General features: G+C 40.4%; 1 protein-coding gene across 1 annotated transcript; it reads right to left on the bottom strand.

Moving 5' to 3' along the window:
* Positions 1-10,482: 10,482 nt before the first annotated feature.
* LOC124774919 (transient receptor potential cation channel subfamily A member 1) lies at positions 10,483-218,487 on the bottom strand. The gene is made up of 22 exons (XM_047249599.1): positions 218,446-218,487; positions 215,259-215,445; positions 209,181-209,271; positions 204,885-205,080; positions 201,165-201,374; positions 199,148-199,384; positions 181,207-181,407; positions 164,144-164,322; positions 151,138-151,250; positions 118,796-118,962; positions 118,544-118,713; positions 118,246-118,390; positions 94,562-94,672; positions 93,723-93,830; positions 78,195-78,419; positions 70,784-71,052; positions 62,487-62,613; positions 62,116-62,385; positions 45,587-45,746; positions 18,617-18,744; positions 18,006-18,224; positions 10,483-10,576 (listed from the first exon to the last, which is right to left on the bottom strand). The coding sequence occupies exons 1-21, from the start codon at positions 218,485-218,487 to the stop codon at positions 18,069-18,071; spliced, it is 3,492 nt and encodes a 1,163-aa protein (XP_047105555.1). The 3' UTR covers positions 10,483-10,576; positions 18,006-18,068.
* Between the last annotated feature and the right edge of the window lie 32,398 nt (positions 218,488-250,885).

Here is a 250,885-nt window from a genome sequence, read left to right as displayed (position 1 = left end):
CAATAACTATGAAAATGAAATAGCACAATGGTTAGAAAGTAAAGCTATTTATACTGTGATGGAATTTTGAGTTTTGATATGGGAATATACAAAATTATAAACTCTAATATTTTATAAAGTTACCAGTGTGATATGTTGATTCATTGTGGCATTTTGTGTTGGGCTGTACAGAGATAAAGTTTGTGCTGACACAACAGAATTAATGTGATAAGCTGATTCATATTGGCACACTGTGTTGGATTTGCAAACAATGGTCAGTTTGTATAAAAATGTGCTTTCCTAAATTAGTAACTTTCTTAAAGGCCTTCTTGTAATATAAGTAGGCATCCATGTAATAATACCATAATATAGTAATTTTATATGTATATAATCTTTATATGGTGACATTGGCTGCACGTAAAGATGTTTAAAAGCGAATAAATATCTTATTCTATTTTACTGTTCATGATATGAAAGAATTACACACTAACTGTAATAGCTGCTGAGCGTCTCAACTTATTTTTACATTTCAAAGAATTGCATATAGCTAATGGCGGTGGCAGTGGTAATGATAAAGAAAACATAGTCTTTCACAAAATATTTTATTGTGATGGTTTTCGTACAAATATAAACAGCTTCTGACAGTGCATAAAAGTTAAACAGCAGCTCAACAACAACATTCTACACAATGAAAAATCATTCATAAAACGTATTTGTTTGTCATGTACATAAAACCTTCAATATAGTGGCTTCTGATTGCATTCAAAATGTCCATCTGTGTAGGTAGGAGAGTGACTTAATTGTTAATGCAAATATTTCACATAAGAGGAAGTATTCCACAGAGAACCTATATATACAACAGTTTTGTGACAAGAGCAAGGGGCAGCCCTAGAAAGGCACAACATCAGAGACAACATCCTAAAGAAATGATTAGCTTTTACTTTCAGTAACAGCAATGTACACTTATGTGAATGCAGCAATGTATAAAAGTAACATCGGTGTTTAGACTACAGTAATTAAGAAACTGAGGGACAGCAACTTACCAGAATTAAAGTTCTTACATTATGATGTAATTCTGAGATAGACTGCTCCTTTACTATTGTAAATTTATATCTAAATAATGAAAATGTTGGCTTATTTTGATTTAACACTTGTGCTAGACTTTCACTACAAGTATCAGTATCAGTATTATGCAACATGTTTACTTCTCTGACGACTTGTGGTCAAGTCAGTCTATGTCTCATTTCTGAATACTTGCCTGGGATTGTGTCGAGTGTCATCAGGTATATGGTACACCTATGAAAGTCAGTGGTTTTATGAAATTATGTGCTTCTATCCTCTCCTTCGTAGTTCCTCCTATGGTCAAAGACCATTTATGATTGGTGTAATTTCTTCTCTGGCCCCACATTTATAACTCTATAGCTCAACAGTCTTTCAATTCACACACTGCAGAATCTACGTATTAGATATAGTTCCATGTTGGCATTTCCACTGAAATAATTTTATGTTTATGTATTCCCCTTGTGTCATGATATAAACAGGGTTAGTTATGTGATGTGGAGCTAAGTGCAGAGGCTTTCTTAAAACTCTGAAACACAAAAATCTTTGCTTATACAATAAACTTACCCACATGGAAGTGTCAATAAGTGATCACATCAACAAACTCACTATGGACTATGGTAAACAGAAAAGTCAGCAGTAGGAGAGTGACTCTTGAAGGAAGGAAAATCATTTCATTTAAAGAAAATATTATATTCCAAACCACAGTCATCAAAAATTCATGCTTGCATCACAAATAAATAGAGGTATATATATCGGAGCTGCAAAAAAATCTAATACCTGGATTAATATTTTCATTTTCGTTGTGACATAGCACAAATAGAAAATCAGAAATGAACTTATAAATTCAGCCTTTGGCAAGGAGATAAAGCACGTATAAGATGGGACAAACATGCACCACAGTGACACACTTCTATTGACCAGTGGGAAAATACCACTTTTTAAGATGTTTGACACAGTTACATGTGAATTATCAGAGAATAAACAGAAACCTGATGGACTGCTGTCTGTTTTAGTATGATTTTTGTGAAGAACTGAGGAATGCGTTATAAAGTTCAGTGTGGCGTATAAACTAAAACAATTCTAATATAATATGAAACATGATGAGTAAAATAAAGCAAACTTTAAAAATAGTTTATTGTCGTAAGAAAACTAACACCCACAATTTTTTTTTTTAGAGAAAAGCTAACCTAGTTTGTTGAATAACTCTTCTAGTGTCATATAAAAATATAAACAATAAATAAAAGAAACTGTCTGTTTCAAAATAAAGTGAATATTATAGTTCTCTATCTCTACTGGATGAATCAGAAGTAATTTATTTTAGCATTTATTGCTGTAAGTATTACTAGAGTGCCATTCATCATAAAACAAATATTTAAGTGGTAACTTAACACACAATTTGAATTCAAGCATCTAAATTCACTTCATTTCAACTCAGTACTGTTGTTTCTTTAATTGTGGTTTTATTTTTAAGCTATTAGTGATCTGTCATTTGTGCAACTATACATTTGTCTCTTAATTATTAAAGCAAATAAAATATAAAAGGATTTTCAACAGAACAGAACAGCTGGGTTATGGGTAAGCTAGTTAAGTGCTGTACAACATGCCTTTTATTAATAAGAAGCACAGAATAATATTAATGATAATTGTTAGTGCAGTATACATAACATATTTAAAGTAACTGTTTTTTTTTCACTCATCTCTGAATATTCTCTGTCATGATATTTGTAGAATATAATGAGTGACTTAATGGGCAGAATCATGTTCTTCAAGAAACAACAAATATTTGAACCTGCAATGATATGATACAAACCAATTAAAGAAGCATAAAAACTTTTAAAATTAAAGGAGCCTGATCTGCAACTCATTGCCATGAAAACAGCAGCAAGTCTGCTATTTAACTTAAAATACATTCTAGTATCCATTTTATAGTTGTTTTATGATTGTAAAATATATTGCAATCTAGTTTTTAATTTTAATACCTTTTATAGTGTTGCTTTTAGTATCACAGTTTGAATAACAATATTGTATTCATTTTACTGGAAACTTGATGCAGTGGTGATGAACAACACAGAACTAGTAATAAAACTAGTACACCAGTGCTAAACAGTGGAACAATTTTTTGATTCTCATGTACCTGTCAATAAATCTGCTGATGTACAGTTGTGTACAATCCAAGCAAATTTGATGCAAGTCACACTGTGTTGATGACTATGATATTTATTTGGCATATTAATAACATTTTTGGGTAGTTAAAATTTCTGATAATTTGCAATACCATAAAACAGTTGTATTAAAGTGGCTTGGTGCAAGTAAATTTGAATCGTTTACATTCACATTTGGCCCCTTGCTCTAGTCAAAAACACTACAAAAATATACAACCATTCATCTAAAAAATATATTGTTTGTTTAAATACAACAGTCATTTTAACATTAGCCTACAATTACCACCAGCCACTTACTGTATAGTCCTAATTTCCAAGAAGTGCACATGATCTTATCACAGTCATACATTATCATTTGACATCACATTTAATATATATGTCAGGAAGAAGTTAACACTTTGAGTGCCGTGTCCACAGTATTACATTGCCTTCAATGTGGGGAAGAATCCTACACCCATAATGTTTCAGGCACAACATCTTATTCAGGATAGCCACACCTGTAATATTATGGGTGTTGCACTCACTAAGTTGCTGTGCCTGAAATATTACAGACATGGTATTCTTTCCAACATTGAAGGAGGCAGTATTATAGGCATGGAACTCAAAGTGTTAAAAATAAGCAAAATACACAATAATGAATGTGAAGTGCAGTTATTGTAGTGCATTCTTTTCTATAATTTAATTCTCATAATTTTGAATGCTGCGCAGTTACAGACTTGAATGCACTTGAGATCAATTATACTACTATCTCACTAAGAAATCTAAGTATTAAGACATGAATTCCATTACAAATAATTATGATGAATTAAAGATTAAAGATGACAAATTCATTTATGAAAGCCTTACTTTTAGGCACTATTATGATAGAAAACTGTATCAAAGCATAAGTGCAGTATGGCAATAATATCTATTCACCCTGGGACTAAAAATAGTAACAACAACAATTATAATAATAACAAGATTAATAAACGCTGGGAATATAACTGAAACTTTTGAGTTATGACTATGATTCAAATAATTTCTAATATGCGTTTACTGCTAAAAGCTGATATATGTAAAAAATAAGCAGTATATCAAGTAGCTCCACGGAATAGTTGAGAGAGAATGATAATAACACAATGTACAGACAATACTGTAGAATAGAAACTTGGAGCAAGGGAAGAAGGTGGTGCAGTTATGCCAATGGCTCCAACTACTAACAATCATACATCCAAAAATTATCATACTGAATTACAATGTTCACTGTGATTGCTACTACACTATTTTTCATCTGTATAAATATTGTAACTGTAATGCCACAACTTAACATGAAATTTCAGTCCACAGTATATTGTAAGTCATATAAGGAAGTAATTCACTAATGAAAAGAATCACAAGTTATATTAAGATATTTTTCCTGGGAGAATGGTAACACAATTACAATTAACTGCAGTTATGAAGTTTCACAGGGAAAGTTTACTGTTTACAAGTGCACAATATTTATCATCCCCAATAGTAAGTTGAGAGCACTGTCATCCAAGGCTGCTTGCAGCCAATAATAGCTATGCTCATTGTAGACAAGTTCATAAGTACAACAAGTGATTTTGTCTTCAATAATAAGTGGTAAACAGCCATGTTCCTAGAAATGCTTTGTTTTTGTATAGCTAAAATGATGACAATGGGAAAGAGGCCAAAAATAATTGATTCCTCATGTTTGGATACTAGTGATGACTCTGTTGCTGATCCAGATTTTGTTGTCACAACAGCTGATGGCCTATCAAGCATCGTTGATGAGAAGGAGCAAAAGAGCATACTGCTGAAAAGGAAATGAATGAAAGGCATGGGTGCAAAATTGCTTATAAATTGTATGACGGTGAAAATAATCAGTTTTTGACAATATAATGTAATTGGATAGATAAAAGATCTACTCACCAAGCAGCGGCAGGAGAACACACATATAAGAAAAGGTTTTATATATGCAAGCTTTCTTCTGGGAGAGGAGTTGAAGGGAAGGAAGAGGGATGAAGGAAAAGGTGAGATTTAGGAAATTGGTTAGAGTCCAGGAAAGTCACCCACAACTCTGGATGATGGGAGACTTAACTGGATGGTAATTCTCCCCTGACTTGGTATTTTGGGTGTCTTTTCCTAAACATCTCCAGTCCTTTTCCTTCACCCTTCTTCCTTCACCTTCAGCTCATCTGCTGGAAGAAGCAGCCACTGGCTCCAAAAGCTTGCATACATAAAACCCTTTTTTAATGTGTGTTTATAAATTTTGCAATATAACATATTAATTCAATTATTATGCTAATTATGATTATATTATTATTATTATCATCATTATTTAATTCTTCATATTATTGTTGTTGTGGAGAGTATTGCCCTAAATAATTATTAAGTGAATGATCAGATATGTCAAAGTAAAGTGTGCTTGTGTTCCTCTTGTGTCTTAGGACCATTAAAGTTAAAATGTTACTCAGTTAAGTGGATAAAAGAAAATTCCCTGCATTAAAGAAGCAATTAATAGGTTTTTGCAGCACACATATTTCGGGAAGAAGTATAATTTAAACATTTCATTTTAACACTAGGTATTTTTATTGCAAAAGAGAACTCCTTACAAACCAATGGGCAACCCTTAACTATTTCTTCATCCAGTTCCACAGTTACAAGTAATGCAACATGTTCCTCACCAGGCACTGCTGGAAAATGGTGACACTCACATGATGAAAGGAAGGCCTGTAATAAGATTAGAATTCTGTCCTCATGGACAGTAAATAGAGCAAAGAAATCCCTCAACAGAGGTTTCACACACAAAGGACAAAGTAGTCCTGAAATCCATGTTAGATTAATGAAGACCAGATTTGATCCCAACTTATGCTGACTCAAATGTCATAATACGTAAATGGAAGAAAAGAGGCAGGATATTTTTGAACGGTTTTGATAGACAGGAGATCACAGCAAAGGAATTCATCTGCTGATATGTGAAAAATGTTAACATTAACAGATCTGAAATGTGACTAAATCAATCACTAATAGTTGATGAGAACAATATTAAAGCACACCAGAAAAAATATTTTTGCATACATTCTCTATTACAGAGATTTGCATGAGGACTGCCATGAAAAACTGGGAGCAGATGCAATTTTGTTGCCTGATATGAGAGGAAAATAGTCCAAAAGAGAGAATACAATACAACCTGAAATAAAGAAGCCATTGTGAGAACATATAAACAGCTTTCTTTACACTGAGTCACTTTACACAAGGAAAGAATCAAGCAAAAATACCTTGATGCCAAACTGAGCATTGCAAAATGCACAGAACACACCAGGTATGGGTCAAAAAGACTAAATATGTCCCCTTGAATCCTGCCACATTAAGGTGATACATGGATATATTCAACACTAAGAATATAATCTGTCATTCTTTCAGGCTAAAAATGATGAGTGTGTACTATAGGAACTTCACACTAGTTCTTCCGGAGAGGAAAACACAAAAGTGGCAGACATATATGAATGTACTGCAAATAAAGGTACTGTCATGGAACCGAAAGAATAAGACAAATACTTCAGTCTCAGACAAGTCCATTATCAGTGCAAGTTTCAACTGGCAGGAAGTGTTGGCTACTCCTCATTCTCATGTGAGCCTTCATTACTATGGACGGTGATATTCCACCTTCAGTTTCGCAGTATATGGCATGGTTAAAAAAAAAAAAAAAGGATGGGCAGTGTTATGTTTGCATAAGGCTATTGCACACCATGGTTCGAATGAAACAGCCAGCTGTATTTAACATTTATTATAGATACAAGCTAGTAAAGATGGCAAAATATTCAAATTGTACTTGGATACCTGAGGAGGGCAAAACAGGAACAGATTCCTATTGTCTTTGTTTATCATCTATTAAGTTTGGAATAGCAATCATACAACACTTTCTAGAAAGTGGGCACTCCCAGAATGAACTGATCAAATAAACAACCAAGTTGTGTACATTCCGGATTAGTGGATCACCTTAGTTAGAATGAGAAATGCCGCCGGCAAGCTATACACAGATAATGAAATGAGTCAGGGCTGAATATACAACTTCCAGAAAGTACTGCAGAAGCAACAGTTGATATATACCACCAATAAAAATAAGGTGATGTGGAGTAAAGTATGTGAAATTGCTGTCTTACAAGGAGGACCATATGAATTGTGTCTCAAGTACGCTTACCAGGAAGAAGAAAAGTATATCTTTCTCTAGAAGCAATCAAAGAAAGGCACCTAACATCCTGTAACATCCTTGAATACGCAAATCATGGGTTCCTACCAGACAGTGAATAAGAAGTTAAAGGACCTTTTGTTGTTACATGGCAGCAAGTGCATCCCAACTGTTTATCATTAGTTTTATCAAAGCCTGGTTTCAAAGCAACCGATACACAAGAACATACTGATGGTAATGTATAAAGTCCTAATAAATGAGGATATCTTGTGAAAATAATAATAGCTTATTTTGTCAATTTTTGTTTTCACAAAGCTGTTGTAGCACACTTACGATACAAATATGCTGTATGTTTTTTCATAAAAAAAAGAGTGTAAGTCCACAAAGTCCAATTTTCAAAACAGATGGTGCAAATTAGTGTAGGCTGTTTAAATTCCTTCATTTGTCACTGTTTATCTGTGAAGTTTCAATAAAATTTGACAATTTGGAGTTACAATATTAATACGTGGAGCCATCGATATGACAGCTACTTTTCAAGATGCACCTGCATTTCAAGCAGTATGGAGAATTTGAGGAAAGGAAATGTTGGTAAACAATAGCAAAACAATAAGAGCCACTAATGGTCTGGAAGAACAAAAAGTAATAAAGTATACACAAATGGAGCAAAGTCATGATAACATGAACAAAACAAAGTAGTATGTGAAAGAAGATAATTGGCACACATGCAAAGATGAGAACAACTGCTGAAGAAGATGAAGGGAATACTAAATATATATGCTGGACTGATGGATTGTAGGATATATTGTAGAATGAACTGATTTCAGAACTTGTATGCATAATGAGAAGCTCCAATTTTTTTCACTTGATACACAGTTCAATATGTGGCTTACAATAGTTAAACACTTTTCTGTTCCCCTCCAAACCCCCTTTCCTTTCACCCTTATTTCTGATTCCTCCCCACTCATTTGAAAGTTCATTTCATTGTTTTATTTGTTTCCTTTGTGCTTTTCTTTCAATTGACACTTTTGTTGTTAACTTAGCTGCTCCCTATGTTTGAAATGAAATGCCCTATGTTTCTTAACTTCATCTATACAGGCTTATGAATACTTCATGTCATGCATTTCATGTCTTGTAATTTCCTGTTGAAAATTTGATTTCATGTTCTGTTGATAATGTTTCTTCTTGCAGCTGGCAACTGGGACTTCTTTTGTAGTACACAACTGAATAGTCTTCTTCCACTCAACACCAAATTTACACCTCATTGAGCTTAGAAAAACATTTCTGAGTGCTATACATCTGTTTACATCAAGATAAAAACTAAATTAGAAGTGCATAATTATTTATACTTTAGCACTCAACATCATAAATAATTTGAAAAATTACTAATCAATAGTGACACTCCATCTAGTGGAAAACATAAGCATGACTACTGCATATACAAAGCAGACCCTCTAAAAGAAAAATACTTCCATTTTCTTATTTTTTGACACAAACAAATGAGTATTTCACAACGCTGTTTTTCAGTTTGTTGTGTATGCAACAAAAACTGCTTCCAGAGGTGCCTTTAGTCTGAAGATCACCACTGGCTGGTCAAAACTGCTAACATGCTCATGTGTTTGTGCTAAAAAATAATAATAAAATAACTTGAATCAGTCACTGTATCTCCATGACATGTCATTTCTTCCAAATGAAAAATTATTAGATTCAATGTCAAATGTATGATTTTGCAAATGTAATGGTCAGAGTAATGTATTTTGTAAAGCATTAAATCATAAATTATGTTGGAAAAGTATTTTTAATAGGTTAGTGATAATAAAAAAAAAAAAAAATTTCATGGAGACGGACAAATGTGTCATAAAAACATAAAGGAACTTACTTCGCTTAGAAATGGAACCTGCGTTTAGCATAAGAGTGCTGAAAGCTAATACACAAAATGTTTCAGTAAATGCTTATAGTCACAGAATTCAGCTTAAATAATGAGCAATAAAGAACTTGGCAAACTGCTAAACTTTTAGAAGCTAGTCACAAAATCTTAAGATAAAAGTTTCCAAAATAAAATCTATGAAATGTTGAATTGAAACAACATAGTGAAAACAATCATACTTGATCTCAGTGATATTTATTCTTAACTTTAATGACCCTTTGCATACTGGAACTTACAGGATTTTGTCCACAATTTTTGCCTCCAGACACCATGTATATGCCCCACTCTGATGAAACATTCATTTGTGATGAGACATTTTAAGCCAATTCCAAAAACAGTTACATATTTAAAGCAGTTCAGTTTTCTTCAGACAAAAATAAATATTTCCAAAATATAAATCAGTAATAATATGTCCTCACACTCTTATGCATATTTTAATTGAATTTGCTGATGATGTATATGGATTTCATTGCATATTTTTAGTAATTCTGAAAATTTACTAAGAATATCCAAATGAAACTCCCATACATCTTAAAAAACAATACAAATAAAATCACCCCCCACTCTATGATATACTTTTGAAAACTGACGTAAAAATTCCATGTCCATCCCAAACAATTGTAACTTAGATAATTCATCTTTTCCCAAAAATATTTATAATTTCCTGCATCACAGCAAGTTGGTTATTTAAAAACTTTTTCATTTATCTATTCATACAATAATTTTAACACGTTCATCACAGAAGTAGTATGCATAGGTTGCATCATAACACTTGTTTAAAATAAAAAATTAGTACTAATGGTCACTAATTCTTTGAAAGATTGGCAGTAATAAAAATAAAAAAAGTCATCAATCTCTAAAGAATCTTTGTTTCTTTTCATTCACACTGTTCTTTCAATCTAGCAAAAATCCACAACATAAGATCCTATCACATATGGTGGTGAAAACCAATGCTTTTTGCAGTTCATAAAGATAAAACTAATTTGTAGTACTGCCATTACATATGAAACTTCTCTGCATACATGTGTCACAAACATAACAAATGAAAGTGAAGCTTATGACTGTTTCTTCACAGTTCACAGATTACATGACACTAGAGTATTCAGAAAAATGTCATGGGACTAATTAGGCCTACATTGTCAAAATGTAATCCCAGTTAAAGTAAGGAACAAAATTTATAGGAAGTCCACAACAGTGCTACTTGTCTTCACTCAGAGCTGTACCTACAAAATTTGAGGAAATAGTAGTTTTGTTGCCTGCTGCTTTATTGGATGTTACCTGAAAGAAAATGGAACCCAATTTAAGATACTGTTTCACTATTCATATCTGTGTGTGATGACATATGAGCAAAAGTATTAAAAGATAGCAGACATACTTCCTCAGAATTTGCATATGCTCCCTGAAGTATTAGATTTAGATTAACAAGAATTATATGTGACTTTTCTATGCTCCAACAGAGCACAGAATATATATTAAAAAACAGATTACATTACTACAACAGATAAAATATTGTGATTATTCAAGATTTGTACAACATATAATATATTATGAATATTCAGTTACTACTTATATGGCAGCCAGGTTATTCAGGAGTATAACTGATGTTATGGCACTGACTTAGGTCTGATATTTATCTCACTCATACAGTAATTTTCATGAAAGGTAGGGAAACTAGTTACAAGAGCTTCATATGTATGCTCCACATAAAACCACAACTGATAGATTGTAAAAATAACTGTAATGCGAGTAAAGACCACTGACAGTGTGCAGTGGGACAAGTGATGAATGTCTTAAAGAGGAAGGCAAGACTGAATGCAAATCTGTACTAGAATTATAAGGCAAGGATATGAAAAGGAAATGAGACCTCAGAACTCAGCAACATTGGGAGAGGTGTCAGACAGGACTTTGTCCCTCACCAACCCTATTTAACATTTGTTTGAAGCAAATAGTGAAAAATTGTATGGATGGGAAAAGATGCATCAAGATAATTGGATGGAAAATAGAATGCATAAGATCCACTGAGGAGATGGTGGTTTCACAGAAAATGAAGAGACACTGATTCAAGTGCTGAATTACCTGAATGAAGTCTGTGTAGCATATGGTATGAAAGACACAAAAAGAAAATAAAAGGCATGTTACAGACCTTAAGAAAAGAAGAGCAGCATATAAGTTACAGCTAGAAATCATAGAACAGGTGATAGCATTCAATTATTTGGGAAATTAAGATAAGGGAAGACACGCACTGTGAACAGGACATAAATGTCAGACTGATGCTGGTGAAATAGGCATTTCAAAATCTTAAAAATACTCTCAGCTAGTGGTTGGAATATAGAATTAAGGAAGCCACTGGTGAAGTGCCAGATATGGAGTGTGGTCTTGTATGGAGAAGAAACATTAACACTGGGAAGTAGGATGAGAGGAGAATTTGAAGTTTGTAAAATGTAGATGTAGCACAGAATGGAGAACGTCAGCTGGACTGATGAAGTCGAGATTGACGAGATACTGAGAAGAGTTGGAGAAGATAGGAGGATGTTGCTGACAGTGAAGAATAGAGAGCTAATGTGGATAGGACTTAATCTGAGGTGGGACTGCCTTCTAGTTGAGGCAATTGAAGATTTTATTCTGGGAAGAGAATGAAAGGCAGAAGAAGATACCAGATGTTGGCTGATGTTAGCAGATCACAAGGATGGTACAAAAGAATGAAGAGAAAAGCAGATGACGGAGATGGATGGAGTGCTATGAAGTCTAAGCCTGCCACAAGGCAAATAAGCAACTGATGATGTATTATTTAGTTGAAACTCCTTGTACAATTTAATAACATTTTTTTAGATAGGGTACCTGTGAATAACATGTGAACAGAAACACATTGTCCACCATAATTCATTTATTTTCAACAAAGATAAGTGTCACACACTGATCACAGATGGAATCACAATGTTTCAGCTATATTTCAATGTCACTCTGAGTTTCATTATTATAATTATTTTCATGAGGAATAAGAGCATTCAAAACTTACTTTGTTTTAGATACATATTTACTGGATGAATTAACCATTACCGGTGCTCTTTTTCTTTTCCAGTCATAAATGAAAACAGAAATTGAAACTAATGAGTAATAGAAGGAAGTGGGTAGTGTAGTTTACTTTCATTTGATGGGATAGTCAGAACTAGTAAAGTGCAATCTGTAACAAATCTTTTCATGTATATTTGTAGTTTACTTAATAATCAATCATCAATATAAGCATCTTCTTTCTGATACATGAAAGTAGAATCAGTTTGGACACAACAGCTATATAATAAATTTGGATTCCAACTCTAACCCTGTGAAACTAAGCATCACAAGCACGTAAGCATCACAAGCAAGTAAACCTTAAGTGAGACAAAAATGATGGTTATGTAAATTAAAAGAAATGCAACCACTCATGTATATTAGATTGTGCAGAAATATATAACAGAAAATAGTAACAAGTGTGGTTTGAAAAGTTCTCAGAACGGAATATAAAAGAAGTACTGAATCTCTGAGACTTTGTTTATTTTTCAATGTAGTCTCCTTGTAGATTAATGCACTTGGTCCAATGATGTTCCAGTGCCTTGATCCCATCTCAAAAATGAGTTTCCTCCATGCCTGCAAAATAGTTGTCAACTCTGGCTATCAGTTCTATGTTTGAAGTGAATCTTCATCCACCAAGAAAAATTTTTGGTTTTGGAAAGAGATGGAAATCTGACAGAGCCATATGAGGTGAATAACGCTGATGTGGCAACAAATCATACCTTAGTTCATGTAATTTTGCCCTGGCGATGTCACATGTGTGGGCACGCATTGTCCTGTCGTAGCACCCATCATGCAGATAATTTTTTCATTTCTAATTCTTCAGTTAAAATGTGATATACCCTTTCAAATGACATCTAGCGAGCATGAGCAATTTCACACACTTTCAATCGGCAATCCTCCATGACCATTTTGTGTACTTTTGCAATGATTTCTAGAGTAGTGACACATCTTGGCCAACCACTGCATAGATCATCATCTAAGCTCTCCCGACCAAATTTAAATTCATTTTTCCACTTGGCAACAGTAGCATATGAAGGAGCAGAGTCCCCCAGTGTATTCTGGAAATTGGCATGAAAGTTCAAAATGGCTCTGAACACTATGGGACTTAACTTCTGAGGTCATCAGTCCCCTAGAACTTAGAACTACTTAAACCTAACTAACCTAAGGACCTCACACACATCCATGCTTGAGGCAGGATTCGAACCTGTGACCGTAGCGGTCGCGCGGTTCCAGACTGTAGCGCCTAGAACCACTCGGCCACTCTGTCCAGCGCTGGCATGAAAGTCCTCTGCTTTCATATCATTCTTTACGAAGTACTTAATCACTGCTTTTTTTCCATCTTCGCAAATCACTATGCAGGAACAACAACAAAGCCACAACACCGCCACAGCTTTCTTCCAAGAGCACTGATGTGGCATATCTTTACAGGCAAAATTCCAATGAATATCACGTGAACAACTCATTGCGAAAGTGCTGACCTCTCATGGTGATTCAGAGAACTTTTCAAACCATCCTTGTACACTCCTGCAGTCACAACACAATTGGTTATTGATTATTGACTATTTACAACAGTTGCCTGAGTAGATTTGGGTGGTCAGAATAGTGTGTGGCAGGTCTTTTGACAGACAACTCAGTAGTTACACAAAAAAATGAAAGGAGTTCAGAGGGTATAGTGTATAAAAGGCAGAGACAAGGTGGACATGAAGAGGGATACAGGGAGGGGAGAGAGAAAGGGAGAGAGTGGAAAAGAAAGGGGAGCAGAGAGAGAGACACAGAGAGAGAGAGAGAGAGAGAGAGAGAGAGAGGGGGGGGGGGAGGGAGAGAGACTGACTTAATGGGGAGGTGGAGGAAGAGTGGTGGGAGAAGGCACTACATGATCTGGACGGGGAAGGAGTGGTTTGGACAGAAAAGAGAAGGGAAAAGATAATGTGAGGCAGTGTGCAACAGATGTTTAGGCCAGGGGGATTGTAAGAAAACAGGATATGCTAGAGGCTAGAGAGACAATTCCCAGCTGCCTAGTTCAGAGAATATTTTGCTGGAAGGCACTACCCAAATGATACATACAGTGAAATTTGAAGTAATTTTGCTGTGGTGCACAGCCTGTTAAGCAACAGGATGGTCAAGTTATTGGTTTCCCACAGTTTGGAAGTGGGCATTCGTGTGAGTAGACAGTTGGATACTTGTCATGTCCACATAAAAAGCTTTGCAGTAATTTCAGCAGAGCTAATATGTATATAACATGGCTGCTTTCATATGTGGCCCTGGCTTATATTGGGTAGGAGATGCCTGTGACTGCACTGCAGTAAGAGGTGGTGGGTGAGATGTATAGGACACGTTTTGCACCTGAGTAAACCACAAGAGAATGACCAATGTGCCGCATGATTGGGGACAGGGTTGAGAGCAGGGTTGTACTAGGGATGTACAAGGATGTTCTGTGGGTTGGTGGGCAGTGGAACTCCACTTTGAGTGATGTGGGTACAATTTAGGGTAGGATATCCGTCTACTCAGGGTACAACATGAGATAGTCAAAGCCCTGGTGAAGGATGTGTTTGAGCTTTACAAGGCCAGGGTGACACTGTGTGATCAGAGGAGTGTTGGTCAGTGGCTGGTTAACAGGTTTACTGGCGTTGGAGGAGGAGATAGCACAAGATATCTGTTTACAGATGAACTGGGTAGGATGTTTCCTTTCAATAAAGGCTCTGGTAAGATTATCAGTATGCTTTGACAACTCCTGCTTTCCATGCACATGCAGTGTCAACAGGTGGTGAGGCTGTAAAGGTAGGGACTGCTTGACATGCAACAGGGGACAACAATCAAAGTGTAGGTACTGTTGGTGGTTGGTGAGCTTTATATGAACAGACATATCTATGTAGCTGTCTTAGCTGTCTGAGAGATGGAGATCAAGATCTGGGACTGTGGCTCATTGGGTTAAGGAGCAGGTGAAACAGATTTGTGAGTAGGTGTTGAGATTATGAGGGAAAGAGCAAAGGTTGTTCCTGCCATGTGTCTATGCCATGAAAATGTCACCAGTGAATCTGAAACAGACAAGAAATTTTAGATGCTAACTCGATGAGAAGTTTCCTCCAGCTGGCCCATAAATAAGTTGGCATTGAATATGCCATGCAAGTATCCATGGAAATACCATGAATTTGCTTATGGTGTTGGTCATTGGAACTGAAAAAAATTGTGAGCCAGGATGTCTTTGGTTATGGGAAAGACGTGGTTGGTTTGGTATCAGGACATTGGGAAACGTAGTTTTCCATGGTAAGGCCATTGGCATGGAGGATGTTAGTGTACAAGGACATCACATCCACAGTGACAAACAAGGAGTCTGGTGGTAATGGCACATGAACAGGGGAAAGTTGGTGAAAGGTGGCGAAGAAAGTGAGCAGTGTCTTGAATGTAAGTTGGCAGATTACGGATAATAGTTTGGAGGTGTTGGTCAACAAAGAAAGAACATTACATCCAGCCAGAATGGGACAAACTGTGGAGAGATTTGTGTGGTTGGGATTGTATAGTTGGAGGACTAGGCCACAGGTAGGAATCTGGGGGGTGCTGTTGTGATTCTTACATGCACAGACATTTACAGTATTACGCCAAGGGTAGTTGAACTCACCATATAGCAGAGATACTGAGTCACATATAGGCACAACAAAAAGCCTGTCACACAATAAGCTTTCAGCCAACAAGGCCTTTGCCAAAAATAAACAACACACACACACAGACACAAATGCAACTCAAACACACGTGGCCACAGTCCCTGGCAGCTGAAGCCAGACTTTGGACAGCACACATGATGGAAGAGGCAACCAGATGGGGGTAAGGAAGAGACTGGGGCAGGGAGGGGGACAGATAGCAGGGTAAGGGTGGGGGAGGTAAAGTGCTGCTGCAGGAACATGCAGGGATGAGGTGGAGAGTGTGTAGGGCAGCTAGTTGCAGTTGGAGGTTAGACCCAGGGCATAGGAGAGGGGGGGGGGGCGGTTTACTGGAAAAGAAGAGAAGTAAGAAGACAGGGTGTGTTGGTGGAATAGAAGAGGGCTGCATAGTACTGAAATGGGAACAGGGAAGGGGCCAGATGGGTACGGGCAATGAATAATGAAGATTGAAGCCAGAGGGGATACAGGAATGTAGTATATATTGCTGGGAGAGTTCCCAGCAGTTCAATTCAGAAAAGCTGGTGTTGGTGGGAAGGATCCAGATGGCACAGGCTGAGAAACAGTCATTGAAATGAAAGATGTAATGTTGGGCAGCATGCTTAGCACCAGGGTGGACCAGTTGTTTCTGGCCACAGTTTGTCCATGGTCATTCATGTGGACAGACAGCTCGTTTGTTGTCATACCCAAGTAGAATGCAGCAGACTGGTTGCAGCACAGCTTGTAGATCACATGACTGGTGCAAAGGTAGGCCTGCCTGAGATGGGGTGCTGATGTTTGTGACCAGACTGGAGTAGGTGGTGGTGGGAGCATGTATGAGACAGGTCTTGCATCTAGGTCTTTTGTAGGGATATGGACCATGAGGCAATGGGTTGTGAGCAGGGGTTGTGTAGAAATGGACAAGGATATTGTGTAAGTTTGGTGGGAGGCGAAATACCACTGGGGGGCAGGGGGGGGGGGGGGTTGTATGGATAATGGGTAGGACATTTCTCATTTCAGGACATGATAAGAGGTAGCTGAAACCCTGGTGGAGAATGCAATTAGGTTGCTCCGGTCCTGGGTGGTACTAAGTCACAAGGAGAATGCTCCTCTGTGGCTGGATGGTGGGACCTTGGGAGGTGGTGGGCAACTGGAAATATAAGGCACAGGACATATGTTTTTTATAGAAGATTGGGGGATAATTAAGGTTGTAAAGGCCTCAGTGAGACCCTGGGTGTATTTTGAGTGGGACCACTCATCATTGCAGATGTGACAGCCATGGGTGGCTAGGTTGCATGGAAGGGACTTCTTTGTATGGAACAGGCGGCAGGTGTGGAAGTGGAGGTATTGCTGGTGGTTGGTAGCTTTGGTATGTGCAGAGGTACTGATGTAAACATTTTTGAGGTGGAGGTCAATATTGAGGAAGGTGGTTTGTTGTGTGGAGTAGGACCAGATGAAGCAAATGGAGGAGAAAGTGTTGAGGTTCTGGAGGAATGTGGATAGGGTGTCCTCACCCCAGATCAGCCATTGTCCTTACCCATCTAGCCCCTTCCCTGTTCCCATTCCAGTACTACATAGCCCCCTATTCCACCAACACACCCTGTCTTTTTACTTCTCTCCTTTTCCTTTACCCTGCTATCCCTCCTCCTCCCCACTCCAGCCTTTTCCTTACCCCCACCCAGTTGCCTCTCCCAATGTGCTGCTGTTTGTAGTCTGCCCTCAGCTGCCAGAGACTGTGGTCGTGTGTGTGTGTGTGTGTGTGTGTGTGTGTGTGTGTGTGTGTGTGTGTTTAGTCTGATTTTGACAAAAGCATTGTTGGCCAAAAGCTTATTGTGTGACAGTCTTTTTGTTTTGCCTATCTACAACTCTGTATCTCTGCTATATGGTGTGTAGCAACTATCCTTTTCATAACTTTGTTGCATTCCATCTCGGATTTTACACTGTTTGAATATGCACAGACATTACTTAGTTATAAAGGGTATATCTGTAAGGTTCTATCAAGACAATTTTAATTTTAAATTTACCTGTAATGAACATCAAGTATTCTATTTGATGACAGATCCAAGCATAATAAACCACTGTGTCCTTCAGGTGGAGTTGGTTTTAGAGAAGCTAAGCGCACTTCTAAGTTTCTTGCGTACTCTAGGTGACGTCCATTTGCTGGCGACACCTAACAATGGCCTTAGCTCATTTGGTGAAACGCCTTCATCTACATCATCTGCTTCAGTTTTAATTTCCATTTTCTGGAAAATATGACAGCAATAGGTCATAACTGCAACAGTAGGCTCTTTTTTTCTTATATCTTTTATAAAGTCATTCTCGTTTCTATTGTGTTCTCATTGAGACACGGATGACATATTCTGACATTATAATGAAGCAAACTGATTCTGTTACTTATGTCTTCTGTTAGGAGCATTCTGCTTAATTCTCTAATAGTATCACCCACTGATTCATTTACTACCTTCAGCTCAGTCTTCACACATGCTTAAAACAGTAATTCTGCTATGTTGCTGTTACGTACCACATTTTAAATGCAGGTTATATGTAACTACAAATTGTGGTTCTGTTACTATGCTCTCACATCAATAATGTAAATATTCATGCCAATGCATAGGTATATATTTCAAGTACATACCTGCACAATTAATCTCAGCAGAAGATGTTGTGTTTCAAGTGCTGCTGCTATTTCTTTCAGTCTCTTTTTTTGTTTATTTAATTCCTCTGTCATATAATCTTCGCTGTTTTCCAACACCATTTCAACTCCTGTGGAAGGAAATTATGAAGGAAAGTTAATTCAACTAAAATATAGCAGTGCTGTTTGATATCTTTAGAAAACAATCAGCAAGAGATGTGCAGATGATAACTCAACATCTGAGCAAAAGAACAATTAAAGTATTTCTGAGATATATAAGTTTCTACAGAGAAAATGCATACATATTAAATAAGATTATGACAAATGATAGAACGGTGACATGTAAATTAACATAACATATCTATGATAAGTATCCAAATGCTACTTTTTGTCACTTAGCTTTTGTTACATTATTTTGTCTTAATGTCATGGTGATCAACTAATATTAGTGGAAAACACATCAGGAAAATCTGCAATCCAGGAAAACAGTTGTAGCCAGCATTCTACAAAGAGAACATATTATGTGAAGGATAGGTTGCTACTTACCGTACAGTGGAGATATTCACTCACAGATAGGCACAACCAAAAAATGCGCAAAAAAGTAAGCTTTCAGCCAGAAAGTCTTTCATTTGAATTAGACACATAGACCATATAACGGAGATGCTGAGTCACATAAAGGCACAACAAAAAACTCTCACAATTAATGCTTTTGGACACTACGGCCTTTTTCAACAATAGGCATAGACAAAGCAAAACACTAACTGCAGTCTCAGGGAACTGAAACCACACTGTGAGCAGCAGCACCACTGCATGATAGGAGTGATGACTGGGTAGGTAAGGAGGAGGCTGGAGCAGGGAGGGGGCAGGATAGTGTGGTAGGGGTGGCAGACAGTGGAGTGCTGCAGGTTAGTCAGAGGGCAGGGGAGAGGTGAGGAGTATGTGGGGCAGATGGGGGTGGAGTTGCAGAAAAGGAAAGAAGTAAAAAGACTGGGTGTGAAGGTGGAATGATGGCTGTGTAGTGCTGGAATGGGAACATTGAAGAGGCCAGATGGGTGAGGACAGTGATTAACAAAGGTTGAGGCCAGGAGGGTTACAGGAACGTAGGATGTATTGCAGAGAAAGTTCCCAGCTGTGCAATTCAGAAAAGCTGGTGTTGGTGGGAAGGATCCATATGGCACAGGCTGTGAAGCAGTCACTGAAATGAAGGATGTCATGTATGGCAGCGTGCTCAGCAACAGGGTGTCCACTTGTTTCTTGGCCACAATTCGTCGATGGCCAGTCATGTGAACAGACAGCTTGTTGGTTGTCATGTCCACATAGAATGCAGGACAGTGGCTGCAGCTTAGCTTGTAGATCGTATGATTGGTTTCACAGGTAGCCCTGCCCTTGATTGGATAGGTGATGTTTGTGACCAGACTGGAGTAGGGGTGGTGTGAGGATGTATGGGACAGATCTTGCATCTAGGTCTATTTCAGGGGTATGAGCTGTGAGGCAAGGGGTTGGGAGCAGGGGTTGTGTAAGGATGGACGAGTATATTCTGTAGATTCCGTGGACAGTAGAATACCACTGTGGAGGGTAGGGGAGGTGGGAAGGATAGTAGGCAGGATATTTCTCATTTCAGAACATGACCAGAGGTAGTCGAAACACCAGTGGAGAATCAAATTCAGTTGCTCCAGTCCCGGGTGGTACTGAGTTACAAGTGGAATGCTCCTCTGTGGCCGGATGGTGGGAATTTGGGAGGTGGTGGGAGACTGGAAAGATAAGGCATGGTATATTTGTTTTGGAGGAGAATCTTGGCAAGGAGCAGGGAAAAGGAGTAAGACAAAGATGCTGTTTATCACCTACTCTTTTCAACCTCTACTTGGAAAATACGATTGACCAATGCTCATTAGATGACAAAGGAGTAGAAATTGGAGGAAGAAGAGTAGGGTGTTTGAGATTTGCTGATGACGTGGTCCTTCTAGCCATGGGGGAAAAAGAATTACGGGATTTGGTGGACGCCATTGCAACTAATGGAAAAAAAATATGGAATGAAAATTAACACAAATAAAACAAAAGTATTGGCACTAGGAGGAAATAAGGATAAAAATTATGCTGAATGGAGAAATACTAGAACAGGTGCAAAATTTTAAGTATCTTGGAAGCAGGATAGACACCGACTGGAAGTGCACCACAGAAATTAAAACAAACATAGCAATGGCAAAAGAGGCATTTTATAAGAAAAGGAGAATATTCTGCAACGGTCTGGACAGAGAACTCAGAAAGAGACTCACAAATTGTCTTGTATGGAGTGTTCTTCTATATGGCACTGAAATGTGGACTATGAGGAAAAAAGACAGAGAAAGGCTGGAGGCTTTTGAGATCTGGACATGTCGGAAGATGGAAAGAATAAGTTGGATGGACAGAGTAAAAAATGAAGAGGTACTGAGGAGAGTGGGAGAGAAAAGACAGTTACTAGATGTAATAAACAAAAGAAAAAGAAATTGGATTGGGCATATATTAATAAAGAATGACGGACTGATAAAAACAGTTTTAGAAGGTTATGTAGAAGGGAAAAGGAAGTGAGGAAGGAAGAGATTCCAGATACTGGATGACATGATGGATGGTACAACATACAGCAGCCTTAAGAAGGAAGCAATGGATCACAGAAAATGGAGAGGCAAAAGACCTGCTAATATAGCAGATTACTGATGATGATGATATTTGTTTTTGTAAAAAATTGTGAGGATAATTACAGTTTGTGAAAGCTTCAGTGAAACCCTCGGTATATTTCAAGAGGAACTGCTTGTCACTACAGCTGGAACCAAAACTGCAACTGGTAGCAGCTGTCGAACTAGAGGTACTGCTAGTGGTTATTTAGTTTGATATGGACAGAGGTACTGATGTAGCCATCTCTGAGGTGGAAGTCAACATCTAGAAGGTGGCCTGTTGGGATGAGTAGGACCAGGTGAAGCAAATGGGGGAGAAGTTGTTGAGGATCCGGAGGAACGTGGATAGGGTGTTCTCACCTTCGATCCAGATAGCAAAGATGTTATCAGTGAATCTGACCCAGGTAAGGTAATTAGGATTTTGGGTTTTTAGGAAGGATTCCTCTAGATGGCTCTTGAATAGGTTGGCATAGATGGTGCCATGGGGGTGCCAATAGCTGTACCCTGGATTTGTTTGTAGGTAATGCCTTCAAAGGGGAAGTAATTGTAGGTGAGGATATAGTTGGTCATGGCAACAAGGAAGGAGGTTGTTGGTTTGGAATCCGTTGGGCGTTGGGAAAGGAAGTGTTCAATAGCGGTAAGGCTATGGGTATTAGGAATGTTAGTGTAAAGGGAAGCGGCATCAACTGTGATGAGCAGGGCATCGTGTCATAAAGGGACAGGAACTGTGGAGAGTTGCTGGAGGAAATGTTTGGTATCTTTCATATAGGAGAGTAGGTTCCGGGTAATAGGTTAAAGGTCTTGGGCTACGAGAGCAGAGATTCTCTCAGTGGGGGCACAGTAACCCACCATAATGGGGTGTCCTGTGTGGTTAGGTTTATGGACTTTAGGAAGCATGTAGACGCCAGGAGTGCAGGGAGTGGTAGGAGTGAGTAGAGAGATGGACTCGGGAGAGGTTGTGGGATGGGCCTAATGATTTGAGAAGTGACTGGAGATCCTGCTGGATTTCTGGAATGGGGTCAATGTGGCAAGGTTTGTAGGTAGAGGTATCTGACAGAGTCCTTCTGTCAGGTAATCCTTGTGGTTCAATACAAAGTGGTGGAGCCTTTGTCCACAGGTAGGATTATAAGGTAGGGATCAGTTTTTAGATGGTGGTCTGCAGTTCTTTCTGCAGATGTAAGGTTAGTTTGCATGTTGAGGAAATTGGGGAATGATGGCGAGGCAAGGTTCGAGGTTAAGAAATTCTGGAAAGTTAACAGGAGGTGATTCGGGGGCAGTGAGGGTGGATCACGGTTAGATGGAAGAGTGAACTAAGTTAGACAGGGTTCAGTATTGGTCTTTGGTTGAGTCTGATGAGTAGGGTTGGTGGCAAAATAGTGTTTCCACTGTAGGAACTGGGAGAAGGAGAGAAGGTCTTTAACAAGTTCTGGATGACTGAATTTAATAGTGGGGCAAAAGGCGAGGACTTCGGAAAGGACTGCTATTTCTGTGGTCTTAAGGCTTCTGGAGGAAAGGTTCATGACTGTGTTATGGGTCTGTTTAGGTTCTGGATTGTATGGTGGTGGGAGTGAGTTTGGAGGGTGGGGTAAGTGTAATAGGTCTGCGAGACAGCGTTTGTCTGCTATGAGGGGACATGGGGGAGGTTTGGAGGTTGTTGTAGAGGTGGTAGACAGGAGTAGGAAGTGAGCAGGGTGGATATCTTTTTGAGTTATCATTGTGCAGGTTGCTCAGGTTCCTGAAAGTTTCAATGTGTGTTATGGGTTCCAGGAATTTGGGACTGCATAGCAGAAGAACTTTGCAGATGGAGAGAAGGTACTGCAAGGAGGTTTGGGCTTGGCCGATATGGTTTTGCAGCACTATGTTGGTGAGGGCTTAGCATTGGCGGAATCTGAACAGGTGGAGGTCATTTTGGAAGTAGGGATGGCAGCAAGAGATGGGTAATTTGATGGTAAGGCCATTTGGTGGGGATTCCAAGAGCCAAGCAACAACTTTTCTGTATTGACACACATGAAACGAGCAAGTATCCATGGTGGTTGGAAAAATGCAAAAAATTACATAAACAATACAGAATTACATCCAAAAAATTTTGCAAAAATACATCCAAATATGAGTGAAAATTCACGAAAAGGATGAAAAGAATGCAAAAGGGGAAAACAAGATGAAATCTGAGGGAGCATACAGTAGTGAATGGCGAAAACTCACTAAAATTGGCTTGAAGCCATAAGGATCAAAGTAAGGTACAAACTGTTACTTTTACTTGTTTTAGGTTAAAAAGAATTTGTTTACTTCACTGAACATTACATTTGTTTCAGATTGTACAACCACACAAAGACACACATCGACAAAGACATAGTTTCTAGTACTTGTCTCTCCAAAGACTCTACAGCAGAAGTGCTGCCAACTTTGTTTGCCACTTAATTAAATACAAACACATATAACTGTAACACTTTCCCTTAGTTAATTAAGAAAAAAAAGGACATCAACATGAAAGACTCATCTTATGACATAAATCTAACAGTCTTGGTTTTGCCAGGGGCTTCGTCAATATATCTCCTAACTGGTCCTCAGCTGAAATATATTGAATGCCTAACTCTCCTTCCAATACCTTTTCTCGGATGAAGAAGTACTTTATTTTTATATGCTTAGTGTGATGATGGAACTCAGGGTTTTGTGTGAGTTTCACTGTTGCCTGATTATCAACCTTAAGGACTGGAACTTCTCTCAGCTTTCTCATTCCTCTAGAAAGTCTACACAGATAAATTATCTCCTTCACAGCTTCTGTTGCAGCTATCAGCTCTGCTTCTGTTGTAGATGTTGCAGTCACTGCCTGTCTTTGGCTGAGCCGGTTGCACGTGTAACAAGTACACCAGATGTTGACCATCCAGTTTTGTTGCACCCTCCAAAGTCTGCATCACTGTAGCAATCTAATAAGTTACACTTCTCTGCATTCTTTCCTTCTACCTGAAATCTATCTGGTTCCTTTACAATTGGTATTGAGACAGGTTTGCACTCTTGAAAACTGAAATGCTCCAAAATCTTCTTTGCATAGGCTTGTTGACTTATCTTGATTGCACCATCATCAAAGCATTTTATATCAAGTCCAAGGAAATATGATGCTGGTTTCACAGTGATCTTAAATTCAGCCTTCAACTCATAAAAAAACTTTCTGCCATCCAGCTGATCACTTGCCGTAACTACCTCATTGTCTACATAAAGAGCAATTAACAGTTTCTTGCTACCTTCTTCTCTGATATGTAAACAAGGATTTGCATTGCTTGCCTTGAAACCTGCTGACATGATAAATGCTCCAAACCGTTTACTCCAACATCTTGGGGATTGCTTAAGTCCATACAAACTTTGCCTTAATTTGCAAACCCTCTCTGTGCCACCATTATACCTTTCCGGCTGTTGCAAGAATATTACTTCTTCTTGTTCTCCATACAAGAATGCTGTAGACACATCAAACTGTATTAGATGCATCTTTTCAGCTGCAGCAACACTTAACATTGAACGAATTGTGCTCAACTTAGCTACTGGACTGAAGGTCTCACTGTAGTCTACACCTTAGTGTTGATTAAACCCCTTGATGAGAAGTCTTGCTTTGTATTTCTCAACACTTCCATCAGGATTAGTCTTTACACAAAAAAAACCACTTACATGGTAGAGCTCTTGCTCCTTTTGGTAGAGTACTCAGCTCCCATGTCTGATTCTCTTGTAGTGACTTCATTTCATTTTTCATAGCTTGCCTCCAGTTATCTATCACTTTGTGTACTATTCACAGCTTCTTCATATGATTCTGGTTCTTCAGATGGTTCAAATGGCTCTGAGCACTATGGGACTTAACTTCTGAGGCCATCAGTCCCATAGAACTTAGGACTACTTAAACCTAACCAACCTAAGGACATCACACACATCCATTCCCGAGGCAGGATTCAAACCTGCAACCATAGTGGTCGCGCGGTTCCAGACTGTAGCGCCTAGAAGCGCTCCGCCACTCCGGCCAACTCTGGATCTTCATTTGTTTCATAAATCATCTCTTCAGTGAACATTACAAAGTCATTTAGCCACGAAGGTTTCATTAATGTTGAACGATTTCGCAGTTGTTGAAGAGGCTTCAACAACTCCTTGCTGGAGTATGCTTCATCTTCTTCTTCAGCTGCATGCTTTCCCTGATTACTTTGCTCACCATCCTGCAATGGTAATTTGACTTGTTCTTCACAACTTGCAGGCTTTTCATTGAAGATTACACCTCTGCTGAGAATGACTTTGTTTTCTTCTTTCACCCAAATTCTATAATGCTCATCTCCACCATACCCCACGATATAACCCTTGACAGCTTTTTTATCCATTTTCTGTCTTCTTTGAACTGGAAAGTGGGCATAGCATGTAGAGCCTATTACACGTAAATGTTTTATTCTTGGCTTCTTACTAAACCACAGCTGAAATGGACTAATTCCTTAGACAGATGATTTTGCAGTCTGATTCAGAATGTACACTGATGCTCCAACCAATTCCGGCCCTATGGCTGCTGTGAAATTAGCTTCTTTATTTGAATACTTGAAGGTTCTTGCCATTTTAACTATAGTTCACATGTCCCGCTCACTTCCACCTTTTTGTTGTGGTGTGTAGGGTGCTGTCAGCCTCTGAGTAACACCTTCTGCATGCAGTATGTTCTTAACTTCCTTACTGATGAATTCTCCACCATTTTCACTCAGCAGCTCTTTGACTGTATGACCCAGCTTTTTCGAATGTTGAAGAACATATTTCAATGCATGTTTAACTTCAGATTTTTGCCTTATGATGTAGCAATACCAAAATTTTGTGTAGCTGTCTTTGAACACAACCATATATCTCTTCTACTGAAAAGATTCATTGAAAGATCCACAGATATCAGCTAACATTAGTTCACCTGGCAGGTTAACTTCTCCCTGTGACCAAATGGTAAGCACTGTGCTTTGCCACAAATGCATGGCTTACAAAATGACTTCTCCAAGGAAATATCTACATACATACTCCACAATCCACCATACGGTGCGTGGCGGAGGGTACCTCGTACAACAACTAGCATCTTCTCTCCCTGTTACACTCCCAAACAGAACGAGGGAAAAATGACTGCCTATATGCCTCTGTACGAGCCCTAATCTCTCTTATCTTATCTTTGGGGTCTTTCTGCGAAATGTAAGTTGGAACTGAGAAAATGTTTGAGAATCCTGCAACAAACCGATGTTAAGGATATTGGTCTGTAATTTTGAGGATCCGTCTTTCTACCCTTCTTATATACAGGCATCACCTGCGCTTTTTTCCAGTCGCTTGGGGCTTTATGTTGGGCAAGAGATTTGTGATAAATGTAAGCTAAGTAAGGAGCCAATGCAGTAGAGTACTCTCTGTAAAACCAAATTGGATCCCATCAGGACCTGGTGATTTATTTATTTTCAACCCATTCAGCTGCTTCACAACCCCAGGGATGTCTATCACAATGTTCTCCAGACGGGAATCTGTACGAGACTCAAACGGCGGTATGTTTGTATGATCCTCCTGCATGAAAGATTTCTCAAATGTTAAATTTAAAATTTCAGCTTCCGTTTTGCTGTCTTCTGTTGCCAGGCCAGACTGATCAGTGAGTGACTGGATGGAATCCTTCGACCCACTTACTGATTTTACGTAAGACCAGAATTTCCTTGGGTTTTCAGTAAGATCTTTTCCTAAGGTATGACGGTGGTAGTGGTTGAATGCTTCGTGCATCGCTCTTTTTACAGCAGCACGAGTCTCTACTAACTTTTGCCTGTCCTCACTCTCCCAATCTTTCTTGTACTGCGAGTGCAACTGCCTTTGCTTCCTGAGCATTCTCTGAATTGCGCTGTTAAACCACGGTGGGTCTTTTCTGTCCATAACCCACTTTTTCGGCACATACTTGTCCAATGTGTGATTTACAATGTGTTTAAAATTTGCCCATAATTCTTCCACGTCCATCGTATTGGAAGTAAATAAAGTCGATTCATTTACTAAGTGGGATGCTAACAACTGCTTATCTGCTCTTTCTAATAAGAATACTCTCCTAGCCTTCTTGACCAACTTTTTAACTTTCGTAACCATAGTCGTGATGACAACATCATGATCACTAATCCCTGTCTCCACACTGACATAGTCGATGAGTTCTAGTCTGTTTGTGGCTACCATTACATGTTGGCTGTCGATTTAGCGGCTCAAGACAGTTTTCGGATAATGTGTTCAAAAGTAATTCACACGATGGCTTGTCTGTACCACCTGTAATGAATCCATAGACATTCCAGTCTATACTAGGTAGGTTGAAGTCGCCTCCAACTAATATAGCATGATCCGCGTACTTCGGTGATACAGAATGTAGACTCCCTTTGAATGATTCTAGAACTGTCACGGTGGAACCTGGTGGCCGGTAATAACACCCCACAATTAACTTTATTTCCCCTAGCCCTGTTAAACTTGTATACTTCATTCCCTTTCTAACATTCCTTTGACATGGTGTTTATCCTGATGTCCCCATCTCTCATGATACAGCTGCAATAATGAGGTTTCTTGAATGGCATTTACTTCAGCAATTTCTTTAGGCAAATTTGGTTGAATGTCTGCCTTGTACTAGGTACCAAAGGGCTCCTGGGTTCCATGCAGCACTATCTTGTCATCAGTTTTAAGCAAACACTCTCTTGTTGATGACTTAAATTCACTGTAAGGATTCCGGTCCTGTGTAGCCAACACTGAAAACAAATTTCTAGATAATTGTGGAACATACTACACATCCAACAACATAACATCTTGCCCATCAATCAGAGATGATAACTGAATATTGCCTTTTCCCACTGCCATTAGAATTTCCCTTCCAGCTGCCTTTACACCACATGGAGTGTCAAATTTTAGAAAGTCTGTAAAATACTGTGTTACATGCCTTGTAGCTCCATTATCAACACATCACGATGCTGAATCTGCCTCAACTGTATAGGCCTCTTCACAGACAGACATCAGCACAGCACTAGCAGCAGCACAACTTTCTTGACTTCTGTTTCAATTTTTATTTGGTCTTCCATCAGAGATCCATTTTTTGCAGTCCTTTACCCAGTGGCCCTTACGCTTACTATAATTGCAAATGTCACCTTTCCTTGGCTCATTCTTGATGAACTTGCCTTTGCCATCTGTTTTTTGTTTACTTATATTTACCATGAATGCTTCCTTTGGTGTTTTGTCACTGTTTGGATTCTTCAAGAAATTCCTTTCAAACATACATAACTGTACTGTTAACTGATCAAATGTTCTTTTTTCGTCCTGTGTTAACAGCATCCAACTTGACAGAATATGCAATGTTTTGCAGACTAACATAAGGTCTGGTAAAACACTTTCATTTTTAGCTTTGAGTCCACTGTTTAACTCATTCCACAAACTTTTCAATTTTGCTATGTGGGTAGAAACATCATCACCTGGTATCCAGCAGAAGGAGAAAAAGTCTGTGCAGATTTTGAACAACTGATCCTTGGATGAAGCTTCAAACTGCTGCTTTAAGGCATCCCACATATTGCTAGCTGTTTCCTTGTCCATTACCTTTTTGTGTACTTCAACACTGATTACACTAGTTATCATACACGTTGCATAACTGTTTGCCTTTTGATACAAATCAAACTGTCCCTTGTGTTTCTTTGCTTGTGCATCTGCTGTACTGTCTTCCAGTGGCTTGGGCTTAACTAGCCTCTTGTCACTAACATCCAATGCACCTTCATGGTAATCCATCAAGTCTCTTATTTTTTGTTTCCAAATTGGCCAGTCCATTTGTCCATTTAGTGGTTTTATATTTTTTGACATATCCATTTCTGCTGAACTGTGCTTCAAAATACAATATGTGACCGAAAGTTACTTACAAAAACAAATCTTAAGACCTAAAACTCATCTGTCGATGTTTCTAACCTCAAATATCAGCTGGCTGTACTCCACTCAAGACTCAGTTGACGACACTTAAACCTCAAATTCTGGGCTGACACAGTTCAGCAAAGGTTTTACAACAACAGTTTTCACTCTCAAGCACATGTTACAAGTTTTGTTAACTTTTCGTCACTATTTTGAGTCTTTAAAATTCACTTACGACACTTAAGCAAAACTAGGCCCATAACCTGTTACTTGTTTTAAGTTTAAAAAGAATTTCTTTACATCACTGAACATTACGTTCATTTCACATTGTACAACCACACAAAGACACACATTGACAAAGGCATAGTTTCTAGTACTTGTCTCTCCAAAGACTCTAGAGCACAAGTGCTGCCAACTTTGTTGGCCATTTAATTAAATACAAACACATATAACTGTAACACAAATAATAAAACAAGATATTACTGTGGGTAGCCGGTCTGAGTGTGGATAAGTTTGAAGAAGGGGGATGGCAGATGTGACTGGATGAGGTGGAATTACTGGGTGCAAACTAGGATAGGATGGAGAAAGAGTGGGTGGCGGGGAGGGGTTTGTAGTATGAGATACAAGATCATATGGCACTGCAAAGGTGTGAGAAATAACACGCAAAAATACAGGAGAGTGATGCAGGGAGAATGATCAACTTGAAAGTATAGGATTATATCTAAAAACAAAGATGATGTGACTTGCCAAACGAAAGCGCTGGCAGGTCGATAGACACACAAACAAACACAAACATACACACAAAATTCAAGCTTTTGCAACAAACTGCTGCCTCATCAGGAAAGAGGGAAGGAGAGGGAAAGACGAAAGGATGTGGGTTTTAAGGGAGAGGGTAAGGAGTCATTCCAATCCCGGGAGTGGAAAGACTTACCTTAGGGGGAAAAAAGGACGGGTATACACTCGCACACACACACATATCCATCCACACATATACAGACACAAGCAGACATATTTAAAGACTTTAAATCAATCCTTTGAATGGTTATGGTTTTATACATGGGCATAGAATTTCCCGGCGCCTTAGAAAATGAAACTCAGGGAAAAAGACACGTTTTGGAAATATCTTTGATGTGCAGCAACATGCACGCTGTGTATTTTTGTATTACTCAAGTATACATTGGAATTCCACCAAACACCGCATGTTCCTTTCCGAATCATTGAAATCCAGATTGTGATGCACTTTTATAAGCCAGTCATAGCTCATGTCACATGATCTCACCAGCTGATGACAGCGGATATTCAGAGCATATGACAGGTGATGTAGTCAGCCAACAGGAACATTACTGTTAAGTACCAGGAACACACAAACAGGGAAAGTTAATAGAAAGCAAGAAAAGCAAAGCTTTCACATATAATATTGGACTCTAAGGTTAATAAGCTGCAAGAGAATCCAAGCTTTCATATGTAATGTTGACCTTTTTTGGGCATTACACTTTAAGATATATCAAACAAATGTGCCAGTAAAATTTTTAATAATAACATAAATGTCTGAGCTTCAGGGTTAGAAATTATTCTAAATGGCTCATCATCAAAGAGTTGATTTTTAAATGATAGTCAAACGCTCTGTGATTTAAGAAATTCATGATACATTCTCGCACATAGTTCAACATACGTAAAAGGTTATTTACTTTGAAAATAACACTTTTCAAACCACTATTTGCAATATTTTCTCGTGACATGTTAGAAATAGGTTTGTTTCAGCAGTTGCCAGAGAGCGCAGATAACAGGCAACACCGCGACTGCGCAGCCACGACATAGGAAACCCGTATGTTCAGTTGAAGCTAGTCACTAGTGTGGGATGCTTCATTTCTAACACATTAACTGCCTCTGCAGAAAAGGTTAGTAAAAGTCAAATTTCTTTAAAAAACAGATAAAAATAATTTCCTTGTTCTGCAAGGCGATTAATGCTTGGCTGTCAGAAAGGTGGAAATAAAATAAAATATGAAATTAATAACATATTTTAGCCTTCCATAAATATGTGAATGTATTTTAATTCACTTGATAGCTCTCGGCCACAGATATCCAAGAGGAAACAGCAAAATCACTAAATGTAAACACGGGTCTTGTGGAGCCTACCCACTATAACTCAGACTGCTCTGCGTATCAGCCCTGGATCTACGATATTTGTGGTTCAAAAAATGGCTCTGAGCATTATGGGACTTAACATCGGAGGTCATCAGTCCCCTAGAACTTAGAATTATTTAAACCTAACTAACCTAAGGGCATCACACACATCCATGCCCAAGGCAGGATTCGAACCTGCGACCGTAGCGATCGCGCGATTCAAGATTGAAGTGCCTAGAACTGTTTGGCCACACCAGCTGGCATGTGGCACGATTTTTGTGAACCAGGTCAATACAAAAAAAATCAGATTTTAGAAAATATGTTCATCTTGTAGTGCATATCTTTCTGAAAAGTCTGAAACATAAAACGTGTGTTCAAGGACGAAGAAATGTTAAGACATGTTATTTGGACTTAAGTGTGCCAAAGTGTGGTGCCACACTTCTTCATACAGGATTCTTCTATCATACATCTACATCTACATCCATACTCCGCAAGCCACCTGACGGTGCGTGGCGGAGGGTACCTTGAGTACCTCCATCGGTTCTCCCTTCTATTCCAGTCTCGTATTGTTCGTGGAAAGAAGGATCGTCAGTATGCTTCTGTGTAGGCTCTAATCTCTCTGATTTTATCCTCATGGTCTCTTCAATAGGGAGCAATATACTGCTTGACTCTTCGGTGAAGGTATGTTCTCGAAACTTCAACAAAAGCCCGTACCGAGCTACCAAGCGTCTCTCCTGCAGAGTCTTCCACTGGAGTTTATCTATCATCTCCGTAACGCTTTCGCGATTACTAAATGATCCTGTAATGAAGCGCGCTGCTCTCCGTTGGATCTTCTCTATCTCTTCTATCAACCCTATCTGGTACGGATCCCACACTGCTGAGCAGTATTCAAGCAGTGGGCGAACAAGCGTACTGTAACCTACTTCCTTTGTGTTCGGATTGCATTTCCTTAGGATTCTTCGAATGAATCTCAGTCTGGCATCTGCTTTACCGACGATCAACTTTATATGATCATTCCATTTTAAATCACTCCTAATGCGTACTCCCAGATAATTTATGGAATTAACTGCTTCCAGTTGCTGACCTGCTATTTTGTAGCTAAATGATAAGGGATCTAACTTTCTATGTATTCGCAGCACATTACACTTGTCTACATTGAGATTCAATTGCCATTCCCTGCACCATGCGTCAATTTGCTGCAGATCCTCCTGCATTTCAGTACAATTTTCCATTGTTACAACCTCTCGACACACCACAGCATCATCTGCAAAAAGCCTCAGTGAACTTCCGATGTCATCCGCAAGGTCATTTATGTATATTGTGAATAGCAACGGTCCTACGACACTCCCCTGCGGCACACCTGAAATCACTCTTACTTCGGAAGACTTCTCTCCATTGAGAATGACATGCTGCGTTCTGTTATGTAGGAACTCTTCAATCCAATCACACAATTGGTCTGATAGTCCATATGCTCTTACTTTGTTCATTAAATGACTGTGGGGAACTGTATCGAATGCCTTGCGGAAGTCAAGAAACACGGCATCTACCTGTGAACCCGTGTCTATGGTCCTCTGAGTCTCGTGGACGAATAGCGTGAGCTGGGTTTCGCACGACCGTCTTTTTCAAAACCCATGCTGATCCCTACACAGTAGATTTCTAGTCTCCAGAAAAGTCATTATACTCGAACATAATACGTGTTCCAAAATTCTACAACTGATCGACGTTAGAGATATAGATCTATAGTTCTGCACATCTGTTCAATGTCCCTTCTTGAAAACGGGGTGACCTGTGCCCTTTTCTGATCCTGTATTTCGCTCTGTGGAATTGAAACACGTATATTTTGTAATGGATGCCATCAAACTATATTTAGGACAGTGGAAATTGAAATGTCCTGTGGTGCCTCTCCTGCTCCCAGTCAGCTGGTTTGACAGCCTGCCTCTCTTAAAGAAAAAAAAATCTTGCAATTAGTAGCGGATGGGATTATTTGTAATCGGAAGAACAAGAACTCTTCAGAAAATTTGCACTCTTTATTGCTTATAAGCTAATAACTTGCTGTTTTGTGTGACATAAAACTAAATATAGGATACATAAAACCAATAAAGACAAGTCACAAACAAGAAAGTACACATTTCTTCAATCCTTAGCTCCTAGCATTTTTTTATCTCTAATCTTGCTACAGCTTTAAATGGCATGTTTTTCTTTCTGCAAAAGAATTTATTACCTCATCAAAGTTCATCAAATGTTTTGCTACATGAAAAATCAAAATGTCATTATCTAATACTGAAAAAGCTGTTTATACAAATAATACCCCAAGACTGGTGTGGTTTCTCGATCTGATTACGTCTATTTTGTCACTGTCTGCTAGATAAAACAAAATAGGCCTTTCCAATATTGCAGCAATTTTGTAACACACACCGAATAAATGAGACTGTTTTGGCAAAAATGGTCATTCTTATAATACAAAAGAATATAATTCACAAAGTACCAATATTAGGCCTACTACAAGCAAAAAGCCTTATGTTAGGAAATAGTTTCACATTTCATTCATACACACCAGTTTCTCAAGCATGAGATCGAAAAGTAGTATTACAAAATTTTTATATAAATTTGGAATCATCTTATTCTTCCATAATTTGTGTGATTTCCCCATTCCTTCTCCTTCCTCATTCTAACAAACAATCTTGTCATCACCTATTCTGTAGCTATTCCTGCCATCGTCAAAATTTGTTCGCCGATTAACTTCACTAACCCTGCCAGAATCACCGGTTTAGTTATCCCACAATTACTCTCCAGTTACGCATTGTTACGTGTTCATACAACATGTTTTCCGCGTTACTTCCAGAACAGAACGTAAATGGCTGATAGCCGGGGACTGTACAACTGGTCCTTACTAGTGTAGCGATCTGGCCAAAAATATTCTGTCAAAATTTCATTTTCTTGGGTACACCAAGAAGATAATACGTAATCTTTCTAACCTGTTATTCTTGTTAGTCATTTATTTCCATTCTGGTAGCTCATAATTATAACAACACTGATCATTCGCAAATGCAATCAACCACATAATCAGACAGCGACTGGCATTCATCCGTTCAGCTTTACTCCACTCGCTCGTATAGCCCCGTACCCTTCTGTCTGCGGAAAGTTTATTTCTAGATGCAATGAGGATTCTCCTGACAGAGACATCACGTACACTATGCATCCATTTAAAAATCAACTTATGATTCATTCAAAAATCAATTTAAAATGGGTTCAAAACCCAACAGGAATGTGCTTCAAAATCATGTGAATAATCGATACACCAATGTGCGCTGGATGCTAGGTGCTTTGTGAAACAAGTTTTTTTTTTTTTTTTTCCTCAAGAATATGAATTTGATGCCCCCTTTTCCCAGTAGCATCTAGCTGTTTGCTGTGACTGCTTGCACAGCTAACAGCCACATTCTAATAGCCAGAAGCAGGAGAATCTACTACTCAAATGTGACTCAACTGCACATGCGCATGAGCCCACTCGTAACTGCTAAAACAAATCTAGTGCACACAGTTGTGACTTCAAGCTCATCGGAGGCAATTTGTTGTTATGAAGCAGGGCATAGTCTTCCTAAAGCCTTTGACACATTTTGCTGTTGGTAGATATTTGCATGAGCACTGTGTATCATTGTTCTATATGGCGCATTTCCTTTCCAATTTAAGTTATTTTCATTTTTTTCTCTTGTTTATGTTTCATTTTTGAAGTATTATTCTGCAGTAGTGGGATACAATAATATCCTTTGTTAGAGTAACGGTTCTTACCAATCAAAATTACTAACTGGAAACTAGAACAATGAAAAATTGCCGGAATTCTAAAAAATTCCTGTTTTTTTTTCCCGGATGAAAAAATTCCCGGCTTTTTCCCGGATCTCCCGGTTGTCCTGGGTCATATACATCCTGTGGTTGGTATCTTTTATATAAGTGAGTAGGTTCCTGGTAATAGGTTGAAGGTGTCCTACGAGAGCAGAAATTCTCTCAGTGGGGTCACAATAACCGGCCACAATGGAGTGCCCTGGGTGATTAGTTTTATGGATGTTAGGAAGCATGTAGAAGGTAGGAGTGCAGGGAGAGGTTCTGGGAAGGGCCTAAGGATTTGAGTAGCGACTGGAGATCCTGCTGGATTTCTGGAATGGGGACCCTGTGGCAAGGTTTGTAGGTGGAAGTATCTGACAACTGGCAGACTCCTTCTGCCAGGTAATCCTTGCGGTTCAAAACAATGGTGGTGGAGCCTTTGTCCACAGGTAGGAGTAAAAGGTCAGGATAAGTTTTTAGATGGTGTACTGTAGTTCTTTCAGTAGATGTAAGGTTAGTTTGCATGTTGAGGGATTTGGGGAATGATGGCAAGGCAAGGTTTGAGGTTAAGAAATTGTGGAAAGTTAACTGGGGGTGATTTGGGGACAGTGGGGGTGGATCATGGTTGAATGGAGGAGTGAACTGAGTTAGGCCGGGTTCAGTATTGGTCTTTGCTTGAGTCTGATTGGTAGGGTTGGTGATGAAAAAGTGTTTCCACTTTACGGACTAGGAGGAAGAGAGCAATTCTTTAACAAGTCCTGCATGACTGAATTTGAGAATGGGGCAAAATGTGAGCCTTTCGAAATGACTGACCCTCCTGGCCTCAACCTTAATTAGTCACTGTTCTCACTAATCCAGACCCTCCCCTGATCCCTTTCCAGCACTACACAGCCATCATCCACCATCATACCCAATCTTTTTACTTCGCTCCTTTCCGGCTACTTCCCTGACCACCCCCCCCCCCCCCTCACCACCCAATCCCCACCTCTCCCCTGCTCACCAGCTAACCTGCTGCACTTCACTGTCCACCACCCATATTGTACTATCCCTCCCGCCCTAGCCTCCTACTTACCCCCACCCAGTTGCCACTCCCATCATGCACTGGTGCTGACAGCACACAGTGTGGTTTCAGTTGCCTGAGACTGCAGTTTTTGTGTGTGTGTGTGTGTGTGTGTGTGTGTGTGTGTGTGTGTGTGTGTGTGTCCTCTATTGTTTATGAAGGCCTTACTGGTGACTCAGCATCTCTGCTGTATGGTGAGTAGCAACTTTCCTTTTCATAATATTGTTACATTCGATCCTGGATTTTCCATTGTCTGAGAAAACATGCAAAATTTAATGAATGAAAAAGTGGCCTAAAGCACAAAAAGTAATAGAAAACTTTATTCACATTTTAAAGCAAGAAATTGGGTAAAGTAATAAATCAGAGACACTAAATAATACACACCCATAGTAACAGTGATGACAACATGAAGAGTATACAACAAAGGTGTAACACCAAGAAAACATCACAAAACATATTCAGTAACAAAATTATAAAAAATAAAAATATATCATAAAAATCTTAACCACAACTAAAACAAATTCCATACAAAGACATAATTAGAATCAAATCTATAAAAATAATAAAAACACAACCAAATTTTCACATATCACTTACTCATAATGCTAACTATGTAAACATGTAATATCAATGGTCCACTGTCAACCATGCTGCCATGAGAAAAACAGCACACATAAAAACCAATTAAAGTCAGGTATACATCTCCAGCATACAAAGGAATAATTCTAAAAAAAAGAAAAGATATGGCAGCAATGATATTACATTTAAGGTAAAGAACACCACATAAACGTATTATAACTTTTCTGATGATAGTTACAGACCATTATATTAAGAACATCACTTACTTATGTATTTACAGAGCACCTGATAATGGCAATATGCCAAAATGGGCTGACTGTGAGTGATTTACAGAATTAAAGCCATTTAAATAGTGGTGTAGCTGGCTGATATTCATAACAATTATGTCATTACAGGACATATTTTGCACAATGGGCCCCAAAGAAGAAAGGACCAAGGAGAGAGAATTTCCCATGACAAAGCTCAAACACTTGCTGCAGAATTTGAGGCATGTGCTGCATGGTCAGCTATAGCTACAACAATTTCATCAATAACTGCCATGGGAATGGGCCCACTGCCCTCTTCCTTCTGAATTACCTAATTCAACTGTATCTTCAGATTTGTTGATCATGCTGACTTGGGGCCTGGCCTCTTCACAGCTGTTTCTGTTGGTGATATTACCACAATTCAGTGCTGCTGCTGATGTCCTGCTGTTAAAACAACTTCATCAGCTATGCATGGTCTTTCTTCTCAACAGCCATTGCATTTCATATGAAAACTTCAACTTTCTTATCCCTTTATACCAACAGTTACTTGACAAAAGAAATCAACAAGTGTTATCAAGTGCCAAATAATATACTGACATCAAAACAGGAAACATTTCACATTCTGATTGCTTACTGTGCCATATTTTCACCTGGTGGCAGAATGTGGAACTATTATTTTTTTCAGCATACTCCATGAGCGCCCTGTTAATGAACATACCTACCATGTTTCAGCATCCCATGATGTATACAGTCCGCACTGCAGCACTTGGAACATTGTGAGTCTAATTAAAACCACCCAGCACATGATCTCTGACAATGAGAATTCATTAGAATGTGATGATCCCAACTTCTGCAATCAAACAACTACCAGTATCATCACACACAGTCCGGATAAGTGCCTGCGGAAATTTCCTCCATGCAGCTTGTACCACAATCAGAATCAGAATCCACCATATGTCAACATTTCTTTCTGGAGATCACTACCAACCATCTACATTTAAGACATGTTTGGAGGGTAACATATCAAGAAAATCTGCAATACAGGGAAACAGTTATGGCCAGCGTTCTTCAAAGTAGGCTGCAAATTTCTTGTCATATTTGACTGGACATTGTTATGTTGAAATGTTGCATGTGAAGTTGCCTGCGTAAGGGGATTATTCTCAGATTCTCATATCTCTTTAAGGTAGTTGTTGCTGTTCAAAATGACCTCAATAAGTAAAACTGAGATCCCATGTTGTGTCCAATTGGACCCTAGACACACACATCTACATCAGCAGGCTACTGTCATGCATATACTGGTAGATAATGTACAAGAAACATTTTCCTCTTCATGTTTCATTTAAAGATGATAAGTAGGGGGATGAACTGACTGTAATCTTCTGTATTCACACAATTCTGTTTGTTAGTTTCTTGTTCCACAGAACACATTTGTGTAATTTTACTGCAGTGGCCATTATTTGGGATAGACACTGTCTTGAATTTTGAATCTTCCTTCCCATAATTTTGAAAGGCTCTCCTCATTACACAATGCCTTCCTTGTAGCATCTCCTATTACAGATTTTCTGGTCTTTTGTGTGATGTTCTCATACCTGTTGTGCAGCTCTTCTTCAAATCTTCTCTATCTCTTACATTAATCAGATGTTCAAATATGTGTGAAATCTTATGGGACTTAACTGTTAAGGTCATCAGTCCATAAGCTTACATACTACTTACCCTAAATCATCTTAAGGACAAACACACACACACCCATGCCCAAGGGAGGACTCGAACCTCCGCCGGGACCAGCCGCACAGTCCATGACTGCAGTGCCTTACACCGCTCGGCTAATCCCACACAGTTTACATTAATCCACCTTGGTAATTGCCCCAGAATGACAAGCTTATAAACAAGAATGGTCGAACAAGGATTTTGTTTAAGTGGTCTGTAATATGGTTGAATTTCTTAGGATTACTCTGATAAATATCGGTTTGGCACCTGCTTTTCATGTGGCTCGTAAAAGTATAGTAATGTGAGTGAGCTGAAGTAACCAGGGAAGTTGATACTGAGGGGAATGATTCAGGTAGCATGGGTTGTAAAGCTGCTACTGAGATCAAGCATGTTGTGCCTAGCAGCTGTTCAGCATGTTGTGCTTAGCAGCACATACTGCCATTGGGGTTCAACTCGGCTATTCTCTATAGTTTTGCTTTGATCATTCAAATGAGTGGACAGTAGGCTGGTGGTCATGTCCACATAAAACACATGCAGAAATTACAGCAAAGATGGTATATGACATGACTGCTTCATAGGCGATGCTGCTTCTGATAAAACTTATCCTATCACATCAAAAATTGGTTTTTATTATTGGTCAGAAAGATTATGAAGATGTGAATTTACAGGGGAGAGAGTATAAGCAAAAATAACACATTTTTGGATATGGTAGTTGCAGATACCCCTTCAAACTATTCTTGCTGCTCACTTTGACAGATAAATGTTTCTTTAGCTACATTGTCTGAGTACTGAATTTCCGAAGAAAACACTAAGTGCGAGTAAACAAAATTAGCCTAACATCCTAGTTTCCAAGTCAATTCAATGACAGTTAATTGTAAGAACAAAACACACCACAGTGGACACCTTGATTAATTTGTTTGTTTACCAATTGCATTTTTGTTTGTTATTCAGATGAGCCACAAAGAAACTCCGCCACTGCCGGTCCCAAGCCTGGGGCCCCATCTCATAAGTAATGGGGAAGGAGGAGGGGGAGGAGTAACAACCCCATAAAAAAAAACCTGTGCTCTGGATGGCAGCACCCAGTTAGGGCTCCTATCTAGGGTTACAGGCAAAGCCCGGCCAATGGTCTGGAAGGTGGAAGAGGGACGTCACTTCCCAATGGCAGAGACAGCGGAAGAGCCACTGAAACATGGCAGGTAGTGGTTGTACTCCATGTTAGGGGCAGCTACCAAAGGCATCTGTATCCCCATGTCAGGGGTGGCCTGAACTCATCTTCTGTGGCTGACAACTTCAGTCGTACAACTGGACGGACACGAGCCGTCCCAACAAAAAAAGTTTTTTAGCTCATGGAATGGATCGCACTACTGAATCGAGATTACCCAGGGGGGCAATCCCCTACTGACCAAGGTCGACATAAGCAAGCATTCCCATTCTGGGGGACCTACCAAAAAGTGCTTAAGGGAAGAGTCGGAGCTCCCAAGAACCTCAAAGGAAGATTAAAACTAAAAAGACTTTCCAAATTGGAACCATAAATGTACAGACAATGATTAAGACCGGTAAACTTAAACAGGTAATAGATGAGATGAAAGAGAGAAGCATTAGAATACTAGTGATGCAAGAAACAAGATACACTGACAAAGATACAGTGGAGTCAGAAGTCTTCATAATACTGAAAGGGAAACCAGGAGTTAGAGTGGGAAAGGAAAGACATGCACCTAGCTGCTTTGGTACAGGGTTCATAGTAGACAATAGATACAAGGATGGCGTAACTGAAATGAAGAGCAGGTTAGAAAGGATATCAACACTGACATTTCAAGCATGGAACAAAAAGTATACAACAGTAAATGGACATTCACCTACAAATGACAAGAACAGGGAAGACAAGAAAGTTGCAGACAGTTTCTGGGAGGAGCTAGATGATATACTGAAAAACACACCATATAGACATGTAAAGATACTCATAGGAGATTATAATGCACAGATTGGCAGAGAGAAACAACATAAAGGAGTAGTGGGCGAGTACCTTGCACACCAGTGGACAAACAAAAATGGAGAAAGACTAATTGAACTGTGTCGAGAACATAAAATCAGACTGATGACAACACACTTCAGAGCCAAACCAAGTAAGAAAAAGACATGGGCAAGCCCATGCCCCTGCCTTGGGCAATTCCAAATTGACCACATAGCAATCAGCTGGACAAACACTAAAGAGATCATGAACACAAAGATCAGGAAGAACACAAGAATAGAATCAGATCATTATCTCAGAGAAATTAAGTGTCTTTGGATTCCAAAGAGGGACAGATTGCCACAGACGAATAGAAGAACCACAAACATGAAGATGGACAGAGACAAATTAAGGCACTAAAAGCAATAAAGCTAAATGATGATGCTGTGAGTGATAATTCACAAGTTGCAAGTATTTTTAACAATCACTTTCTGAATGTAGCAGCAAAAATAGGGTTAAAGGGTCCAGTAGAATAAGCAAAAAAATATGTTAAAAATGTCATTCCCCAGGACTTTAGGCCTTTAGAAATGGCACCATCATCCCCACTGAAATTAAAGGAATTATAAATATACTGAAAAACAAGAGCTCATGTGGTGTTGATGGAGTCTGTAATGGAATTTTGAAGTGTTGTTCTAATTTAATAAGTGGAGTCTTTAGTGATATATGTAATGCTTCGCTGGCACAGGGAATTTTTCCACACAGATTGAAATATGCAATTATCAGACCTCTTCACAATTGGAGGCTATACACACAGCTGGTTTGAATCATACTTAAAAGAATGGAAAGCAAAAAGTTGTGCTGAATAACACAAATAATGTTTGGAGGATGGTAAATTCTAGTGAATGGGGAGTTATCACAAAGGGAGTCCCACAGGGTTCAATTTTGGGTCCTCTGCTGTTCCTTATTCATGTGAATGACCTCTCACTTAACGTTCAGCAAGCAGAACCAGTACTTTTTGCAGATGACATGAGTGTTATAATAATCCGGTTCCAGAAAAAGCACTTGAGGATATGGTTAAGGATGTCTTTCAAAGAATTATTAAGTGCTTCTCAGCAAATTGACTCTCCCTTAATTTTGAAAAAACTCACTACATCCAGTTCTGTACATTGAATAGAGTCATACTGACAATTGATGTTGCATATGAACAGGGATCAGTTAGCAGGTAGATTTCTCCAAATTTTTGAGTGTTCACATTAATGACAACTTGAACTGGAAGAAGCATATTACTGAGCTTCTCAAACAATTAAGTTCAGCTTCTTTCGCTCTTCATATAATCGCTAGTCTTGGTAATAAACAGATCAGCCTCCTAATGTACTTTTCATATTTCCACACAATAATGTTTTATGGAAACGTTTTCTCAGGTAAGTCACCACTAAGACATAAATTATTGATTGTACAAAAGAGAGCAGTGAGAATAATTAGTGGTGTTCAGCCAAGGACATCATGTAGGCACCTCTTCAAGGAGTTTGGTATTTTAACTGCACCATCAGAGTACATATATTTGCTAATGAAGTTCGTTATAAATAATCAATTTTGATTCGCGAAGAACTGTAATGTTCATACGTCCAACACTAGTGGAAAAAATGACCTTTCCTATCTGTTATTGAAGCTGTCAGTTGCTCAAAAAGGAGTACATTATTGAGCAACAAAAATCTTTAATCATTTGCCCAACAACATAAAGCATCTGGCAGGTAGCAGATAAAGTTTTAAATCTAGCTGAAAATCATTTCTTTTGGACACCTCCTTCTATTCCATGGATGAGTTTCTGTTTCAGAACTGGTAAAAAAAAAGGGTACCTCTAAATGTCAAAAGATAGAATTTTATAAAAGAATACATTGCCTGTTGTAGGTTGTATTGTGCTTTATTAAAATTGTGCTATTACCTAATTTTGCTCATGAGTAATTATCAAGCTCATTTGCTATGACATATATTACGTTATCATGCTCATCACATTCTTTTATGTCGCATGTATAAAAAAAGAAGTCATGCAATGTGCTTGACAATGGCTTGTGGCCAAAATTAGCTAATAGCACAATTTTAATAAACCACAATACAGCCTACAATGGATAATGTATTCATTTATTAGATAATTAAGAGGCTGTGGGTCCCCATGGAAAAAACAGTGTTTTATTCAAAGTGACATGGCTTGTAAGCCAAGAATTTTTTTTTTTAAATGTAGCACTGGAACTACAGTCAGCAATGACCTGTACTTTCACATTGTATTGGCATTGGTTTCATAAGTTTTCTGGTACTGCACATTTTCTAACATACATACACTATATGATCAAAACTATCCGGACACCTGGCTGAAAATAACTCACAAGTTCATGGTGCCCTCCATCAGTAATGCTAGAATTCAATATGGTGTTGGCCCTCCCTTAGCCTTGATGACAGCTTCTACTCTCACAAGCATAGGTTCAATCAGGTGCTGGAAGATTTCTTGCAGAATGGCAGCCCATTCGTCACGGAGTGCTGCACTGAGGAGAGGTATCGATGTTGGTCGGTGAGGTCTGGCATGAAGTCGGTGTTCCAAAACATCCCAAAGGTGTTCTATAGGATTCAGCTCAGATCTCTGCGCAGGCCAGACCATTACAGGGATGTTATTGTCATGTAACCACTCTGTCACAGGCCGTGCATTATGAACCGGTGCTCAATCGTGTTGAAAGACGCAGTTGCCATCCCCAAAGTGCTCTTCAACAGCTGGAAGCACGAAGGTACTTAAGACATCAATGTACGCCTGTGCTGTGATAGTGCCACACAAAACAACAAGGGGTGCAAGCCACTCCATGAAAAACATGACCACATCGTAACACAACCACCTCCAAATTTTACTGTTGGCTCTACACACGCTAGCAGATGACGTTCACCAGGTATTCGCCTTACCGACCCCCTGCCATTGGATCACCACACTGTGTACTGTGATTTGTCACCCCACACAACGTTTTTCCACTGTTCAGTCATCCAATGTTTACACTCTTTACACCAAGCGAGGCGTCATTTGGCATTTACCAGCATGATGTGTGGCTTATGAGCAGCCACTCGACCATGAAATTCAAGTTTTCTCACCTCCCACATAACTGTCATAGTACTTGCAGTGGCTCCTGATGCAGTTTGGAATTCCTGTGTGATGGTCTGGATAGATGTCTGCCTATTACATAATACAACCCTCTTCAACTGTCGGCGACCTCTGTCAGTCAACAGACGAGGTTGGCCTGTACGCTTTTGTGCTGTATGTGTCCCTTCACGTTTCCACTTCACTATCACTTTGGAAACAGTGGACCTAGGGGTGTTTGGGAGTGTGGAAAGCTCATGTACAGACATATGACACAAGTGACACTCAATAACCTGACCATGTTAGAAGTCCATGAGTTCTGCAGAGTGCTCCATTCTGATCTCTCATGATGTCTAATGACTACTGAGCTCATTGATATGGAGTACCTGGCAGTAGCTGGCAGCACAATGCACCTAATATGGAAAACATATGTTTTTTGGGGTGTCCAGATACTTTTGATCACATAGTGTAGTATTCACTTTGAACGTGTTCTAAAATTTTCGTGAATCACACCAGTATTTTTTAAATTTTAGTATTTTAATCGTATTTAGTCCCAGAACAATGCATTTTTCTGTTAACATAGATTTTTCTTTAATGAAATCTAAGCTAATGGCTGAGGAGTTTAAAAAACATGGAAAAAAAGAACTAATATGAGTTCCCTATGAGACAAAATGCCATTTCAGGGACTTCAGATATACAGATACAGATTTGGTGTTACTGACAGTACACCAAAAGTGATTGGCTTGTTTGCTTAATGGCAGAGTGTAACAGTAATTCTGAAAAATCTCAACTACCTGACAATGTTAGTACTTATGGTATCTACTAGAAACCTACATGAAAATTTCAAGAATTTGTTTGTATTGAGGAACGTACAAGCATTTTTCAGTTCCCATGCACTTGTAATGACAATGAAGTTAAGGATGAAAGACAGGATGCACAGAGACATGTAATGAATCTTTCAATCCACAGTCCACATGAATGGAATGGAAAGTAATCTTAATATATGACACAGTAAAATATACCCTCTTCCATATACTATATAATGATTTGCACAGCATACATATGCTGACTTTGGTTTCATACCAGTTTTCACTGCTGTGCATCATATAGCAGAATACATTTATGATATATTAGTGTTCAAACAATGGAAAATCCAGGATGGAATGTAACAATATTTTGAAAAGGAAAATTGCTACTCACTATATAGCGGAGATGATGAGTCGCAGATATGCACAACAAAAAGTCTATCACAAATAAAGCTTTCAGCCAGTAAGGCCTTCATCAAAAATAGATCTCTCTCTCTCTCTCTCTCTCTCACACACACACACACACACACACACACACACACACACACACACACGCACACACACACACACACATGACTGTAGTCTCATTTTTGACGAAGGCCTTACTGGCTGAAAGTTTTATTTGTGACAGTCTTTTTGTTGTGCCTATCTGCGATTCAGCATCTCCGCTACATGGTGAGTAGCAACTTTCTTTTTCATAATATTGATATTTTAGTGTTCACTAGTTGTAAGGCAATAATCAAAGTTGTATGTAAACTACACATCTATTGCTATTATTCTGGGATAACCTACCTTTTGTACTTCACTATCGTATACGAAAACTAGCACAGTCATTTTGTTAAATGTTTTGTCTTCGCTTATCCAAAATGTGCCTCATAAAACAAGATTATATTTATGATTACTAACATACAGTGAAGTCTATATAATATGCAGTAACATTTTGTTAACTTTTAGGATTGATTACCAGCCACAGTTAGTAATTTTTCTGGCTCTTGCAATAGTTAAGGTTACTGAACAAAGTCTGTCAGTGTTGATGACATAATGAAAAGTTGCATAACTTACCATCTTGTGAAAATGGACTACAGAACCATTTCCTAAGGACTGAGTCAAGAAATCCTATTTTGCATTTGCTTTCATTTGGATACTCTATTATTTCTGATTTATCAACTTTATCAAGCAGAATATGAGGCAATTTTCGTTCTAGTTCTGTGTGGAGGACAACCTGAAACACAGAAAAGGATTATTCATAAAGATTCTTATATTATCAGCTTGCTAGACAGCAAATTGTTGTGTAGAACATTGCACCAGTCACAGTGCATCCAACTGTGAACACAGTTTTCAGGAATGAGATAGTTAATTGCTGTCTCTAAGGAGCTGGGTATTGTCATGACCTCTGTCCATGATCATTAGCTGTTGCAAATGGATGTGTTGGGAGGGCTACTGAAATACATTGACCAGAGATACCAAAGTACCTCAAGTACTATCTCCTCCACTGGATACTGTCTCCTCTACAGAAAATACAAGACCTATCTCCACTTGTCCACTTGACTGTGAGTGGCATGAGAGTGGTAGGTCAAAGGACTCTTTTTACAGGGAAGGCAGAGATTAAGAACAGATTTAGGTGATGCCCCCAATGAAACTAAAACTGAGGCAATGAGACACACTTCAGCTGTTGGGAAATTGCTGTATCGACTATCAGGGGGAAGCAACTGCAAAATGGCAGAGGTTCAATAATTATCAACAGTTTGAATGTAGAGTAAATATATGGTACCCATTACGGAATCGGTAGTAAGGAATGGGAAGAATTACCTTATACACACTGTATATATACCTAGAGGCCTCATTCAACAGGTTGAAGAGGTTGTTCGAAAGCCACTGAGGGAACAGGATGGAATCAACTACAGATTGTCAGGCACATTGAAATGCATTATGTCTGCTGTCTGAGCTCCAAAGTCAGACTTCGATCATTTCAGTGATTGCCACAGAAGGTTCAGGCACCAGCCTTCCCCATGGAATTGAACAAACCTTATAATCAGCAGCATTGTCCCAGATCTGTTCAAGGGCCTCTATTTATGAACTGAGAAGGTTTGAACCTGAGACTTTCAGAGTTGCTGAGTCGCACATAGGCACAACAAAAAGACTGTCACAAAATGAGCTTTCAGCCAACAAGGTCTTTGTCAAAAGTAGAAGTAGACAATAGACACACACACACACACACACACACACACACACACACACACACACACACACACACACACACACACACACACACACAGAGAGAGAGAGAGAGAGAGAGAGAGAGAGAGAGAGAGAGAGAGAGAGAGAAGAGTCACACAAACACAACTCACTCACACATGACCACAGTCTGTGGCAGCTGAAGCCAGACTATGAGCAGCAGGGCGTGATGGAAGAGGCAACCGGGTGGTGCTAAGGAGGAGGCTGGGGTGGGGAGGGGGTAAGATAGCAGAGTAGGGGAGGCAGATGGTACAATGGTTCTGATGGGAGTGTGCAGAAATGAAGAGGAGAGAGGGTAGGGCAGCTATGTGGGATATTAGATGGATGGCAATGGAGAGAATGGGGGTAGTGGAAAAGGAGAGAAGTGGAAAGACTGGGTGCATTGGTGGAATAGAGGGCTGTGTAGTGCTGGAATGGGAACAGGGAAGGGGCTAGATGGGTAAGGACAATGACTAATGAAACACAGTAGATGAATTCGCAATTGCGAATAATGACTACCATCAGCTATAATATGGAATGACAACAGGGACAATGAAAATTTGTGCCAGACCGGGACATGAACCCAGAATTCCCGCTTATCACAAGCGGTCGCCTTTCCATTTGGCTTTCTGTGCATGACTCACGACCAGACCCAAACTTCCAAATGTCGTCAACCATACGTCTGATGTGTTTCGTAACAGCTGTGGTCGCTGCGGTGCCTTGTCATCAGACTAACACAGGCACTGCAATATGGTATGACAAATGAAGGTTGAGACCAGGAGGGTTACGGGAACATAGGATATATTGCAGGGAGAGTTCCCACCTGCGCAATCCAGAAAAGCTGGTGTTGGTGGGAAGGATCCAAATGGCACAGTCTGCAAAGCAGTCGAAATGAAGAAAGTAATGGTGTGTGGTGTGCTCAGCAACAAGGGGGGGCGGTCTAGTTGTTTCTTGGCTACAGTTTGTTGGTGGCCACTCGCATGGACAGACACCATGTTGGTTTTCTTGCACATGTAAAATGCAGCACAGTGGTTGCAACTCATTTTGTAGATCACATGACTGGTTTCACAGGTAGCCCTGCTTTTGATGGCATAGCTGATGCTTCTCACTGGAATGGAGTAGGTGGTTGTGGTGGTGGTGGTGGTGGTGGAAGGATGTGGAAAAAGAGGTTCTTTCTATAGTCTATGCTCTCAACATCCCTTTCCCCCCTCCCCCCCCCCCCCCCTCCAAGTCTCATCTTATTACCGACCATAAATCCTTGGTTTCCTTGTTTAACCATCACACTTCCTTGTCTGACAAGACAGCACACTGGCTACTATGCTGGGCACTGTTCTTGTCTTGCTACAGCTATGAGATCCATTTCTGAGCTGTGTCTAAACATGCCAATGCGGATACCGTGTCCCACCTTCCTGTGGGTCCTGACCGCAGCTTTGATTGTGAGGAATTGTTTTGCTTCTATCTTGATACTGAAATGCAGGGCTTGGTCAAGGATTTCCCAATAATGAGCTCGTGCATAGCAGCTGTTGCTGCCACCGACCTGGCTCTCCGTCAGGTGGTTCGGTTTCTTCAACAGGGCTTGACAGATAAACCATCAGGTCAGGCTTCAGACCACCCTGTGCAATTATTTTTTCTTATGGTATCACCTCTCTGTTTTTGACATTGTTTTGCTGGTGTCCATGGAAGATCTCTCTACCAGAGTAGTCATTCCTGTTGCATTAGTTATGGGATGAGATTCTATGCCTTCTCCACCAAGGCCATTGGGTGTGTTTCAAGCATTGAACTGTTAACTAGGAGCCATGTTTTTGGCCAGGGATTTGTGAAAAAAAATTGTCCATTTTATCACAGCTTGTGAGCAGTGTACTGACAACAGGGAGCTACTGGGGCATCTCTGTTGCCCTGGTCCACTCCACACCTGCCATGGGAATTTATTCATGTAGGCTATGCGAGTCCCTTTTTGCATTCCTTCCAGCTCTTGGCTGTGGATGCATTTTCTTGGTTTCCTTACATTCTCCTGTGTGCATCAATTGGCTCAGGTCACAATTCATAAGCTTTAGAGGGTTTTTTTCTACTGGGAGGTTGCCTTATACCTTATTTTCCAATAATGGGCTCCAGTTTGTTTCTCACACCTTTCAATTTTTTGCTCTCATCCTGGCACTCTCATGTTATACCATTCCATCCTCAATCACATAGTTAAGTGGAATGACTGGTTCATACATTCAAGTCACAAATGAAAAAGTCTGTTGTGGATTCTCACCGGATGATGCCCTTCTCCATTTTCTCATCACCTATTGCTTCAGACATATGGGGCAGCAATGTCCAGGTGAGTTACATCACAGCTGGCAGCCACACACAATCCTCCACTTCCTGCAGCCTGTGCCACACCTACCACTGTTGGGTTTATCTGGCCACTCCGCACCGGAATCACTGGTGTGAGGGCGAGGGTTTGGTCACTGGTCCAGTGGATACTGGTCACTGATGTCTGGCACCAGAGACGCCTTTTTTGTGACATAAATATTGCTAATAAGCTGGTAGCTCTCCATCTTGATCAGTTGTAGCGCCTTTGCAGCTGAAAGCAACTGGTGTGCAAGTGTGGCCCCCGTTGCCACTGCCAGCCCCACTGCCCTCTGCCTAAAGCCCATCTTCACTGCAGTGGAGCAGCCCCCTTCTCGTTTTGACCCTACGCTCCAGTGCCCACCTCACACTTCATCTCGCCTTCTCCATTGGCACGGGCTGCCGCCACTCTGGATTTGATGGATGTGTCTCTTGTTGGACCACCGGTGTCTCCCCCATTGACAGAGCACCAACTTTGTATGAGGGAGAGGTGTGCTGTGAGTGTGCTGAGTGTGAGTCATCGTGTGTTTGCATTCAAATTACTAGCCAACTCTATCAGCGTGGGCTGGCCACCAGTAGGAAGTATATACAATGGCACTGTCTCTGCTGCACACACAGCACCGTCTCCACACAAGGCTGTAAATGCATGGAGCAGCATTGACTGAATCCCTTATATTTCTAGTTTGTGTTGTGCACATTAGTGTTCTGCATCTTGTGGAGTTCAAAGAGGCTTAATATTTAGAGGTTGTGAATAAAGCCACATTTGTGTGACTTGGATTGGTTTTTTTGTGTATTACTTGGTTACTACAGGAACTGTGACTGAAGTTTACAAGAATAGTTGACCAAACACTAGACTAATATGTATCCAGTAGACCAGTGTGTGATGCGAGGGACCATCCACGGTATACTGTCTCTGTACATTAAGTTATAAAGAAACAGTGACCACTGAACATTACATGTAAAACGAAGCATAGAAGTACAGGTATATACACACTCAAAGATAAGTATTTGGCTGTCAAAAGAGCAATACATGAGGCCTTCAATAACTACCACAGCAGAATATTATCAACAGATCCCTCAGAACATGTAAAAATAATCTGTTCATATGTTAAAGCTACCACTACTACCAACATTTGTGTTCAAACACTTATTGATGACACAGGAACTGAAAATGAGGATAACAAAGTAAAAAGAGAAACTCCGCTTTCATATTTGCCTTCACAAAACAAACATCCATGCATAAGGCCCGTAAAGATGAGTGCTATAGATCTTAGTGTCCGTATATATAAGAAACAGCTAAAAGCACCAACATTTCACAAATCTTCAGCCTCAGTGCAATCCCTATAAGGTTCTACATGAATACCTTGACAAAAAACTATGCCCAATCATTGAAAGAAAGCATGGGTCTCTTCCATGTACATAAAGAGTAGGGCAGATGATTCACAAAACAAACTTCCAATATCACTGGTATCCGATGTTTTCTAGAATCTTAGGGAACCATTAAGTATGGTGCTCCCCAAGGCTGAGCCCATGGACCACTGATCCTCTAGTGAACATTAATAACCTACCAGCATCAGTAAATAACAAGGCAAATATAGTAACATTTGCTGATGTTACTAGTTTCTTGATCAAAGGCATGAAATCCTCAATGTAGATTACAGCTGAAACAATAATACAGCAAGTATGAAATGATTTACAGCAAGTAGTATATCATTAAACCTTTCAAAAACAGATCTAATGCACTTTCAGACAGAAAATAACAAGCTACAAGCTTCTGAAATAGATATCAATGGTTAGAAAATAATTGAAACTTCACATACAAGATTTCTAGGCATAGGAATAAATTAAGATGGAGTGAACATACTGATCACCTGCTCAAGAGGCTAAGCTCAGTTTCACCATATGTTCACAAGGAAATAATAATATTGTCATATTTCACATATTTCCACCCTCTAATCTCATGTGGTATAATATTCTGGGGTAATGTGGAAATCAGATTTTAAACTACAGAAATGAGCTGTGAGGCTAAACTTCAGTGGAGATCCTGTACACACTTATTAAAGACCCTTGGGACACTGACACCCACAAGTCAGTATATCTAGTATATCTACTCATTGATGATACTTGTAATAAATAACAAAAAATCTTTTCCAAACTAACTGGTACATGCACAGTCATGATACAAGGCAGAAGCAAAGCCTTCACAAAGACCCAATAACTCTCAAATATAGCACAAAAAGGAGTTATCCAATCTGGAATAACAATTTATGATAAGTTTCCAATGAATTGACAATCCCCATATATTCAAGGGGAAACTGAAACAGTTTCTCATAAACCACACTGAAACTAATTTACTTGAGTTTCTAGAGCTATAAGTTACATAAAAGTTCTATCACATCATAAATGATACTGTAATAGTGTATGCTGTAATGAATCTTGCCTCCTTGGAACTTTCATGCATCAACTGAAATGTTTGATTCCTTATAAATTTTGGCCACACCTGGTTTAATTTTCATACTTAAATATTATATTCCACACCTGAAGACATTTTTGAACATATCTGATTTTAAAAGACTGTTTTCATGACAATATATTTTTTATTATTCATGTGGATCCATTTTGTAATAATGATCTTGAACCATGAAAATTAGTAACCACAAATGTCAACTTACATGATCTAAAAATTAATTTACAGTCAAGACAATATTATTATGCTTGAGTTTTTTACATAAACAAAATTTCTGTCTTCATTTATAATTTCTCTAATTTTAATACTGGTAATTAAATTGATCATATAAAATTACAGGATGCTACTATTTTTCAATTTTTCATATTGTCAGGATTTGCAATCTTTGTTAGTAAATATTAGGTGTATTAAATCTTCATATAGATAATTGTTTCAAGAAAACAGTATTGAAAAACAATTTCAATTTACATAGATCTGTTAATACCAACTTACACAGCATCTTGTTCTAAAAGGTAATTAAAGCTGGGTCACGAAGCATGCCATGGGTTTAGCAACTACTGAATTTGGCATGTTACTCTCTGATCGACTATGTTCTTTGTCTAGCACATGAATGTTGCTCACTGTAATTTTAAGAAGTGCTGTTGTAAAAAGTGTGTTTAGAACATGGCAATATATGAAGACTGTGTTTAAATGTAACATAATATTCCAGCTGCTTGTTATATGGGAAACACTGAACCAAATATTCTAAAGGTTTATACTGGAACAAAGATGTCAATCCAGACACTGAGACTGACTTAGCGAGATAAGTAATATTTATCTGCTCTTATTTAATTATTGAATCACTATAAATAGTCAGTTCAACACAGTAAATTTTACTTTTTATTTATTTATTTATTTGTCCTTTGAATCATTTTTGCACAAGACATGCACATGGCGATGCACAAACATACAACTGATATTGGACAATTTGTAGTATGATATGATGGTTTGATGACATGAGGTGATGTGATAGAAATGTACAAGAATGATTTTACATAGTTATTAATTATTTTACTTCCATTTATCTCTCTCATAACCACAAAACGCATGCCTAGTTGGCATAATTAAAGTAGAGAACACAATCTGCTTATTTTAGTTCGTATAAACACAAAGCTATTTTACATTTATTTTACGGTAATGTGTACTTCTTGTACGAAGTTCATTCCAGCAATTAACTTCACATTTCTCTTCACACACGTGGGCCAAAAATTCAGCCACTGTGTAAAAGCAATGATCAAGCAGGAAGGTTTTCTGTGCTTTATTGAACAAAGGCAGAGACTTTCTGTCCCTTATTTCTGGTGGCAGACTGTTGTGTAGTTGGATTCCTTGGTTAAATGGTGAGTTTTGAAGGTGGAGATATGAATATTTTGAACACAGAGTTTAATTTTTTGTCTTGTACTATGATCACGGACATTCACATTTTTGTTGAATTTAGTGATATTACTTTTAACAAACTTACATGTTTCAAATAGGTAGAGACTACCAAGAGGAAGAATGAGTGCACTTTGGAAGAGAGGTCTGCAGCTGCCAGTTGGCTTTAATGGGTGGGGAGAATGTCTTTGTTATGTGTGGAGTCTCCCCAGAAGTGATACCATACAGCAGTACACTATGAAACTGCACATTTTAAGATGTGCAGACAGTCTCTGCGCTTTTGCAATTTGTGAGAATACGTAAGGCATAGCACACTTGATTCACCTTACGATTCATTTTGCTGATGTGTGTGTCCCACTTCAGGTTGTCCTGGACCTACAGGCCTAAAAATCTTGTTTCTGATGTGTGGAATAATACAGAGCAATGTAGTTCCATCAGGAATAAATTTTGTGGTTCTCAGATGGAAGTTTAGGGAGATGGTTTTCTTTGTATTAACTATCAGATTACTTCTGTCAAACCAATGACCCAGTTCATCTGCACTTTCAGTTATGACCTCATGCAGCTCATGGTCATTTCTACTGGTAAGGAGAATACTGATGTCATCTGCAAAGAGTGTACTGGTAGTGCCACTGATGTTATGTAGTAAGTCATTAATGTAAAGAAGGAAGAGAGTTGGTCCAAGTATTGAACCTTGGGGCACAGCTTGTGTCAGAGTAATAAGTTACAATATGTCCATGACCACTGTGTGTTACTGCTACTATTTGTTTCCTGTTTGAGATCTATGCTCTGAACCAGTTCAGAGGGATGCCTCTGATGCCACATGAATGCAGTTTGTCAAGTAGAATATTGAGGTCTATGATGTCAAATGCCTTTGAAAAATCTAGGAAGATCCCAATTGCTTTTTGCTTTTTATATAGAGCATATGCAAGACAGACATGTGGTTCCTGAAGAGGGGCAGCAGCCTTTTCAGTAGTTGCAGGGGCAATAGTCTAGATGATTGACTGAGCTGGCCTTGTAACACTACCCAAAACGGCCTTGCTGTGTTGGTACTGCGAACGGCTGAAAGCAAGGGGAAACTACAGCCGTAATTTTTCCCAAGGGCATGCAGCTTTACTATATGGTTAAATGATGATGGTGTCCTCTTGGTAAAATATTCCAGAGGTAAAATAGTCCCCCATTCGGACTTCCAGGCGGGGACTACTCAGGAGGACATTGTTATCAGGAGAAAGAAAACTGGCGTTCTACAGATCGGAGCATGGAATGTCAGATCCCTTAATCGGGCAGGTAGGTTAGAAAATTTGAAAAGGGAAATGGATAGGTCAAAGTTAGATAGTGTGGGAATTAGTGAAGTTCGGTGGCAGGAGGAACAAGACTTTTGGTTAGGTGAATACAGGGTTATAAATACAAAATCAAATAGGGATAATGCAGGAGTAGGTTTAATAATGAATAGGAAAATAGGAATGCAGGTAAGCTACTACAAACAGCATAGTGAATGCATTATTGTAGCCAAGATAGATACGAAGCCCTTGCCTACCACAGTAGTACAAGTTTATATGCCAACTAGCTCCACAGATGATGAAGAGATTGATGAAAAGTGCGATGAAATAAAAGAAACTATTCGGATAGTGAAGGGAGACAAAAATTTAATAGTCATGGGTTACTGGAACTCAATAGTAGGAAAAGGAAGAGAAGGAAACGTAGTAGGTGAATATGGAATGGGAGTAAGGAATGAAAGAGGAAGCCACCGGGTAGAATTTTGCACAGAGCATAACTTAATCATAGCTAACACTCGGTTCAAGAATCATTAAAAAAAATTGTATGCATGGAAGAAGCCTGGAGATACTGGAAGGTCTCAGATAGATTATATAATGGTAACAGAGATTCAGGAACAAGGTATTAAATTGTAAGACATTTCCAGGGGCAGATGTGGACTCTGACCACAGTCTATTGGTTATGAACTGTAGATTAAAAGTGAAGAAACTGCAAAAAGGTGGGAATTTGAGAAGATGGGACCTAGATAAACTTAAAGAACCAGAGGTTGTAGAGAGCCTCAAGGAGAGCATTAGGGAACGATTGACAAGAATGAGGAAAGAAATACAGTAGAAGAAGAATGAGTAGCTTTGAGAGATGAAATAGTGAAGGTAGCAGAGGATCAAGTAGGTAAAAAGACAAGGGCTAGTAGAAATCCTTGGGTAACAGAAGAGATATTGAATTTAATTGATGAAAGGAGAAAATATAAAAATGCAGTAAATGAAGCAGTCAAAAAGGAATACAAACGTCTCAAAAATGAGATCGACAGGAAGTGCAAAATGGCTAAGCAGGGATGACTAGGACAAATAAAAGGATGTAGAGATGCATATCACTAGGGTTAAGATAGATACTGCCTACAGGAATTAAAGAGACCTTTGGAGAAAAGAGAACCACTTGCATGAATATCAAGAGCTCAGATGGAAACCCAGTTCTAAGCAAATAAGGGAAAGCAGAAAGGTGGAAGGAGTATATAAAGGGTCTATACAAGGGCAATGTTCTTGAGAACAATATTATAGAAATGGAACAGAATGTAGATGAAGATGAAATAATAGATATGATACTGCGTGAAGAGTTTGACAGAGCAATGAAAGATCTAAGTCGAAACAAGGCCCCATGAGTAGACAACATTCAATTAGAGCTACTGACAGCCTTGGGAGAGCCAGACCTAACAAAACTCCACTATCTAGTGAGCAATATGTATGAGACAGGCAAAATACCCTCAGACTTCAAAAAGAATATGATAATTCCAATCCCAAAAAAAGCAGGTGTTGACAAATGTGAAAATTACCGAATTATCAGTTTAATAAGCCACGACTGCAAAATACTAACACGAATTCTTTACAGATGAATGGAAAAACTGGTAGAAGCTGACCTTAGGGAAGATCAGTTTGGATTCCATAGAAATGCTGGAACATGTGAGGCAATACTGACCCTACGATTTATCTTAGAAAATAGACTAAGGAAAGGCAAACCTACGTTTCTAGCATTTGTAGACTTAGAGAAAGCTTTTGACAATGTTGATTGGAATACTCTCTTTCAAATTCTGAAGGTGGCAGGGGTAAAATAAAGGGAGCGAAAGGCTATTTAAATTTGTACAGAAACCAGATGGCAGTTAGATGAGTCAAGGGGCATGAAAGGGAAGCAGTGGTTGGGAAGGGAGTGAGACAGGGTTGTAGCCTATCCTTGATGTTATTCAATCTGTATATTGAGCAAGCGGTAAAGGAAACAAAAGAAAAATTCGCAGTAGGAATTAAACTCCATGGAGAAGAAATAAAAACTTTGAGATTTGCTGATGATATTGTAATTCTGTGAGAGACTGCAAAGGACCTGGAAGAGCAGTTGAATGGAATGGACAGTGTCTTGAAAGGAAGATATAAGATGAACATCAACAAAAGCAAAACGAGGATATTGGAATGTAGTTGAATTAAATCTGGTGATGCTGCCAGAATTAGTTTAGGAAATGAGACGCTTAAAGTAGTAAATGAGTTTTGCTATTTGGGGAGCAAAATAACCGATGATGGTCGAAGTAGAGAGAACATAAAATGTAGACTGGCAATGGAAAGGAAAGCGTTTCTGAAGAAGAGAAATTTGTTAACATTGAATATAAATTTAAGTGTCAGGAAGTTGTTTCTGAAAGTATTTGTATGGAGTGTAGCCATGTATGGAAGTGAAACATGGATGATAAATAGTTTATACAAGAAGAGAATAGAGGCTTTTGAAATGTGGTGTTACAGAATAATGCTGAAGATTAGATGGGTAGATCACATAACTAATGAGGAGGTATTGAATAGAATTGGAGAGAAGAGAAATTTGTGGCACAACTCGACTAGAAGAAGGGATCGGTTGGTAGGGCATATTCTGAGACATCAAGGGGTCACCAATTTAGTATTGGAGGGCAGCATGAAGGCTAGAAATCGTAGAGGAAGACCAAGAGATGAATACACTAAACACATTGAGAAGGATGTAGGTTGTAGCAGGTACTGGGAGATGAAGAAGCTTGCACAGGATAGAGTAGCATGGAGAGCTGCATCAAACCAGACTCTGGACTGAAGAGCACAACAACATAGAGCATATACCTGTTGTGGATTTATTTTTCCTGAAACCACACTGAGTTTCTGAGAGGGTTCTTTTCTAGAAAGTTTATTAATCTTTGATAGAATAGTCTCTCCAGAAGCTTAGCAAACACATGTGACAAGGATATAGGTTTGGAGTTTTCCACATTATTTTTCTCACCTTTATTAAAGACTGGAATAACTTTTGCTACTTTCATACAGTCAGGAAATGTACCTGTCATCAGGGATGTGTTGTACACATTAGTGAGGGGACAGTTATTTTATTGATGCAATTCTTTAAGGTGAAACCTGGAATGTCATTGATTCCAGATGATAATTTGTTTCTAAGGCTCCTTGTGCTTAATATAATTTTGTCAAAAGTAGTTTCCCAGAAGAATATGGAGTCTACAGAAGATTTTTGTATTTTGTTTTATCTACTGTATGTAGATGTGGGCCTTTCCCTACTTTGTAGTAGTAGCTTTACAGTACTGCCATGGTAATTGTTGAAAGTATTTACAAGTTCTTGTGGATTAGTAAATTGGAATAGTTGTGGGTCAGTGTTGTATTTTCACATTCACAGGGCAGTTGATTTGTTTAATTTATTATGATATTCCACACTGCCTTGTCTTTGTTTGAGGATGCTGCAACATTGTTGTCATTTGCCATTTGTCTGGCTTGTACTATGACTTTTTTTTTTTTTTTTTTAAAGGATTCTGACATGTTACTTAATATATCTCTCTTGGGAGGGTGCAAGATTGTCATTTTTTAAGTATTTCAACAGGTTTCCCTTCCTTCAGCAGGAAATGTCTATGAAACATAAGTAGAACGGAGTGCTACTGTAATATATAGCATTGTATACTTTCTACATATATTGTTGTTTTTTCTTGAAACCTTTAGAGTAATGTCATATACTTTGTATGTATATTGCTTGTAATATTGTCAATTTTCTTCTCTTTCTCTCCATGTAATATTGTATTCTTCAACTCGTTCCACTTAAGAGAACAGTCTTTGTATAGCGTTAATTTAAGATCAAGGTGGAATATATCCAAGAAGGAGGATTTTTTCTACCCCCCTCTGAGAAAAGAAATAACTTAGCATCACCAAACAAGTTAAAGATAGCATCATCAAACAAGTTAAAGATACACCATAAAACTTGCAAAGGACTCCATCAGCAAATTGTAGTAAATAAGGTAAAGTCTGAACCTCCTCACCAATGTATAAAAAAATTAAACAAAAAATTCTTGATCTAAAAGAATACATCCCGATACATCATAAAACTTGCAAAGGACTCCATCAGCAAATTGTAGTAAATAAGGTAAAGTCTGAACCTCCTCTCCAATGTATAAAAAAATTAAACAAAAAATTCTTGATCTAAAAGTATACATCCATAATGTACAAGGGCTCAAAACCAATCTTAATGAATTAGAAATTTTGATATCAAGTGCAAGTGAACTGTCATATACACAGATATTATGTATTAATGAACATTTCATGAGATCTTTTGAAATAAAAAGTGTTGTGATACCGAATTTTAAACTCGTAGGTCACTTCTCAAGAACATCTTACAAAGGTGGAGGTAGTTGCATATTTGTAAAAGACAACATTACTGCTACACCTCTTGATATTTGCAATTTGTATAGTATTGAAAAAGATATAGAACTGTCAGGTGCAGAGCTTGCAGATCTAAATGTTTATATAATAGCACTTTACAGGTCACCCTTTGGTAACATAGGGACTTTCTACAAAAATCTAGCACCAGTAATAGAAACCCTAAGTAAAAGAAAATCATATAGTGTTCTAATATTTGGTGACTATAATATAGATTTTCTCTCAGAAAACTCTAGCCATCTAAGCTCCAACCAGGATAACAAATCACAGTACCACTTGTCTGGATTAAGTAGCAAGCAATATAAATTGTACTGTATCCTCCGTCAAACTAGGATTTTCAGACCACAATGCATTAATTATGCAGGTCTGGTTGCAAAATAACAGTCACGAACACAATAAAATCACAGTACAGAGGAGAAACTTCAATAAAACCCACATGCATACTTTCCTCTTTGATATACAAAATGAAAACTGGCAAAATGTATATGAGGCTCAAACAGTAGACAGCAAATATGAAGCATTCTTGGATATTTTCTGTTATTATTTTAATTGCCACTTTCCCTTATAAACAAAATGTATCAACAAAGATAGAAAACTCTCCAGCTGGATCACCCCAGGAATCATTAGATCATCACAAAGAAAAAGAGAACTTTTTTACATTAGCAAATCCAAACTAGGCAGTAGTGAAGCATTTAAATCATACTTTACTCTATATAAAAAGATATTAAGGAACGTAGTAAATGCAGCCAAAAAGCTACACAATGATAACTCCCTCAAATTGTCATAAAATAAGAGCAAAAGCATGTGGCAACTTATTAATATGAATACTAATAGAGGAAAACAACTACAAAGTGATATCACCTTAAAAATAAATGGAAAATTAGTCTCCAGTGGGAAAGAAACAGCAGAGGAATTCAATAACTATTTACAGAAACAGTAGAAAACCTGGCTAACCATCTTAAAAATAGCTGTCCCTTACAACTAGAACCAAACTTATGCTCTGAGACTCTATTTTTAAGGCCTACATCTGAAACTGAAATAGAAAAGACACTTCATAGGAAAATTTAAAAAAAAATCATCTTCTGGACAAGATCAAATTCCACGCTTCCTCCTTCATATTTGCAAGAACTTTATCAGTAAACCCCTAGCCCACATAATAAACTTCTCATTCCTGAATGGTGCATTTCCTGGTATGCTCAAAATTGCAAAAATTATACCTGTCCACAAAAAAGGAAGCAAAGAGGATCCCAGTAATTATCGACCCATTGCACTGCTTTCAACTTTTAGTAAAGTATTTGAATATATAATGGCCACCAGAATCATGTCCTTTCTAGACAAAGAAAATATCCTGTCACCTGCTCAGTTCGGCTTCCAAAGTAAGAAAGCTACAGCCTTCGACATGGTTAATCATAGTATACTTTTGCAAAAGATGAATTCCTATGGAATAAGAGGAAATGCCTATGACTGGTTTAAAAGCTATCTGGAAGATCGACAGCAGTATGTCAGATTAAATGAAACTAAGCTCTCAGGTACAGCTAGCACTGTACATTCCTCCATACATACCATAAAGCAAGGCATTCCCCAAGGCTCCATCCTGGGCCCCTTGCTGTTCTTACTTTACATAAATGACCTTCCTCACAGCCTACCAGACACAAAAACCCTTTTGTTTGCTGATGACACCTCTGTACTCATATCTGCACCCGAACAAATTCTCCAATCTAATATAGATAGGACCACAGATCAAATAAGTCGATGGCTTCGAAGTAACAGGCTGCTTCTTAATGCAAAAAAGACAATTGGAATAACCTTCCTCACTGCCCAAAACAGAAATCCATTACTACCAACTATATCACTGGAAAAAAATAACGTTAAACTTGAAAATGAAATAAAATTTTTGGGGGTCACTATTACTGATACACTCACATGGAAAAGGCACATTGACGTTAGCAGCACAAAACTTAGTAAAGTATGCTTCATGATTAGATCAATAAGGAACGTCACTAACACAAGTACCCTAACCACAATGTACCATGCACTCTTTCACTCTGTACTTAACTATGGAATCATCTTCTGGGGCCAAAATTCTGAATCAATTAAGATATTCAAACTGCAAAAGAAGATAGTCAGAACAATTATGTTCAAAAAACAAAGAGACACTTGTAAACCATTATTTAAGAAACTAAACATTTTGCCCCTCCCATGCCAATACATACTAGAATTATTATTCTTTATCAAAAAAAGTATCAACAAAATTAGCAAAAATATGGATTACCACGATTATGACACAAGAACAAAAACCTCTCTAAGAATACTTCCCCACTCAACAAAACTGTACAGTGATGGTGTTAATTGCATGGGAATAAAATTATATAACCATCTTCCAACTTTTATACAAGAAATCCAAGAAATAAACAAATTCAAACAGACGGTGAAACCTCTTTTAATAAAAGACTGCTTTTATACCATCCAGGAATATTTGGAATCAAAAGTGTCTTGGTACAATATAATGTATCAAAGCTGAATGTTATTAAGTCAATTTTGTCACATCATGTAACAATTCTCTGTAAAGCTGTAATTTTAAGTAACATAATTTGTAGGTAATGTAAAATAATCATTCTTCTGCGTCCTTGTTTACTGTTTTAGACTCCGGTAAACTGTATATTTGTATTGACTTATCCCATATCAGTTGTACGAGCCATTGTACTGATTTGATATACGGGACAAATAAATAATAAATTAATTAATTAATTAAAAACTAAACCAGTCAAAACATATTCTGAGCTGAAATATAATGAGATATCTCAAACAGAATGACCTCCTCCATACCATCAGTACTAAAAATATAATCGTGTCAACCACGGCCGGAGGCAGTGTAACCACCAATAGTTCAACTGTATATTGAAAAGCTGCATTGTGCGTAAAAATATATTCGATTTTAATATCTATCATGCCATTTTCATGTAATAGAACACTTGCTGACCAAATACAATCTCACAGTTGAATAAATAGCACAAAATATGCAAGAGTCAGGGAACTAAACTAGGTATCCTCAGTGGAGAATGTGTAGGATCAGAAGTTCTTCTGGTCTTTAACTTCAATTATAATAACACATAACTGCGTTGTTTATTTTATGATATTGTGTCTTACAATTTTGTTCCTTAAATCACTAGAACCCTTACTACCACAATGATTATCTGCACTAATTGTAATATGTAACTGGGTTTCTATTTGTTCCAGTTAGCTTCTGAAACATTATGCTTTCTCATATATCATGATATCATAAATTAACCAACTATCATGCAAGACATTACGATTCTTTAAATTCAAAGGAGAGGGTAATCAGAATTAGCTGAAACTGTTTTTTTGGCAGAGCCATTGGAGTTCTTATAATACACATCTGGACAGATCCATGTACAGTTGTGTGTACAACATTTGTGGTAACTAAGAGTAAAACATTTTGGCACTGTAGATTAACACACCTGCATTGCAAGTCTCTTCAGCTGTGCATTTCTTCTAACAGATTCAATGTCACCAACAGCCAAACCAATGAGTAAGTTCATCAGCAGAATTGGCATCAGTACCATAAACAGCCCCAAGATGATAAATGTTGGAAGTGGATATGGCAAGAAAGTTTCCTCATTGAGATAGTATGGTCGAACATATGTTCCAAGAAAATCAATTTCCCCTAACATCATGGAAAATGTTCTAATTAAAGACATTGGAACATTTCTGAATGATAGATGTGCTCCCTGTAATTAGATGATGAAAGTGGTATTAATAATTTAATAGTTCTGATACATTTAATGTGCTAGGGTATTATTTCAATAACATTATCAGCTTGGAAACTTACCTCTGAAAGTAGTATATAAAATGCAAGACCAAATGCAATTATCAGTATTGAGAAGACAATAAGTACTTTAATGAGTGTCTGAAGTATTTCCAGAAACATAACAACATATATCCCCACTTGATCAAATCTGTTGGTAAAAAAAAAAAAAAAAAAAAAAAAGTTATTATTTAAGACTAACAACTCTTACTAACTAGCATAACATTTACTCTGAAAAACAGTTTTACAAATATGTACAAACTGAGTCTATAAATTTAACATCTGTGTAAAATCAAACCACTAACTTCTGTCAGTAACTCGGAAATTCAGCACTATCATCCACAATGATCTGTAAGAAGACATGTGGTAGTGTTGCTTTCCAGCAACCTGTATGTTACGTGTCACATGCATAAGGAGTGCATGTTGAATTCAAGTTTCAAGTGGGATGAACTAAAGATACAGATTTCTTGCATCACATACTACCAAAAAAAAGAATAGGAAAATAATGTGTTAATGTATAAGGATGTTGCAATGAATGAGACACTGTAGAAACAACTTTCACTGAGGATTGCATTGCAATAGGTGGAATGTGAACAAAAAACCCTTCTGGTCGTGATCTTTGTGTGAAATTTGCACTTTGTGTGGAATGGATGTACAGATGCAGAGCACAGATTTATTTCCAAGAGCATAATAGGAAGATACAGCATAATAAAGAAGAGAGAGAAATCATGTTTAAAGTACAGGTTGTGAAATAGACTAACAGTGATGAAGATGCACATTTAAGAGTTCTCTTTAAAAATGCAGGTTTTATGGTAAGGGGAATGGGAGAAGTTTTGGTATCATTGGGAGAACCTAAAGCAGGCTTGAGCAAATGGTCAACTGGAGGAGAAATTAATTAGAACATCAGATTATCCTGCAAGTATGATGGAGTTCCACATTCAGTAATTTGAGAAGTATTTCCCTATTGTAATAAGGAATCTGTATTAAAAAAGTATATAATGTGAACAAAGAGAATGAATAATTTTGTATCAGATAATATCCCATTCTTTGGCCCAGCCAGCTGACATTAACTGAAACATCAAAAGAATGCAGGACACTGGACTGATCTGACACTCCTTACTAGAACCTACTACATGTTGTGAGTAATGAGTTGACAATGCCTCATCACCGACTCCCATACTACCAAGGGGATGAATTACAAGGTGCAGTAGAAGAAAATGAAGATGCAAAATAGGAGGAGGAGGAGGAGGAGGAGGAGGAGGAGGAGAAGAAGAAGAAGAAGAAGAAGAAGGACAACAACAGAAAACAGAGAGCAAAAGCAGAAGGGAAGAACTGTCTGAGGAAAGAGAAGCATGGTGCAAAAGAAAAGAAAGCATAAACAGAAGAGGAGGAAAGAAAATGGGAGAGGGACACTGCAGAAGATAATAAGAACGCAGAAAAAGTAAAAAAGAAGAAAAAACTATATCTGCTTAACAAATTGGTGCAGAAAGAGGAAGAAAGAAAATAGAAGAAGGCATGGGCAGGGGAAAACAAAGTGATGGAAATAGAATATAAGAAAGAAGAAAGATATATCAACTGAACAAATTAGGTGTGCCAAAATGTACTTTACTTCATCCACATTTTTTGGGGAACCATTAGGCATGCATCAATTGAAGAATATCAATAAATATTACCATTATGACTTTACAATCATAAAATGGACATCTCACAGTTTGGTGGCAATTTGAATGAAGAAAAGATGATTTCATGTTATCAGTAAATTGAAACGAGGATTCCAGTGATGTGAAGATTTTGAAATGTACTTATAGGAAATAATTTTTGCTAGCAAGTAACAGTGGCAGAGAAAATAAATCATTGGGTTTATAATATTTTGTCTATTGTTATAGAGATAGATCTGAAACAATGACTTCATGTTATACTGGATAGTGATGGTCATATTGTAAATATGAGTGAATAAACTTATAAAGTTTTCAGAACAGAGTACATTGCAATTAATATAGAAGCTGGTTGTACTTAAAAATGTAGAATGTACAAATATAGACATATTTTCAAACATTCCACACATTAAGCATAGCACATCAGTTGTTATTCCATATGACCATCTTCTTTCCTGTACCAATATTACAGTTCCTTCCTTTAGATTCAAGTGCTCATTGCATTTTGATGGAACATTACAATGAGGTTTCTGGTCAAGTTCCAGCAATTTTTGCCAGTAATAATTCTATTTACTATGCTGTCTTTCCTTTAAGATAGGTCTCTCATCTCCCTTACTCATTCCCATGAGAACAAACTTAGTAAAAATGTTGGAAATCAGTAGCACAGCATTGATTCCAACTTGATATACCTGAATGATTCTAACAATCAGCCTTGCAAGTCTTTCTGGATATTTGTTGCCTTAATAAAAAAAAAAAGGCAGCAGATGAATCATTCTCCCAGATATGTACATGTGAGCATCCAAACCTCAGTCCATTAAATGAAAACCCACAATTCTTTGACAGCTGTAGATTCCAGTTCATTACACATGTAAAAGTAGCAGTTTGTAATGCAATGTAAACACTACTTCTTTGCACCAAAAAACTGAGCTATATTCTTCAGGATCTTTACAGCATTTGCCTCAGCTTGTAGAGTCATCTCACTTGATGAATGCAACTAAATCTTTCCGTCATAACTGTGACTTGTATTGCCTTAGCCTTTGGCATCAAGGAAGACATGTATCTTGTGGTGTCACCGCCAGACACCACACTTGCTATGTGGTAGCCTTTAAATCGGCCGTGGTCCGTTAGTATACGTCGGACCCGCGTGTCGCCACTATCAGTGATTGCAGACCGAGCGCCGCCACACGGTAGGTCTAGAGAGACTTCCTAGCACTCGCCCCAGTTGTACAGCCAACTTTGCTAGCGATGGTTCACTGACAAATTACGCTCTCATTTGCCGAGACGATAGTTAGCATAGCCTTCAGCTACGTCATTTGCTACGACCTAGCAAGGCGCCATTACCAGTTACTATTGATGCTGTAAAACATGTTCCGTCAAGAGCGATGTTCACCATTTATGGATTAAAGTTAAGTATTCCAACAGCTATGTCCTTGTTTGCTTAAGTCTAACTTCCTTGTCCTGTTCCAGACCTCACGCCAGCCTGCGTGAGCTAAAACGTGTGCCTTTCGGCTTCCTCTCATAGTGGGTTGGCTCTCTTGCCAATCCTCAACACATCTAGTGTTACATCAAGGAAGACATGCATCTAATGTAGTGTATGGCAAAGTCTTTCTTCTATGTACACTCAATGTTTATTGATCCTTGTAGACTGCTTACATAGTCTACTGGTTACTGTCAGTGTGTAGTGATGCACAGGTCCCAGGTCTGATCCTTGGCGACTGCTTTGCATTTTTAAGGGGTAGGGAGGTGTGGAATGGATGTATTATGACTTCTCTGGAAAAATGAAAGTACTTGAGTAAATAAGTGGTGAACTCAACATGGAAGCTGCTGGGTGTCAAATCTAAAGGGTTCTACTGTGTTGGCAATCACATATATTTAATTTATAATGTGTGCCTATAGTGTGAATTTAAGAGGGAAGTGAGGATCAAACTAAATTTTGTGTAAATGTTTGCAAAGATCTTCAACAAAGCCAATTATGGTTTAGTGGCCAGTTGACAATGAGATCATTGGAGATGGAGTATAAGCTCAGAGAGGATAAAAATGGGGAAAAGAAATTGGTTATTTCCTTTTCAGTGGAGCTACCATTATTCACCACAACTGATTTAGAAAACCTAAATACAGATGGCCAGGCAAGGCGAATCAATGCTGTGATTTTCCTGAGATCCATTTACGAATGTCGTTACGCTTGCCATACTGCAAATCAGAACATGTAATTCCTATTCAAGGTTAAATAATAAGTTCTACAGATTTTTGTTTATTTCATATTAGTTTTAGGCTTATCAGGCCATCTCCAGGAAATAACAGACTAGCATCTGAAAGGAACACTAGTTCTTAGGCAACCAATCACTATAAGCAAAGATACAATAAATTGCCCAGTGTTGTGCATCAGACTTGTTCCTAATGCTGAAGTTATAGTTTCACAATGGACAATGTTAAACATGATAAATAATTAAACTGCACAATATTGCAGGTTAAAAATGTTATAATAATAAATTTTGTGAGGTCCTGACATTGACTGAGAAATTGTTGAGCTGAGCACTCTTCATTTATGTAATTATTATTTTATGCGTAGTCTCATAGCACTTGAAACAAGAAAAGATAATACTACCAGTCATAAACTGTAAGCTTTAGTTTATTATGTATTTGGATAGCACTTTAAACAAGAAAAAATTCTATAAACAGCAGAAGCCTCTAGTTTTAATACTACATTTTCTGTGTATTTATAACATTGTAAACTAATTCTACTGATGTGTACAAAATTCAGTTAAATAACTGATCATATGAATAACCTACTTAGAACCACTTTGCGGATTTTCACAATTCTTACAAATGATGGAACTATTTTCACCATGCAGTTCAGGTTAACTTCAACACATGGAACTGAAATCTAAAAAGGAAACTGATGTTTGTCAAATACATTCTGCATATTGCCCACCCTGTAAAACGCTGACATGCAGCTCAGAGAATGGTCTCCTGGAGATGGTCACAGTTACCTTCACCACCATATTCACGTCTTCTAAACTTAAACTCTGCCTAAAATGTTTCCTTCTATGCCATCTTCCTCATCTTCCTCTCCTGAGTAAGCAGAGTTCAGTTCTGGAACCCAATCTTCTACCACAGACATTTAGCTTTTTAAAAAAATTCTGGGAACTTGGGTTATGACACATAGCCTTCAGGCAGTACTTTATATAAAATATGACACACATATGTAAGTTTTCTAACAGTGAAATTTCAAATAAGTTTTCTCTATTCATGTCACAATTTTACCTGTTATTATTATTTATATCAATAATTGAGGTAAACACCCAGCTATATCAGATCAATGTGTGGAACAAAGTAACACATAATAGAAAACAGCTGTTGAGCACAATCTCTTTTTCCAGCAATAATATCCACATTCAGACACACAACCACACAGACATAAACACACACACTCCTGTAGCCTCAGCAAATACCAATTATTTTGTTAAGGAGAGATGGGTAAAGACGAAGAGGGAGAGAGAGAAGTGAGAGGGGTTAAAAGTTGTTACTTGTCATGCCCCCATAGAATGCGGTACACCATTGCTGATACATAACATGGCTGCTTCCACACGTGGCAAGCACTGCCTTTTATGGCGTAGGAAGTGCGTTTGACTGGACTGTGTTATGAGGTTGTGGGTGGGTGGTGGGTCTTGCACCTGGGTTGATCACAAGAAAACAACCCATCAGGTGTGGGACTGGGAGTAAGACTGAAATAGGGATGGACAAGAATATTCTGTAGGTTGTGTTGGCAGCAGGAAACTACTGTGGGTGATGTGGGTAGGACTTTTGATTAGAATATCCCTCAGCTCAGGGCATGACATGAGAGAGTCAAAGCCATGGTGGAGGATGTGGTTGAGGTTTTCAATGCCAGGGGGATACTGGCTTTTCAGAGAAGAGTTGGTCGATGGCTGGCTAATAGGTTTACAGGTGTCAAGAGGAGCAGATGGCATGGGAGATTTGTTGATGGATGAACTTGATAGGATAGTATGTGTCAGTAAAGACATTGGTAAGGTTATTGGTATATTTTGACAGCTCCTGCTTTCCACTGCAGATGCGGCATCCAAGGATGGCAGGGCTTTAAGGAAGGGAGTTTCTAGCATGGAATGTGTGACAGCTATCAAGCTGTCATAGTGGAGGTGACTGATGACATTTTCATGATCTGGGCTCACAGCAAGAGTAATCTTTGCTCTTCCTTCCATAACCTTAACACCCCTTACCAAATCCCCTTCATTTAGTCCTTCTCATCTGATCAAGCCATCTTCCTCATGTCAGTCTCCACCTCTCAGATGGTTCCATAAATACATCTGTCCATATCAAGTGCACCAACCACCAACTGCACCTCAATTTTGGTAGCTGTCACCCATTCCATGCCATAAAGTCTCTTCTTTACAGCCTTAACATCCATGGACACTGCATCTGCAGTGCAAAGCAGGAGTTTTCAAAATATACTGATAACCTTACCAGAGCTTTATTGATAGACAATATCCAATCCAGCTCACATACAAACAACTCTCCTACACCATCCGCTCCTCCAACACTAGAAAACCTGTTAACCAGCCAATGACCAGCTTTTCTCCAATCATCCAGTATCACCCGGGCCTTGAAAATCTCAACCACATCCACCACCAGGGCTTTGATTACCTCATGTCATGGCGTGAGATGAGGAATATCCTACCCAGAATCCTACCCCATCCCCAAAAGTAGTGTTCCACTGCCCACCCAACCTAAAGAACCTGCTTTCTCCCACTACTCTCCCTCCCCCTCCGCGTGGGTATTCTCCAAACCCTCCCCCCTCCATCTTCACCCCCCCCCCTTTTCCAACTCCTCTCACTTCTCCCTCACTTCCCTTTCCTTCTCTTCATCTTCACCTTTATCTCCTTTTCCACCCTGAGTTCCTCCCATCCCTGTTCCAATACTAATCCTAAACCCCATGGCTCATTCCCTTGAGATCAGCCTAGGTGCAAGACCTGTCCCATACATCCATCCCCCACCTACTACCACAGTCCAGTCACAGGTGTTTCCTATCCAATGAAAGGAGAGGACACATGTGAAAGCAGCCCTGTTATATACCAGGTTTGCTGCAATTAATCTACAGTATTCTATGTGGGCATGACAAGTAACCAACTGCCTACTTGGATGAATGGCACTGCCAAACTGTGTCAAATCAAAAACATCCAGTTGCTGAACAACTGCACATGACAACACAAATGATGTAGGCCATTTGGAGACACTCTTCCAGCAAAAGTTTCTCCAAACTATGCGGATGGGAATGGTCTCTTCAGCATATCCTGTGTTCTTGCAAACCCCTTGACCTAATCCTTTGCTAAGCTGCCCCCAATGTCTCACCTTGTCTTTTCCTTTATATCTTCTGTCCATATCACACCTTACCCACCCAGATCACGCACTGCTTTCTCCCACTGCTCAACCTTTCCAAGGCCTTCCCCCCCCGCCCCCCCCCCGCCCCCCCCCCCCCAGTTCTGCCCTCTCCCTCTTTCTGAATCTCTTTTTGTTGTATCCCTGGTACTTTTTTCATCTTGTTGTGCACTGTGAAGTCATTTGTCCAAAGAACTACATCCTTCCAGCCCAGCTATCCCCTGTTTATGTCCTGCCCTATCCCTTCGCGCCCCTCCATTTACCTCATGCAACTACTTTCAATAACCAAGTAATAGCCATGGCCATGCGAGTGTGTGTTTGAGTGTGTGTGTGGTTGTGTGTGTGATTATGTGTACTATTGCTGGAAAACAGTTAGTGTTTGAAAGTTAGTGTGGATGCTGTTTTCTGTACCGTCTCACTGTGCTCCATGCATCGATCCATAAAATGTGATGGTTGCTTTTCCCTAATTTTGTATGTTGTTTCTCTTTATTTACTATTTATTTATTTAGTTCCAAATTTATCACATCACAGGGCTTGTCAAAACACAAGACAATATAAAATCTTACATCTAGCTTTTTAATCAACACATTTTGATTGAGTATAATAAAATAAACAATATTCTACTTAATTAAGAATGAGAAAACAGAATTTTATATACACAAGAGTAGTAAACAAAAGTGAAGTCCACATATACCACCAGAAAAGATATGTAACTATAGTAAAGTTGGTGAAAGATCACTGATGACAGTTGCAATGAGCTTGGCACAGCAGCATTATGCACTCATCTCAATCTATCATGTAGTGCAATCTTGTATATCTCTCTATGACAAAATTTTAGTGTTAGTGCAGCTCTATTGAAGACTACTGTTTCATTTGCAGCCATTTATGTTTCACACTTGGAAGCTTGCAACAGTGTCACCAGCTATTAGGGGTGTTCTTTCACCAACTGTACTATACATACATTAATTACCAAGCTCTTCAGTTTTATTTAGAAATATTTCAAAAATTATAAATTTCTGAGGAGAGATTATAAATCAGAACCTATAGTGTTGAGCAATATTACAAATATTCATTAAGGCTGTAGAAGCTGTGAATTATTAATAGAGGTTTTAATTTCTTTTAGGTGCATTAGTGTATGGTGTTCTTTGTGTGCATCCCTATGAAAGTCATCCCTATCCATTGCTTCATAATGAAATACAGTCAGTAAACAAAACCACAGCATGAAATGTTCACTGCAATAAGATAAAATTCAAACAGTAACAACAATTAATTTACCTTTGCAAATACAGCAGGAGATTGAACCAACTGAGGAATACAGTTACAGATGCACATGACAGCTGAAGATCATCAAAATTGCCAGAAAAAACAGGAATGACCATCATGGTTGCAGATACATATAATAACCATGATACAAAGTTGCTTGGATCTAGCAAATATCGCCAGCGTTGCTGATATAGTTGAAATACTTCCCTCATTGTGCTAAGACCAATATATGTCAATATGGATACTGCACATATGTACATTGCTGCTTTTGGTTCTTTGACCTAAAACATTAAGTATTACTTGTACTCAAAGTACATATGATAACACGTAAACTTGTAATTATTGTTTCAAACAATGGAAAATCGAGCATGGACTGTAACAATATAATGAAAAGGAAAGTTGCTACTTACCATATAGTGAAGATACTGAGTTGGAGATAGGTACAACAAAAAGACTGTCACAAATATAGCTTTCGGCCAGTAAGGTCTTCATCAAAATTAGATGACAGACATAAACATAGACGCTCATTAAAATGCAAGTTTGTGTTAGTGTGCATGTGTGTGTCTGTCATCTAATTTTGATGAAGGCCTTACTGGCCGAAAGCTATATTTGTGAGTCTTTTTGTTGTGCTTACCTGCGACTCAGCATCTCCACTATATAGTGAGTAGTAACTTTCCTTTTCATAATATTGGTATAATTATTGTTTGATGCATGAAAACATGGGACATGAGACTATTGCCTTTAAAATGGATATGAACATAATCACTGCTAGACCTAACCTAAAATATTCACATTCAAAGCCAGTGTCATTATTAAATTTACAGAACTGTATGAATCTCCACTCAGCTAAGCTTTAGATAAGTACTGTCTTATTGTTATGTTCTTTATGATACAATGAGAGTCCTTTATGGACTCCACTGCTTCTTACAGGTGGCTTAACTTGTTTATATTCAGTATAAGAATCTTTGTTCCAGCTGCTCACAAATTCTCCTAGTTTACTCACTCAAAGTTGTGAATCAGTTATGAAACAGTCTATAAAAATAATTGAAAACAAGAACAGACAAGAGAGAACTGATAAGTCTGGTAAATTCCTTTGAAATAACAGAAATTTTGTTAAGTGACACAGATGTTGGTACTTGTGAACCTTGAGACAGTTCCATTCAAACTATCAAAGCAACGAAACACTGATTTGTTTCTCTCTGCCACACATCATAAGATGGCTTGTGGAACATAGTTGTAGCTGTACATATCAGGCCTGTCTGACTAAAAGTGGTTATGTTCCTATTGTACTGCTCACTAAATGCACTTCGAATTATTTCAAAACAAGCAGTTCCTACAGTTTTACAAAATTTTAATATAATTATGTTGACTAGCTCAAATGGTTCGTCCCTATCTGCAACTGCTAGAACATAGTGAACAGCTACTTTAATTGTTGTAATCTCCCATGGGATGTCAGTAACTCTATTTTTCTTAATACAACTTCATGTTGCATTATACTTTTCAGTGTGAAAGAGTAGCTGATAATGAAGCTGGGATAACTTTATGATGGGTTCTGGTGTTGTACTGAATTTTTAGAGATTAAGCAGGAACACAGAACTGACAGTGTTCTCACAGGGAAATTCTAATATCAAATAAAAGAAAATCTTGAGTTACGGTAACATAATCATACCACCTAAACAAAAAAAATAGTTAAAATTGAATTTCAAGTGGAACTACGTGGTTCCAGACACCTTTTCAAATCTCCAACATTGATGCAGACTGCATTGCCATCTGCATATATACACCACAGATGTTTAGGGGGAATACCCATTCAGTTGAGGTGTGAATGGGAATTTGGGTTGAGGAGGGAGACATGCTAGGGTGGTGCATGCCCTTGCCCAAAGTCAGTGTGATAGGGTGACATAGTGATTAGAGCATCTGTCTAGTGAACAGAAGACTCAGGTTCATTTTATTTATTTTTCATAATTTATTTACTTCTTGTTCTGGGGATCCATGTTGCGACAATATCACAGGATATGGAATGTGTCAGAAATCTATGGTAGCACATAAAAACAAAACAAAATGATTTTATATTACAGTAAACAGTAACTTAGGTTCCATTACAGAAAATCAATTTTGAAAGATAAATAAATATTACAAAATAATAGGTTTCACAGCAAATAAATATTGCAAAATACTTTTTTACAATAAAGAATAGTCAGGATTACAAATGTAGATTTGGGCATGTATTTGCATTTAACAATACAAGAAATGCTAAACACTGTAGTTCAGGAACTCTTCTATTGTATAAAATGCTCCTTGCAATAGGAACAGCCTTAATGTTTTTTTTTTTTTTTTTTTTTTTTTTAAGAAAAAAGAGCTCATCTTCTATCAAATACTTAATTCTTGAATGGAGGGCATTAAAAATCTTACAGCCAAGAAAGTGGACTCCTTTATGTACAATACATAGATTTGCCTGTTCATAGTGAATATCATGCTTTCTTCTCATCTCATGACTATGATACCCACTAATCACTTTCAAAATGGATTTTTCTTTCCTTATGAAGCACATCAAAGAGACTATATATTGTTCAGTGGATGTAAGGATTCCAAGTTTCTTAAACAGATTCCTGCATATAGATCTAGGATGGACTCTACACATGATCCTTATGGCTCTTTTTTTGTGCACACAGTACTTTTTAGCCAGTGACTGACTACCCCAAAATATAATTCCATATGCCATAATGGCATGAAAATAACCATAATATGCTGCCTTCGTGGTTTCCATACTTCTATAAGAAGAAACAGTGCATAATACGTAAGTTGCTGAACTCAATCTTTTGCCAAGATCCACAATATTGTTTGATCAGTTCAGTTTGCTGTCAATATGCATGTCTAGGTGTTTTGGGGTATCCACCCTGGTTATCACCTGCTCACCTATTTTTACTATCTATGATTGTTGTCTGGAACTGAACATAGTTTATTTCAGTGTAAATGTTAACCAGTTCACTGTTTCATTTAAAACCTTATTTGTCATTTCCACAAGTTTACCTAGTGAATTATCAATAATTAGTGTAGTGTCATCAGCAAAAATGGTAAATCTACAATATTCTGTACAGAGAGGCAGATCATTTATAAAGATAATAAAAAGTAGGGGGCCCAGAACTGAGACTTGGGGCACTCCACATGTTATGGTACCTCATTATTAAGATAATGGGATTCCATTTTGACTATCCACTCCAACTTTCTGTTTCCTGTTTGACAGGTATGAGTCAAGCCAATTCCCTGATGAACCACTTATTCCAAGATGTGCAGCTTTTTGTAAAAGAATCTGGTGACTGACGCAAACACTTTTGTTAGGTCACAAAAAATCCCAACCATCTCCAGTTTTTTGTTGATAGATTCCAAAACTTTGCCAGCAACTGCAAATATTGCATCTTCTGTTGACAAACCTTTCTGAAATTCAAACTGACTTTCACTGAGGATATTTTGATCCCTGAGATGCTTCTGCATTAGTTTCTCTAAAACCTTTGAAAAACTTGTCAGTAGTGATATTGGCCAATAGTTAGCAGCAACCATCTTATCTCCTTTCTTATACAATGGTTTTACAAGTGCATACTTAAGCCTCTCAGGAACTATTGCTTGCCTCAGTGAAGCATCAAAAATGTGGCAAAGTACTTTACTTACATGGCTGGAGCAGTATTTTAACAATTTGTTAGAAATATTGTCAATCCCAGTAGAGTTTTTACTTTTCAGAGATTTAATAATTCTTTCAATGTCTTGACCAGTGACTGTTGTTACCTTCATGTGTTGTACTAAGCTAGGTACTCTGCCTTCAAAAGAGTGATGGCTTGGTTTATGGAGTCCTGTAAACCTATTTTTTCTGTTACTGTTAAGAAATGCTTGTCTAATGTGTCTGCAACTAGTTTTGGATTGCTAACAAGATGACCCTCAACTTTTATTTGGATATTTTCACTACACACTGCATTTTTCCTTGTTTCCTTCTTTACAAAATTCCGAATAGTTTTTACTTTATTGCTCGAGTAATCAATTTCTGTCTTTAGGCTCATGTTCTTTGCTGTTTGTATGGTCTTATTCAGAACTTTATTGTAGAGTTTATAGTGCATCTCCTACTGAGATCATTTGATCTCTTGGCTGCTGCATATATTTCTCTTCTTGTTTTACAAGAAATTTTGATGCCTTTAGTAATCCAAGGCTTGTTTCCTGATTTTAACAGATTTTCTCTCACTGACTTTTTGGAAAGGTTTCTTCAAAAAGACTTTTAACTTCATTGATAAATATATTAAATTTCGAGTTAACATCAATTGCAGCATACACAGGAGACCAGTCTACTAGCTGTAATTGCTGATTAAAGCTTTCAGTGGTGTGTTAGTTTAAATCCTAAAAATTTTCCAAATGAAATTTTCTTTCCTTTGCACATTTACTAGGTTTAGAGTGAGGAATTGCCCTTCATGATCAGAGAGACCATTTATAATGTTTTTCACAGTTAAATTATTGTAAATATCCCTATTTACAATTACATTACCTATTAAAGTGCTAGAACCAGCTCTTACTCTAGTTGGAGTGTCCACCACTGGTACTAAATTGTAACAGTACATTAGGTGTTCAAGGTCCATTTTGTTTCTATTTTCCATTAAGAAGTCCACATCGAAGACACACATTACAATGGTTGATTTAGTTTTCCTACATAGGTGGGACAGAACTGATTCTATTTGTCCCAGAAATACTTACAGGTTTTCATCAGGCAACCAAGAAATAGCCAGTACAATAACTGTTGCACTGTCTGCTGCTAACTCAATGTCACACACCTCAAAACCCAGGGAATGGGTCTCACGGGCGAGCACAGTGACTAATGGAGGTTGAGGCCAGGAGGCTTATGGGAACATAGGATGTATTACAGGGAAACTCCCACCTGCAGAAGTCAGAAAAGCTGGTGTTGGTGGGAAGGATCCATATGGCACAGGCAGTGAAGCAGTCTTTGAAATGAAGGATATCATGTTTGGCAGCATGTTCAGCAACAGGGTGGTTCACTTGTTTCTTGGCCACAGTTTGTTGGTGGCCATCCATGCGGACAGATAGCATGTTGGTTGTCATGCCTACATAGAATGCAGCACAGTGGTTGCAGCTTAGCTTGTAGGCCACACGACTGGTTCCACAGGTAGCCCTGCCTTTGATGGGCTACGTGTTATTAATGACCGGACTGGAATAGGAGGTGGTGGGAGGATGTATGGCACAGGACTTGCATCTATGTCTATTACAGGGGTATGAGCCATGAGGTAAGGGATTGGGAGCATGGGTTGTGTATGGATGGATGAGTATATTGTGTAGGTTCGGTGCACAGCAGAATATCACTGTGGGAAGGATGGGAAGGATAGTGGGCAGGACACTTCTCATTTCAGGACAAGAGGTAATAGAAACCCTGGCAGAGAATATAATTCAGTTACTCCAGTCCTGGGTGGTACTGAGTTACAAGTGAATGTTCCTGTGTGGCCAGATGGTGGGACTTTGGGAGGTGGTGGGAGACTGGAAAGATAAGGCAGGAGAGATTTGTCTTTGTACGAGGTTGGGAGGACAATTACAGTACCTCCATCCATATCAAAACTACTAACCACCAGCAACACCTCCACTTTGACAGCTGCCATCCATTCCATACCAAAAAGTCGCTTCTGTTCAGCCTAGCCACCCATAGACATTGCATCTGCAAAGACAAGCAGTCCCTCTCAAAATAAATGGAAGATCTCACTGAAGCCTCCCAACCTCATACAAAAACAAAAATATCCCATGCCTAGTCTCCCATCACCTCCCAAAGTCTCACGGTGTGGCTACAGAGGAGCATTCCCCTTATAACTCAGTACCACCCAGCCCTGGAGTAACTGAATTACATTCTCTGCCAGGGTTTCAATTACCTCTCGTCTTGCCCTGAAATGATAAATGTCCTGCCCACTATCCTTCCCACAGTGGTATTCGACCAGCCACCAAAACTACACAATATACTTGCCCATCCTTACACAACCCCTGCTTCCAATCCCTTACCTCATGCCTCATAATACCCCTGAAATGTTAAAAGTCTGTCAAATACCACATATTTCCACTTACATAACCAAGAATTCACCAAATCTAGCACATCTACCATGTTTATGAATAAACGATTAGATTCACCTACTACATATGAATAAAAATGGACAAAAATGAATTTTTGTACATTAAATGTGATGCTAAGGCTTTCACCTTTCCTGAGGGTTTCACCATCTCTTTCAGACTTTTTCAGTTCTGAACAAGTATCAATTACGTACTTTGTAGGCTGAAGAGAATGGTGTGTTGTAACTGTAAGGTGTGTTGTATCTGCAATTCACGACTGTTACTTTGAGATTCTGTGGAAGAGTCATCACAATTTTTGGTACTGAAAAATCACCCTCACTGTCACTGCTACTGCCACTATCTCTAGTAGTTCTTCCTCTCTAAAACTAAGATGATATGTCATTTTCTTAGCAGAACTTAAAATGTTTTTCATCTGACGAACAGAACATTACTGTAATGTCAATACTGAAGTGGAGCCAGAAACATTACTGTAATGTCAATACTGAAGTGGAGCCAGAAACATTAAGAGGACAGGAGACACTCACAGAAAATGTCCACAGATATTCTAACCAGCAACCCAAAATTGGAAACAGTACTGGCTTAACACAACAGAAATTTGAGTATGTATTTAAGATGTACATCGGCACCCGAATGACATCACATATATATGCAACCATACGTCACAGGGCCCAAACAGGTAGCACATGTACAGAAATCTTCATAACTTGTGAAATGGCAGCCTGGCACAGGTTAGTACATCCACAGCGTTTTGAGGAAGATATGATGCTATGTCTTAACACTACTAACCCCCTTTAAAAGCATTAATAAGATGTTCTCGGATTTATGGCTCAAACAGCCATTTCGAGATGCTTTCAAATAAGCTTTCCTAGACCATTTTTGAAATGGTAACTGGGTGCCAAAAGTCAATGGTCCATTATTATTGCCGCACAAAAATATTTCCTTATTAGGTGTGGACTGAGAACCACTGACAACAAAGACATTGACAATGCAGATTGCAGTTTAGCTATATAAGGACCACATCATTTGATTTACAGTAGTCCATTGTTGTTTTTCAGTGGCTGAATAGAGTATCAAAAGCTTATGAAAATTTTAGCATTTGACATGTCTGGAAGCTCAGGAAGATCTTTGTTAATAATCTTTCTCATTTTAAGAACAATAAAAATAATTAAACCATAAAGGGAGAAACAAACCAATGTTTCATAATAAAGTTAATACAGTCTCATGGAAAATTAGTTTCATGCTTAATTACAAAGACTTTCCATGCAAATTAGAGTCATCAAACTCTAAGACTGATAGAAGAAAAAATATTTTGTAATTACTGTACCTGAATTGTGAAGTCTGGTCTTGTTGAATTAGTTGTAAAATTCCGACGTATCCATGTCTTTTCCATGAGCTGTGCTGAGAAAGAGGTGACCAAGGCAAGAAAAACTGTGTAAAGAAGTAAGTTCAACAGATGAAAGTATTTCCCATAAGAGTTCCACTTCATCTGGAGATACTTTTGACTTAGAGGATGAGCTAGCAATTCCACTCTTCCATGTGCAACCATTGCCTATAATGAGCACACAACATTTTAAACAAGGAAGATATACTATAAAAAATTAAACAGTCTCCTTTAGGAAGATTGACACAAACTTACTTTTCCATCATGGTTCCTACTCTGTGAATGACTTCATAGACACCAGATTACATTAACATGCCACTTTTAATCTGCTTTCCCACATATAATCCCTATTAATTCTTATGATAACATGGTGAAAGTCAATATACATTCATTTGTTTTCATATGCTATAATACAGTGAAAATAAAAACCTACAGAGTATTTCAAAAATACTTTTACAAGCTTTGGGGACATGATCCTTACACCAAAACATGAAAAAATTTCTTATAAGCATTTCTGAAAATCCTTTGTTTTTGAGTTATGAATGAAAGTTTAAAATTTAGGTGATTGCAAGTCATCAACACATAAACTCATAATAAATCATTTAATCGAATCAACTGTGGGTTCTTGGCAAAACATTATAAATTAACTAAACAAACACTGTTTTTTGCCTTGTTTCACAATTTTATAATTAATGTTACTGAACGACTTAGGTTTTGGCTTATAAGCCCATTTTCAAGTACCTTACTGGTTCCCAAAGGTGATACACACACAACATTAATCCAGAAAAGCAGCTGAGCATTGTTAGTACAGTGGAATGTTGTTTAAATCAAAATTATTTCTTTTTTCAAGGGAGCTATTATCAGCAGGCAGACAGTCTGGCAGTGGGCTCACTTTTATCCCCCTTACTAGGAGAAATGTCCATGGACAAGTGGGAGACTGATTTTCTTAGGAGAGAACCACTGGCAAAACATGTTGTGTATGGTACAGATATGTAGATAATATTCTTTTTATGTGGAAAGTTTCCAATACACAACTCCACAAATTTGTGGAAAATATGAACCAGTGGCACACTAACATAAATGTCAGCATGGAGTTGGGAGGGAAGCATAAATTTCCTAGACATTAGCTTAAAGATAGAAGACAGTAACCATAAATTTAAAATTTACTGAAAAGACTCCTTCACTGACACATTCACCCCAGCTTCCTCTCAACATCCTACAACCTACAAACATGCAGCATTCCACCACATGATCCACCACCTCCATTCTATCCCTATGTCCCAAGAAGACTTCAACCAGGGGCTTGACACAATAAAAACAATAGCCACAAATAATTAATTTACACCCAACATCATTGATAAAATTTTAGGTAAAAAAATGAAGAAGTAAGCCATTTCCCTACTGTCCCCAATGAAAAATGCATACAAACTGGAAAAGAAATGGTGTAGATTACTTTTTATAGGGAAAACATCAAGTAACATACGTAACATTTTGAAGGCAAAGGGTTTCTCTGTGTTTTTCTATGTCCCTCAGACAATATGTACTTGCTTCTTCAATGCAAAAGACAAACAACTAGCCTTCATAAAAAGTGGGGTTTATAAAATTACATGCCATGAGTGTCACTCTTACTACATTGTACAGACAAGGAGGTCCATCTGCAACAGGCTTAAAGAACACCACAGAAGCTGGAGATTGAGGAGGCCTGATTCAGCCTTTGCAGAACATTGCCGAACAATAACCACAATTACATAACAGATGTACAAGTCTTACACACAGAGGAAAAGGGGGCTAAACTCAAACAAATAGAAATTTTAGAAATTAAAAGACTTATGTGTACATCCCCACACCTATTATTAAATGAACAAACCCAATTCAATTATGCACCTCTTTTAGATGAGATCACAGCCCCAGGATACAAGCAAAACTTCGGGCTCCAGTCCATCGTAGTTAAAAAGTTCTTGGCTGATGCATAACTTTAGTCCTGTCATGTTAGTGTAATAACATATGTAATTTGTTAAAAAATGGTCACTGACACAATTTTACATTAAGCTATGGACTGACACCTTAAGAAGTTGAGATGATTATCTTTGCCTGGTCATCATGTATATCTGTGCATTATCATCTTCGGGAACCAGTAAGGTACTTAAAAATGGGCTTATAAACTAGGCTGTACACTAACATTAATAATAAAATTGTGAAACAAGGCAAAAAATAGTGTTTGTTTAGTCATAATAAATCCTTGAAATGTCCTCCTCTTGCTTCTAAACGTGCATGCACCTTGTTGAATCATGAGCTGTCACACACTTTCACATACTCCCGGACAGTTTTGAATGGTTTTCCAGGCTTCCAAGACACATCGATAAAGAGTTTGTGCATCCAGACAATCCGCTGCATAGACTAGTTATTTAAGGTGCCCCTGAGATAATGATCCAAAGGACTGAGGTTGCAGGAATGTGCAGGCCACGGAACTGGTCCTCCTCTACATATCCATCTGTCAAGGTAGATACCAGTCACTGCATCTTGAGTGCTCAGACTGAAATGTGTTGGAGCTCCATCATCTATAAGCTAATTGTTTCTTCTTACTTGCAAGGGCACATTTTCTACTGGGTCTTGGAGGAGTAGACAGCACCTGCAAGACATGCGGTGAGAATGTATGGCTTTATCAGATATCTAGCTCACACTGTAACATGATGATTGTGATTGAAGCATTTGTGTTGGCTGTGGAAATTTGTTATTCCATCTTTTCCTAATGTTGCCTCATCTGTAAACAAAACTGAAGAGACAAACAACAGATTGACAATTTGTGCAACTAACTATCAGCATACGTTCTCCCACTGTGCATGACTGGCAGGTAAAAGGCCTTCATGCTGGACTTGCAGATGTACCATGAATCAGGCCCACTTGCCTTGCACTGAACCCAGCTCCTCTTCGACATCCCATAGAATGTACCCTTACTGGTCAGGCATATGAGCAAAATGTGGTCTTCCTTGATCAATAGTATATGGTCCTATAGACCCTGTTTCAGCAATGCAACACAACACATAAAGTTGGATGATTCAGATGTCTTTGCTCTGCAAATGCTGTCTGATACAGTCATGCAACCTTGTGTCTGTTACTACTCACACAGCCAAACATAAAAATATGTCTGCTTGCCCACAAAATGAATATCCTGCCATGTTCAATGGAGTGTTTTGAGTTGACTCACTACCTATATTACATGTACACAATGGACATGTTGAAGACAGGTGAATGAAAAATGTACACAAGTCTCACCAGCGACAATTCTCCCTAGCCACACAATGCCAAGTAGAGTTGTTGGATTGTACCTAGAAAGCTGCTGAATCTCAACTTTCATTAATAACTCAAAAATGAAGGATATTCAGACATACATTTATATGGACCTTTTTCTTGTTTTGGTGTAAGGAACCTATCCCCGAAGTCTGTAAAAGTATTTTTGAAACCCCTGTAATATTCAATAGTTTTGAATGTGACCCATTGCATGTATGTATTGACAAGGGAGGTCCAAGTCAAAACAGATGTTATGATCCTATTACATGTAATTACTTCATAATGCACTACACTGTAATGCATTTGAAATATTAATAATATTTACTGGTCTAACAATAAAATTTTTTAAAAATGTCATGTTACATAAAAGAAAATGGAAGCTACAACAAATGAATGCAACTTTAAAATGATATCTGCATTTTTTGACACATAACATAAGGAATGAACACACTGTTTCTATCACAAAAAACTTTATTTTAAATACTGAACAGTAACAACTGTAGTTAGACAAAAAAGATAATGTTAGACTGGCAGTACATTTTTGATTAACAGGCAAGTTGATGATTCCATTTTTGCACATATTTTTTGACGGATGATATAGTCATTTTCTTCAGGTGAGGTAAAAACAGGTCTCTTGTGTGCACTATTTGAGATTGAATATATTTGTTTGTGGTTCTCACAAATCACATGAGGCTAATTCCAGGAAGGAAAGAATTTTGGGTGTCATACTGAACAGGACAGTCAAAACAGAATATTTCCATGCCAAATTAATAATGCCATTATCAGTGATCTGATGAACACGTGTGCTATTACATTGTTCATTCTGTACATACTTGTTAGCAACATTCCTGATTCACCATCACAGATGGCAGTGATAAAAAGATGAGCACACACAGGAAGAACCATCCACAATCACCTTTCTTCTTTACATTGGCTCCACATCCATCAGAAGTGGTGCATTTTAGGAAAGAATAATATCAAGTGCACTTTCTCTCATCCATCCAAATATACATGCTCCCCAGCACAGTTAAAAATCACCTAAAATTCTAAAAATTGCAGGGAGAAATACTTCAGACATAAATAAAAATGGTACATGAGAGTCAGGATGAACAAACGTGCCATACCAGGCGCCTCAAGCCCCAAATCTGCCCTGTACCATACGTAAACACAATATACAGAGAACAGAAACAAAAATTGTAGCATCCTATTGGGAAGGTGCTGTCAAGCAGGCTGTGGAAAGTGCCTTTTGTGAATCCTCATTAATCAGTAGCTCAGCTCCACCACCATCAAAGCACGGAACCTCATATTAAAGTTTTCACATACCTAGTGCAACCTTGCTTCTAGTCAGAAGCAGCTGTGGCTGGAGGCATCTACAGATACACACTAGTGGTAAAGGGTGAACAATTCCCAAAGATATGGACAAGAACTAGGGATACATATGACGACCTAATTTAATGTATAAATATTATGCCAAATTTCTTCAGGTCATCCAGAAGGAAAGACTACAGTCTCACAAATACCGAAAACCGAATCTTAGTCAAAAATATTTCTATTTCACATTATACAAAAACATATTCTGGACTGATTGACTGTTCCATCAGTTCTTGGTAGAATATTTTATACATTATGGATGAAATACACACAATATTCTTAGAATATTACACCAGTGTTTTGCGTGTTTCATTCATAGTAACTTAGATCCTTAGAATAGGCTACTATGCCCAGTGTTTGTAAGAACGCACAGACCACATCCATCTAGAATAAGTGTAGCACAAGTGATCCAATAAAGTGCTATCGAATATTATTGACAATTTTTATAATCACAGAACACATTTTAAACCCTAATGTAATGAGGTTCCTCAACCAGAACAACCTTCTAATAACACTGGTCATGCAAAATCCAACATGTGTTTTCTAACATGACATTATGAAAGCCATGGATAAAGGCAATTGGGCAGAAGCAAGACTTCTTGATTTTTGAAAAGCCTATGACTCTCAGTACAAAAAAAATGTTTTTCAGCAAAAGGGCAATGTGTGAAGCCTTTAATGATTACTATAGCAGAGAGTGATAGAAAGATCTCTCACAAAACCCAAAGAAATGTGGCCGTATGTAGGAGCTCATAGTAGTTCAAAAGTGACTGGACACTCATGAATAACTTAGGACTGTGAAATTGAGAGTAGCAAAGTAAAAGTAATCATATGGAGTATCAAACAAACCAAACAGCAGGACCACTGAGTCAATAGGCACATGAAAAAGAATAACTTTGCTAGCATTTGGAAGAATAATTGGAGTGGTCTCCTTAACAACAAAATTATGTACATTCTGCCAGATCTTTCCTTGTTATATTTGAACAATTCTGTAATTCATTTGTGACTATGAAGACAAAGAGGGCTAATGAACTGAAAGTGTATAAATAGAATATCTGAATCAAAGTCAACACAGAAATGGGAAGAAAGTGCATACTTTAAGTATTTCAGCATATCAAGAGAGGTTGTCTTCAGAAAACAGAGGACGAAAATGCACAAAATCAAAGCCAAAATATGGTCTCTGTTATCACCAGGAATAATGTTACTCTACATTTGGAATTGGTGACACAAAAATGACAATAAATATTATGATTGAGTTTGTGTTTGTGATTATTATAAACAAAATAACTGATGAAAAGTGAACACTTTATCTTTATATTCTTTATTAACACTGAAAACATCACAATATTAACACAGTACTGCCCATGAAAATGCTGCACTCATAACAAATGTATTCAACTTTCTGAAGGGATGGTATGTTGTTTCAAGCATCATACTGGATTCTTAAACAGTGTGGACATACTACAATGATAACAAATATCAGAATTTGTGCATTTGTCTAAATTTCAGTATGATCTTAATTGAACAGCTACAGGGTGGCCCCTTCAGAGAATTACTCACTAAGCTGGTGTGAGATACTAGCTGCATACAAATGTTGGTGACTCAAGGAAATTGCACAGGAATGTAGACTCACAAACTGACATTCAAATTGTACAAGCAGTCATTCTGAAGTGTTTGCTGAAAACTGGGTTACAAGCAAGGATGCTGCTTGTCAGCACTCATCTCTCATCTCATTAACATGCATCCCATTTGAAATGGTGTAATAAAAGTGCAATTAAAGGAATGAATGGCATGGAATCATATTCTGTCATGAGAGGTAATTCTGTCTTGGTATCTGTGGTACTGATGTGCAGCATCAAACAAGAGAGCACCAACTAGCCAGGTACATGAGGCAGCAACATGCTCAGAATGGATTCCCAATTGGATGAACTAGCTATCATGTATGAATACAGAGAGTTGAAAAAAAAATAGAAAACTGTTTAAAAAGACCTGTGTATGTCACAGTATGATTGTGATTAGTGGAAGCCACATTTAAACTCTGCAAACGATCTTGGTGTGACAGATACATGGGTTATCAACTCATAAAGTATCCTAGGCAAAATCTGAACACAACATCTGGAAGAGCTAAACCAGAGAAATGACCAACATGATCAAACTTGGACAGTAATTCTGGTACCATAAGTACATCACCAAGACTATAGTGCAGTCAAGTATTATGTTCCTGCCACAAAATATAGCAAACGAGTTTTGAGGTAGCTGTGTTGTTTAAGAAGACTACAGGAACTGTAAAATTATACTGAAATCAGCAACAAATGAAAAGCCCATTACCTGATTTGTGTTAATTACAGTATCATCTTGTACACAATGCTGTATGTAATCAATAGGCTAAATACACTGAAGAGCCAAAGAAACTGGTAAATGTGCCTTATATCATGTAGGGCCCCTGTGAATACGGAGAAGCCACAACACAGAGTGGCATAGGTTCGATTAATTTCAGAAGTTGTGCTGGAGGGAACTGACACCATGAATTTGCAGGGCTGTCCATAAATCTGTAAGAGTATGAGAGGGTGGAGATCTCTTCTGAACAGCACATTTTAAGGCATTCCAGATATGCTCAATAACGTTCATGTCTGGGGACTTTGCTGGCCAGCAGAAGTGTTTAAACTCAGAAGTGCACTCTTGTAGCCACTTTGTAGCAATTCTGGATGTTCGGGGTGTCGCATTGTCCCGCTAGAATTGCCAAAGTCCGTCAGAATGCACAATGGACATGAACGAATGCAGGTGATCATACAGGTTGCTTATGTACGTGTCACCTGTAAGAGTCCTGTCTGGACATATCAGGGGGTGCAAATCACTCTAATTGCACATGCCCCTCACCATTACAGAACCTCTTTCGGCCTGAACTGTCCCCCGATGACATTCAGGGTCCATTAATTCATGAGGCTGTCTCCATAACTGTACACGTTCATCCACCTGATACAATTTGAAACAAGACTCGCCCAATCATGCAACATGTTTCCAGTCATCAACAGTTCAATGTCAGTGTTGACAGGCCAGGGATGAGGCATAAGGCTTTGTGTCATGCAGTCATCAAGGGTACATGAGTGGGCCTTCGGCTCCGAAAGCCCATATTGATGATGTTTCGTAGAATGGTTCACCCGCTGACACTTGTTGATGGCCCAGCACTGAAATCTGCAGCAATTTATGGAAGGGTTGCACTTCTGTCTTGTTGAACAATTCTCTTCAGTCATTGTTGGTCCTGTTCTTGCAGGATCTTTTTCCGCCTGCAGCGATGTTGGAGATTTGATGTTTTACTGGATTCATGATATTCACAGTACACCTGTGAAATGGTTGTATGGGAAAATCCTCACTTCATCACTACTTCAGAGATGCTGTGTCCCATTGCTCGTGCACCAACTATAACGCCACATTCAAACTCACTTAAATCTTGATAACCTGCCATTGTAGTAGCAGTAACTGATCTAACAACTGTGCTGGGCACTTGTTGCCTTATATAGGTGTTCCCGACCACAGTGCCATATACTGCCTCTTTACATATTTCTGTATTTGAATACACATGCCTATACCAGTTTCTTTGGCACTTCAGTGTAAATAAATACATAAATAACTTCTGGTTTGAGCCCTATAGTGTGTATCTCCTTGTAAACCATTATGTGAGGAAAAGATAAATAAATGTAATAATGTGTATGATGAAGGAGTACTGAAGAAAAGGAGGATGTATGATCAAACAATGTGAAATCCAGGATGGAATGTAACAATATTATGTAAAAGATAGTTGCTACACACCATATAGCAGAGATGCTGAGTTGCAGGTAGGCACAACAAATGACTGTTACAAAATGAGCTTTCACCCAGAAAGGCCTTTGTTGAAACGAGACAACAAAAACACACGAGCACACACACACTCATGCAAACACAACTCTCACACACACATGACCACAGTCTCTACCGAGCGAGGTGGTGCAGTGGCTAGCACACTGGACTCGCATTCGGGAGGACGACGGTTCAATCCCGCGTCCGGCCATCCTGATTTAGGTTTTCCGTGATTTCCCTAAATCACTCCAGGCAAATGCCGGGACGGTTCCTTTGAAAGGGCACGGCCGTCTTCCTTCTCCGTCCTTCCCTAATCTGATGAGACCGATGACCTCGCTGTTTGGCCTCTTCCCCCAAACCAACCAACCACAGTCTCTGGCAGCACACACACTCACACAAATGCAACTCACACACACACGACTACAGTCTCTGGCACCTGAAGGCAGACTACGAGCAGAAATGAATGATGGGACAGGCAACTGGATGGCGGTGAGGAGACTGGGCTGGAGAGGGACTGGGATAGCAAGGTAGGGGTGGGGGATGGTAAAGTGGGGAGCATGCAGAGATGAGGTGGAGAGAGGGTACGGCAGCTAGGTGCAGTAGGGAGTATAGAAGGAGGGCTGTGGAGAGAGTGGGGGTAGCAGAAAAGCAGAGGAACTGAAAAGTCTGGGTGCATTGGAGGGAATAGAGAGTTGTGTACTGCTGGAAATGGGAACAGGGAAGGGGTTATATAGCTAAGGAAAATGACTAATGAAGATTGAGGCCAGAAGGGTTATGGGAACGTAGGATATATTGCTGCAGTGGGAATTCCCATCAGCACAATTCAGAAAAGCTGGTGTTGGTGGGAAGGATCCAGATGGCAGAGGCTGTGAGGCAGTCACTGAAATGAAGAACTTTGTATTGGTTTGCATGCTCAGCAAAAGGCTGGTATAGTTGTTTCTTGCCCACAGTTGATCGGTGGCCATTCATGAAGACAGGCAGCTTGTTGGTTGTCGTGTCCATGTAGTAATTACCCTCCCAATCTTGTACAAAAACAGATCTCCTGTGCTTTATCTTTCCAGTCACCCAACAGCTCCCCACTGAAACTTCCTGGCAGATTAAAACTGTGTGCCCGACCGAGACTCGAACTCGGGACCCTTGCCTTTCGCGGGCAAGTGCTCTACCACCGAAGCACGACTCACACCCGGTACTCACAGCTTTACTTCTGCCAGTACCTCGTCTCCTACCTTCCAAACTTTACAGAAGCTCTCCTGCGAACCATGCAGAACTAGCACTCCTGAAAGAAAGGATATTGCGGAGACATGGCTTAGCCACAGCCTGGGGGATGTTTCCAGAATGAGATTTTCACTCTGCAGCGGAGTGTGCGCTGATATGAAACTTCCTGGCAGATTAAAACTGTGTGCCCGACCGAGACTCGAACTCGGGACCCTTGCCTTTCGCGGGCAAGTGCTCTACCAACTGAGCCACCGAAGCACGACTCACGCCCGGTACTCACAGCTTTACTTCTGCCAGTACCTCGTCTCCTACCTTCCAAACTTTACAGAAGCTCTCCTGCGAACCATGCAGAACTAGCACTCCTGAAAGAAAGGATATTGCGGAGACATGGCTTAGCCACAGCCTGGGGGATGTTTCCAGAATGAGATTTTCACTCTGCAGCGGAGTGTGCGCTGATATGAAACTTCCTGGCAGATTAAAACTGTGTGCCCGACCGAGACTCGAACTCGGGACCCTTGCCTTTCGCGGGCAAGTGCTCTACCACTGAGCCACCGAAGCACGACTCACGCCCGGTACTCACAGCTTTACTTCTGCCAGTACCTCGTCTCCTACCTTCCAAACTTTACAGAAGCTCTCCTGCGAACCATGCAGAACTAGCACTCCTGAAAGAAAGGATATTGCGGAGACATGGCTTAGCCACAGCCTGGGGGATGTTTCCAGAATGAGATTTTCACTCTGCAGCGGAGTGTGCGCTGATATGAAACTTCCTGGCAGATTAAAACTGTGTGCCCGACCGAGACTCGAACTCGGGACCCTTGCCTTTCGCGGGCAAGTGCTCTACCAACTGAGCCACCGAAGCACGACTCACGCCCGGTACTCACAGCTTTACTTCTGCCAGTACCTCGTCTCCTACCTTCCAAACTTTACAGAAGCTCTCCTGCGAACCATGCAGAACTAGCACTCCTGAAAGAAAGGATATTGCGGAGACATGGCTTAGCCACAGCCTGGGGGATGTTTCCAGAATGAGATTTTCACTCTGCAGCGGAGTGTGCGCTGATATGAAACTTGCCCGCGAAAGGCAAGGGTCCCGAGTTCGAGTCTCGGTCGGGCACACAGTTTTAATCTGCCAGGAAGTTTCATATCAGCGCACACTCCGCTGCAGAGTGAAAATCTCATTCTGGAAACATCCCCCAGGCTGTGGCTAAGCCATGTCTCCGCAATATCCTTTCTTTCAGGAGTGCTAGTTCTGCATGGTTCGCAGGAGAGCTTCTGTAAAGTTTGGAAGGTAGGAGACGAGGTACTGGCAGAAGTAAAGCTGTGAGTACCGGGCGTGAGTCGTGCTTCGGTGGCTCAGTTGGTAGAGCACTTGCCCGCGAAAGGCAAGGGTCCCGAGTTCGAGTCTCGGTCGGGCACACAGTTTTAATCTGCCAGGAAGTTTCATATCAGCGCACACTCCGCTGCAGAGTGAAAATCTCATTCTGGAAACATCCCCCAGGCTGTGGCTAAGCCATGTCTCCGCAATATCCTTTCTTTCAGGAGTGCTAGTTCTGCATGGTTCGCAGGAGAGCTTCTGTAAAGTTTGGAAGGTAGGAGACGAGGTACTGGCAGAAGTAAAGCTGTGAGTACCGGGCGTGAGTCGTGCTTCGGTGGCTCAGTTGGTAGAGCACTTGCCCGCGAAAGGCAAGGGTCCCGAGTTCGAGTCTCGGTCGGGCACACAGTTTTAATCTGCCAGGAAGTTTCATATCAGCGCACACTCCGCTGCAGAGTGAAAATCTCATTCTAGCTCCCCACTGTCTGGCCAAAGAGGAGCAGTCCCCTCGTGACTCAGTACCACCCAGGACTGGAGCAACAATTACATGCTCCACCATGGTTTCGCCTACCTCTCATCGTGCCCTGAAATGAGAAATGCCCTACCCACTATCCTTTCCACACCTCCCACAATGGTAATCCACTGCCCACAGAACCTACACAACATTTTCATCCATCTCTAGACAACCCCCACTCCCAACCCCTTGCCTCATGGCTCATATCCCTGTAACAAATCTAGATGCAAGACCTGTCCCATACATCCTCCCACCACCAGCTACTCCAGTCTGGTCACAAACATCACCTATTCAATCAAAGACAGGGCTACCTGTGAAACCAGTCATGTGATCTACAAGCCAAGCCACAAACACAGTCCTGCATTCTATGTGGGCATGAAAACCAACATGCCATCTGCCTGTATGAATGGCCACAACACAATCCCTGCTCCCAGTCCCTTACCTCATGGCTCATATCCCTGTAACAGACCTAGACTGTCTCATACATCCTCCTAATACCAACTACTCCAGTCCAGTCACTAACATCACCTATCCCATCAAAGGTAGGCCACCTGTGGAACCAGTCGTGTGGTCTACAAGCTAAGCTGCAACCACTGTGCTGCATTCTATGTAGGCATGACAACCAACAAGCTGTCTGCCCACATGAATGGCCACTGACAAACTGTGGCCAAGAAACAACTGGACCACCCTGTTGCTGAGCATGCCGTCCAACATGACATTCTTCATTTCGATGGTTGCTTCACTGCCTGTGCCATCTGGATCCTTCCCACTAACATCAGCTTTTCTGAACTGCACAGGTGGGAACTCTTCCTGCAATATAGCCTATGTTCCCAAAGCCCTCCCAGCCTCAACCTTCATTAGTCATTGTCCTTACCCATATAGCCCCTTCCCCATTCCCATTCCAGCATTAGACAGTCCTCTATTCCACCAATGCACACAGTCTCCTTCTCCGTTACCCCTGCTCTCTCCCTTGCCCTCCGCCTAACCTCCCAACTGCACCTAGCTGTCATACCCTCTCTCCACATCATCCCTGTATCACTCCCACTAGCACTACTTTACAGTACCCCTCACCTATCCTGCTACCCCTCCCTGTCCCAGCCTGCTCCTAATCCCTACCCGATTGCCTCTCCCATGACGTGCTGCTGCTCATAGTCTGGCTTCAGCTGCCAGACTGTGGTCATGTGTGTGAGCTGCATTTGAGTGTGCTCGCATGTGCCTGTGTGTGTGTGTGTGTGTGTGTGTGTGTGTGTGTGTGTGTGTGTGTGTGTGTGTATCTGTGTCTGTTTGTTGTCTACTTTTGACAAAGGCCTCGTTGGCAGAAAGCTCATTTTGTGAGTCTTTTTGTTGTGCCTATCTGCAACTCAGCATCTCCATTATATAGAATGTATGATCAGTATTATGATTGATATAGCAGTACAGATTGTTACGTCATAAAGAAAAGTTAAGAAATGAAAAGAAAAGATTTAATCAGACCTAAAAAAATAAGATCCTAAAAAAGAAGTTGCAATAATACTTGCATCTGTAAATAGAATTTGAGCCAAAATGTGAAGAAAATTAACAATGAGTTTAGAACAAAAGGGGTAAGCAGACAGAATACAGCAATCTGAGTGATATGTATTTTAATATTTTCATTGATATGGTACAGGAAATAATAGAGACATGAACACGTAAAACACAGCCATCTGGCCACATGAATTTTTTTTTTTTTTTGGTAAATACTGCAGCAAGTTAGTTTTAGATCAATTGATGAACAAGATCTCTCCGATGTGTTGAAAAAGACAGCATCAGTAGTAATATTTACTGATTAAGTACAGCAATGTTATAATGTGTATCATTTCACCTAGCAGAAGTACTGAAACATGTAGCGAATGCACACATTCTGGAAGATCAGTACCCATGTAAACTGAAATATGTAGAAGTTACCCCATTTCATAACAAAAATCTCCTCTCAATTTGTGACAATTACAGACCTGTGTCAATAGTTCCACTGATACCAAAAGTAATTGAAGATGTACCAAATAAACAAATTGTAATCACTTTGAAGATAAAAAGATGTTCATTAATAGTCAGTTTGGGTCAGATTATGAATGTGTATAGTTAATGTCATTTTTGACACAGTGCATCCAAGCAAATAGATAGCAGAACATGGGTTTAGGACAGATTTTTGACTTTTCAAAAGTTTCTGACACTATGTACCACAAGATGTTATTAAATAAACAGCAGTTTAGCCTTACAGAAAATGCTGTTGTATTAGAAAAATATTTAAATAGTAGAATGCAGAGATTGTTGTAAATGGTACAGAGTCTGGGTATTTGTCAGTGCATGCAACTATCCCTCAAGGTTCAGGACTAGTACCAGTCTTATTATTATCATCATCATTTAAATTGATGACTTGTCATACACCATAACGGGACCATATACATGAAGTTATTTGTCACTGATCTAGCTGTCTGCATAACATAAAAAATAATAGAGATATTGAAATATGAGATGGATGGATTGGTGATACTGAGAAAGGTTTGTGTAATGCAAATTCCCTCTGTCTCAATCAAGATACAGCACAACACATACCACAATCCACAACTCCTCTTGCCACCCTGCGGCACACAAAATGGCAGCATTCTGGTACATGATTAATAGAGCTATCCAACTACCACTCTCAGAAGATAAATGTGATCAAGAAATTGAAATAATAAAACAAACAGCTATTGAAAATGGCTGTAACAGCTCCCTAGTAGAGACCCTAAAACAATTTGAACAGGAATTAAGTGCTGTAAATTTCTTTTGGACAACAATTGATTCCAAACTGCCTTGAGATAATCACACAAATAAAGTAGTATATAAAATTAGTAAAGGTATATTTGCTCTATTTTTAGCATGGCATCCATATCTCTTTGAAGACCTAGCTAGTGTAAGAAAACTAAAGATTATGACTCTCACATCATTATCTAGCTTGCTGTGTGTAATGTAAATCAAGGAGAACTGTCGTAAACACCAGAAGTATGATATGTGTTGTAAGTACAATATCATAAACAAACATGACCTAGAATCATTCCACTGTAAATAAATTTTAAAAAAGAGGCATTTTACAAACAAATCAACTAACTTTTTCAATGTCTTAGCCTAGTTTATAAATGAGCTACTAGATCAATAAAGATTTTCTATTAAACTGGGTCCTTATGAAGTTGCTGAGTTTCTAATTGAGGCCAAGAAAATGGTGTGATTGTAAGAAGTGTTTGTTATTGAACTAGTAGCATTAGGATGTGATTCATAAGTGAGAAGTAACGTAAGTCATACTTTACTTTTGCGTTGTAAATGCCTTGTAAATATTTATATCTGTAATATACTGATATAGGTAATGCCTCAACAATTAATAACTTGTTGTGCATGTGTATACCCTAACTTTATTTTTGAGTAGTAAATGCCTTGTAAATATTTATTCTGATATATATTGGTATATGTAATGCTACAACAATTAATAATTTGTTGTGTATGTGTGTATCCTAACTGTACTCACCCTTACAGTGCCTCAAATGATCTCTCAGATATGTAAAATGATAATAAAATTTGGTTCAATATGATGCCTCAGATGACCTCTAGGATCTGTATAATTCAATATGCAATAGTTATGCATCAACAAATGTGATTCCTGCTGATCCTCTTTCTCAATAAACTGATTGAATATGTAGAGAAAATAAAATCATGTCACAATACATCTTACAATCATTTTTAGTGCTACTAATATTCTAGTTTCCTTACTTTGGAGTAAGTATAAATGTTACGAATACATTCCTTACGAAATATAATAACAGCAAAATGTCCATGCAGTTTCATGTTTAATATCATCAAGCAGCTCTATATCTACAAGACATTTTATGAGAGATCAAAGCACTTACAGATTCATATGATGTATTCTCCAGCAAAAGAAAAAAGGCATACTTACATTGACAGTACTTAAGGGAGGAGGAGTCCATTTTTCATCTTTCAACAGCTCCCTCTGTTTAGCGATCTTCTCACGTGAGTATTGGTAGTATTCGAAGTTATACTTTATCTGCACACAATACATAACATGTTTTTTTCTTCTAACTAACATTCAGCTAAAATTCTACTTAGAGGACAGGATTGGCATTCCAGTTAATGAGGGTAACACAGATACAGATGCAGCATTTGGCAGCTCTACTGCATTGGTTACTGTACAACTAAGAAGCAGACAGGCTAAAGCAGACATATAATGATGCTGCAAGTAATAGTGTATTGTCAGTTGTGTTATTCATAATTCAGCATTTAATAACCTTTTCATGTAAACATTAATGCTGCAGTGGAGCCCAAAAATTTTATTTATTTGCTTTTAATTATAAATGACCTATCCATAACTATACACTGCATTTAATGTTTTTGCACAGCCACCTACACCACTAACAAATCAGATACTGGTTCATTTACATAAGAGTTAGTTAAAGATACATGTATACTGTTTGTATTCCTACACTTCCACAGTAAAGCAGATAACACAACACATATCAAAGGCTCTGTGTGGCATACCATTTCTAAAATACCACCAACAAACAGGTCTTACTGTGTTACCCCTCTTTACAATTTTGTTGATCAGAGAAAATGTATTTTATTGATGAGAAGTTTTAATTAAATACACATGACCAGCATTACACTATTACTTGCAAACTGGAAAACCATACTCTGACAGAGATGAGTATCTAGGCAACCTGAAGAAACGGCTTTTGTTGCATCTTTCCATGCAGAGGAGGAACCCTATGAAGAACTTACATTAAGTGCCGACAGAGGAATTGGCTTTGAAATGAGAAGTGCATCACCAGTTTTTTCATCCACCTGTGCATACACTGAAGGACACTTCAGGCACGAGAAGTTGTATTTGATCTGTAGACGTTAGTAAATCATGAGGAAAAGATAGTGACAACTTGAGAATCTACACTTCACATCTTTGTCATCAATATTTGTGTATGTTACATCTTTTACACTTGCAGGTTTTATATACAACAAAGCAGGGGAGAAAAGAGAGAACTATGAATTACATCAATATTGTGTATCATAATCACTTGAATCATAACTTTGGTGCTGCAATGCCTGTGACAGATTTACATTATTCAGCCTTCATCTAAATTTGAAAATAATTTGTTAATCACACAACATCAAAAACACAAAACTTTCAGTAAAAAATGCAACAAAAATATGAATTTAAAAACAGAGCACATTTCTGATTATATTTCTGTGTTTGAAGTAAAAGATTGCAGTTTCCCACTCTTTTCCAGTAATTACAGGTCAATTCTTTTCTGCAGCATGAGTCACTGATCTAGAGAGCTAAATATCTCATTGTTTCATCGTATGTTCTCCCAAGATACATTATGTATTTAAATGGAGCAACATAAATGTAGAGAAATGATGGGTTGGTAAGTGTAACAAAATAGAAATTGAGCTATACAGTACACAAAGACTGTAAAGCCTGGTTCAACTGTGTAGTATGTAACTACTGAAGCATGATGCTTTTTGCACAAAACGCTATAGTCATTATAAGGACAAAACAGCCTAGTTACAAAAATTATGTTTTTGACTGTTCACTTGCAAACAATTATCCTCAGGCTGTAAGGTACATAATCATGAGTGACATGTCACATGAATATGGCATAGCCAATGTGGTAGACTGGGTTACTACATATTAATTGATGTTCTTCATATTCATACAAAAATATAAAGTATTTCCACTAATAACAATTTACGGGAAAGATTTACATGTTACAGGTGAATAGTGAATGCAGAACATGAAACATTATAGCCTATATTGTTCATTATTCACCCATTACTTTTTACATTACGCGATGGAAATTAAAATCTGAAATGAATGAAAATCAGGACTGGAAAAAAGTAGTGAAAATGTCTATGGAAATATTAAGGTAATCAATGTTTCATGACTTTATTATTCAATATTTGAACATATAAAGTATAACTGTAATTAAGAATTTTAATGGACTAGTTATAAACCTGATGATTTAAAAGGAAAAAGATGAAAGAAAATGGAAGGAAAACATAAAAGCTGTAAGAAACAAACACTAAATGTTTTTTCTCTCCCTCTGGCACTGAAGATCTGAGACAACAAATAAAATAAACTAAGAAACAAAATCAACTGGAAAAAATAGGTTGCTTCTCAGCAGATAGAGGCGGCACTGAGCTGCAGACAGGCACAACGAAGAAGCATGCTGTTTGCATGTAGCTATTGGACTAAGTCTTTTTGTTACTATTCTCTGTTAGTTTCCTTTGTTACTATTCTCTCTTCTGATAAAGAATATAGTCCAATACCTGAATAAATAAAACATTTTTTTTTTTTCGTTGTGCCTGCTGTGACTCAACGTTTCCTCTATGTAGTGAGTAGCAATCTATCATTTCCAATTGTTGTTATTCCATCCAGGATTTTCCATTGTTTAAACTAAGAAATGAGCTCTTTACTATATGCATTAGAATGTTCATATACTAAAAACTGATGTTTCCCTTGTCTTTCATTCAAAAAATTGGTTTCAAGTGAGATTTCTGGAGTTCTCGATTTAAAAAAGATAAGTTTAGAGACCACCTTAATTTCCAAACAGCAGATTTTGTTGTGGATGAGCAGGTTTTCAGGACTATTTGCAGTGAACCTATACTCACACAGCAGTTCTTTTCTATCATCTATGAAGGAGAGAGAGAGAGAGAGAGAGAGAGAGAGAGAGAGAGAGAGAGAGAGGGAGGGAGAGAGAGAGAGTGTGTGTCCTCATAAGGACATATATGATGATCCGATATTAATGAGCTAAAAATTCTAAGTAAGGCAATGAAACCTCAAACTGAGAATGAGTGGACCAAGGAAGAAGGCAGAAGTAAACTACATAGCTCGGTAAAGGAAGTATTCAAATGGAAAATATTCAACAATTAAGCCCTGTTTTATGTTTTGAGAATATGATTCTGTATTTGAGTGTAACTATATTTTTACAATAACTGTAATTAGTACCAATATCTTATTAAATCAAATGCAATTATAACACACAAGTGTTGGACAAAAATATGAAAGCACCACGAGAAACACATTGCAGAGACTAGCCAAATCTGCAGGTTGTGCTATTGTTTCTTATAACAAATGAAACTCTGCAATGTCCTCAGTACATTAGAAGTGACAGTCATGGTTAGAACAGTGTTCTGTGTAGCTGTGGGTGCGTTATGCCAGAGCTAGGTGATTTTGAATAAGGACAAATTGTTGGTGCTCATACGGTGCCTGCTTCTGTAACCAAGATAGCCAAAGTGTTTGGTTTCTCAAGAGGCACTGTACTAAAGGTCAATACTGCATACAGGGAAAGTGGATAAACATCATCTGCTAAGTCACAACACAGGTGGTAGTTTATGTTACATGATTGTGACAAATGGTCATTGAAGAGGACTGTGACAAAAAATAATAGGATGACAGCTGCAAAAGTCACTGCAGAACTGAATGTCATACTCATGAATCCTGTCAGCATCAAAACAACACAACAGGAGCTCTATAAGCAAGGAATAGGAAGGTGAACTGTAATTCCAAAACCACTCACCAGGGATTCAAATATCTGCAACAGGGAGACATAGTCCTGAAACCATAAAACCTGGACTATGGAATAATCGAAGATTGTTGTTTGGTCATATGAGTCTTGTTTCGCACTGTTTTCAATGTCTGGCTGAGCTTACATCTCAAGAACAAAACATGGTGGGGATTTGGTGATGATTTGAGCAACCATATCACAGTATTCCATAGGCCCTGTGGCTACTCTGCAAGGTCACATAACTGCTGAAAATTATGTGACAATTTTGGTTGATCAAGTCCTTTCGTTCACACAGCTCACATCAGCCAGGACTGGTTTTGTGAGGATGAGGATGTCCCATCTCCCCTGGGCACCACAGTCACCCTACCTCACTACTGTTGAGTATTTATGGTCAACTTTGGAGAGAAGGATGCATGGTCACTATCTACCTCTATTATTGTGAACTGAACTTCCTACTGCTTTGAAGGAAGAATGGTATAAGATTCCCTTGAAAACTATATAACCCTGTATTCATCCATTCTCAGATGACTGGAAGGCATTTTGAACGCCAGTGGGCTTTCTACGCCATTTTAGGCACGATAATGTGATCTGTTTTTGGCACTTCTGTATTTTTGACCAGCTTCTGTACATATTACAGTATGCTGTAAAACCTGTTTGTATATAAAACTGTATGATATGTACAATGCTCTCAGCTAGAAAATACCAGGTAGAGTACATGGACAATAAGTAAACAAATAAATAACAATGTGTCCAAGGGCTACTTTGTTAGGGGTACTTTGCACAGCACAATGTGTTTAATTTCAGTGGCTGCTTCGTAAATTATGCCATATAAATCCTCCTTACAATAAAAAACTTCTCTGGATTGTGAAATTGTGAAACATTTCCCTTTCACATTCTTTGGTTCTGGCAACCTCTTCCTCATTAGAAACTCTTCAAAACTCCATCACATTTTTTTCTGTATCACCCCTCAACCCGTTGCCCTTCCTCACATTAGGAATGGAGAATATCTGACTACTCACTTGAACAGAAATGTATATTAACAATGGTGAGAGTAATGGTAACGATTCACCATATAGCTCCAATAGTGGTAAAAATAATTGGGTCATTAAATCCTTGTTGTTGTTGTTGTGGTCTTCAGTCCTGAGACTGGTTTGATGCAGCTCTCCATGCTACTCTATCATGTGCAAGCTGCTTCATCTCCCAGTACCTACTGCAACCTACATCCTTCCGTATCTGCTTAGTGTATTCATCTCTTGGTCTCCCTCTACGATTTTTACCCTCCATACTGCCCTCCAATACTAAATTGGTGATCCCTTGATGCCTCAACAAATGTCCTACCAACTGATCCCTTCTTCTAGTCAATTTGTGCCACAAACTTCTCTTCTCCCCAATCCTATTCAGTACTTCCTCATTAGTTACGTGATCTACCCATCTAATCTTCAGCATTCTTCTGTAGCACCACATTTTGAAAGCTTCTATTCTCTTCTTGTCCAAACTAGTTATCGTCCATGTTTCACTTCCATACATGGCTACACTCCATACAAATACTTTCAGAAATGACTTCCTGACACTTAAATCTATACTCGATGTTAACAAATTTCTCTTCTTCAGAAATGCTTTCCTTGCCATTGCCAGTGTACATTTGATATCCTCTCTACTTCTACCATCATCAGTTATTTTGCTCCCCAAATAGCAAAACTCCTTTACTACTTTATGTGTCTCATTTTCTAATCTAATTCCCTCAGCATCACCTGACTTAATTCGACTACATTCCATTATCCTCATTTTGCTTTTGTTGATGTTCATCTTATATCCTCCTTTCAAGACACTGTACATTCCATTCAACTGCTCTTCCAAGTCCTTTGCTGTCTCTGACAGAAATACAATGTCATCGGTGAACCTCAAAGTTTTTATTTCTTCTCCATGAATTTTAATACCTACTCCGAATTTTTCTTTTGTTTACTTCACTGCTTGCTCAATATACAGATTGAATAACATCGGGGAGAGGCTACAACCCTGTCTTACTCCCTTCCCAACCACTGCTTCCCTTTCATGTCCATCACCTCTTACAACTGCCATCTGGTTTCCGTACGAATTGTAAATAGCCTTTCGCTCACTGTATTTTACCCCTGACACCTTTAGAATTTGAAAGAGCGTATTCCAGTCAACATTTTCAAAAGCTTTCTCTAAGTCAACAAATTCTAGAAACGTAGGTTTGCCTTTCCTTAATCTAGCTTCTAAGATAAGTCGTAAGGTCAGTATTGCCTCACGTGTCCCAACATTTCTACGGAATCCAAACTGATCTTCCCCGAGGTCAGCTTCTACTAGTTTTTCCATTCGTCTGTAAAGAATCCGCATTAGTATTTTGCAGCCGTGACTTATTAAACTGATAGTTCGGTAATTTTCACATTTGTTAACACCTGCTTTCTTTGGGATTGGAATTATTATATTCTTCTTGAAGTCTGAGGGTATTTCACCTGTTTCATACATCTTGCTCACCAGATGGTAGAGTTTCATCAGGACTGGCTCTCCCAAGGCTGTCAGTAGTTCTAATGGAATGTTGTCTACTCCGGGGGCCTTGTTTTGACTCAGGTCTTTCAGTGCTCTGTCAAACTCTTCACACAGTATCATATCTCCCATTTTATCTTCATCTACATCCTCTTCCATTTCCATAATATCATCCTCAAGTACATCGCCCTTGTATAGACCCTCTATTTACTCCTTCCACCTTCCTGCTTTCCCTTCTTTGCTTAGAACTGGGTTTCCATCTGAGCTCTTGATATTCATACAAGTGGTTCTCTTCTCTGCAAAGGTCTCTTTAATTTTCCTGTAGCCAGTATCTATCTTACCCCTAGTGAGATAAGCCTCTACATCCTTACATTTGTCCTCTAGCCATGCCTGCTTAGCCATTTTGCACTTCCTGTCAATCTCATTTTTGAGACGTTTGTATTCCTTTCTGACTGCTTCATTTACTGCATTTTTATATTTTCTCCTTTCATCAATTAAATTCAGTATTTCTTCTGTCACCCAAGGATTTCTACTAGCCCTTGTCTTTTTACCTACTTGATCCACTGCTGCCTTCACTACTTCATCCCTCAAAGCTACCCATTCTTCTTCTACTGTATTTCTTTCCCCCATTCCTGTCACTTGTTCCCTTATGCTCTCCCTGAAACTCTGTACAACCTCTGGCTCAGTCAGTTTATTCAGGTTCCATCTCCTTAAATTCCCACCTTTTTGCAGTTTCTTCAGTTTTAATCTACAGGTCATAACCAAGAGATTGTGGTCAGAATCCACATTTGCCCCTGGAAATGTCTACAGTTTAAAACCTGGTTCCTAAATCTCTGTCTTACCATTATATAATCTATCTGAAACCTGTCAGAATCTCCAGGCTTCTTCCATGTATACAACCTTCTTTCATGATTCTCGAACCAAGTGTCAGTTATGATTAAGTTGTGCTCTGTGCAAAATTCTACCAGGCGGCTTACTCTTTCTTTTCTTACCCCCAATCCATATTCACCTACTATGTTTCCTTCTCTCCCTTTTCCTACTGCCGAATTCCAGTCACCCATGACTATTAAATTTTCGTCTCACTTCACAATCTGAATAATTTCTTTTATTTCATCATACATTTCTTCAATTTCTTCATCATCTGCAGAGCTAGTTGGCATATAAACTTGTACTGCTGTAGTAGGCATGGGCTTCATATTTATCTTGGCCACAATAATGCGTTCACTATGCTGTTTGTAGTAGCTTACCCGCATTCCTATTTTCCTATTCATTATTAAACCTACTCCTGCATTACCCCTGTTTGATTTTGTGTTTATAACCCTATAGTCACCTGACAAGAAGTCTTGTTCCTCCTTCCACCGAATTTCACTAATTCCCACTACATCTAACTTTAACCTATCCATTTCCCTTTTTAAATTTTCTAATCTACCTGCCCGATTAAGGGATCTGACATTCCACGCTCCGATCCGTAGAACGCCAGTTTTCTTTCTCCTGATAACGACATCCTCTTGAGTAGTCCCCGCCCGGAGATCCGAATGGGAGACTATTTTACCTCCGGAATATTTTACCCAAGAGGACGTCATCATCATTTAACCATACACTAAAGCTGCATGCCCTCGGGAAAAATTACGGCTGTAGTTTCCCCTTGCTTTCAGCCGTTCGCAGTACCAGCACAGCAAGGCCGTTTTGGTTAGTGTTACAAGGCCAGATCAGTCAATCATCCAGACTGTTGCCCTTGCAACTACTGAAAAGGCTGCTGCCCCTCTTCAGGAACCACATGTTTGTCTGGCCTCTCAACAGATACCCCTCCATTGTGGTTGCACCTACGGTACGGCTATCTGTATCGCTGAGGCACACAAGCCTCCCCACCAACGGCAAGGTCCATGGTTCATGAGGGGAAATTGCCCAGCAGTGTATCCTCTACTTCCACCAAGCATAAGTCCAACTTAGATTAATCATCTCTCTTCTCAATTTTTTTTTTCAGCTTGAGCAACTAAAATAGAATAAGAATGATTTTTAAATACAGAGTTTACCCGTCAAGGTAATTTATCTGTTAAACTCTGCATTTGTGTACAATCAATGTTTGAATGTTAACAATTCTAATAAATATAGAAGCATAAGTCACCGAAAAAGCAACACATTGTAACAGACAATTATGACTAGTAGATTTACAAGTCATAAATGAGGTATTATTTGTCAGAAAGCTAAACATATGCTTGAAACAACACATGCAGTGTTTACTGAGTCACATAACCCAAAATAGAAATTATTGAGTTGGTGTATGTTCTTCCCTTATTTGTCATCGAAGTACAAATGTGGAGTTTGAATAAAGTGTTTAAAATGTAGAGTATGAAGCAGTATGTGCACTTGACAAGGGTAACATGTGAACATGCTATATCATTTTTAGTGTATCTGCACTGCACAAGTCACAGTGATTGCATTAGCCAGATCTTTGCCATGAGCTGTTCCATTCCTTCATTTTGCTGCATTTCAGTCACTCCATTGAAACTCCACAATTGCATTTTCATGAGGAATATGTAACGAACATTTCATAAAACAACTCATGTTTTGGGAAATTAATTCTCTAAGTACTCTGGGTGATAAAATATATAGTTTCAAGCATTTTTTTTAGCTTTATGCAACATAATATCTCATTTATGGTCTGTGATTCTTCTGTTAATAATTGTCTGTTACACTGTATTGATGCTTCAGTGACTTTTTCTTCTGTAGGTTTTAGAATTGTTAACCTTTAAATATTGATTATAAACATCAGTGGAGTTTAATAGATATGTGACCTTTATTGACAATAGAACAGATAAATCTCTTTATTTTAAAATCAGTGCTATTCAGTTTTAAATGAGATACTTTCCTTTCTGAATCACATATCCATTTCTCGTGCTTCCCCTTTTCCTTTTTATGTCCCACTTTGTGTCGTCATCATCCCATCTCAACACATTTACTTAGTTCCTCATTTTGTGTCACACTTTTTACATTGTCTTTTTCTTTGGCTGCTTCTTCTCTGTCACAAATCTCTTCTTTCCTTCTGTTGTTGATCTCTAGTTTTTATCTGACCTATGTTTCTAGTTTCAGTCCCTCAATGTCTTCCCTCTATTTGGTGACTATTTTCTCACCACTTATTATTCAACAGGTACTCACTCCTCAACAATTATGAGCATGTAATTTTCTTTATTATTAACAATATTATGGAAACAAAAGTTGCCACTCATCATTTAGTGGAGATTCTGAGTCGCAAATAGGCACAACAAAAAGACTGTCACAAATGTAGCTTTTGGCCAGTAAGGTCTTCATCAAAACTAGATGACTTGCATTTACATGAGTGTGCATGTCTGTGTCCGTAATCTATTTTTGACGAAGGCCTTATGAGCCAAAAGCTCTATTTGTGACAGTATTTTTGTCATGCCTATGAGCGACTCAGCATCTGTGCTGTATGGTTAGTGGCAACTTTTCTTTTCATAATATTGTTACATTCTATCCTGGATTTTCCACTGTTTGATTTCTTTAGTTTTATTTTCTTCTTGTATTGTCTGCCCCTTGGTATGAGATCCTTAGATGCTTTCCGGCATAATACTTCCCCGCCATTTTGTAAGTAAAAATTGGAAACTCTCAACAAATGTGCCACAGTGTACTTTATAATACACTCAGTCATTTTCATTAAAAGAAGACAGTAAGAAATTTGGAAGTATTCTTGACAGGCAGACAGCAGTAAAAAAGAATTTATAAGAATTGGAACAGAAATTTACATTCACTCCCAACAACAAAATGATTCAAGAAAGTACAAGAGAAATTATAAAGCACTTCCATGAACTACATGGGGATCGCATCTATAACAGAACAAAAGAAAAGAAATTAGGATTGTGGTTCGGAAGTAAGAGAAGGCAAGTGAAACAAATGCTACACAGATAAGTGCGAAGTTAACAGTTTACAAGGATCACAATCACATTTTTAGTTGCACTACTTTGAAGTTAAAAGATAAATTAATTAAAACTGACACTATCCAAAGAGTATATACAACAAAGTAAATTAAATTATGCTATAATGCTTGTTTATAAATAGACAACTGGAAATATCTCTTCAGATTTACGTTTTGCATATTTTTATATAAACTTGAGCATTCCACTGATCTGTAATTACCACAGTAGAAACGTCACAACAGCAGATGTACAAGAACACAATAATTCTCCATATTTATTTTTCCACAGGGTTGGACAAAATAATATGAACATCCTCGCTATATGGCCTCATTTTTGGAGGTTATTTTCTGACTTATCTCTAGCATGATGACTTTGTCTTCTGTTTATATTAAATATCTTTTGAAGCATTCTAGTCTATCAGTACAGCTGTCACTGTCTTGGGGTCATGTTGACCTATGTACTGTGTTAGTTGGTGCAGTTATTATCTCAGCCATATATCTGCTTGGGGTATCTAGATCTATTGTTTACTGATTACATGAAGTTCAGTGATTGCACACAGTTCAGTGATTAGATGAAAATATATAGGGAAAATTATATGTACAAAGCACAGAAAAAGATGACAAAATAAACCTTATGGCACTAGGGTGTAGAAAGAAGATGGCCTACCACAAATATGACAGTGAAACTTTATATTTACTAGAAAACTGTCTCATGGAAAATACATAAATAAAATAAATGTGACATATACAAAGAAGGTGCTTCAGTGATGTTAGGAAGGAGTACAAAATCTGGGCTACCAATCAACAAAACATTTAATGTGACCAGACATATCTATCTTCTTCACACTACTGCTTTAGAAAGTCGTTTTCACACTATTGCTTTAGTAAGCTTACCAAATGTACAAATGATTGATCAATATATGTAACATCACATACATCTAGTGAGGCTGCCTACAATGCCACTGTGACTGACCTTAGTCACATAACCATGTGAAGTAGGCAGAATAAAAGTTCAACCACTAGTGGTCTCTGTCTCATTTAACTGATATTCAACTGTCTCTACAACTGGGCTACACAGTGCCAGTAGTGTACTGTGTGTTTAATGCAGTAACTCTTGAACTTGTGGTTAGCAGCAGCTCTTGCCTACATAGAATTTTGCTTACAAAATACATGTTAACCAGCTGTTCATGCTGCAATTTAACCTTCTACTTTGAAGTAACCTCCAAATAGTTTCTATTGTGACCCTGATGAAGATTCTTTCATGAACAGTTTCTGCTTCATTCATGGACTAATTAGTTATTTGCTTATTTATGTTAATTAAGGTTGTGGCTTAAAATGAGTGTTACAAGATTGGCAATGAGAAGGTTGCAATTTTCCTTCAACATGTGTTACCATGGGCACCACAGTTCTTAAGCTGTAGCAAGAGCAGCACCACAACTTGATCAAGTACTTAACATAAGCACAGGAACAATAGCAGCAACAGCTAAACCAAAAACAACAGCATCGGGACTTACTCAAATGCTTAACTAGTTCGAAGAAACAATGGCTAAAAGTGCACTGCGAGTAGCAGCAGCATCAACAAGTGCTGCCAACCACCCTGGTATTTCAGCCATTTAATGAGGATCATGAAGACAAATAAGTATGTCAAAAAATATTTCACACTGCATTTTCAAGCAATTGATGTCAAATGTCCAGATTATCAATGGACCTGTTGCTGTCTACAAAAGCGCAGTAATATTTCTTGGTCAAACTTAGCTCCATTGTTTGACCTGCTGGAGTTACCACAGTCTGATGTATTAGCTTTTTTGTTGGAGTACATTTCCAACAAAATGCGTGAGGTAGCAGCAAGGCTAGAATTTTTACATCACAAGTCAGATGCTTTAAATTATGCAGTTAGGATTGAGGAATTGCTGGGGTGAGTAAAAAATATAAATTCACATGTGCATTTGGTAAATAATACATGTAACATTTAATTTGTGATGTAGTGAGTCGCTTAGCCCGGACAACAAGGAATGCATAACAAGCTTGAAGACAATATGAGCCTTTCCTGGCTGATGTGCTGTGAAACGTATGCATATTTGAAATACAAGTGGAGCAACAATTTTTTTTTATTGTCTTCGACATTTCCAAAACTGCTCAGAGCCATGGTGATTCAGAGCACCACATTTCTGTAAAGAGACTTTAAAATGGTAAAGAGGTTCCATTTCATGGTGGCCATCCAGTAATGTTCTCTACAATTATGGACTAGTGATAGGTATCTTTCCTGACACAAACACATGGTTTTCCGGTTGGGTGGACTGTTCTTCCTTGCCTTCTACATGATAAGTATTACAAGGGTTTATGTAAAGGTCACATTGTGGAAATATGCTGAAGTGTGGTGAACACAAAGCAGTTGCCCCAACTGATGAAAATTAATAACATTTCCAGCAGTGGTTAGGTATTAACACTGCACAAAATTTTGTTACATGCAACAGTATAAAACATTCCAGTGACCTTTCTTTTCAGTACTGGCACATCAATCCCAGTCATTAACCAGTCTGTGTACTTTAGTTTGGTCACTCACTTGCTCGGTACAGAGTAACCAAACTTGTGGGCATACATCCACCATGAAGTGCCTCTTTGGAGTTGTGTGCAAATAATGGTCAGTTTTAATCAGGTATATGAATCATTGTCTTTCTTTGTTTTGGCAGATTCGTTCGTCGAGACTATATTTGGTGTCATTGCATATTCTGCTTTTAGACTTTCTTTACATCATACATCATATGTGCCTCAGCTTTTCAGTATCTTGTGCCAACACTGATACATTTCACATGCAATATGTGCCTTTTTTTAACCTGGTCTGGGGGAAGCAGTTGACTTCCAGTCTCATGTTGTCTTAAAACCAACAGCAAATTCAAGATTTTTGCAAAGCCTCCCCTATTCCATTGGCTGTTAAGAATCAGATTAAGATTGAAGTCAATAAATTTGAATAACAACAAGTTTTGTCTCCCACCTGCTACAGTCAGTGGGATTCATCATTAATAGAGCTCAGGACAGCTGGGACTTTCCAGTTGCTTGGAGCCTTCAAGCAAACCATTAATTCTCAGGTGGTCATGAATTCTTATCCGTTACTTGGTTTGGGTCAGCTGTTTACTAAACTTTCAGGAGATAAGCTATTCTCCAAAATTGACTTTGCAAAAATGTATTTTTAATTGCCTTCTAGCTAGGACTCACAGAAGCTTTCGGTTTCTCTGTTCAGACTGATCAATGTAACAGGTGCCCCCCCCCCCCCCGCCCCTCCACCCCATGGCTAGTGCACCCACAGTTTTGCAGAGGTGTGTGTGAGTCACTTTGATGATGTTCTGATAATGGATCACACAATAGAGAAATGTTTTCGCAATCTGTATTTGGTTTTTGTAGGCCATATGCTATGTACAGGCTATTTGGAATATGCCTGCACCTCAGTCTGTTAAGGATCTTCAAGTATTTCTGGGAGGAGTGTACTACTATGACCAATTTATTCTCCAGGCAGCCTCCATGACCCACCTGCATAACTGCCTCCATAAAAAAGAAGTTCTCTAATGGTCTGAAAAGTACAATCAGGATTTTCTTACGTTAGAATCTGCCCTCCAATTAACACCCTGCCTTATGACTTAACAGCCCCACTTGCCACTGATGATGGCCACAGATGGCTCCCCACACAGTGTCAGAGTGGTTCTGTCTCACATACGAGTATCAGATGATGGAATGGAGAGGTCAATCATGATAACTTACTTCAGCTCAAGAGCATTACTCTCAGACTATAAAAGGACTATTGGCAAACATTTCTAGCAACAGTAAATTTTGCATTTTTTTATATGGTCTCAAATTTCATTTTGTCACTGACCACAAACTGTCTGTGTAACTTTTTGGACCCAAAGTTAAACTTCCAGAGTATTTTGTGCATTTTATTCTTTGTTGGGCTCTTTATTTGGCAAATTTACAATATTCCATGTGGTACTGCACATCTGCTCAGCTCTGTAGTGCAGATGTGCTATCTTGCTTTCCAGGTATGAGTTCTGAATTTAACTGGCAAGAAATAGTTTACCTTCAGTTATACAACCAGCTGGAGCAATTGTTGATGAGTTCTCTATGTGTTCCTGGGATGTTGCTACAGCATCTTGATGAGACCCACTTCTCCAATGAACCCTCCAATACATCCAGTTAGGATGGTCTCCCAAGCTCTGCAATGCGGATGCACCTGGCCTTTGCTCTCTTGCTCTCTCTCTCTCTCTCTCTCTCTCTCTCTCTCTTTTATATATAAAAAAATCAGTGGTACCAGCTTCATGTTTGGCAAGGAGGTATGGTGCTGCTTACAGAATATGACAAGCAGTGTTGTGCAGTGTACCATTGTCTCTGCAATTTTCTAGGTGCTTCAGCTCATGCATCGATCCAAATGGGGTATTTCTAGTGGTAAGCAACTAGCATGGCCTTGTGTGGAAGATGATTTTGCAACCAGATCCACCTCACTCATTCTCCCCATGGTCAATATCACAATGGTTGTGGGACTGAGTTCATGCCAACTTTTTAGGCCACTTACAGGGTCCACATGGTTAATTATTGTCAACCCCTCCCACTTCATTTATGTCGGCTGCCTCCAGCTGACAACAACAGCCATAATGGGAGTCTTGCAGTGGATCTTTGCAATAAACGGTGCACCCTGCTTGCTAGTGACTGACAACAATCCCCAAGTCACAGTGGCTGAATTCTGACAGTTTTACACTCTCAATGGTATTCATCTTTTGACCACACCTCCTTTCCATAAATCCTCAAATGAGCTGGCAGAATGGTTTATTTGCACCTATAAGGTGCAACTGCAGAATTGTCTTCAGCACTAAACACTTTTGTAGCTTCTTAGAGGTCTACACCCTTTGATGCTTGAAGCAAGGCAGAGTTTCTTCATGATGTCCTCACAGGATACTTATGAACCAGGATTTCTCTGGATCTCCTCTGTCCATCTTTGAAGCATATGTGGCCATTTTGTTCTACATGGGTGCCCAGTGTGGGTCCTGTGGGTTCACTTTTTCTGCCATTGCAGTCACATTGTAGACTTTTCAACTCCTGGGTCCTGAACAATGGCTACCTGGTCATTCCTTCCATCCTGTGTTGCGGGATGTGCCAATGTGCATCAATGTGGCTCTACCGGCAACTGAATCACCACACCCGCTGCATCCTGCAGGGATACCTCCACACCCAAAAGTGTCCAGATCTATCTAAGAAGCTCTAGCTCCAGCACCATTCCCACTGATGGCCTCAGATGTCTTCCAGGAGCCTTCTGTCATATCACTGCCCAACTCCCAGCTACGTCTGCCCTGGACTACCCTGCACTGGTCACATAGATACTAGCTCTACACACCAATTTAGTAACCTTGCCAGATACGTAAATGAATGATCAATATATGAATGTCGGAAGCATCTGGCACTACAGCAGGAATGGAGCCACTATTGCAGGCCAGTTACCTGAGAACCCCTAGCAGGTCAAATAAAAGATAAAAACTCAGTCATCAGCTACACAGGAAAAACTTTATTTGGTTAACGTTACCAGTTTTGACAGTTTAAACTGTCATCTTCAGAAGAGAAATAGGCTTATATCATTGGTAAACCAATGTCAAAATAAGAATTTAGATGGTAGTGTCTTCCATAGGGCTGGCAAATTAAAAACAAATGTACAAAGACCAAACAGCAGAAGTAAAATAGGTTTGTTAAAACAATTGTAAAATAGTTAAGCTTATGATCCACAATATATCTTTGCCACAGAATCAATAAAACGGAGTGACATCATTAAAAATATATGGTATGTGCGATGAGTGGAAAACAATTAACTGCCAAATTTTTGTAATCCAAAAAAAACACCTGCAGCTTAGAATCGAGTGCAAAGTAAGCGGAAGTTCTGAAAAATGTTGGTAGGTGCCGCCACAACTATCTTCTGCCGTCGAATATATGTAGCACTACACAGGCAAAAATAGGTGTAAGACGAGCTTTTTTCTCTGCCCCGAGTTTCGACCACTGCATTTTCATACATTATCCAACGAAGTAAATAGAAATTCCGTGTTGTTCATCTTCGAATGTAGCAGCATTTCAATGTACTACAAAAATCCGACTGGCATGACTATTTGTGATGTTTGTCAATACGGCCAACTCTGGGTTCTGAATTTTTTCCTACCTGTGAGAAGAGATGGTTGCTAATTGGATCTTTTATGAATTGTGAATCACATGCAGCATTCTCTTCAACGTAAGAATAATATGAATATAAACATTTTGCCATGTATTCTTTCGTGTTTGCTGCTATCTCATTTAAATCCTGTCTGTGTAATAACCTAAGAAACTAGTGTGAGACAGCAGCAAATGCAGAAGAATATACAATCATGTCATGTTTATATTCGTATTATTCTTATGCCTAATAGTGATACAATCAGAAATGAAGCACGGCAATTGACTACATTTTTAAATCTAAGATGACTCTAATTTCCATGCAGAATGTAATGTACAAAAGAGGCGTCTGCAAAGATTTTCAAACGGAGAAAATTTTTAGCTAAACTCTCATTCAGCACATCTATCATATGCAGTCTATCATTTGGTTCTTGTTGATCATTATCAAAGAAAGCAGCAGTGTAAGTAACAACAAATAGCAGTCTCTTGTTATTGTTTCACTAATGAGACAATTCCTCTCTTTTTATTTTATTGTAAGCGGCGGTAGCGCGCACAAAAGCAAGCCATGCCGCGAGCAGCGACAGGTTGTAAACACTTATCAGAATGCGGCAAACAATGCATGACACAGTACAGTAATGCGTTTTCAGCCTAGAGTGACATAAACACCTATAACAAAGAGAACGGCACGTATCAGATCAAAGAAAAATAAGCAACCGATTCAAACCAGACGAAGCACGCCTGACGCATAGCAATGGCTACCTGGTAAAGCTTAGCTGCTAAGCTTGCGACCCGAACCAAACTACTGTAGCTGTATCGTCATTTATTCTACCTAAATTGTGTCTCATATTACAGTAGACCAACTGTGTTTCAATCTGGAGGTGCGGCCTAAAACTTTTCTCTCCCCTTGAATTTAGAGTCTCAAATTTCATGTGCGGCTTAGATTCGGGACAATTTTTTTCCTTGATTTCGAGTCTCATTTTTCAGGTGCGGCTTAGATTAGATTCGAGTGTGTGTGTGTGTGTGTGTGTGTGTGTGTGTGTGTGTGTGTGTGTGTGTGTGTGTGTGTGTGTGTGTGTGTGTGTAAAAACAGATTTATTGATGATGACATCTTCATGATCTGGACTCACAGTGAAGAAGAACTCCAGAATTTGCTCTCCAACCTCAACTCCTTTGGTTCCATCAGATTCACCTGGTCCTACTCCAAATCCCATGCTACTTTCTTTGACGTTGACCTCCATCTGTCCAAAAGCCAGCTTCACACGTCCGTCCACATCAAACCCACCAACAAGCAACAGTACCTCAATTATGACAGCTGCCACCCATTCCACATCAAACGGTCCCTTCCCTACAGCCTAGGTCTTCGTGGCAAACGAATCTGCTCCAGTCTGGAATCCCTGCACCATTACGCCAACAACCTGACAACAGCTTTCGCATCCCGCAACTACCCTCCCGACCTGGTACAGAAGCAAATAACCAGAGCCACTTCCTCATCCCCTCAAACCCAGAACCTCCCACAGAAGAACCACAAAAGTGCCCCACTTGTGACAGGATACTTTCTGGGACTGGACCAGACTCTGAATGTGGCTCTCCAGCAGGGATACGACTTCTTCAAATCCTGCCCTGAAATGAGATCCATCCTTCATGAAATCCTCCCCACTCCACCAAGAGTGTCTTTCCGCCGTCCACCTAACCTTCATAACCTGTTAGTTCATCCCTATGAAATCCCCAAACCACCTTCCCTACCCTCTGGCTCCTACCCTTGTAACCACCCCCGGTGTAAAACCTGTCCCATGCACCCTCCCACCACCACCTACTCCAGTCCTGTAACCCAGAAGGTGTACACAATCGAAGGCAGAGCCACGTGTGAAAGCACCCACGTGATTTACCAACTGACTTGCCTACACTGTGATGCATTCTATGTGGGAATGACCAGCAACAAACTGTCCATTCGCATGAATGGACACAGGCAGACAGTGTTTGTTGGTAATGAAGACCACCCTGTCGCTAAACATGCCTTGGTGCACGGCCAGCACATCTTGGCACAGTGTTACACCGTCCGGGTTATCTGGATACTTCCCACTAACACCAACCTATCTGAACTCCGGAGATGGGAACTTGCTCTTCAATATATCCTCTCTTCCCGTTAGCCACCAGGCCTCAATCTCCGCTAATTTCAAGTTGCCGCCACTCATACCTCACCTGTCATTCAACAACATCTTTGCCTCTGCACTTCCGCCTCGACTGACATCTCTGCCCAAACTCTGTGTCTTTGAATATGTCTGCTTGTGTCTGTATATGTGTGGATGGATTTGTGTGTGTGTGCGAGTGTATACCGGTCCTTTTGTCCCCCTAAGGTAAGTCTTTCCGCTCCCGGGATTGGGATGACTCCTTACCCTCTCCCTTAAAACCCACATCCTTTCGTCTTTCCCACTCCTTCCCTCTTTCCTGACGAAGCAACCATTTGTTGCGAAAGCTTGAATTTTGTGTGTATGTTTGTGTGTCTATCGACCTACCAGCGCTTTCGTTTGGTAAGTCACATCATCACATCATCTTTGTTTTTATATAAAGTGGGAACACTAGTGTGCATACAAACTGTAGTAAATAACACGACAGTTGAAGTGCAAGTATGTATTAAACGTTATAAATCAATATAAAATGATTTAAAAAAGGCAATAAACTGTGAACCAAGTGTTAAGCAAACAGACATATAAAAATAACATCATTACCGTGTAGAAGAATAAATAAAGGAAGGTAAACTATTCATATTTTATTATCATTTTATGGTGGCACCATGAGCCACTGGAATATTGGTGATACATGGAACTGTTCAGTATACTAGAGACAAGGTCAGCCGCTGGATGCATGTTAGCAGGAAACACAAGTAAGTGAGCTGCGGTCTGGCTTTGATGGAAGGAAGTGGACACCGCCAAGTCAAATGCTTGTGACAGACCACAGTGTGGTTTACAAGTTGAATTGCTGAGTGGAAACATGCATGTAGCATATCTAGATGCTAAGTAAAACTTGATATATGGGGAGCTAATAAACCTCAGTAAGTGTTAGAAAGTCAGCTAGTGACAATTACACATTAAAAATAATTAGTAGTTCATGGTTATACCAAGAAGACATCGTCAGGGAGTAAAAGGTCTATGTTACATAAACAGCATCAGAACATTTTGTATAGACAATTACTTTAAAATCTGTGAACAAGGCTGCTTTGACTGCATAATATATTACATATTTTTAGCAATGTCACTCTGTTTTATTGATTCTGTAGCAAATGTATGTTGTAGCTCTTAAGCTTAACTCTTTTACACCTGTTTTAAAAAACCTGTGTTAGTTCTACTGTTCAATCTTTGCACATTTGTTTTTCACACACACACACACACACACACACACACACACACACACACACACACACACACAGAAAGAGAGGGAGGGAGAGAGAGAATATCATCCAATTCTTACTTTGACATTGGCTTACCAATGGTTTGAACCTATTTACTTCTGAAGATGACAGTTTAAACAGTTGAAACTGATAAAGTGAACCAAGTAAAGCTTTTCTTGTGCAGCTGACAACTGACTTTTATCCTTTCTGAATTATTCTGCAGCTGCTGAACACCATAGTCACACTGACCTCAGGCCATTTGACATCTATCTTTCTGTGCACAGGAGGGAGACCTCTGGCAACATGCTTCCACACTTTCATTCTTTCTGTTGAGTTGTTAAAATGTCATGTTGCTTTACCTATTCTGTCTGTAAGTTTTGCAGAACACTGTATTTACATATGAAGAATAGTGTAAACATACAGTTCAGAATGTCATTTATTAACTGTGAGCATGGTCGATCTTCTATAATGGTTTGAATGGTCATACTGCAGTTTACAGCAGATTTTGTTATCATATTGAAAGAATAGCTAACTGATAATATCTTGAAAAACCACTGCAACACTCAAGGTGATAAGGTCCATACTCACTTCTCTGTAAATGTCAAACTGTATGAAACAAGCAGCAGAAAAGAATTACAGTTACTTCAAGTTGTGCAGTGAACACAATACCTGGACTACCAACTGGCAAGTATTGGAAAAACATTTACAGGTCTACTACCTTCCTCCAAAATCTTTCAAAGTATTGTATTATCAACATAAATGATTTATACTCATGGATCCCCACAATGAATCAGACTCTTTTGGATATCAAAAGTAGACCTGGACCATATTAGGTTGGCGTTCATATTATTTTATCTAACTCATGAATGCATTCATATTTTATTCTGTTAAACCAATATTACACTACAATAATTTCTGTGCATTACTACCACATTAGATACAGACTTAAGAATTATTAGAAGTGAGCTCTTCTAATTCTCTTCTCCATATATGAAACCATATTTAGTCACATCGTCAATTTTAGAATGAACATGTCAGTCACTATAGGGTGTGCACTATCCCATATGGAGGTCAATGTTTGTCTTTTGAAAGTCAAAGATCTGGATCCACAACCTTATGGAGAAGATAAGAAAACTTCACGATGAAATTGAGTGCATTCCATTTGTATGTAGAAGCCAGTGATGAGTGACAAAATTAGTATGAAGAATGTGGCCAAAAGCTTTAAACTCTTAAGATAATGCACTCTGTGTCATATTAGTTGATGCATAAGTGCAGCCATCTTACATTAACATCATAGATGATTTTGTTAGAATAAATCACAGGAAGAAAGAGTTCACGTAAGTTGTACATGCTAGGTCCACTGTTAACAATGTTATTGTGGAAATGAAGGTTGTGGGAACCATTAAGTGCTCTCTACCAAATTAACTCAGAGGGATTTAAACTTTCTGTTCTGTAGAAGCTGATCATCAGACATTCTTGTCAACTGTTGAAGAGGACATATGTTATAGCTCAGTTACCAAGGTCATTGGTCCTCTGGAACGACACACTGAGAGGCAATAAGACTCAAGTTTCATTGTCTTGTTGCTGCCCAGAACCAACTGATTGCTGCAATATCTGTTTAGTATTGATTTGGTTGTTGTAAACAACACTGTACTTGTCTGTGGACAAATGGAAGAAGAGTTTTTCGGAATTTTTATCGAGTTACATGAAGTAGCACTCAGATGAGTGTTTGTGGACCTGACAGTTTTTAACTGAGTCTGTATTGACAACAGTGAAATTTGATAGAGATGGTGTGATGACATGAAGCTGTTTTCCTCTGATTTCAGCTAGGACCCATAGTTTTGGCCAATGGATAAATGAACAAAGGTGTTTCTGGGTTGCCACAAGTTACCCAAAGTGAAATTCCCTGATTTCCAATCACAGTTTTATCATTTTTCCCTGACAAATTTTGCGATATGAAGGGTAAGTAAACATGTAAGTTGATAAAAAATATAGACTTTGGTATTCCTGAACATGTTTTTAACTCTAATTTTCAATGAACAGCAAAATTATTTAATTGGATAGATAAAAAATCTACTCAGCAAGCAGTGGCAGAACACACACAAAAAAGACTGTTGTGACTGGCGAGCTTTTGGTGCCAGTGGCTCCTTCAGGCAGAAGGTTTGAAGGGGAAGGAAGAAGGGTGAAGGAAAAGGACTGGAGAGGTCTGGGAAAAGGGGTAGATTTTGGGAAAGTCACCCAGAACCACGGGTCAGGGGAGACCTACTGTATGAGATGAGGAGAAAAGAACACAGCAGTCATTTATGTATGTGGTCTGCCAACACTTGGTGAGTAGATATTTTATATAAACAATTAAATAATTTTATCAATAATTGATTGTTTTCAGTGAATAGTAAGTTATGTCTCCTTTACAGGATTTATGATCTTGAGGGTAAATAAACAGGTAAACTGTATAAATAAAAGCTGTTTTTAGTTAAAAGACTTCTGTGTCAACTAATGAGTTAAATCGAATTTTGAATTAACAGCAAGTATTTGCTCTTTCTCCCATATAGGATTTGTGAACTTTCCATGTGAGCTAATGTATCAGATTGGCAAGAAATATAAAAGGAATATGTTGTATAACATAGCATTAAAGTTTCAAAAATAAGAATGACAATACTAGAGTATGTATAATGACGTTTCCTGTGCCAAATAATACTCAGCATTTTGTAAAACAATAAAAAGTCAAGTAAACAATTAAAATCAATCAATCAAAACCAGTCAAAACTTCTTTCTGAGAGAAGTGCTCTCTTCATCAATTCCACTCAGTTCAGTGGCCCTCTTGGCCAGTATCCATGAGTTTTTGACCTTAAGTTCATCAACATGCTGGACAATGAACCTCTTCCATCTAGCTCTCTCAAATTATTCATCTTCTAGACATTGCTTCTGCTTCAAAGCCTCACCATACCAATCTTGAGCATTGCAATATTCTATCGCTCTCAAATTCTTCATCTTCTAGTCATTGCTTCTCCTTTAAAGCCTCACCATACCAATCTTGAGCATTGCGATAATCCAGAATCATTCTCTTGTTAACGTCACTCTTAAATACATCATCAGCCATTTTTAGGCCATTATATACTTAATGTATGGCTACCAATGACTTGGTTTCTTGGTTGACTATCACACATTTTCTGTTAATGGAAAAACCTTCATCTACGAAGGCTTGGCCTGGCTCATTATGAGAACTTTTTGAAGAAAGCTATACAAATGCGACATTGTGGTATCACCACGCTCTCCAAAAGTGATAAATTCCTATCTCATTTATGTTGCAGCTTGTAAAGAGCTCCAAAAATCCTTCTGACGAAGAAGTTGCATGAATTCTTTTTCAACTGTACCACAGTCCTTAGCTCTCAATGAAATTCTGTGAAGAGAATTTGTGCAAGGTATTTGAGATTCTATGCAAACTTTTTCTTAGGCTGCTATTTATCACAACTGAATCTCACAAGATTATATATCTACAAACACTATACTTCAGAGGTAACTTTAGAAGGAGCTTTGAGCACAATTGGGTCAGAAAGTCCCTGCACTGAATCCTGAATGTTAAAATATATTTGGCAGGCAATTTTACATTCCTCAGTTCAGATTGTACAGCATAACCTAAATTAGTTTCTTTGGCAGGAATAAGACTAGCTTCATTATGAAGTTTTATATCACACACTGATTTTGCAGCAGGCATTACTATTATGAATATCACATCAGTAAGAACAGAAAACAAAGCAATGTACAGGAAAGGTGCCATGGGGACCTAACATTGGAATTCCCTCAAAAAGAGCATCACCTAACCCAAAACAACAGTCAAAAAAGATATTTTATCTGGCAGTAGAGGATCTTTTGGGTACTTCAACATCTTCATGAGTTTTATATAGTGTTTCGATGAACTGAGACCACGATGATCAACCTGTGCAACAGTTAACTTGTGCAAATACTCTGAAATCCAAACAGACCACTTGCCATGCTTCCCTGTTGCTCTCATCAGCAGCTACTTGGCATCGTGGCACTGACTGCAAGATGAGGGAAGTGGAGAAACAGTAGGAAGGATGAACTAGGGAGTGGGTGCATGACATCCAGCAGCTACTCAACTGTGCCCAGCCAGCAATGAAGCAGTGTGTCTTCATAAACAACTATCTCATCCACTGAGCCAAAAACAAGATTTTCCAATGCTTTTTTTTAAATTTCCCTGATTTCTCTAACTTGTATGAAATCTCCTGATATTCCCTGATTTCCAGAACTTGTGGCAACCCTGTGTTTATCAAAATATAATGCTTACAGTAACGCCTTCCTCATTGTGAGAACAGAATGGAAACAGACATATCCTGTACTGCCATGATAATGCTTCTCTCCAGAAAACAAGGAGAATGCTTCACAGTTCAAAGAAAATCATATGGATTTACTGGAATAGCCTGTTACAAGCTCTGAACAATGCTGAGATCAAGTAAAATATGAATCAGATGCTGGAATAATTCACTCAAAAACCTGATAACAAGAATTAAGTTTTCCTCAGACTGAATGGAGAAATCTGCCATTAGCATATCAGTAGTTTGCAGAAAGCCTTTGCTGAAGATAAAATATGTACAAGATAAAAACAGTACTAATAACACACTGGAATTTTTGAAGGACAGCATTGGCTTTGTAGACTTTGGTCTGACATCAGAGTTAAATGTGAAAGAATAATTTCACCATGGCTGCAGAACATTAACTGATAACCATCAAAATGAAGATGGAACTGCATAGGGCTACATTAAATTTTTAACCTTGTTAGTAAAATCTATGCTATATTAACAAACTCATATGCTAAATTATTGTACAAAGTTTCTTTGGAATTTTTATATTTTCTACAATTTATGATAATTAGGAATGTTTTTATACTTACATAAAATGATTTTGAGTCTTTCTTGCAATTAGCTTTTGTAATGCACTTATCTTGTACTGCCTCAAAGACTTTTGGCATTGAAGCAATTAGAGCAAGTATGACACATGGATGTTTGTCAGATTTGAGAGCCATTACTTCGCTAGCACTGTAACAAAATGTGATAAACCTAATAATAAAATGAAATGAAAGTTTTCAGTAATTAAAATACATTATGAAAAATATCTGGCCTTTAATTTTTAATTCATGTCCAAATAACTGTATGGCACTAAAGTTATTTTCAGGCTATTATGATAATTACCGTTCTTCGTGTGTTACCATAGCCAATGCTGCCTCAGGGAATTTGTAGTATATGGCATAATCTATGGCACTCATGTCCATTGAGTTATACAGTAGCTTGCATCCCATTGACAACAGAAGTGCAATGGCATTGGGTTTATTTTCCATTGTGGCTAGATGAAGAGCAGTGTTCTAGAGACAATAAAACAATTTACTATTATTTGTAAGCCAGGAATAAACTGAATATGCACTCAATTTATAACTGTGGACGTACCCCATCTTTATCTGGCTGATCTAAGAGGTGAGAGTGTACAGAATGGAGTAACTCCATAGTCTGTGTGTATCCACTCATTGACGCAAGGTGAAGTGGACTGCGGCCATTGTGGTCCCTCTGAAGCAGAGCTCCTCTGTTCAAAAGGAGCTGCACAACTCTAGTGTGTCCTGAAACAGGCACATACTAGGTTGGTAAAAACAAACAGCATTGGAAATTGTAGTAACTAAATGCAGAATCAGATAAATGAAACCAATATTTGAGACAATATATTAGACTTAAAGAACAACTCAGCAAATAGTAGAGGCACTGAGTCATTGGCAGGCACACAAAGAAGACTGAAGCTTCTCTAGGTTTCAGATAAATCATGTTTGAGCTACATATGTGTACTCGGGTTCAAAAAATGAGAACTTTGAAAGCTATCGAAGTTTTCAGTCTTGTCTGTCGGCCTGTTGATAACTCAACACCTTTACTTTTGGTCAGTTGTCACCTTTACTCCTAGATTCAGCATTCCTCCATAACTTTCCATGGAACACTCAGAACTAAAGAAAAGTAACAAATTAGCCTCAAACACTTCTAGAAACACAGCTGCGTATTAAGTTATAACAGGTTTACAAGTGTTGAAAAATTCCAAAGACTTTAACTTTCAGTTTGTTTCAATTTTATCTAAAGAAATGGGAAAACATACAGTATTATATTTCTTGTTTTTAAACCACTTTTTGGTTTCTTTCTAGATAGCTTAAGCATAAGATTATGGTGCTACACGTAGTGTGATCATGAATAACTGTGAATACATATCAAAGCAGTGACACATATTAGTATAAAATTCAAAAATCACAAAAATGAAGGGCACAGAAAAGTAACTTTCAGAGATCCAGTAAGCATTTTAGTACATATTTGCTTCATTCTACAGTGTCTGAAGTCATAGCAATTGCTGGCCGATAAAGCTCTTAATTTTGTTTACTCATAAGCAGAGGTGAGTGCAGTCCTGTATTTATCAGAACAAGATGAAATACTTCAGCACTGCCTTCCACTATAATTGAAAAAAAAATGTTTAAAGATATTTCCCTTAATTTGAGATTTAACAGAATACAAAAACTGAAAGCGATATGGTATCCCCTTGCTCCAAGATGTTCTATAATCTGTTCATAGTGTCTTAAATTTTCATATACAGCAAAGTATGTTATCAATCTCTTGTGAACACTACTGATACTGATCTAAATGTAATATCATACAAAAATGCAAAAACATTGGTATAAACACTATACTGTCTTAAATTTTCATATACAGCAAAGTATGTTATCAATCTCTTGTGAACACTACTGATACTGATCTAAATGTAATATCATACAAAAATGCAAAAACATTGGTATAAACACTGTGGAAATTATATCACTGTGAAATCTTTAACCAACAGCATGGTAGCTATGAAGAGCCTTTGTTCAGATCCTGGCAACAATTGTTGACTTGATCAAACTGCTGGTCAGAACACAGTTGGTCTGATCTGGACTACTCATAGTTCCAAGCTTGCACAAAAATGATGCATTTACACTGTTTTTAAACTAGAACTAATTTTAAAACTTAGAATTGATCTCAGTTTTAAAATTAAAAATTAATATTCCATTTACAAATACTAAGATGAGCATTCTCTTAATGTTATATTGGCAATGTTCAGAATATATAATAATTTATCAAAGACAGAAAAATATAATCAGAAAATTTTGTAAATGTAAAGCTAGTAAATTTTGTCAACAACTATTTTTCTGGTGTTGCAGAGAAGCTACACAAAATTTCCCTCAAACAGGTACCCAGAACAAATTACATAGACAGCACAGTAATGTGGGAAGATGATACAAAAACTAAAATAGAAGAAGTCAGCAGGCCTATTGTGGTACCATTCATTATTCTGAAGGCATGCATAGACAGCATACCAACTACATTAACAAGCAAAATAAATGTTTCAGTTTAGGCATTTCTGCATTAATGAGTTAACTGAATAACCACAACCTTTTGGATAAAGAACAGTTTGGCTTCTGAGGTAACTGAAGCACAGTATTGGGTGTAGTTGCGTTTGTGAAAGTGGTACCTGAAGCTCTCAACAAGAATAACAGTGTTGTGGGCATATTTCTAGACTTGTCCGAGGCTTTTGGCACTGTCAGCCACAAGATAGTAGTAAATAAGCTAGAAACATTAGGTATAAGAGGAACAGTTAATCAGTGGGTCCAGTCAAACATGGAAAATAAGGTGCAAAGGGTAGCTCACACTAAATATGATGCAAATTTTTTTGTGAAACGATTATCATGGTTACATAGGTATTCCTCAGGGGAAAATTTATAGGACTAATTTTCTTTTTAGTATACTTCAATGACTTTCCAGACAGTATCATATATGGAGTGAAATTGTTTTTTTCTGTTGACAGCAACATTAAATTTATTGATAAAACACCAGAAATCCTAGTTGAGAAGACAAATGAAACAGTAAAGGATGTATACAAGTGGTTAGTATGTAATAAAGTAATAATGAAAATATGTTGTTGTTGCAATCTTCAGTCCAAAAACTGATTTGATGCAGCTCTCCATGTTACTCTATCCTGTGCAAGCCTCTTCATCTCTGAGTAACTACTGGAACCTACACCCCTCTGAATCTCCTTACTCTGTTCATCTCTTGGTCTCCCTCTATGATTTTTACCCCTCACAATTTCCTCCAGTACTAAATTGGTGATCCTTTGATACCTCAGAACGTGTCCTACCAACTGATCCCTTCTTCTAGTGAGGTTGTACCGAAAATTTCTCTTCTCCTCAATTCTGTTCATTACCTCCTTAATAGTTATGTGACCCACCCATTTAATCTTCAGGATCCTTCTGCAGCCACACATGTCAAAAGCTTCTGTTCTCTTCTTGTCTAAACTGTTTATTGATCGTATTTCACTTCCACACATGGCTACACTCCATACAAACACTTTCGGACTTCCTGACACTTAAATCTATACTTGATGAATCTATACTCGATGAATCTATACTCGATGTTAACATTTTATATCCTCCCTACTTTGACCATCATCAGTTATTTTACTTCCCATATGGTAAAATTGTTTACTACTTTAAGTGTCTCATTTCCTAATCAAACTCCCTCAGCATCACCTGATTTAATTCAACTACATTCCATTATCCTCGTTTTGCTTTTGTTGATGTTCATCTTATAACCTCCTTTCAAGATACTGTCCATTCCGTTCAACTACTCTATTCAAGAAAGGGGATAAAGAGATACCATCAAACTACAGACCGATTTCACTTTTTCCAGCATTCTCAAAAATTTTAGAAAAAGTAATGTACAGGCAGCTTCTCAACCATCTGACCACATATAAAATATTATCAAGAACACAGTTTGGATTTCTGAAGGGTTCTGATATCAAGAAGTCTATTTATACCTACAGTGAAAATGTACTTAATTCATTAAATAACAAATTACAAGCAGCAGGTATTTTCTGTGATTTGTCAAAGGCATTTGATTGTGTGAACCACAACATCCTTTTAAATAAATTAGAATTCTATGGTGTCACGGGCAGTGCAGCAAAATTGTTCAAGGCATACCTAACTAACAGGAAACAAAGGGTGTCAGTACAAGGGACTAGTGAATTAAGTCATCAGTCATCATCAGAATTGGAAGAAATTACATGTGGTGTCCCACAAGGATCCATCTTAGGGCCATTGATTTTTCTTGTGTACATTAATGATCTCTCATCAGTTACACTGCCAGAAGCAGAGTTCGTTTTGTTTGCAGATGACACAAGTATTGCAATAAATAGTATGTCAAGTGTAGTTCTAGAAAGATCTGCTAATGATATTTTCATGGATATTAATAAATGGTTTAAAGCCAACTCATTGACATTAAACTTTGAAAAGACTCACTACATGCAATTCAGAACCTGTAAGAGGTTTCCACCCAGTATATGCATAAAGTATGAAGAAGAGCAGATAGAAGAGGTTGACAGTCTTAAATTCCTGGGACTGCAGAAACGCCTTAACAAATCTGTATTTGCAATTCGAGTGTGCAGACATAGGCGACATAAAAATTAAAAAGTTTGCATACTTTGCCTACTTTCATTCCATGTCATATGGTATATTTTGGGGTAACTCTTCAAGTCAAACAAAAGTTTTCAGAGTCCAAAAGCATGTAATACGTGGAGTAAATTCACGGATGTCATGTAGAAACCTCTTCAAAGAACTGGGTATACTAACCACTGCCTCTCAGTATATTTACTCCTTAATGAAATTTGTCCTAAATAATATATCTCTTTTTCCAACAAACAGCTCAGTTCATACATACAATACCAGGAACAAAAATGATCTGCACAAAGACTTAAAAGCACTTACTTTAGTTCAAAAAGGTGTCCACTACTCAGGAACACTCAACTTCAATAATTTGCCAGCAAACATAAAAAATTTAGTTACAAATAAAGATCAATTTAAAAGGAGGCTGAAAGGCTTACTAGTGGCCAACTCCTTCTACTCCATTGACGAATTTTTTAATAGAAACAAATGATGTATTGTATATATTCATACTATTAGTATTGTTATTTCAGCTGAAAAAAAAAAGGTTGACATGTTCCACATCCCCAAGGATCTCCTCAGCATGGATATATCGAATGAAAAACTAATCTAATCTAATCTCTGCTCTTCCAAGTCCTTTGTTGCCTCTGACAGAATTACAATGTCATTGGCAAACTTCAAACCTCAGAGTTTTTATTTCTTTTCTCTGGACTTTAATTCCTACTCCAAATGTTTCTTTTGTTTACTTTACTGCTTGCCTGATATACAGACTGAATAACATTGGGGATAGGCTACAACCCTGTCTCAATTCCTTTTCAACCACTGCTTCCCTTTCATGCCCCTCCATTCTTATTACTGGTATCTGGTATCTGTACAAATTGTAAATAGCCTTTCACTGCCTGTATTTTACCCCTGCCACCTTTAGAATTTGAAACAGAGTTTTGCAGTCAACATTATCAAAAGCTTTCTCTAAGTCTACAAAATGCTATAAACATTGGTTTGCCTTTCCTTAACCTATCTTCTATGAGAGGTCGTAGGGTCAGCATTGCCTTACATGTTCCTGCATTTTTCTGGAATTCAAACTGACGTTTGCCAAGGTCAGCTTCTACTGGTCTTTCCATTCTTCTGTAAAAAAATCATGTTAGTATTTTGCAGCCATGGCTTATTAAACTGACAGTTTGGTAATTTTCACACCTGCCACCAACTGCTTTCTTTGGAATTGGGATTATTATATTCTTCTTAAAGTCTGTGGGTATTTCACCTGTCTCGTATATCTTGTTCAGCAGATGGAAGAGTTTTGCCATGGCTGTCTCTTCCAAGGTTATCATATAGGCTATCATATATCACAAGGCAATGAACATAGAGGAGACAAATATCATGACTTTTAGCTTTAAGAGGGAAAAATCATTATATTGCCATAAATTATAAATATACAGATTGCAGCACACACAGAGCTTTTAAGGATGAATATTGGCTTCAGATGACAAATGGCCACAGGTTTGAAGTTTGAACTGTGGGAGAGTGTCACAGAGATGCTGAAGAAACTTAACTGGCAGACTCCTGAAGACAGATGTAAACCATCCCAAGAAAGACTACTTACAAAGTTTGAAGAACTAACTATAAATGATGTCTCAAGGAATATGCTATAACCCTCTATGTATCACTCACATAGGGATCATGAGGAGAAGGTTAGACTAATTACATCACATGAAGAGACATGTAAAAAAATCATTCTTCTCATGTGTCATACGTACAGGACTAAACCCGAATAATTGGTACAATGGGAGATAACCTCTGCAATGCATTTCAATGGCAGTATGTAAGGTATAGATATAGCTGTAGGCTTAGATCATTGCTCCCATATCTGCCTGAAACTTGATTGATCACCCACTCACTACCAACATAATCAGAATATGCTGGTGTGATGCTTGTGAGACAGCCTCCCAGTTGAGGGGGAGCACCAGGGACTCTAATTACCATCCCATATCTTATCAACTGTCACAAATCGTCGCCAATGACCTACCTTGTTGCATACCCCACACATGCATATACATGTGGGCAATACCACCACATATGCACCAAATGACAATTGAGGCTGGACCACCAATTTCCCTATGGAGCAGGAAAGATGCAGAATCATGGCAACACTAAGAACTCTACAAATGCCATTAGCAGGAATTAAGATGCTGTGACTGACTTGAAACCACTAATTCTGATGCAAGCAAAGATGGGTAGTGCTATGATGTAACTGCAATTGAATTGTAAATGGCATCAACGTTCATTGGCTCAGCAGAAGACAAAGTTACATGGCTCATTCTACAGGGTATCATGGTCTGTTTACCACACACTTCTAACTTGACCACCTACCAATTGTCATACAGTATTTCCTTCATTGCTGCTGTCGACTCCTGTGATTCCACAGTCTTAGCAACTTCAGCCAAAGAAAGGTTAGACAAGGCAAATGCCGTAGTTTGGATCCCATGGCCAGATGTTAAATGGACAACTATGTCCTGAATTAGGACATTGGGGATATTCAAAATGACTCTTGTGTGAGAGACCATACAGGTCAGCAATTGACGCTGCATATGGCTGCCTGGGGTGCTTGAGGTGGTGGTTACACTGTAACCATGTTGCCACCACATGGATTTGATTACCAGACTTCTGCAGTATCAACTGACATAGGTGCTCAAAGTAAGAATGTTCTAAATCAGCACTTTTGTATCTGCACAGACATGACAATGCCATGAAACTGTCACCGTTGGCATAAAATACTACTATAGCTTGACTTTGACCCTGGGTTTTGAATTTGGGAAGAGGGGATGAAATCCAATTTGTGAATCACTCTGAGTACAGATCAAATAATGTGACCAGCATGAGTGACAGAATTAAGTAAGGACACGGAAAACAGGGATTCACAGGTAGTTGATGTCCATGTAAGAATTACTGAGTCAAGCCTATTGCCCCCAGCAGGTAAACGTTACACACACACACACACACACACACACACACACACACACACACACACACACATTCTCTCTGACAGGGTTCTGCACTATTCTGTTGTGTTACCCATGCCAGCTCATCTGCAACCATCTCACTATCCACTGGCAGAGATACTAAATAAACATTTCATTTTTGCTTTACAATATTTCATGAATAATAACAATCAAAATGATCACTCCAGTGGCAATCTACTATGTTCAAGACAGTTGCGTCTCTAGTATGGTCATTAGTATAGCTGGCTACCAATATGCAAGTCTCAGATTAGCTAGAGTGACAACTTCAGAGTTTGCTTTATTGAAAATGTCAGGGACTGTGCCCAAAGAAACTTGTGGGACCCAATGAGAAGCTGGTGAAATAAAAAAGTAGTGAAATTTGTCATGAAAGCTGTTGAAGTAACATCAAATCAAAGGGCTTGCAACAAACTGGGAGTCAAATGAAATTGTTACTATGCTCTTTGTAACATTGACTGTTCAAATGCTACCAGAAATGCACCACCCTTCAGAAATAAGCAGTACTCTCATCCAATTTTGCTGAATAACTTCTGCACCATGGTAACAACATTCATCCAGAATGGTTTAAAGTTCAGCAAACAGGAAACATAATGTGGGTAGAAGTCAGTAAAAACAGTGGATGCACTACAGCAAATGCGTAGTGGTCCACTGAAGAAGTTTTCATCAGCAATTATGCATGTTGACATATCAAACTTCATTTCAGGCCTGTTCTCATACATAACATACCTTCAATTGGATCAAGCTGTTTTGTAAAGTTCTTCATTTACTTTGAGACAACAGATCATTATCTTGTGCCTTTCCAGTCAAAGAATATCTTGATCAGTAAATAGCACATTGATACTTACTGAAAAATACATATTTTTTCTTGGGCATGGTAACTATTTTCTCAATCACTACAGTGACTGGAGCCTTCATTCTGTTACTGTAACTACAGTCCATTTAAAATTACTCAATAGCTGACTTATGTCACTTACCACTACAGTGTTGCAACATCAGCTGCCATCTACCACTAGGTTGTAGGAGACACACAAACATGGTGGATCACTTTACAAATGCTGTTAATGTGTAATGTGGAGCAATGTTGGAACTGGCCACCATACGGTATGTTGGAAATGCAAGAAGCTTTGTTGACAGCTGATTTTAAGAGATCAATGACTAAACTGGTGATGCATTTTGAAGCCCTGAATTTCCTACACTAACCACGACCTCGTGATGTGCAATGCATCTGAGAAAATGGGAATCAACAATTTGCTGCAGAATTAAAATCACAACCTCTTTGTTCATAATGACTGAAGCTAAACTCTATGAGCGAACTCAAAGGGGAATGTGGAGGGGAATCAGTTTCAGCACTAAAAGCAAACTATAATTTCTTGCTATCATTGGTTACCAGAACCTATCCTTACGATGGCTATATGAGCTGCTGCATTACCAACCAATAAGTAGTCCTCGTTGACACTTGGCAGCCGATTGCAGGTGATACAGGCAGATTCCAAATGAATAAAGAATGATGGGAAGAGAAATAAGAGCAAATAACAAACTAAGTATGACAATGAAAATGACATGGCAAAGTATTGGAAATAAAAAATTACATTTGAAACAATTAATTGAATAAAAATAGTAAACTCTTTTGATTAGATTTAACATTTAAAAAATCACTAAATTTGACAAGATTCGAGCCTACAACCTTCTGCACATTAGGTTTGTGCAATGGTGTGTGTGTGTGTGTGTGTGTGTGTGTGTGTGTATGTGTGTGTGTGTGTGTGTGTGTGCGCGCGCGCGCACATGTGCGTGTGTGTTTGGATCTTATGGGCTCTCAATGGTGAGGTTATCAGCACCCTTACACTCATTAAAACAAACAAATGTGGAGATAATCGCTAAAATCATTACAAATTGTTGCACTCAAAACGACCACATAGTCACTCTATCTCACAAAACAACTCAGAAAGAGGAAAAGTTGCTAGACAGGAAATTAAAGCACATGTAAAATGACAAAGGAGCTAAAAGAAAAGCACAAGGAAATATCACTGGCTGACCACATACAAAAAAACTTGGGTGAGCCAGTCACCCTGTTATCATGTGTGATGGAATATGAAATGAAATTGCCAGACCCATGGTTTGGGATCCAGACACATCAAGAAAGAAAGCCAGAAAAGGAATTTGAAGTGACCTGACCAATTGTTGTGGCAGTTTTGCAATGGCAAATGGTTCAGGTGTGATTTTAAGGGCTTTGATTAGAGGAAACCAGCTCCAACACGTGAAGTGTCAAATATCAAGTTAATTTTAATCAAATTGTATATACTCAGGTCAATCTTAAATTGCTTCTGTTTTGGATAATGGTTAACAAGAGAAGCATAAATTTTGTTCTGATGTATTGCGGCAGATTTTCAATAAACATTGTTCTGAAAAATTCCACATATAGTCAGTGTCCTGTTGAAAAATCTCAGAAATAATACAATGAAACCCACCACAGTCCTCTCAACATGTATGCCATATGTAAATGAATATCATCCACGGCTGGTTTTACTAAGATTGCAACCAAATTTCAGATACATGTACAAGCTCCTTAATCTTTAAATATCAGCTCTAACAAACCATCTAGCATCTCATCCGAGAAACTGTAACTTGGCTGTAAGATAAACACAGGCTCTACAACATACTCACTGTTTGAAGTTGGTAAGCTTTTGCGAATGTTTATACATGTTGTGAACACAAGTTATAACTGTAACTTTTTATGTATTCCCAACACAACAGATCAAAAGGAATGTTTTGGCCCTACAACTAGACTTAAAATTTCATTTTATGCACTAGACTTTCATGACTGATCGGGTCATTTTGAGGTGTTGCGAGTGACGATCAAAGCCACTGACTGGATCCAAGAAACAATGGTTGTTCATAGGACCCAAAAATGATAACTGGACCAGTCTTCAACATATTGTACATAGAAATGAAGTGGATAGACTGGATTTTATCTGAAAATATGCTTCCTGCCAAATAAGTGAAGCATTCAGAGGGGAAGGAGGAAACAAAATGAAACTTTGTGGCTTGAGAGGATATGTGACGTTATTTCAGTGATTACAAAATTGAATCAAGTTTACAAAAAAATCCACTTATCAGTGTGAGGTTGCATCCCCTATGGCCTGGATATTTGCACTGATTCAGTTGGGGTCCTTGATATTCCGGATACTGGCACTAGGATGAGGTTGATTTCCAAACTTGACCCACACATGTTAAACTGGGGACAAATTTTGGGATCTTGTTGGCCATGGGACTACCTCAATATGACACAGACAGTTCATAAAGTTATGTGCAATGTGTGGACTACCATTGTCCTGTTGAAAAATGGCAGCGTAATACTGTTGCATAAGAGTTACACATGAGGACCCAGGATGTCAGTGACACATTGGCAGAGTTCCCTAAATCACTACTAACCATGACTTGTAGTCATACACAATGGGCCCCCACATCATGGCACCTCGAATAATACCACTGTGCCTCTCCAAAACATTGAAGAGTGGGACCATGGGATCTTTCCTGAGGTCGTCACCATACTTGCTGACAACAGTCATCTGGGATAGTGTAGAATCATGATTCATTGTTGAACACACAGTCCCTGCTTCCCAGTGACAGCACCATACCAAACAGTGCCTTTTGTGTTGTGGTAATGGCAGTCTACACATGGGATGGTAATTCCATAGCACAGATCCTGAACAATGGCACAGGATGACACAAAATGTTGCAGGGTGTCCATCATTTGTTTTCTGATGGTAGGTGCAGATTAGAAACGGTTATGATGTGCTTGGTGCACAATAAGCCAATCCTCCTTCGGGGTTGCCACAAGTTCCCCCAAGTGAAATTCCCTGATATTTCTCTGATTTCCAGACAAGTTTTAGGATTTTTCCCTGACAAATTTTGAGATCTCAAGGGTAAGTTAAGACATAAGTCGACAATCTGTCTTTGTAATTACGGTACAAGAAACAATAGCGTAAATGAGGAAATACGTAAAAAAAATCTTGCAAGCAGATCGTGTTTCCTGATGGGAGCAAAAATCTTAAGTGCTAACATCATCTTTTGTGATGAACTGTTTTTAGATGGAGAAAGTAAGCCAAATTGTATTGTGTTTCATTAAGACCACTGATGTTATTTCAATAAAACAAAACAAATTTGGTGACAAAAATAAACATTTCCTTGGAGTTGCAAGACAGATTTAAAATACCTTCTCTGATTTCAGAAATAACATCAGAAAAAAGTAGGTCTCTTGAAAAAAGAGTATAACGTGGGGAAGAACTGGGTAAATCAACTCTGTAGGTGACCACCAATAAAATGTTTGTTCTACTATGTTCGTTATTCAGTTATTACCCACTGTGTTATGTCTATTATTTTATGTGTATTGTGTGACTTTTCTTTTCTCATATGTCCATACTTTCTAACATATAAACTACTTCTGGAGTGCAAAAATGTACTAGAACAAATACAATGTCTATAAAACACCACACTGTACAACATACTTGGTGTGAGACAGTCACAATTCCTGAAATCCATCACCCATGGCTTCTGGCCTGCTGAGGAGCACCACAGTCCTGGGTCTCTGGATAAACCATGAAAATCTGCTGCATTACACCACATACAAACAGATCTGGCCTGTGAGCAGATCAGTGAGACTAGACCTGATGGGCAGGGCCTGCACATTAGTGAAAACCAAATGGCTTCAGACCAACAGGCCCGATCCTTACAGAAACCTGCATAAACAGCCTGCAGTTTTGGCCCATCGTGAAAATCCACTCATGTGGCCAGCTATTCATGAGCCACAGACAGCATGTCGATGAAATGAGAACAAGGTGATCAATCCATGCAACAGATAACTTGTTCAAATACTCTGAGAATCAATAATAATGAGGATACGTACTAACTCACCGTAAAGATGATTGCTGAGTCATAGACAGACACGTAGAAAAAGACAATCATCCTCTTGCAACTAAATTTTCAGCCTTACCTTTTGGCAGAAAATGAGAGCACACCCACATCCACACAATCACTCAGAAACAACTCATGCACACATGACAACAACAGTCAGTGCTGCTGTGTCTACAGCTTCTGAGAATCAGATCCAAACAAACCGCTCCTCATGCCTTCCTGCCTCTCATCGGCAGCTGCTAGGCTAGTGACAAGAAGTGGTGACAGCACTGACTGCAAGCTGAGGGAAATGGTAGGAAGGGGAGAAGCAGTAGTAATGAGGGAGTAGGGAAGTGGCACACGTACTCAGCTACACCCAGCCAGTGATGCTGTATGACACATCAGTAAACAAACCATTTCATCTACTGAGACAAAAATGACATTTTTCCAGTGTTTTTTTTTCTCAAATTTCCTTGATATTTCCCTTACATCTTTGAAATTCACCAATATCTCTGATTTCCAGAACCTGCGGCAACCCTGTCCTTTGTAGTGGTCAGATATGGTCAGATGGAAACTCAATGACTATACTGTGTTCATCATAAGTATAAGCCTGAGGTAAACGTTCACCATAAGAATAAACCTGATGTAAACATTACATCATGTATTCTTCCATGTTTGCTTGAATCTCATTGGGTTTTGTTTCGCGTGAAGCAGAAGCCAAGCTGTGTCCAGTTCGGTCAAGAACAATCCCAAGGATATGTTTTACACTGCGTTTCATGCACACAGACTGAGCGATAATATGGACAACAGCTTACCGGTGCATTTAACTTGGACAGCATTGGCCAACCAGCCAATCCAACTAACCTGCAATGATGTGAGCAGCTGCAGTTTGCTTGCAAAAAGAGATGAGCAGAGAAACAATATAGCTATGAATGTCATTTAATTTGTAGAGAATGAAATAATATACACCAAAACTCCAGGTGACAAGATGGAAAACATAAAATTACTCTCTTTCTCACCTAATTCAGTATTCTAATTACAAATAAGAGTAAAGAAAATTCCTAAATTTAACACAGGATAAGCATACTGCAGGGATTTCACCATATTGTTGAATACTGAAGCCACTGAAGCTATTAATTAAAGTCAGTCACCTGGTAATCTTTTAGCTCCTTCCTTATCCGAATCCAAGAAATACATTTCAGTTCTAGACCTGGCATTTACTATGTTGATAATGAGGTGATCAACAACAGAATCCACGAAGTCACCCAGGCATTGCATTTTCTCCTCTTTTTTTATGACTTTCATTCTATATCCCGCTAGGGTTAGGCAGTGGTGTGTGAAAAAACTACCTGTGTTAGTTCGAGTACATCTGGCAGCTTCTCATTATTTCTTATAACAAAGTCCTTAACTAGTCTTCAGAACAGTTATGTTGTGTTCATACTGTAATGGTACACTGGCAAATGTACAAATGCAGCATTTGTATGGTGCACTAGATGCTGTGAAAATAATTCTTTTTCATGTTTCTACACACTTATCACTCTGGTTCATGTGAGACTACATCTGTGCTATAAAACTATGGGCATTAGACAAATAAAGACTGTTTGTTTTTTCATTTTTATCATTAAAAATTGAATTGTTATGTTTTCTTAATTTAAGCAACTGTTATTAACAATCTTTCATAAAATATCAATGATTAAGAATTTATATTTGAAATGAAAACAGGAATTTTGTGGTCAATATGCAATTAAAAACAAGAAGACATGCATTATTTGTCAAAAATTATGATGAATTTTACAATTACGAGATGTAGGTATTTCAAATTGAAAGAAAAAATAAAAGGATAATCAAAGCATGACTTGAACCAGTGACCCATGAGCTGCACCAAATTATCAATCCACTACATAACCGATTCCGCTATGCATCCAGTGTAGTTTTATATGTCAACTGTATCAAATACAGTCCTTTGGGAAACTTCAAAGTCAATTTTTTTCCTTAAATTTATGAAAAACATTAAGAACAACCTATTTCTGGGGCTTTTTTAATCATGTTCCATAGGCATGTTTCACTATAGAGCAGGAAGCAGCCTCAGCCATTATCATATTGCATATTAACAGCGCGATAATCAGAGCACAACAGTACATAGACTGTGACTGTACATGGTATTTTAAATAAAAGTTACATTGCTAACTTGTGATTAAGGAAAGTGTTATAACTTCAAGTTGAACAAATATATTTCAAGGAAGATGCAATACATGAAAGTCACAGATCAAGTAAACAGAGTAAGAGATGTGTGTACACTTTAACAGTCAAATCATAACTGAGTCCAAGTCTAGTGGCCACTGGCTGGCTGGCTGGCTGGCTGCTTAGGTGGCACTGCTGCTGCATGGCTGGCAGACAGCGCCGCATGTAGAGGACGCACATAACTGCGCGGCAGCACTTTGAAAGATTGGTGAGTCACAACACTTTTCCTCCCTTTGAATTTCTTGCACAGGTCTTGATGGAGGTGGCCTGTAGATTGCTAACATCCATAGGTGTTGTTTGATTGGCCATAAAGTCTCTAGGAGGAGGCTTCCCGTACGGATGGGAAGTGTCCCCAATGATAATGGGTCGAGATGACAGGAGACGTGGGGGTCGAATCTGCTGGGGCCCCTTGCACCAATCTGCCCATTGCGGCAAGTCCGGTTGTTATAACAGGAGACATGGGACATGTGTCCAGGTCCGTAGGAGAAGGAGGCGAGTAGAGTTTCTCCAACAGATGATGGTCATCTGGTTCCTGCATGGGCACGTCTCCTGGTGGCATCAGTTCTTGTGCTGGCACCGAGATGATGGTGAGAGGACTGCGCTGTGAGTAATGAGAGATTCCAGTATCCCAAGCATCAGGTAGAGCCAAAGGTGGTGTAGCGGCATCCAGTACAGGCGTTGCTGGCACACGAGGCTGAAGCTGGTCCAAATGACGCACTGAAACACCCGTGTCCATTTGGATTTCATACAAGCGTCGGCCACGGTGTTGTAAGATGCGGCCAGGACTCAATTTTGGCCGCCTGCCATATCCCTGTACCCATACAAGGTCGTCGTCAGTGAACTGGCCAAGCGAAGGCACCTGTGGCTGTGAGGTGGAAGGCCACAGAAGATGAAGTAACGTGCGGGGCTGTTGGCCATGTAAGAGCACAGCTGGGCTGTAGTCGCCCATGAGGGTGAAACAGTAAGAAGCCAGAAATTGGAGAAGCTCATCATCAGCAGCAGAAGAAGTCAGGAGTTTCCACATCAGAGCCTTAAATGTGTGGACCAGTCATTCAGCCTCACCATTTGACTGTGGATGGAACAGAGGGGCTGTGACATGCTTGATGCCATGACGGACACAAAAATCTGCAAAATCGGAAGAGGCAAATTGCGGAGGTGCGCAAGGACTGCACCAACCCTATATTGAGAGGTGTCCATGACAAGAACAAGATGTTGGCCAGGTCAATAAGTAGCCAGGCACGGGGCCTGTTTCAGCATAGTCTTCAATTTCTGGAAAGCCACATCGCATGATGCAGACCAGTGTTAAGGCACGTTTTTATGCAACAGGCAATGCAATGGCTGAGCCACCGAAGAAGCAGATGGTAAAAACTTGTGATAGTATGCCATTTTCCCCAAGAAGGCCTGCAGTTCCTTAACAGATGTAGGGCGAGGAAGGGCATTGATCGCAGCGACAGTTTGCTGAAGCGGACGAATACCATCCCGAGAGAGTTGAAACCCCAAGTACATGATAGATGCCTGAAAAAATTTTGATTTCTGAAGATTACACTTAAGACCGGCCGTCTGTAAGACATGAAAAAGTGTGCGGAGATTTTGAAGAAGTTCGTCAGTGGTGGAGCCAGTGACAACAATGTCATCCTGGTAATTTATACACCCAGGGACAGTGCGCAATAATTGTTCCAAGAATCGCTGAAAGAGAGCTGGGGCGCTGGCAACCCCAAATGGCAATCGTTGGTATTGATAGAGGCCGAAAGGCATGTTAAGGACCAGAAACTGCCGGGAAGCAGCGTCGAGAGGAAGTTGATGATAAGCCTCTGACAGGTCAAGTTTAGAAAAATACTGGCCCCCAGCAAGTTTAGTGAACAATTCATCAGGTCGAGGCATAGGGTAAGTGTCGATAAGGCATTGAGCATTTACAGTGGTTTTGAAATTGCCACAGAGATGAATATCACCATTTGGCTTAGCAATGACAATGACAGGAGAGGACCACTCACTGGAAGTGAAAGGAAGCAAGACCACTGAAGCAGTGAGACGATCGAGCTCCTGTTTGACCTGATCACGAAGGGCCACAGGAATGGGCCGAGCCCAAAAAAACTTAGGGCGAGCAGTGGGTTTGAGGGTGATATGAGCTTCAAAGTAATTTGCACAGCCTAACCCAGGAGAAAAAAGGGATGAAAATCATCGACAAGGAATCCAATTGATCATAAGGAATAACATCAGAGACGATATTGACAGAGTCATCCATGGAGAACCCAAAAATGCGAAAGGCATCGAAACCAAAAAGATTCTCTACGTTACTATGGTCGACCACAAATATGTCAACAGTGCAAACGACAGATTTGTAAGATACCTCAGCATCAAATTGTCCCAAGAGAGAAATCTTGTGTTTATTGTAGTAAGTCCGTAATTGCCTAGTGACAGGTGACAGGATTGGAGAACCGAACTGAAGATGCGTCTGAGAACTGATGATAGTGGCAGCAGAACCAGTATCCACCTGCATGCGAACATCTCAACCAAGTATTTGGACAGTGAGGAATAACTTCCCTGAAAGGGAAGAAGTACAATTGACAGACAACACAGAATCAGAATCAGCATCATGTTCATGAACGTCATGTACACGGTTGGATTTGCAAACGGATGACACATGACCCTTTTTTTTGCATTTGTGATACACGGCCCAATGTTGTGGACAATGTTCTCGTTAATGTTTCGTAAAACACTGTGGACATGAAGGAAGTTGCTGTGGCTTTTGCTGCAGTTTCTTAGAGGTTTGTTTATGGTTAGGCCAAGGCTGCGCTTGGGAGCGTACTGCAGACACGTTGGCCGGTGGGGACACACCACACACTTCGTCAACATCGCACAGAGGTTGTATTTCCCTGACATCACCCCATGCCTCTATTTGCGCTCCAGTGGCACGAGAAATTTCAAAAGACTGAGTGATGGACAGGACTTCATCTAGAGTCGGATTTGCCAACTGAAGGGCACGTTGCCTAATTTCTTTGTCTGGCACCGATCGGATAATAGCATCCCATACCATGGAATCAGTGTAGGATTCTTTGTGAACTTCAGTAACAAATTAACACTTTCTACTGAGGCTGTGAAGTTCAGCAGCCCAAGCGCAATAGGACTGATTCGGTTGTTTTTGACAACGATAAAAGGCAACGTGAGAGGCTACCACATGCATTTGCTTTTGAAAATAGACGGACAGAAGTGAGCACATTTCAGCAAAGGACAAAGATGTAGGATCTTTCAAAGGAGCCAATTGCAACAACAACCGATACATTTGAGGTGAAATCCATGAAAGGAACAGAGACTTACATGTTTGTTCGTCCGTGACGTGAAATGTCAAGAACTGCTGTCGAAGACGTTTTTCATAATCAGAGCAGTCTTCCGCCGTCTCGTTGTAAGGAGGAAAAGTAGGTAGAGACAATGACGAGAGACACCCCACGTTTGATGCCGTGACAAAATCCCGAATCGCATTTGTGAGAAGCGTTTGCTGTTCTATGAGACCTTGCAATAGTTGCTCTAAAGTAGCTATGGAAACATGTGGGTCAACGATGGAAAAGAAAAATCCCATCCTTGTTGCCAATTGTTATAACTTCAAGTTGAACAAATATATTTCAAGGAAGACGCAATACATGAAAGTCACAGATCAAGTAAACAGAGTAAGATGTGTGTACACTTTAACAGTCAAATCATAACTGAATCCAAGTCTAGTGGCCGCTGGCTGGCTGGCCGCTTAGGTGGCGCTGCTGCTGCATGGCTAGCAGACAGCGCCACATGTAGAGGACGCACGTAACTGTGCGGCGCCACTTTGTAAGATTGGCGAGTCACAACAGAAAGTGTTGATGGGTGTTAATACATTAGAATATCTTAAAGTTTAATTTAAAAACAAAGAAGATGTGACTTACCAAATGAAAGCGCTGGCAGGTTGATAGACACACAAACAAACACAAACATACACACAAAATTCTAGCTTTCGCAACCAACGGCTGCTTCATCAGGAAAGAGGGAAGGAGAGGGAAAGACGAAAGGATGTGGGTTTTAAGGGAGAGGGTAAGGAGTCATTCCAATCCCGGGAGTGGAAAGACTTACCTTAGGGGGAAAAAAGGACAGGTATACACTTGCATATCCATCCGCACATACACAGACACAAGCAGACATTTGTAAAGGCAAAGAATTTAACGTAGTTAGTAAAAGGTATCTAATTTTTAAGTAGGACCTACTTCCAAGAGCATAACAATATCAATTTACATGTGCTACTGCTTCTGACCAATCATTGCATTTGTATTTGTTTACATCAGGTTTATTCTTATGGTGAACAGAGTACAGTAGGCCTGTCCCGATGTTCTCATGCAACCAAACACTGGGCCACTGTCATGTCACTATGTCCTACAAATCTGGATACTGCATGATTCGACGAGCCAGCCAAAAGGATACCCACAATGAGGCCCATTTCAAAATCATTCAGGTGCTGATAATGCTACCTCAGATGAGTGTGTTCTTCACAGAGGTCACTCAACATCTGATGCTGTTCACACTGTTATATACCGTACTAGGCTTGGTACCAAACACTATGCCTCTCTGGTGGCTGTTCTATGTGTCACACAGAGTTGCAGCTCTAATCATTTACATACCTGCCAATGGTATGTATGTGTATGAATTTACACTGAAATCTGACCATGTCATCTGGGTGCTCTTTTTTCAGGCAGTGTATATTTTATACAGTTCATAGTTGTTAAGGTGTGAGATCCCGAATACCAACAACTAACAAAGACTGAAAAGATAGATTAGAGAACTCATTCAGTACACTGGCGAGTGAAAGGAGTTAAACCTTCATTGCACTGCTTTAAACATCTGCAAAGCATATGTCTGAACTAGATTCTCTCTGCTGTCCATCAGTGTAACACTGCCAATTTTTCTGATTATTTGAGATGAGGTATCTCTAGTAGATGTGACCACTTACAACAAGTTTTACAGATATGAAAAGTTACAAACAAAAATTATTTTTCAAAAAATATAAGTGAAATATTTTTAAAACATTTTTCTTATATTTCTTGACCAATCCCGCACATGAAAATAATAAGTAGTGACCAGTTATAAAAAGTATGAAAATAAGATTTAAAATGGCTGGAACATGATATCTTCCCAACTGATTAAGGTATTTCAATGAAAGAATGAAATTGGAACAAACACATATCAACATTACAAGATGTAAAATATATGTTAGTCTATAAACAGTGTATGGGCGTTTCAATTACAGCATGAAGGTATAATATGTTTCATCTGTATGTGACATTCAATAGTAATTATCTATTATAAATGATATATTCACTCTGAGCTAAAAAGAAAAACTTGGTTGAGCCACAACTACAACTATCATTTGCAGATATCTCCACAAATAAAACCAATGATATACCATTCACTCAGCATTTAATTGGTGGTTCTGTCAGGTAACTGCACATGAAATCAGTGTTTTAACCAAAGCATTACTATAAGCAAAGGCCAGTGGTATGTCCCCTGTAATAACGTGTTTCAGTAAATTTTCATTTCCGTTTATATCTTCATGCATCTGCTGGCTCAAAGCAGTACTATTCTCCTTCTGATCACCTGTCAACAACTGAGTTTTGCAGTGATGTGGTACAAATGAAACTTTTTAGTCCTAATTACATGTTCAGTTGCACACTGATGTTCACATCCTCAAAAGTCTCTCAAATGGATAATCCCCACGAATAAATCACCATGTGAATGCCTTACACACAGAGATCATTGGATGAAGCAGAAGGTATTACAGGCCATAGTACTTCATATAGCAACAATCTGCCACTGTTAATATGATTTAACTACTCATAGCACTGTGTATGGTTCTAATACAAGACATAGTCATAAAGTTTTAACTATCACTTCATAAAACTAGAGTTATGTAATTATTGTTTTTTTGTTTGCTGGCACGTGTCTGTAGACCTGGTACACATTGATATCCCTGCACCACAGTAGCGTAGCATGCCACTTAGAAGAGTTAGCCCATTGATAAAGTGGAGTATCATTTGGTAAGGTAGTCCGTTTCCTACATTTGAAAGGAAACAACACTGCAACAAGCTGCTCGAGTTGGTGAACACACATGGAAACAATGTGCCATTATATGACACTGTGGATGAGAGGCATAGACACTTGCAGGGGCTGGGTGGTGTAGACACTTCTAGTAGCAGAAGTAGTAGTAGTAGTAGTAGTAGTAGTAGTAGTTTATTCATCTAGTGACAATATACACTGCACAGACTTCATCAGCAAATAGAGACCTTAAAAAAACATGCAATATATCACTGTAAAATACAAATTACACAATATAATTCAAAATTGCATATACAACTCTGATTAATTACAAACATGTATGTGAAAGGTACATTATATCATATGTAATATACAGACGTCATTTGAATACAAATAATATCAGAGGTCTAACTCTTTTGTTCCAACACATACATTCACAATTATAGCAAGCACTTGATCAAAAATACTGTAGACATATAATAAATAAATATAGTTATGTGCTACAAGTTTGTTCCCTGTCTTCAATTATGCACTATGACAGTGCTGTGTCATTAAGAATTTGAAGACTGCTTCCTTAAACGAAGACATTATTTTATTTCTTTTCTCTGTACTGGAAGTTTTTTCTACAATATAGTACTCCAAAAGTTTGCAAATCTTTCTGCTAAAGTCTTACTTACTCTTTTTATATGCATGACACTGCACATTCTTGTATTATATGAATGAAGACCAGAGTTAGTTTTGAAACAGTCATGTACCTTTTTATACCCATTAAATTTTTTCTATGTAGAGACATGGCAAGAGTAGAATACATAGCTGTTGGAATAACTGTTTGGTGGGTGTTAACCATGAACTGTTTCTAACAGCTCATTTTTGTATACCGAAAATTGTTTTCAGGTTTGTCTTATTATGACACCAGATGGTGAGGTGACAAGTAATAGCAGAATGGATATACACACTGTAGACAATTCTGCTGCACTTCTACAACAAACAATACTAATTACATGTAATGCAAAGCTTAGGTTATTAAAAATTTTCAACAATCACGCACCTTCACATTTGACAATAGCTATCCTCTCAAAATGTTTTTTATTTGTTTTTATTCTGAGTTTTTGACCACCTTGCATGAACTTCCATTGTAGGAAATCAAAATATGTTATTTACTGTCCTTATACACATGTGCACTTCTCTAATTCTGGTGACACTAATGTAATCCAGCTAATACATGGGGGGGTGGGGGGGGGGGGGTGGGGGGGGGGGGGGGGTGGAAGAAAATAAAATTGTACACCCTTTTAGAAGTTTCTAATTCACTCAAGATTTATTGATGCAACAGTGCATATTGAGTACATGAAATGATTACATTTACAGAGGTTCTGAGGTATGGGGTATAGACCCATTCTGAAACACAATTATTAGTATGTGGCGTGGCCTCCACAGATGACAATGCAGTTGCTGAATCTGTCATCCAGTCAATCATACAAATGCTGTCCTTGAATATGTAATGTCATTCCTGCATAACCTGTTCATGTAGTTCTGTGAGAGTTGTTGGTAGACGAGTCACTTGAGCTGTTTCTCAACCCTTCATATCCCATATGCATGCAATTGGAGACAAGTTTAGACATCATTCTGGGCAGGGAAGTTGCTGCACATCTTGCAGAGCACATAGAGGTTTGTGGGCAGTGTGTGGGTGACCTTTATCCTATTGGAACAGCACATCACCTTCCTGTTACAAGAACAGCAAATAAAAGATCTAACAACATTCTGCATATACTGAACATTGGTTAGCATCCCCTCCAGAAACAATGAATGTGAATGAGAGCTGTAGTTTATCACATCCCAGACCATAGCACTTGGGCTGAGTTCAGTGTGTCTTGGGCAAATGCACTCAACAAAACAGCACTCACCAGGCCTACGTGATATGCACAAATGAGCATCATTTGCTTGCAGGCAGAATCTCAGAATCTGCTTTCATCACTGAAGACCACAATGCACTATTCCATCTTCCAAGTGATCCTCTGATGGCACCAGTTGTGCCACGCACATCGATGCTGTGGCGTAAGTGGAAGGTGGACTAGAGGTGCACGTGTCCATAGTTCCATTGCTAATGACTGGTTTGTAAGAGTTTGTGTTGACACATCTGGTCTCACAATCCCTATTATCTGTGCTGTGGTACCTCTACAATATGCCACTGCTGCCCTTACAATACAATGATTCTGGTGGGTGTCTGTACTGTGTGGACACCCACTACCTCATCTATGGGTGTGAGAATGTTCATATGATTGCTGATACCAGCATCGTTGCACAACAATGTGGCATGTCCAGCTTGGGTGGCAGTTCTCCAAAAGGACCATCCCGTCACTCAGAAGGCCACAATTTGACTTCTTTGAAATTCACTCAGTTGGCTGTAGGAGACACAAGTGCATTTCCATGGCATGGTTGCATGCTTGCTTCACGTGCCTGCACAACATTAAGCCTTCTGGCTGTGAATGCTTCCTACTAAAGAGTAGACAGAGATGGCACTCTGGCAGCTGTGCTGCTATGCTGTCAGTTGGTGGACAGTGTTGAAACCATTATCAGTACATCTACTATCCCCAAGGTGGCATATGCCATAAACAGATCAAAATCAACATTGTCTTTTCAGGCGTACTAATTTTTTTTTTTCCTGCGATATATATCTGACAATAATGTGACACGAAGTATATATTTATGGTACTTATCTACTTATTGTCTATTCATTGAAAAGTGGCTCATTGAAATAACTGATGTCTAGGTAGCATATAACAGCTTAAAATTTCAGATGCACACATCCATCTATTTACTGCCTCCGTATCATACATATCAATTTTCATGTTTCCACAATGCTTCAAAATTAATATTTTTTCATAATTGATAGTCACAAATAATAATGGCTTGACATAGTTGTACAAAACAAAGTTAAACTTCACTTCAGAAAGCTTACGTAACAAATTGTTACATCAATGCGTAATAGCAACTTTTACAAGAAAGACCACTAGAAACAATTTCCAAGCACAAAATCATGAAATTTGAAATGTTCAACATGACAGCATGTGCTAAACACCATCTCCACATCCAACTAGTCAACAAACAGCTTACTACTGCTGTGTACACAATATCTGTTCTTTGCACACATCCTTGATGAAAGGTAGTGTTGAAGAGTCACAAGTGCTTTTGAAGATAGAAACTGAATCTGTGATATACACTAAATATGATCAAACTACATTTTGAACCAATTTTTTATGTATTCCAAAACTCAAGTTGCAGATGCTGGCAACACTTAGTTTATATCAATTAAAACATTTGTATTTCCAGCAAACTTTAGTTTTATGAGTACCACTGATTGGAATTCAGATATCATTTACACAAATAAAAAATAAGTGAGGTCCAATGAAACAGCTCCGTGGTACCCCTATTCATATAGTTCAAATATCAGATCTGTAAGCAGTAATATTGCTTTCTCAAATTGGTTTTGAAAATACATTTTCTCATGTTTCTTTTGTTTAAATTTGAGTAAAATTGTTCACCTTTTCTATGCAGGAGTGCCTTTTATATTATTATATTATTTCTTGCTACCTTGGGTATAGGAGAATTTATGCATGTTACAGGTGTGTTGTAATCTAAAGACATAACTTTACATTTAGAGCATCTGTATGATCTGAAAAGAGTGGTTTGGTTTGAAAATTGCTTAGAAGTTTCAACATTTCTCTTTTACCTTTGTTAATATTAAAAATATTAACATTGATTAATTAATATTAAAAATATGAATCCCCACATAACAATAATTTCACTTTATTATTATAAAATTCTTTAATGTTACCTCCATGTTCTAAAAAATGTTTTTATCACACAACAGTGATCTACACATTGACCAGACAACCAGTCTTTTACTCTTCTCTACTCTTCTCCTCAATTTTTTTTTTCTCTGTGGTGTATGATTAAAAATGTTTTACAATATTTTGCTGGTAATCATACTCTGGTGCAAATGCATACACTACTACTCTTAAAAACCACTCCGAGATTAAACCTTAGGCCCATTACAACCTGTCAACTGCTTCCTGTAAGGCAGTATGAGGAACAATCTACAATTGCGGAACATGTGATCAGCACGTCACCAATTCCTCCAGCCATTATTGCCAGTACATGCATCCTAATGATGCTGCTGCTTCTTTATTCAAGCAGCTTCTCCTTTGACCTCACAAAGGCTGAGTGGATCCTGTTTCAGACATGCATATGTCAGAAAAATATCTGGGGAGGCACTGGGAATCAAACCTGGGTCCTCTCACAATGTAGATAGTGAACCAGCCATTTGGTTATGACAGCGATGTGCTGCTGCTTTTGTTGGTGGTGGTAAGGATAGTGCTGCTGCTGCTGCTGTTGTTGTTGCTGTCGCTGCTGCTGGTCCTGGAGCAATTCTTTGTATGAAAGATATCTTTGCTTCTTTTGCTAGCACTGTTGCTGTTGGATCTGCAGCTGATGTTAGTTTTGCTGCTGCTGTTGCTAATATTTCTATTGCTGTTACTGATGATGATTCTTCTGTGTGTTGATTCTACTACTGCTACTGACAATAGTTTTCCTGTTGTTGATGCAGCTGCTGCTCCTATTGTTGTTGTTGTTGTTGTTGGTGGTGGTGGTATTGATGGTGTTGTTGCTGCTGTTGCTGCTGCTACTTGTGTTGTTTCTGCTGCTACTAATTTTGCAATGTTATTGGTACTCATGTTGGTGCAGCAGATGTTTGCTGATTATCTGACTTCTTCCAGTAATTTTTGTATCACAAGCTGCTTCCCTAGCTGTCCAAATGAAGCCCACGTGAAGTTGAAATCTACACCAAATGTAACAATGGAAACATTTTTGAATTGTCTGCACATACCCAAAGAATGTGCATTAGCAGCACTAATCTCCTTGTTTATGCAAGACCAATGTAGCAAATGTGGTGTGGAACGTTTGTGAAAATAATGTTAGTGTGAGACATATGAGCTGAGTGCTTCTTTAATTTCCAGTAAGCTCTAGATGTTCCCTTTTTTGTATAAATAAGCAGGGACAACAAACAGGGCTACAATATCATTTGAAGACAGTTTGATAATTGCTTAATTATCATTGAAAGGGAGTCCCAAAGTTTCACAAAACTTGTGGAATTTGCAACTGATGTCTCATTAACATGAGAGATGACTCCGTGTCCTTGCTATCAGCTAGAATGAAAAGTTTCCCGAAGAGGCCATAAATTTTTGCTGTGACACATGGCATATGTTTGCATCATTTGTGTGTATTCTGGGGAGCAGTAACAGCTGAATTATGTACATGGGTACATCTGGTAAATTTTTCTGAAGCACTATCATTGCATTGTGGCCAAAAAATTCCGAATGGTGAAGAACAAAGAGGCCGACTGACTCTCTGTGAGGAACTATGAATCACAAGTGAAGTGAAGGCCCTGGTGCACAAAAACTGATGTATCACAGTCAACATAATAGTGAAAAAAGTGAAGCACATATCAGTTGTGAAGATCTTGATTATATCTTGAATATGACAAAGGTCACCACCCAGTGGATTCCACAACTGCTCATGGCTATTCAAAAATTCTGCTGAACTGAGGCAGCAGCAAAAATGTTGCAGTCATGTCAGGCCAATCCAGATTACGTATTTTATGTCTAATCACCATGGAAAAGTGCCAGCTGTACCACTACCATGGACAAGTACTGGGTGTATCACTATGAGACTGAGACAAAGAAGCAAAAGAAACAATGCAATCACATGGATTCACAACTGCTGAGAAAGACAAAGACCCAATCACTATCATGCAATGTGATGCTAAGTGTTTCCTGAGACTCCTTATCATGTGGTGATAATGGACTATGCCATAAGGGGCAAAGCAGTCAGAAGCATACTACTGAAATCTCCTGACATGGTTATTGGAGACTGCCAAGACGAAGCATCATGGGGAAACTGTCCGAACATGCGAGTGAAAGTATACTTTCCAAATGTAGATCACTAATGGAAAGCTCTCATCCTGGTGGGAATGCGAATATAGCACAATATTTTTATGAGTGTCACACTAATCATCCACTGGTAAATTGTTGAGGTACTGTGAATGTCCCAATATTTATGAGTATACTGGTGGTGCTCAACAATTAGAGCTGCAAATAGTTAAAGTATTGCATGCACTGATTACCATTTACTTCTAGTGCAAAAGGGGATTTTTTTAAACAAATAAATGGATTGGCTTGGGATTCCCACTGGCCCCTGGGGTTGAAAATCCCTGGGTGGAACACTTTGAGAAAGATGATGTTTAAAACCACCTACCAAAACCCCAAGCACTTCTTCCACTATGTCTCTGATACATTTATGGTGTGGAAACACAGCAGATATGCAGTGGATGAGTTTCTGAATCATCTCAACAGCATCCATCAAAACACCACAGTCATGATGGAAGCAAAAGATTTAGATGTCTCCTTTTCTTGGATATACTAATGCAGAAGGAGTCATACTACAATAGTCCATGCAATACAGGGTGATCTTTCCCGCCATGAACAAACTCTATGGATTGGTCGATGAGAAGGTGCAGAACAAAATATATCTAATGAACTTATGCCCAGAAATGCATGGTTTCCATGCTAGAGACCATTTATTCAATCATACTTTTTTACAGACGCTGCTGACTATTAGGCACTGTACTATACAACCACAGTTACAGTGTGCATGGTTTCCTCCTAGAGGGTGGTACTGTTCCTCATACATCATGGCCTGGCACCCTCTCCTACCATAGTAATTGGTAATGTTGTATCCAATTTACTTCTCTTGCTGATTCATCTTATAGTGGGTGTGATACAGCATTGTACACAATGGTTCCATACTCAAATTAAGAGCTTGCCGATACAGTGTTTACTTATGAAAAGGCAAATGGCGATGGGCAGCAAGGTTGTATCAGGAGACCTATTTCCACTGACAACAACCACAACATTCAATATTTGCAATGGTGTTTTGTCATTTGTCTGGGTGTTCCGCCATTTGTCTGAAACAGGGTCGTTTCAGAAAGCAGGACTAACACTGTGGAAGACGACCGCCATGTCAGTATCGGGCAGTTAGCCTGCCAGTGCAGGGTAAGCCAGACAACCACGTGGAACATTCTCCATGACAATTGTGATTACCTTTATCACTTACAGTGCGTGCAGGGCTTACTAGCAACAGACTTTCCATATCAGGAGCAGTTTTCTCACTGGTTTCTTCACCAGGCAACCACAATTCCAGGATTTGTGTCATCCATCCTATTCATAGATGAAGCCACCTTTACATGGAGTAGTATCTTCAACTTTCGTAACAGTCATCTATGGGATAGTATGCAGAACCCCCATGATATGGTGACAGTGAATCATCAGCATCATTCAGCGGAATGTGTGGGCTGGGATAATTGGTGACTGTATTTTGGGACCAGTCTTCCTTCCACATCACCTAACAGGATGGAACTATCAGCATTTCTTGTTGGAAGAAGTGCCACTGATGCCTAGAATGATTGTCTGGGTGCTATTTGATGGTGCTCCAGTCCACTTCGCCTTTTATGTTCAGACACATCTCAATCGTGTCTTCCTAGTTGATGGATCAGATAAGGGGATCCAGTTCCATGGCCTGCTCTTTCACTGGATTTCGACCTGTGTGATCTCTGGTTATGGGGACCATCTGAAAAGTATCATGTATGCAGAGCCCATTCCACAAGTGGAGATATTGGATCAGCATATTCATGCTGCCTTTGACACTGTTTGGATGCAGCCTGGCCAATGTGAATGTGTGAGACAGAACATGCTATCACGTGTACACGCATGTGTTGTGGCGTATGGAAAACATTTTTAACACATACTGTAACTGTGGTTGCATGGTGCAGAGGGTATTAGACTGCAGTCTCTGTAACAATGTATGATTGAATAAATGGTCTCTAGCACGAAAACCATGCATTTCTAGACGTAAGTTCATTAGACATTTTTTGTTCTGTATCCTGTCATCGAGCAAGCCCCAGAGTTTATGCATGGTGGAAAAAATCACCCTGTATACGAAGAAGACCTACACAGATTTGTGCCTGCAGCACCAGTTGAGGCCATCCAGCACAGAGTCAGAGAGTGCTAAATGTCCTAATACATTGGTACACATTATCTGTGGGAAAGATAGTTTCACTGAAGAATGTGGTCTATAAAAATATGTACAGTGAAGCACACATCAGAAGTCAGTTCAAGAAAAGAAAATATGCAGCAAACTGGGAAGTGGAGGAAGGAGATATGCTTTCCTTTCTTATTTGGGGTCAATCTCAGCCAAAATTGTGAGGCTGCTTGGAAAATGCAACATAAGACCATCTTCCAACCACTGCCTAAAGTGAAACAGTTCTTTGGCTCTGCAAAAGATCCAATAATACAAAATGTACCAGGGATATACAGTGTCCCGTGTGAATGTGGCTGCTAATACATAGGGTATCTAAAAATGCTATGAGTAACACATCAGGTGTGTACAACTGGGAGAAACAGAGAAATAAGAAGTGGCAATGCATAGTATAAACAAATATCACAGTTTTGATTTTGAGAACACCAAGTTGCTATGCTCAGCAACCAGATATTGAGACAGTATTATAAATGAATTCATAGAAACATGGACCCATGAGGATCCTAACAATAGAGATGATGGTTAACAACCTAGTTTGGCTTGGAATCCTGCATTAGCAGCAATATGAGAAGCACCCAGCACTGTCCAGCATGCAGGTGCATCCAGAATGTGGATGCAGAGATCTGCATGCAGCCACCGGCCCTCCAGCCACCCCCACTAATGTGCCCTCAATCCCATCCCCACCCACTTACTGCAAATGACCTAGCTTCCCGCAGCCAGAAAGGGGGCACACCACTAGTATAAACATTCTATACATCCCCATATCAATGTAAAATATCCCCCTATGTGTGTTTAGCTTTTTGACAATTTTTCATGCCACTGTACATGTAAGCTGAAAATATTTAACTTTAATGCTGTTCGTATTATGTCTTATAAAAAATGAAACAATCATCACACAGTTACTGTAAACATTGCACACAAGATGCCATGGACAATAAATAAATGAATAGATACTGGGTTACTCACAATATCTCAACACTTCATCTGAAGATGATGAGTATCATAGTTTCTTAACACTGCCAGTTGGCTGGAATCCCTAGAGCTTTTTGTCTGTCCTAGGGGGTGACTTTACCCAGCTTTGGCGCCCCAGTTCATTCTGCACAGGACATAGTCAGACATGCTGCTTCTTTGGGCTATCATATTTTGCCTCATCCTTGTTATCTCTTGAAATGAAGAAACTGTTGTATGGCAAGTATTTCTAGAATGAGAAGGAGATAATTTTTGAGACTGGACATTTCTTGAACAGTCACCACCCAGCCTTCTACAGCCAATGTCCCTGCCAAGTGATCTACCATTGGGAAACATGTGCGACATTAAAGGGTGTACAGGCAGAAAAGTTTCATCAAGTTTCATGGCCACATCTTGATCTTTTTTGAGTTGATAATTGAAACTTTATTACTACCCTTCACAGTATTCTTTGCATAATTATTTAACAAAACAAAACATTTGTATAAACTTTATTCCTAGCGTGCAACAAAATTTCATACGCACATATTGTTCTTCCAACCTCTTCATGGAATAGAATGAAAAATTTACTCGTGTACAGTCAAAAACAAATGAACACAGAAGGATGAAGTAAATGGTTATTTGGCTTCAATAGCAGGATTACTACAGTGTTTGGTGTGCAGTAGTATGTTTAGCCTTTTTTTACTATCCCTTGTGTACACAAGAAAAGAATGAATTTTTGAATTACTGATTTATAATCAGTTTGGTTTTGAAAGTGTGGTGGTACAAATGCAACAACTGACTTCACAGTTACGAGGGACAAAAGAAGAATGCCTGTTGACCAAGAAAAACCAACTGGAGGACATTCAGACCATTATACACTGCCTGACAAAAAACGTGAAGCACCCAGAAGAAATATTCGAATGTCAATGTAATTTCATACATGTACCTGCCATCGATGCATATGTAAATGATTAGAGTTGCTGTTCTCTGTGACAGATAGAACAGCCACCAGAGTGCATTAGTGTTGTTCATGTTTACATTGTTACCAGGCCTGGTAGGGTATGTAAATGGCACAAACAGCATCAGATGTTGACTGATCACTGGCAAACATGGAGATGCCGCGTAATTGTGTGAGACAGCGTTATCAGCATCTGACTGAGTTCGAAAAGGGCCTCACTGTGAGTCTCCATTTGGCTGGCTCATTGAAGTGTGAAATATCTAGATTTGTTGGGCATTCAGATATGACAGTGGCCCAATGTTGGACTGCATGGGAATGTTAGGGAAGGTATATTTGCTGTCAAGTTTCTGGTCGACCATGTGCGACCACCACAAGAGAAAACCACCATATTCTGCACTAAGTACACTGTAACACTTTCACATCTCCATCTACCTTAAAAGAACAAGTAATGAACTCCCTGCAAGATTCTATGTTATCCCATACCACTGGTCAGAGACTAGAAGCAGCCCAAAAAGGAATTAACAACCCAATCGCAGGCTGCCACCAACACCACAACACAAACAGCTGCATTTAGAAGATTGAGTGACTGGGATGCATGTGCCACTGATGAATGACATCACATTGTGTTCAGCGATTAATCACAATCCTGCATTAGCCCTTATGATCAATTTTGGTAAACATGACAGTGACATGAGGAGAGATCCCACAGTTCCATTGTTTTGGATAAGTATGATGGCGATACTCCTGGCATCATTTTGTGGAGAACCATCAGGTATGACTTCAGGTCATGGCTGGTGTTGACTGAGGGAATTCTGATTTCACAGCAGCATATCATGAACTTCCTGCATCCTCATTTGTCATCTCTCATGCGGCATTATCCTGGCATCATTTTTCAACAGAACAATTCTAGTCCACATAGGGCATGTGTCTATCTAGTGTCTGCTTGAAGTTGAGGTATTCCTGTGGCCATGAAAAGTCCCAAATAGAACATATGTGAGACCAGCTTGGAAGAAAACTCTGTTCCAGTACCAGCATCCAGTTGAGAGCCAGCTTGTCTCAGGAGACAGTACAACAGCTTAATGACCCCCTTCCCAAGCAAAACAATGTCTGAATGCAGGCCAGGGGGGTTGCAGTGTCATATTAATAAGTGGGTTAATACTACCAAGTTCCTTGTAAGTTTGACTTGAGTTTGCAGTCACTGAACTAACATCACATACCCTCTCAGCCCATGAAGTTTCTTTTTGTTTCCTTCTCCCCTTCTGGGTGGATAATTTTTTTCTCAGGCTGTGTAGAAACAAATAAAGAAAATAGCTTGTATTTTTGGAACTGGAAGTTCCTCTACTGAGGGGCGTAGGTGGGGGGTGGGAGGGGAGTCAGCACAGAAAACTGTAAAATGTAAAGGGCAGACAAATCAAGACACATTCACATGATACAGAGAGGGTTTGGAGTAACACAATTTCCTTTAACTATCACACTTGCTTTGTGTCAGCATATGTCAAGTAAGCTTTCCTGTTTTCCTGTCCTCACACACTGTTAAAAGTCCATTCATGACTTTTATAATGTGTTTCCAAACTCTGTAACAAAACAGGCAATTCAGAGAAGCAAGACTATTTTGATGCCACTCCAAACATTATAAAACAGAAAAATTAAGAACTATAGTGTGGGGAGTATGAAATACGGAGATCCTCAGGAGTTATCCTTTGGATCACCACTCTTTTAAATTTACATTAATGGTTCTACAAATACAAAGAAAGGCAAAATGTTTTCTGATAATGTATGCATTATTATCAAGTGTCACAACAATATAGCCAAATCTAAATCTCCAAAGGAAATGAGAGGAAAAAAAACAAAAACAACAGATTCAAGTGAGACCTCATCAGTATCCCTGGGAAAACAGAAAAAAAATTTTAAAGCACAGCAGGTAATCTTCTACATTTGTCTGACAGTGTGGTATGTTTCATTAACAGTTTATGGAGGACATTTACATATTAGTAGGGTCTGGTAGCCACAAAATTAAGTTATTAATTTATGTTGAAATCTTCCTTCTCTTACCTTGTTGAGAAGCTATGTGGAGTGGGGTCAGTCCTTCTCCATCACTTTCATTGATTATGAAGGTTCCTTTCTCTGAGTCCAGTAACTGACGAACGGTGTTATATCTGCCATACCTGCAATGAGGTAATTACAAAATTCCATTACAGGCAATGTATTTTTTCTGCATTAGGGGATTTCATGTTTTTTCTTTTTTCTTTCTTTTTTTCAGTTTTAATGAAGCAGTGATGTCTACTTGAGAAGGGAATTTGGACAATGAAGAAAAACATCATAGAAGAAAATCTAGGAGTAATGGAGACTACTCGTCATATATCATAAACCCTGAGTCATCAATAGGCACACACAAAAGAGAGTGAAAACTATGCTAGCTTTTGGAAGAAATCCTTTGACAAGCTAGAATATAAATATGCATACAAAAACACACACAGACCTGTGCTACACTATGTTGGCTGGACAGACAACACCGTGATTGCTGCTGGGCAGGCGGACTGACATGGGGGTTGTGTCAAGTGGGATGGGTAGTGAGAGAACAATCTCCAATAACCCACATCCTCACTCACTTTACCCAACAGTTTCTCCTTTCTCCATCCTGTCATCCTCTCCAGTCCATGTCTTCACATCATCTTCTCATCTTCACATCATCTTCTCTGTGCACTGAACCTCACCAGCTCTGGTAGCTGTGTGCTGCATGCCTAGCCCATCCACCTGCAACCTCTCCATTTGCATTTGTAGCCTCCATACCTGCTGCCCCCTCCAAGCAACCAGCTAACCTCCCAAATGCCTTGAATTGCTTTCTTTCTCTACACACCTTAGCCTACGTATCCCAACTGTTGACTTCCCAAATTGCAACCCTGGCATTGTGTGTGTGTGTGTGTGTGTGTGTGTGTGTGTGTGTGTGTGTGTGTGTGTGTGTGTATTTGTACTCTTGTTCATCATCAAAGGAAAGCATTTCTTCCAAAAGCCAGTAAAGTTTCCATTCTGTTTTATGTGAGCCTGTCAACAACTCAGTGCTTTCGATATTTGGTGAGTGCTTTGCTTTATTCCTAAATTATTTACATTCTGTCAATACCTTCCATACAAATTTTTACACAACAGAAAATATTTTTCAAATGCTGTAGTTTCATATTACAAAGAAAAAATGACAGACAACCACTCATCTACAGATGAATGAAGAGTGACACACAAGCACACACAAAGGAACTGAATGTAGAAGGACAAGCACACAGTGATAAACACATCTACATCATAAACTGGATAAAATAGTGCAGACATCAGAACATGCACCTGCCACAGCACTGTTGATACAAAGTATCACATTTGACTTACTCTTACTAAGCGTAAGTGGAAACTGGCTTGCATACACCTACAGAACTATAAACAAAATAAATACACCATAGTGTAGGAAACATATTTTTCCTCACTCAAAAAACAGGACAAGTGTATATTTTATTGCCCTGTATCATCACATTTGCATATATGCCATTCACTAAATGCTTTTGATATGTGACCTGCCAGTGTAATAGTTCATTCCTACAAAACTCCTCTTAATTCCGCAATCCACACCCTGCAAATTATGATATGGACAGCCCATCCATCACACCTACCAACCACTATTACACTCTAATAATAAGTATTTGTTGGAAAACTGTGTCAGGACAGTCCTCAATAGGAGCAATTCCTCTGCCAGAAATATGTTTTTGATGTAATCTTGAGCAGTGGAAATCTGTCAGTACATAACTGTAAGATCCTGAATAGTACCCAGTTGCATGAGAACAAATGATAGTTTGCAATGGGCAGATGCATGCCTACAACTGTTGTCATGATGAAGGAACTTAGCACACATGTGATGCTCATGGTCTGACCAGACAACGAATGGGGCATCAAAAGGGCAACCAACTGCTATTTATAATTTATTTTATAAATGCATGCTCTCACGGCAATATCCATTAGAAAAATATTCTCGAGTTTCAAGTCCCATAAAGTGGTTAAGTGCCCATGAGCTTTCAGCTCCTCTGCCATTATCAAGTGGTTGACTGCCATGTGAATGCTGCTGCTGTGCTTATACAGCTGAACCACCACCAGTGATATCACTGGTGTCCAGCCCTGCACCAAATATGGCAATGTTTTGGTGGCATGACCACTGCACCCGCTTCAGCTCCCAGATTGTATTCAGCCACAATCCACAGTCTTCACTAAGTCATCTGATATTTTGATCTCTATTGCTTCATGTATTATGCTATCCCAGAAGCTGTTGGGCAATTTAAAAACAGAAGTATCATTGTATGTAATTCAGTGTCCGTTTTCCAGTGCATGCTCTGTTGCAGCTGATTTTTTGGGATAGCATAGGCAGAAATACCTTTCATGTTTTATGCAGTGCTGTTCGATAGTGCAGAAAGTCTGACTGACATAAACTGCCCACATCCACGTGGTATTTTGTATACTCTTGGTGTTCTCAAGCCTACATCATTTTTCACAGGCTTGATTAGCTGCCGGATCTTTGCTGGGGCTGTAGAAAGTGTTAATTTTTAGGATCCAGTTAATCTTTCCCATAATAGAGCCACAATACACTGAAAATGCAGTCTTATTCATATCTTCTTCCGAGGTCTTCTACCTCTGTGGCTTACATGAAACGGCTTGCAAAATTTGTCTGTTGTAATCATTTTCCTTGAAAACTTTACATAAGTGGCTCAGTTCCCTCAGTAGATTTTTGGCATCAGAAATGGTTTCAGCACTATGTAACGAGGTCCTCAGAACAGACTGTTTCTGTGCTGGGTGGTGGTAGCTGGTGGCGTGCAGATACCGATCTGTCTGAGTGGACTTGCAGTAAATGCTATGATTGAGACATGCATTGAGTTAATGGTGGACAAGGTGTCCAGAAAGTAGAGAAGAACGGTTCCTTGCTGTTCCGTAACAAAAATGTGACCTCAAGACACTTTATTTAAATAACTCCCTTTGAACATTGATATTGCTAGTTAAAATAGTGAGAAAAGAGATGAGATTCTTTAGAAAACTACAGAATCAAACATTACTGGTGAAGATACGATCTGTAAACTTGTTTCAGTGCTGGACTAACACAATGAGTATTAAAAAAAGGAAACATCACCAACTTGACCTCATTTTTTAAATAGGAAAAGTACACTAAGAAGATATCAGCCCCAACAATCAAAGCTGTGTGAAAATTTGGACCATAATCCTGATAGTACACAGTTGTGAACTTCTGAGTGTACAGCTTTTAAACTTCATGCACACCAGTTGTTTTGTAATTACCTCATTCCGCTCCACTGCAGCCACCTAATGCCCATGCACCAAATACTGTACAGAGAGTGTGTAAGAGCTCTGTGTTCATAATTTTGATGAACAAACAAGTGATAGTACTTTGTTTATTGTGTCAAAGTGCACAGTTTCCAAACTGAAGTTGGTGTCAGAGATCTCTTTGCTTTGAACACCTTTACATTGTAATTCACAAATGTATTGTAAATTAAAGAAATGAATGAGTGCATCATTAAAGATGTATCATAGCACTATTTAATCATTAATATAACTGTTGTGTGTTAATTTATTTGGATTGCAAATCTGACAATGCTGGAGTGAAGGAACTGTGTTGTTCTTGAACATGATTGGTATGATTGAAATGTAAACCATTCTATTTCATAATGATTCCTCAGTTGCTTCAGTTATATACATATAAAAAACAAAGATGATGAGACTTACCAAACAAAAGCGCTGGCAGGTCAATAGACACACAAACAAATACAAACATACACACAAAATTCAAGCTTTCACAACAAATGGTTGCTTCATCAGGAAAGAGGGAAGGAGTGGGAAAGACGAAAGGATGTGGGTTTTAAGGGAGAGGGTAAAGAGTCATTCCAGTCCCGGGTGCGGATTTACAAATGTCTGCTTGTGTCTGTGTATGTGTGGATGGATATGTGTGTGTGTGTGTGTGTGCGAGTGTATACTCGTCCTTTTTTCCCGCTAAGATAAGTCTTTCCGCTCCCGGGATTGGAATGACTCCTTACCCTCTCCCTTAAAACCCACATCCTTCCGTCTTTCCCTCTCCTTCCCTCTTTCCTGATGAGGCAACAGTTTGTTGCGAAAGCTTGAATTTTGTGTGTATGTTTGTGTGTCTATCGACCTGCCAGCTCTTTTGTTTGGTAAGTCTCGTCATCTTTGTTTTTAGGTATATTTTTCCCACGTGGAATGTTTCCCTCTCCTAATATATATATACATATAGGGAAACATTCCACGTGGAAAAATATATCTAAAAACAAAGATGATGTGACTTACCAAACAAAAGTGCTGGCAGGTCGATAGACACACAAACAAACACAAACATACACACAAAATTCAAGCTTTCGCAACAAAAGGTTGCTTCATTTGGAAAGAGGGAAGGAGAGGGAAAGACGAAAAGACGAAAGGACGTGGGTTTTAAGGGAGAGGGCAAGGAGTAATTCCAATCCCAGGAGCCGAAAGACTTACCTTAGGGGGAAAAAAGGACAGGTATACACTCGCACTCACGCACATATCCATCCGCACATACACAGACACAAGCAGACATTTGTAAAGGCAAAGAGTTTGGGCAGAGATGTCAGTCGAGGCGGAAGTACAGAGGCAATGATGTTGTTGAAAGACAGGTGAGGTATGAGCGGCGGCAAATTGAAATTAGAAATTAGCGGAGATTGAGGCCTGGCGGATAACGAGAAGAGAGGATATACTGAAGGGCAAGTTCCCATCTCCGGAGTTCTGACAGGTTGGTGTTAGTGGGAAGTATCCAGATAACCCGGACGGTGTAACACTGTGCCAACCTATTCATGGGTCGCTTAGAGGAAGCCTTCTTGGTTACCCAGGCCTGCCAACCCAAAGTTTGGTACAGATTTACTGATGACATTTTCATGATCTGGACTCACAGTGAAGAAGAACTCCAGAATTTCCTCTCCAACCTCAACTCCTTTGGTTCCATTAGATTCACCCGGTCCTACTCCAAATCCCATGCCACTTTCCTTGATGTTGACCTCCACCTGTCCAATGGCCAGCTTCACATGTCCGTCCACATCAAACCCACCAACAAGCAACAGTACCTCCATTATGACAGCTGCCACCCATTCCACATCAAACGGTCCCTTCCCTACAGCCTAGGTCTTCATGGCAAACAAATCTGCTCCAGTCCGGAATCCCTGAACAGATTACACCAACAACCTGAAAACAGCTTTCGCATCCCGCAACTACCCTCCCGACCTGGTACAGAAGCAAATAACCAGAGCCACTTTCTCATCTCCTCAAACCCAGAACCTCCTACAGAAGAACCACAAAAGTGCCCCACTTGTGACAGGATACTTTCTGGGACTGGACCAGACTCTGAATGTGGCTCTCCAGCAGGGATACGACTTCCTCAAATCCTGCCCTGAAATGAGATCCATCCTTCATGAAATCCTCCCCACTCCACCAAGAGTGTCTTTCCACCATCCACCTAACCTCCGTAACCTCTTAGTTCATCCCTATGAAATCCCCAAACGACATTCCCTACCCTCTGGTTCCTACCCTTGTAACCACCCCCGGTGTAAAACCTGTCCCATGCACCCTCCCATCACCACCTACTCCAGTCCTGTAACCCAGAAGGTGTACACGATCAAAGGCAGAGCCACGTGTGAAAGCACCCACGTGATTTACCAACTGACCTGCCTACACTGTGAAGCTTTCAATGTGGGAATGACCAGCAACAAACTGTCCATTCGCATGAATGGACACAGGCAGACAGTGTTTGTTGGTAATGAGGATCACCCTGTGGCTAAACATGCCTTGGTGCACGGCCAGCACATCTTGGCACAGTGTTACACTGTCCGGGTTTCTGGATACTTCCCACTAACACCAACCTGCCAGAACTCCAGAGATTGGAACTTGCCCTTCAGTATATCCTCTCTTCTCGTTATCCGCCAGGCCTCAACCTCCGCTAATTTCAAGTTGCCACTGCTCATACCTCACCTGTCTTTCAACAACATCTTTGCCTCTTTACTTCCGCCTCGACTGACATCTCTGCCCAAATTCTTTGCCTTACAAATGTCTGCTTGTGCCTGTGTATGTGCGGATGGATATGTGTGTGTGTGCGAGTGTGTACCTGTCCTTTTTCCCCCCTAAGGTAAGTCTTTCCACTCCCGGGATTGGAATGACTCCTTACCCTCTCCCTTACAACCCACATCCTTTCGTCTTTCCCTCTCCTTCCCTCTTTCCTGACGAAGCAACCATTGGTTGCGAAAGCTAGAATTTTGTGTGTATGTATATGTATGTGTTTGTGTTTCTATCAACTTGCCAGCGCTTTTGTTTGGTAAGTCACATCATCTTTGTTTTTAGATATATCACACACACACACACACACACACACACACACACACACACACACACACACACACACACACACACACACACACGCCTTTACAAATGTCTGCTTGTGTCTGTGTATGTGCGGATTGATGTATGTATGTATGTGTGTGTGTGTGTGTGTGTGTGTGTGTGTGTGTGTGCGTGCGAGTGTATACCTGTCCTTTTTTCCCCCCTAAGGTAAGTCTTACCGCTCCCGGGATTGGAATGACTCCTTACCCTCTCCCTTAAAACCCACATCCTTCCCTCTTTCCTGATGAGGCAACAGTTTGTTGCGAAAGCTTGAATTTTGTGTGTATGTATGTGTCTGTCTGTGTTTCTATCGACCTGCCAGCGCTTTCGTATGGTAAGTCACATCATCTTTGTTTTTAAATATATTTTTCCCACGTGGAATGTTTCCCTATTATATATAGTGTGTGTGTGATGTTCATATATTACATACTCTATTCACTTAAAATGACATCTTCTTGAGCAATGTTTCAAATTACATTTGGCCAACATGACCCCCTCCCCTCTTCTCTTCCCTCACCATCAATATCCCATGAATAGGAGGGTTCTGGTTGCAACTCCACTGTACAGCACTTGGTACTTGGGCCTAAAATGGCTGCAGTGGGGCACAGTGAGTGATAAACAACCAACACACATGAAATTTAAAAGCTGTGCATTCAGAAGTTCAACATTCAGAATTACGGGCTAAATTATCATGCAGGACTGACTGCTGGAACTGATGCCTTGGTAGTGTGCTCTTTTGTCATTAAAATACAAGGTCAAATTAATGATGTTTCTTTGTAAGACCAATGGCTACCATGAGATGGGATGGGTACTGTTCTTTTCAGTCTTACAGTTGTGAGGTCATTTTATGAACTGTTAGTATGCATGCTCCACTCCTCAAAAATGGATCCATGACTTTATGGGTCGGCACTCCAGAAGTAGCATAACTCAAACAACTATACCCCAATAGCCATGCTCCAGCCATGGCCTCTCAGTTGTTTGTTATTTACTGTTTGACTGTGGCCATAGCAGCACTATTGCTAATTAATCAGTATAATTAGATATGCCAGAGAACCATTATGTAAACCTTACACATAAAAATCATAGGTAATGGCTCTGAAGCCAAATGAACAGTGAATTTGTCAGTGTAACCACGCTGTATCTGTCGATTAAGGAAGTGGCATTCTTCCTTCAGATGCTGCACACCAGTTCATGCTCATTAATTAACTATAGATTTGACAAATAATTTACTTTCTAAAACACTGTACTGAAATCATAGATAAAATCTTTCCCTTTCCTTCTGTTGCTCTACAGAAAGATACTCTGGGTGAATGTAAAATTTTTGGAGTCTCTCCCTGCCAGAAGCACACCAAGCCAGTCTTGTGCACAATATCTGCAACAGAACGTGAAAAAGACAGGAGAGTTGATACTACAAATAGTGTGCCACACAACAGATCCCATAGCTACACTTTGATCGAGAAAGGTTCCTGAATCACCAATTTAGCAATATGACCTCACAGTGAAGAGAGCATAATGTCATTTTGCCAACCAAAAACATTTTGCCAACCACACACAATGGATTAACAACATATAAAAAATACACAGGAACAGCTTTCAGCACACTGACACTGCAGAAAGTAATGAGCTGAAAGCCTGAAACGAAAGACTGGGGCACTGTGACATGATGAAGAGTGGTAATGGACCCAGAAAACAGGCCACATCTCATCATCCTCACCCAGGAATAATGTCATGGCTCTTGACAGACAGCTACAAATATTCATGCTCCTGAGCCCTTCCTCTACACAGTAGTAGTGAGTCAGTTCTAAGGCAGAACTTATGATGCACTGCCTACCATTTACCATATGACTATTGTCTGGCCTGCTGGACTTAATCCATCATGAGCTGCCATGTTTTCCTCTGCTGCCGAGACAACTTGGAGAACTTGGAGCCTAGTACCATCTGCTCGTTGGGTGCAAACGGATAGGGTCTGGTGCTATGATTAACTGTTGCTGTTCCAAGGAACTGTGCTAGCTGCTGCTGACCTCCTGACTTGCATCTGCGAGTTGACACCAGCATCCATGGCCTTCCTCTATTAGAGAGGCCATGACGTAGCTCTGCAAAACCACCAAACCCCATGCAGAGCTGATGGGAGCTTAATGTGGCACTATCTTCGAGGTCCATAAGTGCACCATAATAAATCACATGGTCGTGGTGTTGGGCATCACTGTGGAACAGGCAACACTAGCCACCAGCTGAGCCAGCTACCTCGCAGTGTGCCACTTCTGCTGTGCTGGCACCCTGACTCTGCCGTCATCCTTGAGACTGCTGATGCAGATGTTTCAGTGCTTTCCAGTAATGCATGCCATTGCTGCTGCCATAGTGATCATTCAATTATAGAACCAAACAATAAATGTTTAAATCGAAATGCTGTCTTATTAGTGCTCCTGGGCACCCAACACCCCCTCACTCTCACCCTTCATCATCCTGCATTTGTAGCGGCCACATCCCACCAACCACTATATTTCATTTTTGCTCCCTTCACTATAAGTTTCGGGCAATGGCCTTGCCACAGTGGATACACCGGTTCCCGTGAGATCACTGAAGTTAAGCGCTGTCGGGTGTGGCCAGCACTTGGATGGGTGACCATCCAGCCGCCATGCGCTGTTGCCATTTTTCGGGGTGCACTCAGCCTCATGATGCCAAATGAGGAACTACTCGACCGAATAGTAGTGGCTCCGGTCAAAGAACACCATTGTAACGACCGGGAGAGCGGTGTGCTGACCACATGCCCCTCCTATCCGCATCCTCAATTGAGGATGACACGGCGGTCGGATGGTCCCGATGGGCCACTTGTGGCCTGACGATGGAGTGCTTTTGTGAGTGCACTATAAGTATCAAGAAATGTAAAAGTAAATGTAGATACAAGTGTACACTGGCCATTATACTGCCTTATTCTGCCACCATTGGTCTTGCTATGACCTACCACTAGTTATATTCACTGGATTATTTCTCACCTGTGTGATATCATGGTACTCTTTGTACATTCATTACTTATATCACTCTTAGAAGTAGGTGTAATCTATTAACTAACATATTTATTCAGTCATTGTGTTCTGCAGAATCCATTAAGGAGGAGGACATTCAAGGATATGCCATAAGTCAAGGTACACATTTCCAAAAGATGAGCAAATCGCAGAAACTTAATCTGTACATTGCATTAACAATTAAATGCCACTGTACTTCTTTGCACTGTATGTTCTTACCCAAGCTAAATTTTACCTATAAAATCAGAAGGAGAGTTGGTACCTCAAAAAAAAATCTGCTGCTTCCTAAGCTATATTAAATAGCTATTATTTATCCATTGTTGGTAATTTAATATTAACTTTATATTACAATAAATAGTGTTTGTTGACACTGTTAACATGAATATGCAGTCCTTGAATCTAATTAATCAGATAATTCAGACAATGGAAACATCAGATGGGAATATCATCAATGTAGGAAAAGATAGATTGCTACTTACCATAAAGGTGACACATCCAGCTGCAGACAGGCACAATTAAAGGACACTCTCATACAGCTTTTGGCCAGATCCCAGCTGAAGATGCCAGTGCCAGTCTGCAACTTGCCATGTCTTCTTTGCGGTAAGTAGCACTCTGTCTTTTCCTACATTGTTAATCAGATAATTCATAGGAATGGCTAATGAAACATGTTTTTAACTTTCTTTTGATAAGATAGGAAGTCGAAATTTCTTGTTTCCTGTTAGAATGTTGAGTGGGGGCTTGTCGAATAATTCTGTACAATAATACCTAAATCCACTCTAAACTGACGAAAATGAGGCAAAGACTACATGAGATATTTTTTGTGCTAAGCACAGCTCAACTGAAATGGATTTTTATCATCAGTAACAGAGGAGAGTGTAAGATTCTCAAACCCTGAAGCAAGCTATGCAGTTATTTACTTCACACAATATTCTTGTTGCTCACTTCTACTAAATAAATACTTCATTTACTGGTATTTTAGATGCAGTCTCACAGAAGATAATTCAGTTAGGTCATAGAGAGTGGAAGTTAAAAAAATAAGCCAACTATCTTATCTTTAGATCAACACAAAGATGGATTCTTCTAAAAGCAAAACAAGCTGAACCATGCTTGGTGATAAGTGTGTCAATGTACTGACTCAATTTTAACTTTCCAAGTTGGACCACAAGGAATTTTACACTCAGTTTTTCATTTAATGTAGCTATGAACAATAATGTCTGCATCCACTACTAAAGGCCAGTTAGGCTAAGCTTGTTTTAAGTGGCATAACATGAGCAACTAATGTGATTTACAGCTATCTGCTGTAGAAAATTTGTACGCCAGCACCTATATAATCTGAATTGTATCTAGTAATGTTTATTTTGCACCTATGATGGTATGCTTGCATCATCAGCAAACATTACAGTTTGCAAACTGCAACAATGTTGAATGCTGTGTTACACATCAAATGGCCAAAATACGTGTCACTACTTTTCAATGTAGTCACCAAGTCTCTGTAAGGAACAGTCAGAATACTCTACCAAAGGTGCAGTTCATAAATGATAGTACTTCGCTCTTTGGTCTCAAGAGGCGTCTGAGAACTTCTGTGTGAATGCCCTCATCATTGGAAAATCTCTTTCTCACTAGATGTCCTTTCAGCTTGCCAAAGTGATTGTCTGGATACTGTCATCTGTGATTGGGGTTGATGCCATTACTTCTCACACTTTGGAGTGTGTTTACAGTTGCAGTGTCTGTGGTCAAATAGCTGGCACCATTTCCCTACAGCTGGATGCGACACTAATTTCAATCCATACACAACCAGAATTTCATGGTAAATCTGTCTACAATTTAAACATTTTGTCCACAAGAATCATACTGTTAAACATTTTTCAACTTTGGAGTGTGTTTACAGTTGCAGTGTCATCTCACTCACAGCCTGTGATGCACCTGTTGTCTGTATTGCAGCATAACTGTCTCTGCAGGATACCTGTAAGATACTCTCTCTTCTGACAATATGCCACTCTTGTTGTGCTAGAGTCTTAGCATGGAAAAACATGTCTAACTTACTTTCTGAAGTCTCCTCGTAAATTCAATCTCACAATGTAGGAAAATACAGATTGCCACTTACCGTAAAGATGACATGTTAAGTTGCTGACAGGCACAATTAAAAGACACGTACACAAAGCTTTTGACCACAGTCACTGTCAGAAAAAGAAAGAGAAACACAAACTATTCATTCACACAAGCAAGCACAGCTCACACACACACATGCCCACCAATCCTGGCAGCTCAGACCAGAATGCTCTGGACCGAGCTGCCGCAGTTGATGGTGATTTATATGTGAGGTGTGCTTGCTTGTGTTAACAAATGGTGTGTGTTTCTCTTTCTTTTTCTGACAGTGACTGTGGCCAAAAGCTTTGTAATAAGTGTCTTTTAATTGTGCCTATCACCAACTTTATAGTAAGCAGCAATCTATCTTTTCCTACATTGTTGATATCCCTACCTGGAGTTTCTGTTGTTTAATTCCATTCAAGATAAGGCAGATGTTGGCAGGTGGCAATATTACATAACCACAGTTTATTAAGTCATGGTTGCAAAATGCCTACATGAATTATTAACAGTGGAAAGGCTGGCAAAAGTTGAAATCAGCGAAGACCAATTTCGGTTCTGGACAAATGTTTGACACTATTGACTGGAATGCAATTTTTGAAATTCATAAGGTATCAGGGATGAAACACAGGGACTGAAAAGCTATCTACAATTTGCACAGAAATGAAAGAACATTTACAGTGGTAAGAATGTAAAAGAGAAGCAACAGTAGTGAAGGAAACAAGACAGGGTTTTTTCCCCATCCCAGGTTTAATCAGCCTGTAAGCAAGCAAGCAGAAAAGGAAACCAAGGTGAAATTCGGAAAAGGAATGTCGTGTATTGAATACATGTGAAGAACTGGCACATTTCAGCTCCCATTTGAAACACTTCTTCAACAAGCTTTGTAACTGATACATCAAAGGCTGGCACTCATATAGTCTTCCTACTGACTTGAATTTTGTGAGAGATCCAGTCAGTACTTGTAGGAATACAACTGGTATCTCCAATTTGTACTAAAAAAGAAAACAAAAGTAAGGGACTTTCATTCTAAATCTAGATGTTATAGAGGCTATAAAAGACTTCTAAATAACATGTTACGAAGTTTGTGAGAACGTTCATTTGGAGCATAACATCGAATGGTAGTGAATCGTAAACTGTAGGCAAATCGGAAAAAAATGAGGATCAAGGCATTTCGGATGCGGTGCTATAGAAGGAAGCTGAAAATTAGGTACACCGATACGATAAGTAATGAAGAGGTTCTCTGCAGAGTCGGTGAAGGAAGATACATTTATGGAAAACACTGACAAGAATAATGGACATGATAGCACGACATGTGTAAAGACATCAGGAAACCACTTCCACGGTTCTAGAGGAAGCAACAGAGGGTAAAAGCTGTAGGGTAGACAAATAATAGACGAAGGCGGGCCATACGAAACCACTCAGAAGCCTCATGGCTAAAATAATAAAAAAGAAAAAATAAAATAAAATAAAAATGGCGCAAAAGCAAAATCATATTTTGTAAGTGCGACGAAACTCACCTCGCAGCAAAATGCAATGGACTTTCATTATTGTTGTTCTTCAGATTAATGCACGCGCCAAGTCGTATGAGGTTTTCGAGGCTCCGGATGTGGCCTTCTCGACTGGCGTAATGCAGAGGCGAGCATCCCGTGTTATCCTTCTCGTTCAGCAGTTGTAACAGCTGAGATTTGGACTGTGCCTGTTAGACGGAAAGGAGTACACTCGTTATTTATAGTAGAAGAACGAACAATTTTTAAGAACTATTTTTTATGCAGTAATTGTAATCTATATCAAGAGTGTGATTCACGTAACCACCAAGTGCAGATTGACATTGACTTTTGATTAAGCAGGAACTGAGTCACCCACAAACCATCGAAATATGTGCCTCAGATATACAAGCAGACTACTAACTTAGAAGGCTAACGCCAAACAGTACTTAACGACCGTAACAGCTTTTCCCCCCTTGCGTTTTCTTTCATATTGTACCGCCGATTGTCACGAACTCTTGGCATAGTCCGTTGCCTGGGAATCTTAACAGAAATAATAACAATGGCTTCGAGAACGAAAAGGAAAGACAGAAGTTAAAGCCGAAATATAACTGAATAAAAACATGGTAACACCATTGCACGCAAATCCCTGTTTGAAAGGCGATATAATGTACTTGTTTTAATGTTAGTTCGAGTTAAGATTAATTTTCGTTCATTATGGTCTAATTTTTATAAGCCGATGATGGTAGAATAGACTTCCAAATGACTGAAGTACTAACTAATAATACAGATACAAATTATGGGCCTTATAAGCGTAGATGAATAAAGTCTGAATATTTACAGTAGTAGTAGTAAGGCTTCACCGGGAAGTGTTCTCATGAAACATTCATGCTGTAGAAAATTTTGGGGCCATTCTACAGGGTGGTCCATTGATAGTGACTTGGCAATATATCTCACGAAATAAGCATCAAACGAAAAAACTACGAAGAACGAAACTCGTCTAGCTTGAAGTGGGAAACAAGATGGCGCTATGGTTGGCCCGCTAGATGGCGCTGCCATAGGCCAAACGAATATCAACTGCGTTGTTTTAAATAGGAACCCCCATTTTTATTACATATTCGTGTAGTAGGTAAAGAAATATGAATGTTTTAGTTGGACCACTTTTTCGCTTTGTGATAGGTGGCGCTGTAATAGTCACAAATGTATAAGTACGTGGAATCACGTAACATTTCGCCGGTGCGGACGGTATTTGCTTCGTGATACATTACCCGTGTTAAAATGCACCCTTTACCAATTGCGGAATAGGTCGATGTCGTGTTGATGTATGGCTATTGTGATGAAAATGCCCTATGGGCATGTGCTATGTATGCTGCTCAGTATCCTGGACGACATCATCCAAATGTCCGGACCGTTCGCCGGATAGTTACGTTATTTCAGGACACAGGAAGTGTTCAGCCACATGTGAAATGTCAACCACGACCTGCAACAAATGATGATACCCAAGTAGGTGTTTTAGCTGCTGTCGCGGCTAATCCGCACATCAGTAGCAGACAAATTGCGCGAGAATCGGGAATCTCAAAAACGTAGGTGTTGAGAATGCTACATCAACATCGATTGCACACGTACCATACTTCTATGCACCAGGAGTTGCATGGCGACCACTTTGAACGTCGTGTACAATTCTGCCACTGGGCACAAGAGAAATTACGGGACGATGACAGATTTTTTGCACGCGTTCTCTTTAGCGACGAAGCGTCATTCACCAACAGCGGTAACGTAAACCGGCATAATATGCTCTATTAGGCAATGGAAAATCCACGATGGCTGCGACAGGTGGAACATCAGCGACCTTGGCGGGTTAATGTATGGTGCGGCATTATAGGAGGAAGGATAATTGGACCCCATTTTATCTATGGCAATCTAAATGGTGCAATGTACGCTGATTTCCTACGTAATGTTCTACCGATGTTACTACAAGATGTTTCACTGCATGACAGAATGGCGATGTACTTCCAACATGATGGATGTCCGGTACATAGCTCGCGTGCAGTTAAAGCGGTATTGAGTAGCATATTTCATGACAGGTGGACTGGTCGTCGAAGCACCATACCATGGCCCGCACGTTCACCGGATCTGACTTCCCCGGACTTCTTTCTATGGGGAAAGTTGAAGGATATTTGCTATCGAGATCCACCGACAGCGCCTGACAACACGCGCCAGCGCATTGTCAATGCATGTGCGACCATTGCGGAAGGCGAACTACTCGCTGTTAAGAGGAATGTCGTTACACGTATTGCCAAATGCATTGAGGTTGACGGACATCATTTTGAGCATATATTGCATTAATGTGGTATTTACAGGTAATCACGCTGTAACAGCATGCCTCCTCAGAAATGATAGGTTCACAAAGGTACATGTATCACACTGCAACAACCGAAATAAAATGTTCAAACGTACCTACGTCCTGTATTTTAATTTTAAAAAACCTACTTGTTACCAACTGTTCGTCTAAAATTGTGAGCCATATGTTTATGGCTATTACAGCGCTATCTATTACAAAGAGAGGAAAGTGGTCCAACTAAAAAATTCTCATTTCTTTACGTACTACACGAATATGTAATAAAAAATGGGGGCTCCTACTTAAAAAAACGCAGTTGATATCCGTTTGACCTATGGCAGCGCCATCTAGCGGGCCAACCAAGCGCCATCTGGTTTCCCCCTTCAAGCTAGACAAGTTTCGTTCTTTGTAGTTTTTTCGTTTGACGCTTATTTCGTGAGATATTTGGCCCGGTCACGATCAGTGGACGACCATGTATGTCAGTTGGTTTACTTTCGGAGAAAGCTCCCACATCATGGTCAAGGATTTTTCTGAAATTTTATGAAAACGTTCTCACATGTTTCAATGAACACTGGGGAAGGTTTATTTTCGCCAATATAGTATTTCCGAGATATTCACTTGTTTGAACCCACAGCGGAACTATCGTACGTACATCCTTGAGGTTTCGGCAAATTTGATGCATAATATGTTCGACAATATTCTGTTGAAAGAAACAAAACTAGGTCATCTTGTACAACTTTTTGGGTCCTGTTAATTGAAGTAATAGAAAATTATATCTTGAGCAATGTTCATATGGATAATATAAAGCAAAGTCGGTCGAAAAAATAGACGCACGAAAAAATGCAAGTTTAGCTTTTTATATCTCCGCAAGTACTGTTTGGTCACAATAACTTGACAATTTCGCTAGTGCTGCTAGAAGCGGAGAAAATCATCACTACTTGAAAGATAATCATTTGCCTCCGAGCGCTGTGAACGTCATGCTGCTCCTAGACGCGAACTATTACGAAAGTCTATTACGATAGTCTATTCAAAATTACGTTAGTACTGACAGCTGCGACGGAAGTGGTAGGGAGAACGCTCCTTTAGCAAGGTAGTATACAGAACGGCAGCAGCTCTGAATATCAACAAAAACACTAGTAAAAATTAGGAAGGAACTGTTCATTTGCAGAGGATACCATTCGTCGTCATCTTTACGATTATTATCGCAGAAAGGAACATCCCACACTCTCGAAGTTATTGGTCACATTTAAAGGATCAGGGCTTTTTCAGGGCAATCGAACATCATAAATTCACTGTTTTGCACTACGCAGGATTTCACTATGGACAATTTTGCAGCTGTAAGCTATTGGAAAGGGAGGATATTGCTGCATGGCGATGCCGGTTTTTAAGACAAACATTTAGCATAAATGTTAATGAAGTTGTTTGGTTCGATGAAACGTGGGTTAATTCTGGTCACGTAGGTAATCAGGGGTGGGCAGACAACACGATTAAAGGAACAATGCAGATGCCGTCTTGTAAGTGGGGCAGATTGATTCCACTGCATGCAGGCATCTCGCAAGGTTTCGTACCAAACTGTCACCTTCTCTTTAAATCGAAGAAGACAAAAGATTATAATGAAGATGTGAACCACATTACATTCGCAAAGTGGTTCGTAGAAGCTCTAACACCCAACCTAGATAAACCGTCAACAATTGTTTTAGACAATGCCCCATATGATTCAGTTGCTGTTGACAAAGCACCTACCATGGCAAAGCGAAACGAGGAAATGATTAACTGGCTTGAGCGTCGTAACGTAAATGTGTCTCATGACCTTAAGAAGGTCGAGCTTATGTAAGAAATAAATTTCCATAAACCGCAATTTCCAAAATATGAAATCGCCGAACTGGCAAAAAAATATAGGCATACAATCGTCCAGCTGCCACTGTACCACTGCCACTTCAACCCTATAGAGTTGATATGGGTCCATATTAAAGGTTACGTTGCCAGGAACAACCCATAATTTACGCTCCCCGCAGTAGAAGCACGCACTAAAGAAGCTATTACTCATGTTACCTCTGAAGACTGGAAGAAAGCCATCAAACACACACACACAACATTATGGAAAGAGCATGGCAGGATGAAGGTGCTTTGGAGACTTCAGTGGAAGAGATGATTATCTATTTAAACGACAATAGTGACAGCGAAATTTCAAGTGTCTGTAATAGTGACGAGAGTGATGTCAGTGGAGTTTTACCATTATGCACCCAGAGATGCAGCACAAACGGATTCAGCTGCACATTTGGAATGCGCAGTTTGCACTTGTAAGTACTGGCATAGCAAAATTAATTCACACTAAGTTTTGAAATTTTAATATGGCGGCATTATCAGATATTAATTCTAAAGAAAGTACATTTCTAGAATGCAACCTGCGCATACATATTGCAATATACAAAATGTCTGCAATACATTGGCCGTTTTTGTAGTGTTTTTGTTTCTCATAATAGATGTTGCCCAATTTAAGATACCAAACAAACATTATTTTATTTTTTGTTGTGTTGGAAATAAGGATGCATATCAGAAATATATCAGGTATTTACAAATATAGAGATCTGTTGCCTATCGCTACTGTACGCGAGCAGATGATTGCGCGACATCGACACAACTAAGGTTTGAAACAGATGAAAATTTGATGTTTTCTTGACATTTCATTCGCATAATGTGTACACCTAACTTCAATAACAAGAAACTTTTTCGCATGTCGAAAATTTGATAACGTCGTCGGAAAGTTGTTTCTTGTAAACTGTCGTTTTATTGTCTACGTAGACATTTAGAAAAAATAAAAATGAAACCATCACATAGTGAAACTATTTCATAACGAATTACAGTCGGCTCCACATTTAATGATCTAATAGTTAGTGTGTGTGAGCGAGTTGAATAAAACATGAGATTACGCGAGAGTTCCGTGGGGGCTTGGCAACTCTGTCCCGCGCTCACCTGTGCTATTTCCGAACTGTCAATCCTTAAGTAGTTATGAATGCACTTTATTTTTATAGCAAGTAACTTCTGTAAGCACTTGCTAAGTGCTTCATTAGAACAAAAACTTGCTCAGGTTTACTTCTTCAAGTCACTTGGGCAAGTTTACTTCAGGAACGTGCTTCAGGTAGTTGTTGCAGAAGTGCAGTCATTTTAAAAAACCAGAGCAGTCGCCTCTGTTGTTGTATTATTATTAATGAATAAAAATCATTACTATTACAAAAACAAAAAGTAGGACAATGTTAGAGGGGTACCTATTAATGTTACCAGAAAACACTACTCAATTATCTAAAATCAACGGACTTCACTTGGATTAAGAACTCTGAGCACGTCGTATTTTGAACCTCTCTTGTCGACTGTATAAACAAATATTCGATAACAGGAAACAAAATTGCGGCACAGCTTTTCTCCAAGAGACTGCCTTTTATTCACTTTTCGATTTTTGCCAGCGGTATTTACTACTTTTACCACAAATGCAATGCATTTATGTTTACTAAAAAATCAGCTCAAATTTAAAAACATCTGTACTGCCATTTTATTTGCCTGTCTGGCGAAAGAATTTGGTTGTTAAATTCATTTCGTTCTTCCTTGACTGGTGGTGCCAATTACGTTTAGGGTTTCCAATGTTAAATTTGTTTCGACCCGTCTGTCTTTGTGCCATTCTCTTTTTCGGAACTGATATTTTCGCGCCGGCACGGAACACACACAACTTCTGTAAGCATGAGAAAAACTTGCACGACATGACACATTCGGCAAGCACTTGCTGCAAGTGCAACAAACTAGAATGAATTTTCACTCTGTAGCGGAGTGTGCGCCGAACTGAAGTATTCTGACAAATTAAATCTGTATACCGGCCCGGAATCGAACATGGGAACCCAGTCTGGCACACAGTTTTAATTAGTCGGGGAGTTTCATGCAAGGAATTGTTTACACTAACTTGTGAACTTCTTGAAAAGGATGGGGGGGGGGGTGTTGTGTTTGCAAACATGGTGGTTCCTAACATTCCACCCAATTCAGTGATTGTATGGAATTCCACCCAATTCAGTGATTGTATGGATAATGTGCCGTACTACGGCAGGAAGTTAGACAGAACGCCTACTAAATATGATTTCAGGATTACGATGTCAGAGTGGTCGCGAAACAGTCAACTGAACTGCAACGACTCAATGAGGAACGCTGAACTGCTAGATAAAATAAAGAAAAACAAATCAGCCGTGAAAGTGTACGTCGAGTATAACTCACAGCTGAGGCCACAAAGTAGTCCATTTACCGCCCTGCAACTGCGATCTAAATCAGTCAGATTTTACACGGGCCAAAATATAACACAATTTCAGGGAGAACAATGTCACTGGTGATATGTCGAAGGAAAGATTGCAGAATCTTGTTAATGCTGCTTTCCTTTCAATTACTGCACAGGACTGGCAAGATTAATGCAGGAAAGTGCACCAGCTAGAGCAAGAGTATTGGACACAAAATGGAATAAAGGAAATGACCGCCGGCCGCGGTGACCGCGCGGTTCTAGGCGCTCCAGTCAGGAGCCGCGCTGCTGCTACGGTCGCAGGTTCGAATCCTGCCTCGGGCATGGGTGTGTGTGATGTCCTTATGTTAGTTAGGTTTAAGTAGTTCTAAGTTCTAGGGGACTAATGACCACAGCAGTTGAGTCCCATAGTGCTCAGAGCCATTTGAACCATTTGAAAGGAAATGACCATCGACGAAGTTATTATCAACATCACGCCCTCAAGCGATGATAATGATGATCTTGAATTAAATATAAATGACAGTCATGTTTAGTGAACACCGTTTTGACAGTTAAATACACTTTGTAAACATTAATCTTGTGCTGTGCTTAATAAATCAAATATTCAAACAGCTTCCAAAAACAGTTTTTGACTTTCGACTCATAATGTCGTAAGTTGTACATTCATCTACTTTCATTATTCATTATTTTCGATAAATAAATAAGTTATAATTAAAACTCTCGAGCATGAATATGTCAACAGATCAGGTGATTTCAGATCCCTTCGGAAGCGTCACTTAAGCGGGCAATATTTGCGTGAGTGCCGTCTTCAATTTAGTGTTAACAGAACTGTTGCCATGAAAGGAGCTAAAACTGTTACTATAAAAACAAGTGGACATGAAATAAATGCACTAGACAGTTGTTCTTTATGATATGCTGACGATACTAAACTTAATCCAACGATAATTTTCAAGCGCAAAACAATGCCAAAACTTTCTGAATTACCCCCAACTGGATGAGCCTCTAGTATGAAATTATGGATTAACAAAGTGTGGGAGAGAAGGAAAGGTGGTTTATTAAAGAAGAGTTCTCTTCTTGTGCAAGATCAGTCAGTAGTCATTTAAAAAATTCTGTGAACGAGAAACTGAGACAGGGAGATACATAGCTTGCTCTTATTCCAGGACGACTTATTTCAATATTGCAGCTTCTTGATGTCTCAATAAATAAACCATTTACAGTGTGTATGAGAGACGGATGGAACAAATGGGTGATGCATGAAACACAATATGAATTCACACCGAAGGGAACTTTAAAACAACTTGTAATCAGAAATGTGTGTCAGTGGATAAAACTGCTGTGGTTTAGAGTGAGAGAAGACATTCTTGTCAAATCTTTCAAGAAGTGTGGCATAAGTAACGCTCTCGATGGCAGTGAAGACTATCTTACATATGCAGAAGACAACGATGACGATGGAGAGGAAGAAGAATAAAAAAGTTCAAATGCCGATTTTCACGGATTTTAAAGGAAAACAAGAATTTTTTAGTCTGGCTTTGTAATCTAATAATAAAAATGGTAAAAATATATTTTTTAAAAAAATGTTTAAATATTAAGGTGCGTCTTATAGTCCATAGCGTCTTATAGACCATAAAATACGGCAACAAGTATTAGTAAACACACGGAAATTATCCGTCTCAATTGACTTTTATTAATTTCGTTACTCCTAGTTACATGTTGTTTACGTGGTCTTCAGTCCAGAGACTGGTTTGACGCAGCTCTCCATGCTACTCTATCCTGTGCAAGCTTCTTCATCTCCCAGTACCTACTGCAACCTAAATCCTTCTGAATCTGTTTAGTGTATTCATCTCGTGGTCTCCCTATACGATTTTTACGCTCCACGCTGCCCTCCAATACTAAATTGGTGATCCCTTGATGCCTCAGAATATGTCCTACCAAGCGATCCCTTCTTCTAGTCAAGTTGTGCCACAAATTTCTCTTCTCCCCAATTCTATTCAATACCTCCTCATCAGTTACATGATCTACCCATCTAATCTTCAGCATTCTTTTGTAGCACCACATTTCGAAAGCTTCTATTCTCTTTTTGTCTGAACTATTTATTGTCCACGTTTCACTTCCATACATGGCTACACTCCATACAAATACTTTCAGAAAAGACTTCCTGACGCTTAAATATATACTCGATGTTAACAAATTTCTCTTCTTCAGAAACGCTTACCTTGCCATTGCCAGTCTACTTTTTATATCCTCTCTACTTCGACCATCATCAGTTATTTTGCTCCCCAAAAAGCAAAACTCATTTACTACTTTAAGCGTCTCATTTCCTAATCTAATTTCCTCAGTATCACCCTATTTAATTCGACTACATTCCATTATCCTCGTTTTGCTTTTGTTGATGTTCATCTTATATCCTCCTTTCAAGACACTGTCCATTCCGTTCAGCTGCTCTTCCAGGTCCTTTGCTGTCTCTGACAAAATTACAATGTCATCGGCGAGCCTCAAAGTTTTTATTTCGCTCCATGGATTTTAATTCCTATTCCGAATTTTTCTTTTGTTTCCTAGTTACATACCCTCCCTTATTTTGTGTCTCTTCCCGGTAAGAGACATGTTAACCTGCTGAGATAGCTATGCAGTATCGTGTCAAGGAACTCAGCCCCATGTCGTTCTCAGTAGACTCTGCTGGTAATCATCAATGTGATTTTCAGGCAGTTACCCGCACTCGTGTAGCTACTGATAAGTCTGATAAGCTTTTCCGCCTCTATGACGCTTTACATAAACAGGAAGAACACGAAAAGACGCCTCTACATTAGAACACTAATACGCAGATAGATTTCAGACTTAATCCATTTCTAATTTAGTCATTCTATTCAGACAAACTATTCATAGGGTGATAGTTACACAGAAAACTAAGATTGCGATCATATAGCAAATATTTAGCACTTTATTCTTATCATATCGACATGTTCTTATACATAGTAAAGATAACCACAGTTTTAGCTCGTGTTTCTTGTCGCTGCTCTAGTACTTCCAGGAAGTTTATTCAGCTTGCGTGTAACAAATTATAAGTCTCTCCACTACAAAACTTAAATAACATTTTTGTCCCACTAGCTTAATAGGCTGCATGTACACAAGCTAGCCAAATGACCATGACATTCTTACTCTTGTTTTCGCAAAATGGGAAGAGTAACAACAGTTCCACCCTTCTGTCGACAAGCTGAAATGACGGTCGCCCATTGTTTCTGTAGCCAAAAATATACTGACTGTGAGATTCAGTATAAATTATTATGGCTTGTGTTAGAAACTAAAATGCATCGTATTATAAACTATTAACGTTTAGACATAATATGGACAGAACAAAATTTTCCTGTCATTGCGTAGGACGACGCTACTCAGCTAGGTTTGCCATATCTAACTAGGACCTCGCCGGGACACTCTGAGATAGGATTGTAGAAATAAATTTAAAAAATTATTTAATATAATTACTTTTTATTTAGAACACAATTACATGGGACCTGTTATGGCAGATGTAGTTGGTACACCACAGTTGCTACACCATATTTTTCGCAAGATCTCACTTTTTTCAGCAAGTCTTTTTTTTCCTTTAAAGTATTTATAAAACTACCTGCAAGTAAGCTTGTAGTTAAATTAACACTGTAAGATTGGTTCCATAGTCCCTGGCAGCAGTGGATTTCATTCATCATGAGAGTTGGCAATACTCTCTTAGGATGTAAAGGTTGGCTACAGCGCGCATACACAAGCTCTGGAATCTAAGATATTGTTGTCGCACCTCGCAGCGCACGGATTAACTAGTGGCAGTTTTGAAGCCAGCGTAGGAGCCTGCCTGTTGTGGTGTGCACATGTGTTGGGCGAGGGGTCGTCGCCGAGCTGCCGTACTGCCGTGTCCGCCAGCAGCGACACAGGATTTGGTATTTAGTTGATATTTATTATAATTTCAAGGGCGCTTATTAATTTAAAGAAAGGGTTTGTGTATGTGCGTAGCAGCAGACGGTAATTTTGATAATGATAGGAGCTGAATTCTTAAGGGGAAACCATTGTTACATTAAGTATTGATTTTTGTCATTGTTTTCTTTTGTAATTGTCAGGCAATTGTTTTACTATGTATTCAATTGAGAAGTATTTCAGTCTGTCTCAAGAGTTTGATTAATTTGTAATATTGCTTTAATGCCACTGGAGGCAGATTTACAAACGAAGCGATTGTTCAAAGAGCTTCTAGCGTTTTGTTAATTGAATGAGAAAGAATCGCTTTCAGAATATAGCAACAGCAACAGCAGGAGCCGCCATACAGAACATGCATTGCACTCAGCATGAATAATAGGTTTTTTTTATCTTGTTGTTAAATAATGGAATGCAGCAGATCAAGCAGTGGCAGCAGAAAGACCAAGTAAGTTATTTGTTGCGCACAGGACCAATAAAAAAAAATAAAGTTTTGGCGATCTCTGTAATAGTAAAGTTAACAAGAGTACAAGCACGAGATTTTCAGTAGAAAACACGAGATAAGAAGATAGAGCTCGCGACTTTCAATTAGACCACTGGGCCGACTTGAGCGAAAATACTCCTTCCACAGTGGCGTTGTGCGCGGTAATAGAACACAAATACCTCGCACATTCTTAGAATTTGGCATTTGCGTTCAGGGATTTCGGTTTCCTTAAGAAAGTAAATCCAACCTTCTTCCTCGGAGTGTTTAGACTTCCGAGTCCCGCTCAATTTCTAAAAAGCTCGTCAGATACATATATTCCTGAAAAAATTGTCGCCTGAAATCTTCACACTGTTTTCAGTCAGGTATATAATAGTGTTTTCAGTCACCACCCAACCTGGGTTTTCAGATAACGTCAGCCAGTCAAATACTTGATATTTATTAAAGGAAACAGGCCATTTCTCTAAACAATCAAATGCTATGTTACAGAAAATCATCGTAACCTCTTCAAATTTCGAAATCAAATTAATTATTTCTTGGTTAGAGTTCTCATTCTTTTATTTGTTCAAATTCATGTCGCTTTTCACGCCAATAAAATAATGGCATTCTTCCTTTCGTCCAGACGGCTTTGAGAGTCGATTAATAAATTTCTAACTTCAACTATCGAGACACTATTCTTCTCAACGCTTATTACTTTTTGTTTTTCAAACAGAGCCAAATTTGACTGCAGAAACATGAAATAAATTTCAATGATCGGATGGCTGAAAAAATCTGAAATTATTTTAAGTGGCCTGTCTTCAGAGTCCACAAATTATTTTAATGGAATCCAAAGCTTAAGAATTCTCTCAACTGCGGGTATTGACAGCCATCTTGTTTTTGAGTGTGACAGAAGAGTCAAATGATTGACATCAACGTATAAGCAGAACAATTTCAGCTTCTCTGTCCTTACCGTGTATATTGAAAAATAATTAAATACTTCCATGACGATTATTTTAATGTCGACATTTAAAGAGTCCAGCAACGCATGATTTAGTATTGTGGAGAAAATGGGCATCGCATCCAATTCCTTCTACATTTTTTCCTAGTTCTTCTTTAATTTGGTGAAACACATCCCGCTGGCCATGTCTATTAAGCCCTCCGAAGTTGGTATTGGTACTGTCTCTGCAAAAAGCGATAATTTATCTAATGGAATTAGCAGTTGTCTAAAGTATCTAGTCAAAACTTTGCAGTTGTTTCCGACGCTTCATTAGTCAGCGAATCACACTTGAACAGCTTCTGTTAGATTCCTTCAGTTTCAATAGGAGTGTTGAACAACTACTGAACAACTTCTTTCAGCCTTGTGGATCGATGTTTGCCTATGCCGTAAAATGAAACTTTTTGCAGTTGTTATACGTCTTAGGACACGGATTGTGGTGCTAGAATACTTTTAACAATCACTGTAGCTTTGTACTTTGCTGTAAACTACTTTGCGGCGACTTAGGAGTCGTGAAACAATGCAGCATTCAGTTTTACGGTACAGTCAAGAGAACTGACGGATTGATGATGCTTGACAACTTTTGTGCTGTTGTTATTGTTAGTTGTGCAGCAGCTACCTATGCATTGTTGACTTCAGTCCCGTTGTCTAACCGGATCTGCTTTCGGGTGCTGTATTGTCATGAAAAGTTCCTAATTTATAAATAAAGACATCATTCCTATTCAGGAAATAAGCAACGAGGAAATACAAAATATCATCTTTTGACAGCAGAAAACACCTTGCTGTTCCTACCGATGTGCGATTCATTTAACATAAGTCAAAATAAAACATATCGGGAGTATTCTCAGCTATCTTCATGTTTGTTGGATGGGATTTACAATGTTAGACACTGCAAACACAAACATACCGGTAATCGTACTGTTACTCGGTATAATGAATGCCGTTTAGTGCAATATCTCTCCGATACTTGTGATTTTTTGACGCGGTAAATTTACAGGCCACACATGATATTGCTTCTATACATTTGTCAGACTCGTTTATAGAAAACAATTTTTTACAGTGTTCTTTGATGACTGTTTTACCTCGCTGCTGTAACAAACATCTTTATCCGACTGCCAGTATTAATTACAGACTTGCACAGACTACGGGGTTGGACAAAAGTATGGAAAGACCACGAGAAATGCATGCTTGGACGTAAATGCAGATGCTACCGGAGCCTACAGGCTGCTCTGTTGTATTTGACCACGAACGGCACGTGTGCAGTGTCCTCAATATGTTGCAAGTGTCAGTCGAGGCCAGAACAGTGTTGTTTAGTTGTGAGTGTGGTATGTCGGAGCAAAGTGAATTTGAATGAGGGCAGAGTGTTGATGCTCGTGTGGGTGCTTCTATAACCAAGGTAGTCGAAGTGTTTTGGGTTTCAAGAGGCACCATATCGAAGACCGCATACAGGGAAAGCAGAAAACATCATCTTCTATGTCACAACGTGGACGAAAGTGTGTATTGAGTAATCGGGAAAAACTGTGATTGAAGACGGGATTAGCCGAGCGGTCTGAGGCGCTGCAGTCAGGGACTGTGTGGCTGTTCCCGGCGGTGGTTCGAGTCCTCCCTCAGGCATGGGTGTGTGTGTTTGTCCTTAGGATAATTTAGGTTAAGTAGTGTGTAAGCTTAGGGACCCATGACCTTTGCAGTTAAGTCCCATAAGATTTCACACACATTTGAACATTTTTGTCATTGAAGAGGCTCTGACGAAAAGTAATAGTTTGACAGTTGGCAAAAATCACTACAGAGCTGAATGCCGTACTTGCGTATCCTGTCAGCATCAAAACATCTCGAAGGGAGCCCGGTCAGCTGGGAAGTGGAGGGCGAGTTGGAATTCCAAAACCACTCGTAAGTGATGCAAATGGCTGTAACAGGAAGACAGTGGAGCAATGGAGGGAAGTCATTTGCTTGGATGTATCTAATTTCACACTGTTTCCAATTTACAGCCGCATTCACGTTAGAAGAGTGTAACATAGGGGGGGGGGGGGGGTTCGGTGATTGGACGGCCATGTCGTGGTATTCTCTGAGCCCCATGGGTACTCTGGAAGGTCGCATTACTGCCAGGGGTTATGTGACCATCTTGGTTGGTCAGGCCCATCGCATGGTACGAGGGCTATGCTGAAAGTTTTTAGCAGCCCGTAAACCGTAAGGCGGAGGACAATGGAGTTGTTTTCATTAGAAAGAGCGACGTTTTTCGACCTTGGGACGTGCGCGCGCAGCCCCTGGCTAGCGGTGATCCCCCCACAGCGCAGTAAGAATCACAGGCCGTGTCGAGTCAGAGGCGGTGCAGGATGGAGCTGTCGCGCCACGACTTTCGCGCCATGACTTTTTACGATTATAAAAAGGGTTTAAATGCCGAAGAATGCCATTCTTCTTTGCTGCGTGTTTTTGGTGAAGCTTCCCCTTCTAGGGCCACAGTTGGAAATTGATTTCGCGAGTTTTCGAGGGGTCGGCAGTCAATTGAAGATGAACCTCGTCCCGGTCGGCCAGCAACAGCTGTGACTCATGAAAACATTGATGCTGTGAGGAAAATGATCAAAGAAGATCCACATCTTACATTTTGAGACATTGAAGGGACCCTAAATATTGGATCAACAGCAGCACAGACCATCGTTCATAGTCACTTAGGCCTTACTAAGAGATGTGCCCGTTGGGTGCCACATTCCCTGACAGAAAACCAAAAGGAGGCGAGAGTGGACTGGTTTCGTTTCATGCTCGAAAAATTCAATGGAGGGAAGTCCCAAGACACCTACAATATCGTCACAGGTGATGAAACGTGGGTCTACCACTATGACCCTGAAACGAAGAGATAGTCTTTTGTGTGGTGCTTTCCAGGGGAGGAACCACCCACAAAAGCTCTGGAAAAAAGATGGTGGCAACTTTTTTCACAAAGATCGGGCATCTCACCTCTGTGACCTTGGACACAGGTCGTACAGTCAGTGCTGAATGGTACGTGAACGATTGTCTTCCAAAAGTCATCGCCACATGGAAGTCACAGCATCGAAAGTCCGAGAGTGGGCACCTTCTGCTGCATCACGACAATGCATCTGCGCACAGGGCTGCCAGAACGATGGGCTTTCTGGAGAAGGAAAAAGTGCGAGTGTTACCCCATCTCCCCTATTCACCTTACCTGGCCCCCTGTGACTTCTTTCTGTTCCCTAAGGGTAAGGAAAAAATTCGAGGGCAGCGGTTTTCATCAGATGAAGAGGCCATTGCAGCGTACGAGAGTGCACTAAGTGACATCCCAAAAGAAGCTTGAAAAGTTGTAAACGTTTGTTTGCAAATAAATTTTTTGTCACACATTCTGCTAAAAACTTTCGGCATAGCCCTCGTACAACGTTTGTTTCCCAAAAGTGATGCTGTGTTCCAAGACCACTGAGCGCCTGTTCACGGAGCTCGCGTCGTCAGGGACTGTTTTTGTGAGCACCAGGATGAACTGTCGCATCTCCCCTGGCTACCACAGTCACCAGATCTCAATACTGTTGAGCCTTTGTGGTGTCTTTTGGAGGGAGGGGTGCTTGATCACTATCCACCACCACTATCGTTACCTGAACTTCGCACCGTTTTTGCAGGAAAAATGGTATAAGATTCCATTGAAAACCATACAGGAGCTATATTTATCAATTGTGAGATGACTGGAAGCTGTTTTGAACACCCACGGATTTCCTACGCCGTTTTTGGCATCGCAGTGTGTTGTGGGTTTGGTGTATCCATATTTTTGTCCACCCCTTGTAACTGTTGCTCGAATGCTGCTGATGATATACAGAAATACACGTTGTACTCGAAATACAGCAGGTTAAGAAACTTCCTGGCAGATTAAAACTGTGTGACGGATCGAGACTCGAACTCAGGACCTTTACCTTTCGCGGGCAAGTACTCTACCAACTGAGCTACCCAAGCACGACTCACGCCCCGTCCTCACAGCTTTAATTCTGCCAGTCCCTCGTCTCCTACCTTCCAAACTTCACAGAAGCTCTCCTGCGAACCTTGCAGAACTAGCGCTCCTGGAATAAAGGATATAGCGGAGACATGGCTAAGCCACAGCCTGGGGGATGTTTCTAGAATGAAATTTTCACCCTGCAGCGGAGTGTGCGCTGATATGAAACTTTCTGGCAGATTAAAACTATATGCCGGACCGAGACTCGAACTCAGGACCCTTGCCTTTTGCGGGCAAGTGCTCTACCAACTGAGCTACGCAAGCACGACTCACGCGGCGTCCTCATAGGTTTAATTCTGCCAGTACCTCGTCTCCTACCTTCCAAACTTCACAGAAGCTCTCCTGCGAACCTTGTAGAACTAGCACTCCTCGAAGAAAGGATATCGCGGAGACATGGCTAAGCCACAGACTGGTGGATGTTTCCAGAATGAGATTTTCACTCTGCAGCGGAGTGTGCGCTGATATGAAACTTCCTGGCAGATTAAAACTGTGTGTCGGACCGAGACTCGAACTCGGGACCTTTACCTTTCGCGGACAAGTGCTCTAGTATTCTGGAAACATCCCCTAGGCTGTGGCAAGCCATGACTTTCTTCCAGGAGTGCTACTTCGTGAGCATCGCAGGAGAGATTCTATGAAGTTTGGAAGGTAGTCGAAGGTTCTGGCGGAAGTAAAGTTGTAAGGAAGGGTCGTGGGTCGTGGTTGGGTAGCTCACATGGTAGAGCACTTGCCCGCGAAAGGCAAAGGTCCCGAGTTCGAGTCTCGGTCCAGCACACAGTTTTAATCTGCCAGGCAGTTTCATATCAGCGCACATTCCGCTGTAGAGTGAAAATTTCATTCTACAGCAGGTTAAGATCGTTTAAGGTTCAAATGGCTCTGAGCACTATGGGACTTAACTTCTAAGGTCATCAGTCCCCTAGAACTTAGAACTACTTAAACCTAACTATCCTAAGGACATCACACACATCCATGCCCGAGGCAGGATTCGAACCTGCGACCGTAGCGGCCGCGCGGTTCCAGACTGTAGCACCTTTAACCGCTTGGCCATAAGATCGTTTAAGATCCGATGTCGCAGACTCAGAGACCGCCACGAAACGTGAGCTGGAAGCAAACCTTTATGACTTGGTCGGCAAATTCCTCGAGCCGGCCCCCGTTCATGACGACGAGGTGCAGCACGTTGCGGTGGTTGACGTCCTTCAGGTGTATGTTGGCGCCCAGCCGGATGAGGCTGTGCACGGTGCGCCAGCCGCCGCGGGATGCCGCCAGCAGCAGGGGCGACCGGCGCTCCTTGTCCAGCGCGTTTATGTCTGCTCCCTGCAACAGGCGGGCTCGTGTATTTATAAACTGCTTACCCCACTGAAGAAATTCAACTATATTTTCTAAAGTACTGTGTCTCTTGTACAGGGAGTATAACAGGAAAGGAGCAAAAACGTTCAATGGCGTGCATCAAAATCAAGATCGCTGCTACTGTATTACGATGCATTCCCTGATGATGAAACTATGAGCGTATTCATTCACTACGTGAAAATGTGAGAAACTACATACTTCAATGTCATCTAATAAATTGGAGCACTTGATTCCATTATGATTCGTTAAAATCAATAATTGGTTGGGTTGGGTTGTTTGTGGGAGGAGACCAGATAGCGAGGTCATCGGTCTCATCGGATTAGGGAGGGATGGGGAAGGAAGTCGGCCGTGCACTTTCAAAGGAACCATCCCGGCAGTTGCCTGGAGCGATTTAGGGAAATCACGGAAAACCTAAATCAGGACGGCCGGATGCGGGACAATAACTGGTGTACCTGTTGTTCTGAAGAAGGAAATGTGTCGCAGCCCCCCAAATTTCTCTGTGACAAATTTCCGCATTTTTGCATATTGTCCAGCAGAGTATAAACGTACCTAGACAAATGAACGTTACATTCCGTTTGATCTACCAAATGTTTGGCTTTCAACAGGTCATCGAACAGAGGAGGTTATATAAATGTTCAAATACTGGGTGTGACAAATCTTCTGGGTCAAACTGAAACAGGCGACAGTGGGTCCACAACCAATTATATTGAGACAGGGAACGAATGGTCGGAAATCCACACTTATTGTGTTACGAACACACACAGCGCACACCGCATAACAATAACGTAGCTCATAGTAATTGTTCAAGTCACGACCGCCAGTTTCAGTGCATAAACATAGCAACGGCGCATGAAGTTCTGCAGAACCCTCTAAAAGATCCCCCGTGTCTGTTGTACCAGGAGACAAGCAGCTTGGACTCTCGCAAGTAGGTCTTCAACAGGTTTTACGTGGTTTCATACACCAGCATCTTAACGTAGCCCCAGAGGAAAAAGTCCAGAGGAATGACACCTGACTATCGCGCTGGCCATAGGACTACCACTTCCAGTCCAACGGTCATGGTTCATGTTGTTCAGGTGTCTGCAGACATTAATATTGTAGTGGGCCGGTGCACTGTTATGTTGAAACCACATCCTTTTGCGAGTAAAAACGGGCATAGTCTTCAAGATATGTAGCTGCACATCTCGCAGGAACAGCGGGTAACGTGGACCAGTCAAAGCGGAAGTGGGGAAGCAGCAAATAAGGTCCTATTAGGTGATCTTGAACAATGCCTGCCCATACGTTGACAGAGAATCGTTGCTGGTGGCGACCGATGTCAGCGGCGTGGGGATTGTCCTCATTCCAGACATCGCTGCTGCGGATGATGAAAACACCATCACATCCCTGAACAATAGAAACTCTCCGAAGTTCGGCACTACAGCACTACGGTGGGCAATACGTTGGAAGAAATGAATGCGGGGCTCAAATTCCGTTGGTCCAAGTGTTTGCACACACTCTATGTAATAGGGGTGTAATGCCTGTTCCAACTGTACTCCTCAAACTACATCCTTCGAAGTGTGGGTTTCACAGTCAAGTTGATGGGAGCTTATTGCTGGTTTACCGGACACACGATCCAACAGCATCTCCTCAAAGCCCGGTGTTCGCACATGCCTTTGGTCGGAACCTCGGCTGGCGCTCTGTGGCGTGAAAGACCCCGTCTCTCCTCAGTTAATATCCACTTACGATGACGCCCGCTAGGAAAGAGTTCTCTGTACACTCGTGTGCTTTATGAACACTACCTCCTGCACTGTCTTACATTAAGTGTATGTCTGACGATTAACGTTCCATCTTTGACTACGCGTCATGAACTGTACACTTCAACACACATCACCATCGACGTATCACAATCTTTCTGATGCTTTCTGACACCCGGATAGTGCTCTGCGTGCGGCACTCGTTTAAGCGCCGGTGTGATGCTTGCGTTCGTCAAACAACACACGTGCCGTGAGCTAAGTTGTGTTCAGTATGCCTGTCTCGTCGTAAGAGGTGTACGCTGTTTATCACCCGTTGCCCGTCCCAGTGTACAGCAGGTACCCAGGATCTTGGCGAAAATGCGCAAATTCAGCATGTGTCTTAGCATTATATGAACTGAGACTGACGGTCGTCGGTTCGAACAATTTCTGAATTACGTTATTGTTATGTTGTGTACTCTGCGTATATCTGTAACACAATAAATGTGCATTTCCGACCATTGGTTCCCTATCTCAATATGATCAGTTGAGGATCCACTATCGTCTGTTTGGGATTGATCCAAACAGTTCGAGACACCCTGTATGTGTATTACAAAGCACTACCTATTTGCACATGATATTTAAATGGCTGTAGATGTTATGAGAGAAAAGCTCACGGGACTACTTTCGTCGTACCAACGTGTGACATTGATTAGTTGAGACATTCATTCATAGGTACATCAATCACGTCGCATGGATCTACGAGAGCCTCTACGAGCATAAAATATGCGTCAACAAAGATAAGAAAGTATTATGTACATCACACAATTAACTATGGATGTCTTCTCTAAACTATTTGTTCTTACTCAGATTAAATACAACACAGTAAAGTTAACAGAAATGGTGCTAGATTGAAAACAGATGCGGTTTTCTCAGATTACGTATTTGCATACTACTGATTATAAAAGACTATCATACACAGTAGTTTGGTAGATGGTTATGTTAGTGTAATAGTACTCTCAGTGGTGCACAATTAGTTCGTAACTGCCTTTCGGAATTTCTGCGAGGAAAGTATCTATCGTCAATGACAATCATTGCCATTGCATTGCCTTGTATGATACGTTTCGCCGATGGCACTGCAAATCACTGAGGGCAGTAGCGCTGACGCAAAATATTGCTCTAATAGTCGAGAAGGGCTAGTCTGCACAGTCCTCTCCCGGGATAACTATAAATATATCAACGGCCAAGTAACTGTAGTCTTTTTCGTTAATTAGCTGGTTCTCTGGTTCAACGTTAACGGGCCACTTTTCCTCAAAAGAAAAACGGTCCCTCTGGTGAAAGTACACCACTGGCCACTAAAAGTGCAACACCGTTAAGGAGGGACGTTTAGGACATTGAAAATGTCAATTTTCAATTTATTTTTTATTTATTAGCAGAACTCGTAGAAATAGGTTCCTAAGGTTTAAATGATCAAATTGCCTCCAGAGTTTCCGAAAAATAATTAAATGTGTGACGTGACCTTCCTGGTACGCTCACCTTTTTGAAACTACGCATCAGTACTAGTTCGGTCAACAACGATTCCGTGGATTACGTTCAAGCAAACTTGAACGGTATACATCTAGAAGGCTCTGATATATACTCTTTAGTTTTACATATCATATGTGACTCTTTTCTATGTCTTAGAAACAACAACAAACCAGCTGGGCACAACAGCCTCACAAAGAAGATGATAGCCACTTTTCAAGTGTGTTACAGCAAGATCAGAGAGAACATGTCTAGTGTAATCGAAATAAGAAGTGCAGCATCGGCTGCATATTTCCACATGGTGTCTACAGATGAAGATCCCATTCATCATCTGTATCACGTTAGCTGGTGTAAATATTTGCAGGATCAGAGGGATAACAACTCTACATTCACATGGAGATGCTTACAAACTGTATCCTGTATGTTGTCAAACCCACTGCTGCAGTTGTCAGAATCGGAACTTACGATGCAGTTCTTGTATTTAAAGATGGGAACGAAGGGAGGATGAAGGTATTAGAGAGAATTGGCTTTATGATTCGAAATTTCACTCAAGACATCTTGAGAAAAATATATTTACAGTGCCTCTCTGCAGTTGGAGAGATAGCTGAATACTTGGCAAAGAAAAGAAGGGAGAAACCAAGAAGCCGAAAGAGAAGCCTTGATGGGAAAGTGGACCCTGAGTACAAATCTGGGGCCTTCCGAAGAAGGGACATAAGAAAAAACTTTAGGTTTAAATTTAAATTGCATTTCCTGAAAATTATGTGTTTTTAAGTTTATTTACCTTTTTCTCAGAATCTATGAAGGCTAGAATTATGAATTTGGTAAACTTATTTCTGTAAACCCTATAAATATTGGTTCAAGAGTAAATTTTTAAATTATAAATATAAGCTGAGATATGGGGCAAAGGTCTTGGAATTTTGTATGAATTTTATATTATACTTGTAGAATTATAATTAAAAATTATTCAGATTCTCTTACTTGATATATTCAAGAAAACCTCATGAGAGAAACTTCCTATATGCAAAGAAGTGAAACAGAGAAAATTTTTTACAAATCTCTGGAATGTTTTCTGAGTAGTGTAAAGTAAAATTTTTAAATTCCATAAAAAAGTTAAATACATATAATGCAAGAATTCCTCAGTAAATGTGTTAAATTCATGTAAGGCATGATACAAAATTTCATTGACGTATCTTCAAAATTGTGGGTGTGGTGCATTTTTTAAATAGCATGTATTTTTCGTGAACGTCCACACTTAGGTGGGGATGTAGAAATCAATTAGCAATACTGTGCAATTCCTCCGCTGACTCGACAAAAAAATTAATAAGTCCGCTTTGAAGTTCGGAAGACTTACAAGTTCTGCTGCTCATTAGCGTAGTCGGTGGTCGCTGTCATAAAATAAAAGTACGCAGGGAAAAAAGTGTGTAACGAAGACTTTTTTACTTTTATGTAAATTCCAAATATAATAACAAATACTGAATTACAATTTATAAATAAAATTACTTTTTTATTTTTTATTACTGGCCGTATAAAACTAAATTTACGTTTGATATAAGGAACAGGGAATGAGTAACAATGATTGGGTCGCAAAAAGGACTCGTTAACACTGAATTACTTCCCAAGGATGAAAGAGTTCGCCCGCCTGTAAATGCGACGTGTGGAGCACAATCGACTGTCAGCCAGGTACTTATTGCGACTTCGCTTGACCTGACGGCAGGGAGTGACGTACCGACAGTGGTGCGACCAACGACGCTGGACACACGAGCCGCACCGCAAGTCTGCTATTCAGACGAGTCCCTGTTGCGCGTGTAGCATCACGACGGGCTTATGCCCATGTATTAAGACTCCGTGGAGAACAAAAGTCGCCAGACTGCAGCGCCATCGTCATTGTCGTGATGGTATGGAGAGCCATTGTATACATAAAATAATCTTCCCGGTTCGCACTATGGAGTATAAATATTTATAGAATGAGCATTAGGATGCGCAGAACGAGTGCAATCCGCAACATTTCCTGCAGCTCAAGTCACGTGGTTTTGGGACGGTGCGTTTTAGCCCGTAAAGCGCTTAGCGTATTTTGAGTGTTATTACTTCACTGTTATGATATATCACCTCCAGAAGTACCGTGATACTTTGTATACGTGTTTTGCAAGCATCTGAACAATTTGATACCAGGAACTGAAGTTGGCCTAAAGATGTAAAGAACAATAGTCTTGTGCTTTTTCGCCACAGTAATCATAGCACATATTCTACTTTATCTACGTTCTTTCGGTAAAATTATGAGAAGTGACAGCCAACAATATACGTATTTTTTACGTTTCCGATTACACTTATGCATAATGTCGAATCTCTGTTCTAATTATTTACTTTACAATAACACTGTATAGGAAACACATGCAGAAACATTTAGATACACACAATGGTTTGAGAACCTGCATAAATTGGAAGAAATTAATCAGACTGCCATGTATAAATTTTGTGTGCACCAGTATGTCTACACTGCCTAGCGGTTTACGCAAACACACTTGCAAATTTATCTAGCACTTGTCCCGCAAACACATGGCACTAAAATCGCAGAAATTATCTTTACAATGGAAGACTTTATAATACCGTGTCTCAATATCTTTCAACGTATAAAGTTCCTCATAACAATATGGCATTTGTAAAGAAAAGTAGCCCGCATCCCGTGGTCGTGCGGTAGCGTTCTCGCTTCCCACGCGCGGGTTCCCGGGTTCGATTCCCGGCGGGGTCAGGGATTTTCTCTGCCTCGTGATGGCTGGGTGTTGTGTGCTGTCCTTAGGTTAGTTAGGTTTAAGTAGTTCTAGGTTCTAGGGGACTGATGACCATAGCTGTTAAGTCCCATAGTGCTCAGAGCCATTTTTTTTGAACCAAAGAAAAGTAGCTGGTCTTCCTCTCACATACTTCTCTGTACATCCGTTGCAACGACAATGTTATGTTATGTTATGTTAACCGGGGACCTAGAAACGACGGAGAGGCTCCGTTCCCGTCGCAGCCGCTGTGGTCCGCAACCCCACGACGACTACCGCAGTCCACTTCACCCCTCCGCCGCCCCACACCGAACCCAGGCTTATTTGTGCGGTTTGGCGCCCAGTGGACACTCCCAGGGAACGTCTCACACCAGGCGAGCGTAACCCCTATGTTTGCGTGATAGAGTAATGGTGGTATACGCGTACGTGAACTTGTTTGCACAGCAATCGCCGACATAGTGTAGCTGAGGCGGAATAAGGGGAACCAGCCCGCATTTGCCGAGGCAGATGGAAAACCGCCTAAAAACCATCCACAGAGTGGCCGGCTCACCGGACCTCGACACAAATCCGTCGGGCGGATTCGTGGGGGGGACCGGCGCTCCTTCCCGCTAGGAAAGCCGTGCGTTAGACCGCACGACCAACCAGGCGGGCTGCAACGACAATACTGCACCATAGCTGTTACTAAAACTCAAATTTGCAGAAATGTATATAAGACAGGGCGAATACTCTAATACTGCAAATTGAAGACAAACAGCGTCGTCCCAAAATCACACAACTAAAGTAATTTGACGTTGAGAACATGTTTAATAGACTACGCTCACACCGTACGTATACATACTCTATGGCTCGTACAGCCGACAATTTGGAGCGCATGTGTTGCATTTCTGGCGCTGTCGGTGGCCGCTCGTTGCCTCGGACGTTCCCATGGCATTAACAGAACTGGTGATTCATAGGAAGTTAGGCGGCCACTAACTAACAACATTTGTAGCGACCCTTAGTTTTAAACCCACTGTCCATGCATTGTGTCGCTCAAAGATGTGTAACAGACCACAATGACCACATGCATATCTTCTGAAGTGTGTGCTAAACAGCGAGAGATTTGGAACGAGAATTACATTTCGGGGACCAAATAAGAAAATTCAAGTTTTGCGGTGACACTGCAGTTATGTCAGAGACAGCAATGGATTCGAAGAGCAGTTGAACGGAATAAATAGTGTCGTGAATAGAGATTATACGACAAACACTAAGAAAAAAGCGCGGGGTAGCGCAGTTGTTAGCGCACTGGACTCGCATTCAGGACGACGACGGTCAAGCCTGCGTCCGCCCATCTTGATTTAGATCTTCTGTCATTATCCTAAATCGCTTGAGGAAAATGCCAGGATAGTTCCTACAAAAGGATACGGCCGCTTTCCTTCTCCATCCTTCCTTAATTGGAGCTTGTGCTTCGTCGCTAATGACCTCGTTGTCGACGGGGTGTTAAACATTAATCTTCTCCTTTTCCTCTCTAACAAAAGTAAAATAAGGGTGATGGAATGTAGTCGAATTAATGTCAGGCGATGCTGACGAGAAGAAATGAGACACTAAAAGTAGTGAACGAGTTTCGCAATTTTGGCAGCAAAAAAGGTAATGATGGCCGAAGTAGAGAGGATATAAAATGTAGACTAGCAACGAAAAAAAATAGTGTCTGAAAAAGAGGAAGTTTTTTTTGTATAAAATAAATTTACTGCTAGGAAATCTTTCCTGTAAGTGAAAAGTGAATGATGCGCAGCTTAGACAAAAAGAGAGTGGGGTGCTACAGAAGAACGCCGAAGATTAGATTGGTGGATCGCATATCTAAAGAGGAGACACTGAATCGAAATGGGGAATATTTCATACTGTAATAATGAGGATTGTATTTTAATTATTTGTTTACAAGTATTGCTGCAGAGTTGACAACAGAATGTAATCTAAGAAGGCAAACATATCTCAGTCGAAACCTTAAGGCCTGGCCCGCTATTCATTTTCATGTGTGTTAGCTGTGGCTGATATGAGGTTTTTGCATGGCTGGAAGTAAACGAGAAAACAAGAAAATGGTTCACGAATAATGAGAATGAAGCAAGACTGCTTATCATGAAACCTAGGCAAATTTCAACTGCAGAAACATAATTTCGTTCAAAACGATTTGTCAGGGCACCTTTGATTTCATATATTAGATAACAGTGAAAAATAACAGTGATGTAGGAGAAATACATACCGATGAGCTAAACATTATTACCTCGTGATTAATAGCGAATTGATCCACCTTCGGGACGCAACGCAGCAGTGAGTGTGCGTGACATGGATTTGACAACCTTGATAATTTTCCGTTGGTATGTGGCACCAAAGCACACAAAATTCCCGTATATGGGCAGGCAGTTTGTCGACACGGAGCTAGCGCCCTATAGCTTGACAGATGTGTTCCATAGGGTTCACATTACGCGAATTCTGTAGCGAAGACATTAACTCCTGAGTTCACTATCAGGCTCCTCAACCAGCGTAGCACGATTATGACCTTATGAAAGGGACAATTAAACTGCTGGAAGATGTCATAGTCGTCTGGGGAAACATCAAGCTTGGAGGGATACAGGTTTATCCGCAATAATGTTCAGATTCCACAGTTGCCATGGCGCTTTCTATTGGTACCACGGATCCCATGGATGTCCAGCTGAATATCAGCCGTAGCATAATGCTGCCTCCCACTGGCCTGCATCTGTGGTGAGGTGAATCCTATGAGCCTATCCTGCTTTACAGAGTGGAAAAGTCTCCGATCTCCAGGATCTATGTCGAGGCATGGACACCCAATTTTTTTGTTTCCTTTATTGCATTTCGATCTCCTCCCCTCCCCCGATGGGGAGGGAGGGGGGGGGGGGGCTGGCAGTAGCGTAATAGGCCGCTCTACAGCCTACAGAAAAGTTAAAAAAGATAATAAGAATATAAACAAACAATAAAAAAAGTGATAAAACGGTGACATTGTAAAAATTGTAAAATGGCGGAAAGTTGTGGAATTTAAAAAATAAAAACATGGCATTGACAATGCAGATGAAGACACACAGTAAGTAGACAGCCACAATTAAAAAAACACAGTGACAGTCTGTTTTCTGTTCGCACAAGATAAAAAACACAACTAGTGACAGTATGGTGGCTGTTTGCAACACTGACAGGGGATGCACAACACTGAACATTCACTTAAAACAGCACTAAAAGAAGCGACACAGCGGCAGATGGGGACAGGGGGAGGACCCAGACCATTTGGGGGAAAAAAGGGGGGGGGGTGAGGAAAAGAAAAAAAATTGGGGACCCGATGTAGGCGAGAGGACATAGAAAAAAGATGGGTCAGGGCGGACGCGAGAAGGAGTGGGGAAGGCAGTGGAGGAGAAAGCTAAAGGACTCAGGGGAGAGAAGGGAGTCAGAGAGAGGGTAGGGAGGGAAAAAACAGGATGGAAAGGGGGAGAGGGAGCCTGGGAAAAGTACAGAGGTAGGGAGGGGGAGGTGAGGATCAGAGTTGATAGGAGGGATAAATGGAGGGAGAGAGGCCATCATCTTGGAGGGGGAGTTGATGGAAGCCACCTTGGGAAAGGCAATGAAGGCTGTAGAGGTGAGGGTAGTGGGGACACAACGGTGAAGGCGGAGCAGTGGGTGGGGATTGGAGAGGAGAGGAGCAACCAGGGGATGAGGGGTATCAAGGCGGCGGGAGGTGTAGAGGACGTGGATATGTTCGAGGAAAAGGAGCAGATGGGGGAAAGGAATCTGGTCATAGAGGATCCATGTGGGGGACAGGAGGTGTATATGGAAGGCGAGGTGGAGTGCATGGCACTCGAGGATCTGTAGGGACTTATAGAATTTGGGGGGGAGGGGCGGATATCCAGGAGGGACTGGCATAACAGAGAATGGGATAAATAAAGGATTTGTAAGTGTGGAGGATGATAGAGTGGTTCAACCTCCATGTCCAGCCAGAGAGGAGTTTAAGAAGTCAGAGGCAGTTGTGGGCTTTGGATTGGATAGAGCAGAGATGAGGGATCCAGGTGAGGTGACGGTCAATGTTGAGTCCAAGGTAGGTGAGGGTGGGGGAGAAGCGAACAGGATGGGTGCAGATGGTAAGGGAAAAATCATGGAGCCAGAAAGAGCGACTGGTATGACCAACCTGGGTCTTGGAAGGATTGATTTTAAGGAGCCACTGGTTACACCATCCGGCAAAAAGGTCAATGTGAATCTCCAGAAGGCATTGGGACCATAGAAGGGTAGGAGCAAGGAGCAGGGGCAAGGAAGGAGGTGTCATCGGCATACTGCAGGAGGTGGACTGGAGGGGAGGTTGGGGCATATCTGCTGTGTACAGGAGGTAGAGGAGAGCGGAGAGGACAGAGCCCTGGGGCACACGCACGGAGGGGTAGAAGGGTGGGAGAGGAAGGAGGCAATGCGATGGACATAGTTAATAGGAAGGACGTACGTTTGGAGTTTAAACAAGAGACTGGGATGGACACCCAACACATTGTCTCCCATTCGTAGTTTCACATCCTTCAACACCTTTGACAGATGTTCACAACAGTAACACGCGAACAGCCGACGATCTTCGTCGTTTCCGAGATTCTTGTTCCCTGATCCCGGGCCATAATAGTTGCACTGTGCCAGAATCGCTATTGTCAGTGTATTTCCCCATTTTCTGAACCTATCGTCGCTGGAATGATTCCCTATCCGTCTCTGCTCAGCTTATATACCTTCCTTACAGTGTCGCATGCCCACAGCGCTACCAGGTGACAACCAGTCTCGTGGCTGGCGTGGTCGTAATGATTTAGCTCTTTATTGTATAAAATGTGACATGTTTTCGTAAGTCCTCTACATGGAACTGTTCAATAATATCGCAGCTTCATGTAATGATTCAGGTGTTCAGGCTTACGGACATCCTCTAGCGATACCAGAGGTACACACGAGCAAAAAAAGAGCTCATATATTAGCCTAGACAGGAGGAGTGTGGCAACTTCATGGAATAATCAGAAGCTACTAGATATAAATATATGGTTAAAACTTACATTTTTAAGTTGAATTCGACCAATAATTCGTAGAAAACACAGGGTGGTAATAATTAAACTTTCGCATCTTAAGAGGGCCTCCGTCAAAAACGAATGATCGTGGGACAATGAGATTTCATGGAAACATTTGTAAGGACATGCGGAAGAGAAATAATGAATAAATCATTGAAAGAAACAGATTTTGATTTCAACATCAGAGGGTAACATTTGTTAATTGCGTACCATGTTTGCGTTTTAAGGTGATAAACGCTGTACAGTGCGATGACCATCTGCGTCCACGTCAGCCTGGAACCGCACTAGAGATCGCTCTACTGCTGCCCGAAACAACGGTGGACCATGGAATGTTCAGCTGTCGTGAAACAGCTTGCTCACTGCGTCCAGCATTCTTGGCCGTGCCAACTGAAAAGTCTTCAACAATTTGTGGTGCAATTGGCAGTCGGTCTCTCCCAGTAGCATTTCCCAAATCGACAGGTAATTCGAATTTTCTAATCATGTTCTTCAACCCTAATGCGGAAAGAGGACCTCCCCGCCTGCGTTTAATGTGTCAAAGCTCGCAAAGAGCGGAAGCACTGTTGCTGTTGTTTTGATAAAACAGCTTTACGAGTAAAGGTCTGCCCACCTTGCCCAGACCCATGCTGACTGTCTGCAACTGTAATGCACACTGATACTTGTGTTTCAACCGTACGTCGCTGTACCAGTACCGGCGCCTAACGGCAAATCCTGCAGCGCACAGTTTGAACATCTTTACTATCAAATACATACGGTAAATAGTTTTTTGTCTACGCTGCCCCAAGTAGCGAAAGTTAAATCATAACTGTGGTGTCACCGCCAGACACCACACTTGTTAGGTGGTAACTTAAATCGGCCGCGGTCCATGTAGTACATGTCGGACCCGCGTGTCGCCACTGTGATCGCAGACCTAGCGCCACCACCTAGGCAGGTCTCGTGATACGAGAGGGGACTCGGCCCCAGTTACGAGGACCCAGCTACCGCCCAGTTGTACGCGAACCTAGCTATCGCCCAGTTGTATGAAGCCTTTCTCTCTCATTAGCCGAGAGACAGAATAGCCATCAGCTAAGTTAATGGCAACGAACTAGCAAGGAGCCATTTGTATCAGTGCCTATAGCTTACCAGTATTCAGAGAGATGTATTCCAAGGAAATATTAAAAGTTAAGTAAAAAGCATCTACTTACTTTTCTTCTTATTCATTCATAAGTTTTCATGTTCCAGACTTCACGCCCGTCTGCTCTATGCCGAACGTGCCCTATCGGCCACAGCATTAGTATAGCGTGCCTTTCTTTTGGCTACTACCGTGTGGCGTAACAGTCTTGTTACGTCACAACAGATTGGCGACGAGGGAAAAGAGTTTGTATTAATTGTTTGCTTCATTGACGACGTTTTAAAGATTTCTGATTGCTTACATTTATTTGTGTCATGGCTTCGCCACATTCTCCAGATGTACTGTCCGAATTTTATCGCTTGCAGACTCAGCAGACGCAGGCGTTACTGGATGCCCTTGGACAGCTCGTCCAGGGTCAACGTACCATTCAAACCGATGCGGCCGCCGCCGCTTCATCGCTACCGCTGCCACTGAACGCTGTTGCACCTCCCTTTCGACCATACGTGGCAGCCGATGAGACCTGGCAAGAGTGGTCTCGTCAGTTTGCATTTCACCTGGCTGCATACAGAATTCAAGGTAATGAGCGGCAGCCGTTTTTGCTTTCTTGTGTCGGTGTGTCCACATACCGTGTGATAGTGAAATTGTTTCCCCGACGCGACGTAGCAACTTTGTCATACGAGGAAATTTTGTCTGCATTAGATGCCTATTTCAAAGAAACAGTTAATGTGGTTGCAAAACGGTATACGTTTTTTCGTACAAAACGTACGGCCGGTCAAACTAATAGGGAGTGGGTAGCAACATTGCAAGGACTTACTAGGGACTGTGCCTTTGAATGTGACTGTGGTCTTTCTTATTCAGATACAATGGTGCGTGATGCAATTGCACAGAACGTTTCTGATGTTCGCATACGGGAGCAAATTTTGAAACTAGTTAATCCCTCCCTTCAACAAGTGATAGACATATTGGATAGACAGGACACACTGGACTGTGCTCAGGAATCTTTTGAAACTTCGCCAGCCGTGTGTAACATTAACCGGCCCGCTGGACGCGCTGTGCGACCCGGTAACCAGGCCTCGCGAACGGCGACACAGCGACCGCCGCGTGCTACGCCAGGTGTGCCGCGCCGGCACACAAATGCAGTGAAATCATGCCCGCGGTGTGCTACTAGACATTCGCGTGAACATTGCCCGTCCCGCCAAGCTATTTGCTTTTTCTGCAATAAGAAAGGACATGTTCAAAGTGTTTGCCAGAAAAAGCTCAGATCAGACAATCACAATCATTCCAGGCCCTTTGCTTCGCGCCGGAATCGAACCAAGGACACTCAGGCTCGTGGACCTTCGCCTATGGACATTCATGTCGTTCATTCCACTTCGTCCAGTGACACTTTCTCTCACAGTGACAGTGATCGTCCCACAAAAACTGTGCGTAGACGTCGCCGGAAATCACGTCAATTAGCAAGTGATTCTGTACCCGTGTCTGTTCCAATTGCACAAAACAGTCGCTCTTGTCGTCAGCAGGACAATAAACTTTTTGTGGACTTAGAATTTGAAGGCCAAGTGATACCATTCCAGCTCGATACCGGAGCTGCAGTTTCATTGCTCAATCACGACACATACAACCAACTGGGCGCACCTCCGTTGCGTGCCGCAAATGTTAAGCTAACTACATATTCCGGACAGAAAATTCCTGTGTTAGGACAGTGCAGCCTTCTTGCAACATACAAGGGACAAACAAAACTTGTGTCATTTTACGTTCTTCGTTCTTCTTCTGCAGTGAACTTATTTGGTCTAGATTTATTTAAGTTGTTTCACATGTCTATTGTAAATCAGGTCCTATCAGTGAATCAGACTGTGCCTACAGACAGTGTTTCTCGGCTGTGTGACGAATTTGCAGACATTTTTGCACCGGGCTTAGGTTGCGCTAAAAACTATGAAGCACATTTAGAACTGAAGGTAAACGCGCAACCGAAATTTTTCAGGGCGCGCAATGTTCCCCACGCATTGCGTGATGAGGTCGCAAGAACGTTACACGATCTCGAATCACAGGGTGTAATTGAACGTGTGCAAGCTTCTCTCTGGGCCTCACCCTTAGTAATTTTGCCAAAACCTTCCGGAACATTGAGACTTTGCGTGGACTTCAAGGCCACAGTGAATCCACAGCTAGTGACTGCTACTTTTCCTTTGCCCCGCCCGGAAGATCTTTTTGCTAAACTGTGCCCGGGAAAATATTTTTCAAAGTTGGACCTAGCCGATGCGTACTTGCAAATACCGGTGGACGACGAATCCCAGCGCGTATTGGTGGTTAACACGCATCTTGGATTGTACCGCTTCAAAAGACTGCCATTCGGGTGCGCATCCGCCCCTGCCTTGTTTCAGCAATATTTACAAACTATTTGTGCGTCGGTCCCTACTGCAGCGAACACTGGACGATATAGTGATCTCCGGACAGACAGAAGAAGATCATCTTGCGAATTTACGAACATTATTTCAGGTCTTGCGGCAAAATGGTCTTCGCTTGAGGAAGGACAAATGTGTGTTTTTTGCTCGTGACTTACCATACCTGGGACATGTCATTAATGCCCAAGGCATACATCCGAGTCCAGAGCACCTCCGTGCCATACAAGACTTGCCGTCCCCTCAAAATCTCAAACAGCTACAGAGTGTGTTGGGTAAAATTAATTATTACCATAAATATGTGCGCAATGCCTCTTCCATTTCAGCTCCGCTTCATCGCTTACGCCGTAAAGGTGTTCCGTTCGTCTGGACGCCGGAATGTGAACGCGCCTTTCGCCAGTTGAAATCGGCGTTGCTTTCTAATACTTGCCTTACGCCATTCGATCCCCAGAAACCCCTTTTGTTGATGGTAGATGCATCGGATTTCGGGATCGGTGCTGTGCTTGCGCACAAAGTTGGCTCCCATGATCGCCCTATTGCCTTTGCGTCCAAATTGCTCTCGTCTGCGCAAAGAAATTACTCACAGATAGAGAAAGAAGCTTTGGCTCTCGTGTTTGGTGTTACTAAGTTCCATGATTTCTTGTATGGTCGTCACTTTACCATCATCACAGACCACAAACCTTTGACGTCGCTTTTTCATCCGACCAAGCCTGTACCTCCACGTACAGCGCAGAAATTCATTCGCTGGTCTATTTTCCTCTCGCAGTACCGCTACGATATCTTGTATCGGTCCACTGCTACGCACGGAAACGCCGATGCGTTGTCCCGTTTGCCTGTTGCTGAGGATAAAGCATTCGATTCTTCCGAACTTGCTTGCATGTTCATTGATTCGGAAACCGATGAAGTGGTCGAATCGTTTCCGATTGATTTTCGTCGTGTCGCTACAGCCACAGCTGCTGACCCTGTCCTTGCTACTGTTTTACGTTTTGTTGCTACGCAATGGCCTTTGTCACAGTCTCGGATCGAGGATCCGTTGGTTCGCCGATTTTTTGCTCACAAGGAGAGACTTTTTGTTCGACGTGGTGTTTTGTTGTTGCGTTCTGATAATGATCAGTCCAGAGTCGTGGTCCCACGTTCGTTACAGTCCTCTGTTTTACGGCTTCTTCACCAAGGACATTGGGGTATAGTGCGAACGAAACAACTTGCTCGTCAGCACTGTACTTGGTTCGGAATCGATGCTGCGATTACGAATATGTGTTCTTCGTGCCCGGCGTGTGCCGAACACCAGTCCGCACCGCCGCGGAAAGTCTTTGCGTGGCCAACAGCCACTTCCCCTTGGCAACGCTTGCACATTGATTTTGCTGGTCCATTCTGGAATGCTCGATGGTTGGTTCTGGTCGACGCCTTCAGTAATTTTCCTTTTGTTGTCCGGATGTCTTCCACGACGTCCTCCGCCACCATCCAAGCGTTGTCTGCTATCTTTTGCATTGAAGGTCTTCCGCAGACTATTGTTTCCGACAATGGCCCACAATTCATGTCCGCAGAATTTCAGTCATTCTGCCAGGCCAATGGTATTCAACATCTGACTTCCGCGCCGTTTTCGCCTCAGTCCAACGGTGCCGCTGAACGATTGGTCCGGACTTTCAAGTCACAGATGTTGAAATTGAAAGAGTCGCATTCTCGGGAGGACGCATTGTTGCTCTTTTTGTCTTCGTATCGATCTCAGCCCCGAGATGGTCGCTCGCCGGCTGAGTTGCTCCACGGTCGTCCTCATCGCACCTTGATGTCTTTGCTGCATCCGCCGCATCAGGTTCCTTTGCAGCGGCAGACTCCTGCTTTTGCTCCAGGCGACGTTGTATTTTATCGCAACTATCGAGGTTCACGGCGTTGGCTCGAAGGGCGCATTCTTCGCTGCCTCGGCCGCGCGTTGTATTTGGTTTTGGGGGCCTCTGGTGAGGTGCGTCGGCATCTCAATCAGCTGCGCCTCTGTCGTCGCTCGGGTTCTGCCGCTCCCCGTCTGCTTTCAGCGACGGTGCCATCCGGTCAGCGCCCTGGGGACCCATCTACTGGCTCGCCTCATCCCCAGGTGTTACCGACGATGCCTTCCATTTTGCCCGATGGCGACGCGCCGCCGCCGCCGCCGCAGCAGCAGCCGCCGCCGCCGCCGCCGCTGCTTGTTCTCCCGCCGCCGGCGCCCGCGTTCGACGCTTCGTTGCCGCAGCCAGGCGCCTCCCAGGGTCACGCGCCGCCGATCGCTTCCCGTGACCAGCTGTCCTCCGCCATGGAACTCCCGCCCGCTCCGGACCACGTGACGTCATCGCGCGTCGGCTACCCCGACGCAATGGAGGTCGACAATTCGGCCCCTCATGTTTCTTTACGGGCGCATCCACCGCATGTTGACGTGCACCCTGGACTAGTTTTGCAGGCGTTTCCTAGCTCCCCTCGGACCGGATGGCCGGGTGCGGGTGGCACAGCCTCGCCTGTTGTTAGGCTCCCCACCTCCTCGCATACGTCAACATGTGGTCCTCCCCACGGCGGGCGGAAGCCTTATCTCACGACCGTTCGCCGATTTGCGGGGGAGGAATGTGGTGTCACCGCCAGACACCACACTTGTTAGGTGGTAACTTAAATCGGCCGCGGTCCATGTAGTACATGTCGGACCCGCGTGTCGCCACTGTGATCGCAGACCTAGCGCCACCACCTAGGCAGGTCTCGTGATACGAGAGGGGACTCGGCCCCAGTTACGAGGACCCAGCTACCGCCCAGTTGTACGCGAACCTAGCTATCGCCCAGTTGTATGAAGCCTTTCTCTCTCATTAGCCGAGAGACAGAATAGCCATCAGCTAAGTTAATGGCAACGAACTAGCAAGGAGCCATTTGTATCAGTGCCTATAGCTTACCAGTATTCAGAGAGATGTATTCCAAGGAAATATTAAAAGTTAAGTAAAAAGCATCTACTTACTTTTCTTCTTATTCATTCATAAGTTTTCATGTTCCAGACTTCACGCCCGTCTGCTCTATGCCGAACGTGCCCTATCGGCCACAGCATTAGTATAGCGTGCCTTTCTTTTGGCTACTACCGTGTGGCGTAACAGTCTTGTTACGTCACAACAATAACCACCATATATGTCAACTAGGAAGAGATTTTATTGATACGTACTTCGCCAACAAGGTACTCGACAATTTCTGGATGGTCGAACATGGCGGCGCAATGTAGGGGAGTCATCTTCTGGACGTCGCAGGAGGCCAGACACTGCTGCTTCTCGTTGGGCTGCATTCTGAACATCAGTTTCACGATGTCAGTTGCCCCTTGTGCGCACGCCAGGTGAACAGGCGTTGACAGATCGTGCTGCTGAGTCGAAATTTTGGCACCAGATTTGAGGCACAATTCCACAGCCTGAAACAGAAGCACGATCTTAATTTTACAAAAAGTAAATAGTAAACTGTATCTAACAAATATTGTCTTCTATTGCAGTGAATGCACGCCATGCAAGTGTTGTAGATGCCTAATGATTGGCTCTGACTATTGTGTAAAGGGACGAGACAAGCACAGCTTTCGCAAATTGTACGAAACACGCTGTGCGTGGGATATTTCACTTTAAGATTCTTCTGGATTTTCGGTTAATTACACATGGTTACACATCCTTTTGGTTCTGAGATTGCCATCGAATATTGAAACAGTAGTTGCACTGTTGTAGAATTCCTAGTTTGAAATTCTGAAGACTCGCTGGAAGAGGTATTACTAAAACAACTAGAAAGCGACACTATGGCACACCACGTTGGAGTATCACGTGAATATGGAAGAACGCTGCGTTTAATAATTTTGACAGATATATGAGTAAGTAATGCAAATTATAATATTAGTTGTAGCTACGAGCTGAATCTGACATTTCACGCAACCTTGGAATGAAATAGAGCGATTACACTGATTCTGAAATAGTTTTTCAGTATTTACAGACAACAGTTGATCCATAATTTGACATTTCCACATTGGAATAGTTAAAAAATCAATACATTCAGTTTATAAGAGTGATTCACACTTCATTGAAGTTAGATAAAGTGGTGTATGTTTCCACGTAGCACCACTCCATTAAATGCTGTAAAGAACGTTTTCGCTGATATTTCGAAAGATATTTTAGCTTTTGGTTTGATGATTTGTTGTCTGAGTCCGTGGAAAGAATGAAATTCTGCCCTTGGTGCGTTTTGTGTGACACCTTGTCAACGAAAAATGTTGTTTACTGTAAATAGCATATGAAGAACACTTTTAATTGTCCAAAAATAGGTCTACTACCTTCTTATATTAGTTTGAAGTGATACTGGTCCTAAGGATATATTTTAACGATAACGGGAGAGAGCGAAGAGTAATCATTATTTACACCAACGACTGAGTAACGCTGGACTCTATGACGAAACTATGAAGACCATATCGCTGGGCATGGTAATGTTAAGAACCTCTGTCGTGGATAGGAGCCAGATCACGTTGCACCGTTGGATTATGCACTCATGTGATGATTATAAGCGTGGTGATGACAATGGTGTCTTTTGCTTGAGCTACTACAAAAGGAATGAAAATTTCAGATAAACAGTAACACACAAGTTCCCAAACAATCACTTCGTAAAATTTCTGTTGGACCTATACTTACAAAAATTTCATTTTCATTATAATTTCGTTATTATTCCTTTTATACTATTAATTTTTTTTACTACAGGAAATTTTTGTAATTGTTTTAATGAAGCACCGAATAAAATCTCGTATTTCTTCATCATTAGTGTGTTTAATGGCCGAAGCACCTCTTTTCCCTAGTTATTCGTCAGTTTATGTCCTATTTAAAATGATCGTCAACAAACTCGTCTTCAAACTGAAGACCACAACAACAATAACGCCAACGTACATTTATTGTCCTTGCATTTGTTTCAGTAAATAGTTTGAACTGGATCTAGCAGTTATTTTATATTTGCAGTTAGAGCTTTTGAAATTTGGCTTCTGTGAAGCTTTTCCATCTTAACGCCAGTAGGCTGTTTTCCAAGATACTTTATATGGAAAATATAACTATCTAAATGCACAATAGCAGAGCAGAAGTATTTCGTAGAGACACATATAACCTATGTATCAATCTTTTTTCGGACTTCTAAAGTTGGATTCAGTGCGAATGCCGTCACTATTTATTAATACTCGCCTTGATGTCGCCTCCGTGTACAGCTGAGTGAAGAGGTACATTTCCCTCCGAGTCATAGAAAGAAATCATTTCCTCCCTGGAACAGCCTCTAGACTCGCCCCATTGCAAGAAGACTTCCATGGTGCGTGACGATGCATTCTTCGCTGCTTCATGGATGGGATAGTAACCGTTGTTGCACGGTTTCCTGGGAGATGCACCGAACTCTGTTATCTGAATTCAAGAGAAAGTTAGAAAACAATACAGTTAAATGGTTCTGTGTTAGAAATAATACTTAAATCAAATTAATAAAACTTTAAATTACGGAAGTAACAGAAAGAAATACAACACTGGTACTACTTTTTCCGTTTGTTATTTCTCTGAAGCATGAAGCACAAATTTTAACGACTGTTACTGTCTGACGAGATTTGTGAGAGAGGGAAGAGAAGCAATGGATCCTTAAAGTCCTGCTAAGAGCTGATGTAAATAATCGTAAACGGTGATATCTGTTGGATGCTGGTTACCGTCTACCCAATAGGTAAACGTCATTTGTTTGACACTTTTTTTTGAATTATTCTTCTGGACCATAAGTGATTTGGAGTTGTCATGATAAATAGGACACCATGTGTAATGATAACAATAATTATTATTATTATAGTAAAAGAGGATAATAATAGTAATAACATGGATCACAAATACTAGTTGTGAACAAGAAAACAGACATTGAACACAGATAATAAGGAAAGCAAAATTGTAATAAAAATTCTAGGTCCAAAACTTGTAGACGAGCAATATTGACTTACAAGTCAGAAAATCAAACAATACGCAAATATTCGTAGTGACATTAGAAAACTCAGGTTAAGATTCTATGGACGTATTAAAAGAATGAACCTAAACAGACCTACAAAACAAATAGCCGAGTTTTTTTAAAGCAGGAGTAAAGCCATAATGGTCCCAATGAAATGAGTTGGTGGGATCAAAGCTGATCTAAAATTGTTACGAACTACAACAGAAGGAGTCCAAAACCTAGAAATGGTGGTTGACCAAGACGAAAAACCCAAGAAGGAGACTGGAACAACATAATCTGAATGGAGGAAGAAAGTTCACAGGTACAGTATGAAAGAAATATGGGGACGAAGGAAGGCAAATGCTCATTTCTAAGTACTTTGTATAGTCCTCGTGCGATTAGCCGCAAATAATAATAATACAGTAATAAATATATTGAATGTAAGAAATATTAGTACTATTAACACTGTATTAAGCATGAACATGTATGGCCACAGTACAAAAGGAATCAGTGTGGAGAAAAAGTTGACTGGCCAGAAGAAAAGCAGATAATAGGCTCAATTATCACATGAGATGCATGGAAGAAAACAGAGACAAAGTGATGAGAAAAGCATGGATACTTTACCATGTGATATTGATTGGAGTGAAGGAAAACATAAGGGATACACAAAGAGCGAAAATACGCCTATGATAACAGATAAAACTTTCATCTCCTCTTGAAAGCAGAGTGGTTTTGAATATGATGTAGATTATGGGGTAATTTGTTCCATTGTTTGATAGAAATAGAGAACGAGATGGAGAAATTGTGTTATGCAGTGGTACGTTTAAAAATGGCTCTGAGCACTATGGAACTTAACAGCTATGGTAATCAGTCCCCTACAACTTAGAACTACTTAAACCTAACTAACCTAAGGACATCACACAACACCCAGTCATCACGAGGCAGAGAAAATCCCTGACCCCGCCGGGAATCGAACCCGGGAACCCGGGCGTGGGAAGCGAGAACGCTACCGCATGACCACGAGCTGAGGACCTGCAGTGGTACGTCCCAGCTGCTGGAATAACTGATCTGATATTGCAGTTGTGGAATCATGATATGTATTTGTGTGAGGTGAAGTATTGAGGTTACCACGGACCACGAAACCGACGAAATCAACAAGGTGTCTGAGAATCACGCCACGTATCCGGTCGCATGGAGTCTAACTGAGCATAGGAAGGGCTGACGTGATCAAACAACCGAACGTTACACACTTATTGCAGCGAACGTTCATAGCCAGGTCGATTCGTCTGGGGTTTTCACTATTTGCGTCATGTTGAAGTACGTCTTACTAGTAAACATGTGGCAGGGTTGAAGACTAGACTGATTCTTGTTTAATTGAATGTGGCAATATTTTTCTAAATTTTTGAATAGTATTTACGCAAGAGAGAAATTTTATGCTCGCTACAACAGCTTTTCAACCACATTTCGATGTTCACCCACCATCTTTTACTGCTTTTTGATTGTACCACTGATTAAGAGGAACTGGAGGAACTGTTTCACAAATATGTCCGCTCATCAACTTTTGGGATGATATGAAGACGCTCTCTGATCTCTTGGAGTGTAGTTTAAGACCCAGGTTTAGTGCCCATCTTAGTAACAAGATCACTTACGTGATGTTGGATGATACTGCAAAAAGATTGTCATTCACACTTTATGTTATCAAGAGCATCAGGACGGCTATCAGTGGTCATTAATTTGGGCGTGTCCAGCCTTGGCCTTTATGACGGCTGGCACTCTGGTGGGGATACTTCTAGTGAGGTGTCTGAAGGTATGTGGAGGAATGGCAGCCCATTCTTCCTAAACTACCGGACCCAGAGAAGGTAGCGATTCTGAACGCTGGGGCCTGGAAAGAATTCGGCCTTCTAACTCATCCCAGAGGTGTTCTTTTGGATTCAGCTTGGTACTGTGGGCTGACCAGTTCATTTCACCAATGTTATTGTCCACAAGCCATTGCCTCATAGATGCTGCTTTATGACAGTGCGCGTTGTCATGCAGAACTATTTCTCTACTGTAAGCAGTACACAATGCTGTAAAATGCATTCATATCATTTCCTTTTAGCATTTTCTTAAGCGCAGTAAGGGATTCTAACCTTAAAAAAAGACCAAGCCGTAACACCACCCAGCCCGTACTTCACTGTTGGCACTACACGTGATGACAGGTAGCGTTCTCCAGGCATTCGCCAAACCTCAGCTCTTCCATTGAATTGCTATAGAGTATAGTGTGTTTCATGACGTCAAATCAGTCGTTTGTATTGATCCAGCACCTCCAGCATCCCTCAACATTGACTACGGAAATGTGTGACTTATGAGAAGCAGCTCGAGTGTCGTACCCCATCATTCTCAACTCGTTGGGCACAGACGTTGTGCTAGCTGGAGCGCTGGTAACACTTTGGAACTCACGACTGATTCTTTTCCCTGATTTCATGTGATTTTTTACAACCACCTTCTGTAATGATCGATGGTCCCCGTCCGTCAGTAGATGAGCTGTGCGTCATCTTGGTCTAGCTTCCACTACACAATCCCAGTACCAAAAGTTGACTTGGGCAGTTTTAGAAGAGTTGAAATGTCTATGATGGGTTTGTTACTCAGGTGACCCCCAATAACTAGTCCACCTTTGAAGTCACTGAGCTCTGTTGGCCGAGCCATACTGCGGTTACTGCTTCTCTAATTCCAACACAAGACTCCTCACGTCCTTTTGTGCTGGAGGATCCGCCTTTCGTGACACCTAGTGATCAATTCTGTGTTACACAAGGGTGTCCAGGTATGTTTGGTCAGGTAGTACACTTGATACGGCAAAAGCAGTACTCTTAGATCTGGCGCTTAGATGAAATTGAAGGTCGTCAGCATAAAAGTGGTAATAAGAACGAAGAACGTGTGCGGAACAGTGGTAAGGTGTACAGTAGAGTGCAGCGTCTCACCAAGATCCTGGCGCACTCCTCGTGGTCGTAGATGGCGGCGAGGTGTAGCGCCGTGCGGCCGTGCTCGCCGCCCTGCTGGATATCGATGCGCTCCTTGTGCTTGGCCATCACCTCCAGCACGGGCACCTTGTTCAGCTCGGTCGCCAGGTGGATGGGTGCCTGCTTCTTGTCGTTCAGCACACTCGTGTCCACTCCGCTGCAGCGAAAACACAACACCGACAACTAATAACTGTTCTAATGTCGCCTGTTTTGTTTTGTTTTGTTTTAGGGCGCAAAAAACAACTGGGGTCATACGCGCCCATTGTCGCCTATGACGTACTGCGAGCTCTCAGAAAGTTTTTTTGTTTATAAAATTAAGTGAACAATTGTGGAAGAATGGAGAAATTGTTGTTTACGAAATGCCATATAATTAAGTGAATAAAGAAGCAGCTATAGTTTTAATCGAGACTCCGAGACGCCGTCGTCTTGAAGGTTATAGACATACCGACCAGCTGCTGTTCCATCCCCTTTTGAGAATACTTTATAGTCACATGTTAAGGTATTTGTCATTACGTGTAAGATCTGATGGTAACTTTATCGATCTCCAACACCGCGGAGTGTGTATTGCAGCTACCTCTGCGGTTTTGGCGAGCTAGAATTCCAAAGTAATCGCTGCACGCTGACAATGCTTTAAATAATGTTTGATTGTTGCTGCTGGGCAAGAGCGCTTAAGTGTGACAGTCTACTGGAGGGAGAAGAGTGTGAAATCCGCAGTCGAGTCGAACGGAGCTCACACGATGTGCTTGCCGGCATTGTTCGGATGAGATTGTTAATTCGCTTTCGATATCATTACCCGTGCCGCGAATGTTCGCTTTAAAGTTTCATTGTGAACCGAGAAATGTCGTGTGGTGGTGTGCGGAATACTGCTGAAACGTGTTATTTAAACAGAGCTGGCACGAACAATGTTTTAAGTAATAGGCCGTACTGTTGCTGATCCGATAACATTAAATGTTCTGATCGAACACGCACTTTTCCGCTTCTTTAAAGTATCAGTAATTGAAATAAATGTTGTTAAAGTCATGTAGTGGATAGAGACAGAATTGTCGTAATGTAACACACCCAACCATCGTGTCACACCCTGCCGCGGTCATATCTGGAGGGATACGACGAGCAGCCTATCTCCACACCAGCGCTGCATTTACACACAAACTATCTGGGCTGCAGTGTAGGCTGCGCAGCACATAAATATAAAATGAAAATATCTTTTTCAAACTGTGGGGCGTGTCCTATTATGATCTTAATAGACTGTTATTTTATAGTGGCTTATTCAACCAAATCAATTCAACCACAAGTACTGGATAATTTTTCCAACATTTTAAGAATTCACTATTTTTATAATGATATGAATAGCTGTATTCGCTGATCACATCTGTCGTCGTCCATCTTGTAAGAACTTGGTGATTTGTTTATTTAGTAAGCTTCTGTTTATATGTACATTACCTGCAGAATTATTCGGAGCCGGCCGCGGTGGTCTAGCGGTTCTGGGCGCGCAGTCCGGAACCGCGCGACTGCTACGGTCGCAGGTTCGAATCCTGCCTCGGGCATGGATGTGTGTGATGTCCTTAGGTTAGTTATGTTTAAGTAGTTCTAAGTTCTAGGGGACTGATGACCTCAGATGTTAAGTCCCATAGTGCTCAGAGTCATTTGAACCATTTGAATTATTCGGATGACTACGTAAATTGTACCTGTAACGTACCACAGGAAGCAGGATTGGTTACTGAACAACCTTCTCCACTACCCTACCGTCTAATATGACTGGAATTCATCATATATTCCAGCTATATAAAGGCGTGAAAGAGAGCTGGTGCCAGACACACATATGAATTGCGGTTGGGCGCCCAATACAGTCTTGTATTTCTAAAACCACTTCAGCAATTTTTCATAACTTCAATCATTTTTGTGGCATGTCTTTACAGAGAATGAAAGCAGGTATGTTTAGGATTAGACTTACATTCACAGTCAACACCAGTAGCTTCAATCATGTGCACTTTGCATGCTTTCAGTGTTTTTGTTGTATTTTGTGGCAACAGAATTCAGGCAGAAAGAATATTTTCATGCCAAAACGCGAGCCATGCCAACCTTACATGGTATTCTTACATCGACACCACAGTACGTCTGCCCTCTGATATGTGGTTGACAACATGAAACTTCTTTAAGAGAAAAGGCAGCACCCTTTCAACGAATGTTATATTACGAGCATATTCTTGAATATTGCTCATAAAAGCATGCAGCGCTTTGCAACAAACATTATCAAGCACTTCCTGAAATATTCAATGTTTTTAAGGCAAAACGCAAATTTTGAAACCTACTTCTATGGTATTTCTCCTGGCAAGAGTACGTCTACCCAACTGTGTTACAAGAAAACAAGTCCCTGAAATGGTTGAATTAACAGACTGTTCATATCCAAGTACTTTAGGTATGGTCGACCTTATTATAGTAATTACAGTCACTAAAATCTATTGGTAATTTAGAAAAAATGTTCAGAGGCATGTTTATCTGATACAGCAATCCATTTTTATGTTATCGATGGTTTCCCAAAATAGTTACGGGCGAATGCGGTACTTTTCCTACCAACAGGCCCTGGCCCAATAATTACCCCTTCCCTGCGCACCATTGATATTTATAAAATAAATTAAATTACAGTACTGCATATTTATTATTATTTTCAGTGTTAGAATATTCATAAATTTCTTAAAAATGGTTCAAATGGCTCTGAGCACTGTGGGACTTAATAGCTATAGTCATCAGTCCCCTAGAACTTAGAACTACTTAAACCTAACTAACCTAAGGACATCACACAACACCCAGTCATCACGAGGCAGAGAAAATCCCTGACCCCGCCGGGAATCGAACCCGGGCGCGGGAAGCGAGAACGCTACCGCACGACCACGAGCTGCAGACTACATTTCTTAGTTCCATATTTTATTAACGTATTATATTTTCTTTTACGACTTTCTAGGTACTTTATGGCACATATGTCCAAATGAGAAAAGATTAAATAAAACAAAAAATAAATTCATGAACTCAATATCCGATGCTGAGAGAACTTTATACCATAATTTTAGCGTCTTTCTTTTGTGGGAATGAATAATAATTGCGAAGCATGAAATTAACTTTCATATACATTGTTGTGGCGCGCTCTTTGTCTATCGAATCTCTTTAAGAGGTTTCTTAAGCTTTCAGTACTTCCTTTTTCTTTTCTTCAAGGGGTAAGTAGTTTGTCGAATTTTAATTTCAGTTCTGCACAGCATTCTGACACACTGAGAGCAAACGAAAGAAACAAATGTTATGCGCAATACTAGGATTGTTAAGTAAATGGGGAAAGTCCAACCTCTAGTATTTTAAGAAGTGAGATGGCATACATTGCCGATGCTGCTTTTCTCAGAAAGCCCCATATAAAAAAAAATAATAAAAAAGTAATCCACTTATACACTTATGAAATTATGGGAGATGTGGCTGGTTTCCTACGTTAATTCGTCGTCTCGTGCACACTAAATTTACCCTTTTGTAGAAATTAATTCTACTCAAACAAATTAATTCATATTGCTTAAGAATCTTGCAGGAAGCTAAAGGTTTCATTCACTCAGAAACAAGAATTGCTGATCACTGTCGGTGAGGAAAGTAGATTTCTAAATAACTAGAACAGTGACAGGTAACTGTTTTATGTTCACTCTTTTTATTTATGCATCGAGAAATATATTGCTTTTACTTTTTGCTTAACGTATCATTATTTCAGATCTTTCTCACTTTCAAATTAATGATTTATTTAGGGAGCATTCTCTTCAGCCACAATTGGTTAACGATATTCGTATGTTTGAGATTGTTCTGATGAAGAGAAGCTGTTCTTTGCCGTTCGAGCCGACGCTAGTTTAAACAGAGTTCCCTCTAAAGCAAATTGGGAGGTACGCCAACCAGCAGTTCAGAATGTAATTCAAATTGATTATCATTGCACGACACCGTATGCGCCGAAAATTATAATTCGCTTTTGGGGAAGTCTAATTTTTAGGTGAAAATACAAACAAAATTTTAAAAATTCGATATATTTCGCACTGAAAACAGTTGGCACGTGGTAGGTTGCCAGGAATTTTGCTTCCTTTTATTTGATTGCTTAACAATATAACTGTAACAAGATAACAATGTTACAAAAATTATTGCACACAATCTATGATTGTGAGACGTAATATACCTGAAAACTAGGTAAACCCATCCTGAAGCAGACACATGCACCTATAGAAAAGAGTTTTGCTTGTAACTTACCACTGAAGAAGGTAATCAACAGCTTCCAGTGCGTTATGTTCAATCGCCACATGAAGCGGTGTGTTGCCTACGTGGTCCCTTATATTAAGATCTGAAAATAAATTTGTTAGTTACACTTCTTTATCTAGATTCTAACTAAACATGTGAACTGAATCATGGGACAACAAAAATTATTTCGTTTAACCCGACAGAAATATTTCTGTCTTCCATTATATATGTTATTTTATTTATCTCGGAGTTCATCTGAAACTCTGTCGATTCGTTTTGAGCTATTTCTTCTTAGCTAATGACACAACTCGGATAAAAGAAAGAGAAACGTTCGTAAGAAACTTATGTTGAACAACGAAAGATTTTTCTTTACCGCTGAATTAAGTCAGTTGAATTACACATATAAAATGTTTGCAAAATGTGAAGGTATGTATGTAGACATTGTCATTACTTAGTTCTATTTTCACTCAACTAGCTACAGACGGCTTAGAATAACCCAAACAAGTTACTTAGTTTTTGTTTACATGAATAGGGGTCATGAACGCCGAAGGAGGGTTAGACAAATTCAATACCTGAACCTGTGAAGGTTCAATTCTTTAATGATTCATATTAACTGCAAGGCGAAAAAGCAATTGATTAGGTGCATCTATGCAAAAACTGAAACCTATACTGGTACAGAACATGCATCTAGAGTATACGTAAAGGGAAGGAATACTAACGTATTAAAAGTGAAGGTAAATCGTATTCCGTTATCGTATAAGTATTCAAAGCAGTTCTATTATCTAGGGTGTTCAGCTATTATACGAACAGTGAAAAGGGTGAACAGAGCACAATGAAACAAGCAACTGATCCTAATAAACATAGGTCCAGAAGCCAATTGATTCCCCAATACAACGTATTACGACTGAGTACATGAACACCTTGTAACAGAGAGACCAAGAATCTAAAAACTCAATTATTTGTTATAACCACAGGTTCGCCCATGTTTATGTTCGAAATATATACTACTGAACACATTTCTTGTTCTCCCTCCCCCCCCCCCCCCTCCCATCTGCGCCCACTTCTTGCTCCTTCTGTCTGTCCATCTCATTCTCCCACCTCTATCTGTCCTATCACTTCGTCCCCCCCCCCCCCCATGTTCGTCCATTTCTTTCACTCTCTCTCTGGCCATGTCTTCCTCCCCTCCATCTGGCCATATCGTCCTCCCCCTCTCCGTTTCCATAATTGTTTCCTCTCTTCCTTTTCCACCTGCCTAGTGTCCCTTTACACCTTCCACCTGTCTCATGCATCTCCCCCTCCTTCCCTCTCTCCATCCATTTATTCCTCCCTTTCACTCTGTCCATCTCTCCCCCCCCCCTCTGTCCCTCTTAACCCTCATTGGCACCTGTAACCTTGCAGCACATTTCAATGAAGCAGGGCGATGCTGCTCCCAGATCACATCTGTCATGCAGGGCAGCCTATATGTTGAAGCCTGGCAAACCGTTTCTTACCCCTGATGTATTGGCTGCACTGCAAAGCAGGTTCATTTGGAAGGCCAATAGTTTCTACACAACGTGCCTATCGTGCAGGATATTCTAATTCTCTGTCTTCCTCTACAGTTTTTATTATCTGTAGCTCCCTCTAGTACCATGGAAGTTATTTCCTGATGTCTTAAAATATGTTCTGTCGTCTGGTCCCTTCTTGTTAGTGTTTTCTGTATATTCCATTCTTCACTGGTTCTGTGGAGAACTTCCTCGTACCTTACCTTGTTTGTCCATCCAATTCTCGACAATCTTCGACATCTTCGAGTCTCTTCCATTCCATTCATTACCAAACAATGCTATGCTCCAAATGTACATTCTCAGAAATTGCATTCTCAAATTAAGACCTATGTTTAATACTAGTAGACTTCTCGTGTCCAGGGACGCTTTTTTTGTCTGCGCTAGTCCGCTTTTTATCTCTTCCTTGCTTGGTACACTGGACTCGCATTCGGAAGGACGACGGTTCAATCCCGCGTCCGGCCATCCTGATTTAAGGTTCACGTGATTTCCTTAAATCGCTCCAGGCAAATGCCGGGATGGTTCCTTTGAAAGGGCACGGCCGACTTCCTTCCCCATCATTCCCTTATCCTATGAGATCGATAACCTCGCTGTTTGGTCTCTTCCCCAGAACAACCAACCTTGCTTGGTCCATCGTTTGTTATTTTGCTTCCAAGGTATCAGAATTCTTTAACTTCATCTACTACGAGAATATATTTTTTAAAATTTCTCGCTATTCTCATTTCTGCAGCTTCTCATTACTTTCGTCTTTCTTCGTCTTATCATCAGTTGCTATTCTGTACTCATTCGATGCCTGTACATGGCTGTATATTTTCAAGAACCCCATATTTTCCGAATGTATTGACTGCTACACAGATTGTTCCTGGAGTTCATCGACAGTATCAACAGGACTGGAATACACCGAGCTTTTAACTTTTATCACACAGAAAGCTCAACAGGTTCGAGTTAGGGACCTGGGAGGCCATAGTGCTGGTGAGCTGCGACCACTGCACTTTTTGTAGAAGTCCTTCTCACACTACTTAAGTAGCTGGAATGATGATAAAATCAAACGAGGGCAGTTTATCGCTTTGAAATTTACGCCTCCCAGTTGCCTTACAGATGACCAGTGTTGTAACATTGGCGTGACTGCCTTGTGCTTATGTCGTATCGGTGAAACTATTGGTTTCCAGACATATGTTTATTGGGATTTTTTTGCCTATTTCTTTGTTCTGTACTCGCCTCTTTCGTCAATATGGACCTATAATAGTGAAACATCCCTTATATTCTGCGGCAGAATACGGTCGCTATCGATTTGGAACAACAGGAAGATGTCTTGACAGCTCTTTTGTCATTTCTGTTGTTCTCAGACAGGCATTTGTCGCACACGTCTGGCAGTTACTGGCAACTTTATACCTGAATTATAAATATACCGTGTAAAAGTATGATGGGAAGGTATTCACGTGTCAGACTAGGATCAGGAAAGGCAGCAAACTAATTTTTTTATGTAATTGCTCCGTGCTGGGCCACGAGATTATAGACTATACTGCTTCATAGTGTTAATTGCTTTGTTACGTACGAATAGTCTTTGTCAGGAGTCACGCCAGATGGAATATACAACTAGCAGGAAATTGTCCTCCTGTAGCATCAACGCTTTAAACAAAACAATTTATGTGAATATTCAAGGTGATTCGTTTGCTGTTGTGTCCCCACCATGCAAATGAGATAACGACAAAGTTTACACATGTCAGTTTGGCCTCTGTCGCGGCATGTGAGCGGGAGAGGACCAGGTGCACTATTGTGTTCGAATGCCACGTTTAATCATAAAATGCTGGCTTTGACTGGTGATATTTGCGTAATCGGAGATTTTTGATTTATGATTCTTGGGCAGTGGTCCAAGGCATACAGTAGTGGAAATCAGTATAGAGGCAGAGTTCCACGAAAGCAATAGTACAGTGTCTGAACAATACATGTATCGAATTTATTATGAAAGTAGTAGATACATATAAGACAACAACAGTCATGACTGAATCTCATAGTTTCTTTTATAAGACGAGTTTGCATTTCTTGTAGGGAAATTCGTATAAAGACACTCACTATTCTGTCATGTTATTCCACTGTTAGCACTTTTTCCAACCTCCGTTCTTTGTAATTACTCCAAAAATTTTCTTTGGAATTGATTTTGTGAGCGTTCGTAGTTCATGCAAAGAAACTGGCGCCCACTCTTCTGGTATCATTCTTTTCAGCTCACATACAGCCTCAAAGTTCCACCCATTACGAAAAACACGCCCTGAAAGTATTCTCAGATGTTTTCTATGAGGTTCAAATCTGGGTTACGTGCAGGCCAGGGCAAGACATCTATATCTTTATCTTCAAGCCACTTTTTAGTTGTAGCAGAAATACACACATAGGCATCTAGTTGCAACATTGTATTTTCCTCCCCCAGGTCCTCATAAATTCTGATCTATTCTGTCCCCAGTTCTCAGTGTACTTGTTAGAGTTCATTCTGCGATTCAGCCAAGCAATGCTTGACTTACCTTTAGCGCAGAAGGCTAACCATATCATAATACACCCACCATCAAAATTTCTGCTCATTCTGACCAGCTCCTTTGTTTCAGAGCATGGCAATAATATATAAATCCATCCTGTCCATCTAAAATAAGTCCAGCACATATGTCTTTCAGCACAGTCCTATCTAGCCTCTTAATGTTCGGGTGTTAGAGCGGGTTTCTGCAATCATTTATTGAATGCAAGATATTTGTCATGTGACAAGATTTGTCGCACATGTCTGACAGTTACTGGCAATTGTAAACCAGCAACAAACTGAGAACAATAACATTTTGTGGCCCCTGATGTGCGCAAAAGTAACCCTTTGTATACCTCAGATAATTTTCTACTTTGCCCATATCTTCCGTTCTGTCCACATCGGCCTCCCAATCTAGCGAAATTATCGATCACTGTACTTGAACAGTTCAACTTCTTGGCAATTTTACGTTTAGAGGATCACATTTCCCTCTACATACCGATTTTTGGGTTTTCATCACACGATAACTGTTTTACTTGTGGCATTGTGACAGTCGTGGTTTATGTACGTGATAGGCATTGTCACTAATGGTGTCTGCTGTCTCAAGCAAAGGCAGTTATGTACACAGTAACACCGCACAGAGCCGACTGCCTTCATACCGAGTTCCACCCTCTACCACCTGAATCGTTGATGTCTTGTTATATACTGTACAACTAACATCAAATGCGATACCATTTACGTGCATTTGTCGTTACGCTGGATTTCATACTATTGCATATACATTGTGCACAACTACCGACAGTGTTAATTTTCTTGCAAAAGTCCATGCTGTTATACTGATTTCCACTGCTGTAGTTCTCTGCCTAACGTTTGGTCTTCCAATGCTGGATACGACTCAGAAAGCAGTTACAGTCTGAGACAAACTCAGGAAGCCGAACTGTTTATATACATCAACGTAAAAGTTTGTTCGTGACGTCATTGGACCGCTGCTAAGAAGGCGAAGTCATGCCGACTTATGTCACTGCCGCTGGTCTCGGTAAGATTAAATGTAGTGACATTAGAAGTTGTAATGGTTCTATATTTACGTGACTATTACGGCACTCCAACCCCAGTTCTCGATACCAGTAATATCGCACTACTTTTCTGCGAAGTAACAGACATATTTTTGTGACAATATTCATATTTGGTTTTATTAATGTAAAGGTACTCCGATGTATCGATATATTACAGTGATATGATTCTTGTGTGTATTCATTTCTGTGAGACTGTCATAATCATTGACTTACTTGTAACCGTTTTGGCGCGAATGCGCACTGAGCAATCTTCGTTTCACTTTGCAGAAGTTAAGTTGTTATTTCGCTTTGTAAAAGAACAGTCAAGTCTTGTGTTTGGTTAAGGTGGAAATGAAATATATGAAGATTGATACAAAACTGTTTTCTTGATGATGTGACAATTAAGAATAAGTATATGTGAATTTGCAAGAAGTTTAATAAAAATGTGGATCGTGAACATCAAGTCCAAAATTATTTCTGCCATACCATTATTCTGATCTGGGATTGTTTGATCATTACGAATTTCCTGAAAAACGCATTTGTTAGGTCTTCAAATATTGCTAAAATACAGATCTGGATCTTATAGCAGTCAAAGTGGAATTACCTTAGAATCAACAAGATGAGCCATAACAACTTCGACGAAATCTACGTGGGAATCTATTCAAGATAAGTGCCAAAATTAATGATTTTTTTTTTACAGTGACTTCATTATTTCCATTCTGACGATACCATCGACAGTCAATAACTTTGTTGTTGCCCGATAAAGCGAACATATGCTGCGTGAGCAACATTATTGATCTGATCTTTAACCTACTTTGCAAGTGGTGATTAGAAAGTACACAGTTGTGATTGATAGAAACGTCCCATTTTTGGGATAAAGTTAAATTCGACATGTGTAAAGAATCGAGACGGATGTTTAAACGTGTGCCGCGAGTATGCAGAGAGAGAGAGAGAGAGAGAGAGAGAGAAGGACAGAGAGGAGCGAGGCGCGTGGTCGTACCTCCGCCGTGCGTGGCGATGAACTGCAGGATGTTGAGCTTGTTGCGCGCGGCCGCCTGGTGCGCAGCGGCGCGTCCGCGCGAGTCGCGCACGGCGAGGCGCGCCGGCTCCGCCAGGTACAGCCGCCCAAAGTCCTCGACGTTGCCGCTCTCCGCCGCCTGCAACAGACACACAGCTGCGTTCACTCCCTGCCGTATATCAGTTCTGTGTCACGCATGGCACTCCACAGAAAATGATTCCAGACGGGGCAAAATTCTAAATCCGCAATTTTTTTTTTTTTTATATAACTGATTTGGTGTACTTTGGGGTTGGTTTGGGGAAGGAGACCAGACAGCGATGTCATCGGTCTCATCGGAATTGGGAGGGACGGGGGCGGAAGTCGGCCGTGCCCTTTCAAAGGAACCATCCCGGCATTTGCCTGGAGCGATTTAGGGAAATCACGGAAAACCTAAATCAGGATGGCCGGACGCGGTATTGAACCGTCGTCCTCCCGAATGCGAGTCCAGTGTCTAACCACTGCGCCACCTCGCTCGGTGGTGTACTTTCAAAATGTTTCGTACACAAGGACTAGTTTTGACAGGAACTAAGCAAAAATAATTATATCTGAAACGATGGTTAACTGTCCACTTATTGCTTTTAAGATGGATTACTTTGATACCTACACGCTATGCATAATTCAACAGTGTATGAAAAGCTTGAATACCATATTGCAGTGCATGTGTTATTCCAAATTATGATGCAAGGTTTTACTTCAAAGGCATATGGAAGTTTGGGTCCGGCCGTCAGTTGTGCACGGATAGCGCAATGGTAAGGCGACCACTCGCGATAAGCGGGAAATCTAGGTTCGAGTCTCAGTCTGTCAAAAATTTTCACGGTCGTCATTCCATTCTGCAGCTGATGGTTGTCCATATTCGAAATTGCGAATACATTAAATGTGAAATGCTTGAAAGTCCCTGGGACTTGCAGTCGTGTTGATAGATCGTTGTAGAACGAATTTCGACGGCGTAATGAGCCTTATCATCAGGTTAGTCCGGCTGACTGACATCCTGGACCAGTGGGTGTATGTATATACCCATTGTCTTCCCCCTCCACTGACCCCTTGTATGGACCAAAGATGTGCCGGCTTCTGTCGTGGGACTGAAAATGAGACTGAAAATCCTCCAAAAGGGCGGAAACAGAACACCGAGCACGGCGAAATTGGAGCGAAGACAAGGACCGCCACTCGACCCCCACCACCACGGGCGGCAGCACATCGTGTGGCCTATACACGGTGCAAGTAGAGGGGGGAGACAACCGGTATATATATGGCACCCACTGGCCTAGGAGTCAGTCAGCGGGAGTAACCTTATGGTGATGGCACCTTCAGCCGCGAAAAATCGTTCTAAAACGACCAGTCAGTCCAGGTGCATTCCCAAGAGACTTTCAATCAGCACATTTGTCACGAAAACCTAGAAAAACAGCGTATGAAATCTTTTGCTATTAACGACATGAATTACGAAGCTTAATAGTAATCATTCGGAGAGGAGAGACAAAAATGTCAAGAAAAGATAACGTGTAACTCAACCAACACAACTGTAGGTCAAGTCCTGAAGACTGCTGCATGTTTATGCTCGTTCATTTTGATGAGTGCCGGCGCACTCGATAGGCTGAGTGATATGGTTGCAGTAGATAACACTGATGACCGAGAAACAACAGTTTACTGTGCTTATCCAATACGGATATGTTAGAACCCGTGACCATTAATTGAATGTAAGTACATAAAACTGGAACCAGTCACTTTTTTGAATAGTTATTTATTATTCCATGAACCGGTTTTCGAACCTTTTTAGGCTGAACTCCAGGTGCTTTTCTGGAAGTTACATCGCTATTTCTAGCATATTGCTGTGACAAAGATGGAACATGGTTTAATGTACCGCCATGTGTTGTTTATCTGTCGATATGGTTGCAAAATTTTAGTGTTACACTTACTGCGACAGTGTGGGCGGCCTTTTTCTGTTAGGGTTCATCTATCTGCTTCAATTTTGATGGGCAGTTGGTGCATCACTTCACACACTGTTACACAATCTGCATACATTTAGACTGTGATAGTGAAACTTTTCCAGCATCCAGCATGTGCTATACAACAGTTGCTTGTTACAAAGATCTTGACAAAAGACATGACATAGGCCTACTTTGCAAACAAAAACAAATAATATCTCTGAGAAAAGTAGGCCTATCTCTTGTCAAGTTATTTGTAACAAGCAATAGTTGTATAGCACATGCTGGATGCTGGCAAAGTTTCACTATCACGGTGTAAATCTATACATATTGTGCAACAGTGTGTGTAGTGATGTACCAACTGGCCATCAAAACGGAAGCAGACAGATGAACCCTAACAGAAAAAAGCCGGCCACACTGTCGCAGTAAGTACAAAACTAAAAAAATGGTTCAAATGGCTCTGAGCACTATGGGACTTAACATCTGAGGTCATCAGTCCCCTAGAACTTAGAACTACTTAAACCTAACTAACCTAAGGACATCACACACATCCATGCCCGAGGAAGGATTCGAACCCGCGACCGCAGCCGTCTCGCGGTTCCGGACTGAAGCGCCTAGAACCGCTCGGCCACCGCGGCCAGCACAAAACTAAAATTTTGCAACCATATCGACAGATAAACAATACTATTGACGATACATTAAAGCATGTTACATATTTGTCACAGAGCCAGAACCGAGCATTATATTGGAAATAGTGATGTAATTTCCAGAAGATGAACCAGAAAAGTTTCGAGAACCGATTCATGAAATAACAATAATAAAAATGACTGGTTGCAGTTTTATGTATTTAGATACAACACTTCGTTAGCTTCAGACAGTCATTACGTCTTTAGCTACGTGAGAGAGACACGCCCCACTCCAGCGACACAGCTTGCTGAAGACTCGCAGGCGTCGGCTTCCGTCCTGGTGCGGCGGTGCAGCGTCAGCACCCCGTGATGCTGGCGTCGGCAGAGCGACTGCCTCGACGTCAACGGCGCTCTGTGTTCTGCTGCAACGGCATTCTGCAGCGGCGGACGCCCACACTTGACGCAGTTTCGCACACATCAGCGACGCGACAGTGGCGTGAACGGCCCGTGGTTGCTTCGGCCGCGGTGCTACAGTGGTGCTTATTCACAGTCAGTCAATTTTTATTCCGGCATGCGGCAGCGTACTTGAGGGGCCGAGATGCCGAAGTTATCGGAAGACAATCCCATGTTGACTGCTGAGATTTTGAATGAAGTAGAGGAGAAACAACTGAAAAAACGGAAGTGGGACCTAGTAGATAGTGTCGGAAGTCCCATGCGGCTTTTCGCGGATGATGCTGTAGTATACAGAGAAGTTGCAGCATTAGAAAATTGTAGCGAAATGCAGGAAGATCTGCAGCGGATAGGCACTTGGTGCAGGGAGTGGCAACTGACCCTTAACATAGACAAATGTAATGTATTGCGAATACATAGAAAGAAGGATCCTTTACTGTATGATTATTTGATAGCGGAACAAACACTGGTAGCAGTTACTTCTGTAAAATACCTGGGAGTATGCGTGCGGAACGATTTGAAGTGGAACGATCATATAAAATTAATTGTTGGTAAGGCGGGTACTAGGTTGAGATTCATTGGGAGAGTCCTTAGAAAATGTAGTCCATCAACAAAGGAGGTAGTTTACAAAACACTCGTTCGACTTATACTTGAGTATTGCTCATCAGTGTGGGATCCGTACCAGATCGGGTTGACGGAGGAGATAAAGAAGATCCAAAGAAGAGCGGCGCGTTTCGTCACAGGGTTATTTGGTAACCGTGATAGCGTTACGGAGATGTTTAACGAACTCAAGTGGCAGACTCTGCAAGAGAGGCGCTCTGCATCGCGGTGTAGCTTGCTCGCCAGGTTTCGAGAGGGTGCGTTTCTGGATGAGGTATCGAATATATTGCTTCCCCCTACTTATACCTCCCGAGGAGATCACGAATGTAAAATTAGAGAGATTAGAGCGCGCACGGAGGCTTTCAGACAGTCGTTCTTCCCGCGAACCATACGCGATTGGAACAGGAAAGGGAGGTAATGACAGTGGCACGGCCGGCCGAAGTGGCCGAGCGGTTAAAGGCGCTACAGTCTGGAACCGCATGACCGCTACGGTCGCAGGTTCGAATCCTGCCTCGGGCATGGATGTGTGTGATGTCCTTAGGTTAGTTAGGTTTAAGTAGTTCTAAGTTCTAGGGGACTTATGACCACAGCAGTTGAGTCCCATAGTGCTCAGAGCCATTTTTTGACAGTGGCACGTAAAGTGCCCTCCGCCACACACCGTTGGGTGGCTTGCGGAGTATAAATGTAGATGTAGATGTAGATGTAGAAGGGAAATTTTCCACGCTACACAGTGAATTGAAGGACGATGGAACAAAGTCTTATGAATGTTTCAGAATGTCAGATAATTCATTTTACTTCTTATTGGACAAGTTGCATCTTCATTTGAAAAACCGAAACACACGCTGGAGAAAAGCCATCATAACAAGCGAACGCTCGCAGTTTCCTTGAGGTTACTTAATATATAATACGATTAACTCCAACTTTGATAATTAAATATACGAAATCAACATTCATCGTCATTGGATTCTGTTGTATGGTATTGTTTTTTCTTCTGTTTTGGGCGATATCGCCAAATTTTCGTTTGACAGGTCTACTTTTTTTCACATATTTGGACACTAGAGACACGCCAAACACGATTTTATTTAGTCATCGCATGGGACTTAGCGCAGTTCAGAAGATCGTATGAGAAACCTGCAAGATGTTACGGACAATATAATGGATGGATTTATTCCTACAGTGACAGAAGAAATATTGAAGAACTTGGCTAAGGATTTTTACGAACTGTGACGTTTTTCCTAACTTTATAGGAGCTATGTACGGGAAACATTTTTCCATTCAGGCTCCTTTGAACATCAGATCACTATTCTTTAATTATATGAAGACGTTCTCCATAACTTTGTTGCCTCTTGTAGATGCTCATTGTAACTATATTGCTATTGATGTCGGAGCATATCCGCAGAAAATGTTACAGCCACGGCCAACACTCTCAAAAAGTTATCTTGTACCTAGCTGGTTGTATTCATTAATGTAAAATTGGAAATGTACATGTATGCGCTAACCAATTGTTTTTATTTCTGCTCCTGTTTTGTTTTTACTTCTGCTCCTATTTTATTCTAGAACGTATTCTTCAGCTCCGTGCCCATTTATTTGTGATTGGAGGGATCGTACAACACAGGACAGTTGTGCACTAATTCAATAAGTTTTTTGTCATTCATGTTTATGATGGTAAACTATTGCTCAACAACATAACAACCTGACCGTACCGAAGACATGAAGTGAGAAGGAAAAAAACCACAAGAAATACGGCGATCACTGTATGGCGTCGGCGGTAGCACGCTTTGCACTGTCACTGAAACGAAACGGGCGAATGTGAACACTGCCCTTTAAATTCCTAGAACAATACCTTCAAACACGTTGGCGGTATAACGGGCCGGTCATGGCGCTGTGGCGTCACTGATGTGTGTGGAGCGGCCTTTAGGAGACTCAGGTCCGGCAACGTCCACAGCAAAGGTGAAGGAACACTGCCGTGTACCGGAAATGACGCGGTATCCCCTGGCAGGAGTCGGCTGACGGTAGGGGGAGAACGGCAGGTGAGCCATGCTGTCGCAACGAGAACCGCAATGAGATTCAGTGCTGATGCCGTCTGGCTTGACCCAATCTCGAAGCCATGGCTTCACCTGGCGATACCCAGTCATCTCGTCTGGGCCCTGGCGCTGTGGGGGTGCTGCTGGGCTCCGAACGCGTCTGTTTCAAAATCCGCTACTACACTACTGGCCATTAAAATTGCTACACCAAGAAGAAATGCAGATGATAAACGGGTATTCACTGGACAAATATATTATACTAGAATTAACATGTGATTACATTTTCAAGCAATTTGGGTGCATAGATCCTGAGAAATCAGTGCCCAGAACAACCACCTCTAGCCGTAATAACGGCCTTGGTACACCTGGGCATTGAGTCAAACAGAGCTTGGATGGCGTGTACAGGTACAGCTGCCCATGCAGCTTCAACACGATACCACAGTTCATCAAGAGTAGTGACTGGCGTATTGTGACGAGCCAGTTGCTCGGCCACCATTGAGCAGACGTTTTCAATTGGTAAGATATCTGGAGAATGCGCTGGCCAGGGCAGCAGTCGAACATTTCCTGTATCCAGAAAGGCCCGTACAGGAGCTGCAACATGCGGTCGTGCATTATCCTGATGAAATGTAGGGTTTCGCAGGGATCGTATGAAGGGTAGAGCCACGGGTTGTAACACATCTGAAATGTAACGTCCACTGTTCAAACTGCCGTCAATGCGAACAAGAGGTGACCCAGACGTGAAACCAATGGCACCCCACACCATTACGCCGGGTGATACACTAATATGGCGATGACGAATACACGCTTCCAACGTGCGTTCACTGCGATGTCGCCAAACACGGATGCGACCATCATGATGCTGTAACCAGAACCTGGATTCATCCGAAAAAATGACGTTTTGCCATTCGTGCACCCAGGTTCGTCGTTGAGGACACCATCGCAGGCGCTCCTGTCCGTGATGCAGCGTCATGGGTAACCGCAGCCATGGTCTCCGAGCTGATAGTCCATGCTGCTGCAAACGTCGTCGAACTGTTCGTGCAGCTGGTTGTTGTCTTGCAAACGTCCCCATCTGTTGACTCAGGGATCGAGACGTGGATGCACGATCCGTTACAGCCATGCGGATAAGATGCCTGTCATCTCGACTGCTTGTGATACGAGGCCTTTGGGATACAGCACGGCGTTCCGTACTAACGCCCAGAACCCACCGAAGCCATATTCTGCTAACAGTCATTGGATCTCGACCAACGCGAGCAGTAATGTCGCGATACTATAAACCGCAATCGCAATAGGCTACAATCCGACCTTTATCAAAGTCGGAAACGTGATGGTACGCATTCCTCCTCCTTACGCGAGGCATCACAACAACGTTTCACCAGGCAACGCCGGTCAACTGCTGTTTGTGTATGAGAAATCGGTTGGATACATTCCTCATGTCAGCACGGTGTAGGTGTCGCCACCGGCGCCAACCTTGTTGGATGAGCTCATTCGTTTGTTGAGAATGGGAGGCCCACAAGCGTCTGCCATCTTTCGGCCGATCGACGGTGACAGAATCGTCAACTTACGCCCTGCAATCTTTCTCAAACGATTTTACAGAAACTATTCCTAAAAAATTAGTTTTTGCTTTGCTTGTAGCTTTATAAGTCAGGTTCATTATGATGTGCCAATTATTTCGTTAATGTCCATTGTTATTGGGATATTTAGGTGGAAGTAAGACGCTGCATGAAATTCGAAAAAGTTTACAATGAAAAATAGGGGTCGCTATGCTTTTGCGTCTGGTGTATATTACATAATATGTTGCTATGTATGAAAGTCAGCCAACATATTGAATTTTCCTTTACACTTGGTTGGAGGTCTCTATCTGTCACCAGTCTTGAGACAATTGATCTGACTTAGCGTACTCATTTGCGATCGCACCGCGCCAGTGATAAACCCAGAGTGAAATATTCACAACATTCCTCATATTTCATAGACGGTTTGACATATCGAAATAAGATTTTGGCAATGATGCCACACAAAGAGGAGAGAATTTTTCCGTATGGTTATTTTGCAAAATTTCATTATCTACTATGTTATTCCACTAACTACAGACATGTTTGATGAAAGAATGAAGCTCGTGAAACGAGAAATTTTATGAGCTTTGGAACGACATAAGTGAAGTCATTACACGTTTATTTTGTACCATGATGCACTTTTTCGTAAGATGCTGATATTATTTTTCCTCAGTTCGTTACTGCTTCAGAATTCTCTCGCAGCCAGGCGATGTGGCCGATCGGTTCTAGGCACTTGAGTCCGGAACTACGCGGCTGCTACGGTTGCAGCCGGCTGCGGTGGTCTCGCGGTTAAGGCGCTCAGTCCGGAACCGCGCGACTGCTACAGTCGCAGGTTCGAATCCTGCCTCGGGCATGGATGTGTGTGATGTCCTTAGGTTAGTTAGTTTTAAGTAGTTCTAGGTTCTAGGGGACTGATGACCACAGAAGTTAAGTCCCATAGTGCTCAGAGCCATTTGAACCATTTTGCTACGGTCGCAGGTTCGAACCGTGCCTCGGGCATGCATGTGTGGGATATCCTTAGGTTAGTTAGGTTTAAGTAGTTCTAAGTCTAGGGGGACTGATGACCTCACATCGTAAGTCCCATAGTGCTTAGAACCATTTGAACCATTTTGAATTCAAAAATGGTTCAAATGGCTCTGAGCACTATGGGACTTAACTTCTGAGGTCATCAGTCCCCTAGAACTTAGAACTACTTAAACCTAACTAACCTAAGGACATCCCACACATGCATGCCCGAGGCAGGGTTCGAACCTGCGACCGTAGCAGCCGCGTGGTTCCGGACTCAAGCGCCTAGAACCGCTCGGCCACAACGGCCGGCATTTTGAATTCCCTCGCAATTGCGTTTGCACTACATGTTAGTGAGGTGGGATCTTTTAAACCCCGCTGAGTGTTGGGATAGGAAGGAAATTTTAATATGGCAACAATAGAAATGTGTAGGTTTTACAAAAACTGCCCTGTCAGTCTCTTCTCTGAAAGTTTCAAATGGTTGACAAACCGGGAAAAAATAAATCGCTGCGTTTTCGTCGGAATTCTTTTTAGATACTAACCAAAGAATAGGTGACAGATTTTTTTGAACAGTCGCCATGCAAGTGTGGGCTTCGAGGAACCCCACTTAGCATTTACCAAAAATGTGAGTGAAGGATTCGGCTTAGAACGGCACTGCGGCACTGTAGCTCACGGCATTTCCACTACAGCTCTCTCAGCGACCTTTGCCCCCTACCCCATGCCGCTCTGCCTACGCTTCCCCAGCCGTCTGCACATCTACCGCCCACGGCATTTTGCCCGCATTATACTGCTGTGCGGTGCAGTTTTCCACTGAGCGCAGCTAGCCCGTCTTGCAGTTCTTTTGCGTACATCCTACTATGACCCATATTTCACATTATGCTTGCTGCCCAGCGGTAACTTGACATAATACTACACGGCAGCTCCTTAAAAATTACTCTAAGCTCTGCTAAAACTGGATCGTGACACTACCGTTCAGTTGCGTTATGTATATCGCTACAGAAAACAAATAGGAGGAGATAAGAAAAGTACAGATATGTACAACAGTAATCAGAACAGTAAATGGCTGGTTCAAATGGCTCTGAGCACTATGGGACTCAACTGCTGAGGTCATTAGTCCCCTTGAACTTAGAACTAGTTAAACCTAACTAACCTAAGGACATCACAAACATCCATGCCCGAGGCAGGATTCGAACCTGCGACCGTAGCGGTCTTGCAGTTCCAGACTGCAGCACCTTTAACCGCACGGCCACTTCGGCCGGCAGAACAGTAAAGACGATTTGTTTTAATCCTCAGTATTTTACAGCTGTTTTAGCACTATCGCTAAGCAATATCAAATGCAGCCATTACGCATCAAACTGTGTTTATTGTTACACACGTTATTTAATGAAAATAAACGATATGTTGCTCTCGCAGGCGCACCTTTTCTTCAGCAGTAACGCTTCCAAACACTGTAAAACTACAAAATCGGTCTTGGTAAACAGCCCTGATCTTTTGCAGCATAACTGCAGTTTTTATGTTAATTCATATTCTAACAGTTCTTGTTAGCGTAATTATATCTTTTGCCCTAGAGGCAAGGAATATTGTCATATTATCAATTAATAAAACGGTGAAAATCACAACTAATCATTTATTTAAAAATGATGACTGGTTTCGGTTTTTATGCTGGCCATCTTCAGATGTAAAGCACCACATGGCTGAAGCTGCAGGTGCGCAGAACAGATTCGTGAAGTCATGGTCGTCTACTGCTGTGACTTCACGCAACTGTTCTGTGCACGGCCAGCTTCAGCCATATGGTGCTTTGCATCTGAAGATGGCCAGCATAAAAACCGAAACCAGTCATCATTTTTAAATAAATGATTAGTTGTGATCTCGACTGTTTTATTAAGTGATCATTTGTAATAGATCGCTGTTTCATCTCTAAGCACGTTATCTAATATTATTAATGTTATATTGTTTCAATAAGAAATAAGTGCACTTTTGGCACTACTTTTATTCTTTCCTTCGTGTTTAATGGTTTACGAGGTGTATTGAAGTTATGACAGGTCCGATTTCTTTTCTCCACAAAGTCATCACACAAAAATTGCGAAAGTTGTGTCGCGTCTCGACGTAATCTTCCTGCAGCCATACACATTTTTTACAACGTCTACGGTGTGATTCCATGGCTGCTGCGAACGATTTTTTTAGGAGTCTGGTTTGACCACTGGAAAATCTCTGTGAGTGCGTGAATGAATGGCGCTTCGTTTCAGGATTGGAAAAGGGCATCCTTGTCTAATACATTGTCACAACCGTTGAAAAGAATGCCTCTGTCATGCCGCAATCACGCGTCACGCTTGCCTGGCAATGTCTGGCCATGCCAAGTACCAAAAGCCGTCCTCACTCTCGCCGCTACTGCTAGGGTTCAGTGTGCCACACACTACTGTCTTCTCTGCCACGCATTCACAACGTGTTTACTCGCATTTTAAACCAGCTGTATGTTTCTGTCGGTTTCCGTTGGAGGTTTATAACTTGACTGCACCTTATAGTTGCAAAATTTCTTGTAGTAAGTTTAGAACCTAAATCCTGTTATTTGTGCATGACGTACTATCAGTTACATTGTAATCGAGATATGCATGTCTGGGCTATTAGCGAGGATATTGTCAATTTTTCGTGTTAGGGTGACATGTCTATACAGAGGATACTGTTTATTAGATGCTCATAACCCCTAAGCCAAATATGTTTTGCTTGGAACTTTGCTTCAATAATAAATCCTCGAAAAAATACATCAACATTACTGTACACACATTATATAATATACTGCGACTCTGACTATGTAATAGATTAGAGATTACGACGGCAGTGTAATAAAGACCTCATGTTAGTTTCAAATAGTTTCCAAATTTCACAACAAATTATTCTGGGTACACTTGCTTCTTGTAAGTAAGCATTAGATTTTCCGTTTTTCTTCAAGAAAAACCTTGATCTCTCAAATAAACCGTGTTACCGGAGAGGCCTGGTTTCTCTACTAGTAAATAGTTCGTTTTAGTTAATTCATTTAAAATTTCTTTTGCGGAAGCTGCTCCATAATTCTGGTGTTTGTCCGCAGCTTTATTTTTCCTTTAGAATATTTTCCCACATAATATTGGCAACCTTACTATGCTACTGTTGCTGTAGATTCTAGATGATTAGTTTCAGTCTGTATGTATTCGATCTAACTGCCATAACAGGAACCGCGAAATCTGTCTCTATCGATAAATTACAGCAGGACGAAAACTGTGGCTTATCGTTGACACAACGTTTTTCGATGCGTTTTGTTCACATATTTGTAGGTAAAGATTCGAGACGTTCTATTGGAAGCTAACGCTCCAGGAAACGGCTAAATATACTGCGGCAGTCAATGTATGAGCAGCGCTACATTGTGCCCAGGTTTGCCATACTTTCGGAATATAGAGCTTTACTGTAAGTGATTCAAAAACCTAGTGCCATTCCTTAGTGATGAGCTCCGCATGTTAATTTTGATGTGACAAGAAAATGGTTCAAAGATTTTTAGGTTCCAAACGTCCTATCTGTACTGAAGAGGCAAAGAAAGTGGTACACCTGTCTAATATTGTGTAGGGCCCCGCGAGCAAGCAGAAGTGCCGCAACACGACGTGGCATGGACTCTATTAATGTTCGAAGTAGTGCTGGAGGAAATTGAAATCATGAATCCTGCAGGGCTGTCCATAAATCCGTAAGAGTACGAGGAGGGGAAGATCTCTTCTGAACAGGCATTGCAAGGCATCCCAGGTATGCTCAATAACGTTCATGTCTGGGGAGTTAGGTGGCCAGCGGAAGTGTTTAAACTCAGAATAGTACTCCTGGAGCCACTCTAACAATTGTGGACGTGTGGGGTGTCGCATTGTCCTGTTGAAATTGCACAAGTCCGTCGGAATGCATAATGGACATAAATGGATGCAGGTGATCAGACAGGATTTTTACTTACGTGTCACATGTCAGAATCGTATCTAGATATCCCCTGCTGACATGTAGGTTCCATGGATTCATGAGGCTATCTACATAGCTGTACATGTCTATCCGCTCGATACAATTTGAAACGAGACTCGTCCGATCAGGCAGCATGTTTCCAGCCATCAACAGACCAATGTCGGTGTTGACGGGCTCAGGCGAGGCGTAAAGTTTTGTGTCGAGCAGTCATCAACAGCCTCGAAAGCCCATATCGATGATGTTTCGTTGAATGGTTCGCACGCTGACACTTGTTAATGGCCCAGCATTGAAAACAGCAATTTGCGAAAGGGTTGCGCTTCTGTCACGTTGAATAATTCTCTTCAGTCGTGATTGGTCGGTCCCATTCTTGCAGGATCTTTTTCCGGCCGCAGCGATGTCGGAGATTTGATGTTTTATCGGATTCCTGATATTCACGATACACTCCTGAAATGGTTATACGGAAAAATTCCTACTTCATCGCTACCTCGGAGATGCTGTGTCCCATTGCTGGTGCGCGGACTATAATACCACGTTCAAACTCACTTAAATCATTGTAGCAGCAGTAACAGGTCTAACAACTGCGCAAGACACTTGTTGTCTTACATAGGCGTTGCCGACAGCAGCGCCTTCTTCTGCCTGTTTACATATCTCTGTATTTGAACACGCATGCCTCTACCAGTTTCTGTGGCGCTTCATTGTATTTACAATGCCGAAAATCATTTGAATGACATTTTTAAAAAATCGATTAGAAGTTTTTTTTAAATGTGGAACTAAGTCTATTGTTTTGTTTTTGTACCGAATGGCAAGTCTATACGAGAGACATTCATTGGAATAAATATTTCTTAGTTCTGAGAAGAAATTACGGAGTGAAGATGTTTTGTGTTTGGTATTTTAGTCGTGTTCTGTCAGATCTTTAGCCTATTCGTAAGGCTGTTGTGGGAAATAGCCTTACAACTAAGTAAATATCTTGTGTTTGATCAGGCACACATTGTAGCCCACGCTTCGAGCTACCAGGACTCTAGAATCAAAGAGGCAATGGAAAGGTGTGGCAACAATTTCAGCAGAGATATATGATTCACGCTGAACAGTGAACTTGAAGCCGATAGTCTACAAAGGAATTTTCTTTGTTTGCGACCCCCGTCGGAGGTTCGATTCCCTCGGGCATGGGTGTGTGTGTCGTCCTTAGCGTAAATTAGTTTAAGTTAGATTAAGTAGTGTGTAGGCTTAGGGACCGATGACCTTAGGAGTTTCGTCCCATAAGACCTCACCACAAACTTCCAAGTTCCTTTATTTGCGGAGTACGTTCCGTATTGTACGTCGTCGTGGAAACAATGACGCTCCTAGTTACAATTGGATTAGTTTTATGCAACATTACATATAACAGTGAATATTTTACTAAACATAAAAATTTAAACTGTTGCGTTTTTATTTGCAAATTTGCTGATAATAATATTATCATGTCACCGTTGCCAAGATGATTTTCTGTCGTCGTTTCAGTCTCTTTAGAGCAGAATTGTAGTCACAGGTGTTAAGAAAAAAAAGGAGACAACGGTTATGACAGATAGCTACTGCACTACAGTAAGTTCCACTAGTGATAGAATATGAACCACTTCTGTGAAAGTATTCTTCACTGGTCCTTGGTAATAGTAAATCAAAGAAGGACTCAAATGTATTTGGTAAGAGAATGATAAAAAAAATGGCTCTGAGCACTATGCGACTTAACTTCTGAGGTCAGGAGTCGCTTAGAACTTAGAACTAATTAAACCTAACTTACCTAAGGACATCACACACATCCATGCCCGAGGCAGGATTCGAACCTGCAACCGTAGCGGTCGCTCGGTTCCAGACTGTAGCGCCTAAGAGAATGATCCCTTGTTAAAAATCTGGGAGGATGAACTGAGCTGAAGATATCCCTTAAATAAGAATAATGGATGCTATAGAAGCTCAGAATGTAGGTGAAAGATTTTTATGCAATCAGTGATATTCGCTCTTATAAAATATTTACACCAACACTGACATCAATAAGCGTAATTGTATAAAATGCTCTGAGTGCAGCCAGTGACTCGAGATTAAAAGTTCGTCGAAGTGGAAATCTTGGTTTTACAAAGTTCTATATGGTGTGCACGAGTCGGAACTCTATGTGTGAGCCCTTCAGAATTTATTTTGTTCACACATTAGTAGTGACTGTGGTTGGTTGCAGGCCGAACTCAGTGCTTCCTCTTCATCTAGAATATAATTGATAAAACTTTATTTAAATTGTTCCATTATTGGACTGCTGAAAGGGCTCATTTTCCCGATGTTCTGTGACATTTCTACAGATATATATGACGAAAGCTGTCTGCAAAAGCTTTGCCTCGAAAGGGACATGATTACGCAACTGGCCTGGAACTTTTTGCAGTGCAGTTCCACAGACGTTACGTGGTTGATGAGAAATTTGATCACGTGGCTTGTATGGCGTGCAGATGACCGGTTGAGCTGGAGCGCATTGTGTGGACGATGGGAAATGCGAGAAGCTGAGGAAAGGGAGAACAAGTGATCGTGATTTGTTGGGCTGTCATCTCAGCGACACTGACTTGTTTTTGCTTTTACACTGACATAAAAGTATAACGCAACACATAACGCTTCTTGTTGCACTGGTATGCGTCGTTGAGGATTATTTAGCTATATTTCTTTCACATTTGTGACATTATTTAAGGTTGTAGTATTTGTGCGTCTACGTGAACCTTGTAACAGAAGACAAGGCAATACATGATACAGAAAGATTTTCCTCTTCAACAGTGAAAATTTTGAAAGATGCACCAAGTCTTGATTGTCTGTCCATCTCCCTGTACAACCAGGGAACTGCAGCAAGCACTTACTGACGCTATCAGAATCCGATTACGAATGACAGAAGTCAGAAAAACTAACCTGTATGACGCAAGATCAAACATGTCATCAGAATGACAAGTTTTCTATACTCGTTAACATAAAATTCTTCTGGGTTGGAAAACCACGCCACTGAATATAGAGAGTTGTGTTTTATCAGATGAAGAATATCTATTAACTACTGAGATTATAGCTCGTAGTAAGTTTCTTGAAACCGTGTCCAACACTGTTAAGCAATTTCTCTAGCCTTTTAAGTGGTTGGCGTTTTGATGATTGTCTTGGTAATATTGATAATCATTAAAGTCGACGATTGAAGGTTTGTAATTCTGATTTTCAATTCGTAATACGCCCCTGTGTTGTCGAAATAGGTTATTTACTCCTAAGTGGATGTATGAAACATTCAATTAACATATAACTAGGTAACGATTTGTATTCATTACTAAATACAGTGACAGCGCAGAATAGTTCACTTGACTCACTTGGAAAGCTCATAAAGGAGGTAGTTTGTGAATGCCATTCTCCCATCTGTTGATGATACGGCACATATGTAACTATATCACATGCATTACTGATGACTGCTATTCCAGTGGAGTGTTGTGTCAGCACAGTTATGGGAAAGTATGAAATAAAGAAAGACGCTACGTGGAGCGCTGTGACAGCACAGAATTAAAGGAGTCGCCTAACTTTACACACCCATGTTAATCCGACTTCTGGATCAACAGTACATCGTGCTTTCAACCCGCGAGATAATGTGAAGAGTTTTGGAATTGAAACCAGTAACTTTACGCATTCACTGATGGCTGTGGATAGCACGTCAGCGCTTCTTCTTTCCTTTCTAATTATTAGTTACTAAAATTATTTGTAGAGTGACGATTCATACCGTTATTTCCAAGTCGAACACTGCTCCGTAAGTATGCAACTACTGTTTGTTTTTTTTTTTGCTAACATTTTCGTTTACATTCATTCAGCACATACGAATGTTATAGGGAATTTGCTGTAACGTAACAAAGTTTCCAGCAGGAATATCGGACACACCAGGAAACTCTGCGTGAGGGAAATGACTTGCTTATACTTTCAAAATATTCCCCGAGATATACGAAGACGAACAACAATCAGAATTTTGGAGCCCTACCTGTAATTAATCAAGTAACAAAGAGAAAAATCAAGCAGAAATGAACAAAAATTGTAAATATGTTAACAGATGCACATTCTAAAGTAAAGTTATGAAATGACTGAGAGGTCTATAGGTGCAATAGTTGTAATATTGCTAGGCCAGTATTCGTAACGGAGTGCTGGAGCCACAAGCTCTCCCTTCGTGGCTGTGCAGAAGGTCTAAACAACGTTTATTTGCTGAATAATAATATTCAAATTTTTGAAGACGAGAGAAAGAACACAGGAAGGATTGTATTGCAAGACCGCCCAGTAAGTATGTTGCAGTAGTCGTAGGCGTAGACGGAATAATAATGCTCAAACTACTTTTTCCAACATATTCAGTGAACGCCGATCATGATTGCCTCAGCAGACAAACACCCACAACAGACATTGTAGTCCTTGGATTGCGTATCAGGAAGTTGAATTTTCCTGCATTCATGCAGGTGATCAGTACACCAGAGCTTCGGATCTCTTAGGCAGCACTTGTTAGCGAATTCTGGAAACATATAGTTCGGAAAGGTTATGATGTATCAGTTATGCGCAGATAAAATCGATTTTAATCTTCAGTAGGTTATAAAAGTTTTGGCCACAGCTAGACCCTAAAATTTAATTTATTATTACTTTTCCATATAAGCAGTTTCAAGAGAAAATATGTAAGCTTCCGTTTTTATGAACAATACTATGATAAACAGCACAAATTTATGTCCGAGTGACGGTATAATTATCCCTATTGCATTAATGTTTCAGAAAACTAATGATGTTGTATAATTCAGTGCTGTAGATATAATGTCGTAATACACATCAAAGTTGCAATTGCGCACTGGTAAGTCGGAAAATGAATATTACTTGTAACTAGATTTTATCTATTTTGAAACATCACTTTAGAAAATAGTTTGCCGCTGAAAATCTAAAAAACTGTAAAATATACGGCTACAATCACACAAAAAAGATATATTAAATATTTCATAATTATTTTATATTTAATCTGTGATAATAAATTGGTTGATAGTGCCTGCCGCATTTTCTCGAGATTTAATGCAATATATCAAATGTGGTAGTCTATGCCCTCAACCAATGAGAAGAGCACTGAAATAGTCTAGAACACGTGTGACTTGGAGCTTTGAGGAGTAGCAGTGAGTCTTCGTGAGAATTGGGTAACCAGTTTCACGTATTGGTGATTACAGCCGCTCGCTGTCGTGAACAGACCTCGCAAGACTTTACCACGGGTGTAAGATCGCTGAAAGGCTCTAATGCTACTGAAGCTGTAATTGTCATTGCTGTATCCAAGACTATGACTGTTGTGTCGTGTAGCGACTGTTTCTTTGATAAGACGACTCCTACATACTGAGGAACGTTGATGAGGAATATGTCTGGTCATCTCGTCCCATTTGAAGAGTTCTAACAGAAAAGACGTCTCTAAGAAGGCTTGCAATTTTCATCTCACCAAAAAGGTGTTGAAGACCATCGTTTGGAGAGTTGAACTGCTGAGCTGCTCAATAATACCACTAACGTATCTAGATTGGAGCGTTCTGTTTTTTTTTTGCATGTAAATACTATTAGCCTGCATCACGGTCTTTTAAAGACGTACATGATTCCATTTTAGCTACACATTTTGATTCTGTAACGTACCTGCAGTTACAACAAACTATGGTTTGTTTGCCTTAATTTAACCACTTTGTTTCAATGCTTTCCTGTGCTTATGACGGGCTCCACATATTCAGAACGATAGAACGCAAATAAACTACAGAATAATGCAGGCCTTCGAATGTTTCGAAATCTGGCACATTTTGGAGAAATTTGAGTAAAAATACGAGGGTTGGAACTTAAATAGTGGCAACTATTTATTTACAGCTCTACAAAATAGATAAGTGTTTCAAAGTTTTACTGACATTCAAAGAAGTATAACCCGTTGCCAACGATGTGGAAGTCATAGGATACTCTTAGCGGTGACAGTTGTGTTGACAGTTCGAGCTGCGCGGTCTATTGCCCGACGAATTTGTAGCAGTTCTGAAGCGAATGTCGTGAAGTGTTTCCTTCAGTTTATAAATCAAGATGAACTTACGAGGGCTTAAGTCAGGGGAGTTCAGTAGGTGGTACAGCACTTAGTAGCCCATTAGTCAAACAAATCAGTAACAGCCTGCACTGTACGTGCTTGAGCATTGTCCTGCAGAAAGTGTCATCACTTCTGTCTCTGTGCTGTTCATTTTTGGAACACAACCTACGACCAGCTTAGAGACTGAAGTGTTGACACTTTCTGCAAGACCTGACCATCATTTTGCAGGATAATGCTCAAACACGTACAGTGCAACCTGTTACTGATTTGTTTGACTGATGGCGCTGCTGAGTGCTATACCACCTACTGCAGGCCCCTGACTTAAGCTCTCGTGAGTTCAACGCGATTTCTAAACTGAACGAAACACTTCACGGCATTCACTTCAGAACTACTTCAAATTCGTCAGGCAATAGACCGCGCCGCTCGAACTGTCAACGCAATTGGCACTGCTGAGAGTATCCTACGACTTCCACATCGCTGGCAACGAGTTGTACACAATGCTGGTGACTACTTGCAAGATCAGTAAAATTTTGAAACACGTATCTATTTTGTATGAGCTGTAAATAAATAGTTACCACTATTAAAGTTCCAACCCTTTTAAATAAGTTAGAGATCGCAACAAAGAAATGCTTCTCGGGGGAAACTATGAATTCACAAGTCGCTGCTGAAGTTCCCTCTCCACTTTTTGTATCGAAAGTGAATTACAGTTTCGGCATTTTAGTAGCAATAGCTAGAGATAACCGGAACTTTAACGCAGGTATTAAAGCCTGCTATTGTCAGATTTGTAACTACATTTACACTACAGAAATGAATGACGTAGAGCTACATTACATAAATTGATGCAAGCACCAGGTGCCAGATGGATCTATCACAGAAGTATGATGCCTAAATCCACTGCAGGTCGACATTCGAAGCCTGACGTCTGCAACTGAGATGAAGCGGGAATTACTGGAAACGAGAGCAGATAATGGTGGCATTTGTTTGCAGGAACACACACGCTGGGTGAGCTGAGCACCGGCGGCACTGGCCTACATCATTGTCAGGAGCAGCCGTTTGCCGTGGTCGGTGGTGTTTATGGAACTATTCGCTTTTACCGGGAGATACGCTGCAAGTTACTGTTATGAGTCCACAGAGACGGTTTTCGGTAAACGGTTGTTCCGCTATCTGTGCAGTGATCCCCGCGCCGCTTCTGTTTAGCAGTTGACACCAATGTGCCCGATGTGTCTGTTATTATCACCACGTGCGTCCTGCAAATGTTGCAAAATGTTTTGCAACTAGCAAGGTGAGTGCAGATTCTCTTACATCGGTCAGTGCATGAAAGCGAGATGAGCGTGCTGTGTGCTTCAATGGATTTTGGTGAAGCAGTTTGTCGTTGTTTCGTCATTGCATTATATCAGCTTTTTTACATTGTCACTATTATCTATGTAATCGATTTCCAGTGTCACACAATGTAATTTAGAATAGAGTGCTTTAATGATGAAGGCAAAGGATGTATCATATACTGAGTATCAGCATGGCCGGAAATTGTATGCGATCAAAGGTTACAAAGAATTCTCGTCTCAAGTGGTTCAAATGGCTCTAAGTACTATGGGACTTAACATCTGAGGTCATCAGTCCCCTAGAGTTAGAACTACTTAAACCTAACTAACCTAAGGACATCACACACAGCCATGCCCGAGGCAGGATTCGAACCTGCGACCGTAGCAGCAGCGCGGTTTCGGACTAAGGCGCCTAGAATCGCTCGGTCACAGTGATCGGCTTTTCTCATCTCAGAAAAGGAGGTTGTTACGTAGAAAAGTACTGCAAGTTGCAGATTTTCATGCTCAAGTTGACAGCAAATAACTGTTACTATTACTTATAGGCATATTTGATACTTTATTTCTGTTCCTCGTGTTATAACGTTCTTTTTGTACAATACCAGTAAATCATACATATTGCTTCGGGAATTTCGGTCTAAGCAGGATAACTGTTCGACTGTAACACATGATTTCTTAATCGTCGGAAAACCTCTCTGCACCGGTGTGTCCTCGTTGTTGTTGTTGTTGTTGTTGTTGTTGTTGCGGTCTTCAGACCTGAGACTGGTTTGATGCAGCTCTCCATGCTACTCTATCCTGCGCAAGCTTCTTCATCTCCCAGTACCTACTGCAACCTACATTCTTCTGAATCTGCTTGGTGTACTCATCTCTTGGTCTCCCTCTACAATTTTTACCCTCCACGCTGCCGTCTAATACTAAATTGGTGATCCCTTGATGCCTCAGAACATCTCCTACCAACCGATCCCTTCTCTTCTCCGGACTCATATTTAACACCTCCTCATTAGTTACGTTCAAATGGTTCAAATGGCTCTGAGCACTATGGGACTCAACTGCTGAGGTCATTAGTCCCCTAGAACTTAGAACTAGTTAAACCTAACTAAACTAAGGACATCACAAACATCCATGCCAGAGGCAGGATTCGAACCTGCGACCGTAGCGGTCTTGCGGTTCCAGACTGCAGCGCCTTTAACCGCACGGCCACTTCGGCCGGCATTAGTTATGTGATCTATCCATCTAATCTTCAGCATTCTTCTGTAGCACCACATTTCGAAAGCTTCTATTCTCTTCTTGTCTAAACTATTTATCGTCCACGTTTCACTTCCATACATGGCTACACTCCATACAAATACTTTCAGAAACGACTTCCTGACACTTAAATCTATATTCGATGTTAACAAGTTTCTCTTCTTCAGAAACGCTTTCCTTGCCATTGCCAGTCTACGTTTTATATCCTCTCTACTTCGACCGTCATCAGTTATTTTGCTCCCCAAATAACAAAACTCATTCACTACTTTAAGTTCATCTAACATTTCTCAGCCTTTCAAAAATGAATTTTTGCCAGCGGAAAATCTGGTCTCTTTATAAGAAATGTTCACCATAGGCCTGTACCAACTTTGAAAAGGTCACACTCGCGGATAGCCCAAGTTTAACACAAAACTTGATGGCATAACTGTTGGTCTAAATTCCACTGCTCCATTTTCGTGGCACGCTGCAAAAACACAGCTTTACTGATGGCGCTCTCAAAATCACGTGATGGCTGTACGGAACTGAAACTCGGACTAAGTATCTGGAAGGGATGATCACAACGGTCTGCATAGGTAGAAAAACACAGCGTTGCCAGATCGCTGGAAGTGTGATTCCCATTACTTTTCTCACACACCTCGTATAAGCGAGCGACGTCAGCGCAATAGCTACAAGGCAGCTTGAACTAACAATTGAAAACAATGGATGTGGATTCGACCAGTCAGTTCTCTGCAGGCAGTGGAAAACAATGGATGTGGATTCGACCAGTCAGTTCTCTGCAGGCAGTGTTAAGCAGTGGACCCACGGCCGTAGTATGTCAACGATGTGTCACAAACTGCAGGGAGCAACATCTCTATATCAAGTATTCGAGAAAGTCTCCATAATTATTAGTGAATAACGCAACCAGCCACACATATTGTATTTTTCAAGAACAGCCGCGGTTTTCACGAGATCCAAAATGGCTAAAAGCATAATCTTCCAGAATATTTTGAAGAAGAGAGAAATTTGTGCAAAGGTTGTCTCATACCCCTTGACTATTGTACAAGAAACAACAACGCATGGACGCCTGCCACGACTTAACTGAAATGCAAAACGCGGACAATTCTTTGTTGGACACAATAATTGATGACGAGACTTGATGTTACCAATACGAACCTAAGATAAAACAGTGAAGTGCAAAATGGGTCTCTGATGGTTCGCAGAGGTCGAAGAAGTTGTGGAAGTGACGCGCGAGTTGAATAACATTCCAAAGGAGAACTTTTCCGACACTTTCACACGGTTGTTGAACGTTCTGTGCATTGTACTCAACTGGATGGAGACTATGTAGAATTCCTGAAGCATTAAAACCACAATATTAATTTTTCTCTATTTTTATTTATCCATACTCGAACTTTTTAGACTGATATATGTTCTGCTCTTAACGACCCCTCCAAATTCGCATGTCTCTGATTGTCTTTTGTCAGTTTTATACAGGTAAATACGATGAAATTCATGTCGCGTTATTAACTGGATCATGTGACAACTTTTGTTTCCATGTTGCAGTTTCATTGTTTCACGAGTCCTGTTCGTAAACTAGACGGTCAGTGACGTTGTTGCTACAATATTTTCTCAGTGTAACGTACTCTAGAACTTTAACTAAAATTTATGCGATGATTCGACCATTAGTCATCATTTCACGTTGCAACTGTCACGTTCCCGCAGTATCCATTCGCAGAATTGATAACAGTATTTCCTTTGGCGTCGGTTCATATATTCCAGCTAATCTTCAAAGTACGCCATGCACTCTCGTAGCGCAACTGCTGAACTCCCTCGTTTGCTGCGAGTCCAAAAGTGACAGTCGCACTTTCGGCAATGGTAGTTTATAAGCTAAAGCTATAATTGAGGTAGTTTTCTCACTAGGATACTGAGGTGAGACGAAAATTTTGTTTTCACATCCAACGCGAAACCGAAGCATCCATACACCCGACTCGTAAGAAAGGAAATTTTTCCTTATTTTAAGAGAATTTCTAGTTACCGACAATTAATAAACTGGCTGTGTTATGGGTAGCTAATTGTAAGTTTGTCGTTTAAGCATCTTTGGCGCACCATTGATGGAACACTTACTGCTTATGCCTCCAGATTTTCCCTCGAGTTCTCTGAAAAAATTACCAGCATTTTTTCAGAATTTGTGACAACTCGATATATATCATAATCTCCACTTACCGAAGCTAGGAAGGATTAGATGACTTGATGCAAAAAATTGTAACACAGAACCTTGGGGAACTCATTAGTAATTCACCGATTACCTTTAGTTGGTCAGTTTGCCTCTCAACAGTCCATTATTTACAATAGTTCACCGTATTAATTCGGAGTTGAGAGTCCTCTTATCCTGGCGAACATGAAATTTTTAGATTACTCACTTCGAAGAAAATCAACAGGTTGTGCTGACAGCTACCTTTCTCAACTGACTTCAGGTCTGAAGGTCTAATTCGGCCGAAAGTGGTCATTACAATAAATACACGTAATCTAGACTCTGCTGTGTTGATAATATAGGGAACGGATGAGTGTGGTAGCAATTAAACCCGGAGAAAATGCCTTAGGTGATGCGTATCACCAGAAGCGACAACTCCGTGACAAAAACCAACCTCGATTACGATCTAGGAGGAAGTCGAGCATGTGGTCCTCCCGAGTATCGATGGTTGGACAAGGTCAAGGAGGACAAGTCTTAAATCTGAGGATGAATTCGACAGAAAGGGTTGGCAGAAAGAAACCAAGCAACGCGGGACGTACGCTAGAGACGGAGAATGGTACACCAATGGAGTTTCCTTAGCTAAGCAGTATTTTTAAGGTCTTGTTACGTTTTCAATGTTACTGGTTAAGTTCGAACTGTTATTGAAAGAAGCAACGTAAAAAAGAGGTGACAAACGGAATCTGCATCAGAAAATCGGCGGCCATAGCTGCGTTCGGCCCTGAGTGTTTGAACAGCGACAGAATGTATTAAGCGGCATCGCCTGCCATGCATATTCAGCAACGGCGGCACTCAGCGCGCGACTGTCTGTTCCCTGCAAGAGGTGCGAAGTTCCGCGTTGTGTTCGGCAAAGCATGTGCTGCTGCAGCGTAATCCAGTGCAACACTTCCCTATTATATACTGTCCACTGTAGCAAACACATGGCGCTCTTGTGCAGAAAACCCTCTGCAAACGAAAGATAGTATTCTAACTTTACAAATGTCGGTAATGATTCGATCTTACAGTGACAACAGCCGGTACTGGTCATTCAATAGCTCACTTTGTCAACTCTCTCTCTCTCACTACGTGTGTGTGTGTGTGTGTGTGTGTGTGTGTGTGAAAGAGAGAGAGAGAGAGAGGGTGGGTGGATGGGTGTGTTACATGAATTTCCTGATGTAAGCTAGTTGCTCAGGCAGTTGCTTAATGAAATTACATGTTCTCAGTGACATATACAATACGAGAAAAAAATATGTTCTAGAGGAAAATGAAGACCTCTAATGATAAGATGTGGAATCATCGTGTTTGCTTGTGAGACTCATAGATGGTACTAAAGTCAAATATTTAAAGTACCATACTGTGGATTGGGTAAGATTAAAGTACTGAGCACGGAAACGCTGTGTCCATTATAATTGAGTTTCACATGCTTTGTTTTGTCGAGTATCGTAATGGGATAGCAAATGTACACGTGTCAAGTTGCTATCACTGTGTTAACATCGTTATTCTGCTCACATGCGTGTGAAATCTTATGGGACTTAACTGCTAAGGTCATCAGTCCCTAAGCTTACACACTACTTAAGCTAAATTATCCTAAGGACAAACACATACACCCATGCCTGAGCGAGGACTCGAACCTCCGCCGGACTAGCCGCACATCTTGGTATTCTGTCGAGTTGTTATTTCTATTTTATGCTCTCGGTGGAACACCATTAGCAATTCGAGTTGACAGAAAATGAGAGATAACGATGTGTTATCGATTGAATGTCATCTAAGGCACGTGGTGCGCTTTTAGCGAGGATTGATAGTCCTTCTGAAAAACTCTTCAATTCCTGTAAATGAGGCGTCAGACGTCGCAAGACAGTCCACGAAAGGTGTGATAATTACACAGTCCACTCACATTAATGCGACACCTATATTTGACGTCATCGTGCAATAACCACTCAAGGACAGCACGTGTAAGCACTAGCAGTGAGTGATATATGAATCGTATAGGGGAAAGGGGAGGATGCAGAAAACAGTGCAGTCGTTGTCGTAATGTGGAAACGGAGCGATTTATTGACGTCCGAAAGGATCATTGGCTTTAGTCCAAGGGTATAAACATTTCCGAAACGGCTAAGTTTGTAAATTGTTCGCGTGACGCCATGGTTACAGTATACCGTGCACGGCAAAATGGCATTCTCCTTAACCGGCACTGAGGCAACTGTGGTACACGATTGAACTTAGATGACAATGGTGATCGACGTCTGTGGAGGTGTGTACGGGCGAATAGACTTGCAACGGTTGAACAACTGACCGCCTAGACGAGCCAAGGCGCTAGCAACAATTTTTTCAACGACCGTTCAGAAAACGTTGCTCCATATGGGCTTCCTCAGAGGATGCCTGGTTCATGCTCCCATACTGACCGCTGTTCATTGGCGATAACGTTATTATCTGGGGAATGTTTTCGTGCATTCCCTGGGTGATCTCGTCATTCTGGAAGGCACAATGGATCAAAACAAGTATGCATCTATCCTTGGGGCATGTCCACCCCTACATGCAGTTTGTTTTTTCCTCGACACGAAGGCATCTACCAGTAGGAGAATGCAACGTATCAAACAGCTCGTAATGAATGTGCGGGGTTTTAAGAGCACCAGGATACTCTGCTGGCCATCAGACTCCATGGACTTAAACCCAGTTGAGGATCTATGTGATAACATCAATCAGGCTGTTTGCCCATAGCTCAGCTGGCTATGGGACTGTATTCAGCATGGTTCTGCCTCACTGTTGGTACCTTCCAGAACCTCATTGACTTCCTTCTGCATGTGCGTGCTTAAAAATCTAATTGTTCACGGTTTTCGCTGGTGGTCACATTAATGTCTCTGGACGTTGTATTCTGGACGGCTGTGCCTTAGAGAAGCACACCCCAAACACTGAGTTGGACTGGTGGCTAGTACTGAACACTCGATTATCGCAGGACGAACAGGAAACCATACCGAGCGAATGGGGCGTTAGCTGGCAGCTGGACAGCTAGCAAGGGTTTCAGTCGCTAGTCTTCCTCTCGCACTTCATGTCCATGAAGCGCTGTGGAGATCGTTTGCAAGTGAACCTACAGAGTTTGGCAGCCAGCAATGTACAAGATCAAGTCTGGGCATCATGATTAATGGTTCCATGGCCATGAATATTGTAGGATACTAACCTGAACGTCATGTAGTACACTGTCGTTCCGTTGTCACAATTCCAGATGGATGTGATCATTGACCAAGTAATACCAACGCATATACAGAGTGTTTAAAAAATACTTTTACAAACTTTGGAGGTAGTACCCTTAAACCAAAAGAAGAAATAAAAGTCTAATAAACACTGACTGCATAATTCATGCATGCATAATTCAACAGCTATGAGCACTTGTTAATCCTCGATATCGTGAAACATATTTGTACTCCTGCAAGATCTTTGCTTTTCATATTTTGAGACGGGATAGTCTGCGCCAAAATATTAAATAAAAAGAGCAGTAAACTCTGCGCTCTGCAATAAATACTTTAAGAGCTTCAATAGAAGAAATGTATTTCACTGTAGAGGAGATGAACAGGAGCTCATAACTCTTAAGGTATCCATTTTAGCCTCCATGTTTACTGGACTTCTTTTTCTGATTTAGTCCATACTACCTCCTCTCAGAATATGGAAAGCAAATAAATTGCAATAGATGAGATAAGTGTCACAGTATCGAAAATGAACAATTGTTCATAGCTCTCAAAGTATGGATTTTAGTATCCATGATTACTAGACATTTTTTCTTGAAACATCGTGTATTTGTCTTGATAAACCAAAGTGCTCCCCAAAATGTTTGTTACCTCCTCTAACCAACAGGATAAACAGAACTGCTCTCGAAAGTGGTCATGTGGCACATGGATTGGTGTGTATTCCGTTTTCGGTTGTCGGTAGCACACCTTGATCAACTATGACAACAGTAACATGCAAGAAACATACGAAAGTGGCATCTGCACACCGTCTCTATGCACAGGTGGCCATTTGAGTCAGTTCTAGAAATTCATACTGTCGTGGAAAACCTTTTCGTAGGTTTATGTCTCAGATTTGACAGTGTTGAGAGTTTAATCGACATATATGAATAAATCATTAATTTGTATTACGTCTTTAACTGTGTATTTCGTGAGAGGAATGAGGAGTCAACTGAAACAACAATGTTAACGTTGTTTGATGAGATTGTGGGAAACTTGAAAATCGTAATGTTCATACTATTACTCGGTCGAGGCTCATTAATGTGAAGTCAGCGTGCGATAACCACTCAATAGACAGCAGATGGTAGAACTTGCGTGTCGGGAGTACATGGAAAACAGTGCAGTCACTGTCATAACGAGGAAACGGAGCGATTCATCTGACGTCAAAGGGGCATAACCATTACCTTTCGGGCCAAGTGTGGAGGCTTTTCCAAAAGGATTAAGTGTGTACTCTGTTTGCGTGCCTGCGTGGTTTAAGTATACCATACATGGCGAAATGGGGCTATCCAACTCAGGCGCTGAAGCAGCTGTGGTGCACCTCAGGTCATAGATGACGGGGGGAATGACGGCTGGGAAGCTGCGTATGGTCGAATGGACGTGCAACTGTCGACCAGCTAACCACCCAGATCAACCAAGGGCTACCAACGTTCTGTGAACGTTGCTGCATATGGACCTCCACAGCAGATGCCTGGTACATGCACCCATGCTGACTGCTGTTCATCGGCGGCGAAGGCTTGAATTCGCCCACCAGTACCGCAGCTGAACGTCCAGTGTGTGGCGACAGGTGGCCTTTTCAGATGAATCGTGTGTTATGTTCCATCGGACAGATGGCCGATTAATCATTGGAAGGGCCCAGACCGGAGGAAAGAGAATTATAGTCTGGGAATGCTTTCGTGGCATTCCCTGTCCATCACGAGGTCATCAGTCACCTAGAACTTAGAACTACTTAAACCTAACTAACCTAATGACATCACACACATCCATGCCCGAGGCAGGATTCGAACCTGCGACCGTAGCGGTCGCGCGGTTCCAGACTGAAGTGCCTAGAACCGCTCGGCCACAACGGCCGGCATTTGCCAGCAAGACAATGCAAAGTGTCATACAGCACGCAGTGTACATGCGTGGTTTGAAGAACACCAGAATGAGTTTACTGTGGTGCCCTGTCTACCGAGCTCCTCGGATTGAAACCCAATCGAGTATGTGTGGAAGCACCTCGTTCGGGTTGTTCGCTCCTTCGGTGCTCAACCGAGACACCTCGCGCAACTGGTCTCGTAAATGGAGTCGGTATGGCTATACATACATGTCGGCACCTTCCAGAACCTCGTTGACTCTCTCAGTTCATAGGGTTATTATGGCTTCTGAAATGAGGTAACATTAATGTGAACGGAGAGTGTATTTGGATGTGGTTGCGACTGTAATTCGATGCGACGCGTCGATCGATGGCGAAGTCGTAACTGTGTTAAGAATTAATTCCGATTCGGTGCATGATTCCGGCTGTCTGTGCTCTTAATAGTTGACCACTAGATGCCGATCCTAAAGTTGTAAAAGTTTTGCAGTTCACGGAGCACTCCTCGCACTGTCTCCAGAGCGTAAAGGGATGACGCTGAGGTCATGAAGGTTAGAGAAGCAGTCGGGAGTTGGTGTTCGCTATTAATGCCGGATGGCAAATTGTCTGTGGCCCACCTCAGCCCCCCCCCCCCCCCTGCTGGGTGTCTAGTTCTGACTCCGCTCTGGTTTGTGGTTCGCGCATGAATGGTCTGTCTGGCGCCTCAGAGGCAGCAGCCGCGGCTCCGGCGCTGCAGGGAGTGGGGTGGCCGTCTGTGTGGTCGTCTGGGGAGTGGGCGGGGATCAACTGGCGGGTGGAATCAGGCGGACGGCTTGCGCTGCGCTGCGCATCGCTGGCTGCGCCTGATACGGCGGCTGCCCCTTCCCCACAGCTACCCGCAACCCATGCATCCTTCACAATGCTTTCCTTCCTTCACCCTGTCCAAGATTCCGGGTGCAACGTTGGCTGCACGTCTAGTCATCTCTGAAAAAAAATTCCTCTGGATCATCGTCTGCTGTGGCGGCTACTGCGTCAAGGAGATCAACCCCCTGACATGTCAGATGAGCTCAAATAAAGGAGAACTGGAATTATGTACAAATTATGTTGTAATTAATGTTCATTAATTTCTTGTACTGTGGATCCACAACCTGTATAAATTGTTTAAAGGTTGTCATTTTCCGCTTGTGGCCATAGAAGCTTCTTTCTCTGCTATCGCAGTTTCGGCATTACATCACTGTCAGCCATTAATATTCGATACCTCGTCACGTCACATATAACTTACGTCTGTGTCGTTATAATTATGGTATCGAATGTTAATGCCTGACAATGGCGTAACACCTAAACTGTAATAGCAGCAGAGAAAAGTTGTACAGCAGTAAGCGGAAAACGATACCGTTTAATGTCCACGTCCAACATTAAAACTATAATCATACGAGAACAAATGGAAAGTTTTAGTCCTGTAGGGAGATGGCATACAACCCCGATCTGATATTTTGCAACGAGAACATCTCATAACAGTGCATAAAAACTGTCTGCAACCCTATTCCAAATACACAGCACAGATCGATTATGTGCGAAATTTACGCAGCAGTTAGACCACAGACAGTTCCATTCAGAAGGAGATTTAACTTCAGGAAAGCCAACCAGACGAAGTTTACAGAAACACTGGACGCTGCAGTTCTCAATGTTGAACCTTCACCTGACTCGTATGATACTTTTGTGAGGGCTGTAAAGAGGTGCTCCAGAATTGCAACTCCTCGGGGTTGTCGAACATCGTACATTCCTGGTCTAACTTCAGAACTCACTGCTCAATTTACAGAGTAGAAGGTACTATTCGAAGAAGATCCATTCGGTGAGCCAACGCTATCGGCTGGGAATAAACTTATTGCATCTCTGAAAGAATCCAAAAGGAATTCTTGGGTTAAAACTATGGAAGAACTTGATCTAATCAGAAACAGTCATAAAACGTGGAGATTATGAGACGCCTCAATAATGACCCAACCAGATCCATAGCACACTGCAACATTACTGCAGATCAGATAGCACACCAACTGCTCATGAATGGGAAAGGAAGCCATAGAATCAAAGTTCCAAAAGTACAGCAAGAGGCCCAAGAACAAACGAGTGATCTGACTCTCCCATTCGAGATATCTGAATTAAATAAGGCTATTAAGGAGAGCAAAACTGGTAAAGCATCCGCTCTAGATGACATCCGTATGGAGCAAATCAAGAATTTCGGCCCAGAAACAAGAAAGTTGATCCTTCAGCTTTTCAACAACTGCGTGAACCAGTGCCAAATACCAAAGATCTGGCGAAAGAGCAGGGTGATTGCTCTTCTGAAACATGGAAAGGAAGCAAATCATCCCAAGAATTCCAGACCAGTTAGCCTTTTGAGTCACCTTTATAAACTGTTCGAACGTATGATTCTGAATAGAATCCTACCAGTAATAGACCCTCTTCTCATACCCGAACAAGCAGGATTTCGACCAAACAGAAGCTGCACAGGGCAACTTTTGAATCTCACTCAGTTTATAGAGGATGGTTTTGAAACCCGTCAAGTAACGGGCGTGGTCTTCGTGGATCTCACAGCAGCGTATGATACTGTCTATCATCGGTTACTCCATGCAAAACTATACAATATGATCAACAACGCCCACCTCGTTACACTACTCAGCACCCTCCTCCAAAACCGCAGATTTTTTATTGAATTCCAAGGACAACGCAGTCGCTGGAGAACGCAGAAAAATGGTCTACCTCAGGGAAGCGTCGTGGTTCCACTTCTCTTCAACATCCATACCAACGACCAGCCATTGACCCCAGGCACAAGGAGATTCTTATATGCAGATGACCTAGCTCTTGCTACGCAGAGCTCATGCTTTGAAAGAGTGGAAAGAAACCTGACAACAGCACTTAGAACACTGTCAAGCTACTACAATCGGAACCAACTCAGACCAAACCCTTCGAAGACACAAGAGTGTGCCTTTCATTTCAGTAACAGGGAAGCTAATCGTGAGCTACATATTGCGTGGTCAGGCATCCAACTCCAGCATCATCATGCACCTAAATACTTGGGAGTCACTCTCGATAGAACTCTGACATTCAAAACTCGCTGCAAGAACACCAAAATGAAAATCTCCGCTCGAAACAACCTAATTCGCAAACTAGCGGGGACACAGTGGGGATCACATCCACAAACTATTCGCTGTTCTGCAATGGCACTGTGCTTTTCTACTGCTGAATATGCTTCCCCAGTCTGGTACAGGTCATTTCATGCCAGACAAGTAGACATTGCTCTCAACGAAACCTGCAGGTTGATCACAGGTTGCTTAAGACCTACCCCAACTGATAAGCTCTACTGCCTGGCTGGAATAGCGCCACCATGGATACGCACAACAGTGGCTGCCAACAAGGAGAGACTGAAAGTGGAACAGGACAGTGCCCATCCACTGCACGGACATAATCCACCACACCAACGGCTGATATCGCGAAAGAGCTTCCTGAGAACATCCGAGAAGCTCACCATTTCACCAGAGAAGGCAAGGCTGGAGTTATGGAAGAAGTCGACGCCTCACCTGCAGACGCCAGAAACTGAAGAACTACCACCTGGACACAACTAGAGCTGGCTGGTGTGGAAATATTTAAACAGATTACGATCAGGAGTTGGACGATCCGGAGACAACCTGAAGAGATGGGGCTTCATAACAGAAGATATGTCCTGTGATTGTGGACAAGAACAAACCACAAGCCACATGCTCCAGTGCCTTTTGTGCCCTACATCCTGCACGAAGACTGATCTCCTGCAAGCCACTCCAAGCGCCTTGGAGGTTGCAAAGTACTGGGCACATGTAATATAAATACAATTTGTGTATACATATGTACATATTTATTGATGTGTATGGCTACTGTAAATTTGTATGTTTCTGATTCGAGAATAAAAAACAAATTCGAGAATGGCATCGATAGCAAAGTTTTGCTTTCTCTTGTTATTACAGGTTGTATAGTAGCGTAATTGAAGTAGCAGTTGCGAAATAGTTTCCGTTACACGCTTTTTTAATGTGGTCGTGTTAAATGTGTTTTGTTGATATAGATAAAATGGAATACCATGCATTACAAAATTGTTTGTTTTAGACTGTTCATCTCCAACGGAAATTTACGCGACTTTGGCGATCGTTCATGATGAGTCAACGACCACACTTTTCTTCAACACGATCCACGTGAAAGGATGTCCGAAAACTGCAACCAAAGATTAAAATATCGAAAAAGATAACAATGTGGTAATGCACGATCGACTACTAAATTTGTATCGATTCCACAGACACATCAAAAGTATGTGTGCGGTAACTTACACGTGAGAAAGCAAACTTCGGTTTATGGGTGGAATACTGGGAAAATGTAGTCAGTCTGGAAAGGAGATTGCTCACAAATCAGTCATGCGACCGGTTCTAGATTATTGCTCAAGTGAATGGGACCCTTATGAAACAGGACTAACAGGAGATATTGAACGCATACAGAGAAGGGCAGCACGAATGGGCACAGGTTTGTTTGATCCATGGGAGAGTGTCACAGAGATATTAAAGAACCTGAACTGGCAGACTCTTGAAGGTAGACGTAAACCACCCCAGAAAGTGTACTAACAAAGGTTCAAGAACCAGCTTTAAATGATTATTCTAGGAGTATACTGCAACCCACTACGTATTGCCCACGTAGGTATCGTGACGATAGGGTTAGAATAATTACTGCGCGCGCAGAGGCATTGAAACAATCATTCTTTCCGCGCTCCATATGTCAATGGAACAGGAAGAAACCGTAATAACTGGTACAACGGAATGTACCCTATGCCATGCATTTCACGGTTGCTTGCGGACAATGTTGTTGTGGATACGTTCGCAATATATATTAAAAAACTGCACTACACTAAATTTATGAATATTTGTAATCTTATTGGTGTAACTATAAATATCAAACAATAGCTCTTACCAACGAAAGTTTGACCTTCAAAGCATGTCGTTTCGAAAGTAATCTGCGTAACATCACATCTATATGTCTCACTGTAAATCAACAAATAGCTACGTAGCGCTTTCTTTTGTAACTTCCTTCTACTATGCGAAACCTACAGGGTGATCCCAACATCTTGTTACTACCTAGATTTGTGGAAATTTTAAATATTTTGTAACTATATTCATTTACTTACTGGTATGTGTATAGTATTTTCATCTTTTACAACAGTTAATTGACAAGTGCTCCTAGAAAGTTGAAGGTGGTCTTGGTAGCAATTATGAAGGTGCTCGAGCCATTAGTCACCAGTTAGAATGTAGTGGGTGGTTGAGCGTAGACGCACCTCACCAATAGTGGTTTTGTATCGTGACAGAAGTTCTTCAGAACTGGAGCCGTTTTGGCTTAAGGAGAGAGACGAGTCAGTCGAGAACGGGATAATAAAAAAATGAAACAGCGGAGAAATCTCTCTCTTCCATATGTCAGCGTGGAGACTATCAGCCGATTTTCTAATGACAAAAGTACTCATGTACGTGTGCAAAAAGATTTTTGTCAATGACAAGAAAATTTGGAAAAAAGTATTTGCAACTTTCTTGAGATTTGCTAAAAGTGTTTGCGGTATCCTCGAAGTGTGTGAAAGTTTTCTCTCCATGCGAACGTGCAATTCATCGAAGTTATCGTATACAGAACTCCTTGTTTTCGCTGTAAAGGTTATCTATTTTCATGAATCGTGGGCGCAAAGCGGTCACAAGCTATGGTTTAGGCTCCGTTGTACTACCTGGTAGGTCTCTATTTCGATGAATTTTCAGTAAATCAACGATACTATTGCTTCTTGTTATGTGAGTTGTCTAAAATCGTTCCAAAGAATTAATTTATAGTAGGTTGTTGGTAGAGTGAGAGTCTGCCTGCCTTAATGCCAACGTTCAGCGTTTTTCAATGACGCATCTGCCGGTAGGTGACTAAGCAACGGTCAACGCATCTGGCACGTCCATAGTGCGACGTCCCAGAAGCCCTGACCTCTCCCTGTCCGTGACGGTGCCCTCCAGGTAATTATAAGCTATATGTGTCACATTAAGGATACCACGCAATTTTCAAAAACTCTGTTACACTTGTAGTCACTAAACTATCGAAATGATTGACACCAAAGAGGTCTTGCATTATTTTAACCCTGAAAAGTGTTGCTGCTCACGTATATTGTCCTGATTTAAATTTTTAGTATCGGCTAACATTAGGTGTCTGGAATGGTATAAAGATGAGTAAAAATACTTTGTAATCACTATGTATTATTACAAACATTACTACATGCGCAGTACTATTTACACTTCTCTTTGATACATCTACAGTGTTGATGTAAAATGTAGTTTTTATGGAATCGAAAAATTACAAAGCTTAATAATTCCTTTTCTTTTCATAGTTTATTACTTCAGTACGTCGAGATTCAATATAACAATTCCGATACCCTAAATATTATGAACTTCTGATGAAATTCCGCTACAGTTCGATTCTGATTAATACGAACATTTCTTGACGAAACGTCACTCCTAACGAAAACAATTACAAAAAGAAAATACCTTAGTTCCTTCTCGTACAGACATTTTTATGTTTTATTAATGCAAATAGTAAACTTCCGTTTATCCGAAATGATCGGGACGGGGGCCGGTTTGGATAACGAAAATTTCGGATAAACTAATTTTACGCGTGGAACACCCCGAATTGCGTCAATACCGCGAAATATAATCGTAAAAGTGCGTAGGGTACGTAGAACGTTATTGATATGGTTGTGAATAAGCCTGCATGTTTTTGACTGAAAAAATTGTGTTGGCGTGTTAAAAAGGCGCCAAAGTATGATTGAAAACTCGAAGTTTTTAAATCCTGAATAACAAAGCTAGTTTATTTTGCGTTCTTCCAGAAAAAAATCCGCCTTATGTAGCAGCAGAAGAAAACAGGAGTTTTAGTTTTATTACCTACTCTTTTGAATAAGAAATAAACTACTGTACAAAATTATGAAACAAAGCTAGGGATTACTCAAAGGAACGAAAAGGTTGTCCAAAGGAGCTTTAAAGTAAAAAGCAACAAACTTTTAACTTATGGATGTTGGAGTTCAGGGCGCTTCATTAGAATTTATTTTTTGGTAAACAGTCTGTAATGGTTTTTTGTTTTTTGGCTTGAGAAACTGTTGTTGCGGCAATGTATCTCCAATGTTGGAAACAAACGATTTCGGTATACGTCGCCTCCTCTTGTTGGCTGATGTACTCCAGAGCGGTTTGGTTCGCTCCGTAACCGACTGTGTGAGGAAGCTTTTTCTCTACTTCGTCATCAGAGACAAATTCTTCTGACGCTTTCTGATTGGTGGCAGTTTTGACGATTTCTTCTTCAGTCAAATCAAAAAAGTCTTTTTCCATCCACTCTTCAACCTTTTCGAAGTTCGCGTCTTCACAACCCGGTGACTTCTCCAGTAAATTCACCAAAATTACATCATTTTCATCTGAGTTTCGGTGTTGCCTCCTCCTTCCCATCACTGATGAGTTGCCTTATGTTCTAAGAGTTTTTTTCTGAGACCTAAATTGGAGGAA

The sequence above is a fragment of the Schistocerca piceifrons genome, chromosome 1 (genome assembly GCF_021461385.2).
Source record: "Schistocerca piceifrons isolate TAMUIC-IGC-003096 chromosome 1, iqSchPice1.1, whole genome shotgun sequence".
Taxonomy (NCBI): Eukaryota; Metazoa; Arthropoda; class Insecta; order Orthoptera; family Acrididae; genus Schistocerca; species Schistocerca piceifrons.
Note: the sequence above shows the minus strand (reverse complement) of the source record. Positions and strands in the feature narration are given on the sequence as shown.

Excerpts from the sequence above, each read along its gene's own strand:
- LOC124774919 (XM_047249599.1), bottom strand. The coding sequence starts at position 218,487 with ATGGGATTGTCTTCCGATAACTTCGGCATCTCGGCCCCTCAA. Across the intron at positions 199,385-201,164 it reads TACACGGAGGCGACATCAAG|GCTGTGGAATTGTGCCTCAA; the intron begins GCGAGTATTAAT and ends CTTCTGTTTCAG. Across the intron at positions 18,745-45,586 it reads TAGTCCATTTTCACAAGATG|GAGTTGAAATGGTGTTGGAA; the intron begins GTAAGTTATGCA and ends TTCCTTCCACAG.